This window comes from Accipiter gentilis, chromosome 26 (genome assembly GCF_929443795.1).
Source record: "Accipiter gentilis chromosome 26, bAccGen1.1, whole genome shotgun sequence".
Lineage (NCBI taxonomy): Eukaryota > Metazoa > Chordata > Aves > Accipitriformes > Accipitridae > Astur > Astur gentilis.
In genome coordinates this window covers 12541817-12797843 of record NC_064905.1, presented here as the reverse complement: position 1 = coordinate 12797843, position 256027 = coordinate 12541817, and the positions used below count along the sequence as shown (strand labels likewise).

Sequence of the window (256027 nt, the reverse complement as noted above, 5' to 3'; positions counted from 1 at the left end):
CTATGCAACACCTCCCACACCTCCAGTGCCTGGCGAGAGGGAGCTCTTGACCCTCAGAGGGGAACTGACAGATCCTGCAATGCCCAGAGCACAGCAGTGCCTAGCGCAGAGCCCCCACAGTCCACCCAGCCAGCAGCACCTGTCTCCAGGTGCTGGAGCAGCTTGTGGCACCCTGATGGCCAACCCAGGTCTGCACCTGGCAGCATTCCTCTGAATGCAGAGGAAATAGTGGTCACTTACCTCCCCAAAACCGCCCTTGCCCAGCACACGGTACTGGCGGAAAGTGTTTTTGGTCACTGGCTGCCTGTGAGGGAAAGGAAACTGGAGTGAGATGGGAGCAGGGAGAGAGCAGGGGCTGAAGCCCAAAACACCCCCATGCGGTGGCCTGAGAGACTGGCTCACCCCAAAACCCCTGCTCCAACAGACCTTGCTTCCCTGTGAGGCAAGCAAGGCTGAGGCAGCCAGTAGAGGCTGATGGTGCTAATAAATGGCCCTGAAGGGGAGCAAGAGCAGATAAAGGCCAGGCCCTTGGCTCCTGCCAGGGACCAGCACAGGAAGGAGCCCAAGGGGGGACTTGGGCAGCCTGTGCAAGGAGGGTGCAGGTCTCCCAGTGATGCCAGGGAGTGTTACCGTTCCAGCCATTTCCACTGCAGGAAGCGGTTGAAGTACAAGCTGTCGAGGTAGTCAGCAAAGGGAGCCACACTCAAGTAGTCATGGATAAGCCTAGGACAGAGCAGAGCCAGCAAGGTTCCTGAGAGGTGATCACACTCGTGGAAAAAGCCAGCAGTCCAAGGAAAGAGGAGGTGAGCAGCCCCGAGAGCCCATTTACTTTGCCATCCCCTCACCTAGCCCGGTGCTGAATCACCCACATAGCCCTGGCCCAGAAAGCCCCCCTCCACGCTAAGCCTGATGCAAAAGGAAGGCACATTGGAGGTACCGCTGGGACAAACACAGCACCCTGGGACCAGGCTGGCACTGCTAATTGTGGCCTCAGCATCAGTCAGGGCTGTGGGACAAAGGGGGGACGATGAGACTCTTTGTAATTGCCCCTCTGCTCACAGGGCAAATGCGGACACAAGGCTGTAATCAGCTGCCGAAAGCTGCTAGCAATGTTCAGCACTGGGCGCTGAGTTGTTCACTTTCAGATGAATATCCAGCACAAAAGGCCACAGGGGATCCTGCTCGAGAGAGCTAACTGCCTCAGAGACCGGTGCCAGGGCTGCCCAGCGGAGTAAAGAGCCTTAGACATAGTGTCTAGACTGGAGACATGCATCAAGAAGAAGCGGACGGGCTCTTCCCCTTTCAGAGCTTGCCAAGAGCAGGCAGGGCCCAGCCTGGAGGCTCTGCATTCAGACAGTGACAGTAGTTACCACACACAGAGCTAACACTCCTCAGAAGACTGCAGCAAACCCATTGCCACAGCCCTGCACTCGATTAGGCAATGTGCTCCAGCTACTGTTCAGGGAGGGGTGGAGGCTATAAGCCCAGCTTCTGCTTTGCACCCGGAGCCAGGACCTCAGCCACTGCTTCTGCGATGGGAACAGAATTGACCTTAGATCGCTAAAGCAACAGCCAGTGTAATCTAACCACAACAGCCACATCTGCAGCCAGTGGGAGAGGACAGCTGGCACTGGGACTGCAGTTGTCAGCTCTGCTCTACGGGTGCCTACGAGATCCTGGCACAAGACTAGGAACAGCATGGCCAGATGCTGAGGATCGCTGAAACGGGGTCTTCCCAAATGGCAACTCAGATCCACAGCAGACTGAGAGGAATGACAGAGGTTTCTGCAGCAGCTTATGGCTCCCAGAGTCCATGGGAGCTTCTCGCCTTTGCTTTCCTGTAGCTGTGCTGCAAACCACTAGCTCAAAACTCCACAGGCCTTAGCACCAGTCCTCACTCTCCTGGAGGAAGGGACCACAAGGGACAAGGTGAGTTAGCTGCAGCATCTACCCCGTGCTGTGACCTGAAGGCAGGCCCCAGCCCTCTGACTTACTTAGTGGATTCCTTGAAAAGCTCCTTGGAAGGTTCCTGCTCCAGCCTCTCACAACATGCATCCACCAGCTGTGAGGGGACTTCAGGCACATGGTCCTCACTCTGGGGACAAAGGGATGGAGTCAGACATAGGGAGCAGAGCACAAGGAACCTCCCAGGAAGAAGCCCACAGGAACAGCACACAGGTGCCCATCTGCTTTCAGGCCAGTGGGAAAAGCAGTAATGGTCACTTGTGAGGTGGTGGGGTGGCTCTATACTCTGCTCTCACCATCCTGCCCAGCACCTTCGCTGTGGCAGGATAAGGGCAATGACAGCTGTCAGCTTTACAACTGCTCTACTGTTGCAGGCAGCAAACACAACCCTCTTACTCACGTTTGGCTTCAAGTACTTTTCAATCAGGTGCTGCCCACATTCCTTCCGCTTCTCATCTGGAGCCACTTCATAACCTGCCTGCATAGAGCAAACAGCATGAGGAGCAGGTCCAGCCAGGAACCAAGCTTTGCTACTGGGCAACAGCTGCAGAGCAGCAACACCCTCTGCCCAAGGTTTCCCATGCTTTCCTGGAAAACCAGATCTCCAGTAAACAGCTCCCTAAGCAAAGGCCCAGCCCCATCTTGGAGAAAACTGCAACTCACAGGTTTTCCCTTCAGGAAAACCCTACATGCCCAGAAGTACCTGGCAACTGCTGAGGCACCCAGGGCCAACCTGTCTATGCCCAGGGCACCAAGAACATACTTGCCTCCCCCAACGAAGCCTAACGGGCTTTGCTCTTACCACGGCATCCAGGAACTTGACACAGCGTGATAGCTCAGGTCGTGTCTCGCAGAACTGCCGAAAGAGCATGTGCCCGATGGGCTGCTTCTCGCAGAGGCTGTGGTAGTCCCGCTCTGCAAATGTGGAGAAGATCACTCACTGCCAATCCCCAAAGGAGCAGCCACTCCCCTGGCCATAGGCAGTGGTGAAGGGGCTGGCGAGTTGTCAGCTGGCTACTCACAGGTCCCACCAGCCTGAGACTCTCAGGAAAGTGAAATGCATCCAATGGGGACAAGAGGCATGACCGAGCTTTTACGTTCCCCTATGGAAGATCTTTTTCCCTGAAAGAGGTTTGACCTGCTGTTCTGTACAGACTGCCCTTCTTCTTTCTAGCAAGGGACCTTTGTGTCTCCTGCTTGCCTGGAGGCTCTCTTCTCAATCATCTCCCCACGGAGATCGACTGACTACTCCAGATACACAACTTTCCTTGGAACATGAGGAACACACTGAGCTTATTTCAAGGCAGATCTTCCAGGCCAAGAGTTGCTCTGACGACTCTTACAAACCACTCATATTCCCAAAGGCCCTGCTGGAAGCAGCAGCATCAAAATGGGAGGCACCATTTTCACAGATGTACTGTTAAAGCTGCACACAGCAATTAGACCCCCCCACTCCATGGGACAGCCACTCGCTTGTATATCAATTCCTACTGCCCTCTGGAGCTCGGCTTCCCTGCTGATTCCTCCTACCCCTCTCTGAATTCTGGCAGCCCAGGCGCAAACCCTTTTGACTACCCAGAGTACTTCCAGTTCTCTGTTTTTTTTCCTCCCCTTCCACTCATAAGATGTTGTCTGATCACAGGCCAGAACAGATTTCTGTTACAGCCATTGCCACTGAGGGCTGCGGGCTGCCTGGGGTGCAGATGTACAGCCATCCACTGGCTCGCAGGGGACCTTCCAGCACTCCCCGGGGCTGAGTACTGCTGGCTTTCCCCTCCCCGTGCAGCAGTTTCTCCCGAGGAAGCTGCGGCTTCCTGAGGGTGCACGAGAGCGCGGAGACGGCTGGGCTGTGGTGGGGGAGGAGGCCACCTCACCAGCTCCGCTGCACCGGCCGGTTTCCTTGTGTCTGCAGGGGAAGGAGTTCCCTTCAGTTCGGGAGGACAAGAGTTTGCTGCTGGTGAGATCAGAAGCTTTTGGCTGCCCTCGCCGCTGCCCAGGCTCACAGAGGGTTGCTCTCTGTGGTCAGGGCACACAAAGCTTAATTCTGCAGTGGGCAACCAGCCCACCATGCCCATGGTCCTGCCAAGCCTCTGGAATAGGAAAGAAATGCCTTTCTAGCAGGCTGTGAGGGGAAAACAAAACCACTCCAGCCAAAGAGTAAGCCAAGCACAAGGAACAGGGTCATCTCTCCCACGGGGAAAGCAAGCAAGGCAGCCACCACCTGGGCCAGAAGCACTTCTTGCATGCCTCCCCAAGGGGAAGTGGGGACATAGGTGGTGACAGCCAGCCGCTGGGGAGGGACTTGCCTCCCAAAGCTTCACAAAGTCACTGTCCCGAACAGTGGGACAGCAGAGACAGACAGACCACCAGCACTCACCACTGGCAAACGGGCAGCACAACAAAGGTGAAGTTCAGTGCTGGAAAACATGTCATGACACCCACAGGAAGGGTGGCTGCAGGCAGAGGACAGGCATCAGCTGACGGAAAGCTCTGCTGAGGGCACACAAATCAGAAGCAGATAGGGGGTGGAACGGCCAAGATGGGAGCTGCAGGGAGAGCCCAGGACATTGCTATGTTCAGTGCTCAGAACTCACTCCAGAGAGGCAGTCTGCAGCAAAACCAAGACGAGAGTCTCCATGTGACTACACTCGGCTGCGAAGCCAGCCCCGAGAGGTGGTACATGGTGTGCATGGCAGCGGGGAGGCGAGGCATGGCATGCACGGTGTGCACTGGGCTATTGTGAGCTTGGTGGCTACAGTGTGGATGACGGAGGTTGAGTTATTCCAAATGCTACAGTTCCACGTGCCCTCAAAGGGGGCATCCCTTCTCCTTGGGGCTGCTGGGACCTGGAAAACCTGGGCAGGGCAGAACTGGGGACTGGAGCTGCAGAAACCTCCAAAAGCCACTCAGCCCAGTGACACCTGCTCTGAAACAAGGCCAGCGCTGTGCCACTCTCCAGCTGGCAGCTGAATCCAGAGTGACAACTTAAACAACCTCACCCCTTCCTAGGAAGCAAAGCATTCCCACCCTCTGTGCCCCAAAACAATTTCACATGATCTCAGGACCAAGCCTGCTGCACAAACAACATTAAAACCATGAAGAGTACAAAGTGCAGTATTAGAATGACAGGCCAAGCCCTGCCCAGCTCTACAATTCTCAGCCATATCACACAGCAAGAACCCAGTTTTGCCCAAGAAAAGCTGCTGCACTAGTGTTAGAAGCTGAGGTCTGCAGAGCAGGACTGAATCCCAGCCAAGGAGTCCAGAGGATATTAGCAGGGCCTTTATTATTTATGCAAAGGCAGCCCAGAGTGATGCTCCAAAACTGCAACACTGAGCAGGTCTGTTTGCAGAGAAGGTGGTGTATCTCTAGTGAAGCTCGTCACAGTCTAGGTGTGTGGGTACGTCAACAGGCACTATCCAGTGAGCGCCCAGCAGCTGTGACTTACCCACCCATCGTTTGTTCCCTACACCCCAAGCTCTGAGTGATCCTGGCTGGGATTTGGCTGACATGTGCCCTGTTATATGTTCCTGACCCTCATGAGACTCAACTTTGGGTACACAACACTCATACATGCTCACCCACCGGCTCCGCTCCAGAGTGGAGCCTGAGTGCTGCTCAGCTGCTGCCAGCCCCCACATCTTACCAAGGGTTTGTCGAAGATCCTCGCAGAGGCTGATGTGGGGGAACTGCAGCATCTGTCGCCATTTCTTACTTTTGCCTTTCCGGTTTCCACCACCACCTGCAGGGCACACAAAATTGGCACCGTGAGTTATGAAGCAAGGATGTCCAACTGCAGCCTAGCCTTGCCAGGAGCCAAGAGAGGAGACACCCTCTGTCCGTTTACACGAGCAAGCCCAGGCAAGGAAAACAAGACCAAAGCCGTACTGCCGTCTCCTGGCTGGTGGAACAAAAGTGTTAGAGTCTCTGACTGCCAAAGCAAGTGGACAGACCAACCACTCCGGCTGCTGAACAAAGTCCCAACCAAGAACATGAAGACCTTTCACCTGGACATCTCAGGTTACTTGTATTTAAGATGGGAGAATCAGGGCACAGGCAGGAGTGCCTAAAGCCACAGGTTGGTCTATGCCTGGACAAGAGCTCTTGGCTCCCAGGCCTGTCCTCAGGACCTCTGCATAACTAATCACCTCTCAAGGCCAAGCCTTGCTGTGTGAAGATCTTCCTGCTGTAGTAACGATGTTCATGCTACCTACTCATTCCAGACTGATTGCTTACTCCAGGGAGGGGCTCTCAGAGGGAGGACATGAAGCTGGGAGACAGGAATTCCTGCTCTAATCCCAGCTCCACAGACAACTCACTGCATTGCCTGGGGCTCATCACTTCAGTTTCCCACCTGTGAAGTGGGGACACTCCCACCTTTCTCCAGAGATAAGCCAGCCTCAGAAAAGCAAGATCCAAGAACCAGATATTATTCCAACTTCAGTTGCTGGAGTAAATGCCCAGTGCTGTAGGACAGGGTGGGAAAGCTTCTAGATAGACCAAAAAATTTACATCATAGCAAGCACTAAGTACTGAAATACTGATTGCTGGGATCAGCCAACCTCCAGGGATTGCCTTCCCCCTGCCCCAGTGCCAACACACACGATCTCCCACCTCCCTTTGGAAATACATTAAACGACCCTGCCAAGTTGGGCCAAAGGCATGGCTTTCTGAAATCAGGGGGGGGTTTAACATCATTTATCAGCTCTTGAGAAACACTTTCATAACACTTTCCTTCACTGTGGATGCAATTCAGACCCAAATCCTGGATGCAGTCCCTGGGCATCCAGCTCCCTGCGCCGCAGGAGGCCTTGGTTGGACAGGCAGGTGGGACGGGGCCATCACAGACAGCCTTCTGCAGGGCCACCCCAGGTCCGAGCCCCTGGCACGCTGTGGGTCGCTGTGCTACATCTGCCCCGCACCAGCAGCTGTGCTGCACGATTGTACAAACTCAGGAAGGAAGTGACTCAAGGGTAAGCAGGGGTGGAAGAAACCAGCAGCACAGACACCTTCTTGTCAGCCACAGCTTGTGGCAATGAAACGGACGGGGACAACTAAGTGAGGGCACAGCAGGACAAGCCATCCTCACCCCAAGAGCACTCAAGGAAAGGCAGAGCAATGCCACACAGCACCCAGAGGACGAGGACCGTCAGCTTGCATTTCCTTGAGTTGTTTGCTTTGAAAGGAGGCTCCAGCGCCTTTCATGCACGGTTCTCCCCCGCCCTCCTGGTGCTGCAGCAAACAGCCCAGCAGGGAACTTGTCTCCTGCACACCAATCTCCCAGCACCACCATTTTGGGGATGGGGCAAGGGGTGGGCCACATCCACCCAGAACTCACCACAAGGGAGCTTTAGGGCTTAGTGAAAGCTCAAAGCTCGACTGTTGTCTCTCTGCCAGAGGCCGGCAGGCAAGGGGGACAACAGGGGAAGGATCCTTCACCTTCCCTGGGCCAAACCCTCCTAGAAGAGTTTGAAGGAAACAGAGAGCATGGTCAACCTATGGCAGCAGCTGTCAGCAGCCCCCTGCAGCATGTACAGGGTGATCTCAGCCCTGCACTGCCACATCAGACCACGAGGTTCCCAAAAAGGCTGGGCTGGAGCAAAGCACCTGGTGCTGCTGGACCCGGCCAGCAAAGCGGCTCTGTCCTGTCACACAGGCTGCCAGAGCTCGCCCCAGTGGCCACCACGGCCACTCAGCCATGGGTGGGAGAGCTATGGACAGGCAGCACAGCCATCTGCAGCTCTCACAGGCCAGGAACCCTCCGGCACGAGCATGTCAGTGGATTGTATCTGCCTGCAGCCCAACTGCCCACCACCTGCCAAGGCTGAGGCACTGGAGGAGCACTGGGAAGCACTGCAGCAGCCGTTGGACGCCTTGCTCTGCATCAGCAACCAAACTCCACTCTGCTGAAGGCACAACAGGAGACAGTCTCCTGGTCACTCACTCCATGCGAAGCAGGGTCTCATGTCTAGAGGTCACAAATGCCACTGTTTGGTGTTGTCCAAACTTGGTTTTGAACCAAACCTTGCTATTAGGAACCATAATGTCATGGTCCACCACAGTCACCGTGCCTGAAGTACCTACACTAAGCCTGATTTTCAAGCAGCTCAAAATTGTTTCTGCCAGTGTAAATTTAATTTTGTTGCTCTTTGCTCCCACAAATCTAATCTCCAAAGCCCTCAAACTGGATTTCAGTGGGCCCCTCAGGCTCCAGAATGACTTGGTCTGGCCAGTTGCACACCGTGGGCCAGGAGGGACTGTACTTCCCCGCCACTTTATGTGATCTAATGAACTCCCCGACGCCTGACTGAATCAGATCTTCTCTGCAAAGGACCAGGCTCCTTTGTGACAGACTTCCCAGCTCTCTCCTTAAGCCATCCCGAGGCTTCTCTGTACAGCTCCCCTGTACCTGCCGGACAGCCCCGCTCCTGGCAGGCTGCATCCCACGCCGAGGCCCTGGCATTCGGCCGTGACCCCTGAAGCAGCAGGAGGTTTGTGGGCCCGCAGCAAAGCTCCTGGCGCTGAGCGGACCAGGGGCCAGGGTTGGTGTGAAGGTGGCAGAGGGGTGGGGCTCACCGCCGCAGTTTCGGGATCGGCCCTTGTGTGGGAAGCAGCAGTTTACCTGCCCGAAATCAACTTTTTCTCCTAAAGCGGCTTTTCCCCTCTGCCAGAGGAGCCAGAAAAGCCTCTGGAAGGGGTAAGGCTGGAGGCTGCCAGCACCGGCGGGAGGCAGGCAGGGGCTGCAGGGCGGTTTCCACACGAAGAGGCAGCAAGGCCACCCTCGGAGGGCTCAACACCCCCCGGAGGCACCACAAGCCCGGGGCGCGGAGCAGCCCCCGCCTGCCCGGCGCAGCACCCCGAGCCGGGGCTTCGTTTAGAGCCGACTGCCTTGAGGCGGCCTGGGCCCAACCTGCGCCGTTACCTCCCCGTTCCCAGCAGCGCCGGGGGCAGCCAAGACCGCGATCCCCCCCCCCCGGGAGGGTCAGCCCCGGGGCTGGGTCCCGGGGACAGACGTCGCCGGAGCCTGCAGCCCCGCCGGGCGGCAGCAGCCCCGGGGAGCGGACGCCGCTCCAGGAGGCGGCCCGGCGGGATCACGGCTCAGGTCACCGGTACCTGCCGGGCGCTGGGCTCGCTCCGCGGCCGGGCTGCCCCGGGACCGCCTTCCCCACCGCCGCCGTCCCGGGCCTGCCGCCTCCCCGCGGCACACCGCCCCCCCTCGCCTCAGCTCCGGGCACCGGCGTCCGCCCGGCGCCGCCGCTCACCTTCGCGGGCCTTAAGGAGGACGGTGTTGGCGACGATGTTCTCCAGCTCCATGGGCCCGGGCGGCACTGCCGCCTCCCGCCCGGCTCGGCTCCGCGCCGCTCCCCTCGGCTCGGCCCGCGCCCCGCCGCCGCTGCCTCCCCCCGCCGCCGCCGCCGCCGCCGCCGCCGCGTCCCGCCCACCCGCACCCAGTCCGCCAATGCCTGCCCACGCTCCTCCCGCGCCGCGCTCCCATTGGCCCAGCCCCCAGGAAGCCTCGCCCCCTCCGCCGCGCCGCTCCCCTCCCGTTGGCCCCGCGGCGGGCGGAGGTGTGGGAGGGCGGGGCGGGGAGAGAGAAGCGCGCGTCATTCGGCGGCCATTGGCGAAGCCCTGCCGGGAAGAGGGGGCGGGTGCTGACTGGAGGGCGAGGTGTCACTCAGGGAGCGCAGCCGCCGCTCCGGGAACGGATTGGGCGAGGGTCAACGGCGCCCACCACATAAAGAAGCCCGCCTCCTGCGGCATCTGATTGGGTGGGGAGCTGCCACTCCGCTCCAGCTTGCGTCGTGATAGGGGCGTTTGGGGGGTGAGGCCGAGCGGCTGCTTAATAAGGCGGGGCTTGCCGTGAGGCTCAAGAGAGAGCGTGGGCGGCCGGTGCTGGTGGTTGGGGCTATGGCGGGCGAGCGGGGGGGCCCGGCCGCGGGTGCGCCCAGGGCCCTCTCTGAGGTGTCCTGTGCTCCCGTTAAAAGCAGTTACGTGTTTAGGGCAGCCTTCCCCCTCTTTGTAGCCTGGCCTTGCGTTTGCGATGGCTTCAGTAAAATCTTCCAAGGGCCTGCGTGTCCGGTGTTGGTCAATCCCTGCGGGGCCGGTGACGCAAGCTCTGGTGTGGGGCCCGGTCTCCCTGGTCGCTCCTGCCGTGGAGGTTTGGGGTTTCCTCATCCCCCGGTGCCCTTGGCAGTGGGGGGTGCGCCGCTGCCAGCCTCATCCTGCTGGGGCTGATGTTGGTGGCTGGTTGTGTGCCATTCCGATGTTTGAGCTTTTCTTGGGCTCTTCAGCAAGTGCTGCTGCTCCTGCAGGCTTCTTCCCTCTGATGATTTGCTCTAAAAGCCTTTTTTTTTTTTTGTTTTTTTTGTTTTTTTTTTTACTGGTACTTCAGTTAGCAGCCTTACCCCGTCTGAAGACAAGCTGTGGCATGGGATCCTCTCCCCGCCTGCTCCCCAGCAAATAAGTCATTGATTTCTCTGCAGAGAAATCTTACTCAAGCACCCCTTGGCGGTCCATCAGCCCTGCAGATGACCTGCCCAGCTCCCTGCTTCTCGGTGTAAAACTGCTCATTAACCCTCTTACCCATTAGCAAGTTGTGCCTGCCCTGCTTTCTGCTCCTGGCTTTTGTGTGCAGATGTCACCTCTGCCGTCTCTTACTCCAGCACACAGGTGATGCCCCCTTCCTGCCTTGTGTGCGGCTGCTGGTGGCAGTGGGGCTGCCCCAGGTATGAGGTTGGTGGTGGCCAGGGCATGGAGGAGCATGGGGTGATGGCCAGGTCCCTCCACCAGCTTCTGTCAATGACAACCTGCTGGTGGGGACCAGCCTGGGCTCCTGAGCGCTGCTTGGCCAGGCCATGCTAGCGAGCAGGAGGGAAGGGGTTCGTGTCTTCAGGCTGTAGCAAGGCTGACAATAACAACACAAATTATTGCAAGTACTCGTGGCCTGTGCAATCAGTACTGACTGTGGTCCGCCGTGCCTTTCAGCATCCGCTGGAGATCAGATGTCACATCTTCTGGTTACTAACCCACAGTGATAACGAGGAGGAGGAGGATGCTTTGCTCTGCCATACCTCGGCGGTGATCTCCCATGTCACTCTGCCATGAGGGATGAGCTCACGCTGTGAGCTTTTTTCTTTTAGAGCTGCTTTCCTTTTAAAGGTGGCACATACTTATTTTGAGCCTCAAATGTGATGACTTTGTTTCCTTGCATTTGCATATTTAACCCTTAGGTTGCTACTTTCTGTTTCCTCCCAGCTGGTGTTTTGCAGCACTGTTCCCACCGCTGGCAAGAGTTATCAGCCACAGGGTGCTGCCGGAGCAGCATGAGGGTCCAGAGGGGTCTTGGTGTCCCCAACACAGCTGGAGGCAGCCCAGGTGGTGGAACCAGGACTCTGCTTTTTAGCTCTGCGGAGGAGGTGTGGCTGGAGACGGCTCCAAACCCAAGCCTATCAGGGGAGTAATTCAAATTAATCTTGAGAAATTGGAGAAACAGCCTGAAAATGCAGGATGCAATTCCAGGTGCATGAGCGCAGGTGCTGCAGTTGGGCAGGAGTAATCAGCACTTTGAGGGGAGCTGCTTTCCCGGCAGTACTGGGGTCACGGCAGCTCGTGAGTGGGGCAGGAATAAGGGTCATGCTGTAGCAGGTGAAACAGACTTTGTACAAACTTGGAATGCAAATGGCTGCTGTGGAGATACAGAGCAACCTGCTTGACCTGTCTGCTGTGGACAGGGTGGTGTGCTGGATGGCAACGCAGTGGGAGATGCTCAATGGGGGAACTCTGCCCATAGTGCCCCAGCACCCCGGTAGTGCCTGGGGCAAAGGCAGGGACCAGATGCTCCCAGACCCCATCCAGCCCTTGAGATGTGATGTTTCGGACATCAGCCTGAAGCTCCCTTTGGTGGCTCAGATGTTGTTCTGATGCCAGCACGGGCTGACTGTGCTGGCATCTCCTTGCCCGAGCCAGGGCGGGGGGTCCCTGCATGCCCCCACTCCGGCTGGTCCCCAACCTATCCTGCCCTGCAGCATCCTGGATCCGCACACTCATGCCCAGGAGGAGGGACGGTGCCCGGTCCCCTGGTCAGCCCCTGCAGTGCTGGGCGAGGGTGAGAGCAGGGCCAGGCAAGGGCAAGGGCAGAGCACACAAGCCAGGGCAGCGTGGTGGGGCCCCAGCATGCTGCTCATGGGGCTGGTGCCCCTGGGAGAGAGCTCCTCTCCCCCAGCCAAGCTGGCCTGGCCGAGTCCCCATCAGGCGCCCTCATCTCCCTAGGTATTTTTAGAAGCAAAGTGCTGTATAATTGTGAAAAGGCGAAAGGCAGCCTCGGGAGGGGAAGCCAGGCGGCAGCGATAGGGCAGCTTCTTCCGCAGATGGTGCCAGCATGGCTGCAACTGCTGGGGCTGACTGCCTCCAGGGGGTCAGCGCTGGGTCCCCATCTTGGCACAATCCCTGCCGGGAGCCTCTGCTGGTCCCAGAGCTCATGCCATGACCCTCTGCGCACAGGGCCAGTGGGTGCAGGGGATGACCCAGGGGTCCTCACCGCCACGAGTACCCCCGTCCCTTTCAGCCCCCCGGGCCTCATGGCTGAGCTGTGCCTACCCCGGCAGGGGCTGGTGGGGGCCAGCGTTCCTTGGGCTCCAGCTCCCAGGCGCCAGCGGCTGTTTTTAGCCGAGTGAAAGTCCAATGTTTTGAGATTTTCTATTTTGAGTGGCAAAGCTGGAGAAGTGGAGTGGCCCCTGACCCCCGGGTGTCTGTGCGGAGTGGGGCAGGGAGCCGGGCAGGGTGGGTGCAGGGCGGGTGCAGGGCGGCTGCTGCCCCTGGGAGGATGTGGTTGCCCCTGGGTCTTCGCCCCATGGTTGCCCCCGTGGCCCCTCGCACCTCAGGCTGTACCGGAGCCTGTTCCCATGCAGTCCCATCTCCCACACTCTCCCAAGGGAGGACGGCCTTTCCAGCACCGGGATGTCATTCCTCCTTTCCCTCCTGCAGCAAGATCCCGATGAAGCCCCTGAGCAGGATGTGGGGTGTCGCACCCCAGCCCCGCACCCCTCGTATCCCACTGTGGGGTGTGTGTGTGGTTCCATGGGGCCCCCATGGCATGATGGCACAGCTACGTGCTGATGGGCAGCCAGAGGGGACAGCCCCGGCAGAGAGGCACAGGGCTCGGACTGGGCTGCTGCAGTGGCATGGCCAGCTCAGCCCAGTGCAAGTGATGCTGCCATGGGGGGAGTTTCATCCCCCGCAGCAGCCGTGGGGTCCATCCCCTGCGCAAGAGGATGCTGGCAGTCACAGGCGTGCAGAGGAGCTGGGGTTCACCTGGCAGCAGGGAGGACTGGCGCTCGCCAGAGCTGCCATGGCGACTTGTCACCACCAGTGGGTCACCCATGCTGCAAAGAGGACAGGTGGGATGACAACGGGTGCTGGCGATGGATGCCGCTTGATGGGCTCCCAGGAGGCAGACGCCAGCCCCAGGCACAGGTTTTGGCTTCATTTTATTAAACCCCACGTTTTCCAAAAGTACCTCGAGATGCACACCAGCACTGCAGTCCAGGGTCCACGGTGGGGCTGGGTGCTGCCAGTGGCGAGCGGGGCTGGGGGCTGCGTCCTTGGTGTCCTGGCGAGGTCCTAGGTGCGGTGCCGGTGGGGGACGGCGAGAAGCCGGCGGAAGGCGGCGCGGAAGTCCCGGTTGAAGAGGGTGTAGATGAGGGGGTTGAGGCTGCTGTTGCAGTAACCGATCCAGAAGAAGAAGCTGAAGAGAGGCTTGGAGATGCGGCAGCCCTCCCCACAGACAGCCCCCAGGCTGTAGGTGAAGAAGAAGGGGAACCAGCACAGCACGAAGGCCCCCATCACCACTGCCAGCACGACGGTGAAGCGCCGCTCCTGCGCCCGCACCAGCCGCTGCCGGCACAACGACACGCTCTGGTGCTGGCTCCGGTGCCGCCAGCCTGGCATCCTGACCCCCGGCCCCTTCCTGCAGGTGCCAGTGGGGCACGGGGAGCGGGCGGCGAGGAGGGCCGCCGTCCGCCGGGCAGTCAGGTGGTAGATGCGGCAGTAGACGGCAACCATGACGAGGCAGGGTGCGAAGAAGGAGGCGGCGCAGGAGGCCAGGACATACCAGGTCTCCTGGCTCAGCTGGCACTCTCGGCCGCCCGGCCGGGCCCGCAGGAGCGGTGGCAGTGCCACCAGCGCCGCCGCTGCCCAAACCGCCCCGATCATCCCCTTCACCCGCCCGGGGCTGCGGCGCAGGTTGAGCCGGGCTGCCCGGGTGACGGCCCAGTAGCGGTCGAGGCTGATGGCGCAGAGGTGCCCGATGGAGGCGGTGCAGAGCAGCACGTCCAGCGCCAGGTACAGGCTGCACCACACGCCCCCAAAATACCAGTAGCCCATCACCTCGTTGGCCAGCGAGAAGGGCAGGACGAGGACGGCCACCAGGATGTCCGCCGAGGCCAGGGACACCAGGAAGAGGTTCTGCGGGGCCCGCAGGGCTCGGCTGGTGGAGATGGCCACCACCACCAGCGTGTTGCCCACCAGCGTGGCCAGCAGGACGGCCAGGGCGGCCAGCAGGATGAGTCCCGTGGCTGCAGGCGAGTGCGGGGCGCTGCCGGCCTCGCTGCCATTACCGGAGGCATTGGGGAGGGTGCCGGCTGGCTCCATGCTGGCCCAGCCCTTCAGGCTGACGAAGCCCCATGGGGCTGCCCCCCACCACGCACGCCCTGCTCACCGGCCCTGCCGCATCTGGTGGTGCAGCCCCAGCATCGCTGAGTCCCTGGGGGGCCGTCCTGGCCACCACTGCTCCCGTACTGACCCGGTCTGGCAGCAAGGCGGAGGTCGTCCCGGCCTGGTGGCCACCTGGCCAGGCACACGGGGCAGCAGCAGTGCCGGGAGCCCCGGAGCGGCTCCCACGGCAGCCCCGCTGACTCCACTGGTCCCAGCCCGGAGGAGGGCGGGAGGGAAGGAGGGAGGGAGGGACGGGCCGATATCGCTGGCAGGAGCCCAAGCATCTGTGGGCAGTGGGAGAAGCCAGCACTTAAAGGGCTCCTGCCATGGGCGTTGGGGTACCCAGCAGGCTGGGGACACTGCCTGACCACGCCGAGTTGACATCCCACTGAGCCCCAGCCCGGCAGCACCGCAGCACCTCGCCAGCTGCCCTGTGCTGTGCCCGGATCACCGACACACTGCCGTGGCACATAGCGGTGCAGCATGGACCCTGCAGGCTCAGCCCTCCGGGGGTGAGGCGGGTGGAAGAAGATGCTGCCTGTGGCACGTCAGGCTGGCTGCAAACCGCAGGGTTTAGTTGCGGCATCGTCAGCATGTGCCCCCACGGCACCAGCAGCGCGTTTGGTGCATCCCCAGCATCAGGCACCCATACTGGACCAGTCTGTGCAGTGGTGGTGTAAGGCCACAGGGGCGGATGGTGGGCATCTGGCACCTATGGCTCCGGCTGCGGCTCCGGCAGGGTTTGCAGAGGCAGGAGCCTCTGTGAAGAGACACACACCTGGGGCGCAGGCGCTCGGCATTTATTAGACACCAGCTGAGCGGGGACGGCGGAAACTGGGTGGCCATGGGAGCGGTGGCCCGGGCATCTGGTGCCAGCTAGAGCCGGGTGGCACCGTGCAGGGGTGGGCGAGGGGAGCCCACCCGGACAGCGGGACTGGGCACCTCCTCAGGGTAGGAGAGCGCGGGGTTGTCCAGCCCCAGCCTGGCCTTGTCAGGACGAGGACCCTCGCGCTCCTCCCAGCCCTCAGGGCTGCGGCAGCGGTCGGTGCAGCAGAGGGTGGCCCGAGTGATGAGCCGGTCTAGGGGCTGCAGCGAGTGCATCCAGGCAGGGAGGAAGTCCCAGGTCTGCAGCCATTTGGGCAGGCGGCCGGGGCTGCGTACCTGCAGCGCGTTTACCAGCCCCACGAAGAAGAGAAGGCCGAGGAAGGGTGCGCCCACCCCCACCAGCGCCCGCCAGCCCGCCATGGAGATGCCGAAGATGAGGGAGGGCAGCAGGAGGAAGCAGACGATGAGGTACAGCACGGCAAACCAGCGGTACTTGGCCGTGCGCTCACCCAGTGCCTTGGCCATGCGGATGGGCAGGCGGGTGAAAGGCAGCGGGTACCACAGCAGGATGCCGGAGATATTGAAGAAGAAGTGGCAGAGGGCAATCTGCAGGGACGGTATCTGTGTTGGGCTGGGCACATGGGCTTCCTCTGGCCCTTGCCTTGCCTGGTGCCCCGCTCCAGCCCGGCCATGGCCCCAGGCTGCCCATACCTGGAAGGAGCTGGCCAGCTTGTCCCCTGGGCTGGCCAGGGCAGCCAGGATAGCAGTGGTGGTAGTGCCGATGTTGGAGCCCAGGGTCAGTGGGTAGGCGCGCTCAATGCTGATCACCCCCAAGCCTGCAGGGGAGGCACCCCATCCTGTCTCATTGCTCCTTGCCAGCACTGTCCCCCACACTGTCCCAAGGAGGCACGGATCCTCACACCCCTCTGGGTGCCCTAGCACCCACAGGCCATCGTGGGGGGGACCAGCACATGGCCAGGACTCACCGATCAGGGGTGTGATGGCTGAGGTGAAGACAGAGCTGCTCTGCACCACGAAGGTCATTCCAGCACCCACCACCATGGCGAAGTACCCAGTGAGCCAGCTGAGCGGGTGCGGGAGGTCTGCCACGGCATGGCCATGGGCACAGGCATGGACACAAGCATGGATGTGGGCACGGACTCATCAACTGGGAGTAGCCTGGAGCTCCTACAAGGTGCTGGGGAGGGGGCTGTGGGGCCAGGCTGTGGGTATGGGGCCAGGCTTTGGGTATGGAGTCAGGCTGTGGGTATGGGGCCACCCTTGTGGCTAGTGGCTGGGATGGCTGGGGAAAGAGGATGTGGACACCAGGAGGCCATGACAGCCGTAAGCAGAGTGCGGATCAGGGGCAGGCAGGGGGCTTAGGGGTCAGGCAGGGATGGGGGTTAGGGGCAGCCAGGGATGGGTCTGAGGAAGGCAGGTGGGGATAGCAATGGGGCTGGGTGGCCGTGAGGCAGGCAAGGTCCCATCCCGCTCACCCCACAGTGGTCCCTGTCCCACTCACCAGTGTTGATGACCTTCTGGATGGCTTTGGCCACCTGCCCCTTGAGCAGGGAGTTGAGAAGTTTGACCAGGAGGATGAGGCAGGTACAGAGCACGATGAGGGACCCAGCCAGCAGCACCAGCCCCACAGCCAGGTCAGGCAGCGGTGTGTCAGTGAAGAGGTGCTCGCCTGTCCCACAGCATGGCTGGGCGAGGGGCTGGGGCCAGCCCGGCCCCACTCACAAACCTGCCCCCTCCAAGACACCCCCCTCACCTGGACCCCAGCCCCAACATCTCACAACCCTGCCCCACATCATGAGTCCAGCCCCATGCCCAGCACATCTCCATCCCACATAGAGCCCCTTAGCCCCACCTGCACCTCCCCAGCCCCATACCCCCCCAGCCCTGCCCAAGCCCCCTGCACCCACTCACACTTCTGCCTGGTGATGTTGTGGAGGCTCTCTATGACCTTAGTGCTGCAGTGGCCGGGGGCCGTGCAGTTCAGAGGGGGCCCAATCTCCACAGCAGCTGTCTGCAGGGAGAGGGTGGGCAGCAGCCAGCTCCACAGCCTCCTTGGCCAGCCCCTGCCCACCACCCACCCTCCGTGTGATCATTTGGTAGACCCAGCAGGGCCACGGGCCCCTCACCTGTGGGGGTGTGGGGCCACACCAGACGCGGATGAGGCTCCGATTGCGCAGGCTCTCGTCCCCCATTGCAATGCCCGTGATCACCGACTTGTCCAGCTGCAACAACACATGCGTTGGAGAGAGCCCTTGGGGGCTGACAGCACCCACAGCTCAGGGACATCTTCACTGGGATGGGGACACCACTGCCAGCCTGGGGACACTTGGATACAACCACCATCAAAGGGACACCAGTGCTGGGGATATTACCACCAGCACTTGGACAGCAATGCTGGGGGACTACCACCAGCCTGGGGACACCACCCTGGGGGACACCACAGCTGAGAAGACCTGGATGATGAGCTTGGTGAAGGGCTCCGTGATGATCTTCAGCAGGTCGGGGGCATCCTTCCCACTGCGGATGTTGAAGGTGGCCACAACCAGGCGGGTGACGTGGTGCAGGTACCCGCTAACCACCTCCAGCGGCAGCAGGACCAGCACCGACAGCCAGTTGAAGCAGTCATGCACTGTGGCGCCGGCAAAGGCCCTGTGCAGAGGAGCCCGTTGGCATGGGGTGGCCCCTGGGGAGCAGCCCCCAGCCCCCCGAGTCCCCTCTGCCCCTTCCAGCTCTCACCGTTTGAACTCACTGCGGTCACCAGCCTGCATGAGGGCCACAATGGTGTTGGTGACGGAGGTGCCAATGTTGGAGCCCATGATGATGGGGATGGCAGAACGCACCTCCAGCACTGGGGACAGAGACACCCGCTAGCCCCATGTGGCTGGGTGCAGGGTGACCCCATCCAGCCACCCTGTCCCCCAGCCTCAGGTCCCCGAGACCCCCATGGGCGCACTCACGCCCCGAGGAGACCATGCTGACGATGATGGAGGTGGAGGTGGAAGAGCTCTGCACCAGCACGGTCACCAGGATCCCCACCACCAGCCCAGCCACTGGGTTAGAGAGGATGGCGTTGTCCTTGAAGATGTCCCCAGCCACCTTGCCTGCAAGAGAGCGTGAGCGGCAGGGTGCCAGCACGGTGGGTGCCACCAGCTGCCCAGGCACCCCTGCCAACCTACCTCCGGCCAGCTGGAAGGCAGAGCTGAGCACGTCCAGGGAGCACACGAAGAGGTACAGGAACCCGAACATCAGGGGCACCTTGAGAAGGGAGACACAGATGGACTGGACTCTGGCCCAGCACCCCAGCTCTGCACAAGACAAGAGAGAGTGTTATACACCGGCTGCAGCATGGCCCCAGCTCCCAGGGCTCCCGCAGCCCTATGCCATCCTCCTGTGCCCCTGGTGGGACAGGACTCATGTCCCCAGCCGTGCCACCACTTCCCAGGTCCCCTCCAGCTCCTGCCACCCTGGAACGCCCTGTGCTGACTGCCCCTGTTGCCCCTTGCCTCTGCTCATGGAACCCCAGGGAGTTGAGGGTCTGTCCTGCCGGCAGGCAGCCCACTGTGCTGGGGGTCCAGCTGGGGTGCCAGCACGAGGACTGGCACCACGGGACAGCGGGGAGGAATTGCTGCCAGTCCCAGGGACAAAGCTGGGGGTCTCCTGGCACCCCTCAGTCCTGGGACCCTGAGGCCCCTCTGGGTGCCTCTGGCAGGTCTCTGGGGTGCTCCCCAACTTGTGTGCCCACCACCCGGGGGTCTCACCTGGCTTCTGCAGCTCATCCAAGCCCAGCCGGGGCCCCTGCCACGGCAGCGTATCCAGCTCGTACCGCTCCCTGCCCTCGCCCAGGCGCCCGGGGGAGCCGGGGCAGGGGAAGCCATGGTCAGGGCAAGGCACCGCACCGACGGTGAAGGGGCAGGTGTGGGCACCCGGCAGCCGGTGCAGAGCTGAAGAGAGGGGGCACCTGCGTTATGGCCCCATCCTTGCAGGGGTCCCCCTGTGCAGGAGAGCCGGGCACCGCCTGGGCCAGGGTCTGGCCAGAAGCAGAGCTGAACCCGGCAGGGCGAGGGAGAGGAGGAGGAGGAGGAGGGCTGGGGGCACCTACCTTGGGGGCTAGGGCAGTAGGCGAACTGGGGCCCGTGCACCACCCTTCCTCCCCGCACCGGGCAGCGGGGCAGGGCTGGGCTCTCCCTCCGGTAGGGCAGCATCGCTCCTGCTGAGACTGAGCAGAGGTGGCCACGCGTCACCACAGCAGACCCATGACTGCGCCGTGCTGACCGCCACTGGCCCCCCAAATCCCTGTGGTGCTGGCACCACCAAGGAGCACCATCCCATCCCCAATGGTCCCCTGGGTCACTGGCCGCCACTGTGCCACCCCAGAAAGCTCACAAGGGCAGGCAGGGGACATGGGGAGGGGACCCCTCCTGCCCAGGGCCTTGCTCACCTGGGGCTGACCGGGCTCTCAAGGCAGCACCATGTCCCCATGCCACATCCACGCGTCCCTCCAAGCGAAGTGGCCCACGGGGGACTGCGGCCCTTTATATGCACGCCAAGAGCAAAGTCTAAGGAGTCCCGTGTTGCCCCTCGCCTCCGCTTGCTGCTCACCTCCTCCCCAGAAATTCCTGCAGTTAATGGGTAACCCCACGGCATCCTGCGTCAGCCGCAGCCCTGGTGTGGGATGGGGCACACGCTCCCGGGGTTCTGTGCCGCTGGCACACACCACCTCACCTGCCCGAGGCTTGGCATTGCCCCTGGGTGAGTGGCACCTGGTGCAGTGGGGAGCAAAGCTTAGGCAGTGCTGGAGCCCGGTGCCCAAGGGGCGATGCCGGAGCAGCCTCAGCTCTCCATCACTTGGTGCCAGGTACTTCATCCCCAGCACAAGAGGAGGAGGAGGAAGAGGAGGAGGAGGAGGGCTCAGTGCTGGTGCTGCCAGGTTGTCCCAAACCAGAGGTGAGGCTGCACTCACATCCACCATCATTGGAGCCATCTGAACATCAGCCATGAGGGACCCAGCTCTGCCCAGAGCACGTGCCATCCTTGCTGCCAGGGCATTGGTGGTGGGTTACATCAGCACCCGTGCGGTCCCTCTGTCTTGTTGCTGGTGGTGATGGTGGCACACAGCCTGACTCAGCCGGTGCCAGCAGCTCAGCACAGAGCAGCCGGCAGCACTGCGAGGGCTGCATGGGGCAGAGCCCGCATCTTCCCTGCATGCGTGATGCTGGGGTGGGCAGGAGCGGAGCGATGCCAACATTGCCGTCACCACCTCCATGATGCCATTTATCATTACCCGCTGTTTACGCACCTCTAGCCAAGTTTCCATCCACCCACAAGGCGCCTGGCCAGCTCATATCCACGTCTGCCTGGGGGAGAGCCAGGGGCCAAAGGCCCCTCCAGCCCCAGTGCCCATGGGGAGTGGGTATGGAGGGGCAACACAGCTGCCACATCCCCGTTCCTCCAGGGTCAGGCACTCCCAGGACCCGTCACCATAGACAAGCCAGCTGTGACTGTATGGGAGGAGCAAGGGGAGATCCCTCTGGTACTCCAGGGTGCTCAAGGACAGCCTGGGGACATCCCTGCCACTGCTGGAGCATCACCGAGCCTCTGCCAAATCACAAACTGATGGAGGTGAATGCCTGGGAAGTGCCACAGCTGGGGACATGTCCTGTCCCTGCAGGGCCTGGGGACCCTTCTGGCTGGGGGTGCAGCCAGTGACACCCACAGAGCCCTGTGCCAGGCTGCGGTGGGCAGGAGGCCGGTGTCCACGCTTGCCCCATGCCTGGGGGCTCTTGGCCAGCTGCCCCCACAATCATTAACCCAGTGAGGCCCTGGCAGCTCTGGCTGTCACTTATTGACAGGGTTGGGGCTGAAGTCCTTGGCCGTGCCGGCCCTGCAGCTTCCCCTACACCATCAGCAGTGCCGGGAAAACAAGCTCCTGGCACTGCTCCTTGCTGCCGGGCAGGGTGACAATGGAGCTGAGGACTGGCTCCAGCCCTGCCCTGGCCCCGAGGGGGGCGCTCCATGGGGTATGGGGGGGGCCGGGGAGACATCACTGCTGGGAAAATCACCGTCCAGCCTCAGCGGCAGAGGAAGAAGAGGGACGCGCATCCAGGCAATGCTCTTTATTTCCCCCAGTTTCACACCACAGACGGGACTGAGCAGCACCACGGAGACACAGGGGGGCTCTGACCGTGGCTGCAGGGCCGCAGCCGGCAGCGGCAGTGTGGGGCTGGGTGGTCATGCCCCCCCCCCCCCCCCCGGGCAAGCCCCAGGACTGCCCTGGGTCACCCCTCTGCCTCTGGCCGGGCAGTGGTGACAGAGCAGTGACCCAGGGCACAGCCACAAAGGGCCCCAGCACACGCAGATGATGGAGGGATCTCCTGGCTGCTGTCGGGGGGACTGCCTCCATCGCAGACTGGGTCTGGGACCTCTGGGGACATGGGGCTGCTGGGCATGAGGACCCACAAGGCACAGCCAGGTCCAGCAGAGCCAGGCTCAAAAGTTATAGCCCAGCACAGCTGCCAGCAGGGATGCCAGGCTGGGCGCCTGCTGGGTACCCACACACCAGGCTCAGATGCTCAGCACCCAGGGGCGCTGCATTCCTCTGGCACCAGCAGGCCTGTCCCCAAGGGCCAAGCACCTGCAGCCCCAGCCAGGCCAGGGCAGGGGACCTATGGGGAACTCGACCTGCAGGTTGCTTCAGCAGCCGCCCACGCAGGGTCTCCCTGCAGGGAGGAGGAAGGCTTCTTTGGCACGACCTGCGGGCTCTGCCTCTGTCTGCTTGGGGCAGGAACCAGGTGCCCTGCTCCACAATAGCAGTGCTATCGTGGCAGGATCAGGCCCAGCCACACTCAAGCAATGCAGACGGTAACAACCTGCCCAGGGCACAGGCTGGCAGGGCCATGCTCACCCTCCCCAGGAAGGGTAGACACACACATCAGCAATGGGGGAAGCCCTGTTCCTACGGGGTCAGGGACTGGATCCGGCCCTCAGCTCCAGACACTCATTCTCCTGACCCTGCCTGCCAACAGCACCAGGGTTTGGGGCTGGAGCCTGCCTTGCCACCACACCCATCCTCTCTACCCTGCACACCCTTCATTTGGAAGGGTGCTTTCCCCACCTGAACAGTCAGTGGGACTGTGCCAGCCCAGCACAGGCAGGATTTGCTGGGTGGGCAGCTCTGCTGCAGGCAGAGCAGGCAGAGGCACTGGGCAGGACAGTGCCAGGCATGCGTGGGACGTTGCAAAGTGCTTTGCAACAGGGATTCAAACTATGTACAGGACTCCCTTGACGTGCACCAGGATGCAACCCCACTAAGGGGCATGGCAGCTGCTCAACCACTCACAGTGACACGACACAACAGTTTGGGACAGGACGTGGACGAATCTGCGGTCCAGGCAGTGTCGGCAGTGCAGGGCAGAGGCCAGTTGGGCCCCGTGTTGAACCCCGGCATGGCCCGGGGGTACCATGCGCTGGGTGCAGACGTGCAGCAGGACTCATCGGAGCTCATGGTCGACCGGAGGCTTAGCTGGTGTGGCCTCTGTGGGCTGAGGATGGCCGTTTCCCTCAGAGCCTGGGTGAAGGGCGCAGGGCTGATCTGAGCCCTTGCAAGCGCTGTCATCCTGCCCAGGGAGCTGGAGAAAGTCAGGCAGGACCAGGTCCTCCTTGGAGAGCAGCCCACGCTGGTCGTTGGCCCGGCAGCTCTGGGCACGGTTCAGCAGCTCCACCAGCCCTGGGGGAAATGCAGGTCGTGCACCTGAGCCTGGCACTTGGGCTCCTATCCTAACACCTCAGCTGCCCTCTCCACCTGATGTGACCCTGAACATGTCCCAGGCACAGAACCTGCACCTTCTCCCTGCCCCATGCCAGCATCCATGGGATCCTGTGCCCATCCCCAGCACACCAGGGGACCCCAAGTCCCCCATAGCCCATCCCCAGCTTCATGGGACCCTGCACCTATACCAGCAGACCAGGAGTCCTGCATCCCTCACCCTGTGTTTTGCCCCAGCCCCTCAGCTTTCAGACATGCGAGGTCTCACCTTCCAGGTCGTACGTGCGGCGGTTCAGGTTCGTGGCAGCTGAAGACCGGGGCCGGGAGAAGGAGGAAGGCATCTCCCACAGTGTGTTGGGCTCTGCTCCTGTTGGGCTTCCCTCCTGCAATGAGTAGCCCAGGCCTCAGTGATGGGGCAAGGAGGCAGCTCTCCACCAGCCCACATCCTCATCGCCCTCTTACAGCCTGGCTCCTGCCTCAGCACCCACTGCCCAGCCCCACAGCATGTGCTGGGGTCGCAGCAGGGCACACCTTCCCCACAGACCATGGCAGCAGCCATGGGGGCATCTCTGACCCGGGCGGTGGGATCTTGAGCTCACCTCACTCCGGAGTGGGGAGGGGGCGGCCGCAGCCTCGGCACTCTCCGTCACTCGTATGTCTGCAAAGTAAGTGATGCTCAGCGCCCTGTGCCAGCACCTTGGTCCTGGCCTGGCTGGTGACAGGCTGGAGCCCATCCCAGGAAGCAGGAGCCATGGCCAGCAGAAAGCAGTCTGGCCCTGTGATCGCTCCGTGAGGGATGTGGCTTGTGGGGGAGGACACTTTACCTGCCAGTGTTTCCAGGACAAGTTTCTGAGCAGCCACTGTGCTGACCAGCTTCTCCAGGTCCACGGGGGCTGGCTCGCCTTGCTGCAATGGGAAGAGCCAGCCAGTGTCATGCTTGCTGCAGCATGGCAAAGGCAGCCAGGCTGAGGACCCGTGAGCTCCCTGGGCAGACCCTGCCAGGTCACGGGCTGCGCAGCACAGAGCACACCCACAGCGGGGTGCCACAGCCCATCTCAAACACTGGTGACTCTCCACAAGCCCGCAGGCTGCCCCTGGAACAGACCGCTGCTCCTCACTACCAGCAGCCCCTGGCCCAAGCCCCAAACCTGGAGTCCCCCCACCACAGCATCCCGTCCACAGGAGGCTGGGGCTGTGCCCACCGAGGCGTGAGCCCTCACCCGCCGCAGCAGCACCAGCTCCATGCTCACGCCGTACTTCCCCAGCACAGGTTGCAGTGCTTCCCGGATGCGCTTGGTTGACTTTGCCGTGATACGGATGGTCTTATTGAGGGAGGAGATTTCCAGGCTGCAGAGGGGGAGAAGAGGCTGTCTGCAGGCAAGCACGGACAGGCAGGGGCAGAGCCAGGGTGTTCAGGACTGCCTGGGGAGTTGGGTATGGGGCACCGTGGGTGGCCACATGTGATAGGGACCGGACACGTGGGCAACAGCATCAGCCCCAAAGCTCCCACTCACTCAAAGCTTATCCTGTTCTCCAGCTTCACCTCCTGGTCTGCCAACACGGAGCATTCCTGGTCCAGCACCAGTGCTTTCTGCAAGAGCCAAACCATCAGGAGAGGGCAAGCAGAGCAGCATGTGGTCCCAGCCCAGGGACTTCCTGGCTGGCAGGAGCTCCCTCTCACCCCTCCCTGCCCTACCTGCTCGTTCCCCACCAGGTAGACCTTGATGTCAGGGAGGCTGAAGCCACGTTTCTCGCATATCCCTGACAGCATGTCACGGATGGAGTGGCCAGGCCGGACGGAGGCTAGCGAGGCTGTGCCATCAGGCAGGTACACGCAGCAGTACTTCATGGGCTTGGCTGGCAGCTCTGCCTCACTGCCCCCCAGGCTCTTCCGATGGCCCTGCAAGAGGGATGCCGTGGGATGAGACCAGCTGGTGGCAGCGTGATGCCATGGGGCTGGCGCAGCGATGACTCACCTCCGTCCAGGGGCTGGCGGCCGTACTAGCCGAGGACAGGAAGCCCAGGTCCAGGCTGGCCGAGGAGTTGAGTGAGCCCTGGGACTCCCGCCACAGCATGGCGCTCCCACTGCCTTCTCCCCCCTCTAGGAAAGACAGAGGGACAGTGGTGGGGACTGCGGGCACCCTTCAGGGGTGGCACGGCCCCTCTGCCCAACTCGGCACAGCACCTACCTGCCCAGGAGGGTTCCCGCCGCTCTCCCTTCCTGAAGGACCGTCGAGGGCTGCGGTTGGCACTGCTGCCTGCTGTCTCCACGCCCAGTGGCAGGGACTTGCCCAGCTTCAGCTTCGACTTCTGGGGCAAACGGAGAATCTCAGCATGGGGACATCTGAGGCTGCCCCTTCTCTTTGCCCAGTCCCCTGACCCCTTGTCTGTCCTCAGCCTGAGGCTGGGTTTGCTCTGAGCAGCAGGGAAGGGACCCAGCACCATTTTTTCAGGCAAAGGGACAGATGCCTGTCCCCCTGCTTCCCACCCCACTCACCTTGCTGAGGTCAGGTGGAGGGCTGCTGCTGCGGGAGTGGGGCCGCAGGTCGGGCAGGGGCTGCCCCTGGCTCTCTGCCCGTAGGCAGGCCTGGTAGAGCGGGGATTTCACAAAGCGTGTGTAGCTGTCAAACTTCATCAGGTTAAAGATCTGCAAAGGGAGGATGCATGTGCTTAAGACCCCTGCCCACCTACAGCTCACTCCAGCCACTGCCCTGTGGCGCAGGCCCACAGTGACAGCCATGATGCTGGGTGATGCACGAGGTGGTCCTGCAAGCCCCTATCCTGTGGGTGGGGTGGAGCATGGGTGCTGCTCATACCTGGAGCTGCTGGATGCGAAACATGTCTGGGGAGGGGGTGGCCAACATGTCCTCTCCAATCCAGGCCTGCTTGTCGATGTTCACGGGACTGACCGAGTGGCTGGAGAGGAACTCATCATAGATCCGCCGTGCCTCCTGGGCCAGCTGAGGGAGCAGGGGTGTCAGGCCAAGACCAGGAGCCCCCTCCTCACCGCTCCCCTCTGGGAGCCCATGGCTCACCCCATAGAGCCACCTGAGCTGTGAGGGGCCAAGTCCCCCCTGGGACCAGCTTGGTACCTGGGCTTCAGGATGAACACTGGAGCCAGCCACCCCCACCCAGCACCAAGCTCTGGGCACAACTGGCTGGTCTCTCCATGGAGGTACAGCCCGAGGTAGAAACCGTGCCCCCCAGCCATGTGGCTCTGTCCCCACGAGCCCCCGTGTAGATTTCTGCCCTTGCTCTCTTGATGTCCCAGCAGCACTCTCCTGCCTCTGGCTGCCCCGGGCTGTAAAAGCACACCCTTCTCCATGGGGCAGGCAGTCAAGGCTGTGTCTTTTCAGATGCACATCACATCCATCTCCTTATTCCTCCCGCAAGAACTCCCAGCCTGCTCAGTCTCCCAGAACAGGGGTCTTCTGGGATCCTGGGACTCGCAGGCATGACAGACCTCCATCTCTGCCCATGTCCCTCCCAACAGCTGTGTGACCCAGACTCAGCTGCACTGTGGCTGTGCAGAGGCCAGTACCTGCTGCGTGTCGCTGGCCGGGATCTGCTGGAAGCGCTCGCATGCCTGCCAGAAATAGACGTTTTCGGCACTGAACTCCTTCTTGAGGAACTCCTGTGGGGCAGAGAGAGCTGCTGGCCTGGTTGGCGCTGTGGCCGTGGAACAGCCAGTTGCCAATGACGGACAGGAGTGGGAACAGAGGTCTGGGATGCAGCACTCACAGTGAAGTAGGTAACAGCCACGCGGTCCTGCAGCAGCGTCTCGAAAGATTGGGCCCAGCTGACCACAGACCCCTGTGTAGAGCCACAGGTGGCTGGCGGTCCTGGTAGGCTGTTCACACTGTGGTTGCTGCCACGGGCCCTGGAGGCGTTTAACTCTGAGAGAGAAAAAGAGTCAGTTCTAGCTGCCTGGGTGTCCCCCAGTGTCGATCGGAGCCCGTGAGCCCTCAGGTAGGGAATGGGAGGAGCATCACAGTGGCATCTTTGGCAGATTGAATGCCGTGATGCCACAGGTGGCACTTTGCAGTGTGACAGCCCTCCTTGCCAGCGCTGGCCATCCTCCCCTCCCCGGGTGTCACCGTGACTCCACCTGTGACTCATCTCCCAGGGGAACAAAGCCGAGGAAGGCATCCAGCCGGGGAGGGAAAGCAGGGTGGAAGGGGACACTGTGGGGCACACGGCGTGGAGGGAAGCTCAGAGGGTGGGTAGAGGTGCCTGAACTTACACTCTCCATTCCTCCGGCCACGACAAGGAACAAACCCAGTGAGAGGAGGGCACAGAAAGTGTCACCTCCAGCTCCCAACCCTGAGGAAACCCTCCCTTGGGGAAACACAAGGTGACAATGCATTCAAATGGAGTCCCTCTGTCAAAAAGATGGAAGTTCCCAGGGGCAACCCCAGCTTTTGAACTGGTTTAGCTAGTGAGCAACTGAGAGCAGAGGGTCATTTGCAAGAGAAGGTAAGGGTATGGAAGCAGGGCTCTCCTGGCAAAAGCTGGTGGAAGCAGAGAAGGCGGCAGGCTGCTGCTTTGCTGGGCTCCCCACCCTTCTCCTCCTGTCCAAAACACACCATAACTGCGCACACACTGCGCAGGGAACATCAGCCACCAGCACCCTGTGCTGGAAGGATCCTGTAGTAGGGCCGAGACAGGTGAATGGGCCATCTGACATACCCGATGCACAGTGAGACAGACGAACAGACAGACTCCCTCAGGGAACCTGGGGCTGGCTGGTACCCAGGTTCTGCTTGCCCCAGGAAGCCCCTCAGCCCCCAACACCCAAGGGTGCCAGCTGAGCAGCCAGAAGGGAGGGACAGGCACAAGTGGGCTGTGTGGGAGGGATGGGGGGGTATGGTAAGCTCCTGGCAGAGGGCTCAGCCCAGCACTGTGGGGGTCCAGCCATGCACCCGCCCATGGCACAGCCTGTGCTGACACAGGACCCGACTCTCTGGTGGCTCCTTGCCCTTGGCACCAGGCTAGCTGTGGGCTTCCCCCTCCCCTGAAGACGATGCTGGCCTCCCGTCCCAGAGCAAAGAGCAGCCTTACCTCCATCCGACACAGCCGGGCCCTGCGGGGGTGGAGAGAAGAGAGGTCAGAGGGGTCACAACGGCATCTGCCAGCCCGATGGAGCGGTGTCAGGGCAGGCAGCAGCGTCAGGGCAAGGCCAGCCTGAACCCAGGAGCAAGGGACACGGGCTGCTGGCAGACACTGCTCTGGTGTTAGCTGCAACTGGGACGGCTGCCCCATGGCAGAGGCAGGACATGGGGCTCCCAACCCAGGGGCAGTGAGCAGGGGTGGGAAGTTACAAGGGGTGTGAAGCTCTTCTCCCACCTCCTATGCATCTACTGCCCTGGGGCCAGGCCATCACTTGGGAAGGGGTAGACGCTATCCCATATAACCCTGCCACCACTGCCCTGGGAGGAGAGAAGCAGCCTCCCCGGCACAGGAAGGGGAGGGGAGGAGGGGAGGGAAGGAACTACAACCACAGCCCTAGACAGGCAAACTGCCTGCTCCCTCCTTCCTTGGGGCCTGGGGCTACTGCAGGGCAGATGTCCCAAAAGGGGGACTGCGTGCTGCCAGCCCAGGACACAGCAGGACAGGGTGCCCTGTGGCATCACCTGGGCCACCCCAGATACCATCTGTGGGGGTGTGGTATCCCAGACCCACAGCAAGCAGGGAGATGGGCAGAGCCTCTGCAGTCAAAGCCCAGTTAAGCACACCCTGCATGGCGCTGCCTCTCATCGCTCAACTGGGGCCACACTGAAGTGGTGCCCTTGACCTGGCTGTCCTGTGCCTTCCACCCTGCCAGCCCCACACACCCCAGCCTGCCCTGCACCCCCCCCCCCCCCTATCCCCATCCCAGCCCAATTATCCCACCCCTGCTTGTCCCTGCTACTCCACCTCACACGCCGCTGCCATGCCCCTTACCCCAGCACCACACATCCCAGCCCCACCTGCCCATTACCCCAGCCCCATATACCCCTATCTTGCCAGGTCCTTGCTCTTTCCCATCCATCCCTGCTGCTCATACCCACATAGCCTGTGCCAGCCAGCCCCACACACACCAGCGCTGCTGACTCCTGTCACCCCATCCCCATATGGCACTGCTCGCCCATTACTCCAGTGCCATACATCCCCACCCATATCGCTGTCTCAGCCTCCTAAACCCCTGCCTGCTCGTTACCGCAGCCCCATATATCCCCGCCTGCCTCCTACCCAGCCCCATATACTGCTGCCTGCCCTAATACCCCTCCACATCCCTGCCTGCTTTGGATACCCAAGCCCCATACCGCCCTGCCTGCCCAGGACCCAGCCCCACAGCCCCCGACCGCCTGTTATCCACCCCATACCCCGCTGCCCGGCCCCGTACATCCCCTCCGCCTGCACGGTAGGCAGCCCCACATCCCTCGACTGCCCGTTATCTGCCCCACGCCCTCCCGCTTGCCCACTACCCGGCCCCACACATCCCTCTGCCCGCCCGTTATCCACTCCGCACCGCCCCGCCCGCCCGGTACCCAAGCCCCACGCGGCTCCGCCGGGCGGGGCAGCCCCGGGGGATGGAGACCGGCGCCCCGGGCCGGGCCGGGCCGGGCCGGGACTCACCATGCGGCCGTTGTGGACCAGCAGCAGCTTGGCCTTGCCCTGCATGCCTGGCACCGCCCGGCCGAGCGCGCTACCGGCGCGGCCCGCGGCCCCGCAGCATCCCCGGCCGGCGGCGGCGCGGCTCTCCCGGCCCGGCCCGGCGCTCCCCGGCACTACCGCTTTCGGCTGCCACAGGAAGTGTCGCCATGGGAACCGAGACCGCAGCGGGGGGAGCGGAGCCGCCCTCCCGCCCCGCGCCGCCGCCGCCACCGGCCCCGGCACCGCCCCGGTGGGCATCGGCGCCAGCTCCGGGCCAGGAGGCGCCGCCGCCTCGCCGCATCCCCGGCCCCGTCCGTCTCCGTCTGCACCCCCATCCGTCACCCCATCCCCATCTGCACCCCTGTTCCCATCCGCATCCATCTCCCCATCCCCATCCCAGTCCCCATCCCAATCCCCATCCCCATCCCCGTCCCCATCCGTCTCCATCTGCACCCACATCTGTCACCCCATCCCCATCTGCACCCCTGTTCCCATCCGCATCCACCTCCCCATCCCCATCCCAGTCCCCATCCCAATCCCCATCCCCATCCCCGTCCCCATCCGTCTCCATCTGCACCCACATCTGTCACCCCATCCCTATCTGCACCCCTGTTCCCATCCACATCCACCTCCCCATCCCAATCTCCATCCCCATCCCAATCTCCATCCCAGTCCTCATCCCCATCGCCGTCCCTGTCCCACTCAGTCCCTGTCACCAGCACAGCCTGTGCTGCCTTAGGGTCACCACACCACTGCCACCACTCCCAGCAGCCTGGGTAGCCTGAGGGGGCTCTTCCTGGGCATCACATCACCCCAGGGAAGGTGGATGCAGGGGCAGGGGGACATCAGCATGCCCAATGCACCCTGCCACCAGCCTGGTACCACTTGTCCCGGTCGCACCCAGGCAGGCACACAGCTGCCTCCCAGATCCGTGCCAAACAGCGGGTCTGGGGGTGGCCCCCAGGGCCGTGCTGGTGCTGCTGCTGTTGGCGGCTGACATTTGGGGAGAGCTGCCTGCGCTGCAGATGCCGGCAGAGCCTGGCAGAGAGGAGTGGTGGACGTGCAGCTTGGAGTCACCAAACTGATGCCTAAGCACTTTTGCCCATCTCCTAAGGTCGGGGTTCCATGTTGATCAGCAACCACAAACCAGTCAAGGATATTTTAGGGTATTTGTTAGGAAATATAAGTAACTAACAGTTACAGGATAAACCGCAGAGCACCATGGCAACCCACTCATGGAAATGCTAATAACTGGGACATAAGGTGGGTGATTAACCTATCAAAAGCAGAACCCTAACATTAAGTTGGGTGCAGATCTATGCAGAGAAAAATGAAGCATTCCCACCGTGAACATGCACAAAAGCAGTGCGGCATTAACAGCTGCAGCCCTGGCAGGGTCTCCGGGCAGAGGTGAGCAGAGGGTGGCCCCTGCTGCTGCCCCTCTGCCCCCCGCTGCAGCACAGAGCAGCAGTGGGGTAGGGGGTGATTGTGCTTCTCCCCTTCCCTTTGTTGGAGTGTAGCTGTATTGTTTGGTTTGGCTTTGCAACAGGAGTTATAAATAAAAATGTCTCACCAAGAGTGCGTGACTCACGGTCCTCACCACAAGGATAACCTCTCTGCTAGGAAACCTGATCCGAGGACCAAACTGCGGCATGCAAGAATCAAAGACATTGCTTAATAAATATATTTAATCCAAATGGCGAATGGACAAGCCCCTCACCCCACCTGGGCTGGGGTGGGCTGCTGGGGAAGGTGCTTGTGCCCTTCCAGACCCCTGTCCTGTGCCATCCCCGACCTCTGGCTGCTGACAGCCCAGCCCTCAACCTGCTCCAGGGCCCAGTGGTTTCCCTCGATGGCAGCGGGGAGCTGACGTGGCCTTGACCAGCTGCAGCTGGGTGTGCCTCAGCATTAGCTCCTGCCATGCCCCAAGGGGGCAGCTGGTGGGTGCTGGTGTCACCTCGCCCTGCTTGGGATGTGGGGACCAGGGATGTGCTGAGGCATCACCCCTCGCACGGAAAGCCGTGCCAGCCCTGCGCACCAGGACACAACCGTGCCTGTGGTCTGCCTCCACTGCCTGGGGCAGCAGGCAGCTTCCCCCTTCAGAGGCTGGGGCTGCAGTGCCTCTCCCAGCATCAGACACCGGCTGCACGGTTCCATCCCACCACCGTGCTCTGCCTGCAGTGATGCCTGTAGTGCCTGTGTTCCGCATCCTCCTTCTGTCCTGCCATCCCTGAGCCGGAGCCTGGCCCTGTGGGGAGAGGGGACACCCTGTGCTTCAGAGCCCCAGCCCGGCGGGACCTGGCTTATCCCTGGGGGTGGGCGACGGCGGGGCGACAGCTGGCTGGGGGATTTGCCGAGGGCATTATTTAATGCTGTGGGTAAATGGAGAAACAGCAGCTAATTCTGGAGCCCGTAATCCTCTTCCTCTCCCAGGGATGGGGTGCCTGCCAGACACGCAGCTGCTGGCGGGACCCCGGGACAAGCCCTGGGCAGCTCCCCAGGTGTGCTGCAAGGCAGAGTGACTCCCAGACCATGGGTGATGTGCAGAAGGTAAGTGGGATCCAGTGACATCCTGCCTGCACCAGGGTGGGTGTGCCGGCACCAGCTCCCGGCCGCGGTGTCAAGCAGCCTGGCAGAGCAGGACCAGGGCTATACCCTGGGCTTGTCCCCCCAGCACACCCAGGAGCTGGTAGGGCTCCCAGGGCAGGGACAGCACACCTTGCGGGGGGAATTGGGGCTGGGCAGATCTGCCGTGGGACCACCCTGAGCCTGGACACCTTGGGAGCCAAGCTCTGGCGCTAGCTCAGCCCATAGACACAGGGTACCCATGGCCAACAGCGCGCCCAGCTCCCCTCTCCGAAATGACGGTGCTCTGCAGTGACCCGGCACCCTGCAGGGCTCCCCCAGCACCCCGTGCCCCCAGGGGCTGCTCTCCGTCATCCAGAGGCTGAAGGGTTCCCCGGAGCAGGAGCTCCGCATTGTCCTGCTGGGGCTGGACAACGCGGGGAAGACCACGCTGCTGAAACGCCTGGCGTCCGAGGAGGTCAGCACCATCACCCCCACCCAGGTAGGTGCTGCTGGGGGCCAGGGCAGCGGGAGGGCGGCAGGTCTTACCCTTCCCTTGGGTGATGCTGGGGTTTGTGTCCCCATGCAGGGCTTCAACATAAAGAGCGTCCACTCGCATGGCTTCAAGCTAAACGTCTGGGATATCGGGGGGCAGCGCTCCATCCGCCCGTACTGGAAGAAGTATCTGGGCAGCACAGACCTGCTGGTGAGTGGGGCGGCCACCTGCAGCCCCCCACAGCCCCGTGCATGGAGACCCGTGCCCCTCTGCGTGCGGCTCTGTACCTCGTACCCCAGTAGCGGCATGTGGCCCCTGCAAAAGGCAGTGGGCCGTGCAGCCGGGCAAGGAGGAGCTGCTGACTGTCCGTTTTGTCCCCATGGCAGATTTATGTTATTGACAGCGCAGACCAGAAGCGTTTTGAGGAGACAGGGCAGGTATGAGGGGTCCAGTGGGGGGTGGGTGTGGGGTCCTGGGGCTCAGATCCATCTGGCACGAGCTCTTTGAAGACTGGAGCAGGGAGCGAGGCTGCTCTTTATCATAGGGCAGTGCTGCTATGGGGGCCAAGCTGTCCCCAGAGCTATGTGGGAAGGGGTCGTGATCAGAGTCTCAGCATGCAAAGCCACCCCACTCTATGGCAGATCCATGTCCAGCAGCTCCCCCCAAGCCAGGTGCGATGCCCCAGGGGTCCCCGGGCACAGGGGTAACTCTGCCCCTGATGAAAGCGACCCCTTGGTCACCAGCACTCCTGCCACCTCCCCAGTGCCAGGTTAGCAATACGACCAAGCAAAGGTTTACGAGTAGCGAATTCAGAGTTACAAACCCTGGAATGAAGCCGGAGAGGGGAAGGTGAGACTCCGAGTGCCAGTCTCGGCTGTAATGGCACCAGACGGCGGCGTGGGTGTGCCAGACAGCACAGGGCTGACAGCAGCCTCCTGTAGCTGCCCTTTGCCCCAGGCTCTCGGTGCCTGGAGTGCTTCAGCCCTCAGGTAGTACTGTGCAAGTGCCACATTCTCTTCAGGGCAGATGGAGCTTCAGGGGTGCATGTTTCTCCTTCAGGATGTCAACACCTCACAGCTTCTTTGGTTGCAATAAGAGCACCAGAGAGAGGGGAGTGAGGCACTTCAAGGTGCCCCAGCCCGCCCTGGGCAGCTCAGGCAAGCAGTCTGGCAGCTCCATGGAGGAGGGCAGCAGCAGGCAGCAGCCCTGGGAGACGGTTCTCTCTTGGCAGGAGCTGGCAGAGCTCACCGAGGACGAGTCCCTCACGGGGGTCCCACTGCTGGTGTTTGCCAACAAGCAGGACCTAGTGACTGCAGCACCTGCAGCTGAAATTGCAGAAGGGCTGAGCCTCCACACCTACCGGGACCGGGAATGGCAGATCCAGGCCTGCTCAGCCTTGTCTGGGGAAGGAGTGCAGGTAGAGATGAGGGCCTGCAGGCTCTGCAGAGGTGGGAGAGGACCCAAGAATCTGCCATGCTCTTGGGGCTGTGCTCACATATCTCTCTTCCCTCCAGGATGGGATGAACTGGATTTCCAGCCAGATCATGAACAGGAAGAAGTGAGAGTTGCAAAGTACCAGACAAGACTGAGCTGCAGGTCCCTAAGCCATGGCCAACCCCCCTGGTCCCTAGACTGCCCCCAAAGGCTTGGCTGAGCCCTGAGCCTCAGGCTGCCATGCTCAGATGGGCTTCCCACATAGTCTTTAACTATCAGTTGACTTCCCTTCTCCGGGCCTCCTGGGCTTCCACAGGCTCCTCATACCCTCCAACCCTCCTGCAGCCCCCGTGCTGTTGGAGGGAAGCACATGTCCCACTGTGTCAAGGGCTTGCACGCAACCAGAATGAGAACCTGCTCAGGACTTGTCCATCCGCACTGCTGGCACACCCCGCAGAGGCTGCTGCAACGCACACACTGCCCAGGGCACACTGGGCACCCCATGGCGCCGCTGGCTACACCCTCAGACATGGCACGTACAGCCAACCAAATGGTGTGTATTCCTTTCCGCTCCCGTAGGATGTGACTGGTGCTGCCTCAGCCACAGCAGCTGGCTTCGGAAAGCCTCAGTTCAGTATCTTTCGCTGGCCAGAGGAACTCCCACGTGTGCACGGGACCTGGGACAAGCACAAAGACACAGAGAGGACCTGGCTGGGCAGTCACCAATGGAGGTGTTTCATTGCCTGCTGACAGCCTTGGTTGCAGCCACGCTGCGCGTGCCACTAAGAGAGGCTGCTCTGCAAGAGCCCCTGGGAAGCGCATCGTCCTAAATGCACCCGAGCTGGGGCTTCTGTCGCCCCGCCGAAGATGCCCATCCCGAGGACTGGAAGATGCAGCTCCACAGTTGAGCGCCCGCGCCTCTGGGGACGGGTGGGAGACAAGCCGCAGCGGGGCTGGGAGCCTTGCACTGTGCCAGGCCCTGGGCTGCAGCCCTGCCTGCCCGCAGGCGGCCCTCAATAAAGCTGCCTGTGACCTCCACGCTGCCTCGGCCAGTCCTTCCCGCGGTGCTGGGACAGCGCTGCTCCCCGCCCCGCCGCTCTGCGGCCCGGCGAGGCCTGCGGGGCCCTGGGCTGGGGCCGTTCCCAGGGCCGGGACCCCCGGGCGGGCCGGGGCCGAGCCCCGTCCCTAACGCCTGGCGCCATCTTGTGTAGCGTTGCCATGGCGACAGGCTGCCGGCGACCGTCGCGTCAGTCAGCGCCGCCGGAGCGGGTCACGTGTCCCGCGGGCGGCACGAGCCGCGCACGTTCCCGCGCGCACGTGACTGGCACGAGGAGGGAGAGCGGACTACAGCTCCCGGCATGCTGCGCGCCGCCGCCGCGCAGTGCACGCCATGAGGCGCTCTGCCGCTCCTCCCCTCCCTCCACAACCGCCCCGCCCAAAGCACGGCGGGAGTTGCGTGCCTCTCTGGCTCCGCCCCCTTCTCTGCCATAGGCGGGCAGGAGTGACGTTTACCCGCGGAGGTGTGTACGCAGTGGTGTAGGGGCTTCTGATTGGCGGCGCGGACTGCCGTTCCCGGGCGGGGCTGAGGGCGGGAGCGGCGCGCCGGAAGGCGGAAGCGGAGGATGGCGGCGGGTGCGGGCGGGCTGCTGGCGGCGGCGGCGCTGCTGTTGGCGGTGGCCGGGCCGCGCCCGGCGCCCGCCGAGCTCACGGATGGCAACAGCGAGCACCTGAAGCGGGAGCACTCGCTGATGAAGCCGTATCAGGGTGAGCGCGGGGCCGGGCGGGCGGGACGGGCGGACGCCCCGCGGCGGCCCGAGCTGAGCCGCGCTCTCTCTCTGCCGCTTTGCAGGCGCGGGCTCCGCCGCGATGCCGCTGTGGGACTTCCAGGGCAGCACCATGGTCACCAGCCAGTACGTCCGCCTGACGCCCGACGAGCGCAGCCGGGAGGGCTCCATCTGGAACCGCGTGGTGAGAGCCCGGGGGCAGACCGGCGCGGGGGCGGGGGCCTGGGGGGTGACCGGCGGGGGCCCGGAGCGGCCCCATCGCCTCTCCGGCTCTTGGACTGACTCCGCTGGGCGGTCTCTCCGCGCAGCCCTGCTTCCTCAAGGACTGGGAGCTCCACGTCCACTTCAAGATCCATGGAGCCGGCAAGAAGAACCTGCACGGGGATGGCCTGGCGCTGTGGTACACGCAGGAGCGGCTGGTGCCAGGTACGGTGCACAGCCGGGGGGCTGCCTGGCCGGGCTGAGGCCCTGTCAGCACTCATGCGTGCCCCGGGGCAGCTCAGGTTGCTGCCCCTGCCCTGGAAGGTTTCTTGCCAGGGAGGGTGTTTGAGCTCCCCTCTGTCTGGTTTCACTAGATCAGGATAGTGCCTTCTGCCCTGGGAGCAGGCGCCCTCAGTCATCTGCCTGGCAATAAACAGCTCTTACAGCTCTTTTTGATAGAAGTCTGAGCAGAAGTTCTGTCTGAGAGCTTTCTGTTTCCAATGTTCTGCCCTGCTCCAGGTCCTGTCTTTGGCAGCAAGGACAACTTCCACGGACTGGCTATTTTCCTTGATACATATCCCAATGATGAAGCAACAGAGGTGAGTAGTTCGGGGAGCTTGTTCAGTCCTGAGGAGGTTGTTTCCTCATGGCTTCGTGCTCAGAGTGCTTTACACCCGGACGAAGGACAAGTCTCTCCTTACATGAGAGTGGGCTGCTGGTTCTGTCACGGGAGCTGGTAAAGGCAAGAGTTTGCACATGCATTAACGGAGACAAGAAGGTCCTTGCTCCATCTTCTGCTGTTGTTGACTACACAAATGTTTTTAAGGCCTTTCCCCCTCTGCGTGAGAGTGTGGCACGGGGCTGGTATAAACTATGCACCACCTATTAAGTAAAGTTAGAGGAACCAGCCTAAGAGTATATTCATCTTGAGTGTGTTTTCCTGAACTTCTCTGTGCTTTGGTTGCTCATTCCATGCTGTTTTTGGCCTTATTCTCTGTTTGTAACCTGGGTGTTTCTAAAAGAGAAACTCCTGGGCTGGCCTTTTGCTCCAGAATTCCCTGTGGCTGAAATACAGGTCAGTCCAGTGGGGACTGGTGGTCCTTTTCTTCTGTCCTGCTCTGTGTTTGTGGATCTTGTTGCAGCACAGTGAGAAATGTAACTGTGCTAGTGAGATCTATTGCACCAAAAACATGATCACTGAAGTCATAAAGCATCTGGAAATGACCCATCTCCCTGTTGTCTTGATGCTCACTGGGAGGTGAATTGTTGCCTCCAGTTGTCCTCTCCTGGTGTATGTAATCTACTGACTGTGAAGCCCTGAGTGTGGTTATGCTGCTTATGTGAGACTTCTGCCCATTCTGGGTCCTGTGCTCTGTTCTTATGCTTCTTACCCCGGTCTGGTACTTACTCTGTAAGTTTGGGGCAGTCTCGTTGCCCTGGCCGTGCCATATGGTGTGGGCTCAGGGTGAGTCTTGATACAAGTCAGCAATGGCTACTTTGCTTTAGCTAGAACAAGCTCTCACTCAGTTTAGAAGCAGCTTTCTGCAGAAAATAAGCCTTGATTTCATTGTTCTGCCCTCTGTGCCTGACTGTGGAGCAAAACCGTGGCTCTGTTGCCACGCCTGGCTGAGAATCCTCCTCTTGCTGAGGCTTCTGACCAGGCAGGGGAAGGTGGCTCTTGGTCTGCATCTTGAAGGGTCATGCAGACTGAAAGCAGTAGTGCTTTCCTCCCTGCAGCGTGTGTTCCCCTATATCTCTGCGATGGTGAACAACGGCTCCCTGACGTACGACCACAGTAAGGATGGGCGCTGGACAGAGCTAGCGGGGTGCACTGCGGACCTTCGGAACCAGAATCACGACACTTTCCTGGCAATTCGGTACTCCCGAGGTCGTCTCACGGTGAGATGTGGTGACACCTTCTGCAGGGTGTCTGTTGCATGTTAGACAAGGCAGTGCTGAGGGGCGGGTGTTACTGTGTCAGTAGGTAACGTGGAGATGGTTTTCCTGCTTCTCCTGCACCTCCAGCTCCAAGAGAGTTGCAGGTGGGCAGGACGGCAGCGTGTGTTCCTGCTGTGACGCTCCCTTGGTCTTTACAGGTGATGACCGATGTGGAAGACAAGAATGAATGGAAGAACTGCATTGACATTGCAGGGGTGCAGCTGCCAACCGGCTACTTCTTTGGTGCTTCTGCTGGCACTGGAGACTTGTCTGGTGAGAGGGGGCTTTGCTCACAGGAACACATACTATTTGGAGCTTGGACTATAACACTGTGGATGCATTGGATGGCTTCAATGGCTTCCTTTCCCTGAATTGTTCACCAGTCTCTTGAAAACCCCTTGGGTAGGGACACGTGGCCTGGGAAGGGAGGCATCTGAGAGCTAAGGAACATCTCAAATTGCAGTTTGATACCTGGGGTGTGAGGGTGGCTTGAGAGGGAAGGAGACCTGGACCTGGCAGAGCACGGTCCTAGGGGAGCTCTGAGTGCGTGGACATCTCTTGGAGCTTCTGACAGTGTTTGGTGCTGATGGTTGTTTCCCAGACAATCACGACATTATCTCGATGAAGCTATTCCAGCTCATGGTGGAGCACCCTCTAGAAGATGAGACCGTTGACTGGACCAAGATTGAGCCCAGTGTCAGCCTCCTTAAATCACCCAAAGGTGAGTCTCTGGGCTTTGGAAACCTTCAGTGGAGGACTGGGACTCTTAAAGGCCTGTTGAAAGGCATCAGAGCTGTGATACCCTGTGAGAACCCGCAGGAGCCGAGGTTGGGTCAGTCTCTGTAGCTGTTCTTATCCTTGCAGACAATGTGGATGACCCAACGGGGAATTTCCGAAGCGGGCCTCTGACAGGCTGGAAGGTGTTCTTGCTCCTGCTCTGCGCGCTGCTGGGCATCATCGTCTGCGCTGTGGTGGGAGCTGTGGTCTTCCAGAAACGCCAGGAGCGGAATAAGCGTTTCTACTAGCAGAAGCCCTGGGCTGCGGCCTGTGCCCAAACCCATCTTTTCTATGGGGAGCTGTAAAAACTGTGGTTTCTAAAAGCTGTTTCTGAGAAATATCAGAAGTATTTTCTTATCTGTCTGTTTGGCTGTGACCCCTGCCCGGCCCTTGGCGTCCGGTGGCTTGGACCGAGGGGGGCGATGCCTGCTGGGGCCCCCAGGGCTGCGGTGCGGGAGCCTGGAGGTCTTTCCTCTGTTTTTCCAGCGCTCCCCCCACCAGACGAGACCTGCCCTGCTGCCTGTGTGTGTGGGGGGGGAGGGCAAGTAGCGGCGGGTGTGAATGTAAGGGGGCTGTGGGGAGGGGGCTGAGTGGGGCATTAAAGGACTGACACCACCTGCGGCTCTGGCTTTGTCTGGGGTGGGAAAAGGGGGGCTCTGCTTGAGGGATAGGAGAGAGCTGGGGGGCCGGGGTGTCTTTGGGTGTTGGGGCTGGGCTGGGAGGGGGGTGTTGTTGCCCCCGGGAGGGGTCCGAGCTTGGTGGTGGGTTGTCCTTGGGGGGGGGGGGGGGGGGCGGAATTCCCGGAGGGTCCCAGAGGAATTGGGGGGGACGACACACACGCCAAGGAACAGGGGCTGTCCCGGAGGTTTCGGGGTGCCCGGAGGAGGGGAGTCCCCGGCCGGCGGGGCGTGTGTGTGGGCGTGTGTGTCCCCGCAAGCCCGGTCCCGCCCCCGGCCCTCCCCGCCGGGCGGAAGGGAGCGGAGCGGAACGGCGGGGCCGGGCCGTGTTTCCGGCGGGGGGGTGTCAGCGGCGGGGCGCAGCCAGCGTGTCCCGCGGCGGCGGCGGGGCCGGGTGGCGGGGCCGGCCGAGCGCCATGGGCCCGGCCCGCCGCAGGGCCGCGCTCCGCCTGCGCGGCGGCGGGTGAGCGGGGCGACAGCGGGCGGGTGTTGTGTGTGTGTGTGTGTGTGGTGGGGGGGTGTGTGTGGTGGGGCTCGGGGGTCCCCTCGCGTTGAGGGGGGAGGGGGGTGTCCCCGCCGGCCGCTGACCCCCGCCCGCTGTGCCCCAGGTCCCCGCCGCTCCTGGGCCTGCTGCCCGGCAGGTTCTCCGTCTTCCCGCTCTTCTTCCTGGCGCTGCTCCTGGGCTTCGCCTCGCTGCTCTGGCTCCAGCTCAGCTGCTCGGGCGAGGGGCCGGTTCCCGGCGGTGGGCAGAGCCGGGGGGCTCCCCGCCAGCCCTGCCCGCCCCAGGTGCCCCTCCTGCCGGCGGAGGACGAGCCGTCGTGGGGTCCCCACCGCCTGGCGCTGCTCGTCCCCTTCCGAGAGCGCTTCGAGGAGCTGTTGGCCTTCGTGCCCTACATGCACCGCTTCCTGAGCAAGAAGAGGATCCGCCACCACATCTTCGTCCTCAACCAGGTGGATCATTTCAGGTAGCGTCTCCCCTTCCCACGGCGAAGCCCGGCAGAAAAAGGGAGCGAGGCGGCCATTCTCCAAATCCCCTGCTGAGAGGGTCTCCCGCTTGCCTCTGGCGGTGTGGAGAAGTGTAGGGCCTGGGCAAGGGGGAGTCAGGGCTGGGCCATGATGCTCTGCCCAAATTTACTCACTCTAGAGCTTATAGAAAGACAAAACCATACTTTACTTCTCTCTTCCTAAGCAAGAGGAGAATTATCTACGCGCAGATACTTCAGCTTTCTCCTCAGTGTCGCAGGTCTATAGCAGCAAACATCTGGGGATGCTGAAATTCAAAGAAATACTGTGGGCAGTTTGGAAATGCTGTCGCTCAGCCCCTGCTCACTGTCCGGTACCTGCCTGCAGCCCCAGTGGGTGCCGTGGAGCTCCGCAGCCAGCCTTGGGCAGGATGGCGCTTGCTGTAGCCCCTTGGGGTCTGCAGTGGCCAAACCCCTGCCCATCACCATCAGGGTCAGCGTGTGCTGCCTGCGTAGGGAGAAGCAGGGGTGCAGCTTCAGGATGGACAGCCACGGCACCCGGTACTGTGGAGACAGGGAATACCATCTTTGTGTGTGTCCCTATTTGGGGACCAGTTGAACACCTAGCATTGAGGAGCACGGGAGAGGGACGTGAAGGGATGGTGGCTGCTCTGCGTGGCACTGAGACTCCCTGGTCCCATGGCAGGTTTAACAGGGCATCCCTGATCAATGTGGGCTTCCTGGAGAGCGGCAACGACACCGACTACATTGCGATGCATGATGTCGATCTCCTGCCCCTCAACGAGCAGCTGGACTACAGCTTCCCAGAGGCGGGGCCCTTCCACGTTGCATCCCCAGAGCTGCACCCGCTCTACCACTATAAGACCTATGTGGGTGGCATCCTGCTGCTCACCAAGCAGCACTATGAGATGGTAAGCGTGTGTGTAGGATGTGGGGCAGGGGCTATGACATTGTCTTGGTGGACAGTTGTACGTTTTGTGCTCCACGCTTGGGAAGGAGGGAAAGGAGTCAAAATGGTTTGGGGACAGCCTGCGGTGTGAGCTGGTGGGGGACAGGAGAGGGGAGGCTCTGCTGGCGCTCAGGGCTTGCAATGCTGGTGTCTGCGCCTCTGCGGTGCGTGGAGTTGTGCTGGACTGGATGGACCTTGGCTGGTACGGTGCCCCTCTCATTCCAGTGCAACGGCATGTCCAACCGTTTCTGGGGCTGGGGACGGGAGGATGATGAGTTTTATCGACGTATCAAAGGAGCCGGTCTCCAGGTAAGGGGTGCTCCTTGGCCTCCTAGGTTGAAATTGCCCTTAGTATCTCCCCACCCAGCCCCTGGCTGTAGCTGCCCAGGTCAGGAGCTGGGGAAGGCAGACCTTCTGCGCTTCCCGCTCCAATAGTAGGTGCAGCAAGTTTTCTGGTAGCTTTATAGAAGCTTTGCTCTCCTTCCAGGTTCGCCGTCCCTCTGGAATCACAACTGGATACGAGACTTTCCAGCACCTGCATGACCCAGCTTGGAGGAAGAGAGACCAGAAGCGCATTGCTGCACAGAAGCAGGTGAGACCTCAGTGTGGTCAAGGGGAACCACAGGAGATTTGACTTGTGATCACCACGTGCTCTGAGTCCACCTTGCTCATGTCCTCCCCTGCCAGCTCTGCGCTGCCTCCCTGGGCACTGGGTGCTTCCTTCTCTGCTGGAAGCCAGTGTGGGCTGAATGGTCTTTCTCTTCCTCAGGAACAGTTTAAGGTGGATCGGGAGGGAGGTCTGAACAACGTGAGGTACCGAATTGAGTCACGGACAGCTCTGAGTGTGGCAGGAGCCCCTTGCACTGTCCTTAATATCTTGCTGGACTGCGACACAAGCGAGACCCCTTGGTGCACGTTTGGCTGAGCCTGTCTCCCGTGTGCCAGTCATGTGTGCTGTGCTTGTGCCAAGACGACGGAGCTGCCGCCGAGTTGCTGGGAGCAGGCAGGATTTTTGCAGCAGACGAGCATGGTGGTGCTGGCAAGACACAGAGAAACAAAAAGCCGAGAACCAGGAACCGGGCTTTGCTGGGACCAACAGAAGAGGCCAAGAGTGGGACTCAGTGGCGTTGCTGCGGACACTGGTGCTGCATCCCAGGGCAGGTCCAGGAGGCAATTTTCCTGCGCTGGACATGGCTGACCTGCCACCTAGCTCAGAGGACAATAAAGAACTATCAGGGCACCTGTGAGCTGTGAATGCCCTGGGCTGTGCTGTGCAGCTCCTTTTTCCTACTCCTTTCACCTTACTGGCTTCAGCGCACCTGTTTCTGGCTTGGCCCTGGCTACGCTCTGTCTGGACAGGCGATCTGCTCTGGTTTGGAGGCCAAGCCAGTCTGAAACGGGCACCGAGTGAGATGGTGCCTGTGTTTCAGCTGCCAGGTACCCCCAGGGCTGTGCTGTGGTCACCTCATTGCAGGAAGTGGTTGTGGTTGAGCTGTGCCCCGAGCTCCAGCATCTGCAGCTTTGCGGGATGTCAGCAGTTGAGGTAGCCCAGGACTTCTCTCTGTGGAGTACAGAGGAGAGGTCTGGCTGAACTGCTCCTTTCCTTGCCTGCCTTCTGTGGCATGTGGTGCCTCAGACTTTTCAGGGGGGTTGGAGAGCCTGCTTTCTCCCCAGCAGCCCTTGAGGGCAACTGGGATCTGCTCTGGCCCTATATGAGGTGTCCTGGGAAGAACCACAGTGCTGGTGAGGTGAAGTGCAGGAATTGGGATGGTTGCCTCTAACCCACCTGAGTCGAGGGGAGCAAGAGCTTCCCTGGGCGAGGCAGGCGCTGGGGTGCTTTCCTTGGAGGTGGGAACAGGAGAGTTTGGGTTGATGAGGGAGAGGCAAGGCTGTGGGGGGGCCAGGCTGCTCACCCACTTGCTCTAGCTGCCCAGGCCCTGCTTTGCTGCCAGGCCAGTTTCTCCCATGTTGTGGCAGGACAAGGGCCTGGGCTGTCCCTTCCAGCAGGACAGGGGGTAGTTACTTAATGAGGGTATCATGGTGCTGGTCCCTCGCTGCGAGGGCTCTGCTGTGGGCTCAAGCCTCCCCGCTGTGGATGTGGCTTGTCTAGGTCAGTGGACAGCTCGGGGAAGGTGAGTAGGCAAAGGGCTGTACAGCCTTGGGGTGCTTGTGAGCAGGAGGTGACTGGGCAGATGCACCCTGCAAACCCTGGGTCCCCGGGAGCCCAACCCATGCAGTGACCTGGGGACCTGCTACTGTCAGAGCAAGAGCAGCCCATGGGAGGTGGCAGTAGCACTGATGCTGTGTGCTGGGAGATTGCCCTGGGACAGGAGACATGAGGAGGAGGAGGTGAGTCTCCTCCTCTGGCTGCTGGGAACATTCCTGCGTGCTCTGCAGTGCTGGACCCAGGAGGTGGGGAAGCTGGTCATGTCCCAACAGGTGAGGAAGAGCCCTGGGGGCTGACAGTTGTTTGGGGTTGGTAGAAATCAGCCACACCAGCGCCTTTTGGCGGGAAGTGGGATGTGTAGAACTGGGCAGGGGGGTCGCATGCCTTGTTTTTGGGACCTGGCTCTTGAGCCCCAGGTGGGACCAGCAACCGTGGAGCAGCGCCTGGTCTGTGCCTGCTTGTGCTGGGAGCGAACAGGCGCTGTGACCTCTAGGATGCTGCCGCTCACCCTGGTCTGTCAAGGGGTGGCAGAGATGCCTGCCGACTCTCAAGGGAGACCCTTGCCGGCACTGAGCTGTCCTCCATCACCAGCCTGGCCTGGGCTGTTGGGTGAAATGGTGCTGTGCCGCTCCAGAGCGGAGGGTGCTTGGGCTGGCTCACAGACCGTGCCATGTGTGGGACTGTACTGTGCTGGCTCTGGGGTCTTGGCATGCATTTTGGGTGCTGCTGCCTCCTCAAGCTGGGCAGACCCAGCCGAGCAGCCGGTACCCCTCCATTCAGTGCTGGCACCAGGCCCTCTGCGTTTCCTGGCCCCCTTCTGTCCTTGTCCCCTGCCTGGCGCTTCCTGGAGTGGTCGCTTTGCCGGGTGCCTGCAGATGTCCCCAGACAGAAGCTGTCACCATCCTGGGAAGACAAGTGGTCCTGGGGACGTGGCATCTCCGGGGAGGAGCGCCGGGATGAGGGAGGCAAAAGCATCAGAGCCAAGTGTGGGGGTTGTGTACTGTGTAGGGGCAGCAGGATGGGGCGTCTGGAGAGATCTGGTGCTGTCTGCTCTCCACGCTGCTCTGGAGCTGGGTGAGGAGTCTGGAGCCCTGCAGACTGGAGTGCGAGGGGGGCTGCCTCCCCAGGAAGAGGTTGAGGTGGCGGCGCAGGGCGGCGAGGATCAGGCCATGCTGCTTTGCATCATCCAAGGCACAGGCAGGCCCAGCGTGTCCTCCTCCCCAGCTCGAGGCCTGTCCTTGCCCCAGGGCAATGTGGAGACGCGCTGCCCAAGAGTTCCCAACAGCCTCTTCAGCCTCGCAGCACCAAAGCAGCACTGGTATCTCGCACAAAGATTGCAGGTAGGCTTGGACACATGGTGCAGTGCTCTGGAGGTGTTCCCGGGACCTGTCATGTCCCTTGCTGCGGTCAGCTGGAGGGAGATGTTGGCCCAGGAGCCCTACTCCTGTCTCTCCATCATGCAGGTTTTGGGATCGGCCACCTGTATGCCAGTCACTTACCGGTGCCTGAACTGGAGCCAGGGCTAGCGGAGGCAGATCAAAGTATTTCTCCGCGCTGTTCAAAATAGATGACACGGTTTCGGGCAGGTTTCATGAAGATGTAGATGTGCAGAAACAGAAGCATATGTGCACCTCACACTTTGCTCAGCGCTAAAGGCTCCTCTCCCGCTGCCTGGCAGCTATTTCTCAGCTCTGCTCGCAGCCCCCTCATCCTCTGGTTGCTTTTATGGAAGAGGCGCCGTGCTGGAGACCCAGCTTCCTTTTATAGCCCTGAATGTGACTCGGAGGTCGCTCAGCTCTGTTCCCCCCCACGCACTTCGTTATTAGCAATGGCCCAGCAGGAGGGGATGAGGATTTTTCCCCATCACCTTTCTGCAGATGGATAACACCCTGCCTGCTGTCCCGGGAGCCCCGTGGAGCCGAGCTGTGAGGCCTCCTGGTGTTCCCAATGCTTTCAGCAACCCTGAGGAGGGGGTCAGGATGCTTGGGGGCAGAGACAGCCTTTGGAGTCCCAGCCCTGCCCCTCTGCGACCCCCCTTCTGGGGCCCAAATTGCTGTCAGCGAGGCTGTGTGGGGGCACAGCAATCGGCTGGCTTTTATTGTCAGGTTGTTTTAAACCGGGTGGTGCCCGGAGTGGTTTGCTGGTGGCCACATGAAAATTGCTGTACTATCATGATGTGGGAGGGGGACCGGGGAGATGAGGCGTGTGGGGAGAGTGGGCTGGGGAAAAGCTGATGGGAGGCAGGAGCATCTCTGCCCAGAGAACGGGGCATCCCTGGCCACTGCAGTGTCCCAGACAGGACTAAGCCCAGGGCCATGCAGGAGCTGCCATCCCAGGGAGATGTACTTGGGGAAGCACAGCCTGGGGTGGAGATGTGGTGGCAGGAAACGGGGCAGACGGGAAGGAGGGGCGCGGCTGTGACCAGCACCCATTGAAGTCAGCCCAGCATCACTGCAACCTTGCCCAGACCGGGGCCCCAGCGGGATGCCGTTACTGCCTGCCGCCATGGGCATATGCCTGTCCCCATGGGCTGCCAGGGGTGCCCCATTCGTGGCTGAGCTCCAGGCAGAGGGCCGGGGCATCGCAGATGCATTCCTGGTGCCAGCAGGATGGGAAATGGCACCATTGCAAAGGGCCCCCCTATTCAGAGGCCACGTGTGCTGCTGCTCCGGCATGCAGCCGGGTGGTGAAAAGGAGCTGCGGGGAACAGGGAGGCTGGGGACGGAGGGAGCAGTTGCGTGCCTTGGCACCGCACCTAGGATAATGTAAGCATGTGAGCCTGGTGAGCAGGGACCGGGGACAGTGTGTGTGTGTGGGTGAGCACTGGCAGCACAGCTTGAGGACTCTGGTGTGCGGCGGGGGGGGCTGGCAGTGAGCAGGGCCCTGGTGCGTGAGCACGCCGGATACACACGTCCCCAAACCCCAGCTGGGGACAGTGGGGGTGCGATCCCTCCCCAGGGGGAGATGGGCACCGTGCATGGGCTACTGTGGAGACCGAGCAGGGCTGCTGCAGGTGTCCCGCTCCCTGGGCAGGCCGGGATGCCCGGTGACCAGGTCTGCCCCGTGCTGGGATCCCTGCTCCCGGTGCCTGGCACGCTGCAGGGGTGGCGAGTGACAAAACTGGCTTCTAGCCAGGACGTGGCAGAGCTGATTCAGAGGGATGAAGTGTGCCGTGTCTCACCGGTGCCAGGCCAGGCACTGGGCCGGGTGGCAGCCCCACAGGGTTACTCCATGCCCTCCGTGGCGTGCCACGGCCTGCGGAGCGAGCTGTGCAGCACAGGCACCTCCAGTGGTGCTGGCCCACCCGTGGGTGCTGTAGTGGGGGGGACAAGGGGCTGTCCTGCAAGAGAAGGGTGCAGAGACTGTCCCAGGGAGCCAAAACCCCTCTTCCCCTCCGCAGGACCTTGGTGTGGCCAACGAAGCTGAGCAAAATGCTTCTCCCCTGCCCCGGTGGCCCAGCCCGCGCCCGGGGTGGGCGATACGGTCTGCTTCTACCGGCCCCCCCGGCACGGTGAGGGCCACCGGTAGCCGGCTGCGGCCCCTACTGCCGGTCCCGGTCCCGTAACTGAGGGGTTTGCGGGGGTGGGGGGGGGGTCTCCCCACGCTGGGGGTTTGCGCAAGGGGTGCTCGGCGCTGCGCGCAGCCAGCCCGCCCCGGCCAGCGCCCTGCCCCGCCCCGCCGGTGGGCACGGCCGAGCCGCCCCCTTCTTCTTCTTCTTCTTCTTCTTCTTCTTCTTCCTCCTCCTCCTCCTCCTCCCCCCGCCCCTCCCCGCTGCCGCCGCCCGCCTCCGCGCCGCGATTTGCCGGTGCCGGCTCCGCCCGCTGCCCGCGCGGCCGCGGCCGAGGGGCGCGTTCAAACACGGCGAGGGAAGGAGCGGGGAGAGGAGCCGAGCGGGATCGCCGCGCCGCCGGCATGGTGAGTGCGGGCCCGGTGCGCCGCCGTCTCCCCCCCCCCCGCCCGGCGAGCTCCGGTGCGCTTCGCTACGCCCCCCCCGGTGAGCCTCGGTGCTCCTCCCGGTGCGGTCCCCGGTGAGCCCCTCCCCTCCCGCCGGTGCTCTCCGCCCTGCGGTGCTTTGTCCCCGGCTGTAACGCGCTCGTCCGGGCCTGGCCCCGGGGACCGACCTCCCCCTTTGCCTTCTCCGTGCCGGAAATTCCGGCCGGGCTCCGGAGGGGGGGGCTGCGGGGAGGGGGGGGGGGGGTACTGCGGGGAGGCGGGCGCGGGTTCCCCGCGCCCGCCTCCCCGCAGTACCCCCCCCCCCCCTCCCCGCAGCCCCCCCCTCCGGTTCACACCCGGAGGGGACGGGAAAGGGTTTGTGGCCGTATCCTGCCCGGGCAGGACTCGACGGGGGCACGGCTGGGGTTGGGATCGGATCTCTTCCGCCACCGCGGGAAGGAGCCAGGCTGGCCGGACCGGTGTTTTGCCGCCTGGGGGGTGACACCCTTCCCGCCGCAGGCAGGACACCTTCGGGTTCCCCCGGCGCTTCCCAAAACCTCCCACAACCTGACCTACTTCCTCGGCCGACTGTGCCGGGAGGAGCCGCTGCGGGGCTCGGCCGAGCTGATCCCGGTGGATGCCCCGGTGCCCGGGGGGCTGGATGCTGCGAGCTTTCCCCCATGGGGACACCCGTGTCCCCCATCCCTGTGCGCACCCGCTGGCACCGCAGGCAGCCCGAACCCTCCCCGAGGGTCCATCGCTGCCGCCCTTCGTGGGGTGCCGATGCCCAGAGCAGGTGCTGGGCTCACGGAGGGAGGTGACAGCGCAGGCCGGGAGCTGTCAGACAGGTTTGTGCGTGGCAGCAATTAAAAGCGGGGTGTTTGTTTACCCGGCGCGTGGTGCTGAGAACCAGGGCAGCTTCCTGGGTGTAACCTGGCCCGCGAGCCCTCGACGAGGCTGGGAGCCGCAGTGGGGGCTCTGTCTGGCCCCTGCCACGCTCGCCGTGTCCCCTCCGCCGGGGCTGCCCGCGAAGGGCCGCGAAGGCCATCGTCCCACTCCCCGGTGCTGGGGAGCCGAGGCCGAAGGCATCCTCGCATCCTTCCTCCCCTGGCCACCTGCGCAGGAAGCTGCATTGTCCCGTCCGCATCCTGCCCCTTCCCGCTGTGTCCGGCCACGGGGTCCCCCGCACGCACGCAGCAGCTGGGCTGTGGCCACCTCGTCCCTGCCTGGCGTTGGGGTGGGGAGTGCCTGCGGATGGAGTGGGGCTGCAGGGAGGGCTCGGGAACTCGCCCTGCGTGGTGCAGGAGGCTGTGCCGTGCGGGAAGACTCCCCGTGGGGCAGGAGAGATGCCTGTTCCCTGCGCACCCTAGGGAGACTGAGCCAACGACCCCGGGACTGGGCATCCCCAGGGTCATTTCGGGGAGGTCTCTGGAGCGTGTCCAGACCCCGAGGTCCCGGTGGCGTGGCTCGGTGCCGCCGGGCCGGGGCTGGCGCCAGGCCCAGGCAGGTGCTGCCGGCTCCTGAACTCGCCCGCCTGGCTGGGCGGCAGGTGCCTGTTTTGGTGGCAGCCCCGGCCGCGGGCGGGAGGTGGGGCTGGGTGTGGGAGGGAGGCGCTCCGCCATGGCGGGGGGCAGCAGGGGGGAGCCCCCGCCACACCGCAGCTTGTCCGGTGCATGCTGCACAGCGGTGCCCTGCTCGCTCGGCTCCCAGGTCCCCTGGGGAGCTGCCTGGGATGTGGTGGGTCCCTCCCAACACCAGGAGCCCATGTTGGTCCTTGGGGCCAGCTGGGAAAGGGGGTGCCGGTGGGGGGGCTCGAAGTCCCGGCTGCCTGGCGTTGCTGACTTTGTCTCTCCTTCGGCAGTGCTGGTACCGGGCTTTTCTCTAATTCTCCATGGCAGCAGCACAGGGTCCTGTGACCTGTGAGCCCGACACCCGAGTCCTCAGCACCTACCTCTCCTCGGAGCCTGTCCGTGTCGTCGGCAGCATGGGCAGCGTGGGCAGCCTGGTGGAGAAGCAGGATCTGTCCCCCCTGGAGCTGCGGGCCCAGCTGGGGGGCTCGCGGGGGCTTCGGCAGCCCGACGGCTTGCTGCGGAAGGGGCCGAGCCAGCGGGAGCTCTTCGGCTACCTGCACGGGGCCAAGAAGGAGACGCGGTCAGAGCGGAAGCACCAGACGTCGGGTGCCTGCTACAAGCGGGACTATGAGAGTGACCGTGAGAACCGGTCCCCCGAGCGCTGCTCCCGTGAGCATCACCGTGGGGCTGACTTCTCCAAGAGCTCCCTGCCTGAGAGGGGCCGCTTTGACAAGGTGAGGCTGTGGCTGCGGCTGCCGTGCTGGGCCCCAAAATCCTGCGAGACGATGGGGCTGGAGCAGAACAGTCCATGCCCAGGATGGGATGGGGGGATTTGAGGATGTCCAGGGATATGGGGCTGGTGGTGAGTGGGTTCTCCCTGGCTTGGGGCACCTGTGTGTGCTGGTGGGGGCTGTTGGGCTCATCCTGACCCTGTTCTTGTTTTTCAGTGCCGTATCAGGCCCTCAGCCTTCAAGGCGGTAGCCGGGAAGGGGCTGGTCTCCATGCAGGGCCTGTCCTCGTCCAAGGGGCAGAAGCTGTCCAAGAGCAATGGGAGCCTGCACACGCTGCTGTCGCAGAGCAGCACGGCGGCCTCGCAGCACGGCCCGCTCCGCACCCACCTGCTCCATGCCATCAGCCTGGATGAGGCCTCCGACTCCAGCCACAACTCCATCCAGAGCTTCCCTTCCTACGGCTCCCGCCTCAAGCCTGCCCAGAGCCAGTTCAGCGCCTCCATGGGCCACATCAACCATATTGGGGGCTCCTTGGACAGGGTCTCCCGGAGCCCCAGGGACCCCCTGGCCCCCGAGAAGGCACCCTTGTCCTGCAAAAGCATGGCCACGCTGAGCCGGCTGCAGAGCCCCGGGGAGCCCCCGCCACCCTATGAGTTCACCTACTCGCTGGAGGATGCGGTGAAGCAGCTGGAGGACCGGCTGCAGGAGACAGGAGGAGAGCTGCGGCAGCTCAAGAGGAGCCTTAGCGAGACCGAAGACCCCTTCACGCAGGTGAGCTGTGGGGCTGGGGCTGTGCTGGGTGCCCCAGGCAGGGGTGTGGGGCAGCTGTGCCTGGGTGGAAGGAGTGGTGAAGGAGCTGCTGTCCTGCCATCCTGGGCGATGGGCTGGGAATGTCCAAGCTTGGGAGGACCCAATATCACAGGACCTTCTGGGATCCTTCCCTGGGGCTGCCCCACATAGGGGCAGGCTACAGACCCTCACCAGCACCCTCACTGTGCTGGCAGGTGTTTGAGGACAAGCAGCGGCTGTGGCTGGACGAGCTGGAGGATCTGAAGCAGATGTACATGGCCCGGCTGCAGCAGGTGACGCAGCAGGCACAGCGCGGGCAGCGGGCACTGCAGTTGCAGCTCTACAAGGCACAGCAGGAGAAGAAGCGGCTGCAGGAGGAGCTGAGCATGCAGCAGTGCCAGTGTGAGGAGCCCAAGCTCCGGCAGTCTCAGGGCGAGCGCGTCAGCCCCAAGCTGGAGGAGACCAAGTGGGAGGTGAGTCCCCTTCCTTCCCTCCCTGTTGCCACCCTCCTGGCCACGGACCCAGGGATGGGGGCAGTGCTTCCCTGCTCTGGTGTCACTCATGGCTGCAGGACAGGGAGAACAAGTCAGGTGTGATGCTCCTGGTCTCTCAGGGATGCTGTGGTGACAACCTGGGGTGCTGCCACCCCTGGGGTCCTGCTCCTCCAACCCTTCCTCACTGCTCACTTGTGCCCTGCAGGTGTGCCAGAAGGCAGCGGAGATCTCCCTGCTGAAGCAGCAGCTCCGGGACACCCAGGAGGAGATGGCTCAGAAGCTGGGTGAGATCTTCAGTCTGAAGACGCAGCTGCGGGAGGCCAAGGCGGAGGTCCAGGCCAGGGACTCCCAGCTGGCACAACTGGCAGACTCATTCCAGAGCCCCCCGGAGCCTGGCGCCTCACTGCCACTGGGCGACGACCCCATGCCGGCGTGCCAGGACTTCCCTGGCTGCGAAACTGATGACTCCAAGTGCCGGGGCCTTCACAGCGACACGGCAGAGCCCCTGGAGCGGCAGGTGGAGTGGCTGTGGGCAGAGCTGCTGCGGGAGAGGCGCCAGGGCCAGCTGCAGGCTGTGAACTTTGAGCTGGAGAGGAAAACCTGGCAGGAGGAGAAGGAAAAGGTGCTGCGGTACCAGCGGGAGCTCCAGGCCAGCTACATGGAGATGTACCACCGGAGCCAGGCGCTGGAGCGGGAGCTGCGGCAGCTGCGGTCAGAGCCCAGGGACATCGGGGCCGACTCGCCGTGGATCGAGCGGGTGGAGTCCTCGAAGATCTGAGCGGCAGGATGCTGGTGGGACTGTGAAGGGGGAAGGTCTCTTGCTGCTGCAACGGGACAATCTCGGGGTCTGCACAAGGACCATCCGCTCGGCGCTGCCCTGGGGAGAAGGACTCACTGCGACAAGGGAGCTTTTCCTTCTTGCAGCTCTTCAGGACCTTCTGGGGGGGGGTGTCTCTGCAGAGTGGGGGGTCATCTATGCCAGGGTGGGGGTCTTGCATGTACCCCATGCTCTGACTCCAGGAGCGTTTGCCCCATGGTTCCTTCTGCCATGGGGGCAGAAACCAAGCACCCTGTGAAACGTTCCCTGCCCCTCCTCCTCTGCCACCCTTGTTCCCTACAACCTGGTAACTTAATGTCTTGCTAAGAAGAGGGTCAAGCCCTGTCCCCAACCCTGCTGCCTTGCTGTGGGGGTTCCAGCTGCTGCTCACAGTAGCTGCCCTGTCAGCTGGGTCCAGGAGCTGGTGGTGTGGCAGCGCCCTGTGCCTGCACCGGTCTGTGTTCGTGCCACTGGGAAGGCAGAGGAGGAAAGCCTGACAAGTGCTGGTACTGCTGGGCGAGGGGGCAGCTGCCTCAGCACCTCTGTTGGGGCTTTCCATGTCACCAGTATTGGGGTTGCTCTGCAACGGAGGGTGGTCAACGCAGCTTCCCTGTAGCGAGCCCTTGAGCCGAGAGGGGCGAGTGCCTTGTGTGAGGAGGGATGGGAACCTGGTGCCCTGCCACACTGGGAGGCCTTTGGGGAGGGGAAAGAGGACTGGGGCGTGTGGGCAGGGGGCTGGCATGCTCCCCAAGCTGGGGAAGAGGTTGGGGTGTCCCGCCATGACCCCTCCCAGGGTGGGCAATGGGTAGTTGAGGAGCTGGGCCAGTGCTGGGGGAGACCTGGTCGAGAGGCACTGGAAGGAGCCCGGCTCCACGCCTGTAACAGCAGCCACGTGAAGGCCAGGCCCAGCCCAGCTCTCCTCGGCCTTTCCTGCAATAAACCCGGATTTCGTTCTTCTGGCCCCTGCCTTTGCTGTCCTCCAGCGCGGCGGGGGAGAGGGTTACCGGGGCTCTCAGCCACACAAGGGGGGTGCGGGCTGGCCTGGGCCCTGCGGTGCCCGGGGAGGGGGCAGCGGGGCGGCCTCCCTCCGCGCTTCCCGCGCCCATCCAGGCTGCCGGGGAGCCGCCGCGTCGGGGAGGGAGGCGGCCCGGGGCTGGCGGTACAACCAGTCGGGGCATTGCAGCGGGCTGAGTCACGGCAGGGCCGGGGCCTGCGCGACCGGCTGGGCCCTGCGGGGGCGGGCGGACCAGCCCCGGGGCGCTGCCGCCGGGACAGGCCTCCTCCCCCTCCCCCGGAATGGTTTAACCCGGCCCAACGAAGCCCGGACGTACACCCCGCCCCCCCCGTGGGAGTGGTCCATCCCGCACTCGCCCCGCCCCCGACAATGGGTGGCTCCCCGCCCCCCCTGCGGCTCGCAGCGCGGACGCCCCCTGGCGGCGCGGCGGACCCCCGGCCGGACCAGCCTCCCCCGCCCCCCCCCCCCCCAGTACAGAGTGCCGGGACCGCGTTCTACAAACCCCCCAGACACGTTTATTCACCCCCGCAGCGCTGACCCCCATCCCCCAGTCAGTGCCCTCGGCAGCATCCCCGCAAACACGGGGGGAGAGCCCCGCAGGCAGGGGGAGGAGGAGGACCCGCCACCGGCCCTTCACAGGGGCAGGGGAAGGGCCCCCACCTCCTCCAAGCACTCATCGTAGGTCTCCTGGTACTCCTCGTGGGGCTTGATCATGATCACGCAGGTTGGGCGCTTCGAGCCAGCCGCGGCTCCCAGGTCCTGTGGGAACAGAGTGAGAACGTGTGTGTGTGAGGGGGCTGTGGGGTGCCAGGTCCCCCCCAGAGGAGAGGCCTGACACCCAGCCAGCATGCTTCATGCCCCAGTCTAACAACAGGGCAGATGTCTCTGCCAGCCCCTCAAGCCCTCCGGGGTTTAAGAACCCTTTTCCCAGTTTGTCTCCTATGCCCTGGAAGCAAAGTGCTGGGCTGGCACATGCCACAGGCGGGCTGGCACACACTTCACCCACCGTACTCCCTACCCAGGGTGGGGAGCCCGGGTCTGCAGAGCTGCCTGCAGCAGGGTGAAGTCCCAAAGACACGGACCCCCCTGCCACAACTTGCAATTTACAAAAGGGAGGATGTCCCACCAGCACCACACCCTTGGCCAGCGTCTCGCTTCTGCGAGCAGCCAGGTCCCAGCTCACAGCTAAGGGGAAAACACGTTCTGGCTCCGTCCCAGTGAGCTCCTGTCCCAGCTGCTGCAGGAACTCGACATGGGCAAAGGGTTCTGCGGTCCCACAGTGTTCCACACTCCTACACCTGAGCCGTGACCGTTTGTCCCTGGCTAGGGACAAGCACCGGGTGCTTCACTCAGGCACCAGATCTGTGCCTCCCCGGGTGCTGCCCACCGGGTTCCGTCTCACTGGGCAGCCCCAGCCCCTTACCGATTTGGAAGGGACGTATGCATAGGGGAGGTTCCTGTCCTCGCACATGATGGGGATGTGGCAGTACACATCGATAGGCAGAGTGTCGCCGGCCAGCACCGTGATCCTGCAGGGGAAAGCCCGTGTCAGCGGCCGGGCCTCCGGCAGCGGGGCCGGGCCGGGGCAGCAGGGCCGGGCCAGGGCAGCGCTTACCCCTTCTCGCCTTTGTTGATGAACTTCTGAACCTCCTTCACGCCGCGACGGATCTGCTTGTGCTTGGCCGCTGCAGGAGAAGCACACCGTGAGGGGGGTCCCGCCCGGCCCGGCCCGGTCCCCACCAAGCCGCGGCCCCGGTACTAGCCAGACCTTTCCTGATACACTTGTAGAGCTTGCGCGTCAGCTTGCGGGAGGCGAGGGGCTGGGCGATGGGGTTCAGGTAGTCGAGCTGCTCCCGGTACGAGCGCTCAGGAGTTCCCTCCGCCTCCGCCGCCGCCTCCGGCTGCTTCTCCCGCGCCATGGCCGAGCGCCGTCACCACTTCCGCTTCCGGGGCACGCGCCACCCACCAGGGGAAACTACCCGCCGCCAGGCCTCTGCCAGCCAATCGGCAACCCCCTCTGGCGTTACCCGCCCACCGCGCCGGCCAATGGCGAGCGGCGCCTTCCCGCCCCTTCCCCGCGGCCTCCGGGCCTCCTGCCGCGGCTCCCCTGCAGCCCCAGGCCCCGCGGCTCCCGCCCCGGCCCGCGGCTCCCTCCCCGCCACCCTTCGCCTCGGGCCGGGGTGTCAAACACGCGGGGACAAGCTTTCAACACGGGCCTTTACTGGGGTGCGGCCGGCGGTGGCCTCCCCGGCGGGCGGAGGCCGCAGCACCGCGGGGCCCTGCCGCCCTCGGGGCCTGAGGCGACACCGCGGGGGGAGACGCTCAAGCCAGCCCGAAGCCCGGCCCAGCGACGCCGCAGACGTGCACGAAAGGCAGGGGACAGCAGAGCTCTCCTGCAGCGCCCTGGGTGAACAGCCAGCAAACTTCACGGGGCTGGACCCTGATTCATCCCAACTGGTCACAAAGATGGTTTTCTCCCCTCCCCCCTTTTTTTTCTCATCTCAGGGAACCTTTTCTCACTGCAGGGCTATGCTGCTGCTCTTCCTGGGGGAAGAAAGGAGGTTTCCCTTCTGGTGCCCACCCTAGAAGCAGTTTTGTTCCTTATCCCATCAACATGGCAGGCACCACTGTGGGATAACTAGGTCTGCCACAGGCCATGGCGGCAGTGTCAGCATGTCCCCTGAGCCCCAGCAGACCTCTTGAGCCACCGAGACAACACTGCTCCAAAAGAAACAGGCCTCAGACGTGGCTTATTACCTTCTCCCCCACCCCAGCCTGTCCCTTGAGCACAGGAGGGCTTCACACAACATCTGCAGCTCTTCCAAGACCTCTCGCTGCATCTCCATGGCCATGCGGTGGACGTGGTGGTTGAAGCTGTTGTACATCATAGCGTTCTGGAACATGAGCATGAGGTCACGCTGGAACTGGATCATGGACTGAATGTGTCCCTTTGACAGTCTTCTCTTTATGCTGGTTAAATCCATGGGTCTACAAAAGATAGACAGAAGGAAAATTGAATTGCAGCCCAGCCCCAGGCATTCTTCAGGCTCTGCATGAACGTGCTTATTGTCGTTTCAGCATGGCCCTGAAAGCGCAGCTTTTTTCAATCACTTTTATTGCTCAGGACAAAGAGGAGGAGTGAGAAATGTTTTTCTTCTAAGTCAGACAAGTTAAGTTTAGCCAATGCGACACTTGCTATCCAATCAACTTGGCAGGTCATTAGCAGTCACCTCTAAAAAAAATTTGATGTTGAGCTCCAGAGAAGGCAAGCAGAGCGATTCTACTAATTAGTCTTCATGAAGTCAGTCCGGGTCTTTGTGGAGAAAGAAAAGTGACTAAAATAGGTATCTATTAAAACCCCTTAAAATCGAATGGTGCCACTAGCAAAAATAGCAGTACTGGTACGGAGAACATGATGGAGAATAAATATTACTTCCCTTATTTTGACAGAATGAGAAAATGAATGGCTGCAGAGACGACAACTGTGACCAGAATAGAACATGATTCAGCTCTGAAAAATGCCCTTAATCTCTCCGGGAAATATTCTTATGACCCACTTCTCCACTGAGAGTAAAATAGCTGGGGAGCAAACAGTGGATGAAGAGAGGGTATCAATCGAGGCACACGCTTCCAGCATGGGGATAACAGACTACTGCACTGCAGAAGCTAAATCCCCTGCTCCGGCAGGGCTTACAGCTGCAGGGACTGTGCCTGGAGAAAGTCAGCCATGCAATGCTGGCAAAGGGCAGGCACAATTCCTATCAGCACCAGAGTCGGTGCAAGCTTCCAGGTTCTAATCACCTGGAAGGGAGTTTTATTAAAAGACATCAGTAGGAGATGCTGGTGACAGCCAGACTCTGGAAAAGGAGGAAGGAAACTGTTCCCACTGGCTCTCTGGAAACCAGAGAAGGCAGAAAAAACGAAGAGAAATCAACTACTGAGCACTTTCTCCACAAACTCACCTCTTCACCACATCCCTGTATCCAGGGGCTTGTTTCTCTGACACTGCTTTCAGGAACGGACCACTGTATCTACAGGGACAAGCACAAAGAATGACCTCTGTCCACCTCTCCACCAAAGACAGCATTGCAACACGGACCGGTGCTTGCCCTTCCCCGCTTGCTGTGAGTGCCACAGCTGATTAGCAACAGCCAGTATTTGGTGGCTGGCACGACTAGGCATGGGAGGAGGCTGAGCTCCTCACTGAAGCTGGCTGTGCCAGCTGTGTAGGAAGCAACATTTGGGCTCTGCCACATTAGGCAGAGGAAATAAATATGCAGTGTTCTCTCTAGCTTTGCAGCATGCAGCTGTTCTTGCTGCAAGGAGAGCCAGAAGCAAAGCTATGGAGAGACAAGCCAGCCTGTGGTGGCTGTTGTGGAAGGGAGGACAAGGCCTGGTGGCAGGAGCTGGAACTCAGGGCAATGTGTTCAGCAGCCATGTCAATCCAACCCTTTGACCCCACATACCTGTGACTGGCTATCATCTTCCAGATGGACAATAGAGTTCTTTTGAAGAGCAAACGCTGCAGGGGGTTATCCCAGCTCAGCTGCACCCTGTGGAGGGAATATATTGCCACATCATCACACTCGAGACAAAGTAGGAGGTGGCAATTCTGCTAGCACCCACCACATCCAGGTGGATGAAGCGCAGAGATCCTTCGCTGTAGCTACGCAAAGCCTCTCAGGGTGAGATGGTGGAAGCATTCTGCATCTGAATGCACAACTAAACATCCAGAATGCAGGAAGACCTGGCCAATAGGTAGAAACAAGAGCTGAGCTGAGCAGCTTTAAAAGGGCAGGATCAAACTGGATAGAAAAGCTCATGCTACTCTGAAGTTTAGAACTTTACTGAGGTGTTTTTTATTGTTTCCCATCCCCAAAACCCAGGCCAGGCAGGCCAGGCGATCACACATGTGGCAGAGCCTGCATGTGACTGACATGCCTGCACCTGCCTAAAGGGGGCTGATAATGCCTCTCTCAGGAGCTGTATTGGACATTGCCTGACAAAGCAGGATGCCCAGCTCACACAAGGCCTAGCTGCCCTAAGGAAACATGTATTTTCCATTTAACTTCTTATTTAATCTCTACTCCTCTCACTTCAGCTTAGGATCAATGCCCAAAAATGCTGGCAGTTCCACAGAGACAGCACAAATTACCTCTTTCCCTCCTCTTCTTAGCTGTCACCTTCCTAGAGGTGGCCTGTGCCATACACTTGTTCTCATGTGAGATAAGGGAAACAACTCTGTTCTGCTGTGCCTGCAAGCGAGTAGAATGAACTACTTACAGCTGCGTGTTAGCAGGACTTGTGGAGTCCAGCACAGGGGCTGCAGAGGTGCTATCACTATCATCTTGGTCCTGGGCCTGATTACTCATCTCCTGTGGATGTGGCTCACCTAAAGTTTTCTCTCCAGGTGCCTCTTGAGTGTTGTCCTGAAGAGCAGAGAGGAAAAGGGAGATATGACTAAAATAGCAGCCTATCACCTGAATTCTTTATCTAGCAGGCAGCCTGCTGCACATCCCCTTACTGCACCCAGTCTCAGCTGGGAGCCAGCTCACTCTTTGTTATTCTGGAGGATGATGTTTGACCTTATTCAAGCCTTCACTGTGCTGCCCAGCACTCCAGTAACAGCTGAGTCTCTTCTCTTGGATCATTACCACCTCTGGCTAACACAAACATTATGGAGCTGACTGGTGCCCAGTGTTGTGTCCATCTGCCAGAGTCATGGATGTAGAGAGGGCAGGCAGGAGCTGAGGTAAGACTGCCTCAGGATTGTTAAAGCTGAAGACACAGATTACAGGATCCCCTAGAGTGCAACAAAGTTGTTTCCTCACAAACTCCCACATGAATATGACAGAGAATAGACTCAGCCAGGAAGGAGAGCAGTGCTGTTGATGTAGTGATTTCCCAATATAATTTAGAGTGACAGGCACAGGGAGAGAGGCTCTTTGGAGTGCCTAAGTGGGATTATGTGCAAAGGCACCTGAGAATTCCTCAACAGGAGATCTGAAGCATGGAGCAGACTCCTCAGGAAGAAAGAAAGTGGACACTGTGCTGTGTTTGGCTTTGACCACTGGAAGAATGCAAGGGAACTGCTGGGAATAACATTGTCCTGGCTGAACAGGTGAAATGTGAGAACCCTGAAAGTTATTTTGGTCTCCGGTGTCTAAGTTTGCAAGGGAACAAATGTGAGTGTGGAAAAATGACACTCTTCTTCCACTGCTATGTTACCTGTCCCAGCAACACCTCGCAGGCTGGTGGGAGCCCACAGCCCCACTAGACACAGGGCTGATGCAAATCCAGGCTAGACAGTGCCTGCTTCCAAGACATGACGGTCTCCAGGGGCAGATGGTTATTGCTATCACAGCCACGTGGGCCTGAAACCAGCCAAGCTGTGTGCTGCATAACATACCAATTAGAACAAGGCAAGTATTCCAGTCTTGCCTTAAACTTGAGAGCAGACTGCCAGCTCTCATGAGTCACCTTTATACTGCCAAGGAGCAATTCCTCCAACTCACATCTAAGGGTTTTATCTGTAACAAGCTTCCTGTTCATAAAGATACATATCTATACATAAAAAACATCCTTCCCCTCATACACTTCTTTTGCATCCCCCTCCCTGCCGTCTCCTCCTCTGTGTCCCTGTCTCCCCACTCGGAACCTGGGACTTCCCCATTTCTTCTAGAGCTGATTTCCTTCACTGTCTCTTGTCTCTCATCCAGGACCAGAGGCTCTCTTAGGACCACCTCTCCCCTACCTCTCTTCCCAGGAAGTGTTCTTTCTCATCTTCTGTCAGCCTGTGTAGTTGACTTTCCTCTGCTCCTGAGACTTCTGTTCCTGTGGTCTTTTCCTCGCACCTCACATCTTCCCTATCACCCTGCTTCCCAGAGCCACAATAATCCCACTGAGTCTGTGATGACTCTGTGCTGCTAATGCGGAGAGGTTCCATCATCTGGGTTATCTGCAACACAGAGATTTACTGCTTCAAATTGTGAAGGCAAAAGGAAGAAGAAATAAGAGCACAGATGCTATTTTTGTTTTCACTCAAGAACGCCTTTCCATTTTTAGGAATCCTTGCAAAAATTTCTGATGAAGCCCTGCGTTACTATTAACAGTGTCAGTTCACTGACACCTCTGTGCTTTAGGGTGACCTGTGTTTTGGCAAAGCAGCTGCCTGGTTGCGGTGCCAGCTTTAAATGGGAGGAAGGGCAAGGCTTGGGACAGGGAGCAAGTGAACACAGGACATCTGCTCCTCCCCCAGACTGTTTCTATATGTAGGGATGGTGGAGGCCCTGAAAACCCTCATGTTTCAGGAGGGTCTGAACTATGCCGCCCACTTTCCTGTCATCCAAACAGCCCTACCTCTGAGAAGAATTGGAGAAGACTGTCATCTTCACATGGCCTCTCTGCCTTTTGGTAGTCTTCACTATCATCCTCCCAGAGAGGCTCACTGAACTCCAGCTCATGTTCTGCCTCTCGGCTGCTCTCCTCTAGCTTCCCCATGGCCACCTCTTCAGTATTCCTCCAGCTCCCCACGTCCAGATCCAAGCTTGAATCCCAGCTGAGAAGAGACTGGAAGTCACTGTTCTTCTCTGACTCGCTGGGAGACTCTGTCTCAGACTCCCACCATACCCAGGCATGGCCCATCTGCAAACAAACATAAAGAGAGAGACAGCAATTTTTTTGTACCCTGATCCAGAACTACAAAGCTCAGCTCATTTCCTGACATACTCACGAGAGCCAAAGCATGGGAAGGACTCTGTGAGGTGAGCAGCCTACACCTGAGCCCACACTTGACAGCATGTGGCAGGGCTGTAGCTCTGCAACACAAACTGACATTTCAGAGCAACTGAATTTCAGGTTTTCTGGTGCTTTTGCTGTGCTCTCCCTCTGGGTCGGTGGGTTACTCTGCTCAGGAGATGCTGAACTGGTTAGGAACATGAGGCTTTGGTGGATGCTAGATGTTTAAGGTGCCGAAGGCAGCCAGCAGCAAGCTCAAACTAAGTCATGCCAGGGCTCCTGAGCTGCTGACAGTTGTGAACAACTAGTGACTCCAAAGACAACTCACTGAAATTCCCTTTGCCGCCCCTTGGGAGCTTTTTACACTGGAAATAACTTATTACAAACACTACAGACTCTTTGTTTTGAAAGTGACAGATGTGATTTAGCTGGATGATGATATCTTGTGTACCTGAGCCAGAAGATTTATAACCACGCACAGTCACACACTGACAGGGGGCAGTTCTACACATTTCATAAAATAAAAGTTAGTATTCTCTTAAGAAGGAAGAAACCATTCATTTAATCTCTGTTCATTAGTCTATGCCTAAGTATCTTCTACTGCATGAATCCACTGTGATTTCTCTAAGTCTGGGGAATTGCTTGCAGCGTCTCAGTAATGACAGTAAATGGCTGTTAGAAAAATCTGTATCTTGCCACTGAACTCAGCTGCCTGGATGCTGTACCTATGGAGAATTCTATGCATTAATTAGCAGTGTCTTCAGAGTTTTCAGTTAATTATATACAACCTAATTTTTCGAGAGTTTTGAACAAGCACATTTCTGACTTCCTTTTGCATTCTTAGGACTGCTAGCACATCTACAAATAAAGCTTATGCTGCGTACCTGGGAGAAATAAGGAATCCATTGGGTTTGGGATGAGAAAACTTGTTTGCTTATTTTATGAACATACAAGCAGAGGTAGGATCTGAAAGGCTGTCCTTCTGAAACCTCTTTCAAAGTTAACTTCAGCAGAAGCAGATAAAATTTGATGAGGTAAGAGATAACATTACCTGCTCTCAGCTTCCAGCTGAAGGAGTTGGGCAAACTGTGATTTCATCTGAAGAGTAACCCCATGCCTAAAGCAATTTCCTGCACCATCAGCAGAGCTGGCTGCACATACAGAACCAGCCACGGCAGCTCAGCTGAACAGAAAAGCCTTAGCCTAAGGTAATCCAATCACTTGTGATCATCTTTCTGTACTCCAATTGAGAGGATAAGCATTTTAAAATCAAGAAGCCTAGGGAACTTGGGCATAAGCATTGATTAGAAAGATCTTCCTTCAGCCTTATGTTCATTTTTACTAAATCTTGGAAGACTCAAGATGCCAGAGAGTGGAACAGCAGCATTAGTGCAAGACAAGCAGGATGAGTGAAAAAATTACAGACTGCTTAGTTCCATACCAATTCTGCACAAAAAATAAGGGACAAAAAGATACAGACTTCAACTTTTAATTAAGAACTGCCTGACAGTTCTTAATTATGTTGGCTACATAAGTGACCAGCAAGGAATCATTACCAAATTGGAAAGTTTTAGTTCGCTTTGCAGAGATCAGACACTGTGCAACCCTCACCGATATGAGAAAAAGCTGTTAAGAAATAAAAACGATGGCCCTTAAAAGGAACTTATATGTCAAAACAAGAAAAATGATAAAAGCCTGAATTCTAGTAAATGAAATGTAGAACCCACAAAAAAGTAGGCAAAAAAAAAAAGGAAAAAAATTGAAGAACAATTTGCTAAAGACATAAAAGCAAATAACAACAACAAACCTCATCAAAAACATCAGAAGCAGAGAGCTGCCAGATGATTGGGGGGATGACGCATCATCAGTGCCAAACATCTCAACGGAAAACAGGGCCAGTTGGAAAAACCAAATTAATCATCATTATCAGCAGTTGCCCTAGAGGAGATCACACGAGACTTTCTCTTTGGATGGGTCTGAGAGACTGTTTCCAATTAAAATGTCAACAGGGGAGGTTTTAGGACAATTTGAAGGAGGGAGTAAACCTTAGAACCACTTGGGATGCACTCGTGAGTCCTAAAGAAGCTTAAATAGAATATGACCAAACCTATGCTGTGTAACCTGTCATTTAAATTAGCCACAGCACCAGAGAAACAGAAAGATGCAATTGTTGTTATCTATCTGTAAAAGGGTGGATGTTGGGAGGTGCAGCACATTAAGCCTGAGCTCTGCACTAGACAGATTAGAACAAAGTATTACGAAGAACAGAATTAAGAGTCAGAGCATGAGATGATGAATTGGGAAGAGGCAACGGGGCTCTGTGGAGAAAAGTTTTATCTCAGATTTTTAAAGATCTTAAACATGACTAAAGGCTATTAAAATGTCATAGGATAAGAGAAAAGGCTCTTTGAGGGGAAAAATACCTGGTTAAGCGAAGAAACCAACGGTAGGAATGAACAGCAATGCTGTCCATAATGAAAGCAAGTTACTAGTGGGCACGATAAAAGTCCTCCCACATGCTGCAACTTCTATTTTTCAACACAAAGATGGGGCAGAGTTGTTACAGAGGAGACAGAGCCAGACTCTTGTCAGAGGCCAACAGTGAAAGGAGAGGAGGCAGTGATGACACACTGCCCTGAAGGAAATTCAGACTGGACATAAGGCAAATGTTTACTCCATGAGGGTGGGTAAGCACTGAAACAAGTTGTCCAGAGGGGTTAGAAAATCTCCCTTCTTGGGAGATTTTCAAAACTTAACTAGACAAGGCTCCAAGCAACTCTGAGCTACCTCTGAAGCTGGCCCTGCTTTGAGCAGCAGGTTGGACTAGATAAATGCTTAGAGGTCCCTTCGAACTTAAATTATTTCATAAAATACCAGAAACCAAAAGAAACCTCTAACTTTTTGTGCTATGAACTTAACAACCTGTAATCTCTGGAAACTGAGGCCATAAAAATTCAAATCAGAAATTCATTCCCAATTTCAGTAGTGAATGAAAATTAACCAGTAAGCAAATCAAACGATTCTACATTTCTAGCATCAAAGGTAGAGTGACTTTCGCTGGAAATATACCTGTGCCAAACACAGGGCTTGGCACAGCAGGCACAACCAATTTCAACACAAAACTTGTGAAAATCAAGCTAAGGTAACAATCCCTCTGGTCTGAATTGCAATGACTCAGTTTCCTGCAACTTGTGCGTCAGAAAGTTGCACCTGGTACATGCTGCACAAGGAAGCACAGATCACTCCCAGCTGCTGCAAGCATCAGGAAGGACAATGTTTTGGGTTTTTTTCCCCCTGGAAGGTCATGGGGGCAGAAAATATGCAAGTTTCATCTCACGGGTGATATGAGCAGAAAATAAGGTGACTTAAAAATTGTCAGAGAGAACTTAAATCTCAGTTAAGCACTCATGTTGCTGAGGAAAAGAACCGTAATTTCCACAGTAAACAGTTCACAAGCTCCGATGTGTTACCAGGTACTGGCATGCCTACAGCTGCTGGAATCACAGATTTTCACTCTGACTAGCGTACCCTTTATAAATCTCTGGGGAAAGAATGTAAGGTACATTTCAATACATTGGTCTCTTAAGGAAAGCTCCAACAAGACTGTAGGATTTAACTTCTCATAGTTAGATCTCCCATTTCATCACAACAGTGCCATATTCTCGTATGCTCAAGCAGGGAATCTTCCCCTCCATCCAAGTACTATGCAACACTCCCACGATTAATGGTTTGTCTCTAACGTCAAAGCTCTGCCATGCTTGTGTGCTGTACCGATAACTGGAAGACAGTTGTGGTTGCAGATATTCAAGAGAGGTATGCGCGCTTCTACAAAAACAGGGTTCCTCACTGCAGAGCTGTGATGCTCAGTACACTGCACACTGTACACTGGATTTGTTCCCAGACTTTAATATACATACACATTTACACATCACTAGTAAAAATCTGTACACTTCACATTACAGTACATACGAGCCACCAGTTGCTAGCTAACACCAGAACACTGATGAAGCCCAAGACGACTGCCCTAAAACAGGCAGGGGGGCTACTCTTCCCCTCTGGGGAAGTTTCTTTGGGTTACACATTCCGACGAGACACCGCTTTCCAGGGGGGCAAGTGAAGAAGGTGGACCAGGTCCCAGAAATGGACCTGCAGCTTTTCTTCCTCCTCCAACAGCTGTTAACAGCATCTTGTTTGCACTCCAGCTCTGGATGCCAGGTGCTGGATTTTCTGTCTGCCTGCAGCATCACTTCTTCATCTTCATGTCTGCCTCGATGGCACACCGACGCCCTCTGGTGCCTCCGTCCTAGTCACAAGGCAAACAAAAAGATAAGTGTTATGCAACCCCAAACACACACCACTTCCTCCAGCACTCGGGGAGGTAAGGAATTGTGTATCTGGTAACAACATTTCATGCCCTCCAAACAGGAGAAAGGGAAACTGTCCTAAGAAGGCCTAGGGAGGCCTGCCTGCAGACCTACCTAAAATTCACTCTGGACACAGCACAGGTCCTGGGATTTGCAGCATCTCTGTGCACTGCTGGCAGCCAGGGCAGAGAGAGGCAACAAGGCTCTCACCCAGACAGATGCTTTTGGAGCCTGTACAGTACAGGCTTTCTCCTAAGTGGCAGATTCTAGCTTGGCTCTTAAGATGGGAAGAGGAAACTGCTGACTAACCTACCTTATCAGCTGCTGATCCCTACGGGAAGTGCTCCTCCAGTTGAGTGACCCTGGCACTAGCTCCCTAGTTTCTCCGCACAGCTCCTTTCCATGAGTAGAAGGCGAGCTGAGAGCATCCTTTGATCCGCTGCCCTCTCCCTCTGGCTGACATGCTGACTCTCCCGGAGTACTCCTCTGTCTTTAGATATATGCGAGAGAAAAAAACAACTCTCCATCTTCCTCCCCTCTCTCCTCCCCACAACTCAGAGACTTGGGGTTTCCCAGAGGGAATATTTTTCCAAACACTTCCAGATCACCACAGGCACAGAGCAAGATATTTCTGCAGAGTATCTTATTTGCTTTCTGGACCATGAATGATAAAGGAGCACACAGCTGAGTCCTCACTTCCCCAAGACCTTTTGTACTGTCTCGAACGTGCGGAAGGGGCGGCTGTATAAGCATGAGAGATGTAGGAACTACAGTACTGCACCACTTGGTCTGTCTTCCCACTTACACGGAAAGAAAGCAGGAGAGAAGTTGTGGAAAAAAGCAAAGGCAGATGACAAAACGAGAACAGTTGGAACCAGAAGAGAAGACTGAAGCCCCTCCCACTCACCCACGCTGAGAATAAGGGACTGAGATGTTTCTTCTCTAATGATCATGGTTGTACAGCCCCTAAGTTAAACACACAATGCTGCAGTGCTAAGGATGCTGTGACAGTGCAGTGATCACCCAGACAAAGAGCAGAGCACATTGCCAGCAGTACTGCAGTACCTGCTGGACCCTTTCAATACTTACAAAGAGAGAGAGAAGGAAGGCAGGAGAGCCCATTGGGACACTGTCCTGTTAAAAGGCCAAACAGAAGGACTTATCAGATATCAGATATGGAAATGCACACACCACATAGAAGCACTAAGTCCACAAACGAGCATAGAGAAACATGTGCCCCACTCCCCTTCCCGCATGGCATCAGTCTTATGCAGCAAGAACATAAAAAAGGACAAAAGAGGGATACTGCGAGAGTCAGAATGCTAGGAAAGGGATATTTCATCCTCAGCAATGGCAAGGCCTGGTTTAGCAAACAACTTTTGCGCTGTGCGGTTGCCACTAGAACTAAGCAGGCAGTCCTTGCTGTCACAATGTTGTGTGCACCAGCTGAGTGCACTTGAGATCTCTTGATCAAGTTTGGATGTGTCTTTACAGAAGAAAAAAACCAAACAAACCTACACTGCTATTAGTTTAGACCAGTGTGTAAGTCAAAGGTTCTCTGGTGTGTTTTACACAGCAAACCAGACTGGAGTCATTCCTTGGTTCTAAAAATCTGACTAATAAGTGAAGGACACAGCAGAGGCTAGTCTTCCAATACTCTACACCTTCACCTTCCTGCCATATCACGCCTCTTCCAATACTCTGTTCATTTCCTTACATTTTTCATCACCTGTTTTTAAAAACAGGGAATAGAACTATTGGGATTACAAGATAAACTCATGAGCCCTGCCTCTGGAATGATGTACAGCTCCAGAGCTGAAATCTAATCAATGGACACATTTAAAGAAAAATTTGTTCACATGAAGATACTGGGGCCATTGTAATCTCAAAAAGCATTCTGCCTCTTTGGTATGGGAACTTCATGCAGTATCTTGGGATTCTTCAAAAGGTACCAAGTGCCCTTCCACAGGGTGCAGCGTTCTCACCTTCTCTGAAGCATCTTGCTTGCGAGTGGAGTCTCGCCCACGCAGGCTCTTTGCACTGATCCCTGATTCCGATGTTTGCATGATCAGCTGTGTGGCCAGAAATTGCTGCAAGAAAACCACACTCTGTTAAGATCCTCAGGCAAAACAAGCTCAGTTAGTGCGTGTCAGTTAACTATCACAAACCACAGGGTGGGAATGATTGGGTCAGAGGCAGTTTCAGTTCCTCGTCTGCTGCTCAGAATAAGTTCCCCCATTTACCTCAGAAGCCACAAGTCCTGAGGAACTATAAAACCCCAGTTCAAATTCTGTTAGCCCTGTCAGCTGGGACATTGTACTTCACAAGAAATTTGAAATGGCATATATTCACAGGACAGAGTTTCATGTGCACTTTATACCAGTGTAAACCAGCACAGCCACCAAAAAGAGCAATTGCGTCCCCTGTCATTCACCATTCTTGTTGCTTGTTTCTGTTCCTGAACCACACCCTGCTTCTTGCTGGCCTAAGCATTTCCCTGAAGGAAATTAGATTTGAAATTGGTCTGGGCTGAACTTAGAAAACATTTTGCTGCATTAGTTTTAACTTATCCACAACTCAGTTCACCACAAACACCTGAGCTAGCGCAAGAGAGATGCAGGGAAAGATGGGACTACTTCATTCAAGGACACTGTGAGTGAAACCTGTGGTCTTATATCCAGAAGTCTTTCCCATACCTATGGGCCAAGGCAGATGCTCTGTCCTGTACTGGCCTCAGCTCAATACTTTACCTGGATCTGCTCCAGGACATCTCGTTGCATCTCCACAGCCATGTGGTATACATCATGGTCAGAGCTGTTGTACATAACTGCATTTTGAAACATCAGCATAATATCACGCTGGAACTCAGCTGTGGTTCGTATCAGCCCATTCTCAATGTTCTTTTTGATGGTAGATAAATCCATTGGCCTGTGAAAGAAACACAGTCAAAATAGCAACAGAAATACTTAACTCTTTCCCTGCTCTTTTGCAAACAGCCCTGGGTCTGTAACATGTCTAGTTAGACCATCTATTTAATTTAGCCAAATACATTCTCCCCCACACAGGCTGTGTTCCTGACTACCAAGGCCTCAGTTCAGAAGCTGTCCAGCAGTCACCATTAATGGTAACAATGGCATGACAGATGCCTCAGGAGAGGCATTTACTTTCTTCAGGCATCACTGAAGGAGACACTGAGGAGCTAGAGCTGCAGCCACTGAACTGTTTAGGAGAGATTTCAGGGGACTAGCAGGGGATTCTGATAATTCTTCCAGAATATCCACTATCTGGGACAGTAAAAAATGTTGATTAAAGAAGATAGGTCTTTGGAATTTCAAAGACTAAATCCTACCCTTGGATAGAAACTGGGAGAAGCAGATCAGTCACATACCACTTTAGTGACAAAAAATATTCTATGTAAGTTAGTGTACTTCATTGAAAGACAGGCTGTGTAAAGACACGTATCTGTTACTGAAGATGACCCTTTTCCGGGTGAAACCTGCTTCTGACTGAATCACACCAGAAAAAAAAAAAATCATTTTCCAAGTCTTGCAGTCCACATGGCAGCCAAAAACTACATTGTTCCTGCCAGAAATCCCTACACAAATATGCAAATATACAGAGTTCTAATGACAGAAGACTGCTGAGACTCACCTCTGCACAATACTGTGGTAGCCTGGTGCTATATCGTCAGTTACAGGCTGTAGGAAGACATTGGCATACCTGTAGAGAGAAGGAGTCCACTTAGTGTCCTGTTCTTGCTGGCAAATTTGTTTAATGCTCTCATGTTTATTTGTCCGCTACCACTAACAATATAATTCATCATCTCCTGGTATCAAGGCAGATGAGCCTCTGTGACGGGAGAGTGGAGACTTGTCTAGGATTAGTCACTTCTTTCTGCCAGTTCTCAAGACATCAAACTCACCTGTGATTAGCTGCTGCTCTCCAAACTAGCATGATGGCTTTCTTCCAGATCTTCTGGGCCTGTATTGCTTCCTGGTCCTCACTGCACACTGAGCTGGGAAGAAAAGAACAGGACTTCCTTCAGGAGTCTGCATACTGCCTTGGAGCAGAAACCTTATGGTTTATTTTCCCTTTGATGTGCCCATGCTAATCCATGCCAAAGACAGAAAGAAAAAAATGGGACCTGGTGGTATTATGGCACTGTCTGCACACTTGCACTTGTAAGCAAGGAGAACCAGACAAATCATCAACAAATTCCCCCTTCAGACCCACTCAGTCAGCAAAACAGAAATGAGAATCCTATGCTCCCACCACAAAATAGCCTGGGATTTGTACCTGTGTGCCTGAGAGCTTCAGTGATACTCACAACTGTGAGGAGGCTGGGCTGCTGGGGATGGAGTCGGCTAGCGTGTGAGACTGTAAAGGTGCATTATGGACACTGAAGCCATCATCGCTCTCACTCACGGGGGGTTCGTTATCCATCTCTGATAGATATCCCTCACCCTGATCTTCTTCTTTGGGTTCCTCCAAACTGGCAGCCTCACTGGCACCATCCTCATCATCCTCTTCACCCTGCCCATCCTGAAACACAGAGTTCATGAGTCTGCACAGCCAGCTACAGCAGCAACTCAGAGCCTCCAAAGCAACTATGGTTCAGCAAGCAAAGTAATTTTCTTGCTATGCTGCTGACAACTGTACAGGCACTTTCACAAAATCCTAGTCACTCTATCTTGCCCTGCCTCCCCTGCAGACACAAAACCACACATACACACATAGCTTTATATTGCCTGAAGCAATCTCCCCTTTAGCTCCAACTGCAGACTGCCCAGTGCAGAAAGCTGAATGCAAGCTTTGTTTTCCAGCAGATTGGAGCCAGGAAGCAGCAGCAGTGAGATGTTACTAATAAACTCAAGATGACTAAAACCAATCGAGAATTACCTTCATCTGACTCCTAAACAGGGCTTGGGCCTCCTCCTTCATTGACTCTGTGAAAGAGAAAAGCAGAAAGGTTGATTCTCCAAAGCAGTCTTTCCTACAAAAGCTCCTGCACCAATGCCTACTGTCCTGCAGTAATTACCACTGTTCCTACATGTATCTTTTCTCCCTCCTCCCCAAAAAACCTGAACCAGATCACTGACAACTATCCAGCTAATAATGTTGCATGTAAAAGATTTCCTAGCTGAATTAAGTTACCTGACAGCTCAAATTTGTGCTGAACATCAGCCTGTGAGGAGTCTTCACTCACATTTGGGACTTGTGGAGGGGATGAATCATCATCAGGTGGGGTCTGGAGGGAAGAGAAATGCACAAATCTAGATGTTTGTGTCAGCTTACTTCAGTGAAGGTGTGGGCACATCTCACTCATCCTAACCTAACTCAAGGCAATGAAGTTCACTGAGCACCTTCCCAACAGCAATTCTGCACATGGGCGGGGGGAGATACACAAAGGTACTGCCTAAAGCAGAGAGCTTCTCTGCAGATCGAACAGATCAGCAGCATGACTCCCCAGAAAACAGTTAGTCACATTCACTGAAGGATCACCTTCAACCCAGCAGTCATCCTTCCTCTAAACTTCTCTCCTACCTGCCACAACTGCTCCTTTCTTTCCCCACACCGGTTCCAGACAGCCTCTCTGCTCACATACCTCTGTCTTCACTGTATTGTGCACTGTGTCTTCTCCCTTGGCTGATTCTATCTCAATTTCAGAAGTCTCTCCCACTGCTACAGCTGCTCTTTGATCCTCTTCTATCTCTTGATTTCTAAGCTCTGGTGTTTCCGTCACTCTTGTAGTTGCTGGTATGGCTTCCTCGGGGCCCAGCTGATTCTGCTCCTGCTCTGCAGGTTCTGTCTTAATTTCTGATCCCAGCTCGCCAATGCCCATTAGGTCTCGAATTCCCTTTGCCTCTGGCTCCTCACACTCCAGTCTCTCCTGCTTCACAGTCACAGACACTTGGGGTATCTGGGCCTGTTTCTCATGCTCCTGACGAATTGAGTGTTCCCATGGGCCAGGCAGGGTCTGAGGGTCATCGGTATCTTCGCAGAAAGAAGACAGAGCAGCTTCAACAACTGCTGCATCCAGGACTTCAGGGTGGTCGTCTACCTTTATTGCCAAAACAAACACACAGCAGTGCAGGCCAAGGTCAGAAAGAGGGATTAAAAAAAAGTTCATGTTATTTGGTAATGAGACAATTGTGGAAAACCAGGTGTACTGGGTTTACAAAGTTGCCATTCGCAGCCAGACTTGTATCACTCCCTGCGGAGTCTCCCGTGGAGGTTCAGTTTCAGAAATATAGCACTCCTGGAAAGTATGCTGCAAGCAGCGCTCGTCTGTCTGCCAGAGATGTGACCCAAACCCTACCCAACATGAGGAAGAAAGAGATTTCTTTCTGCACTCTGAAGAGAAGCACCAGGCTAAACGTGGCAGACTAGCAGCAGTGGTGTCATAGGGTCATTGATCTGGACAACGATGGCGAGAATGTGCATTTTGGAATAGTTATTTCTTGCTTGTTTAAACTAACTAAATTGGTGAACAGTAATCACTTGAGATTAACTTAACTGGCTGTGGAGCAAAAGGCACTGGCACTCTGCTTTGCCCGTTTACCTTGTCCTCAATGATGGCTATAATATTTCCAACAGTATCGAAGTCCAGCTCTTCCCCTGTATAGGACACTGCAATATCCATTTTCTCAGCCAAATCCAGGTCTTCTTTCCCATCCATGCAGTGATCTTTGGAAGACCCTGCAGTGCTGCCAGCTCCAGAACCCAGGCACTCTTTCTTGATGGAATCAATGATCATGGATATTTCACTGCTGTCCATGGACACTGTCACGGTATGGGAATCAGACACTGCCTCCATGGAAACACAGGCTTCTGGCTGGCTCACTGCACAAGGATGAGAGTAACAATTAGAGACCAATCTGGAGAAGTCAAGTCCATGTAAACAAATACTGCAGTCGATAAGACCAAGCACCAACTGCAAGTATCCCAGGTCCACCCACAACAGCGTGGCTTAGAAAAATAAAAGACAAATACAGGTTTGCTTTCCCACAGTAGAGACAAAGTGAGATTCCAGCCCTTGAACCACAATCTAGCAACATACCATTAGTATCCCCACCCCCACCCAGCAAATCCTTTTTAAAACCATCTGTTTACTCCAGAACCCAGCTGTAACCATCCTTTCATCAAGGATGGTGAGTCTGAGGTGATAAAAGGCCAGCTGAGAGCTCGCTGGGTGATGATCCCAATGGAATTTCTGTTTTCCAGCAGTGCATGACCTACGAGTGCGTAGTTCAGGAACGCACCTGTGGCTACGCTTTCTGGAGCTGCAGCTGGTGGCACAACGGATGGTGCTGACAGCGTGGGCATCATGACAATGGTTGCCTGGGACACAGGCTCTACGGGGGGTGGCAGGAGCTTAGCTGGAGGTTCGCTGGCAACAGCGGAGAAGGAAGCAAGAGGTGAGGTGAACTGTGCAGGACCAGCTTCTAAAAGCCGGGAAAGCGTAGGAGCACCTAACAGAGAGTAGAAGGGAAAAGCACATGAGCAAGCAGCCACCACTGAAGTCCACAAAGCCACCACTGGCCTCTTCACTGTCTGGTGGCTTCTTCTGGGAAAAGACACCGAGATACCTATAAACAGTCCCAAAAGCTATACAGAGAACCCGCACCAAAAATGCACGACTCCTTTGTGTGTGCAGTCTGAGACAGAATCATGCAGACTATGGGACACTGTGTTCAATGAAAGGGCTGGACAGGCTAAGCCACACATGCAGAGAGATGCCCTTCTGAAGGCTCATCCCAATACAAGTATGGGAAATCTGAAAAACAGTGCTGAGAGAGCCACACAAGGTAAGCCAAGACAAACAGTCATCACAGGAGGTGGAAGGGAGCAGAGGGGATCTCTTTGCAGGTCTTCCCTGGAGAATCCCTCTTATATCAAAGGTTGCCACTCAGCTTAAGTTCCAGTCTGAATTTACTGAACTGTCTGGACCAAATTAACAGGTCTTAAAGAATAAATGTGGATAAGGAAAGTGAGATTATTCATATGGAATTATACATGAATGAATGGCATAAATCCTCAATTGCAATGTGATTAAACCACTGGTTAGTATGAGCTGAGAAGAAACTTCATCTTAGGCAGGTTGTTCTGAAAAGGCCCAATGCAAAGACTCTTGAACTGTCCCTCTCACCCCCCACTCTGTGGAACTTATTCTGGAGCTCACAGTCCAGTGTGGTCTGGACTATACTTAGACCTCTAAGCTAAAGCAGAGGTAAGACACACGAGTTCTCCAGATTCACAGGGAGCTGCAGTTTGACACACTGGGAACCAGGTACTAGACCATTTTTTTCCCCAACGCCCTGTCAACCAACCTTTCTTTCTACACTGAAATGACTGGTATTAGCCAGTGTCAAGAGCAGAAAACTAGACTGCAAGGAGCAGGATCGAATCAAGTCTAACTGTTTCAGTCATTTTAGATCCAGGCACTCTTTTTTTTTTGGTAAGTATTACAGTCATCTTAAAAAAAAGTAGGGGTGAGAGGGACGGGGGTACAGAAATAGGAATACAACTTATAAAGAAGCCCCCAAACCAGCCAGGCTAGATGTCCTTCATCTCTCTCCAAAGAGAATTCATAGAACAGTCTGAAGGCACACCAGAAGGGAGAACTGTACAGGGAGAGTCCCGAGTTACCTGAAGCAGCAGGAGATGCAGGGACAGCACCAGGTGCCGACTGCATTTCCCCACTGTGCAGCACTGGAAGGACGCTTCCTACCTCCAGCAGGACTCCTGAGCTGTTCATGTGACCAGAAGCCACTGCCATTTCATTTTCACCGACCTGCCAAAGGAGGACACAACTGAGTTCCCGGAGATATCATCACATCAGTGATTCTCTGCCAGATATGCACCTCCATGAATATGTCCATCATTTGCTGTCTCAGCATTTCCTCTGCACTTTTTGTCCAGTCTAGTCACTGCCTGAAGCCCCTTATCCAAGTGAACATGACAGTCTGAAACTAGTTGTTCTTCAGCTACAATACAGCTGCAGTGCCACTTTCCTTGAAGTTAGGCCAAATATATCATTTGCTCTACCTTAGTTCCTCTGTTCAAGGACCTCACAATCCTTTACAGATACCAGTCTCTCTACCCCCTGAGATGGCATGGAATTATCCCTTATTTTGAAGCACCAAGATGGAAAGTAACTCTACCAAGGTCACACGGTAAACCTATGATGGACCTTGAAGCAGATGTAAAACAGTCCTGTCGATACAAAGAGAACCCAGTCTTCCACAGCCACTACCTTTCCTTGCTCCACCCTACGTTACATTGCACCCTGCAAACACAGAACCCATGGAACATTTACCCAAGCTAACAAATAGAGAAGATCCCAAATGTGACTATTAAAGAAAGAAAGTCAACAGCAACACACTTATTCCATCACACAAACACTAACACAGGGAATCCGTGCCACGGGCAGGCTGATGGCTGCTATTTTCAGACTGGGTTCTGAACAGTGCCAGCAATGGTTGCCCTCTTAAGACTTCCAGAGTCACTAACACCAGAAGTGAGTTGCCATCACAGTGATTTTAATCTACAATTAGGAGAAAACTGAAGCACTTCAATACTGGTCATAAACCCCATTAAAGGACTCCCCACTCCTATGCTAAGACCCGTTACAAATATTGAAACTCAACTTCCTGCCAAGATGTAAAGAAGAATCGTGAGCCCAAAGTAGAAATCATCAAGAACACCTCCATGCAGGCTGACTGGGATGATGCTGACTAACATGCTCCCTCCCCCAAGGAGAACAATTTCCTCTAGCAGAGCCTGCAACTCCAACTCCTTGTGACTGAGGGGAGATAGCCAATCCTATGTGCTGAATGATCCCCACAGTCCTGCACCCACAGTACTGCTGGGAAAGGGTCCCACCTCTGTGGCTCACAGGGGTACTTATCTCTCTCAGATATCGCTTCTGCTGGGACTCTCACAAAAACTATGTTTTTAAAAAGCCTTTCCAGTTCCCCCTTTTTCAGTGGGAGAGTCTGGAGCAAATTGTTTGTGTGCTTGCATATATGAGCAGAGAGCTCCATACCAGCCTGGGGCTTGTGGGCAGGAGACTGCCCTTCTTCAGCAGCTCTGAGAGCAGAGGGGAAGGAGGCGGAGTTGCTTTTTGTCCTAGCATCTTTTTCTGGGGTGAATCATCAGTGACTGGGGTCATGGGGGCATCCAGGGGAGCAGAGCCTGGAGGGGTGTCAGGGATTCCAATGAAGGAGGCAACTGGGGTGCTGGGCAATGTCCCTGGAGTGACCTGAGAAAGAGAAAAACCACACTGTTCAAAGCCACACTCCACCACACGGACTAGCCCCACTTGCTCCTTCCCCCAAGAGCATTGATCCAGCACACCACAGACACCTACTCCATTCACTCACTACACCTACTCCAGGCATATGCTTTTACCCTTTCCCTGCCCTGTAGTGCCATTTCCCAGGCACACACAGAAGACTGCCTGCCAACCCACTGATGCCCCTACATAGCCTCTGATCCAGGCACCTGATCATCACAGACATGGAAGAGGACACGTATCTCGAGCAGCACTGTACATCAGCCACACTACAGCACTACCACAGCTAGATGTCTGCAAAACAAGTCAAGGTCTTCTCCCCAGGCTCCTGCTCCATGATGGATGCAGAGCCCCATGTCCCAGGCTGGTCCTTCCCTCTTACCATGGGAAGCATCCTTACCCCTGGACTGGCCTCATCCACAGCAGGCTGAGACAGATCTCCCAGAGCATAGTCTCCTCCTGGAGAGGTTGAGCCTGCAGGGGAGCGAACCATCACACCCGTTAATCGTCGTGGTGGGTTCTTAATGGCCTGACGAGCTGGAAGAGAACAGAAAAAAAAGTGAGATTCCATGACTCCATCTTGGACAGTCCCCGAGAGTTACCTCTGACTTTAGGATAAAGAATCCCAAGTAAACAATTTATATTGTAGGCATTTCTCGCACCACACTAGGCCCAGTTCACAAATAATACTAGCATTGGGTAATGTGCTTTAATTTCAGATTTTCATAGCAGTTGGGTATTCACCACCTCCCACCACTGATAGGTTAGTTCACTGAATTGCCCCAGGAATTATAAATGAATTAAACAGTCAGAACAAATCTAACTTCTTTTTATCTTCAGACAATAGCAAAACTAGAAGGAAAACTAAAGGGGTGAAGCCTGACATTCTAACAGAGAGCTCCTTGCTAATCCTGCTTCCTCTTAGATATACCTTCTCTACAGAATTTGTTCCCTTCTCAGAAGTGTCTGCATTTTGCCCTGGTACAAATACAGTGCTGTAAAAAGAACATAATCTTTCCTTCCAACTCCTAGGGTCATGGAATTCCTCCTAAACAGGTCTTAATAAGACTTAAATATTTCCCAAATGTTCTTGTGAACATATGCATCTCTCTCTGAGGAGGAGTAAGGAAGCCCATTTCCAGCTTACCCTGATAAGCAGCATCTGTAGCCTTCCTCTTGACTTCTGCCTCCTCCTCCTCCATTTTTTTCTTTCTGTGTACAGAACCAAAACCTACTGTCACACAGTGTTCCACTTCCCCTTAGCTCCTCCTCTGCAATCAGCTTACTGACCCCCAACCCATTATCTCCAGACAGCAATGACCTGCCTCTGCAGACTCAGGCTCAAGTCCTCTGAGAAGGGAAGCAGAGTCAGAAGCCAGTGAAAGAACGACACATTTGGCAGGAAGTTTCACTTCCAGACGATTATCAAAACGGAGGAGGCAAGCATGACGCTGCAAGCCATCACCGAGCTCTTCACTGAGAAACTCCAAAAGATGTTCCACACAAGCTGGTGGCCCCCAGTCTAAACTAAGTCCACCCTCAGAGGCCAAAGCATCTGCCCAGCTGCCCTGATTCTCTTAACCCAATGTACACAGCGCAAGAGGTGTCTGACAAACACACAGCGTCAGGCAACTACAATCTCAGAAGAAAGCATAACATGGAAATAATTAAATAACCCACATCATAATCTCATTGCACAGCTCCTCCAGTCTGTTATCCATGTGTCCGGCCTGGATCAGCTCTGCATCCTTCTTGAGTTGCCTGTAATCAGAAAATCTTCTTACTTACCACTGAACAATACACCCTAAGCAGCATTTTCACTCCAAGCACCATCCCACTTAGGCCACTTTTTCAAGACTGGGCTCTCAGGTGCACCACAGCTTAATGCCTCTGTCACATACCTGTATTTCTCCTGTGTTTCTTTAATCATTTTCTTCAACTCCTCAACTCGTTCTGCAGTCAGTTTCCGCACAATAACATCTTCCACGGTTTCGACAACTTCTCCCTTCTCACCACGTTTTCTCCTATAGAATAAGAGAAAAGCAAAAACAGTTCAGACATGAAACACAGAAAATCCCTGTTCTCCTTTAAAAAATGGCTCCTGTCCGTCATTCCTGACACAAATGTGCACAAAAAAAAAAAAAAAAAAAAAAAAAATCAACCTCCTCTTCCAATTTCTCTTAAATGACATTGGACAGCACAATGTTCAAAAAATTTATGCTGAAAAGTTTATCTAATTGTTAAATGCATCCAGTGTTAAAGACTTCAAAAACAGATCAAAGATGCAATCCCACTGCAAATTCTCAACCTGAAAAAAAATCATTCAGCTTCAGAGAAGAGTCTTACTACCCACGAAGAAACATCTATTTTTTTTCCTCAGTAACTCTACTAAGCCCTTTGTCTTTGCAAGTCAAGTGCTGAGATCATTGAGCACTATCACAAACAAATACTGCTTTTAAATATCCTGCCTTTAATTTAATTTGATGTGAAGTCTCAAAAAAAAAATGCCTGGATTTAGGAGTGAGAAATATCTGAGACCACAAAGCTGTAGTGATAGCATTGGTAAGAAAACTGTAAGAAACCACTGCAAAATAGAGACAAACACAAAACGTTTCCCCTTCTCACTCTTGCTGTCTTTTCTACCCCTACTCTGAATGATAATTTTATCTGTAAAGCTTCTGATCAATAAGACTAATAGGTAGTGTTTTATTCCAGCCAAATAAACTTTTCTTTTTGCTGCATTAAGTCCCCAAATGCACACTGAAACTCCTACAAATGGAGCTGTGGCAAAGAGGCCCCAATTACCCTGCCATGTATTCTAATGACAGTAGGGGCATATCAAAGACACTAACAAGTATACCATGACCAGTTTTAGAACCATGTAATACTGAAATACTTTGATCTTATGAAAAAAGGAGACAAGATGAGATATGGCAAGCATGTTCTAAGAAATACCTTAGGCTTGCCAATCTCCCCCATCTGCCATACCCTGATCCCACTGTCCACCCACGCCAGCTATCACAACCGAATTTCCTCATTCCTGTACACTCGTTTTGGGAGAAGCACCATCAAGTCCTTTGCTGCAAGAACTGACAAGTCCACCCAAAATTGCTGCAGACTGCACTTGCTTCAGACTTTGTACTCACTTAGGGGTCTCCGTAGTCTCCAAGAGCTCTGAATACTGAGATGCACAGTGCTAAGAAGAAACAAAAAAAGTCAGAGGACACCAAAGAGTCGGCATCAGCAAATGCCTATCAACAAAACCTACGGGGCACTTACTCCTACTTTTTCAGAGGTCTAATGCTTTATGAAGGTATCTGACAAGTCTTCTCCAGAGTTTTCCCCATGGCAATAATTTAGTGTAGGGCAAAGTGAGGAAGAATATTCACTCTTTTACTGTAGCACTGCCCAGGCTGATCTCCAAAACAAAGCTAAAGAATGCTCCCAACTAACAATTTAGAAATCAAAGCAAGCAAGCATGATTACAAAAACTGTAGCCATAACATTTCTGCCTGTGAACATGAACCAAAAATATTTAAATGGAGAAAACATAACATTGTATCAAGGCCAGTTTCATACCTTAACAGAAACAGTAGGCAACATAAAACCCCCAACTTCTCCTCCCTTGATTGTCTTAATCTCTCTGTTCCTTATACAGCAAAAATCCCAGGTGCTTGCCCAAACAGCAGGACATACCAAAATACATGGGCATCCACAAATTCCTGGGGAAAGGAATTCCACAGCTCTATTACAAGCCTTGTGAAGAACAACCTCTTTAGGTTTGCTCTGAACCTGCCTCCTGTTAGTCTTACCTAATAGCCTCTAAATCTTGTACTGGACAAAGCACAAAATTAATCCTTATTCATCCTCAACTTATGCCACTTCTGATTATACAGACATCTGCTGTATCTCCCGTTATTCATCTCTTTTTTATGCTGAAGTGTTCTACCTTACTTAGCCATCTCTTACAAGGAAGCTGTTTCTTGTCTTTGATCGTCCTTGTCTTTTCCTTAACCTTATCCAGCTGTACTGTAAACTCAAATTTAATTTCAGAAACCAAAAAAAGTATTTAATCTGACTTATACAAGCTGATTTTTTAAAATTAATTTTGCTCTCTCTTTTAAAAACAAGGAACACATTGTCTTAGGCAGCTATCTTACATATCCCATGCAGAACCCATTTTTTCCAAGACTCAAATGTCAGTATCTTACCTTCTGGGAAAACCAGTCAGGTGGGCGTCCTGGCTCTGCAAAAGGTTTGATAGCTCTGCTGACTGAGACCCTACAGGAGAGAAATGGCAAGTCACTGTTCATTACTGAACAGCCCCCATAAACGCAACGAACTTGTCAGTGAGTTGTTATGTTTGGGCATTATTGAAGTACAGCCCGTGGACTCAAAAATACTTGCCTACTCCCAAGCAACAGCTTCCCTCCCTTGCTTTGAAAAGCAAGTTTCTAGCTTCTGATGACACCATTACATTTCCACAGAAACTTTGGTGAGGAGGGAAAAAAGCAGCAAAACAGAGCTGCAAGTGCAGAAGCAACGCACAGGAGTCCATTACCAAATATCCTCCTTGACCACAACTCACCTCTTCCGATCTATGTCGGAATAACGCTACTGTTTGTTCTGATTAACACACTCCTGCTTCCACACAGTAGTTATGAAAGAAGCAAAAAGAGTGTCAAGGTACACGTCTAATACTTCCATTTTTAATGGCCCAACTTTGTTTTGAGCAGAAAGTACGTAGAAAGCATAAGTGTTTATGACTAGCCGTTGCACAACAAACCGGCACGGTGAAAAGCCACACACCAGTACCGCACACAACCCGTGCTCTGCCCCGGGACTCCAGTGCCCGTGCAGTGGACATGACCCTCGCTGCGCCCCGCTCCCTTACCAGTTCTGGTCCCCACTCCGCATGACAGACGAGGCCAGGCAGAGCTTCTCGCGGATGGACCATGGCTCCGTGGGGCCGGCGCTCAGCAGCTTGTGCTCTGCCGGGAGAGGGGAAGGAGTGCAGGGACCCGACAGCCCGCCGCGCACCCTCGGCAGCACCCCTGGGGACCCCATGCCTGGAACCCCGCCCCCGACCGCTGGCCCCGCCCCCTGGCGCTGGCCCCGCCCCCACCGCCTCAGCCATAGCCCCACCCCTCCCTCGGGCCGTTTGCCCCGGCCCCCTCGGGCCGCCGTCGCCCCGCCCCCTCCCCTCCGGAGCCGCTCGAATTCTCCTCAGGCCGTTCCCTCGCCCCCTTCCCGCCCCAGCCCCGCTGCCGCGGGCCGCCGCCGCTCCCTCTCCGCCGCCCCCCGCCGCCTCTCCCGACAGGCCCCGCACTCACTGCCCGTCCCCGCCGCCATCTTCCCCGCCCGGCCCGAGGGAGGCAGGGCGGAGCCGCGCGCAAAGCCCGCCGGGAGGCGCGCTCGCGCGCCCCTAAGCCATCCCCGGGCGCGCGGGTGGCCGAGCGCTCGGACCCCGCCCCTGCTGCCCCACGGCGGGCGCTGATTGGCGGCCGCGGAGGCGCGGGTCCCCATTGGCTGAGCGGGCGGGCGGCGAGGTTTGAAACCCCAACAGTAGGTGCTGCGCGGCGGGCGTGAGGTTGTGGAGCCGGAGCAGCCGGAGCGGGCCGCGGCGTGGCCGGGTCCGGGCAAGGAGCGGAGGCCTTTGTAGCGGTCTGGCAACGTCAGGGGCGGATGGGGGTGCCTGTGGGGAGCGGCGGCGATGGTTTCTTGTGCGGCGGTCCGTGCCTGTGTGGGCAGGGCCCGCGTGGCGGTCGTCTCCGGGGGGCGTGGGGGTGCGTCTTGTGTGGGGCGGCCTGTGTGGAGCTGCGTGTGGGGGGGGTCCTGTGTGGTGGTCTGTGTATGTGTTATGTCTGTTGGGTGTGTGAGGGGGGTCTCTCGTGTGGTGGTCTCTGTGTGTGGTGGGGTCCAGCGTGGATGTCCGTATGTGTAGGTGGTGTGTCTGGGGTCCTGTGTGGCGGTGTGTGTGTGTGTGTGTGTGCGCGCGTTTGCAGCGGCATTCTGTGTGTGCGGAGGGGAGGTTTCCATGTGGCAGCCTCTGTGTTTGCGAGGAATGGACAGATACGGTAGTGGTGGCAGGCTGCGTGTAGTGGGGAGCAAAGCTTGGACTCCTGGAAGACTGCTGTAACATCACCCTATCCTCACCGTGCCCCTCTTTCTCCAGGAGCTGTGTGAGACGCCATGGCGCAAGCACTTGCCTCCCCAGGGCTGTTGTCTGATGATGATGTTGCAGCCTCCCCTGTTCTTGAATCCACAGCAACAGGGTTTGGGGCTGATGTGCGCAAGGACCTGCTGTCGGAGTTCTCTGCCATCTCTCCAAATCTGGACGGCTCCCAGCAGGTGAGGTTGGAGGTTGTCTGTCACAAACAGGGCAGTGTTTGGACTTGTGGCTGCTGCATCTCTGTACAAAGGTGTTGTGATGCAGGGCCAGCAGAGACTCTTCAGAAGAAGCTAGAACAAAATGTTGTGTTGGGGGCAGCAGTTCCTGTTATGAGCAGTGTACTATGAAGGGCTCAGTAAGGGCCTCTTAGCATGATGCCTCTTAGTGTGGTGCTTTTTCTGGGGGCTGGCTTTGGTGTCAGGTGTTTGGGTTGTTTGTCTGATTCACTAGACAAACAAAAGAAATGCTGGCGTGCCTGGAAATGCCTAAGAAAGCTTTTGGCATTGCTAAGGATTTTGGGACCGGAAAAGTGTTCATTAGTTGCTGAGTACTAGTTGGGGTAACCACCCATGTGTTCCATGCTGTGGTTCCTGTTAGTGTTCTGATGGATGGTTGTGTTCTGCCTCTCTGGCTACCTTATTTAACCTCTTCTGATTTTTGCAGGCTGTAGCTGAAGATAATAATGGAAAATTAAAGGTGTATCTGAGAGTTCGACCTCTGAAATCTACAGAAATGGAAAAAGGAGAAGACCAGGTGAGACACTGAATGAAGCAGTCTCTGAGCTGGTTGCCTGTGTGCCTGCTGGGAGATGCTATTATCCTTTGCTGTCTACGCTACGGCATCTTGTAAGCCATTGCAATTATGGGGGTTTATTTGTTCTTTAGGGCTGTGTCTGCATTGAGAATTCAGAGACTCTTCTTCTAAAAGCCCCTAAGGACTCCTTCACCATGCGGAGCACAGAACGTGGAGTGGGACAAGCAGCGCACAGATTCTCTTTCACCCAGGTAGGTAACTGGGACAAGCAATCCATCTGGAAGTTTTCTGAGCTCAAACCAGCCTTACAGCTTGAATAGCTGGCCTACTAATACACACTGATTCAAATGCACTGCTTGAACTATGTAGTCTCATATAATCCTCTCTACTTAAGTTTGTTTCTGTTGCTGTTTCCTTATTCTCTCTTTAAGCTGATCCTGACAACTTTTTTGGCAGCAAATGCCAAACTCTTGTTTTGTTCATGAGGCTCTAAATGCACTAGAAGCCGTAGTGATATCAGATGTTACTGGATTAAGCAAGTGAACAGCTTGTTTTTGAAGGGTGCTTGGACTACAGTTGCTGGTGGGTCTGTTGCTAGTGATATGGGGCTAGTGGAGGGAACAAATGACTACATAGTATCACTTGAACAACCATCAGCAGTCAAAAGATAGGAAAGATCTACCTGAGGCCAATTTTCATGTGTCTTGTTTGCAGATCTTTGGACCAGATGTGGGGCAGAAATTGTTCTTTGATGAGACAATGAAGCAGGTGGTAAAGGATGTACTGAATGGGCAGAACTGGCTGGTTTACACCTATGGCATCACCAATTCAGGGAAGACTCACACTATTCAGGGTAAGGAAAACACGGGGTGTTAATAGCTGTTTGAGGGAGTTGTCTGCTTCTACATGTGAATCCTCAGCTTGCTGTTGTTGTTCTTGCTTTAGGCAGCAATAAAGATGGGGGGATTCTGCCTCGCTCCTTAGCAGTCATCTTCAACAGTGTGGGTGACCGGCTGTACCAAGCTATGGATCTGAAGCCTTCCCTCTCCAATGAGGTGATCTGGCTAGACAGCAGGCAGGTGCGACAGGAAGAGACCAAGAAGCAGACCATGCTGCGGGGGGGTCTGTGGGAGGTAAGTGTGGCTTCTAGGAGGTTAGTGATAGGGAAAGGATGGTGTCATACTGCATACATGTTCATGTTCTTTGTTTCCTTCTAGGAGGAGCTGTTGACACCGCTCAAGAGGAGTCACAGTGCCGAATCTCAGCTCCAGGCCACTACCAGTGGCAGTTTTGACAGTGGAGTTGCTGGCCTCTCTTCATCTAGCCAGCTCACCAACCATTCAGACATCAGCCAGACAGAAGGTAAGTCTGGAAGCCTGTTCTGTACTATCTGCTTCTTGTTGGAGGATGGGGGAAGAAAGGGTGATGGCTATTTGGATGCTGTGTTGTGGGTAAGGGGGCAAAGGTGCTGTAGTCTCATGAATTTTCCCTTTGAAAGATAAGGATGTCAGGGCTGAAGAACTTTGCATGTATGTCTTGCCAACATATGAAGAATTCACCACTGTGTAATAACCAAGCCTTGTGAAATGAAAAGTTACCTGATGCCTACTTACTTCATTCAAGCGATATGGTTATTGAGCAGCTGAATGCCATGCGATGGGGATAGCTAGAAAGTGGGGTGCTAAAGTGACATGTTGCATTGAGCACTTGTGCCCAGACTTTAAAACCTAGGAACTACTGGCTGATTAGGTGTCCAGAATTATGGAGTGATTGAGGTAACAAGGACTAAAACTTCACTTAAAGTGGGAAGAGTTCATGTTTGAAATATCCTACACTTCTGGAATCAAGATTAAATATATAAGAAGGAGCATACTGGTAACAGAAACTTTAGACTGTCTCACTGGGGACAGGCATTAGTAGGTCCAAATGGGAGGAGGTATATAGAATAATTTGAGTCTGGGGTAGTCTTCCTGCTGAAGAAAGATATCTCACTCTATAGCTAAACCATTCAGGCTGGACCTGTGAAAAGCTGCAGTCATGACTTTTTTCCTTTTTTTTTTTTTTGTCTTCTCTCTTTCCCCAGAAGTGGGCCCTCACTGGGCTGACTTGGATCGCATTTCACTCACCAACACAGGAGATGTGCAGTTCTCCATCTGGGTCTCCTTCTTTGAGATTTACAATGAGTTAATCTATGACTTGTTAGAACCAGTTTTACCTGGTCAGAACCGCAAGAGGCAGACACTGCGGCTCTGTGAAGACCAGACTGGGAATCCCTATGTGAAAGGTAGATTTACCTGAAAGATATTTTAGTGGCCCGCTAGGGTGACTTGAGGACTGAGTGGGTCGGTGGCTTAGCAGTGGTGTGTTGGACAGCATGATGTCCTCTATGGCCCCTCAGAGGTCTCTAGATTACAGGAATGTTACATCTGTTAAATGTCAAGGAAATGCAATAGTGAAGTTGAGGCTGAGATAATTTTCTGCCAGTCTCCTAACTGCCTTGCCTGATGCATGCCTGGTTTTCCAGATCTGAACTGGATCAATGTCCGGGATGCCGACGAGGCCTGGAAGCTCCTGAAACTGGGTCGGAAAAACCAGAGTTTTGCTAGCACCCACATGAACCAGAACTCCAGTCGCAGGTCTGAGGAGGGAGAGGGGTTGTTTAGGCAGAAATACAATTCTGAGAGGCTTATAAAGGTTGCATTTCCTTTTTAAAATACCTGCATCCTTCTTTACAGTCACAGCATCTTCTCCATTCGGATTCTGCACTTGCAAAGAGGTCGCAGTGAGGTTGTTCCAAAAATCAGCGAGTAAGTTTCATGCTTTCTAGGATTTGGGGGTGTTCTCTGTGGACTCAACTTTCCTCTCTCTTTTGTTGTGGATCTGGGGTATGGGAATTATCTTGAGGAAGGTCTTGTTGAAAGTACTTGGAAGAAGTAAATGTTCCCACTCTTAAGTCTTGGAACTGACTGAGGAGTTTGTGAGGAGTACTGCAAAGTACAACTTGAGGTAGTTGTCAGGCTTTTTGAACCAAGGTAAATGTGAGTAACCTTGCCCTTGCAGCAGGGCTGACTTGAGTACTGCCAATGCCTGCCCCTGGGATGTAGTTGTCTGGAAATGGGTTGTCTTGGTACCTGGGAAGTGGCTGTCCTGAGAACTGGCAAATGATCTTTGAACTTGACACCGCAAAGCTCATGTTGGTGTTACCTTGTGTAACCCCTACACTTAAGGTAGGCCTTTCTGTCCAGTAATAGGCCATACACCCCAAAAGAACTTTCTGTGCCCTTATGGGGAAGCCGGGAAGGTGATCAGGGTAGGTGATCGCAGGGTGTCTTGAACTGTAAACCTGGATAGAAGACAAACCTAGTAGGTCATATGAATATCGTCTGTGTTTTCTTCAGGTTATCCCTGTGTGACCTTGCGGGGTCAGAGCGCTGCAAAGACCAGAAAAGTGGGGACCGAATGAAAGAAGCAAACAACATCAATACCTCCCTCCACACATTGGGTCGCTGCATTGCTGCCCTCCGCCAGAACCAGCAGTCCAAGTGAGTATCCACAACTCCAAATGGAGTGTGTGGGGAGGCTGTTTTGCTTTCCCATGGGCTCACTCTTTTCTCTCTCCTTAGACTGAAGCAGACTGTGGTTCCCTTCCGGGACAGCAAGTTAACCCGTGTGTTCCAGGGTTTCTTCACTGGGCGTGGGCGCTCTTGCATGATTGTCAACATTAATCAGTGTGCATCTACATATGATGAAACTCTGTATGTAGCCAAGTTCTCAGCCATTGCCAGCCAGGTAAGTAGCACACACCAGGATCATAACATGGTCAGGATACATTCTGCTTCTGTGGGAATGGGCCCCGTTCCATCACGAGGCAGACAGAATGCTTGCAAGTCTTCCCTGTGCTTCTCCAGGAGATTATTACCTTTACAGTATTTCCAGTTTCTGCTAAACTGAAAGGGTTGACAGTTTGCAGAGAAGTGCCGTGTTTAAAGACTACACAACTTCCAGGCTTTATGGACTGGTAATTATGGCCTTTTCCCCTTCAGCTCGTTCAGGCACCTCCCACAAAGCTGGGACTCCCATCCATACAATCGATCATCAAAGAGCACAACAGGCGAACCAGCCAGGGTGCAGCAGCAAAGGAAGAAGTGGAATCAGAAGAAGACAGTGGGGATGAAGCAGATGTCTCCATGTACGAAAAGGAGGTGGGTTGTGATTTGTTTTACAGCCTTTATGGATAGAGGGGCAAGAACATGACTGTTAGCTTTGGCCTGGGAGATGGGGTTGGAGCTTGGCACTATATCAAGAGATGACGGAGAACCTCAGAAGGATATGGGACCCAGGAAATTGGGAATCCATGAGGAAAATATTCCACAGTTGGTCTAAATCTGATGCACATGCTTAATTTGGAAACACTTTGTCATCTGTGGAGTAGGGACAGTACTCTGCAAGGGAAATCTAGAGATCAGAAAGCACACAAAACAGATGGCTAAATTGAGGAAAAATAACCAAACTTCCTAGATACTCAAAGCAGGCAGCTGGAATAACTGAAAGATCAAGATGAAAGTCATATACCTACAGAGACTTGAGTTGTAATGTGTCAAGGTAGCAAACTCAGGTGCAGCCCTGGGCAGCGCAGTAGAGGAAGCTGCTCTGGAGATAGCTCCATCTCATGGAAGAGGAATTAAGAGCATGCCTGGCAACTTCTCTTTCCAAGGACTAAAAGAATCTTAAACCTAGATCACCCCAGCCTACAGATATGGGATCACCTAGTTTATTCTAGGTCTTAATTCTGTTGTGCACGCAATGGAGTTTATGTCCTTCCTGCAGGACTTGTTGCGTGTAGTGGATGCTGCACGAGAACTGCTGGTGCAAGAGCGGCAGGAGAAGCTGCAACTAGAAATGCGCCTCCGTGAGGAGATCTGTAATGAGATGCTGGAGCACATGCAACAGAAGGAGCAATGGTGCAGGTACAGCTTAGGCTGATCTCCCTCCCTTTTTTCAGGGTGAGCTACAGTACCAAGAACTGCCAGACTCTGACATGTAGTTGTTTGTTCTCTTTGTAGCCAACATGTGGATGCTCAGAAGGAGCTGCTGGAGGAACTGTATGAGGATAAACTGAATAACCTGAAGGAGTCATTGACTGACTATTACCAGGAGGAGATCCAGGTTTGTTCAGGGCAATGAAATGATATCAGGAAAGGGGTACTTGAGTCCAGGAAGGTGACTTATGCAAACTGAAAGGCAATATTTTGCTTTTTCTGGTATTTTTGTGATATTTGATAGCTTGATCCACAATTTTCACTTCTTGTCTACTCCTTTATGTAGTTCACCAGGCTTTCTATTCTCAGCCCTTAAACTGGAAGCTAATGTGCAACCATTCTTATTCCTCTATTTGTTCAACATGATTCTCCCCCACCTTATTCTCTTTACTAGTGGCTTGCTTTGCACTTTTCAGATTAACACAAGTTCTGTGAATTTCTCTTCTCTTAGTTGTGATAATGGGTATGGGCCTGTCTATATTTTTCATGCCATGGCATTTTAGTGGCCTCTGGGACTTGTTGCGGACCTCTGTGAAGATGCCAACTTTCAAAAAATCCTTTGTCTTTAGGGGCTGTAAAAAAGTGGTTTAGGCTCCCAGAAAATGAAGTCACTGTTTTCACTTAAAGGACATTAAAGCCTTAGTCCAACATGTGAAAGTGTGTGATTGAGAAAGTCTCCTGGAATAAAGACATTGAACGTTTCAGAAAAGGCATGTTAAGAAAATCTTGTTGAATATTTGAACAAACTTGCTTTCTAAGGAGCGTGATGAGAAGATTGAGGAGCTCCAAGCTGCTCTGCAGGAGGCAAAGCAAAAATTGGAGAGCCTGGATACTAAGCAAAAGGACTCGGGGCAAGGCTTGCGTCGATCAAAGCGAGTGGCTACCTCAAGTGCTCTGCAACAGGACCTGGTAGATACTAAAGCCAAACTGGAGCAATGTCAAATGGAGTTAAATGCTGCAACAGCAGGTAAGGCAGTGATGCTGCACTGGTTCTGAACTATGCCCAAGCAATCCTTGTAGAGGGTTAGAGGTAACTTTTTTTTCAATAGGGTACATCAGATTCAGACATCCTGAGACCACTATTCTGAGTTGTAGACAATAAGAGTAATGTGCTGGATGGACAGGGTTTCACTTCATTTTCACATGAAAATGGACTTTAGGGCTCCCTGTTCAAATTCTAAAGTCCCTTTGCATAACTGAAAGGGAGAAGCCTGGAATGTTTGTGCATGTCTGTACAAACTCAAAGCTTTTCTCAGCCTGCCTGTGGCAGCTTGTCTTGAGGGAAGTCCTGACTTCAGAAAAACTGAAAGCTCATGAATGTACTGTTGCTCCCTACTTTTTGTCTGTTCCTAGAGTTGCGCAAGTATCAGAAATTACTGGAGCCACCTCCCTCCGCCAAACCCATTACTGTGGATGTAGACAGGAAGCTGGAGGATGGACAGAAGGTAATTCCATCTCTGCATTACAGAAAGGAACATTTGCAGGGCAGGATGATTGCCAGTTTAAACAGTGTTTGGAGCTGCTGTTTCAATTTTTTTAAACAAATGGTTGAAGTTGAAATGGGTTTGTTGAAAACAAACCCTTACTAGAGATGTGGAAGGTTGTAGTATCTGTGATCCCTGTGTACCTCACTAAGATGGGATCTTCCCTCAGTACCACATGTCTGAATTACCCTGGAGTGGCTTTGTTTGCAGAGCAATGTCAAAGCTAGCAGTTGTATTAAATGTCTTTCTTCTGTAGAATGTCAGATTGCTGCGTTCAGAATTACAAAAACTTGGGGAGTCTCTTCAGTCTGCAGAGAGGGCGTGCTGCCACAGTACAAGTGCAGGGAAACTTCGAGAAGCCCTCTGTACATGTGATGACATTCTGGCTAGACAGGTAATGTGTCTGTTTTGTTGTGGGTTGCATGGGAGGATTTAGTCTGCACTTTGCCATAATCGGCAGAATAACCTTGCAGCTGCAAATAAAAATGACTTATTCTTTAGATACATACTGTCTATTACATTAAGGGAGCTATATTGCTAATTTTTTCAATGGCAGAGTCAGACTGCATATTTAACTCTCCAAAGGAGACCCAAATTGTCCCTGTTCAGTTAACTGACAGCTGGCACTTAAAGTAGGAGAATTCAGAGGTCTCATTTCCTTACGCACTTTATCACAGTTGCTATGGCAGCATCTTTGCAGCAGGACAGATTCAGCTTTTTCCTAGCCTTACCATTCCTATGTTGTTATTGAACTGCTACACTGTTGACTGTAGAAGCTTTTATGCATAGCTGTATTTAGCACACCAGTTAATGAATTTTGGCAAAGGCAGTTTATCCAGTTTTTTGGAGTGAGGCAACTTGTAATATCTTTATATATATTGCCTTCCCTTTCTCAGGACCAAACACTGGCAGAACTACAGAACAATATGATGCTGGTAAAACTAGACCTGCGAAAGAAGGCAGCTTGTATTGCTGAACAGTACCACACTGTGCAGAAGCTCCAGGCTCCTCCAACATCTACCTTAAAGAAACGGTTCTGTGCCAACAGGGAAAACCTCCAACCTAATCAACCTCCTGGTAAAAAGCCCTTCCTGCACAACCTTCTGTCACGCTCAGCTACCCGCCCTGTTGCTGGCAGAGGGTGGCAACTTCGTTCAGTTGCTCTATGACTTTTCACAAAGAGGTCCATGCCCCACTATTACTGGAACAGGTGGCAAATCCAATATAATATCTATTTTTTTTTTGTGTGCTTTATTATTGTAGCTGCTTGAGAGCTTATGTAAACATTTTTTGATATGTATGGTTAAACTTTTAATCAATACCAAAGTGGACAAAATGACCTTTCGTAATTTAAACACTACAATGAGGAAAGTCTTTAAATATAATGTGGATGATCAAAGTTGTTTAACAAAAGGACAAGTTAAAACTGAGTCCTCATCTTCAACTATGCTGGCACATAATTCAAAAATAAGTCCACAAGATCTTCCTTGAAAGGTGTTTTCCCTTCCTTGAATTATAATCCTTTATTAAAGTATACACGTTCTAGTTCAGGGCTGTTTTCTTGGATCTTGGCTTGCAATTCTGGCTCCAAGCGTGTTACAGACATAGAACTAAGCGAAAGAAACAGTAAAATGGTTATATATATCAAGCACTTGAATGCAAAACAAGATGGATGATGCATCTGGTTAAACTTCCTGGATTGTGAAAAGAGTTTTCAGATCTTTTTTTTAACTTCTTATGAAGGAATCATACTCACAGACCAGGGGTAAAGGAATCCTTCCTTAAAAAGCAGTTATAGAGTCAAGAAATTGCTGTTGGTACTACCATGATGGCAGGAATCTACTTAGTTGATTCAGGTTGTTGCTGGTAATAAGTTACCTTCCTAAAGGTGTTTTTATTAAATATAATGTATTTGCCTATTTAACTTACTGCCTGATTTCACTCAGTTGAATAAAAGGTTTATTTTTATGAGAATCATCTCACAGTAAAGTGAATTACGCTGCCAGGTCATTTAAACAGCTGCAGTTTCTTAAATACAGTTAATGGTCTAATCTTCCTATGAAATGGAGAGTCCTGGTTAAAATCAAGAACTGTACCATACTTGCTATGCTAGTTTGTCAAGTCATCTCCAGGTAGCCTAGTGACACTTAGTTACTACAATTCTCTGTTCTATGCCAGGCAGGGAAACAGGTGGTGTCAGACTGCTTTGTTGTACTCAAACAATTGCATCTGATGAGAATTAGGTATTGTTTTCTGGAAGTCAAAAGCTACTTTAGTTGCTCAATATTTTAACAGATTCAGCTCCAGCTTTCATGGTTTAAGCTACATTTGGCATCTTGTCAAGTTTAGAAAACCACTAATAATACAAGAGGGACAGCTTAGTTGAATTTAAGAACCTGCTTGTACTACATACAGCAAATTGAGCTAACTTTATTTGTAGGTAACCCACCCAGGTTTCATTATGATTTTAGCTATAATGAATATTGTTTCTAAGACAGTTTTCAGTACCGAGCTATTTGTGTATTGATGAAAAATTCTTCATGGAAAAATATTAATCAAATTACAAATAAGCATGTATAGTCAAGTGCTGTTCTCTATAACCAGAGGAGTTTCCAGCTGAAAATAAAATGGGCTCTGACTGTAATGAAGCCATAACCTTACTGGACATGAATATATTGTTTGGACCACATTAGCCTTTTTTAATTAATCATTCCAGTGATTCTTAACTCTGTATTATCAAGCTCAAACTTCTCATCTTGAAATAGCATGGTTAAACTACTCACCCAAACCTCTTGTTCATTATTGCTAGGTAGCTGCATCTCAAGCTGCTAGGTGTATGTAAACAAATGAGCCCAAATCAACTATTGAGTAACATCGTTATTACTTTTCTGAATATTCTCATGTTTATCACACTTGTTATATGGGAATTAAGACTGTATGCTCTAGGAGGCAATGACCACTTGTTTCTGTCGTCTTGCAGTACCTTGCATGCATCCGGGAGTGTAACATTAAAGTAAGAATAATGTAACAGGAATACGTACCTTTTCTGAGGAAATAGTGCACAACACAGGGGTGTTGCAAACACGAGACTAGAGGAGACAAAAATGGGTTTACAAATATTTAGGGTGCTAAAGGACAATCCAAAACCCTTAGGCATGGCCTTCTAGGCAGAAAGCTTTTTTGTGTACAGCGAGGTAAAGTTCCATGAAGTGCTATGTAACCTTTCTTTCTCGCTGCATTATACCTTATGAAATCATTTATCTACTATGTAGTAGTAAATGCACCAATACTGTGCTTACAAATGTCTATAAAATTATCATTTGATGTGCTTTCAGTGTTTTGCATTGGTGTGCATGACAACATAAAATGCTAGACAACAGCAATGAAACTCTCCATTAACCAAGTGTTTCAAGAATTCATCAAACTATAGTATTAGATTCCAATTATTGTTTATGGAGGTAGCAGCCAAAACATCATTTCTAATCAAGCTGCTACATACCTTTTTTTTGCCACTCCCTCTCTTTCTCCCTCTGCTTTTCTTGGCAGCTTCTTCATTTCTAATGGCTTTTTTTTTAATATGGTATTATCAGTTACAGATATGGAAGTGAAGCAACTGCTGTAGCCTTGTTAACTCTCTAAACTTTTTTTCCTTTAAACAAAGTGCAAATATTGCTACTTCCTCAAAAAAACCCCTACAAATGTCTCTTAAAATAGCAGACACAATCCAAAGAAATCGCTTACCAGAATCCGACTAATCCAACCTGAATGGGAGCACTCATCCAAGGAAACCTCTGTTAAAAATAAACCGAACACAGTGAGTATGGTATCTTTTCTCCTCCCCTTCCCAGCTTCCTGGAATTCTTGTATTGTAAGAGACAGATTGCACCTAGAAGACTCTTGGACACAATGAAGGCAAAACAATTACCAGCATAGCTTAAAGTTGAGCTCCAAGTTGAGAGCCCATTCCCTTTGAAAAGTGGTTAAGAAAATTCCCAGTGATACCAATGTACACTGTTATCCTGAGTTAAGTGTCCCTTAGAAAGTATACTAGGTGGTTGACTGTTTTACTTACTGCCTGATCCTGAGTATGTGGGCTATTTCTTGGAGTCACACCAGCCCACAGTAGCTAGCAATGCAGCTAAAATTTGGAGTGGTGCTGCCATGCTTCCTAAAGGCACAGTGAATTTTGCCCAGGCATCCCTAAGAAGAGCTAGATCTGGTTCCAGTTCCTATTTCTGGTGACATCAAATGGTTTTAATTTGCAACTGGAGATTTACTTCTGTAAGCAACAGCAACTACAGCCACCCACCATAAATAAGGGAGGTGTCAAGGAAAAAAATGTAAGTAAGTCTGCCTCTCTTAGTCCTTTTTCCTGTCTTACGGTTTGCTTTGGTGTATAGGAACTTGCCCCTGTAGCAGTTTGGTACACTCCAGTTCTGCAGGAGTTTACCTTTTATTAAAGGGGAAAAAGGGTAGAAGAATAGGGGAAACAAAGCTGAGAAAGCAACACATAACCTATGGATGCATTTTTAGCATATTCCTCATTACTGTAATTTTTGCAGAACTTGAATGTATGCCAAGAAATATGATAGTTTTCTTGTAGGCCTTTAAATTATTTAGGAATCCATTCCACCCCCCCATGTTAGAATTTCAGTTGAAATTAATTACTAATGAAATAAAGCCAGACCTGTTTAAACAACACTGCTGCAATGGCCTTCTGTTGCTACAACAAAATCGGTGTCTCCAGTAAGTAGGACATACAAAACTGCTATGATAACAGGAATGATTTTAAAACAAAACAGCTAATGAGTTAAAAATCACATTACAGTGGATGATGTTTTCAAGAAAGATGATGATTTTTCTGCAAGCAGCATTTCTCAAGCTGTAGAAGTTAGAGGAGAAACTGCTGAACAAAAGATGGGCGCTACTTGAGAGTAGAAATAGAAAAAAGAAATCTAGAAAGCTCAGTAGGACAAAGCTTTGTGCTAAGGAAGGTCACAGCAGTGTAAGAGGCATGGAAAACAAGCCTGTCTGGATTAAACTTTCTCTAGAGCCTGAGGGAGAAGAAATGATGTAGAAGATTGCTTCTTCCCCACCCCCCACCCCCCCCCACCACCTGAGTCAATCTGTAATCCAGAAATTAGTGCAGGAAGAACTGTGCAATTCAGCAATAACCTGCAACAATAGATAACAAATGGAAAAAGACAGCAATAGCAAGAAGGATAAAGAGTGAATGGAGCAGTATTCTGCTGTTCTGGCATTCCACTAAACACACCTTCATTTGACTCTCAGCTGAGATAAATTCACTCAAAAGTTTTACAGTTTATATATTGGGAGAGTTCATGATGAGATGGTGTGACTGATGGAAAGGTATGTAGGATTGTGGCATTGGTGAATACCACAAGTATTTGGGAACACAATTCAAATTCTGTAGTGCAAATGACTTCAGTCTCTGAGGAGAATTAAGCGAGAGGGATGCTACGTATTGCAATGTGAGTGTGGGACCTGAGATACATAACAGAAAAGCTCCAAATATTTCATAACTGAAAAGACTGCTGGAGGGTGTCATGAGAATAATAGATAGTTTCATGCCTTGATTTATCAGAGCTCGTCATTAATCTGAGAGAGAGAGGTGGCTACTAGTACAGACTAAACATCTACTTCATGTGGTAGAATATTTTTTGCCAAGGTACTTGATCTGAGTTACAGCCTTTATTTTTCAAGAATGTTACCAGGCTGCACTAATCAAGAAAGAGGGTGAGGTAAAATACTTGACACTGGGAGGTTGATATTAAGAATTGGAGTTGCCCAGGGAACAATGTAAAACAATAAAGCCAAACTCAAATGCAGGCTCTACATCCCTACAAAGAGATAAAATGGAGAAGTACAAAACAGCAGAAAAATTTAGTGTGTTAGAGAACTATCATTGAACTCTGAAAGAAGGCAGTTCTCGATGAATTAAGATTTAATTTCCAGATGTCTTTATGACATCTTTAGTGGTTAGTGCAGAGAAATGAAGAAATGATAATTAAGAAAACAAAAGCCATAAGGAGAATCAGCTTTTTTCTAACTGCTTCCTTTCATTGTTGGATCTCAAAATCTGTCAGCTTTCCCAGGCTAGCTATGCCTGTTTTAAAAAAAAAAAAAGAATAAATGAAATGACAGTTAAAGTAGGAATGCATGGAAAACTCTAAGGCATAAGACATTCAAGAACGATGTTTAAAAAAAGAAAAGGCTCTCTGATCTAGTTTTGTAACAGTTTTGAATACATATTTTAGTTGCAGACTGAGAGACCCCAAGGAGCTCATTTTAAGATTATATGAGGAAATTTCTAGAATCAACTTGAATGTTAATACAATATGGAGAACAGGAGAGAAACAGTAGCTGAAGCTGTAAGAGTAGTAATATAAATTAAAACTTGTGTTGATTGGACTTTTCAGAAGTTTCTATGGAAAAAACTAATTTCTTTCCTTAGGAGAAAGGTTACCTGTAACTAAAATACATCTATAAACGCTGTGCCTCAGGGCTAGGTTGTTTATGGATCGTCCTGCTGCAACAGATAAAATAACTTGGTTCTGCGCAGAGCTAGTCAACTATATGTCAGTAGGGATAATGAACATAGATGTTATACAGCCTAATCAAGAACTACTATACTGCATAATCTCATAAAAGGCAGCCAAAGCCACTGCTGAAACCTACAGCAAAAGTACATATATATAAAAAAATTTTTTTTTCAAGTCAAGAAATGATTAGATTCTTTTTGAAGCAGTAAGCATGTGCTTGTATTCTAACAACATTCTTGAGTAATTTTCTAGCAATAACTTTTGGGAATATTGTTAATTCATACTAATGTTACCATCAAAATGTTCTCATGCAAAACAATGTCGGAGTATGGGGGATGAACAGTGCTATATAACTTACATCTTATTTCAAATATCAGAGGATGATAGCCTGCTATCACTGAGACCAGCATTCCAGAAGCATTTCTTTCTATCTTAATGCAGAACACCAATCTATTTTCTTCATTATTTCACAACCCTTTGCCTATTTTCTGGCCCTGTGTGTTGCTTAATAGGCTTTGGCAAGCATACAAGAATTATTTTCAAGAGTGGTGGTGTGCAAAGCAAAGGCTAAGAATAATGAGTTAGTAAAGCATCGTGTGGATGGTGTTGGAGTACTACAAATGGGATGGTGCTTCTGAAACCTCAAGAGGACATGCAGAAGCTGCTTGTTAAAAATGCAGCTCATTCCTTAATGGTTTTAATACTAATCTCTACCAAGTGTTACCACTGACTACCTGCAGAGCAGTGTTTCACCTGAACTCACAGTCTTTGAGGCTGAGGGGGAGGAACAGGTGAGCGTAAACGGTCATGATGGTACCAAAGACCACTGAGTAGTCACTGAAGAAATCGCTCATTTTTGCTGATCTGAAAAATTCACAACACCCTTATATTGATTATACCACACAAAAACAATAGATATTTGTCTCCAGACCCTGAGGATTGCTGCAACTTCTTCACAAATGTCATGTATTTGTCAGCTGAGTTGATAGCATGTGACATTTCTCCTATGTCAAATACATATAAAATAATCTTTGCTCTAAATTTATGATTTATTTTTTTTTTTAAACAAGGGTTATGTTCCAGGTAATACTTTCTCAAGAACGTAACAGTATCACAAGCTGCTTAAAGCTGCTCTATGAACAGGGTATAGGTCAAAAGAAATCAGCAATTAAGAATTAGCCAAATCAGCATAGGGCCTTTTATGCTGCAGACAAATAGTGTATTTGGATGCACTGCAGTCTTGCTTCTTTCAGGAGATACGAGCAGCACACACTGACTTTCACTTTAAAACATCACATTTCCTGTTTTTACATTCTGAGCAATAGTGTTTTCTGTTAACAAGGGAGTAGGGAAGCAAAGCACTTCAGGAAAAAAGTTTTTAAAATTGGAAGATGCTTGGGACCTCTTCCCAATGCCTCATTTATATACACAGAAGCACTTTCAAATGGTGTACATAACTGGGTAATCTAACTCTCACAAGAATAATGAAAGGCAGAAACAATAAGAAATATAGTTTAAATATTTTATAAAGCTTTATCTTAGCCAACCAAAACCAGGCAATTTCCCCTGCTTGTGCTCCCAGTCTCCACCCAAACCACTTTTCCAAGGCAGGGTCTGGCGACTCAGACCATGCTTGCTTTTCCTAACTTCTAACAGGAAGATTCTCTTAGGCTATTTTTCCCAGCTTGTTGGGTGGGTTTCACAGGCAGAGACTTTGCCTGGAGCTATGCAGTAAGTAAATTAGTGATATCAGCTGGTGAAGATGAAACTGCCTTTACTGGTAAAGAATTATAGAGTTCCTCATCTGAATATTATTTCTTGTGTTAGACAACCCTATAATTAATTTCATTATTGTTCTTTACCCTCTCATGCACACACAGTGCATAACATTGATTTAGTTTATGTATTTACTAACACCAGGTGTTTGACTTCACACTACATTAGCATAAACAGAATATAGGAAACAAGTAAACTTTGACAAAGCTTGCCCATTCTATGCCTACCCTGCACTTGCTCATTCAGTACATTTTTAAGGATCATTTTCAAAAGAGATTTTTACCATCGTTGCCGTTTCCAAAGTCAAATTGCTACTACAGCAGCTAAGCAAAGCCTCCTTATTGCTATCTTGAGAAAAAGGCATTATTAAAATTTTCAGTATTTTTCTAATAAACTGTATTCCAAGTCTCAGTACAAGAAAGGTTTATTTACTAGGAGGAATTCTGCATTTTAAGAACAATTATAAAAATTACAAAAAAGTTCATATTTTCCTAATGTTATTTTACACTGTGACAAAGAGAACCAAGCTATCTCTAAGAAAGGCATAAAGAAAGCGACAGCTGTAAAGCAAGCTCTACAGTAATGTCCTCCCAGAGTGTTCGGGAGGCAAATATGAAGACTCAGACAGTATTTTAAATTCATGAAAATATTAACTTAGGACATGAAATACATATACACAGATTATCTAAGACTAACCTTTAAAAAGGCTCTCTTTTCCAATGTATTCATTATGAAGGGAGGAATTGCTGCAAATGAGAAAAAAACCCCAAAACATTAACCTTGGAGAAAAAGGCACTTTGTTTTCATTTTCTTTTAGGATGAACTAATACCATAATACAATTTTCACAGCCTTTTGTCATTAACTGAGCTTTCATTTCACATTGCCAATTCAAGATACCTGACTGGTATTTACAGAAGTAAATTCTCCCAACAAGCAAAACTTCTCATTTCATGCATAACTAAATCTGAGCTCAGTAACTTGGTACTGGTCAAAGCACCTACTCTACACCACACCAATTCCACTCAAGTGAAATTTGCTACCATTCCTTTGCTATCTGTATCTTTTCTGCAAAAGCATCCCAGGACCTTTTCTGCTGCAGTTCAGTGTAACATGCTGTGGATGTTTTCAGAGTAAGAAATGTACATTTCTCTGTGGAACTTCTTAACAGAAATGTAAATACTGCCTGCATAACTGTAAGATAATTTGGCCTCTGAGAAAAATCGCTTATATAGAATTTAAGTTCTCACATTGGGAACTGATAATGAGGAGCTGCATGTGACTACAGTTATTCTTACCCATGCCAGGAGCAGCCATAAGAATCCTTGAGATAACCACCTGGGTAATTGCCTGCTGAGCTGCTTTTGTTGATTCACCCAGTCTGTTTCCGTTCTCATCTGTGACAGGGATTCCAAACTTGAGTTCCCTGTTGAATAAAGGGTAAAAATAAAGCAGTGACTGACATGCATTTATTCACCTTTTTTTGCCACCTTATCTTTGTCCTCTTAAAACTGTCAGTTATAAGAACTATAGTTTTTATTTTATTTTCCAAGTTAGCCTGTTTGCAACACTCTCTGGCACAAAAATTTCAAAAGGCAAAGAAAGATCTGTAGGAAAATATGCTGAAAAGTAAACAACCAGCAATCTGCCGCTTCAGCCTGGTCACATGCATTCCAAGGGGGAAGAAAGGAGGTGTGTTATTTCTGTAGAGAGATTCCTTCAAAAAGCAACTTGGAAAAGTGGAATTTCCTGGACTGCTCTGGAAGTAGTCTGTCCTTTCTGACAGACAGCACAGAGCGTACAGGAAGGCTAGTTTCATTGAACTAAACCAGAAGTTTTTGTGAAAATTCCCTTCTGTCATTCTAGTCTGAGTTTTCATTTCAACCACTAAGAACATATTTGAAAGTATAAAAGGAGGCACAAAACAAACTACACTTCTGTAACTGTATTATTCTCCATTAGATCTTTTGCTCAAGTGCAGGGTTAGGTGTTAAACTCACATTACTGGGGAGAACTTCCAGGGGAGTGAGACGCAGGCAGAAGGGCAGATATACTGAGGACTGCCTTTATTCTTCTCATCTTTTACAAGAGATAAAATACTACCATGGATTGAATTTCATTGTAAATACAAATTTTAAATATTCCCTTTTCTACCCATAACCTTGTGTTTATAACAGAGGATGCTTTTCATTTGTTTTTCCCCGCTTCTATTCTTAGTCCTAGTCAAATCAGAATACGTATGAAATTTTGTTTCTGAGAAAGTGCATATTTTTGTAATGTCAGATGATTAAACAAAACTGAAGAGCCTGATTTCTATGACTAACTTCTGCTTGTGGGATTTGAAGCACCATTTTTTAAATGACTATATTTTTCCAAAGTGGAATTTCTATTAAAGGGTCCACGTGATCAAGTTTTGAAGGACCAGTACTTGGTTTCTGAGATCTAAGACTGAAGAACTCTATGGATAGTTATCTGAAGAGAATGAGGATATTCTGTTTTATACCTGTCACAATCAATCAATCAAAACAAGATCATGCATGAAGTTTTTGCAAGGTTCTGAAACAACCTAAAGAGATATAATGTACTTTATTTAGTAACTTGTTGATCTAAAAACTCAATAACATCCTTCTAGAATGAGTGATCTTTGTTCTTTTTCCTACCTTTGTCTCATTAGTGGAATATTAATGCAGTTAGCAGCAGCAACAGCAGCAAAAGGAACAAACCGTCCTATAAGAGGTGAGACATGCTGCAAAACACACATAGAGGAGAAAAAAAGAAAAAAAAAACAGAAAAAAAAGAAAAAGAAGAAAAATAATTATATAATCATTTTCTTTTCTAAAGGTCATATTAAAATGCTTCATGTACTAATGATAGACCAGACTTGTTTCCTTTAAATTACAATTCAGTGAAAACTCACTGATGGGGCAGAGGTAAAACAACAAGACATAAGTCATAAATACCTCTCTCAGATCGAGCAGTGGCAGGAGACTGGCAAAACCAATCTTAATTTAGTAGCATCGCTGCAGAGAAGTGTCAGCTTCTGAGCATGCCTGTCAGCCCAACATCAACACTAAACAGACCTTAACTGTAGTGTTTCTGCTGGCAAGGTCACAGCCAGCAACATCCACACCAGCTGCTTTGTATCTCAAGGCACTGACTATGGAGGCTATTCATCTAGTCAATGTCTTGTATAATCTCAATTACTCTGCTTACAATAGTTTCTCAAATAACTTGTCAATGCTATACCACTCCCAGTACATTAAAGCATAAGCAGAGGAGTACAAAATACATTTTTGCTCCTTTTTTTTAAAAAAGGACCTTTTTTTCATGATTGTGTTTACACTGGTTTAAAGAATTCGAGTTTTCTGCATTTAAGCGGCACCTCCTTACAAGTTCTTCAGCCAGTCTAGTGTAGGCATCCACGTTTGCAAACATGATACTGCACCTTAAAACCACACCTATACAGTTTGTGGGATAATGAGTCCACATTGTTGTAATTACATATCCATCCCAATTAACTTTCAAATGCTATCAGATACTTTAACATGTAAAAACAAAACTGCCGAAAAGGCACCTTAATAGATACAGTTTGTATTAACAGAACACAAGGCTGTTTGATAGATGTATAAGGAGGACAGGCTGTTTGAAATAGAAAACCATCTACATGGGGCAAAAATAAGCTTGGGATCTAAAGGGAGCTGCCAAAGGCCGTTACAACTCCATACTGGGAGCTGTGCACAACATGACACAGACACACAGGAGGAGAAATGAGCCATGAGCATCTCATAGAACACTAAAGTCTAGTTAAGAATGGAAAAAAATATCAGCAATACCTTTGTTAGTGCATTAAGTCCTAAAGCTGTTGCAACAGCACCCGTGGTAGCAGAAACATAGGCTGTTCCCAGCTGGCTAAAACAAAAATAAAAATGTTTGCACATACACAACAACTACATTTATATCACTTCTAAAAATAATTACATTTTACACATGTAGTTATGCCCCACCAAAAGTTAAGAAGTAGACCTTTCTGTGATACTGCAATAAGATGTGGATAGAAGATTCAAATGGGACACTAAATTAAAAATTAAACACTTTTCTTTTACTAGCAGTAGGAATCGCATGCAAGCAACATCTTAACACTGAATCAGCTTCTGCTGGTTCTGCATTGCTATCTCTTCAGCATTTTCTCATGTGTCTGAATGAACACTTTGAAGGATTTAGTTCTGTATTTATTTTCATAATTACTTAAACTAATAAAATCAGTTTGGATTTCTAAGGCCGTGACTATAATAGTAATTAAAATCAACTGTACCAAAACCCATAAATGCAGACCAGCTATGCAGCAAATGCCCAAATCCAACCCAATCTGCCCTAAAACATACTTTGCATACTTCCCAGCTAGTAGGTGTCTGTATATCCTAAAACCCACGGCTTTCTCCTGGACATCTATAGGCAAGTCAGCCTCAAAACTGGAAAGTCAAGCACTGCAATTCCAGTCTCCTATTCATGATTTCTAGTTTTCTGCATCTATATTTAGTCTCTCTCTTTGCCTTCAAGTAGAAATAAGTACTGTGCAGACCAGTTCATTGAAGTGTCCTCTTTTTGTAAAAAAGCACACAGTGTGCACAGTGTGTGCTATACTGCAGAGCACTGAGAAGATGGCACAGAGAGACACCTGAAGGTCCACACAAAATATCAACTTAGAAATACCCTGGTATAACACCAGACTGATGAGGCACTTTCAAATGGTAGACTAAGCAATGCAACACAGACTCCTATCAAATCCTATGCTGTTAAATGCTTATGATCAAGGCGCTTAGGCTTATCTTTAATGGCAGAAATGGAGTCCTTGCCTCCATCATTATCAGACCTCATCTGTGCATATCAAATGAATCATAAGCATAGGTGAAAAAGCTTATCCATCACCTCAAACTTTAAAGCCCAACCATGTTCCAGTACATCAGAGAGCAACTTATGAACACATCAGAAGTATGTGGTTCAGTGTCTGACCTGACAGTAATTGGGGCATCACCGCTCCTGTTCGTGTAATTTACAATAGCATTGAAGGACTGGTTAATCCACTGCCAGAAAACCACTGCTGGTGTCGTTCTTGAAAAGAGATACTATTATTATTATTATTATTATTAAACATAGTTGCATCAACAGCACAGAAAAATGATGGCAAATCAAGAAAAGCCAGTGCAAGCAGTAATCATGCAGAGGTTCTTGTTTATCTTAATGAAACAATATAGTCAATCAGATACTGTCTTGATAATGCAAGTACTACTACTTCTAAGAACAGAATTTAAAAGCATTGTAATTAAATAGCAAGGTTCACTTGGGACAAAGATTTGTTGTAATAACAAAAGCATTATAGCAAACCTCGCTATAAAAATCACACAGAGAAATACGAAATGCTCTAATTTCTAGAATACTTTTCTATGGTTATTATGCCTTTACAGTCTGCTAGTTCTCTTTGGAAGCTCCTTAAGTGACTGAGCAGTGGATTTTAGTAGACAGTGTTTATCCTCTCAGTCTTCAAAAAGCTAATATGATGCCATTGTTTTAATAAATCCCTGTGACATTAAAACATTTGGTCACATGTAGAACCAGATTAAAAGACACTTAACTCCAAAATGGAAAATTATTTTCATGAAAATATCTGCATGTTTGAGAAGTACAGGTACAGCATGGAAATTAATCTGGTACACCATGAACCAGATGACCAGTCATCCAAAAAAAAGAGCTCCAAGGAATCCTCATAAATTATGTCTGTGCCGGTATGCAGATGGCTTAGGAGAAAAAGGTGCTAACTTGTGAGCATGGGTAACGGGCAGTGAAAAAATGTATTCTGTACAAGTTGCAGCATCCCCATTTAACAAGCTAATGTGGTCCCTGTTAAACTGCAGGCACAATCATTTTACAAATGGCTATGCCGATAAGTTACAAAAGCGGCAGTCAATTTGTTTCACAATGTATGGGGCTGTCTTGTGGAGGGATGAATGCTTTGCTCTTAATCTAGTAGTTTATCTAAACAACGGGACACACTTTTGAAAAAGAAATCCACTAAGGGCCATTAAATAAAACACTACCTTTGGATCAGGAAGTTTCTGATCCACAGGTAGTTGGAGGCTAGGAGAGTATACCAGGGGAAAATTGTTTCTTTCTGTACTCATACCACAAACTCTGCCCTCAGTGGAGACATCACTGAAGATTCTGCTCCACCAGAATTTCTGTCAGGGCAACCAGGCCACCAAAAATAACAGTTGCTACTGAAAACTATTTCCTAATCATTAAAATAACTTTTCATAGGACTTTAAAGCTTATACTTAATTCAATTATTTAATAACACAGGCAGTAGCAGTAACAGGAATGCGGTTCTCATTGGAGGACTGACATGGAAATTAAGAGTGCTAAAGAAGAAGCAGTAGTTGTACCAATTATTCTGTAACAGGTGGGAAAGCAAAGAGGAGATGCTAGAGTAGAAGGTGTGTGTCTATCATGAGGCTTTGGTTCTGAAAAGGGAAGATATGTTATTTCTTTAAATTGCAAAAAATTGAAAGATTAATGAGAGTTGAAAGTATATTCTTATTCCCTCTGGTTTCCAGTATCTGAATGAGATGCCAAAGTAACAGTGATACACTAGCTGGATTTTTTCCATCACTACTGCTGTTCTTCCTCCTTTCTTCCTGTGCATGTGCAACTCTTTTCCTGACTCATCTTTTCCTGTTTCCTCACTACTGGTGTGTAGGGGATGTTAGGCCTGCTATAAAGTTTAGGCGTGACTCACATTGCCTTACTGCACTCCCAAGAGCCCTCATAGGTATAACGAGGAATTTGCTTCTTCCAGTGGCCAGCAATAACCAGAACACAGTGATGTACAGTAAGATGGAGGCTATGCTGCATCGTCCAAGGAATTCTATGCAATCCTGTTTGCACTGCTGAGGGTTTGGTCCAAAGAAACCAATGTCTTCCAGGCTAATAAATCACCTAGTTTGGAATCTGAGTGACTACCGATAATGCAAAGAAAAGGTATATAGCTGCTATAAGTACTGTGGATAATAACAGAACATGCATAAAAGAATAAGCAGTTAACAGGAAGCAGTGCTTGTGAATAGGCAGCTGTACTGATGGTTTTGTTCATATTCTGGGCTGTTTTTTAAAATACACACGTATACGTATATGTGCACCATTCAAAATAGCTGTGCCTTTCTGGAGTGTGATTCAAGAATTTGTAAAATCTCAGCATCAAAACCACTATTGTTGTTTCCTCTGAACCTCCCTCCAGTTCCTTCTGACAAAGCATTGTGTCACAAAAATATTTCTAACATGGAGTCTACTAACAGATGATACTGGCTTCTGCTGTGGACTTCACTGTAGTGGTGATTCAAGAACTATTGAGGAAATGAAAGGATCAAGCAGGTGCTGGAGAAACTTGATGACTGATGAACTGAAGCATATTGAGTACTCACTTGGCAGATAGAACATCCTACATGCCAGATCTCTAAGGTTAGAAATTCCCAGGTATCTCCTCCTCTGTCTTCCACATAACTCTCCTACACGGATAGGATTTTGGAACATTCAACTTTCCCAGTTTGAGGAAAAGTGGGAAGGTGAAGGAGAGGGGCTAAAGGTTTATCTCACAACTACTTCTAGAGGAAACCATTAATCAGCGAGAGGGAATGCAGAGAGAGAAGAGAAAAGGAAGCAAAATTTTACATTTTGAAATATTTATTATAAATGTTCTAAAATGCTCTTTTGACAATAACATTGATTTTCACTTATCTAATTCATAGACAAATGTTTTATGTGTTATATTACCATCACTTACCTATAAAAGGTCATCATACAACCTGTGATAGTCATGTTCATGGGTACCTGAGCTGACATTCGGCCAATCAAGACCATCTTTTCACCAGTGTCTGGATGAAAGGCTGAATCATAGATATATTTTGCTCTCCACAAGTTATCTTCTGTCAAGCCAGGTGCCACGATACCTTGTCTTGGGACAAGTTAAAAACCAAAACAAGACAACAGCAAAAAGCACAACTATTATAAAATGCTACAACCTCCAGTGACAAATGTGGCATGAGAGGACTTTGGGATGTTCATACTAAGTTAATTTAGTCTCATAGTTAGCTTGCAGATCTTCATCTTTTAAAGGGGCTGGTAAAATAAAAAGAATCAAAACTCCCAGCAGTGGTTATGTTGGCTGAGTCAATATATCCAGCATCAAATTTCCATTTAATCAAACCTGTACTAGATTTTAGAGCTAAAATGTAGAGCTAAAATCTCTAGAGTTGTTAGTGTGAAACTTTGAAAAGTTACTTTGCAAGTATTTAAGAAACTACTTGCTCCAAACAATATAGAACATAAGAAGTTTTAAACTCTGTTCTCACATTAACTATTTTCAGAATTAGACACTTCTGTATTTCAGAATACTTAATAGGGGTTTTCAGATGACATAATTTCCCCATTCACTAGCAAATCTGTTTAAAAAAAAAAGTGTTTCAAGCTATGAAGTAAGAAGAAAGAGTGGTGCAATGAATGGCGTTTTAAATATTTCCTTTTAAATATATAACCATGTACTTGTCATTGACTGGAATTTTTTGGGACAGCAGTAAGGTGATCAATGCCATACCTGTAGTCATGAACAATTTTTCTTGCATTTTCCAGCTGGGCATCAGATAACAGAATATTCCGGGGGTCTGTTACAGTGAAGAAGTGACTGGCTCGCCCAACAAAAGTGCTTTGATCCCATCGGGGCTCCTTGATATTAATATTTAATGGTATATCTGCTGACATCTTCAAAAACTCTGTGAAGAAAACATGAAAATTTACAATTTGGAATTCCACTTATTTCATAGTGTATCTATAACCTGCAAGATGAAAAGGGGTTACGCTTAGGGTAAAAACAACAGAAAACAAACACCAAACAACTGAGGTTTAAAGGCGCAAGTATATATCCAAAAAGCAGATGATGTCAGATATCACCATGGGTTTTAATGAGGCTGGTATTGACAGAAGTAAAAAAGCAAAAACTTAGTTATGTTTCTGTGCCTGTTTCCCCAAGACACTTATACATTACATCTTTGTAAGAGTACAAGTATCTGATTATGAGGTAGAGGTACATCATATACATGTACAAATATCTGATGATGAGGGAGATACAAAGGAAGTATAGAAATTTATTAATAAATAGCTGTACTAAATAACAATATACTAATCAGAAGTGTCCTTTATTTCAATGATGAATTAGTGTTTGCCGAGTATATTGTCTTGAAGGGAAGGAGAAATTAAATATTTCAAGAGGTGCCTGAAGAGCTGCTATAAAGTGTGGTGACAGAAAAAATACTTAATAAAATTCACTTAACTTCTCTGGCATAGCAATACAAAACAAAAATTAGAAACACAAACCCAACAATTTCTTGTAATAAATATTGTTTCTCTAAATCCATGTTTTAACAAAACAAAGATTATGTAATGCAACAATTTGCCACATTATGAACACATGACCAGATCTCCTAATGATACTTCAAAGAATGTTAAAGAACTACAATGAAGGGCACTGAACTAACATAGTTGTGCATTTATGGGGCCTAAAGAGCAGAAAATTAAAAATTACTTCAGGATGACTAAGTTTACTTCAACATCTAATGAAGGAAGGACAGTCCCTGCATAGCACAAGCTATATGAACTTTAACTTTCTTAAGAGAAATTTCTGCAGTTAAAAAAAAAAGCCATCCTCCAAATAATGCTTGTAATTCAAATGGCTGAAGTAAATTGGACCTATAAAAATACAGATGACATCACATAGCATTTTATCTGTTTTAATAGAAAAACCCATCAACATTATTAGGACAACTGATACATATGGTGTAAGCTGCCACTGAACAGTATTTTCATCTTAAGTAAAGAACACCATGAAGTTGTCTGAGACATTTTGGTTAATTTGATGAAACTTACATGACGTAGAACTGAAAAAAAAATCACAAAAAGAAAGTAACTAATCTTGTAAAGTGTCTCCATCATAAAAAATATGAACTTCATGGGAAAAAAGGAGAGACTATTCATTACATCTGAAGAAGCTATTGTCCGTCTCTCAAATGTAATTATGATCCTTCTCTTCTACCTCAAGTGGAAAAACTTGGAAGTCTTTGGAAAAGTAAACTGCTACAGAAATAAAGGCTTAAGTCTCCCCATCGGTCATAACCAGTCCTAAATTGGCAGCTTTAAGCAACAGGAAGGAGGAGGAAACTAATAAAGATTTAGAAGACACTATAGAGCAGCATTTCTAGCTGCACCCACCCTCCAGGCCCCCCCCAGATCTGTTCTTGAAAGTGAGCTAAATCGGCTTGTAGTCATACAAGAAGGAGATTATCCATCTTTGTAACATCTCTTGCAGGAACCATAAAATCAACCTTTTAAGCAGTTGAGGACTGTGTAAAAATTATTCTGCCTTGAACCACTTACCAGTTAGAATTGCTCTTAGAGTGGGAATTATTCAGGGAAAAGACTGTCTTCCCTGCATTTACCCAGACTTAGCATTTTTATGCTTATGTAATAGCAAAAGCATGACTCTTATTTAGGACTTCTGTGGTTATTATTGCTGTGATTTGATAACAATGAAATTAGTGGCCCCATACTATTTTATGGTGCACCTTACAAACATTATGGGAAGTATTTGATTTTCTGATATATCATCTCCCAGGAAGAACCACCAATAACATTCAGATTGCTCAAATTATTTCCAATGTTACACATGCTCATGAAGTCAATAGAAACCGTGTATGCATAAACACGATGGCACTGAGCACCAGACACAATTATAAAGCTGTAAAGATCAGGTTGCAAAAATGCAGAATAACTGCATTATACATGAAGATATGCAATGTTTAAAGATTTGGCAAGTCCATTCTATTCAGCACTGCTGAATATTTGAGGCACATGTGGTAATGAAGAAAGCAAAGTAGCCTACTGCTAGTACACCAAACTTTGAGAACCCAGAATGGATTAAATAAATAATAATGAAGGGTTGTCCTTCACAATCACAGCATGATTAACAGCTGAATGATGAAAATGTCATATCTCAGCTAGTATTACTAAATAAGTTTGTTAAAAATTTATAAGAAAATCATAATTTAGTGCCACTCAACATAAACATCCTTCCTTTTGTACATTTACTGGTAATTAAAATTTCTTTAAGTTAAGTAATCAGGTTCCATTAAAAACCCAAGGAGTTTGTTTTCATCAAATGAAAAAAAACAACCCAAAGCATTTAGCATGTTTATGTACTATTTTAATGTTTAGTTTGTATTATTTATGATAGAATAGTGAGAAAAAGAAGCATTAAACGAGATCTCTGCTTTCCACCAGATGCAAACTCTTCCTTGAACAAATAATCTCCAATTCTCTAGAACAGATCTTATTATTGAATTTTAGACAAGCTAAATCAATTTGGCTAAAATCACACAAAGATTGTAACTACACAAGTATTTCTGTGTCTTGCTCACTAAATTTTCCTGACATCAGGAGAAACTCAGAGCTGTACTGGCAAAGCAGAGCTGTTTGCCCTTGGAGTGTAGGCAGCAATTGTGTAAAACCAAGCTGTGTTTCTACAGATATTGCTGAATTCTGGATAATCATGAACTGACAGCATAGGCTGCAGGTAGGACACCAGTAGGATTGCTTTTAGTTTTTCCTGATAAACTGTATTAAGAGCTTAAGTGCTCAATTAATCCTTTCCAGACAAGTTTAAAATTTGCAGTTTCTGCTCGAAGTCATCATGTGCAAGGTTGTTTCAAAGACTCCCAAATCAGTATAAGCTCTCACAGCTTTTATTGCAGTAATTAACACCCCCCAGCTATTCGACAAAAGCATAAATAATTCTGAATGCTAGGATAAAGGAAAATATACTTAAGTATCCCCAGAAAATGGTACTGTTAAAAACATGGGATCACCTGAAACCACAAGGCCAGAGTTTTCTATACCACTCTGCATCCAATGCAGTGCTCTTTCTGTATTAATATGTGAAACCAGAACAAATGATGAAATAAAGTCCGCTTCTAGTAACAAAAATTAAGACCTTTTTATGACCAGCACTGACCTTACTGAGAACTGAGCATACAGAGCTGGATTTACCCCTTTCTCAAGAGTTAAAAACCTCTGTTCACTTGGCACTGACCCCAATCAGCAGCTCTGAACACCTGGGTACAATGAAGACTCCCATAGTGCAGTGTCTTCTTTCCCCTCAGGTGTATACTACATGGAATATGAGCTATTTGCTGTAGTAAGTAATTACATAATTTTAGTTTAATACATTAAAATGGTACTGTGAGGTGCAATAGAAGAATATGCTGATTGTATTTGGTGAGCGTTATAAATATTTAAAAGCTATTCACTCTATAGTGTTTTACCTGTTAAGGAGGTGATCCACTACTGCATAGAAATAACTGCTAAATGTGTGTTTCAATGACTAAAATGAACATTGCTAAATTTATTTAATATTATTAGATCCAACTACTGAATACACTTTCTTGCTCTTTCACTACATCATTTTCCCCCAGTGGCCTTCACTTTTTCTTTGGTACAAGAGACCTCAAGAAAAACATATTGTTCCAAAGACCTGTTCCTGTATTAAAATTTGCAGTCATTAACTCAAATAAGTAAGCATAAAGCAAGTATACAAGGAGCATCAGCACTGCTGCTCCAACGTACAGTAAATATAGTCGTGATTCAACTACCCTCAGATCTTACAGTTTCACCATCAAGTTAGGGAAGGTCCTAAAGCTTCCCAGGATATTAGAAGGTTAATAAACGTGGTACAGTAGGGGAAACTAACCTTTTCACCCTCCTTCCGCTCCCATTTCCCTCACTGTTAAGTTCATTATTGTACGGGAGCTTTTATTAAGGTCTTTACTATATGCTGAGAGAGAATTTTCCTACAGTGAAACAATAAATCTTACAAACTTCAAGAAAATAAGGCACCGTAGCAATATATCATTTACTAAGCTAACCTTGAAGCATGAAAGCATTTGTATCAGAATTATATAAATGACATTACCAGTAAAATCGGTGTTACCAGCTTTTCAGCACTGTTAAGGAGCATTGTTCTCCCCACACACAGGTAAAAAAAACCATGACAATTAAATAACATAACTTGGCTCAAGATTATAGGTCAAGTCACAAATGACAGCAGAACCTAGACCTCCTGACCTGTGCTCTAAGTACTGCTGATACGGCAAGACACAAGTTATTATTTCACAGTAGTGATGAGAGATGGAAAGATGCTGGGTAAGACGTAGAGAATTCATCTCTCACTTGCAGTCCAGTTGAATATTCTTGTCTTTCTATTCCACATTCCTGTTTGCTATAAGTACTTCCACAGTTATGAAACAGTTTAAAACATGACAATGCGGAGACACCTGTGGATTAATAGGATTATTTTTACGTGATACATTTGTCACTAGGCATCTCGCAGAATTAACACAGATCATGGAAATGAAAAAATACTCAGGACAGATTTGTTGAACAGAGTTCTTGTGCAGTGTCTGAATAGGAGATGCTCCTTAGGTTTCTTTTCCGTTTCTGAGTACTATAACATTAAAGACACCCTCCTGTGAACAGTGGTATATTGTGAAGAAACAGACCATCTTCTGGTCTAAAATGGTAACTGCTGGTTTTGCAAAGCAGTACCCTATGAAAGCAGGGTGAACTCATTTATTCAAAAATTCTTCTCTACTAAAAAAAATAAGTAAAAAATCTGTACATTAGGGCTAGTAAGTCATTCTATGAATGCTTCCCTATGTTATATTATTTGTAGGAAAGCCCAAGTTTAAATATTTTTATAATTAAATTATCAGTTTCATTAAGAAAGATTAAAAACTTCTTAGGATTGCTTATGTTAATCTGTTTAAAGCTATCTAATAAACACTTAATAAAGCTGTCCACAAATACAAGCTCTTTTCTTGCTTTTCACTCTGATTAGCATATATACTACTGGGTTGTCTGTGAATTGTTTTTACATACTTATGATACCTCTGTCCACAAAAACAAGTCCTTTAGTAATAAGAAATCTAGACAATAGGATCTGCCTTCACTGCAGATGGTTCAGGTCAGGATTGTTTCACTCCATTTCATTTAGCCTACTCCGGTGAAGGTGGATCTACAGAAAGTAGAAGACTTAGCACTTTCATGTCCTATCTTTATCCCCTCCCCACCTGGTCTACTCTGTGTCTGCTCTGATGCTCCTTGAACCACGTGTGCTGATATAACTTACTACCCTAGCAGAAAACCAATGCAGCAGAAAGAAGAGAGAGGCCTGGATTAGTATGTTAACCGGCACAGTAGAAGGTCTGGGAGCGTGAAAGGTCGGGGAGCATCAAAGGTCTGCACTCCCATGCTCCTTCAACAAACTAACCAGTGACCACCTTGGGTTACCATTTTGCTCAAGTTCAGGATCTGCAGATGCGGGAGGAGCCATGTGTAATGCAAATCTTGAAGCCTAGCCTGAAATCTGCAGGGAAGACAAGGAACAAGAAACATAAAGCATAGATAATTTTAAACATTTGGGCTTGCCAGAGTCAAGAGATTGAAAGTCTACACTACAGATCAAGAAAATGGGTACAAGTTAGACCTAACTTGCTGTAAACTGGAAAAAGTCCCAGTCCTTGTGTGTCTACACAGCCAAAAAAAGGTATGATGGTAGAAAGAGCTAACATGATCTAAGTGGTAGTCGTAAGAGAGTAGCCAGGGTGGCCGTAACACATGCTAGCAGAGTAAAAGCACACCAAAGACAACACACAACCACTCTGGTTGCCAGCACAAGGTAAAACTCCTGTTTCCATGCCCTTCTCACTGCTGTTACCTATGCTAGCCAGACTAAGCTAGCAGAAGCATGTCAGCACATGCTTTGGTCTCTCTTTCTCCTTGTAAATCTACCAAAAAAGGGTTAGTGCTGTAGCAGCAAAAAGCAACCTAGTAGGAAAATGAAAAACATACACTAATGAAGGACCCTTGGCATGTGCTACAACAAAAGATCATGCTTCAAATCACTGCGTCTGTTTAGAAAGATAGCAACAGAAAACATTGACTTTAATATTACTAATCTTAATAATGGATAGTATATAGCCTCCAACCCTGCATAGGATGGTGGGGGATGGGACAGGTGTCCACCCTGCAAAAGATTAGATCTCATGCAAAAAGGGATTAAAAATTTAGGTGACAGCTACTTAAGTACACAAAAACATTTTCTTCAAAATTATGTGATGGATGTAATTGACCTGCACTTTAAGAATATATGTAGGAACAATGCTGTTCTAAATAAGTTTAAAATAAAAATCATAAAGACTGTGGGCAGACCACCAATGCCCACAGAGAAGGAACAGATGTCATTCATACAAGGCAGTGTAAAAAGTTCAGACACTGGAATAATACAATTTGGAGACACATTAAACTTGCAGTGAAGTAAAAAAGGTCGCTGAGTTTGCCAGTCTCGGGACTCTGAGTCATAGATCTGTTAAGAATGGTGCCTGTCTAAGAGAACCAGTGAATTTCTGTATAAAAGCCCCACCTCTTACATTAAAGAGATGCTACTCATGACTTATCAGCCCCTATTAGTAAATACTGAAAAGGGAACTAAGTCCCATAAAGCAAAAACATAAGTCAATAAAATGCCTATGTACTTCGAAGGGATCCTCTTATAAAACAAAATGTCCAACTAGAAAGTAAAAATGGTGACTGTGCACAAAAATGGTTTCATCAATATATCATCCAACAGCCATGCAGTCATCATCATAAACTGTATTTTTTTAAAAAATTTTATTTTTTTATTTAAACAGTGAGACTGTAAAACTGCAAGAAATAGGTACAATACTCTCAATTTAAGTTGCTGCAACAGTATTTTACCTAGCTGTCACCTTAATTTTCAGATACAATTTTAGAGGGTTGCTGCTGTTTGCATAATTCATTCAAGTACTCAATAACAAAAGCACTGTAATAAAACTATTTAAGATTTAATTATTATTTTGACTACAATGCTTTGTCAAGGGTGTAACTCCATTACCTTCAGTGATATAATTCTCCATATACATTAAGTGTGCCCAAGATTTAAGTTCTCATTATCCATATATCCATAACAGAATTATGTAGAGCAAAAATAAAGGACATTTGGGTTAAATCAAATTAAAATAAATCCATCTGAACCCTGAGATAAGTAGAAAGTTTGCAAAGGGACTGGAAAGTAAATGCACAAATCCTCTACAGCAAAGATAAAAATGTTTGCTGTGTTACAGTCAAATAACGAAGGCAAACTTCAACAACTACCTAACACTTAATTGCCTATATATAAGCAGCTGAATTTATTGTTCCCACACCTGTTGCTATTCAATAAGTACCAACAGAGGGGACACCACCTGCAAAATAGGACAAAACTGTGAATCAACAGCACCTTAAATTTTAAGGTGGAAAGGTAAGCAGCAAAATTGCCCAATCTGATCTTGAAACAACTCTCTTCCTCAAACAACTCCATCAACAGAGGATTTGGGAAACAACATTAATTTTACAAACATATAAGTTACTGTAATAATCCATAATGAAATGTCACTTTGAGGTCATGTTCACACTGGAGGATGAGCAGTACTGGAAAGGATAAAAGACAACATCATAACACAGTCAAACAGTTAACATCTATCATGGAAAATATACAGTAAGGAAGGAAATAATACATATTTTTGGTGTTTCAAACAACAGATCAGTTAGGTATTTAATAGAACCTTGTACCTGCACACCCTGAGGCTGGTAATAGTCCACACTAGTAAATTAAAACAGTAGTAAAGAACGGACTATGCTCTCTGGCACATTCATATTATTAAACCCTTTCAGTTTCCAAACTAGGGCAGCTGTATCTAAACTGCCCATGGAGAACGGCAGCTAAATCCTCTCTTGTGCTGCTGGATTGTCTGGGTGAGCATCAGCTGTCCTGGGCAAAACCGCTCCATGCTGTGCTCCAGCAAGTAAACAATACAGGGGACAGCGTTCCCATGACCAGGAACATTTTTTGGGACTATTTAGCTCCCCAGCACTGACACAGAGGTTTGATTATCCATGTGTTTCACACTGCGGCTCTTCCTATGTACCAAGGCATTTTTTCAGAATCATAACTACGATCGTGTCTTCATAAAGTTTTTCATAAACATATGACTGTCAAGCTACAGAAATGGCCATGGCTTGCCATGCACTTGGCACCAAAAGTTGAGCTGAGAATGTGGTTCTGTAGACTGGAGGCAATTAGATGTGGTGATACGGATGGCAGACCACAGAGAGGACACTGCTGTGTGAACTGCGCTTCCCAAGTGCTTTAAAGCAAATTTCACTGCCAGCCTCTCCTCTACCACTCTCTTTCCAAATATCCCTGCTGCTGCCTCCTCATTTTTCTCCCCAATGCTCTCCCAGCTCTAGCAATCAGAAAATAAAAACAAACTAAAAAGCACAGTAGGACTCGCTGATGGCTAAAACTAAGGTCTTTGTTTATCTGAAGAGAAACTCTCAACTCTGTATTTTTAATAACCTCCTACAAAAATCTTTATTTTAAATCAGTAATTCTTTGACTATCTTTTTCATCTTGTACTTTCAATCAGAAAGTGACACTGAACTGAGCTGGAAGCCCTAGTACCGAGCACACCCAAACTTCTTGCCCTCTCTGGTCAGATGGAATCATCTGCCAGTTCATGGTCTAAAGTTTAATACTAACATTAATTAAAGGGAAAAAGAGGGCTTAAGAATAAGTGAGAATGGCCTCTCTTAAAAAATAATTACACAAAACCTAGCACAAAGTCTGATCAACAGTTTTAGTACAAAGGCTACATTTAGATTTGCCACAGAACTAGCAGTAGTAGAAGACTTTAAACCTTGTTTAAAGGTTAACAACAGCAGTTGCAGCAATTCTACAAAATGCACATTCAGGAGTTGTCAGGAGTTCAACTCTCCGCTGTTCCTTTCCAAAGTTCACGTTTTAAACATCACATTGAAGGTCGCATAACCACTTTTCAAAGCAAAGCAATAGCCAAAAGAGTAGCAATGACTATTTAATTTATTTCAGACAGTAACATAACACTCAATTTTGAACAACACAGACATTTGATCCTTTATTTTAAACTCTGCTGCATGACTGAATAATCCAGATGGGCACATAATCTGGGGAATTCTGGGCAATTTAAACTCATGCAGCAGTGCACCAATGATGAAAAGCAGCTTTGCTACCTTCCTTGGAAACATTTGTATCTTCGTATGTGACTGACACCTTGTATTTTAATCCATGTCTTGAAAAAATCCACTTCACAGTTAAGAAACTTTGTTAGGTATATCATTAATTTTTCCAGTATCTAAGCTAAAATTGGGAATAGAACAACAGAAAAAGAAATGTCTTGATGGTATAACTGTGAACCTAATTCTCCATGTCTGATCTAAATACACATTTTTAAAGCAACAGTCACTGTTCTGAGTCAAGAAGCATCTCTAATGGCAAGATGTCCATTCCTTGAGAGATGCATACAGCTTAGGTTGCTAGAAGTGTGGTATTGTCGGAGACACTATTTGTGAGAGAAACTTGCCTCAGAATTACCCCAGAAGCAGGCTTTCCTCAACAGATACAAATGCCTGAATTCTCGTGAGTGAGGATCCTTCAGCAAATGTCCTTAGACTGGGTACCAGATAGGGTACTGCTTCACTCACTATACAGAACTTTCTGTTGCTGTTTGCTTTTATGGGGGCTGGAGTCCAGATCATAGCCTCCTGCACCTTCCCCTGTGGAAATGGACTCTATTAATGAGAGCAGCCTTTAACCTCTCTTGCATGCAATTTCAGCAAGTCAGCAAAAACTGAGCTGGGGGAGGGAGAAGTCTAAAGAGAAGTCTATGTCCAAAAGCAGTACAGACATAATTGTGATAATGATCATTGCGAGATCTCACTTCTTAGTGCCCAACTCCCAAACTGCAACCTGCAACCCTCTGTTAAAAAGCATGGGACACGCTGGGTTCTCTAGCTCAAAAGAGAATTCAAACCAGCCTGCATACAGGAAGGCAAGTGAGGAACCTAGCCAACGCAAATGCTAAAAGAAAGGTCTAACTTGTATGGTGTCTTTTACCAGGACTTAGACTCCTAACTTCAGGTGATGTAAAGGCACTCAGGTCAGATCATGATTCACAAAATCTCCTAGAGGCAACTAAGAGTTCCTTTTTTTGAAAAATGAGAGTGAGGCTTTTCCCTGAAAACCCAGTAACAATAGAAGGTAACAGCAGTACCTCTTTCTTACCAGAATCCTAAAGAATAGGAATAGTTCAAAAGTTAGAGCCAGGTGCTGCTGAAAATGTTTCATGTGCAGATTCACTGGGAGAGAAAAAAAAAGATATGACACACTTAGGCCCCTAGATCTCCATTCTTCAAAGCAGTCCCCTAACAGCCTGCTGTCCAGCTGTCAATGTCCTGTTCTGGGAAATGAGAGATGTAGGCTGGAAAATCTTGAGGTTGAGAAAAATACCCGCTGCTATAAAATGGGGAGAAGAACAGCTTCTCTTCCTCCTCTGACATGTTTATAAACCAAAGTGCCCATGGACGCATGTCTGTTTTTGCAGAGCTGAGTTCTTTTGAAGCATTTCCCATGCTGCTTTGATAGAGAAACACATAGGGATCCCGTTAGGCCTCTTTATTCCTCAAATAACACACCAGCCCTTTTTGGGGCTCCTTTGCCTGAACAAACTCAGATTTTTCTTTTCCACAAGCAGTGTCCCCCACAACAGCTGCTATGTTGGCTTAGAAGAAAAGACAGGAAATTAATACCCTCTGATTAGTAAAAGGTGACCTATTCTACTTTAAAACTACAACACATTGGCAAAGCAACAGCGGAAAGGTGAACCCAGCTACTACCCATATTTTAATTGCTCTGGCAAAGAAAAGAATACAATGCGTTCTCCAGGGACATCACCATCAATCATGGCAGTATAATTAGTTCAAATAAGAAGCACTAATAGATTTTTAGGGGAAGAAAGCATTTTTGTGTGATGATAAAAGAGCACACATCAGACTTACTGGGGTCATTAAGCAACGGTATTCCTCTATTTGCACTATGTTTGCTACCACAGTTTGAAAGAAGCAGCACAGCTGATGACTGGGAGAAGTATGATGCAATGTACTTACACCAAATGTTAACAAAGCCACTTGCCAAGTTTTCTTTCCCCAAAGCAGCTTCTGTCAGTAAATATCTATCTAAATCACAAGGAAAACCAGCTTTGTCTGCACTATGATTTTTCCTACTGAAATCATAAAAACAAATTGAACACTGGAGAAGGCAAATCATGGCAACACTACAAGATACTTTTTTTTTTTTTTTTTGCTTATAAATGTACGTCCTGCTTGTAGCCTAGCAACAAAAGCAGCAGTCTGTGTTAAATGGATAGAGCCTGCTGCTGGGGCTCTCTCCTCAAAACAGCAGCCATCTTTGGCATGTAACTTGACGAGAGATTTCATCATTCTGCATTAAAGCTACCTCCAGATGTTAGAGGTTGCCACAGCCAGCTCAGTGGTGTTGGCTTTCGATTTGCCACCTCTTCTCCCATCGCATGAGGTATATCACAGAGACACGTCACATGTTCACTTCATCTCTTCATCAAGAAAAATAAAGCTTCTTTGCTAAAAAGGGTTAGTGCAAGCTCTTATTTTTTTTTCAGTCCTGATTGCTGCAAGCTTGTCTCTGCTTCTTATTTTTTAACCCCTCCCCTGGTAAACTGAAGTAGGATTATCTGACTCTACCGAGGCATGTTCATGGTCCTTTTCTATAGTTTTTCACTATTTCATGTATCTTTTTCTGATAGGATCCATACAGGTGATTTTTTAATTGGACATTAGTACAAAGCCAGTCTTCATCCCCTCCTTCCTGCTCTCCCAATACCCATTATAATCAGAATAAATTCAATAATTTAAAACAAATAAACCAATACTCATAATTAAACCTCCTGCTTCTGGCTACCAGGTGCCTGACCTCCAAGTTATTCGGCGTGCTCCTCCCCTGGAAAGCACGATCCCCCAGCAGGGAGGCTTGTTTGCTGCAGGCCCGGGGATCTGTGCCGCTGCCACGCACCACCCTGCGACAGAGAGCCCACGCGCAGGGGACAGAGATTTTGGGAGCGGGTGGGGAAATGGGGAGCTGTTATGTGTGCAGGGAGGAGGCAGGAGGGGAGGGCTGTGGCAGCCCCGGGCCAGCTGTCTGCCACTGCGAGTGTCCAGCCAGCACCTCCCCAGGAGAGGGGTGACCCGCTGGGACACCGGCTCTGCTCCCACAGAGGGACGGGGCGACACGCGGGGCTGGGACACTGTGGAGGGGATGGGGTGACACACGGGGCTGGGCCCCTGTGGAGGGCTTGGGGTGAGGCGCGGGGCTGGGGTGACACATGGAGCCGGGACCCTGTGGAGGCGACAGGGGTGACACTCGGGGCTGGGCCCCTGTGGAGGCGACAGGGGTGACACTCGGGGCTGGGCCCCTGTGGAGGGCTTGGGGTGAGGCACGGGGCTGGGGTGACACATGGAGCCGGGACCCTGTGGAGGCGACAGGGGTGACACTCGGGGCTGGGCCCCTGTGGAGGGCTTGGGGTGAGGCACGGGGCTGGGGTGACACATGGAGCCGGGACCCTGTGGAGGGGACAGGGGTGACAAGCGGATCGGGGCCTCTGCAGGCGTGACAGAGGTGACAGATGGGTCTGGGCCCCTGTGGAGGGGACGGGGGTGACGCGCGGGGCCGGGCCTGTGGGGGAAGGACAGGGGTGACCCGCGGGGCCGGGCCCCTGTGGAGGGGACGGGGGTGACGCGCGGGGCCGGGCCCCTGCGGAGGGCACCGCTATGGCGCTGGGGGGGGACACCGGCGCGGGCTCCCCAGCCCCACGGGGACCCCGAGCCGCAGGGACGCCCCTGCCCGGCGCCGGTACTCACCGCGGCCGCCGCACGCTGCCGGCTCGGCTCCGCGCCGCCCCTCGCCCCGCTGCCCGGAAGAGGCTCGCTCGGCGCGGCGGGCGAAGGGGGCCGAGGGAGGCGGTCGGGCCGCCCCGCTCCGCTTCGCTCCGCCCCGGCGGGGCCGGGCCGGCCGGGGCCGGGCCGGGCGGCCAGCCGCGGTGGTGGTGGTGGTCGAGCTGGAGCCGGCCCGGGTCCGCCCGCTCGACCTCCCCTCTCCCTCCGCCCGCTCCCCTGAAGTCCCGAAGGCTCCCGGAGGGATCGGGCGGCCCCCAGGAGCCCGGGCTGCCGGGCCTGGGCGGCTCCTCCCGCGCCCCCGGGAGCGGCGGTGCCCCCCGCTCGGCGCCCTTCACGTTGTGGAGGCAGCTCAGGCCCCGACATTACTTCTGTCGTGAACGAAAGAAAAGCGGTCGGGAGAACTAGCAGGAGCGTTACCGGCCGCCTCCGTGGCAGGACGGGGGTGCTGGGGCCGGGGACAGAGGGCCGGCTCGTCAGTCCGCAGCGGGAGCAGCTTCGGGAGCAGGGCAGCCGGTGGGCCAGGGGCGGCGGGGACAGCAGAGATGGGTTTCTGCTGGCTTTCTCGTTTCCATCGCTCCCGCTTTATCGTGTATTGCAGACGGCAGCCAGCGGCGGCGAAATGTTCGTAGGAAACCACAGTGACGGAACCCTTAGAAAAATAATTTACTCCTGGGTCCTAATCCCAAAAAGGAATAAAAAATAATAAAGCAGTGCATTCCTATGAAATCCGTTCCAGCTGATGAGAGCTTTCTTGTGTGCGGTGCCTTAAAAATGTCAAACAAACGTGGGTCCTTGATTTCGTTGGAAGGCCGAGGATGGATTTCAGAGCATTTATTTCCTTTTTGTAATTATGGTCAAGCCACATTTTATATTTATAGCATCCCGTAGCTTCCCTGAGATTAGATGTGCAGTCATTTGAGATTTAATAAAAACAGTAGGGATACACAATCACATTGCTTCTATTCTTTCTCCAGCCCAGCTTCCTGATGAACATGGTGATAGACGCACAAACTGGATTCCTAACACACATTTCAAGAATTAGCACGTTAATGCTTAAGTCTGATAGTGTTGTAAGTCAGCAGCACATGAGCTGGTCTTAACCCATAACTGACGTTGGGGATCTGGGAATGGGGGAAAATGTGTTCAGTTAGAGCAGTGCTGCATCCCATTCACAGCCTGCAAACAGTGCTAGTTCACCTCTTTTGTGGACCAGAAAAACATACCAACACACAAAGGCCGATTGCAACTACAGTCTATAACGCAGCCCAGCTCCTCTAAAGTCTTCTGTTAAAATTCCCTTTGTAACAACGCTGCTCTGTCCACAGGTCTCACCCCTGAAGGGGTTGCAGCTGTGCATCTGCAGCAATCCTACTCTTAACATTTTGAATACAGGGCTGGCAAGCTCTGACCTCCCTGTCACTGTTGCAGCATGCTAAATGGGAATTTTATATTAAAAAGCCAGAACTCTCGCCAAGTATTAAATGTTTGTGGAGATATACTTACTGGTGAAACTTCTGCTGTTAAAACTCAACTTCTGTGAAAAATTGGATTTAATTTTTTTTTTTTTCCATAAAAATACAACTGTGTAGGCTGGAGTTTGTTTTCAGCTTTTAACTAGCCTACTCAGTTTATGATTTTCAATAAAAAGCTAAGATTCAACTTTCATTCTGACACAGAAACATCAAATCTTAGATGTCCACCTATCTGTTTACCCCGTGGCTCCACAACTTGGGTCTTACAGATGTATATATGACAGTTGCAGGTGCAAATATACCAGGTGAGATTCCATCATGAAAAAGTAAAAACTTGTACTGTATTTTTCTTGCACAACAAAATTTGTTCACAATTTATGTGCTTTACTGCTAGTGTCTTCAGTTCTTTTTAATCTTGTCAGGCAGATCCCAGTCTCCATGACCACTGACAGATCCAACACTGAATATATCTTTGACGTATCTGGCCCTAACACTTGTTGCTAAAAACATTGCAATGACAGAGCAGGAAAGACATCTCATTCAGAAACTGGAGACAGCTGGATGTCATGCATTGAAGTAAATTAGTTGGTGGTGGGTATAACTGGTACTGTGGTATATGGTTTTACATTCTGAGGACTGATGTCTTCTGTCTCTAATAATTTTCCTATATGCCAAAGATACTAACGTGTTTTTTCTGCTTTAAAACCACACATGGTCTTTTCTGCACATCACAATAGAAACTCTGCTTGCAGATTCTTTAATGTAAATATATTAATACCTAAATTCTTTCTCTGAGTCGCTACATGGAAACCTACATTCATTCCTTGAGTTAATAATTTCCTCTATACTCTGCAGGTGGTTTTGAACAGCTACGTAACTTTTTCATTAGACTAGTCATTTCTCCCATTGCTGAGAAACAAATCTGGGTTTTTTTGCCATGAATCCTGAAAAGTCTTGAAATGGCTCTGACCAACCAACAACAATTGCTCATGAGTCACAAAACTGGAAGGCAAATGGGCAAATATGGGTAGTCACAAAGAATATCTTACCTCTGGCTATATGCATTTCTTAGTCTGTGCTAATTTTCATGCTAAAATGTTTTTGGCTGTATTAAAAAATGAAGAGTCCAGGAGGATGTGCCAGCTCCCAGATCCAGATGTGTATTTTGGCCTGATCCTGCTTCTGTTCTGAGGTGTGACCTGGTGTATGTTTCCACCTGGAAGAATTCCCGGACTATTACAGGGCAAATTCTTCCTTATGCTGACCAGAAAAGGAGGATTTCTGTTCCTCTACAATTACTGCCTCATCTAAGAAAGGAGCTTTACTGTATTTGCTTTCCTCAAGCTTTCCTGTATTCATAATATTTACATTGGACATTAATGCTCTTTATGGTTTTTTTTTACCATTTCAAATTGGCACTGGGAATCAACGGAGAAAAACGAAGACCTGCTTGCACGTTGCTTTTATTAACATAAATGTCCAGTAAGTGGCACTGCAGGACCGGCTTTTCTGCAACCCTGGCTCACAAACAGTGCCGTCGATGAGAGCAAAAGCAAGCGTGGGATGTGTCAAGACTTTTCTGCACCATGAAAAAAGTAGTTGTAGAGCAAGTGGGAAATGATGTATGGTGACGGCCCTGAAGGTGCAGTGCAAGGAACTGGGTGTATTCAGCTGCTGGCTCGGGAAGATGGTGTTTGAACTGGCCTTGGCACCAAGCTGGCTGTTATCGGGGCTTTGCTAGAAGAAACCAGCAACGTTTCTGGGAACTATTCGTTAGCACTCGACGGGAGGTGCCTGTGAAGGCTTTGGTGCTGGGTTTTGCTATCAGGAGCAGAATACTGGGCAAGGTGAACCATGTATATACAACATTTCCTACGGTCTACTGACTTACTGTGCATTAATTTTATGTAGAAAATCCAAACCCGGACTGGAAGGGACATCAGTACATTCTGAGGAGTACCCAAAAGTTCAAGTTTCTGTAAATGAGCTAGGGATTTCTGGGAGTCTGTGTCAGTATATAAAACCCCATCACCCTGTTTTCCCAGTCTAAGCTAATAATGAATAAATTATTATCTAGGGAAATTTGGTCAATCAGACAAGTAACACTACACTGTTTGGCAATATAAATTGTAATGAAACCCTTATATAAGCTGATAGAGGATTACTTACAAAATCAGTTAAAGGTTTTGGCTCCATCTGCAATATTTGAACCCAATTTTATGTTACTCATGCTATACTGTGCCAAGCTAAACTGATGCATATCCAATTTACCTATTTATCTAGATGCATAGTTATTTCAGATAAGACTGGAAGGGAATGAACATGAAAAGCCAATCTGCATTTAGAAGGGACATAAAACTACATTTAAAGGGATAAGCCAGCCTTTCAAGGGAATTAGGAAGCCATTTCCCCCATGATGTGGCTATTTTATAAATGCTCTTGCGGGATCGTTCATGCCCTGAAGCAGCTGTGCCAGCTGCTGTCAGCAACAAGAGACTTGACTAGGCAGACTGATCTGGGATGTCAATATGCAGCTATGGATGTAGTATGGGGGCAAGGAGAGGTGTAGTACTATCCCATAGGGCACAGAGAACAGCCACAGGAGCTCACAACTGCTTCAACCAGGCCTGACAAATTTTTTTATCATCCTCAAGTGATCAGGTATTGCTGACTCCTAATACTTTCACCTCCTGAGTCTTTCCAATGGCTTTTGAAAATAGCAATTAAGAATACACACTCTCAAATGTTTACTCCTGCAGCAACATAGGATGGCACTTGATAACCTCTGGCAGCACTCAGAAGCAGAAGATGACACACAAGAGCATGCCACAACAACACGGGAAGGCATTCAGCAATGCGAGCAAAGAGCTGAAAACGTGAAGTGGCAGCAGAACGCATGACAAAACAAGACACCACAGGACAATTCGGAATAGCATACAACATGCCACAACACGAGATAGCATGCAACAGCACAAATAGCATGGAACAACACTTGACACCACACCACAGGATGATGGACATACCTGAAAAGCTGATAGAAATGCCTAGAGAGCAGTAAGAGATTCATAGCAGCAGGAAATTCCTAGAAAGGTATGGAAAATGTCTAGAAAACCATGGGAAATTCCTAGAAAGCTACAGGGAACTGCTGGAAAATTATGGGAAATTCTTAGAAAGCATAATTGTATTCCTAGAAAGCTTTGGGGGGATTACAGGAAAGCAAAATATGAATTCTGAGAAAGCTGGCTACAAATTCCTCGAAAGCTGGAGGGAATTTCTTATGAAGTAAGGAGGTATCCTAGAAAGAAATGCACAGGTCCTAGAAAGCTGTGGGAAATGTCTAAAGAGCAGAAGGGAGCTCCTGGAAAGCAGAAGAGAAGTCCTATAAATAGTACACAATTACTAGAAAGCATCAGGGAAATTTCTAGAAGAGCATTAGGGATTTCTTGAAAGCCCTGGAAATTCCTAGAAAGCAAATGCAAATTCCTAGTAAGGTGAAAGAAATCCTTGAAAAGCAATGGGAAGTTTTCCTAGAAAGCAGTATGAAATTTCCTGAAATCTGGGTGGAAATCCCTAGAAAGCTGGAGGGGACATTCCCAGAGATCACTAGGAAAATCCTAGAAAGGTATGTGAAATTCTGAAGAAGATGTAGAAAAATGCAAGAAAGCAATGGAAAAATCCTGGCTGAGCTGTACATCCTGTAGTTCCTAAAGACGCGGGGGAAGCTCTTAGGAAGTAATGCTGAGAAAAGCACAGGAGAAAATCAACCACCGAAAAGAGTGGGGAAAAAAGTGAAGCCAGAAAGTAGATAGGATCAGATCCCATAGCCTTTCCTGAAATGTAACATGTACCTAGAAGACATCCATAATTTTAACCTTTCCTAAATGGAGAGGACCAGTTTGAGGGACTGAAGAAGAGACACTGAATGCCTGCATTGGTGCAGCTGAGCCCTAACGTGCACTAAACCCAGCCCTGGGTAGCTGAGCTTTGTGGGAAGGGAGCAGGGGGAACTTGCTGACTTGGAAGGGTCCTCACCTTGAGACAGATTTTGACAAATGGATGATGAAACTCGGGGAACATTTCCAGCCTGGGAAAATACTGTCTGTTAGCGACTGTCACAGCAACAACTCTTTGCAACACAGGGCAGGGAAAAACCAAGGGCGTTGAGGCAGGCTACAAAGAGGGAGACATTGCTTATGTTGCTGGGATGAAAGAGTCCTGCCTGATGTGGTGAGACAGGCATGGAGGCTGGAAGAGGAAAACAGATCCAGATGAGCTAGGGTGAAAGGGGATTTGGGATTATAACTTAGTTTGGGGTAATCCAGTCAGATCACTGGGTTTTTCAAAAGTTCGAATGAAAGTTATGGCAGGAGGAGTGAAGCAGCCTGAAGTTTAGACCTTGGTGTGGACTCTTGCTTGGAATATAGTTCTAGTGTTTTATTGATCTTGGTGGAACATTTCTGACTGCTATCAAGGCCAGACTGCGTGATTTGGTGAGGACTTTGACAACCAGCATCTTGCCTCCAAGAACGATTTAATCCCAGAACCTGAAGGTAAGAGCCTGGGTTGGTTCAGCTGCAGCATCGCAACGGTAGCAGGGTTGTCTGGGGAGCTGCAGAGGTGAAAATGCTGCCTGAGACAGCAGAGCTTCAGGACTGGGACATTTGGGGTGGTCTGGTTGTTGCTGGACAGCTGGTTGACCCTGTCTACCGTAGCTGGACTTGCTGCGCTCCTGCATGGGCACTGTGGGGCTGCCCCCCATGCAGAGAGCCCTGGCTGGGCGTCCCTGGCAGAGCTGCCTGCTCCTGCGGCTCCCGGCGGCGCAGGTGCGAAATGCTTCTGTTGGTCTTCACTATGAGCAAGAAGTGATGCTCTGTGCAGTATCAGCTTCTATTTTTTTGGTAAATATTAGTTTAATTATCTTTAATTCAAGGATTTGTAGCCTGCCGATGGAAGGGCTGTGGAGTCTGACCGTCCTGGATGTGCAATAATGTGGGCTTAATACTCAACTGTAGTGCAAACTATTGCTCACTTGCTCCGCTAACCTTTAGAGGCACTGGGCTCCTGTAGGTACCAAGCACACTCTTCATTGTCACAGATCTTGCACCAGAAAACCACAAAAAACCTGCTGGTAGAAGTTAGACAGTTCTTCTCCATCCGTCAATCAGGGGCTGGGCTGGAATATGGGGAAGGAACCATTTTATGCTGGCATGCAGCTCAGGAGTAAATCTGTAACACCAGTTTAGGAGGGGAGAGTGCCACCTACCAAGCCATCTGCTGAAGAAATTGTATTATCTGCAGTCTCATCCACTGTTGCTAGAAATCACTGTCACACTCATCTGTGAAGAGTTTTGCTGCTAATATATCTATTTGTATTCTTTTTATCCATCCACTCAGAATTAATTATTTCTCAGATTAATTTCATTCTAATGAATCATTCTGTATCACTGGCTTTATTTCATTTCTGAGATACTAATTAATATGTCAAAGCCATCTTTAACATTGAAAGTGCTGTCATTTTTTCCGTGACTTTTCTTTTGATTAATATATTCAACTTCAACTTTTCTGAGGGCCTAAAATGTCCATCCAGTGTGGAGCGAAAGAAAAAATGCGAGCTATACAGTATTAAAAAATTATGCATATGCAAATAAAGCATAAATTGGGAGGCAATGGCCCAGTCTGTATTTTTGTGTTGACCTACTAGTTTATGTGCTATTTCATATAGCAGGTCCTTAGCAATCAGCTGTGTAGGACTTTTATGTACATGGATTAGAATATAAAATTCAGCAGTACATCGAGTGCCTACATTTGTCGGTGAATTAATCAGAGATTTTGGATATTCTGTATTTGTTGGTTTAGATTAGGTTTTAAAGAAGGGGTCTTGTTGGTTTGCTGTGGATTTCCTGGCACTGTTCTGCTGAGCCGCAGGGACGAGGCAGTCGGATGAAGCGTTTTTCTTTCCTTGGAGCTCTCCTCTCCTCTCCTCTCAGCTATAATTTAGTCTCATCATCCTCTGCAGTTTGGCTCTCTACCCACTCTGGAGAGAAGTGTTGGCAGGGCAGTAATCCCTCTCCTACCCCATATCCGTGGCAGATGCAAATCCCAGAAAGAGAAGGGGGGGAAATTTTAGGCTTCCCTGCTTGAGCCATTTCTGGGGTGATTTAAGATCTAGTAATGGCCTTTGGTTTGACAGAGCAGGTTGAGCTGTGAGATGAAGGGTCACTCCAAGTGTTGATTGTGGAAAACTTTTCTTTGTTCCTGTGGGAGTGAGTGGGTGGAACTGGAAAAACCCCATAAAGTCACTGCATAAGCTCTGCCGATTAAATAACACTGTTACTGGCAGCACTGCACCGAGCTTAAATTACCCATGGCTCCTGCATGGCAGGAGGCTGGGGACTGTTTAGATGACGGCTTCTGCTCAGATCCCTGGCCGCAGGTTTGATATTTGTCTTTCTTTCCTGTCTTCCACTCTCTCCAAAATGAGCCATTTTATTGTAAAATCTGGGGAGTTACAGCTGAAACTCTGGGTTTGCACTGCAAATGTAGAGAGGGATAGCTGGCGAGGGAAGGAAAGGAGAACAGAGCCTGAACGGGCTCTGAGCAGGAGAGGGGACGGGAACACCGCTCCTTTCCCTGGACAAACAACCAGATTATGGTTTTCCACCACTTATAAAGCTTGCGTGTGCAGAGTCCTGCAGACACGAGGCTGCTTTTTGAGAGTTTGCTGCCTGATCTCCCGCAGAGCAGAAATCCTTTCTGCAGGTTTCCTCTACTGTGGCCCGAGGATGGAGATGGGCTCTCCTGGCTGGGACCAGGGCTGTGCTCCGACAGTCATTGAGCATCAGTGTAATGGGGAGGGGAGATGCCAGAGGAGCAGCAGTGCCTGGTCCTGCCTCATGAGCACCCCACAATCACTGCATGAGCTCCAGATCCTGGGAACCAGTAGCACTGCCCAACATATCCTTCCCATTTATACCCTCCTTGCATTACCCTTTGTGTCCGGCTTTGCCGCTGCCTGAATTAGCTGCCTCAAATGAGTAATTTAAATTCAGACTTGCATACATGGTGTTTCTATTGGGCTTTTTCATTTTCCTTCTCCCTGTCAGTGTCCAGAATTTTGCACATGCTTCACCAGTGACCTGAAACCCAGGGATGCTTTGTGCACCGGTTGCCATTGAAAACAGTTCAAAAGTCAATATTCCCAGTGGCACTGATGTGCTTTTTTAGATCAGTCCTACAGAATCCCCCAGACTCTAAGGTCCAGCTGCAGATAGACATGCCTACAATCTACAGCCAAAAAAAAAAAGCACCCACACTCAATACTGAATATTTAGGCTTCTTGTCGTCAGTGTTTGGGGACTAGAAATCATTTCTCTCACTGATCCTTTTTCCCTGCTGGTGGATCTTTATCATTCAAGAGTGAGCTTGAGATCCTTGGAGATGTTTTGGTTTTTTTTTTAGCAGCAAAGTAATATTTTTTTTCTGCTGCTACTCTTTGCTCTGTGCTTTTGTACTCACTACTGCAGTTTTCCCTGTGGAATGCCCAACATTGTAATGTCAATTTAACCAGCGTGCTTCACTGATCTTTAAGAGACTTCATAGCTGTTGTTCAATTTCCAGGAACCCTTGATTTTTCTGAGAAGGTTACATTGAGGCTAAAGTTATCTTGGCTTATTAGTATAACCAGTTATTTAGAAACCTGACAGCTCTTTTAGACATTATTTCTGTTAACATGCCTCAGCTGATTTCACGTTTAATGAATCCCATGCATGCAGACTCAAAAAGTCATCCTGAGAGTGATGCAACTACAATTTGTATCCACATAATGTAATACTATTTTGTAAATTAAGCTGCCTTTCTCCAGCTCTAGTATGTGCAGTATTTTGTAGATTAAAGCATGTTTATCTCTGAATGCAAGATCTGGACTTTGTTCAACTCTGACTTAGTCTTCCCGTAGCAAATTACTGTTTGGATGAAGATCATTTGGATCAAGGTGCTACTCAGTATTTACGTTTTTAAATCTTCATATGGACCAAATAGGACTTTCTCCAACCAGAGTCTCCTGGGAGGAGCAGGTGCTTCACAGAGCTTTCCTTTGCTGGGCATTGCTTTGATTCCAGCATCAGCCAGTAGTGATTGAAAAGCATTAAATAAAATTAAGCAGCTGTTTTATGTGGGTATCCAGGGAGAATTAAACAAGCTCTGTGGTTGTTTCTAAATCTCCAGGAAACACCTGCACTGTCGTCCTGTTGCTGGCAGTTTTAGGCAAGTCCCGACCTGGACAAGAGCTGTGAGCTGATCCTTCTCACACTGGCTGGAGGCAGGTTAGCAGAGAGCAGCAAAAGGAAAATTCACCCTATACTTTGTATAACTTGCTCCTAGAGTCATGTCAGTCGGCTGCCTAATCCCACCACTAAATTTACCTAAATAATAGTAGGGGTTTAATGGATTTCACTTTTGTTCCTCACCTGGGATGACTATTAAGTCATGAAAGTTTTAAAAGCTTACAGATTAGCTAAAGTGACAAATGAGTACTGCAGGGTGCCCTGCATGAAACGCTGGTGTTTGAAACCTGCGTAGCTGTTGAAGGGGCTTCACTCCACTAGTACGGTCTTGGCTGAGCCAGACCTCATTGTCATCCCTGAACCGATCACACAAACTTAGAGATGAGACAGGAGAGAGGCTCTGACTTCTGAAACAGATACTTGAATTGCCAGACAAATAAGGACTGTGAGATTCTTATGGGCTGCTGTGAGCAGGAAGCTAAAAGGCTTTTTTAAAATGTCAGATTCAAATGAAAGTTTTAAACCCTCACCCGTATGAGTAGCATTAGGGTCTTCCAACAGTGAATTCAGCCTCTTCCCCAGGAAAGGCTGCTCCCTAGCAAAAAAAAAAAAAAAAAAGAAGAGTTCGCTCAATGAGCTGATAAGCAGACGATTGAGCAGACTGCTCTCTTCTCTGCAATGTGTACCTCGGCGTTTCTCTCTAGTATGTCTCAAAAATTGTGCTGTTTTTGTACTCCGGAGTTGTGGTTTCTCCTGGAATAATCCAGGATGGCTGTGGTAGAAAGCCATTTCGGCGGAGCCTCTGGAAATTGTTACAAATAAAATCAAATGTACTCAGTGACTTCTTATGCAGGCAATGTTCCCCTCAGCCCAGGGTTTCTACTGAAAACCAGGAGCATGCTACATTTTCAGAAGGTAAATATCACGCAGTAAACCTCACCTGTGTTCTGCTTTAAGAACAGAAGAAAAAAAGAAAAAAACTTGAAAAAAGAAAACTTACAGTGAGTTTCATTAGAGATCTCTATTACCAAAGAGCGCAGGATTCATTTTCTTGTCTATTTTCACCCTCCTCTGGGGATAAATGATGATTAAAGGACAGGATAATAAGAAGGGGAGCATGAGAACTTGCTGAGAAGCGGTTGAAAAGGGAAAAAAAAAAAAAAAGAAAGAGAGGGAGAAAGAAAACCAAGTGTTTTAGTTAGCTGGTCAAAGTTAGCTTAGCACTCTATCTGCTTTAACTGACATTATGAAAAATTATGGATGGCACAAAAGCAACTTCACTAGTGCTGAACCCTAGGAAATTTGTCTTGACAACTTAGCGATTGCTTATTTGTTCTTCTAGGAGGTTTTTAACCTCCCTGTGATGTCTTTTCTCTTCATTTTCCGAATTTTTTTGAGTAAGGTTCCTATACAAAGGTAGCAACATGTTCATCTTTCGTTGCCTGTTGTGGCTAAGGTAAGAAAGAAAAAGCCCTTTTGGAGAAAGAAGGGGTTTGAGACGTAGCCGCTCTGTTTTTGGTGCTTACTACCGAACCGGAAGGATTTTTTTGCAAAGGAGAAACCACGGGTTGAAGAGAGCGGCAGATTTCGGCGCCCAAGGAGGGCAGTTCGTGGCTCTGGGGTTTCCCTGCAGACGCGAATCCAGCCGCACCTGCCGTCGGGCGGTGCCGCTCCGAGGCCCCGGCCGGTCCGAAGCTCCGGACCCGCTTGTTCCTCTGCCGTCCCCTCGCCCGACCCCCAACAACTTAGTCAGGACGCGGGTCCTCAGCCCCCTACCGCACCCCTAGGAACCTGGGCTTTGGGTCCCCCCCCTCCCCGTTCCCTTCCCTGCCTACCCGCAGGGATAACGATGCCCCTCGCCCGCGTTACGAACCCAGGCGTTAAGCCTGTCTGGCGGCGGGTGCGGGCTAGGGGGGTCGCGGCGCATCCCGCCGCAGCCCTGCCCCTCGGGGCTGCCTCGCACCCGGGGCGGCCGCCTCCGCGGGGCGGCGCGGCGCGGCGGGGCCGCGGCCGCCCAGGAGAGGGAGCCCGGCGGCCGCGGCTGCGCCGGGAGCCGCGGGGGCGCGGGGCTGCGCCAGGCGGCGGAGAGGCGGCGCGGTGCGGTGCGGTGCGGTGCCCCGGCTGCAGCCCGTCGCCAGCCCCGGGCCTCCCCGCGCCGGTGAGTACCGCCGCGCTTACCGCCGTGCCGGGACGGGGGGACGGGGGGTGTCCCGGCCGGTGTGTTGTCCTCCCCCCGGAGTGTGCTCTGGGGTAAACGCTGCTGCTGCTGCTCCCCCGGGGGGTCGGGGAAGCCGCGGGTGTCTCGGCCCGCAGCCCGCCTCCTGAGCGTCGCCCAGCCCGAAGTTAGGTGCCGGTACTTACTTTCCGCATCAATTAATTGAACTCAGCTGGCTCGCAGCGCCCTGGCATCACGCAGCACCCCGGGCGTCCCGGAGCTCGGCGGAGCTCAAGACCGGGCAAAGTAATCCCGTTTGCGCTAAGCTCCGGAACAGCCGCTCCAGGAGCCCGGCTTCGCCTCTCGCCCCGGCTGCCTGGCTGGCCGGGACGTTATTCCCCAGGAAGGCGGAAAAACCGGGGAGAGGCTGCCCAGAAGAAGCTGCGCCCGACCGAAGATGTTAGAGGAGGCGAAGGGGGGCTGCTTTTTGCCCGTTGCGTGCCTCCGTGCCTGTCTTTCCCTTGTCTTAATCCTTTAGGAGGGAGACGCCGGGCAGACAGACCTTTGCTGGAGGGGCGATGCTGCCGAGCCCTGCCCCGGGCAGAAGAAAGCCTTTGCCGCCGGGACCCGCCGGTACCGGAGATGCGCGGCCCGGGGCAGGCTGCGGGAGAGCGTGAGGAGCTGCCTCCGCCTGCGCTTTTCTGAGAGGGGAAAAAGCATGGTAAAAGCTGGCCCCGGTCCTTGGAGCGCAGCCCCTCTGAGCAGGAGGTGGGATTATTCCAGGGTAGTTACGGAGAGCTATAACCTGGCAGCGGAGTGTTAAAGCGACTTGGCCCCGCTGGAAGAGGAACCCGCTGCGGGCACCGCCGGCGTGGCAGCGGGGAGGTCGCTCAGGTCCTTCTCCTCCTCTCGCCCCTCTTTCTCCTTCTAGTGAACGACAGAAGAAAGAACCGGTACTCGGCTCTTGCCAGCGTTGGGAATACCGTGCCTTTTGCCTGGGATGATTTGCCCTGACGTGCCGCTTCGACGGGATGTACAAAGTGCGACTGGGACTGATCCGGCCAACAAAGTTTGCAGTGTGATCAGCAGGGGCAGTGGGATGGAGGTAGCTGGGCACACGCCGGTGGGGTCCGTCACGCATGGTCCGACAGCACAGACCTGCTGCTCCCTTGAAAACTAACTCCTGATGGTCAGACTCTGCCGGCTCCTGTTTTTACTTCTCCCCTGCCAATCTGCACTTTCAGGGAAAAAACCACACACACACACACACACACACACACACACACGCACCTGATGCAATGCAGTGTTTTTGTGGTGGTTTTGTGTATAAGATTTGCTATGCAATTCCAAAACTAAAAGAGGAGGAGAGACGGCCCTGCATCCCAGAGCAAACAGAGAATCAGAGGTGAAAGGTAGGAGCCAGCATTTCTCGTTTAAATAAAACTAAATAACCTGAGCTACTTCTTACTGAAAACCTTTAAAACACACCTACTGTATGTTTATTTTCTTTGTCTTGGAAGTGTAAAACAGTTTGAAACAAAGTGAAGATTTGCTTTCTGACGCTGCCCAGAAACAGAGAACTGATGCATTTTGTAACAGGAGTGTACCGAGGAGGAAGGATGGAGAGTTTCATCAGTGAGACATTTAGGAAACTAGAGAAAAGCACCTCGTATAGTACGCTTCAGTAAATAGGAAAGGCTAGTGCAGTGGACTCCGGAAACACTCGATCAATAGCCTATTTAAGTGGGAATATATGCAAGCATGGAAAAGTGATTGCTTTCCTGTCTGTGGGGTATATTTGCAGAGGACAGCAGCAGAACATTTGCAGGTGAGCTGTCTGAATTAGGCCTCTTCATGCCGGGGTGGTGCAGTGCGTTTCTGAAGGGATTGCTTAAAAAAACTGTCTGTGGGGTGGACTGTATTTGTGCATTTTCATTTCCTGCTCATAAAGCTTTCAGTGGGTTCAGGATGATTCAAAGTCCATCCGGGGGCGAAGGGGCCATGAGAAAAGGACCTTTGGTCTGTTTGGTGATGAGTAGTTAATGGACGTCTGATGTCTTTGATCTCTGCAAGGAAAGGAGCTGATGCCGTCATGAAAATCATGATATGATTTTCCCTCAGGAGAAACTATGACTTGGAACGACACCACTATGGATGGGGAAGGGTTGCTGGTGGAAAGGGACTCTTCCTTTCGGATCCTCACGGGCTGCTTCCTCTCGCTGCTGATTCTCTCCACGCTGCTGGGAAACACGCTGGTCTGTGCAGCTGTCATCAGGTTTCGCCACCTCAGGTCCAAGGTGACCAACTTCTTTGTCATCTCCTTGGCCGTGTCAGATCTCTTAGTGGCAGTTTTGGTCATGCCTTGGAAAGCTGTGGCCGAGATCGCCGGTTTCTGGCCTTTTGGTTCATTTTGCAACATCTGGGTGGCCTTTGATATTATGTGCTCGACAGCCTCCATCTTAAATCTCTGTGTCATTAGTGTGGACAGATACTGGGCCATCTCCAGCCCATTTAGGTACGAGAGAAAAATGACCCCCAAGGCAGCCTTCATCATGATCAGCGTGGCGTGGACTTTGTCCGTGTTGATTTCCTTCATCCCTGTGCAGCTGAACTGGCACAAGGCTACAACCACAAGCCTTTTGGACCTAAATGCCAGCTTACAAGGTATAAGCATGGACAACTGTGATTCTAGCCTAAACAGGATGTATGCCATCTCCTCTTCTCTAATTAGCTTCTATATACCTGTGGCCATCATGATAGTAACTTACACGAGGATATACCGGATTGCTCAGAAGCAAATACGACGCATCTCGGCTTTGGAGAGAGCAGCAGTGCATGCCAAGAACTGCCAGAACACGAGCGGCAACAGAAGCAGTATGGACTGCCAGCAACCAGAGAGCAACTTCAAAATGTCCTTCAAGAGGGAAACCAAGGTTTTAAAGACTTTGTCGGTGATCATGGGGGTCTTTGTGTGCTGCTGGTTGCCATTTTTCGTATTGAACTGCATGATTCCCTTCTGTGAGCCTACCCAACCTTCCAAGGGAGCAGAAGCTTTCTGCATTAATTCCACCACCTTTGATGTTTTTGTTTGGTTTGGATGGGCTAATTCTTCCCTCAACCCCATCATTTATGCCTTCAATGCTGATTTCCGCAAGGCATTTTCGACCCTGCTAGGATGCTACAGGCTCTGCCCTATGTCCAGCAATGCTATAGAGACTGTTAGTATTAACAATAATGGAGCAGTCGTTTTTTCAAGCCAACATGAGCCCAAAGGGTCCAGCCCCAAAGAGTCTAATCTGGTTTATCTGATTCCACATGCAATTATCTGTCCAGAGGAAGAACCTCTCAAAAAGGAAGAAGAGGGTGAACTATCTAAGACCTTGGAGAAAATGTCTCCAGCACTGTCTGGTATCTTGGATTATGAAGCTGATGTTTCTTTGGAAAAGATCAATCCCATTACACAAAATGGGCAGCATAAAACCTGAACAGTAAGGTTTACCCAGCAAGACCTAATAGTGTATATGGTAATAAAAAAAGAAAAAAAAAGAAAAAGAAAGATATACAAGATTTTTTGGTAAGAAACTAAGCTCTAGGGAGAAAAACAGATTTATACCAAGCCCAGAATTAATTTTCCTGACATTCAAAGCAAATTTAACATTTTAAACAATAAACAGAAAAAGATACTGAAAATTGGTTTAAAAAAAGGGTATTAAACTGTACTGTTCATACTGAGGAAAACCCCCCAAATTTAGATACAGTGCAGTGACAAAGAAAGTATTGCTGCTTCTCTACACAGAGAAACCAATTTATAGCTTAAAATGAGGCAAAAGGTAAATGTTAAGTATTTAAAGATTAATGTTTACTAGAAGTTAAAAGATTGCTGTGTCTTGTGATAGTGGGTGTTAACAGATCCTAATTAAAGACTGAGCGATTGTAAAGGTAGATAGATAGATGCCTTCTTAAAATTATTTCTGACGAATAATTGAGCCTTATAATGAGAATGGTTATTTTTAAAGCTTTGGGAGGTAATATGTTGATACTGGTTTTATTTATTTATTGTTTTAAATCGATATTTTTCATATGTTATAACAGATCTAGCTTTATTTATGTTATTTAAGATGTCTAAATAATGGGATATTTTTGGAGTGTCATAACTGCATTTTGATCAGTCAACCAGTCAGCACTTTATTACAACCTCTGATAGTCTGGAGAGGTGGTGAGGAGAATGAAGGAATGTTAAGAAGCTCAGCAAGAAATGAAGGAATCAACAAAACTGATGCTGTATGGAGTTTGTTTGCTTGTGGGCTTTTTTTTTTTTTTTTTTAAAGTGGAATTTCTTTCAAAAGATAGGACCAGCGTTGACTGAGTTGTGAATTCTCTTCCCTTATAGAAATAAAAGAAATTGCTGCTATTTATTTTTAAAAAGTTTCATGTTACAAAGACTTTGCTAGAATGTCAAGTTTGTGGATCTGTAAATACCTTAAATATGACTACAACCTTAAGAAGAATCCAATTTGAGAAGAAAAGCTTCTTAGATAACAAATCTTAGTATATAATGTTTTGTATTTATGTAAGATAAACGCTTTCTCAGACTTTTCTTATTTCAAGTCTTGGATATCTTTTCTGAACAAACACAATTGGTTATAATGGTAGTAAACATGCCAAACCTCGTTATCATCTGTATTATTGCAGTACCACCAGGATCATGCTCTCTGTCTGCTACTGTATCACGGTCAGAGTTAAAAAGTGAGGTACCTAGTGCTTTACTTTGGAAACTAGGAGGACGTTACATTTTAGTAATTACCATGTCAATAGTCCATTCGATATGGAATAGTGCCTCATTACCATTTTGGATTAAGACATTTCTAAATATGGATGGAACTGCAGCCCCCACCTCAAAAAGTCCTGTGAACTCCAAAAAAGTTGCTAATGTTTAATTAAAAAAACCTGCTACTTTTCCATTGTCCTTCCCTGCTGCTTTCCCTTTGTAATGCCAAAAGCAATCAGTGAACGTTAGCAACAGGAACATTGGGTGTTAATATTCAGCAGCATTCAAAGAAAGCTCTTTGTTTTCCGAAAATACCCTTTGGAGCAACTTTTTCATAACATATATAAAAAAAATGTGTTGTCAGAAAAAGAGAACTGAGAGGAAAAAAAATTTAAACTCTAATGAACTATATACATCCTGCATCAGGTCTGTGTATTTATGTATTGTGAATGTTTTCATAATTTTATTGCTTGTATGCTGCTTTCATACATATAATAAAATTATTTTGTGAACAGAAGGTCAAATAAAATGATCTACATTGCATTTATTAAATACATGCTGTTTTTTGGCAGTTGTATTGATCGTGTTAAAGGCAAGGATGGTGTCTCTTTTTCCATTTGCCCTTATTTGGGATCATACCCGTAAGGCAGATGGGAATTTTTATTAGAAGCAGGAGAAAGTCCTCTCTACAGAGAGACCTCTGAGCCCTTGCTCTAAACTAGGATTTGAAAGCAGTAAACACAGTTTGGAAACAACCACACTCTGCTTTAAGGTGACTAGTTAAAATATGTAAAGCTTGACTTACTGGTGACTCTTATTTCAATGATTTTTTTTGCCTTGGTGTAACAGGGTAGTGAACTTGGTTTATAGCATGCTTTTATTGTTGCTTTTTTTCCTCCCCCCGCCCCCCCCCCCCCCCCCCCCAAGTTGTGCAATACTTTTAAAAGCTTGATACAGCCCCACTGCTAGTGTCTGGTTTTTGGAACAAAATGAATCATTTCAGAAGCGAGGCGATGGTGGGTGCAGCCGAGTGAGGTTCACCAGTGTCCCTCTGTTCATGGCAGCCCTCTACTTTGTTTTTGCCTGTCAGCAGATTCATTTTGAAATGAAGAAAAACCCAAACCAACGTGGTCACTTCTGCCTCAAGCATTACCAGTGTGACCCATTCAGCAGCTGGGCTCTGAGCTGGTGCAGGAGCTGTGGTGATGTCCAGCTCCCCTTCCTTTAGCACTAACTTCCCTTGGGCAGTGAATGCAGCAGGTCTGGCGGCAGGCAGGGAGTCGTGTCTGCCTCCAGGCTTTCTTAGCTCCTTGGGTAAAATTTCCTTGCATGGTGCTGATGCCTGATTTTTCATTTTTTAAATTTTTTTTTTTGTACCTTTAAAGAATTATTTTACTTTTTAAAAAGTACACAGGCCAAAGATAAAGTTCTGTGGTTGCCTACTTAAATACATCTGTCTTCAGGAGCTTTTATTCTCCAAACTCCCAGCAGTCTGATATAATAGCAAAATACAAAATACGATTTAAGGAGATCATGTAAAGCAAGATGCTGTTCTTGTATTAGTTTGTATGAGGATGATTTGTATTCTGAAACAAATGGTTGCTCTAGAGCGACTAGGAGCCATCCCAGGACCTCCCTCCTGAGTTCCAGAGGGACTCTGTGGAAGTTGGTGGGGAAATGCTGCCTGCTACTGCTGCTGGGTGCTTCCATTTGGTGTGACAGGCTCCCTGTTAAAGGCAGGGCAGGAGAGAAGTTTTTCTGAGTGTATTTTACTGTTTTTTTTCTCTACTTCTCTTTAAGCTAATTTTTGCTTCTGCTTCCTTTCCCTTACATACGTTGTAGAATACCATTAATTTGCCTTGATCCTTGTTCACTGATATACTCCATTTACTCCTTCATTTTCCAACCTTCACAGCTCGTTTGTTTTTTTTTATCTGCCCTCTCTTCCTTTCTTCCCACTGCTGCTAGAGCTGTTCTGTCACCCATTTGGATTTATTGGCCCCAATAATCCTTTGCTTGGGAGAAAGTCCAAATTAAAATCCTACCCCCCCAGCACAGCCAAGAGTCCCCTTCCCACAGCCTGCACACAGAAATGTTTCTCTTACCTGTTGCAGAGCCTGGAGACCAGAGTCAGGGGTGACTAGAAGGGACAACAGCATGTGCCTGCTAACTACTTCTCTGTTTATGTGCTGAATTAATTGCTCAGGAGCTGTATTACCTGTTCTGCACCCGGTGCCCAGCTGCTCAAAACCAGTGGTCTGCTGAAACTACTGGTCATGCCAATGTCAGGAAGCACCCCGGGGGCTGGAGCCATGCCAGAGCCATGCCGGTCTCTGGTGGAGCTGATAGCAGGGAGTTAACTGGTGAGGTTTGGCCGTAGTAACCCTGTGAGTAACCTGCAAGGAGTGCTTACTGTTCCATGCTATCAGGCAGCAGCATCCTCTCTGCTGTTCTGGAGGGTGAGAGCAGCAGAAGTTCATTTGCAATAACGTCATCTTTGAGATAACAGCCACTTTGGTGAAATACTTCCCTAGGAATGTTTTTCTCGCCATGTGTTGCAATATGTGGCAGAGCAGAGGCAGAGCCACCAAGAAGCAGCGAGGTGCCAGGACACCAGGATGTCGCTGGTCCCACCAGGATGGCCACCTCGTCTACCCTGTGGGCATCAGGTGCTTTTCTCCCCACCTTACCCACCCCCAAGCAGTATTTTCTGCTGTGGAGTGAGTCTTGCTGTGTGCCTTTCCGATGCACCCACAAATAACCTGTGTAACCTTTTTTCCTGCATTGCTTCCTTGTGACTGAAGGTATTTTTCTGTTTGTGGATGGAAGAGGTTAATAATTCACCTGATGGCCTTGATGAAGGAGCTGTTTGCAACGAATGAAGCATAATCACTAGATTAAATCTGAATACATCTCTCCCTTCCCTTGGCAAGCATTTTATGCTGATTTGGGTTTTTAACTTAACAAAGCATATAAAAGATAGAGGATGGAAGAGGAAATGCTGTTGCTGATGTACAGTTTTAATAACAGTTATTGGGAGCCAGTCCTGGATTTTTTCAAATCAACAGTTTCCAGAAGCACCCAAATCAGATTGAAATCTCAAAAACCTGCTTTGGTTAGTATCTTGAGAGACAGATCATTCCAGTAAATATTTTGGTTTTTTGATATAACGATAGTAGAATATGGTCCTAGCGATACCACTTATGTGGCCACACAATGAATGTAACTTAAAGACTGAGGAAAACAACGGTATCTGTTTCTTCTGAAAGATTGAAACACATAGCGTAAAATGTTCTTGCATTGTTCTGTTGCAGCAGAGGTGGGCTGAGCCAAGCGTTGGGCTCCCACCAGGAGCCTCGGATCAGGTCGGAGTTGATCCCCTCTTTGCGAGAGGTTCTGGGCTGCCTGGCTGCCTCCTCGAGCCCTGCGGGGGGCTGCCGGGTTTGCAGGGTGGTGTTCCTTCTCCACCCCAGATCTCAACGTCAGGGTTACACTTGTGAACACCAGCCTTCCCAGATGGATCTGCAGAGCCCCGCGCTGCTGGCCCTGCTGCCCTCCCCAGCCAGGCACAGGTCTTTCCAACGCACCGCTGGAAGCGTGTTTCTACAAATGTAGTTTTGAGGCTGAATGTGTAAATCCAGTATACGATGGCTATTTATTTGCATGTTGGTTGTCTTTACAGTCATGGTCAGAATGAAAAGGCAATTTTCTGCCATGCCTGTTTTTATTCTGTTTCTAGGAAAAAACTCTGGGCAATGATACAGGAGAAGGCTGCTGGCCCTGCTGTGCTGATGGACATTGCTTTTCTCTTTTGATTGCTTTCCCTTTTGGTCCCGCCAGGCTGTTCCTCCCCCTTTCCAGGAGGGATGTTCCCATCAGTTCTTTGGTGAAGGAGTTTCCTCAGCGCCTGCGTGGGCAGCGGTGGTGGACGGCGCTGGCAGGGCAGTGCAAACCTTGCTGTGGAGCGGCACCACCAGACCTGGGATCCAGGTTGTGCACCGAAATAACGTGACTGACTGGCATCAAAGGCATTGCTTTAGTTTCTGTCCCTCCGGATGGCATTGGTTTCACCCAGGAAGGCAACGCGGGGATCAAAGGGATACCCTGGGCCTTGTTCATCATCACCCTGTGGACCTGGTGAGATGGAAGATTTGGTGCAAAAGAGGCAGCAAGTGGCAATGCGGCTCCAGGGTCGGCTGCAGGGGAGCAGCGCTGGGGATGGTGGCATTGGGGACACCTGTGCCCCAGCTCCCCCGCCACGATCCCGGGCAGCCAGAGGACACGGATGAAGGAAGAGCTCAGGTCCAACCCTGCCCTGGCCAGACCCACGGACCGAACCACCTCCCGGTCCCTGCATCACCACGGGGCCAGCTCTGCGAGGAACGCGGCTTTCGCTTTGGGGCCAGCCTGGGTACCCCAACACCGGCCGATCTCAGTCCAGCCCAAGAACGCTCAGTACAGCTGGGTGAGATGCTCAGCTGAGGAGTAGGTCTGACTTTGGGCTGTGACTTGACTCAAAAAGAAATGAAAGTTGTAATAATGTCTGTGGTAGGGGATTTGTACAGCTATCTTACACTTTCCTTTGCTCCACATAAGTCATACATTTGTTTTTCTCACATCTCCTGTATCTGTTATGTCAGTAGCTGCCCTTTAAATCAGTCGGCTTTTTTCCTGTTTGAAGCGTTCCTACCCAACATATCTAAAACTGTTTGTGGGATATTTCAAATAACAACAACAACGACAAAATAGAAAAAAAGTGTTGTTTGAATATATCATCAGAGAGTGTTTTGACGTTTTCAAAATTAGTTTCTTTATTTTTAATTATCTTTTCAGTTTGCAGTGTTAGATTTTTAAAACTCAGATCAGATCTCTGGTTTGAAAATACTGACAAAGAAGTTAAAAATTAATATGACTTGCATTAAACAATTCGACTGTTCAAAACTTTTCCTGCTCCCATCCCTTGATTTTCAGATCATTAAATTCCTATTAATTTCACATTTTCCTAAGACAAGTGATTTGAAATCTTGAAAGAAGACACAGAATGAGATAAATATTGCTTCCCAGATTCTCCTTCCAGTGATGTGAGCAGAGAAGTCAAATATTTCAGTGAACTAAAGTACCATTGCAAAGTTTCTCTTAATTTCAGAAAGAGGAGATTACAGATTCAGACACCAAGACATTTTCCTCAGTTTGTTTCTATTTTCTTTCTTTGTTAATAAAGGAGTTTCTGATAGTATTGCTTTTCCTAATCTTTTCGATGCCATTCTGTGTGAGTACCAACAATTTTACTTTCATATGCACATTCATACACATATACAACATACATTGTTCTCAATTAGTAGATTCAGAGTGCAGAGGAAAACAAATAGCTCCATGTGCAGTGACGAGAGGTGAACTCAAATTAATATATTTCTTTGCTACAGAAGCAGACCACAGAAGATGAACCAGGCCCGTATTGCCTGCATTAAAAGGACAAACCTGTCAGGACTGATAGATCTTTAATGCCAGCGGTCCTTCATGCGTGACCTGGGGCTCAGGAGCACATTTCACCAGCATCACGCTGGAAACGGGCTGAGGCTGGCAGGGGCTGTGCCGCAGCCAGCATTTTGGGAAGTGCAGTTAATTAGAGCTGGTCGTGCTTCGCCTGTTTGGGAGAGCATGTGTGCCTGAGAGACAAAACATTCAGAAAATGGTAAAAACATGCTTTGAAATTGCTCAGTAAAAGGTGTTTTAAATAATAATAATAAAAAGATTTAATGATGCTGTTATGTACTTCTTCACTTTCTGGTTTTCTAAGGCTTTAGTAACTATTTCCATAATGATTTCAAAGTTGTAAACGGTACCATCCAATTTCATTTGCTTTGCTATTCTGTGGTTGTATTAGACTTTGATACCAATTTTTGTTCTCAGCTGAAGAGACTCTGCTCCAGTAGCTCCTACAGCCTGCTGACGCCTGCTGAAACCCTGCATCCCATCCTGTCCATTGGGATGTGGGACAACAGTGAAGGGAGGTCCCTGGAAATGGCTGCTTTTGAACAGTGGGAAATTATTTTTGAGCAAAAAATTCACTTTTCACGTTGGTATCCATTTTGTAGGTCCTAAAATGAATCCATTTCCATATTTTTTTGTGATTTATTTGCAGACAGTTTGAATTAATTTTCTCAAAAGCAAGACTTAATGGTTTATGAACACCAGTATTTTCTAAATGAGAAAGAATTTAACATTATAATAGTTAACATTTCAGAAACATTTTAATTAAATATCACTACAACCTTATAAAGTAGAAAATTTTAAATGCATTTTGTTCATGCATTCAAACTAATAATTCAAAATAATGCATTCAAAATAAAAATTCAATAACATTCTTCAAAATAAGTGGACAATTTCTGATGAGAGAAGTTTAATGCAGAAACTTCCAGCCATATTTCTTTCTTGCTTGAGAGGGTAAAATGTAACGATACGTAGCTTTGTGATAGTATGTAGCACTAGTGAAAGCATTTCCTAGCAAACAGTGTAACCAGTCACATTTAGACATTTAGTCATTCCACTCCTGCTATTTAGTCCCACTCATTGTACAATATTTAAAATATTTAAAAAAATAAGTAAGTATGTGGAGGTAACTTCCATCATAATAAGTGTCATTAATTGGTCTTTTGCTGGGAGTCTCACAGACCATGCGAGAATGGAGTCCTGGCCAGGACTTAGAGGGACTTTACCCCTCTGAGCGGCGTTTTCCTACCCAGGCTACAGCACATGAATTCCTGCCCCCTGTGTCTGCCTTGCTGCCTTTCGGCAGGAGCAAATTCCTTCTTCCCCCTTCCCTGTCCTTTATGCATATTCTCTCCCTTCTGCCTCTTTTTCATTTACTTATGAGGATAAAGTAAATTGTGGGAATCTGGTTTGAACTGACACAGGGAACAGTTTTTTACTATAACACAACAAGATCCTGTCTGTAACTCAGCCACGGTCTAAGCTTTACTCCGATCCTTTTGACGTCCCCTGCACACACACACGTGCATGGACGCAGCGTCCCAGGCAGCTCGTCTGTTGGGACCTCCACACTCACAGTCCCCAGGTGAATGATGCACATCTTGAAGTGGGATGGGGACAGCTCCAGCCAGCGTATTGACTGAGTCATTCTCAAGAAAAGGCTAAAAAATTGATGAGCTTATACCCTTTTGGTGGTGACAGTATACTTAACCCTTGAAATAGGGTTCCTCAGGTACTGCCAAGCATCTGCCTTTCCCAGATAAAAATTTTTTTTCAACAATTGATTTTATTTTGCAGTATTTACTCAGCTCTAATGTGCAAACAACACACATATCTCCTACATTTAATTTAAGTAAAGACCCAGCTGCATGATAAAAGCGTGCAGAATATAAAGTATAGTTATCAATCCTGACAGCCAGGGAAAAACCCTGTCAGCGAAGGGCTGGATTCCCACTCCCTTGACACAAATGTAAACCAGGGCAACCACATGGAAACTGTGCTGCCCTGACTCCGTGTGAGCAAGGGGTCTCACCCAGCCGCAGTGCTGCGGTCCGGTCTGCAGTACGCATGCATTTCCACTCCGAAAACAACACAATAAAAGAAACACTTTACGTGCCATGGGCTGCAATCAATGGACCGTTCAATATTTCAGTCACTTTCTTTTTCAAAATGACTGGTGATTCCTCTCCACCCCCATTCGCTGGCTGTGCTCAAAGTTAAATGTAGGAAAGAGTCACCAGTAAAAGCCTCTGGGATTTATAGCGCAGCCAAACTGTTGCGGAGAGGGATGCGTGGGGTGGGATGGCTGAGGAGAAAATGCACTTTTCCTTAAAATGGAAGGGCTTCTGTGCTATTTTATTTTATTTTACTTTACTGCTTTCCCTTGCTCACAGTTGACAGAAAATAATTTCTGAAAGCTACTTTCCTATGTGCTTTATGTAATATTTTAAAACTATTAACACCTGTAGATAATGAAGGCACCAGCTTGCTTGTTAAGGTCTGCCCCAGGTGCTCCAGAAGTGGTGCCCAAGGAATGCTGTAGATGAACCTGGAGACACTGAGCTGAGGAGGAGGCTAATGTTGCGAAGGAGGACCTTCCTTTCTCATAAGCTGTTTCTGGCCTCTGAAGTGAGGATTTCCCTTCCTAGGGCTGAAAGTCTCATTTATTGCGAAGGACTCCCTTATTCTGAGTGTATTGTTGGGTTTTCCCCCTCCTCACTCAACTGACTGGAACAGGGAAATTTGGCATCGTCTTGTAATGTTGCTTCTTTTGACAGCAACAAGTAGATGTTTAGTTGTATCCATAAATCAAGTGCCCTAAACAGACTGTAATTGTTTCAACAGTTAAGTTAATCATAATGCCCTTTATATTTTCATTCCTTAAGGAAAAGAAAGGAATGACATGTAATGCTGCAGAGTAGTTTCTCAGTCTTGAAGTAGTGTCTCAGGCACATGTGAGCTAGTCTGCAATGATGCACAGTCACAGCATGGGTTGTCGCTTGTGTGTTTAGTGCACGGAAAAATTGTACAAGAAAAATATACAGATTAATAGGCCTCATGATACACAGTCCTACTCACCACAGACAGATCTGCGGATATTCACCGTGCTAAGACATATTAAATATTACAATTTCTGTGCTTGTTTTTCAAGCCAGCATCCTGTGATGAATGTACAATCTTTTACTTGGGATGCCAGGGAGGTCACAGTTACCGTTTGTTACCGCAGGGTGTAATGCCGTTACAAACTTTAATTCCAGCTTGTTCCAATCTATCACATCTGTCTCAGTGGGAAGCTGAGATGGGAGAAACATGCGCGAGGAGGTTTTAGTGCTGCTTTCGTGTCATTATCATTTGTCAGTCTTGGAGGAGCCATCACGCCTGTTATCACAGCAGTCCTGGGCACGGGGGCTCGGGGGACACTGCCGTTAGGTTTGCTATGAGGGCATCATTGTAATGCTCCTTGATTCGTCTTCATTACAGCTGTCACATTGTGCCCCATGCTGGCATCCCAAACGACTTCTGCTTCCTCTGTTCCTTTCTGAAATCAGCCTCTCCTGTAAAAAAACAAGAATCGCCTGTAACAGTCCCTCAATGAGCAATTTCTGGGGACAGGGTCAGCTAATCTGGAATGCTCCATTTGGAGTAGATGGAGACATTCCCACCCACGCAGCTGGTACATGATGACTGACAGCGTGGGTGCTACCAAAGCAACCGCTCTGCGGTCCCGTGGTACCTCCCATCAGCAGAGATCAAGGGGCAGCTTTTCATCATTGGCAAGAAATCATTGCTCTGACCGCTGCTGCTGACATTAATGGGACTGCCCAGGCGAGCGAGAGTTTCTCTGGTGGGCAGAGACAGCCCGGGCTGGCCAGAGTGGTTTTGCTTCAGAAAAACGTGGCAATTTCAGGAGATAAATATTACTGATCCAATCCCATGCTCACTGCAACTGGACATGGGGCCATTGGGATGCTCAGCAAGCCTTCTGCACGACTGATGGAGGGGGCGCCCACCGTCCCGGCTGCCCAAATTGCCTCCCTATGTTATGTCCCTCTCTGCAGCTTAGGAGCTACAGCAGGAGCCGATGCTGGAATTTCAGTAGGAGCCTTGATTTTATTCATGCTACAGCCAAAATTAGGCCACCAATGCTGCCAAGAGGCAGGCTTTTTTGGTTTGATACACGGAAAATGCATTTTTAATGCTGTAAGTGCTGTTCTCTACCATAGGACTCCCATGTGATGCATAACTGCAGTCAGAGCCTTGCAGTAAAACAACACTTGCTTCCAATGAGGACAGCGAAAAATACAACAAATATTTTTTTTTCATTAAAACTGAAAAATATTACTTTTAACTGGCCAGCCTCTGATCTTTCTCAGATCTCAGCTGCCAAGTAGTAATTCTGTCTCGTGAGCTAGAATTGGAGCAAGAAAAATTTTCTAATCGAAACCAATGTTTACCACTGCAGGAAAATTTGTATAGACACCAACCTTCAGCTAAAGTTGAGAAACATTTAGAACAGGTTTTTGTTTTTTTTTTTTTTCCTTTCATCCTGGTCATGCTGTGAATTGCTCCCTAATTGTAGAAAAGATTTGTGATTAAAAGTGCAAGCTTCATGAATCTGAATTCTGAGCTGGGCAGAACAGATTTAATACTGAAAACCACCCCCAAAAAATCCCAGACATCCTCCCCACCAATGCAGAACTCACTGTGAGGTAGAAACAAACCTATTTGATTCTTGGACATCTGTGATTCCTTTCAGTCATTCCTATGAGGATAAGATAATAGTTGCAAAAAAATTTGGGAAGAGGTTTAAAGATGATTTTCCTGCATGAATATCCACTGTGCTCTAGATGGGAGAGAAATTCTTGCTTTGGGGTACCCCACAAAATAAACCTTTCTGGGTTTTGGACAGTTGCCAACCCTTATACAGAGTCATTAGGAAGCAAGTGGAGCATTGCATTTATCTTTGCTTTCTCCATGTGAACTGGGAGTTGGGATCAAAGGTATTGGGGTGCTTGCATGAGAAAGGAGAGCAAAAACTTGCTGGTGATTTTAGGTCCTAGTTGCCAGCTCTTGACGTAGCGTGCAGCTTCTCACTCAGTCTGGGTTGCAGTTTCTCACCAAGTCACCCCGGTGAGAAAGTTTTCCAGTCCCAGAGATTTTTTGATTGTAAAAGCTACCTGGTCAACATCTAGAAAAAGGAGTCATTGCAGGGAATTAATGAACCACCCGGAATATAGTCATATCAAATTATGATGTTTACTGGAAAACAATAAGTTAAGCAAAATCTAAGCAATAAAGTGTTCACTTTATTGTGCCTGTTGCTCTCCTCAGCCACGTGCAGCAGGAGGGAGCTGGATCTGGCCGTGCCACTGTCACGACACAGCACACTAAAGCTGTTCCCTCGCTCCTGTCTCATGGCAAGGGTTGGGAGCAGCTCTGCTGTGTGGGATCTGCGTGGAGTGCATCTGGTTAACTTGACTATCTGTGTCATTTGGAACAAGATTAGAAACAAGGCTCAGGCAATCCCTGCTCTGCCTGGGAGCACTTTCTAATCAGCAAGTTTAGGGAAAGAGACGGTGCCAGATGAGCAGCTACTTAATTTCTGATGCATCCAAAGGCACGCAGAAAGTGGGGTACATGCTTACAAGAAACTGGACAACTGATCTTTTTCTGGATTAATGTGAAGGGTGTTTTCAGAAGAGAAACACAGAGGTATGAATCCTCTTGAGCTTTGAGAGCTTCTGTTTCAGATCTTCATAAGTTTATTGCTTTTTTCCATGTGGGGCATGGTTACATATCTGCATTCATTTGAGACAGGAGGCCCTGTCTTAGAGCAATTGTACACTCGAAATTCTCCCATCAAGCAAAATGCAATTGGTTTCTTCCCCTGTTTCCTGCTTAGCAGAATTAATGTTCCCTCCCGTGGGGATGCATTAGCACGGAAGAGACTGTACACATAGGGAAGAAATGCTGGAGTCACTCAGGGACAAATGTTGATCTATTACAGCTGAATAAATCCACAGTAATATAATTTATTCCCTGGGATTTGCATTAGATTTATGCTGGCATATATGATATTGCAAAGTTCTGCACGCATTGTCCCCCAACTGATTAGCACAACGTGATTCGGATGAAGTTCCAGACCACCAGACAGTTCCAGACTGTCTGATGTTTCCCTCAGAAGACCCTTTTTTCAGTGGCTTATCTCTTTGCTTAGCTTCAGCCGTTTGGATAGAGATTTTTCTATGCTGGATATGTGCCTCAGGCAAATCGACAAACTTTTAAAGTGTCAGTCACAACAGTGAAGTCAATGCAGCATAAGAGAACAGGGGAAAAGGAAACTTGTGTTTCGCACATGAAAATTTACGGCTGTTGTGAGGAGAAGCTCAAAGGTTGCTGTGCTTTGGAGTGAGGGCAGACAGTTCTGCAGGTGGCTGGTGCTGGTGATGCCTTCTGTTGGATTTTGCTATTCCGTCAGGGAAAAATAGGCCTGAACTTCAGCAATTTAAGTGTTTCTGGAACCACCTCACTTTGTGTGTGCGCAGGAGTGTGTTGAACACCTCTGATGGGTGGATGTCCACCAAGCGTGCTCCTTCTCCTTCCATCGGGAACTGGGCTCACCTCCACTGAACTTTTGAGCGTGACTTAAGACAAGGTCTGCAGGGGCAGAGGAGGACTTTCCCTGCCTTGTCTATGGTGGTACCACAGGTGAGAGGAGAAGCGGTGTCCATCCTGTGCATTCAAAACCCCTTTTTGATGCTCCCAGAGAGGTCTTCACCTCCCTACCAGAGACATTTCAGTTTAAACATGAGACAAAACCTGCTGTTCTTGCAGCAGCATCACCTTATTGCATGAGTAGTTTAACAGAAATGAGTTAAATGAGTATTTTTCACTTGTTATTAGAAAAGGTGGAAAAACAGGGCTGAAAAGGTTTCCTGCCCAGAGAAGGCTGTCCAGCTAGACAAGGCACCTGTTAGTGAATGGTACAAAAAAGCTACAGCAAGTGGGGAACAGTGGTGAGGATGGCAGCTGGGAACCCAGGACCCTCCACTCCCAGCCCCACTGTGTTGGCTGCGAAGCTGGGTTTTCCCCACCAATATTAAGGATTTATTATTAGACAATAACAAAGAGGGAGAGGTTTCATTTTCAGTTTTTTTTGTCTTTAATAAAAGGATACATCAGAGTGTTAGAAAGGGAAGATATTGTTTATGGCTTGCTTCCGTGTGTGTGTTTAATTGACAGTTGTGCTCAGGGTGATTCCAGTATTGCCATCCAGGAAATGAAACCAGCAGAAGTCTTTCCTATTAAAGCTGACACAGCTTGAGAGGACTTAAACAACAAAACTAAAAAGGAAAATGAACAGCTGGAGCTTCCATTCACATTGAGGCAAAAGATGAGGGAGAGGCATGAAGGATTTGGTGTCTGAGAAAAGGAGTAGTGTCCCACTCGTAACATCCTGCTGGCAGCAAAGATCAACGCTGGTGAGTTGCTGTTCCCACTCATGATGCCTAAACTTGACTCCAGAAGGCTTCCTTGGGCACCAGCTTGGGGGGAACAGTCCCCACAAGGTTGTCAGCCTGCATTGCTGGAATTCACACCAATTTTCCCTCATACTGACAACATATCCAGCTCATGTTCTGAACCCACCATGCAGAGAGCTTCTGTGATCTGGTTTCAGGCATCGCATATGCCTGCTTTGAAGCAGGAATTGCTTGCCGCAGCTTTGCAGGATTGTGTTTTCTTGCAAAATGTTGTACATTTAAAATAATCTGTGATATTAAAAATAAAATCTCCTCTCTCTATTACTAGTCTCTCTGAACAGGAATTTTGATGATAAAGACTGTACGAAATGGTCTGAAATAAAAGCAAGCTGCATTCCAGCTCTATGTTCCAATTAGATGTGGCCTTTTTGAGGTATTAAAAAGAGTGTGGAGAGGGGGGAGAATTGTTGAAATTAATTTTTATGCCTATAGGCATCATAGTTATGTTTTCTTTTCTTAGCTGACTGAAAAAAGCACTTAAGTGACCCTATTTTCCTAATGCTCCCATCAACTTTCCAAACCAAAGCTTAAGGAAAGCAACGAAATTGCTGATATTTATCTGAGCCTAAAGAAGCAGAATCCCTTCCAATTCTTGCATCACAGGAACTGAGAGGCAGAAAAACCATGGCAGATCTATAATTTGGTTTTACTGACATGCTCAGGCAATGAGTGTGACATCTTGCACGGTACTTACAGGCTCAAAGGAAGATTTTTATTACCAGAACTGAAAGACAAATCCAGAGTTCCTTTACATGATTCATTTCCATTTCAAGTGTCCAGGTCTTTTGATGGAGCTGATAGGAGGGGAGAAGGACAAGAATTGCTTAGACTGATGATCTGAGTTTGTCCAAAAGAATCCAGAAATGAATCAAGCTACAGTTTTCATTTTCTGGAGCATCTCAGAAGGAGTGAACACCTCAGTGCTTTTGTCTCTAGCTCCTAAAAGTATTTCTTTTATTTTACTGATGTCCTCACTTTCATCCTGACCAATTTCTCCAGTGCTTGAAGCTTTCCAGAGAGAGGAGAGAAAGCCTGGGAGATCTACGCCACTGCCACATGTCGCAGGGTGACCTCACGTAATGGTCCGACCACTCCATACATGATTTCTTCTTTAGACACTCAGGAGGTGTCCCTTCCCGCTGGGCTCTAAGCCTGCTCTCCCAGCAGACAACTAATAACTGCAGCAACCAGTTCCTCGCTGCCTGGGCTAATGGCTAGTGTTGATAGGCTTATTTTCCCCTAAAGCTTATGGAAAGCTTGGACAAAGAGAAATAAACCATCTAGGCTCATGGAAAAGCTGCAGTCTCTAAGGGAGAGAAGGAAAAGGAGGGAGAGGACAAAACTAGCCTTCGTATTGCTCTGGGTCACATTCGTTCACTCACATTTTCTGCACCTACACTATTTCTTCCTGCAGTGAGCCACCCACTCGTCCAGTTCCCTGCTGTGGAACAGGAATGCTCCGGATCAGCCAGAGCAAGCAGAGCCCCAGCCATTTCCTGCAGGGAGCAATGGGATGTGTTCTTCTATGTATGGGTGGCCTTGTGCTTCATCGAGAAAAGCGTTTCCCATCAGCTGGAGTGGATGGCCAAGTCCCATCCTGACCTGTGGGCAGCTGAGCAAGGCTGCAACAGCTACAGAACATCCTGCTGCTGGGTAACATGGGTGAAACACAAAACCTTCAACATCTCCCTGGTCCCTGCACCAGTGGACACAGCCTTGGGGTTGTTTACACCTTGCTGTCGTGCCCGTGTTGGTGCATGGAGCTGTCAGTGGCTTTACATACCTTGGATAGAGCTGACAGGCTCCAGATGGTCCGCATGGTACCCTACAGAAGAGTCAAATCATAATTAAAAAAAGCCACATGACTGATTTTGAAAGTAATAAGATAATGTTGCCATAACACGAGGGACCTGGGATCAGAAAAGCAATCACTTTTGGATAAGTCGTTCAGCCATTTAACCTTCTTAGCATCTGAGAAATCCCCTGTAATGGACTCGTGGTTATATAGTACCACCCTGTCTGTGAAGCAGACACTAATAATGTCATTGTTTTATCCCTCTTCATTCTGCTGCCAGTTAACCACTGTTTTCTCTGTTAGATAATAATAAAGCTGATGTGCATTTTCCTGTGTTCAGATATATTGCTCTCTAAATGAGAGGAAATAATTTCAGTTTAATGTCAGGCTTCATTGAAGGAAGAAATGAGCATGAAAAGCAAGTACCCCCTTGAAATATTTGTTCCAAAAGCAAAATTTATTACTGCATACTGCATGCCCATTTTTCACAAGTGCTTTCTACAGTCACGGTGAATTACGCATAAGTTGTCACAGCTTCACTGGCTTTAATAGCACTGCACTTACAACTAGCACCTCATGTTGAAACAACCCTTTGGAATGAATGACATTTAAATATGGGTGTGAATATTGAGAAATCACAAAACTGAACCTTTTTGCTGAGGCCTATGAATATTAGCTTGCTACCACAACTCTTGTCGCTCTTCACCTAATTTCCTAAAAAAGGAAAGATCTGCCATGAGCTTGCTGCATTGCCTACCTGCCCAAGCAAACAGCGTTATCTCCCTTTCCATATTGTACTATCCATCATCTGATTTTATTGTCTTTTATCCGTTTAACAGCATTGCTACGGCATGTGGGTGCGAATGAGGAGAAGGTGCCAGCTCGGCCCCGGGAGACTGGCTCTGCTACCTCTGTGCAGGAGCTGCTGCAGCTCCATTTGTCCCCTGCTACTCTGCTGCTTCTGCCCTGGCCCGGGGGTGCTCGGGGGGAATATCAGACCGTCAGGAAGAGGACAGTGAATGCCACAGGCAGGGTTTCATCCTGCCAGGTGCATGAGTGGTTGTCGAATGCCTGTCTGTGCTCGTTTTCTTGCTTCCAGCACAGAGCGGTACCTCTCACTGCACGAGCTTTCAGGGAGAAGGTAACGTAAAGGGTTATACTTGTTCTCAGTTACTGCAAATAGGTTGCATAGGCAGCACTGTATTCAGAATTTCAATCTGTATTTTCACTGTCCTTGTTATACTTTTGCATGTCCAAGTTCCCTAAACTTGCCTAACAAGACATTGTGTGCACCTCTGATTTCAGTTTGAATTATCTTTCATTTTACTATAGTTATTATCTATTATTCAGATAGCAACAGACAACTCTTCAGGGGCTTTTTAAAAAATGAAGAAAAACAAATTCTCTGATTGGAATCAGTTGCTTGTTGGTTGTTTGTTTCTTCAAGAAATGGTTGTTTTCATATTTGAAATAGAAATCTTATCATAGCATATGTAGACTATGGTAAACATCTAAAGAAAAAGGCAAGCAGCTTCTGGTTGAGCACAAGCAATGAAACAAATTTCAAGTTTAGCATCCTATTTTCTGTAATGTGTTTCTGCCCTTCACGCACACTGTAATCCAACCTGGGGGTTGAGTAAGGCATTGGCTGAATGCTCAAATAACCGTAGAAGGGAATATTTCACCATGGAATAGTCCAAGACTTGTGAGATGTAGTTAACACAGCCTGCCAGGAGACAAGGAGCTCAGGTAGGGCCACAGGCTTGATTTGCTTCCAAGATACTCTTTTCTGAAGCCTTGTCTTCAGCTCGTAAGGCAGGCATGTCTGATGGACAACAGTCTTCAGACAGGACCAAGAGCTTGAAAAATTAAATAGGATGTCTGCTGGAAAATACACTCAACAAAAGCAGCAATTTGTCTCTGGAACAATTTGGTGTTTGCAGTGAAGTCCACTTTGCCCTGGAAAGCAGAGTAAAAGAGAGGAAAGGGTGAATAAGAGATGAGAGGTATCCTTCCACGTATGTCGACATAGGATGGGGCTCAAACTATATGCTTAAGATGCAGGAAATAACAACATACAGTGAAGGCATTCAGCAGAAAGAGAGAAGTAGTTTAAGCCCCTCCCCCCCTCCAATTTTAAAAAAGGGTCACCGACAGTGTATCTTTATAGTATCATGGAAAGAAATTAGAAAATAGCCTGAACCCAAAGGAGACTGAGACTGTAATGTGTGAGTCACAGGAACTCAATCACAAGCCCGAGAGGTAGAAAGTGAGCTCAGATTTTCAGTCAATCTCTCCAGGCAGGAATGAATCAGGCAAACAGACATATGATGATGCTCGTTCCAGAGAGGAACTGGAAAATTTGCAGCAGGAGAAGAGCAGCCAGCATGTGAGCTGGGTGGCCATGCAGAGCACCAGGAGATCTCAGCCCAGGGCTGCTTGCCAAGGGAAGCTACGGAGAGGTGTCTGAGGGCAGATTTCTAACTGCTCCAGCCTCCACCGTGCTCTCATTAGGAGGGCTGAGATAAAATCCTCATCCAGATGTAACTCTTGTTGCTCTGGCCCTACTACAGTGTCATTTAGCCTATCTTGTAAATAAAAAGAAAGAGCATTCTTGTATTGTCTTATTACTTGATCCATGCTTGCTTTGCTCTGGATCTTTCAGCAGTGACTTTAGAGCTGATTTACTTTGTGGCTTTTTCAGATTTGGCGCTGGAAATGTACAGCAGGAGATCAGCGAGGCTCATTGAAACACCCAGCCCCGGTGCTGCACCTCTTGCAGCACCTCGGCGAAGTGCAACTGCTGCGCGGCTGCTTTGCAAACCAGGACCTTGCACCCTGCCTGGTGCTACACAAAGGAGGCTGGGGGTGGATTGGTGATTCGAGTGCAGGAACTATTATATACATTGTTTAGGAAAGACTGTAATAGAGGGGGCTACTTTGGGAAAATAAAAGGTTGGAGACCCACACGAGTGCAGAGAGCTGCTTGGCATGCCCCTGCGCTCGCTTTGCCGCAGAATTTGGGGAGGTTTGTGCGTGGGGAAGTCACGAGCCTGCGCTCCTGGCAGGAGGGACTGGCTGTTAGGTGACGTGATGGGAGAAATTTTCGAAGCAGCATCCTGGAGCAGCTGCAGTGAGTCTCTTGCCACCTTCACCTCCCAGCAGGCTGAACACCTCCCTGTGTGCATGGGGACAGGGTTAAAAGGAGAGCTCCAAGCTAAAGGAGTCAGACCCACAGCTTCCCAAGAAGGTTTAGAAGTGTTCCCTGCTATTTGAAGAGGATAAAGTCGTTAACACGCAGTGCACCTGGGTGCAGCAGGGAATGTGTCTCTCTCCCTGGCCAAATTAGACCTCCCGTACCATGAGGCTGGCTGGAGAGAGCTCTGCAAGGACTTCAAGTGAATTGAAAACCTCTGCCTCAGTCTAGAATTTGCTCCCAGGGCTCAGTGCTGGTGGCCCAAGGAAGCCCTGGCAGGCTCTGTTCTCACCGATTGGCAGCATGGAAAGGTCCAGCCTCACCTCCGAAGGCAGCAACTTGCTCTTCTGCTTCTCCAGAGGAATTAGGTGAAAGCAGAATCACAGCTGTGTTACTGCTGAACCACAGAGAATACTTGTTAACATGAAGCAAATGCTTTAAGCCTAACCCCTTTCAAAATTTTCCCCAGCATCAAAGCCCTTTTAAAGTAAAGGTTTCCTTTTCAGTTCCCCCCCCCGCCCCCTTCTCTCTTTTTAAGTGGTTCAAAGAGAATATGCTGTGTTATATAACTCCTGCTATTTTTTCAAATATTAAAAGCCATGAGGCAAAGCTATCCTGTTGAGTCAGGACTGGATAGAGGTGGCTCTGAATTAGGTGGTCCCTGGGCTGGGAGGTAGATGTGGCACCCAAATCTTAGGCTACTGATGGTGATAGATGCTCTCGCCTGGGCTCTGACCCAAACCCCTGGTTCTGTAGGAGCTGAGGCATTTTCTGCTCCTTCCCCATCTGCTCCTTCCTTCTGCCAACATCCTCTCTAAGAAAGATGTACTAAACACAGCTGGATGGGCTAAGGGTGGTCTCAGCAGTCGATGTTTTTCCTCTTATATCTGCAAAACAAACATAAAAAGTATAATTTCTTATGTATGCTGCCCTTACCTCTTTGGAAATTTTTATGAGATTCCAGGCTCTGTGTCTGGATGAAGAAGTTCTCCTCCCACAGAAAATGTAAAGATAAACGATTTGGTTATAAAAGCACGAATTCTTATTTGGTGTGAATATTCTCCTGAAATAGAAGAGAGAATTATAAAACCTTTTGTCTTATAAAACAGAGCTCTTTCACAAAAGGAAGAAAGAGCGTTAACTCATTTAAAAGGCTCCGGACTGTTTTTTAAGTATGTCATGGAAAGCATTCGGAAAGCATGCAGCAAAATGCGAAATCCCTGAAATCTGAGCATTTTTTAATATCCCTGAAAATAGAGAAAGTGGGTCTGGTTTTGTGAGATTTTCAGTGGAAGGTGGTATATTCCAAGCAACGTTTTCACAGGACATTTTCTGACCTGTTTATGTGTCAGTGTGGCTACTTGTCCAGAGTGAAAATTCAAAGCAAAAGTAAAACCTCCAGAAATTTAATATATATTTAAAAATAAAGGGAAAAAGCTGAAACGGAAAAGTAAAAAAAAGATAATTTTGCAGCTTTAGAGTAGCATAAGATTAAAGTAGTTTTTATCACTTTAGATAATATCTAGGTTACTAATGCATCACATATAAAAAGTGAGCTATTTTAGAAGTAACCTGAAGGCTTGTTAGTGAAGTTTTCTTTCAGTCTCTTCCTGAATAACAACATTTCCCCCATTCAGCTCCTTTGCTTATGTTGCCCAAATGTATTAAGGCTTATCAGCCACATGAGGGAGGGTCCACAGGGCTTGCAAAGATCACCCTTGCTTTCCTATCCCCAAAGCTCTGTTCTTCATCAGCTGCTCTTCCTCCGCTGTGCACGCACACAGCTTCCCTCCCCGCTCCCTTCCCTGCAACGGAGACTTAAAATGTCTGTATTTTCCTTTACCACAAGGGAGCTCTACTGTTGTGCTCAGCATGCTAACAGGGGCAGTTTGTCATGACATTTTCGCTGGAAAATCCCATTGTCAGATGTAGCTATCACAGAGGATCGCTCTCTCTCCGGGGCTTGAATAACTGCTGATGAACTCCGGGACCTCTGCGGCAGCTCTGCTTGGCGTGCACGCATCTCTGACCTCTCCCACGCACAGGCATCTTCCATTAAATTAATGCCCAGGCTTTGCTTTAATCATGTTAGCAAACCCGCAGAGCGGCTGGAGCGGTGTGTTTGACTGCTCGGATCAGTGAGGGCACAGAACAACATCCAGCCACATCCCCATCGCTTCTTGGGTTATATTCCAAGGCTGATTAAAGCATTTGTTGAAGAGGACTCAGCTCAGACAAAAAACCAGGGCTTTTGGTGGCATAGATCATTAAAATCTGGACAAGACACAGTTCTGTCAGGGCTAATTAATTTCTAAAAAAATTCAGTTGCAGTGATTCCTGAAAGTATCCGCTGTGATTTTGTCCACTTTAACTGAACAACCATGTATGTAAAATGTTATTTCTCAGAACTCAGAAAATCTTGAAGAAAAATTTCATTGTAACATATCTTTTTATTGTCCTTTTCAGCACAGTTTTCTAAGGACCTGTCTTAAAATTTATCCTTTTATCCACCAGCTCCCTGCAGCCCTTCCTGGGCTGAAATAACAGTCTTTTTACAGTGTACGTCATTCAGTGCAAAGCAGCTTGGGGCTAGAAGGGAGAAAATATCCTGTACCTGTCACCTTTGAAAGAGAATTTGAGGTAGAAGGCAGTTAACTGATCATACAGAAATTCAGCAGAACAGGAGAAATCCTCCATACTAATTGTTGCATCTTTACTAAGCAATGAGAGCCAGATCTTTCCTTTCCTGTTTTGCTCATATAATGAAACCTAACACAGCCTACCACTAAGATAAAGTACATGATTGCCACTGATTTAAGCAGCGAGCTAACGGCAGACATTTTACCCTTCTTAAACTGCAGCTACATGAATTTTCTTTAGAGGTCTAGGATCCATGACAGATCCAGCAGGATCTTGCTTAAGCTGTGATGATACAAAGAAATTGGAGCCTGTTGGTAGGCATGCATGTATGTGTGAGGTTGTATCAAATATTCAAAGCTGCCAATAATGAGTGATGCCAATGACAGCAATAATGTAACTGAAGTGGCAGTGTAAAAATGAGTCCTGCGATCTTACACATACAAATTAAAGCTAAGCTGCATCCTAACAACTTTCATGAAGTTGCTTTGATGCATATTTTATTTTTTCCACTAAATAAAATGACATGTACTCTTTTGCCTGCAGTTCCCTAGCTCTTCCTGCGAAGTGTTTCAGGATGTCATTTCTCAGAAAGTTCTCCTGAGTAAGTCAACACACAAATAAAAGCATGAATTAATATGTCAGCAGACTTGTTGACAGACTTGATGGGCGGTTCGCAGGGAAATAACAATTCAGTAACAGAGGAATCATCATGTAGAAAGATGCCATCCCAGGAGCATTTTGTGTCTGATGAGTGTTTGGATGTGTTCCCCAAGAGCACACTTAATGGCAGAGCCATGAGGTTGCCATTACTATCAATGACTTTGGTGTGCCTAATCCCCAGGCACTGGTCCACACACTCAAGGCATCTTGGCTACACAGAACTGCCCAGATATCTGTGAATTGCCACTTTCCTGTTATTAGCCTGCCATGCCTGGTCATCCTCTGAATTTATATTGCAAGGTTGATTCACCTGATTTACACCACTGTGTCATTGAAAGTCTGCTAATGATTTCCTTGCCCAGAAGCAGCACCGCCTTGCTCTACATCCCCTGCCTGACACGAGCTGACAGAGGGGATCTCATACTCGCTACCTGCAGCTCCCCAGAAGATGTATTTGCAAAGACATTGAGTGTACCCACTCCTTTGCAGAGACTTGCTTACTGTGTGACCCACATGAATTAAGGAGCAAACTCGCTCATGTTCCTTTATCTCACCCTGTATTGATGGCTATGGCACTGCTTCTACAGAAAGGTGGTGTAACTGCTGTAAGTGGTTATGTTACTAACCAGACTGCCCTGTGTGGAGTGATGCTATCGGATTTCAGTATTGCAACACAGACTGATTTTGTACATTTTATTTTTAAGGCAAAGTGCGGCCAAAAATGTTTCAAGAATGAAAGGTTTCTACTGCAAAAGAACCAGCTGGCTGGGGCAAGGCAGCTCCTGGGAGCCACCCTGGTGTAAGAGCTCATGGTGAGGCTCGACAGCGCAGTCAGGCTGCTGTGGGTCGCAGGACAGGGGAATCACCATGCTGCTCTCCAGCCTTTTCCAGTCAGGGCCATGAGGATGCCAACAGGCTCTGCTGCCCTGCGCAGCCCTGCCTGGGCCCTCATCCACACACCCTGTGCCAGCTGGCCACAGAGATGCATTTTGGCTCAGCCCCCCGGTCCTTGCCTGAGCTGTGCTGCCGGGGTGTTATGCCCCAACCTGTGCCTTGACCTTATGGCTTGATTTGAAGTTGCCCTATCACTATGCACTTGCCTGGGGCTCTGGACTGTGGCTGACCCTGGCTGTGGCCACTGGACCCGCTCAGTTCCCCTGGGGGGCTGCATCCCTAGCTGGGGGCTGCTGCCCTGCCGTCACCCTCGGTCCTGCTTGCCCGTCCCTTGCAAAGCAGGCTTCTCTGTCCCCTCCTTGACTCTGCCATCCACACCAGCTGCAGCCAGTGCAGCGATCAACCCAAGCCTCAAATCCTAGAGCAAGAAGGGGGAAATAATAATAGTTGTTTTCCAAATGCATAGTTCCTCTTAAGTGCAACTTTTTCCTCTGCACATATGGCTGGAAGAGATGGCTATGGAAATCTATGAGAAAGCACAGGTTAGAAATGTGTTGGTCCTGAAACATGTTAGTTTATAGCCGGGAAGAAAGAAATCTCCAGCCCTTGTCTTGGTGACACTGTTCTTGGCGAGAAAAATATGCAAATCAAAACCGCTGTTCTTAAAATCTGGCCCCATGAAGGAGAAAGGAAAGAGAGATGCAGAGAAAGCACGCAGCTACAAAACTGGGAAAATGTGATTTTCTGGGCTTTGGGAAACTTAACACCTTGTCCAAAGCATTTGGATGTCCCTACCTCATCCAAAGTGTGTTACATGGCTGGGTGATCCAGCAGCACAGAAATGTGCTGTCAGTGATATAAAAGCATTGCCTGAGCTAGCAGAAGGCATTTACAGTGTGTCTGTGAGCCATAAATCAGGAGGATACACTCAGGTAACAGCACTGGCCAGACTGCAGGGTCTGGAGGCTGTTCCCCTAGAGCTGCCTAAACTGTGGTTAGAGAAGCTAACAAGGCAGGAGAAATGATGCTTTGGACTGTGGTTTTCTATGCTTTGCACCTTTGGGAGAAATACAAATAACTTGTGCTTTGCCAGCAAGCAAGAGAGAAGAAAGGTGCTTTAATATGAGATTAGAATGTAAAGGGAAAATGAGGAAATTGAGAACTGTGAAAAGTGAGGGAAGCAAAGTGGGCATTGCTGCAATGAGTTTTGGCTGGAGATGGGGAAAAAAAGTCTCGTGGATAATTGCTCCAAATAAAAATGCTGTCGTCTTCTGCACCAGCAGTACTGAGTGAGTCTCTGACTGTTTTGAAGAAACCAAAATAGGTTTCTTCTTCTATTTCTTTTCCTTTGACATGCCAGCCAAGGGCTTGGAAGATTTTCATGAAGACCTTTGCTCCCGATGAGGCTGGCAGGCGTCTGCCAAGCTGGCTGGCAGGGGCTGATGGCAGACCCTCGTCCTCCTCCCTCGCACCCCACTGAAGCCTTCCTCCACCCGCTCTGCTCTCGCTGCCAGCTCCTCTCCCTCCCTGGGGCTTGTCAGCTCCCTTCCTTCCCCATGGGCAGAGTGTGAGATTGAGAAGATCCTCCCAGGCAAGCAGCCCAGGAAACGTCACAGAAGAACACCAACATTTTTTCCAGCAGAACTGAACATTTCAGGCAATGTTGCCAAGAAAAAGCCCCAAACCCAACAAACCAGGGGGCTTACCAGGTGAAATGGTGTGAGGGGATGGGAGGCCAACTGGGAGACGTGCAGAGAAGGTCCACCAGGATGGTCAGGAGAGAAGAGGAAGCCTGCTGAAAGGCACTTGTGCTTCCATTCCCGACATGAGTGCTGAGGGGAGGTGGGAGAGATGTCTATGAATGCATTAGGGAAGGGGAGGGGGGAAAGCAGTTTATCTGAAAAGGGCAACTCACAAAGAAGCTGGTACACAGAGGTCATGGGGTAATTTCAGCAGGAGATTACAAGGTCTCACCCTTGGGATGCTGTGGCTCTGGGGCAGCTTGCCTCCTCCCGAGGTGTAACGTGAGTGGGAGAGACACACATGAGGGCTCCGAGTGCATCTCAGCAGCTCCATCGGGTCGTGGAAGTGGCTGCACATCGTTTGTGCCTGGAGCAGCAGCTGAGCTCAATGACTAGGGACGTCCCTTTTAATGCCATGTGCCCGTATTGGCTCAGCTTTCACGTTTTTTCACTAGTGCCTATCTGTTTGTTTCCTTAAGCAATGGAAATAATTTTCACCTTGGGTGAAACTTGCTAATGGCAAGAAAAGAAAAAGAAAGCAATGTAAGAAAAATACTGACACCATCACTGTCAGAAATATTTCACTTTTTTCCCCAAAGCCACTACAAATCCACTCTGAGTCTATTTTACATTCGCTTTTGAAACATCTGCATTGAGAAACTCTGTGTCAGCTCAGCTCTGTCATCTCATCCATTATGTGCAAACTATTTACTTGCTCAAAATCTTAACATAAAATAACTTTGTTTCATCATAGTTAGAACCCTTTTCCTGGAACTGATATATGGATTCTTTATTTTGGCAAGAAGTGAACGTGATGGAAAGGCACAAAGCAATGCCTGATCAGTGAGCAGTGGATCAGAAACTTCTCTTTGTATCATGCTACATGAACAAAGGGACACTGGAAGGTGGGGAGCTGCTGGTGGTGGGGAATAATTTCACGAAACATTCACTTAAGCAACAGTCGTTGAGAACGAGAATTTTGACAAGAATTCCAAAGGAATTTGGTGCTTATAGGAATATCAAGAATATTCAGTTTTCATTATTGATTATAATTATAATTTTGGAGAAGTTGTTCAACTTTGTGCATTTCATTGCTTATGACGTAGCTAGCGGTTTTCAAATACTAAGCCACTGCCTCAGTCGTAAACTGATATTAAACACAGGTAGATGCTGTCTGAAAGCCCTTTCTGTCTAAATCCTTGATAAGTGGCCATTTCAGTAGATCAGTGGTTTCATTTCTGTCCTCAGTAGTCACATCTGGATGTGGAAGGAAACCCATTCCATAGCTGCCCACCTAGCTGGTAGCCTGGGTCAGAAGGGGAGCCACTGGGCAGGTCACGGAGACTGAGCTATTTTATCCCCTAAATAGAAAGATGGAGGTGGAGCTGCTGGGGAGGTATGTGAGAACTTGCCCTGCTGTGGCTGTGGTATTGCCACCTTAGAGAAAAAGGATCTTCTGTTTCAATATGAAAAGGGAAAAACCCATTAGCATTATCCCCAAAGCTCATTCATCTGTTTAAATTCTCACACTCAATTCTTTTCTGCTGTCAATCTACTTATAGCTCTCCCTGAGGAAGAATTAAGGACTGAAATACTCCTCAAATAACACTGGGACACGCCTTAAATAATAAAGGGACAGAGAAAGAGCAAAGGCAAACTGTACCATGGAGACAGGGCTGCTTAAAACTCAAAATGTCTTAAAAACAAGAAGTGCTGGAATTTGGAATGAAAATCATTTGGGGGGCGGGGGATAAAAAGAAAATATGAAAAGTGTGTTTTGTAAACATTTTTCGTTCAAGATTTGTGCTTCAGGTCTGGTTAGAGTTGTTTGCAGTTCTCTATTTTTATATTGGTCTCATTTTTTTTTTTTCACTGTTTCAATCACCAAGTGTCGTGGTTTAACCCCAGCCAGCAACTAAGCACCACGCAGCTGCTCACTCACTCCCCCCGCCCCCAGTGGGATGGGGGAGAAAATTGGGAAAAGAAGTAAAACTCGTGGGTTGAGACAAGAATGGTTTAATAGAACAGAAAAGAAGAAACTAATAATGATAATGATAACATTAATAAAATCACAACAGCAATAATAAAAGGATTAGAATGTGCAAATGATGCTCAGGGCAATTGCTCACCACCTGCCGACCGACACCCCGCCAGTCCCCGAGCAGCGATTCCCCACCCCTACTCCCCAGTTCCTATACTGGATGTGATGTCCCATGGTATGGAATACCCTGTTGGCCAGTTTGGGTCAGCTGCCCTGGCTGTGTCCTGTGCCAACTTCTTGTGCCCTTCCAGCTTTCTCTCTGGCTGGGCATGAGAAGCTGAAAAATCCTTGACTTTAGACTAAACACTACTGAGCACCAACTGAAACCATCAGTGTTATCAACATTCTTCTCCTACTGAACTCAAAACATAGCACTGCACCAGCTACTAGGAAGACAGTTAACTCTATCCCAGCTGAAACCAGGACACCAAGTATGACATGAAAAGGTGTTAGTGTGACTTTATGAATTCAGCATGAAATACAATACTATTCCAAACTGTCCATAATGATTGTATTTTAGGTTTATACCACTTCCTTCTTGAATACCTAGTGGAGGCGTTTTTAATTTTTTCAATTTTAAAATAAATTGAAAATAATTTTTTCAAACAATAAACACAATTAAGATATGCTGAACACTTTGCCCACTTACACACAGATGTAATGGTCCTCACTTCCAGTCACTACACCTCTTAAGACTTCTATCTGACTCTGGTGAATAACTGAGCTCTGAAAATTGTAAGCTTCTGGAAAAACTTGAAATTTCAGACTAGGAAAAACTCTGAGCATCCCAGCCTGCTTTTACTGTCATCAGAGCTAAAGTGGAAGGAGCTGGAGCAGCAGCAGTCCCCTGATCTTGGCTTGGAGGGTGGATCCTTCCGTGTCCTTACCAGCACGGGTCCTTGCATATTTGAAACCTTACATCTCATTAAAGTAGTAGAAAACTTGTAATGAAAATTTGGGTGGCATATATACTTTCTTTTTATAGCTCAAACTCGATTATCACTTGTAACAAACAGGCTCATAACTTTATATACCTAACGTAAGTGAAAATGAAACCATCTGTTGAATGGCTTCCCACTATGGAATAACAGATGTATAAAACATGTGCCATAAATGGTGCTGGTGGCTTTGAACCTACTGTGGGAGGCCAGATTGTTTTCAGCCTTCTCCCACAGTGATAGATTACCCTGTGGGTATTGCTCAAGTGGCATGTTCCACTCTTTGTTTAGCATGAGGCAAAACTGAGTAAACTGATAGCTTTTATACAGGCTTAAGATGCAGAGTTCAGCATCTACTGGACTTCATCTTTAATACAGCAGCCAGTGGTTTCTGAATCTAGCTCAGCTCTAGCTGAGCTAAATAAGTGATTTTTCAGCCCGAAGTGTTTGAGGACTCCTGACAGCTTTGCAGTAGAGCTATTAACTCCCGTGCTTCAATTTTGAAATGTACATACCATACACTTAAAGTTACTTGCACGTATTTCACAACAGTTGTGCAAATGATAGGCTGAAAACCGAGAGTGAAATTTTACCTTTTAGCTTGAAATATATGCTAGGATTCCTGTGCTTCAGGAGACAAATGTTTGTCTTCACACAAACCAGCCTGCAAGATAAAGAATATAATAAAGATACCAGTATGTATTGGAACTGTTGCTCGAGGGGTCTCTAAAGGCTGCAACTGCTGGTAGCCCTGTAATGGGGAGAGAGTGTCTTTGTGTCTGGACCTGCATGTTGGCTTTTGCTGGTGATGGGCAGAGTGTGCATCAGACTAACCCAGGTTTTGTTTCGTGACAGTTCTGACAAACATGCACAAAGATACCGAGAGGGTAATCTTACTTTTTTTTCCCCATTATAGCTAGACCCATACTTTGATTTCATCTCCTATTCTTCCGGCTTTGTCCTGGAATTGTTCCATTTGACACCTGCCATTTTTGAAAGAGCTTTTGTTTCTACTGCTTTCAGCAGGCTGGAAATGCATTAACTGAAATACCCATCAGGTAATTCAGCTTTGGAAGTGTGAGTACAAACCACAACATTTCAGGGTTATTTTAACAGTTCTGCTTGCCCTTTCCCTTCTTTGACAACATATAATAGGTAGGCTAGAGAACAACCAGCCTCTGGTTTATCTCAGTGGAGTCTTAGTTCTCTCATTATCTTGCACAATCAACCCTTGAACAAATTTAGTTTAATGACATTTGTGTTGGAATAGACAAGTATTTCTCAAGCTCTCCATAACAGGATTTCTTTGAACATATATCACTTCTCCAGTCTCCTCATCCTTTCTTCTGCTCCTTTGTTCCTCAGTGAAAGTACTATTTGCTCTAAAGCATTTATTTTCACTAGTTACAGACATGCAGAAATTCAGATAATATTATTTCTTTTAAAGAAACTTATAGGGTTTTAAAAATATGTGAATACATGTAAGCGAGTTCTTTGAAGATAATTTTTGGTCTGCTGAGGCTCATAAAAATCACTGAATATTTATAACAACCACCACAACAAAAGGAAAGAAGAAAGATATCAAGTATAGACTAGAGAAACTGTTTTAAAAAGATCTTCATCTCTTTGGGAAATGACTTTGAATTCAGTTGTCACAGAAGCCTCCGGGAATTAGGTGCTCAAATTCCATTAAACATCATAAGAACGTAATCATCTCATCACCTTGGTCTCCTAAGTAGATCCAAGCTATGCTCTGAAAATTGTTACAGAAAGAAGCGTTTAGAAATTAATGATTTGCATCTCTTTTAAAAAGACAGGATCATTTGAATTCCTCCTCTTTGGGAAGATCAGTTGTAGTTTTGGTTTGCAATGAAGAGCTTCATGAAACACGGCAGGGCAACACTGCCTCCGTTCCTGTCTGCAAATTCTGTTTAGGAAGAATTTAAGGATTTTTACATTTGTCCAGGATTTCTCAATGGAAGCCCAAGTGAAATGCTGAGAAGGAGTGCAGAGGGGCTGCAGCGTGTCCAGGGTCCGGTATAGATCTAAGCTACTTGGCTTGTGAAATGGGTGAGGGAATGATGTGTGAGCAACCAGCTAGCAAAAAAGGAAGTTCTGCAAGAAGGGTAATAACAAGCAATGGATCTAGTGAAAGCCAATCATGGGTCTCACTGTTATAATAATTTTGGAATACATCACAGTCTGAAAAGACCAAGTCATCACACCAGTACAAAAATCTGTTCTTGTATAGGCATAAAATTGGCAGAATCATGCCTATAGTTTGCTCCTGACCCTGAACTCTCCAAAAGAAATGAACTGGCTTTCTGAATGGAGCTTGTCACTGTGCCAGCTCATCAGCCTGGCTAAATTAATTCATTAATTACATTACAAATATGATTTGGATGGAAGAAAAAAAACCACAGAAAAATTAGGTTTTGGTTTAAAAATTGTACCCCATTTGACCCTTTAACAATGCATTCATGATTTTTTTTTCATTTAGGGATGAGTCCTTCCTTTAAAAATGTATTTAATTTAATAGATAAATGCAATGTTTTTCACTAAAAAGCCCTTGGGCTTTTCATTAGAAAAATGTCAGAACAACTTTATTTTTTAGTTTTGAAATTCCTGTCTCTGGATTTCCAAACCAAGTCAATGAATTTGTCTCTCATACTTGTGAATGCTTTCAGTTGATGTAAAAGGTGGTTTTTTTTCTTGGAGTTGCTGTAATGCTGAGTGGCAAATCTTGCACAGTGTGGTCTTCATCTTATGGGTTAGGCAATCAATCATTAGTTCATCAGTTTTACCTTCCAAGTTCCTACACGTAATTTCCTCTAAAGAACAATGGTAAGTTTTGAGGTAATTTGGAAAGTCTTTGCAAGTCAATTTGGGTTGTAACCCCAACTAAGAAGCATAAAGAACTTTGGATTTGTGCTAGCAGAATTTCGAACTTCACCTGGACAGCAAATAAATGAAGGAATAAATGAAGGAAAATTGAGGGGAAAACCAAAACCAACTTCAATATTTTTAATCAAAAAGATACTTCACTAAGAAACCAAACTCTAAAGGTTTATTTGTTTGTGCCAGAATTACTTGACAGAAGCTGTGTACAAAATGCTGCCAAAGTGGAAGGCCAAGGATCTTATACGGCAGTGAAACATTTATACAGCATCCCAGAGCTTGACCATTTCCTATTAACTGTTGATGTATGGACTATATTCCTCATGGCCTTGGCTTTTCTTGGTACCTGCAATGCACTTAAAGTCCAAGCAGACTGTTGTGAATGCCAGTTACACCACAGAACATGCCTGAAACTTGTTACTCTGTCCTGTAGCAAGCTCAAGGTCCAACATCATCACACTATCTCCAAAATGAAACTGAGGTCCACAACACCTACTGCACTTTCCTGAATATTATTATCTTTTTCTAAAACACAGTAGAAAAATCTCTGCATGATTTTAGATTTTGGTTTTAATTTTTTTTTCCCAAGACACAAATGTATGATTAGTTGCTTTGAAGAATATCCAAATGAAGACATTCTTACGAATCTATGGCTGCTGTGGATTTATGGTTGAGGCAATGCTGCCTGCAGGGGTTTATAGCACCAAGAGGTGCAACACCTGGTACCCCGTGCTTTGAAAGGTCAGTCTGTTCTGAGGACAGGCGTGCTCCAGACTTCTGGCACACAGCACTGCAGGAGAGGAAGAGCAGAACTGATTCATCATCATAGGGTCCTAGGTCACAGCTGCTGTGTAACACAATTATTTGAACATTTGAACTGTCTCTGGGTGGCAGGGCTGGGAAAAAAAGATGAAAAATCAAGGTAACCATTGATAGCAAACAAAAGGCAATACCAAGCACCAGTCCCCTCATTGAAAGTCAGCCTCTCCAGGAGACTGGGTAGATGGTGCTCTAGAGATGCTCTTTGTCTGGGCTGACTAGCTGAGACAAAAGCGTATTTGTCATAGTTGTCTAAGATAAGACAAAATAAATCCCTCTCTGCTGTTTAGTTGACTTCTGTTTTGCTTGTTCTCATCATTTTGTGACAAATTACATGATGCCAGGCATTTCTTTCAAAGCTCAGTACTTTCAGTCATGCGAATATATCAGTTTTGGCTTCCTAATAATCCTCTGACCTTTGTGGCTGCAAAGAATAATCAAACAAGATCTCCAAAAGATCAGGATCATATCTATATATGTATAGATGATAACAGAACAATTCTATTAATCTTCTGTTTTGGACTTGCAAAAGGCTGGTATTTGAAATCTTTATGACTGTGTCCACTTGTAAACTTTCAAACCAGGGTTTAAATGCTTTTGGTGATCAGCTTTGTACTATATATTCAAAGAGCCTGAAACCTTTCCCATGAAAGTTAAGGGAAGCTTTGAAAACTAATTTAGTGGAAGTTTTAAACTTTAGATTAAGATATTTAATATTCAGAAAGTGCATTCTCTAAAAATCGTTCCCTGAATTAGAAAGGGAGCAGGAGCAGTCTCCTATTTACCCTTCTGTAGGTCTGTCCCCATGTAATAGGCATTATCCTTTTCACAATTTCAAATTATTTCTTTTTCATCCTTTCCTCTTCATCCCTGTCACTGAATTCATTATTCATTTTACTGACACATCTACTAAGTGAGCTAAGCCCTATTATGATTAGCTTCAAAATATGCTAATCAAAAAACCTACAGTATAAATATTTAAATTTCAGATTTTAGTAAATCTACCTTATCAAAAGTAAAAGGAAAGAAAATGAAGCAACAGAGCACATGTATTATGTATACTATTATTACAGGAATGTATGAGAAAGCCTCCACAGAAAAGCCTCAATTTTTGAATTTTTTTCTTTTTTAAATAACAGTTCTGTTGAGAAACGTTACTGCAGTGAGTAGGTAGGCAGCCTATACCTACGCAGTGATGGTAATTAGAGCGGTGCCTCGTCGTTCTGACAGGCAGCATTGCTATCAATCGGTCCATCTGATCAGCTGGATTCAGCCCAGCAATATTTTCACACTGAACAGTCAATTTCTTTAAAAATATTTAATTGTATCTGCATTTGGGTGACTCTCACCATACTTTTGATCAAGTCAACAAGGACCAGAGCCAGTTCTAATACCCACAAGCCACATCAGAATGTGTTTCCCTCTTCCAACGTGTGGTTATGAAGAGGGGGAGGGACCGTCAGCAGCACATGTAGTCCCATGCAGGTACCGCTGTGCATCGTGTGGGTCAGAGGATGGAACGGCTAAAACCTGTCAGGGAGCCAGAAAGACGCCTTGTCAGAAGGGGAAGAGAAACAACAGCTTCCTGAAACATCCTCCTGAAGATGCTTACCTTGGCCTTCATACGCTGATGTGGCCAGCATTGTGCTGGAAGGAAACGTCGCTCTCCCAGCCATGTGTGCACGCTTTAAGAAGTACTGGGTAGGGGAGAAATATCTCTGTTAAAAAGATGCAGTCTTTGGTGTATTTGTTTGTTTGTTTGTTTCTGCCTCCACAGCTTCCCATAGTTCGATATTCAAATGTCAATTGATTTAACAGTCCATGACCTACAGCTTCTCTTTATAGGGTACTTTGTGAGTTGCTCATCAGCAATAAACTTAAATTCCCTTGATCCATGGCTGAGAAGAGACTAACTTCTGACTTCTGTGTTTAATTTCATCTTTTGCCATTCCAAAAGGTTTGGGGCCCTCTTGCATTGCCAGTGAACAGACAGAAAGGAGGAAGAAGAGGCTGTCACATTGCTTGAGTATTTGTCCTGACTCTAAAAGAGAAAATTTCTATAGGAAGAGGAGCTCTGTGTCCCTTGCTGTTGACAAACAGATGGAAAATCTGTAGCTACTAGAAAAGTTTCATTTGCAGTGGATTACTTCCTTGAAAGCCCTTAGGAACTACCATTACTGTGCACGCATTCATAATTGATTAGTGGGAGAGTTTTCAATGGTCTTTTGGTCTGATATATCCACAAAAGCCTGAAATATGTGAATTCATGCAAGGCCAAATTTTCAGCTTTTCCCAGGATGGTTTCACTTAAAAAGTAGAAACATCAGCTTCCTGAAGCTGTCCCAGGGTATCCGTACACCTAGGTTTATCCCATTTTGAAAACGCAAAGGTTGCCATGCATCTTTTCCAGGATATATTCTGTACCTTATACTGTACCTATATTCTCCACTGAATAATTTTTCTATAACATTACAAGACTGTGCAATATTAAAAGGAAACCAAAATCCACTCTGATTTTATTTGCTAGAAGTATTTCTACAATCAAGGACTACATTTTAAAAGCCACTAAGTAGCTAGATCAAAGCAGAAACATGATATGGATGGAGTGCTGTTAATGTTACTTTGCTTTTTCCAGTAATATTCATTCTTATTGGTCTAAATCTTTTCACACCACATGAAAGAGCACAGAATCCCACATCCCTACCAACCTGAAATAAAAATATGCACAGTATGAAAATATCAGCAATCAATAATTCACAAACTGGCTTCCAGCAGCGGCTATCCAAACTTATCATACTGCCCGAGGACAATTTCCTGCTGAAAACCCAGTCTGAAACAAGCAATTAAGTGAGCTAGTGATGATAATGTGCTTTGAAAGTTAAGCCAGGGGTTATTAAATGTCTGTGGGTAATAAAGAGAATTATAAGTATTTAGGAAACAAAGCACAACTCCGAACACAACCACAGCATAGTATATCATTAGCTGTTGTAAGCAAAAGACATTCATTTGTGGGACAAGATAATGGCTGGACGAGAGAAAATGTCTGTTCAATTAAGTGCTGTTTTCTCCACTCTTTAAAATGCCTCCCTCTAAGCTAAGTGCTGTATTATAAGCATTTAACATGCTTGATGATACATTTCTACATTTCATAATTCAAACTTGCTTCGATGCCCTCAAAAGTGTCTTCAGCAAATGCTATTTTGAAAGAGACAGCTTAACAAGAAGAAAATTTGCGTCTTTTAAAAATGAGCTTACTCCTATGCCACATGGATCATGGTGAAATTTCACCCGGAGAAGCCCTTGGGAGTTGAACTAGAACATATCAGCTCACATTTTGAACCATTCACTTGCATCATATTTTCAGACAATAAAGGATAATAATTCAAGATTTAAACTTTGATGGCTCCAATTGCTTAGCAACAGATTCAGCAAACTCAGATTGTTTCAACTATGAAACTGAAAGAACTGTTGGGATCTGGAAAACAAATGATATATTAATCTAGCTAATTTCAATATTTCTTTTGCTTTAATTGCAGGATAGCAGATTAGGTAAAATCCAGTAAAAGCAGTCATTGTAGGCTGAAAAAGCAAAGTGATTTGGCTTTTAAGGAAGCTGTTAGCAAACATTTCTTGTTTTGGAATATCATAGAATCATAGAATGGTTTGGGTCGGAGGGGACCTTAAAACTCATCTAGTTCCAACCCCCCTGCCATGGGCAGGGACACCTTCCACCAGAGCAGGTTGCTCCAAGCCCCGTCCAACCTGGCCTTGAACACTGCCGGGGATGGGGCAGCCACAGCCTCCCTGGGCAACCTGTGCCAGTGCCTCACCACCCTCACAGAGAAGAATTTCTTCCTTATATCTAATTTAAATCTACCCCCTTTCAGTTTAAAGCCATTACCCCTTGTCCTATTGCTACACGCCCTTGTAAAAAGTCCCTCTCCAGGTTTCTTGTAGACTCCCTTCAGGTACTGGCAGGCTGCTATAAGGTCTCCCCAGAGCCTTCTCCCCTTCCAGGCTGAACAACCCCAACTGTCTCAGCCTGTCTTCATAGGAGAGGTGCTCCAGCCCTCTGGTCACCTTTGTGGCCCTCCTCTGGACTCGCTCCAACAGGTCCCTGTCCTTATACACGGGCAATAGCACAGAGTTCTCAGGAAATAATCTTCAGAGCTTAGTGTAGCTCTGCAGAGCACAAGGTTTGAATCAACAGGTCCTCATTGTTGTCAAACAGATCTCCTGATTAGTGTTAAAAAAAAATAATCTATTTCATGCCACTAGATAGAGTCAGTTGAAGCCTGGGGATTTTTGCTATAAATATTGATACACCCCCGCAATCGCTATTCTGACTCATTCGCTTTCTCTTTCCTGTTCCCCTCTTTGGCTTCAGTTTTCACGCTAATGTTACACTTCTTACTCACCAAGTGGTAGAGTCACTGCTGCCTTTAGCACAACTTTAAAAGCCTTCCTTTCAAATCTTTGGAGAGAAAGCACAGTCTGACAGATCACCTTTTATTTAGCCTGCCTGCTTAGGAAACCATCTCCCTAGGAAGCAAGGCTTGTATTGAGGCAGCACCTGTGCCGCAAGCCTGGGGAGGAGCTCCTCCCATCCTAATGGGGGGGTCTGGTTGCCACTGGGCTTGTTGAAAGTGTTCCCCTTCCCTCTGCTCCTCCTGTCCCTCTGCAACCTCATGCAAATGCTGCTGGAATGGCTGAATAGAAAGGTTTCCATGTGGCACACTTTGTCTTTTCTTTTTCTCTCTTAAATAAACAGGTTGCTCCAAAAAGAGTCAAAAGCAAATCCCAAAGAAGCCACGAGAGCTTTCCCAGTGGTGTTGGATCAGGATGAAGCACTGTGAAAGGCACATTTTTAAAGGCAGGTACAGTCACCCTGCTTGTCAGGAGAGGAAGAGCCAGTTGAAGCATGCAAAGCATGGAAGAGTATCACCAGCTCTTTGGGTAAAGGGGTGCACAGATTTTGGAGGATTTTGTGGCTGACCTCTAGCTACGTTTGGAGGTTTGCAAAACCAATGTCCATTCACTTCTCTTTTCCAAATTTAAATTTAAGCCTGCAGGTTTTCAAGGTGCTTCAGCTAAAATCATGGTTATGCAGGATATACAAATTACTGACCCTGGTTTTCCACCTTCCTTTGAGTCTGATTCCAGATTTGCTGAAGTAACTTCTCACTTCAGTGGGTTTTGAACCGATTTCTTCAACAGTTTTCAACCATGACAATACTATCACTTTGCATCTAGAAATACTTTGTTTTATTTACAGTGTTTTTTGAAGGACTTTCTTCAAGGAAACCCCAGATGGACTGTATCACCTATTTTTTCCTTTTATTCATTAACCAGGTGACATTACTGGTTTGAACAAACAGTGTTCTCCTGTAGATAGCTATTCTGTTTCATTTGTAACTCATTGTGATCTCCTAGCAGTTTTGTTATTTTATCTCTTTTTATATTGTCAGTCAATTTCCTGGTAAACTAAGTCAAACTCGTTAGTTAAAAATTTCCTGTAATCAAGGTTCTGACCTTCAAAAGAAGGCTCCAGATGTTGGGTACAGTTTCCAGTTTCAGCATTTTTATTGACATTGTCATTAACTCCTTTTCAAGATCCTTCAGATCTCTTGCATGAATCATGTCTGATCTAATGACCATTGCCTGGTCTTTAACCAATGCGTATTAGCCACTGCCCCAGGCCTTTTTAGTCTATTACCTTGCTTCATTTTGTAAATAAAAAGAAAGGACAGTCTTGTCTATATTTGACATGTTATTGTCTGCTCTTGAAATGTAAAAAGAGTTTAAAAATAAAGAAAGAGCCTCTCCAAAATGAGATGTTAAGATATTCAAACAGAGCTGACAATTGAATCAAGTGTTCACGGTCTTGCAAACATGAAAAGTTTTCCTCCCCAAAATGTAAATCCCTGGTCTATGTAGGCTGTGCTGGTTCAGGCTTGGGAAACTTTTTTAGTCTTACCTGAACATTTCCCCTTGATCCCTGGCTTCAAATGAATTTATGATAAACTTGTTGCTCTGTGCTAAGTACCACTCCTGCCTCACACTAATTCCTTTATCATTAATTGATCCACTCTTGAATCCTCACCCTCCAGCGCTGTGCAGTAAGTTGCAGTAACCTTATTTCTACACCTTTCTCCCTCTAGCCTGGAAACAGCCCAACCCAGACTGTTTTGATGGGCATTATGCTGGAAAAACAATGCCAAGCTTCTCTATTACATTTCTCAGTCTCCTCATATTGTTGACTGCACTTTGTTTGATCACCCTTGGGCTGTGAGCACCCAAACACACAGGGTGATGGTGTCTGCTTGGCCGGTGGCTAGCGGTGGTTGTCACCTCTTCTCTGGGCATCTCTGCAGGGAGGGCAGAAGACCCAATGTCTGCTGCTCCCCGGGGGGCTCTGGGCAAACAGAGAGGAGGCAGCGAAGGGAGGAAACTAGAGGGCATCTAGGCAGGCGCCTGCCCTGCTCCTGCCCTTGTTTTCCCCGCCTCTTGGCTATAAATAGAGATACCAGTCTCCAGAGCTGTCAATCTAACATCCTCCACCCTCATGAAAGTAACTTTTAAAAAGTGACACGGATCGAACATGTAAAATGCTTTTTAATTTTCATGTAAATTCCATCTTTGCTCTCCTGAGTCTGGAGGTGTCCAAAATTTGAGAAGCAGAAAATAGAAGGCTTTAAAAGAAACATTAAGCTATTTGCTAGCTTCTCTGTATAAAGAGCATTTAAATGTGCAGTGTTCTGAGTCTTTAAATACCACGAATTGGGTTTTATATTCTCATTTTTTTAAGCTTTGCCCATGATTCATATCTCAATAAATTGAGCTCTGTTTGTTGTCTGAGCACTTTTAATTTCTGTGAGTGCCATCTTTGTAACAGGCAGCCCTATCATTTCCCTGTGTTTGCCAACTGATCAGTTAATTACTGGTCCTGGCCCTCAGCACACAGGGTTATGCCACCCAGCTGAGGTTTGAGCTGGAAGATTTGCTGCAATATTGTTTATTTCACTGTGTTTTAAGAGGACAGGAACTGGGCACTGTAGGACATGAAGATGAAAATTAATTGATGTCCCTTTTTCATCTGTCCATGTAGCAGTTCAGATCCTGTAATGTCCTCTCCCTGTCTGACCCCACGGCTGCCAGCTGTGGCATTGCTGCAGCAAAACTGCTGTTCCTGCAGGGATGCCTTAGAGGAGATGCAAGAGACATCAGCAATGCTTAGCACTTGATTCACATATTTCTGGTTAAAAAAAATTAATTGCATGGGAGAGCTAAAAGCCTCTGTAGAGCAAGGCAGAGCCAGACAGTAGTACCATGTATGTCTGCAGGCAGACCAGCAAAGTGTTGCCAGACTTATTAGAGGTGCCTCTCAGAAGCTCATTTTCCAGGTTTCCAAAAATGGAAATGAAAATACATCCTTTTATAATATCTGAAAGATTTTCTTTTGTCCTTAAGCATACCCCACTGTGCACACACACTTTGCCTAGGTCCACTGGGAAACGGAGTTACAAATACAGTGCCCTTAAGCATGCTTAATTTTTGGTCCTGGCTTAGAGAAATATTGAAATAGGATTAACGTTGCTTTCAGTCAACCAAGGATCTGGTTCATACAATGCAATTGTTGAATAATGCTGAGGAGGTGAAACTATTTATGTCCTCAGAAGGCTGAAACAAAGAGGTGGAGTAGACTAGCCCTTGTGTTTTATTAAGGGATAGTCTAGGGAACAGTGAGCTAAGCAAGAAGAGTGTGCTGGCTGACGTGTGAATTGCTTTGTCATGGGGAAAGTCCCACGGATGTTTCGGTTGACAGGTATCAGCTGATATGTCGTGATGTTTTGGAATTTTTCCTCTTGCTCTCCAACCATTGAATACAGAAGGAATTTTTTCTTAGAAATTTATTCCTGGTTTTTCAGTGAGCCTCGGTTCACAGAGATGATATGGGAATTTTGATGTGATAGGTCAGCTTTGGGGCTATTACAGTGTGAAAATGATGCTGGTGAATTGATTCAGAGAGATTGCTCCACCTTTCTCCAACATAACAGCTGATGTGCAGCTTGTTTTCTACCTCATTCTGAATACTGGGGGTCTCCTCTGAGGCTTTCATGTTATCTAAGGAAGCTTTGAAACAAAAAGGTGTTTCAGTGAATTTTGTCTTTTTCTGGCTGCAAACTGCCAGCCAGAAGATCACCCCAGATCTGCGTGGTTTTGTTCTTTGCCTACATTAATCAAATGATTTCTGTGAATAGTGCTTGGTTTGTGACATGCTATAAGTAGTTCATAATCCTTAACTGATGTATGATATCAGGTGGCAAAACATTACTCCTTTTATTGCACATTATAGTCATATAGTGTATTTTTCTTACTTGAATGGATTTATAAATATGCAGAAAATCTTTCCTGGGGAATATCATACCATCCTAATTTTATTTTTGTTGAATGATGTCCAATCACTGTTTAAAATTCCCTGTTCTGATGGGTATTCCAGCTGGCAAACTAGAACAGTCACAGTAAATTCATTTCAAAGTGCAAATTAATATTTGCCAAGATGCACTCACTCTCTTTGCAGCATTCAATCAGCTCTCCCTAAAGCATAATGGGTGGAGAGACTGAAATGGATGAGATACCTATTGCAACTCGCATTAATGTTACTAATGGGAGTTCTAAATGAGAATTGGATCAGGCACTAGATGAATTAATATGTCTTGCTAGTACTTAATTAATCAGTCAGTTTATCAGTAATTATGAATACAGCACTTCTGATCTTCAGGAAAAGCTCATCCCTCTCCTAGAAACCATGCACATATCTGATTTTCATGACTGAGAAGTGTACATTTATGAATTGCTCACTACAATTCTGGTTGGGTTTTTTTTTTATAATTGAAAAGTTTCTTGTTTTTTTCTGTTTTTATTAAATGGGTATTTTCATGGAAAGCACATGTTCCCACTGGAGAATTTATGTGAAAACAGCCTTTTAATCACCTTTTATCAGAACTGTTTTAAACATTCTCCAACCAGTTGCAGAGTTCCCACGTGCTGAGTGTCCCCAGAAACCTGAATTGTTTTAAAAGAGTAGGTAGAACCTACAAAGAAATTATTTGTTTTGTGATTTGGAGGTAACAATCATAAGGGCTGAACAGCTGATTTGCTGGATGAAGAAGAGAAAGAATTTCACAGTACAATGTGTTCAAATTCTGACACCTCTTTCATTTTAGATGCTTAGTTGAGCTGGGGCTCATCTGGAGAAAGAATGGTCCGAAACACTGATATTCTGAACTAGCCTTGAAGTTAAGAGGTAAAGACACTGCAGGAAGTTATTAGATGTCAGTACTGTGGGAGCGGGACCTGCAAAAAAGCAATGTTGGTAACAAGGACATTAGACAAACATTTGGGTTTAAGCATGCTTCAGTCTCACTGATAGCTGTTCCGGGTGGCTGGGTAAACTTCAGGTTTGGAGGATTTGTAATGAGATTGGCCTTGGAGGGATCTTGGACTTGACGCACTGGCAGCAAAGTTTGTATCCCGGTGCTCTGGTTTTCTAGACAGTGGTAATTGTAGCGATATTCCTGACGGAAGTCAGAATGAAGAAGGTGGGCAGCTCGGAATTACTTTTTCTTGGACAAAGGTTGGGAATGGAGCAAATGAGTTTGAATACAAGATTAAAAAAAAATAAATCTGTGGAACTGATGGTCTTCTCAGCTAGTGGCTTCTCCAGCTTGTGTCTTCTTGTGTGTGTCTTCACCAAGGCCCTAAATGAAGCATGGCAGTTATGAGGCCAAGATAATTAATTTTAAGGTTTCTGCTTCTTCTGTTGCTTGAGGTTAGTGGGGTACTTTTTAACAATGGCCTGATCTTGGTTGATTTATTCTGCAGATTTTCTGTGTTGGTCTTTGTTGTGGCGGGGTATAAATCAGTACTAAGACATCTAGGAAGGAGTAGATTACAGTGCACTAGATTAAACTCAGAGGTTGTCATCAGTAAATCTCTCTTTTGTGGATGATTAGTGGGAGAATCAAATGAGACTCTCCATGTGGATAATCTGAATAACTGTACTAGGAGCTGGCAAACTGACTTTTTTGTTTGGCATTATTTTTACCTTTCATTTTGTTCTCTCTTTTCTAAGTTTAGTATGTATTTTTCACTTACAAAGATGGCTGTATGTTCAATATAAAAGATATATTTTCTAAAAACCAGAAATCAACTCAAATATTTGTTTCACTTGAAAACTGGCATATTAGCTGTTTTTTCCTAAACCTTCTATAAAGTCAGCTCAGTTTCAAACTTTTCAATTTGTGTAGTTGTAGAACATATTAAAAAGCTTGAATTTAAGGAAGCTAGCAGGACGTATTTTTTTTAAATTCAATCCCTCCCTCAATTTCCATCCATATTGAATTTAAAGTAGGCTTGCATTAGGTAGCAGATTTTCACACACCAGTAACCTGCCTTACGGGCCATTCACTTTCTATAAATATTGAAGTTTATATTGAGTTTATACTGGAGAGCACAAAGCTTTCCAAAGGTGATAACACTGTGCCCTTGAATTGCTCTATGCATTGATTGCATGGAGATGTGAGGGCAGTAAAGTATTCTGCTAAAGCAATCTTGTTCAAGCTGGAAACATGCCAGCCATAGTTTTCTTTCCTTTTTCTCCTCTTTCTTCACCGCCTCAGTGGCCTTTCGTGGTTGTAGTGACATGAAGTAAATCAGCTCCATCAACCTGATCAGTAGCAGCAGTTAATTCCTGTGATTGATACATCCCTGACTGGGGCTGACACTGAGGCAGAGTGGTGGATTTCAGGATATTAATTATCTTCTTCTTCTAATTATCTTATATTTCTGTTCTTCATGTTGTTGTGACAGACAACATGCATCACTATAAAGTAAGGTCTCAAACAGCTGAGACTAAAGGCATGGTCATAGCCATATCAGAGGTGAAAATGTCCTTGCCTTGATGCCAGCTGACCCTGAAGTGGACTGAAGGCTTAACGTGGCTCAGAGGCAGCACCCAGCACCCTGACGGTGGAGGGGTTGGTTCACCACGTGGGACCTGACATGGAGAAGAGGTGCTCTTTTTCACGCTGGTTGGTCCAGGGATCTTGAGCTCTGTCTGGTGTCGAACAGTCCCACACTGGATATGTGCGAACCCTGTCTGTGCTCAGCTAATATTGGAAAGGTTTAATTGATATTTTTCCAACAACAGTTGGAATTTCAGTGGATTGGTGAGCCAAACTGTGGGAGATGTAGCACCGCTCCTGACCTCGGTGGACCTTTCACCTGAGAGCTGCTAACAACTATTTAATGACTGAGCAGCTTTGATGTTCTGCTAACGTGCCTTCCTTTGCTCCCTTGTAGTAGGTCTTTTCCAGTTCCCTAAGCTTGTTCACTCTCTGGTTGAGCCAATAGCTTTGCCATTTTAATGAGAAAGGAATGGCTCGCTAAACCGGAGCATAAAAATATTTATTTGCATTGTACATGCAAGCTAGAAGGAAATCCTTTAATTAAAGACCTGAGAGGTCAGAGAAAATATATGGGATGAATGAACTCAATTCATTTATCGGTATATGTATGAATATGCACAGATTCAGTGAACTGGTGAAAGCACAGTAAGTTTAATTCATGCAGTGAAATTTTAAAACATGGAAAGGAAAATCCAGGAAGGCTTCTCTGTCTAAATAATCAAAGTGGGAACAGAGGAGAAATCAATTTTAAAAGCACATATATGGCCAGACTTCTCTGTGTTAAAAACACTTCCAGAATTACTGTTTACTTGACAAATTGAATTGTACTCTCTGTTTCTCTTTGAGTAAGTGTTTAAATATTTTTAGAATATTTTTAATATATGTATTAAATACAATAAATAAAAGGAAGAAGACATATAGTTACAGAAATATATGCTAGTTCTGCCCTCTGATAATGCAAGGTTGTATTTATAAACTAATGATTTTGGATTTGGTGATTTTGGAACCACCAAACGTGTATGGAGTTTCAGTAGTGAGGTATTCAGCATGTCACAAGGTCTGGGGATCTCTGTGGTGGTTAATGACACTATGAAGTGAACAATTTCAGTTGAAAAAAGCAATCCGATATAAGAAAGAATAGGCAATTTTAGTAATGTTAAATAAAAGTGTGTCTAATGTATAATTTAATACATTTCTAGGTTTTTAACAAATTTTGTTTCTGTAATGGAAACTTAAGGTCCCTCCAGCTCGCCAGTAACAGATATCAAGTGCCATGTAGTGCATCAAGGCAGTATACATCTGATCCTAATAGAAAAGATGTAATGTGGATGGAGAAACTCCAGTCCAGAAGTGGAAGAGCAGAGCTTCCCTGAAGCCTCCCTGCAGTGAGGATTTGAGCCTAGGGACAACTGAGCATCTGTTTCCAAACATCCATGTGTTTCACTCAGAGATAAAGCAATGGGAAATTCTGGCTGCAGGGCATCACCAATTTCCCATTAAGCAAATAACATTCGGATGAGGAGCGGACTGAGACTGGAAGACTCCTTTCTGGAGTGTAATCTGGGTATTGCCATCTTTTGAGTAGTTCTGCTTTTGGTCGTCTCTGCTTAAGGAAGACTGTGCTTGGTGGTAGCACTTCCAGAATTCTCCCCGTTATTCAAATAAACAATGTTATTCCCTTGGTTCCATTGCTTCTCATTCCCACACATTTATTTCCCTGCAATTTTAGGCCCAGATTTTTTCTTGTGTTGATTATTTGTTCGATACAATCATCACTGTAGTGATTTCTGGATCAACAGAAATTTGACCCATCATTTACCACGGCCTGTAATCTCTTCAGCTTCTTTAGATTCCTTCAGAAACACTAAGTGGGTTCTTTGCGTCCAGCCTCACTTCTTGCCTTCAGTGAATACGCTCCATTGACTCAGGCAGCCTTTCTCTGGGGCTTTGGAAGCACCCTTTTCCACGCGCTTAGAGCATCCCCCTCTGCAGAGGCTGAGCCTGTTGGTCTCACGCTCAGTGCTGTACTCGGGGACATGCTGTGCCTCATGCTTTGTTTTGTTCATTTATTCACATGGAATTAGAAGTACTTTGCATCAAAAATAATGAGTAAGTAGGGCAGGGTAGTGAGTTAAAAATAAGCTGTGACATGCTTCAAGCGTTCCTTCATGTCCGGTTACATCTGATTACTGTACTACTTGCAGTGACCACTGTCACAACCATTTCCCTGGCACAGCTAGAATAGCTAATACAGCAGCTTCCTTACCGCTGGGCTTCAGGACTGGAACTGCAGAGGAAAATGCAAAGCTGCAGTATTCTAGCCATAGCACGTGATGAGAAACAATCTCTGTTGGCAAATCCAGCTTTAAAATGCTGTACTGAAAACATCACTCCATTATTTAGAAGGAGTGGGTGGAGCAGACCTATTACCAGCCACTGCTATTACTCTATTACTGATGCTCTAAAAGTTTTTGAAAAAGACAAGCTGAAGTTGTTCAGTTATTAATAGAGCTGTTATATTTTATTCATTTCAGATGAAAAAAACATACGGTATGATATAAAATTCCCTGAAGTTGAAGGGAGACATGTTTTCAGTACATTGAATCATTGAAAAGAAGAAGTCGAGTGAAGTGACATTGTGAACCTTGCACCTTATGGAGGTTTTTGCTACACATCTCTTTAAGTGGTCTCCTCACACCATCCAGCCAACCACAACAGCTACCCTTTAGGTCCTCTCTTCTCCATGGGGGACTCTTCCAAATGTTTGTGTATACATTTACTGTGCAAAGGGCTTGAGTACGGTCCTGCACCTCTGCCATGGGACTAAGGTAAAGCAGGTGCACTACAGAAACAGCGCTACGTAGACTATGTTTACTTTCCTGCATGCTACCAACTTGTACCAGAAACTGTCTTAAAAAATAGAGGGCTGAGGTTTTGGGCATGCCTTTTGCCTGCAGTTTAGGGCAAGGGTCTGGACACTGTGCTGATGTTGGGTGGTGGAGCAGAGCACCTGCAGAGTAGCACAGACATTTCCTTCTTGTATGACCTATAGCACGGGATATGCTGGATTGTGCTAATGTGGGGACAGATTCCTTTTGGTGTGTTCATAAATGCACCCTTGCCCACAAGTGTGGATAACTCAGCTGCTGAGTAACAGCATTGGTTTTACTAGGTAAAGTTTGCTCATGACTGACAGCTTTGATAGACCAGATTCTTGCAGCACTAGAACAAATGCTTAGTTCGTATTAACGCTCAGAGGCTGTGACAACTGTGGTGCACTTTGGGGTTGACACCTGTTCAGTGCTGGTTAATCCTGAATTTGTCCCATTAAAATACAATCATGCTGTCATTTCAAATGTGGCTGTTTTCTGTACAGACACGCACAGAACTGAAAATGCTTTTTTATTCCATGCCAGCTGCCTGGAGGAGATAAGTCCTATCTATATCTCAGTTCCATGCTTTATATCCACCAGAGGCAGGAATCCAATACACGGATGTCTTTGAGGCATCACTGCGTTAAAGAGTGGATGGATATAAATATGGGACTATGGATAGATGCATATTTTGCAATTCCTCTTTACAGATTTTGTTAAGGTGAGTTTGCAGGATTCCTCCCCTGACATTTTTTTAACAATCAGTGTTTTCACTGTGCATCTGCATTTGCAGCCTAGTAGAATTTGGCCCAGTTTCTCATTTATTGGTTCCTTAGAGTTAATCCACTACAAACTTTTTTTCTAAGTGCTAAATGCAACTTTTATCTTGCAGGAAGGGTAAAGCGCATTATCAGGTAAGATGCTGATACCAAAAATAGCTTCACAAATAAATTGAGAGCTAAGAAATAATGTATGTTAATCTGTTGGAAGGGTTCTGCTGGTGGCATCAATATCCACATAGAAAAAGCCCAGCATAATATGAATGTTAGCATTTGCAACTATATTGAATGCATAAGCAAAACCACCTCCCATCATATTTAAGTGGGATAAACTTTTAAGGAAAGGTCAAAGAACATTCCTTACTGTGTCATTCTTTTCCATTTCACTATTTTGTTTGTCGGCCTTTTGATTGTAAAATACTTAGTATGTTATCAAATGACATAGACTGTAGGACAGTGATAATAGTCCACTGTGGAGGAAAAAAAGAAGTTACTTCTGACCCAGAATGTTTCCATTTGCTAAAACTATTACTTGTGATCTTATTTTTTGGTCCCATTTCATATACTGTGGTTCTTTTAGGCTTCAGACAGGAATAGAAACGCTGAAGTAGGAATACAATGTCGGTGCTAATACAGCTTAGTTCACTCAAAAATCACAGTGCACTTTGGAGACCACTTAAACTAAGCCTCTCTGTCCTGCCTGTGGAAGATATAAGCCTCCCATTTTACTCCCGGGGAAAAGGCTATGCAGAAAGAGTAAGTGCTTCTGCTATGTGAGGTGTGCCATTTACTTTTTGTGTCATGGTCACACTCCAAACCGGACTTCCTTCACTTATTAATATCTGTATGTCAACTCAAAACCATGCCTACTAGCAAGGTGAGATGCTAGGGTGGAGGTGACCAGTAGAAACACCCACTGAGAGAAGCCTTGAGAAGAGCACTACGTTAAATAATATTTTTCCACTTGTGACAGCAAAAATAAAGATCACAGAGAGACTTTTCAAAGTATAAGCAGAAGATAAACACCTACCCACAACTGAACATCAATTGGAGTCACCTGCTATCTGTACGTACACAATAAGTCAAAATCAAAGTGGAATAGCCTGGCTAAATTTAACTTCCAACCTGTGTGTTAATGTAGAATTTTTGCTATGGGATTATTCAGAAGTGATAAACACATAGGAAAGGAAATGCCCAAACCAAAAAAGTTACAGGAGATGCATGCTTTTAAATTCATGGGGACTTCAGAAAACTAGAATAAAACCCAACCTTTTCAAAAGACCTGCTTCAGGTCCTGGATAATTGCTAATGAAAGTTTACTGGTGATGTTTGGCTCCTGTTCTTCCAACCATATGCAGACTCATGCAAGGAGACTTTAAAACTGGTACCATCTGTGGCTGATAGTTTATAAGCCTTAATTAGTCAAAGTTTATCCTTACACTGAACACAACCAGCGTGTTTAGCAGACAGTAGGCCCACACATGTCAGCAAGAACATTTGCTCTAGATACGCCATCATCCATGTCAGAAGAATGGGAGGGGAGCTTTAAGAAGATGGCTAAAAATGACTGCAAAGAGAGACTTTTCCCCGTGCTATTCCAAGGACAAGGTTAACACAATGATTTTCATGTCTCATGGAAGATATCTTCTCTGTAACTTCTTAACAGCTAGTTGAACACTTGCATTTGAAACTACTGTAATACTTCAACTAAAATGGATAGTTGGTGTGAACACATCTTGATGACATCCGTCATCTCCCGCACTGTCACAGAGAGACTCTAAGATTTAGCAAATCACTTTTTAACTTTTCAGTCTACTTTGAATAGTGATCAAGATCTATCTTGAGCTGGGATTCATGTAATCTGATTTTAGCCAGGCTTGACAGCTAGTTTAACATGATTGTCAGCAATTCATCCTATCCTAAGATAAGACAAGCTAGATGAATTGTCTGTCTCTCTCTTCTGACTAGATGACTAGTTTTGATTAAACGTTCTCCTTTCAAGCTTAGGTGAGAGGACTCCTTTGGTGTAGAGGCACTTTGCAATATTGTCTATTGCTTCCTCCCTAACTCTGTCAGGATTTAGCTTCAGGTGTCTGGAATGAAAAAACAGTAGTCCAGTCCTTAATGTATGTTACAGATCCAGTTAATATCTTTTTCTTGCACAGGTTCCATCTAGCTCTGGTCCATGAATATCAGCTAAGCTAGGCCAGTGGTTTGCTCCAAGCAGCTCTGCTGAGAAAAGGAGATAGCAGACCTTTTAGCTTGGAGGCTAATCCTTTTGAAATCTCAGGGATCATAGCAATGATCCTCATCTGAGAGAGCATGAACTCTCTCACTGCTTCATGTTACTGACTGATAACTGGAGCAGAGCTGGCTGTAGTTTTGGAGGCAGATGCAAAGAAATTCTTCCAGATGGAAGCCAGAGTGAAGCATGTAAGACGCCATCTGGAAAGAGAGGGGCCTTGCTGTGCAGATGCACGTTACAAAAATGATAGAAATATAAAACTGGAAAAAAAGGTATATGGTGAATGGGATAGTTCACTGAGTGTCTTGCTGCTGACTTCCAAAGAGTGCATTGTGCACAGCAGCATGTAGCCTGGTAATAAAGCCCAGAGTAAGAATCTGTTTCTATTTTTTTTTTTTTGAGTCACTGTTTATTTTGCAGCACGGGGTTTAGCCAGATTTTGCACCCATGTGAATGTCATATTTCCAAGAGCTGTTGCAAATGGCGAGAGGTTTAGGCTCTTGCATTATACAGCTCCATGCACTCCACTGTATTTTGCCCAGGAACTGAAATGACGGACAGGAGGCTTCATGCAGTGGATAGAGGGAATTGCACCATGGAGTTAAAGAGTGTGTTTCTTAGAAAGTACTTTTCACTTTGATATTGGACATGTTACTTCAAAAGAATCTTATGGAATCAGAAATAAAGAATGGACAGGAAGGAGAAAGTGAGAAAGCAAGGGTGGTCTGGCTAGTGAACATGAGAATCCCCCCAAACAGATCTCTCTCTTTCTGCATCAAAATTATCTTCCAGGCTATTTCTATACTGGTATTTACGATTGCTCTTAGAGTCAGGCAAAGCTCATGCCAGTGGCTCTTTATAGTAGACCTGTCATCTCATCCTCTGGCAGTAATCTGTCCCAAGATTGGAGGCTACTGAATTACCACTGGCTGCCTGACCGTTCCTCTCTGGAGCGTGATGGGAACTCATCTGCACATCATAGCCTTGCCAGGCAGATGGCTTGTGATTTTTCTTGAAATAGCATCATTTATAGAGTATTAATTCACAACAATCTGAGGAGTACTGGATGTGAATTTATTACAGAGTGAGAAGGACAGTTTTCTGAGGCAGATCTTCAGTGCAATCCTGTCTGTAGATTTGTGAATACTTTATATTTACAAGAGGCATTAAATCTCAGACAGGCTACATCTGCCACATTATTTTTTTAAAACTTTGTCATGGGAACAAACATGACAAAAGTCTGAGAGAAGCAGAAATAACAATGACCCATTTCAGCTACACTTCAAATACCCTAATGAATTTGAGACCACACATGGATGGAGTCAGAACTGCTTGGTTGTGTGTCACAGTCTATACTGTCCTCACCTCTAATGAGGACTTACTTTTAGGACCTTTTTTATTTCAGGTGGTAGACCTTTGCTGTCTGGAAGCCAACAAGTATAAAGGAGTTGCTGAACAGTGCCTGTGACTGTAAGCAACAAATGTGTGACAAATGTGAGTATCTTGTAACACAAATTCAGTGACTTATTATCAAGCTCCAACAGTCCACAAAGAAAACTCAAAGCTCTCTCATATTGTTCTGCTGCCACTAGGACAGCAAGACTAGGGCAAGGTAGGGTAAGGCTGGGATAATGGCTTGAGTGGTCAGGAGAAAGCTTTCAAATTGGATTTTGTGTTGCAGGAGAACTGGCATTCTGGGTACGTAATGAGTACGTGTATTTCTGATGGGTGTACTGGGGCTTTGGTCTTGCCTTTGTTTTTAAAAAACTGTGACAATGCAGAGCTGACAGCACTTCTCATCGGCTCTCTGGGCTCTCAGGCATGAAGGCTCAGGAGCTTCAGGCTCTTACCTCCTCTGGGATAGAAAATCCAATGGTTCTCCCAGTCTTATCCCAGAAAATTAGACTGCACTAATGTGCTTAAGGCAATTTTGTTGCAGCTGAGCTTAGTGGACTTAAGAGATATAACTCCATTATAACAGGTCATAATCAGTAGTAAACATCTAGCTGTAGGAATCTCAACAGAAATTAATTGAGATTCACACTCCTGGAGGGATTAATTTTGACCATTTAGAAAATCCATTCAAATCTACACAAATCCCTGGAAAAATACACAGGTTTTTCTTGCTTAGAGAAAGTCATGCCGAAGGGGCAATGGACAGAGAACAACTCTGAAGAAATTATGAGAAGAGGGACTGTGATGTATCAAAAATCGGGATAAGAGTACTGGGGGAAGAGATCTTTGACTCAAGCCTTGATGAATCTTAATGCGAAGATGCAATCTAAAATGCTGTTCTCATTCATGCCAACTAAAATAGCGGCCCATGTTTTTCATGTATAGCCGTAGAAACCTGCTGTTGTTTGAGATTAAATGTTTGCACTGCTTTCAGGTAAGCCACTAGAGAGTATGTGCACTAATACCAAGAAAATATGAAATGAGAAAAATATCGCAGTCAGATAGTACTTAAAGCAGGTGGATAATCAGCGGTAGGGCTCTGAACCCAGGGGAAGCTGGAAGCTTTGCAAAGGAGTGGGATCCCACTGACCAGCTGAGTGATGGTTTCCTGCTCACACAGCACTGCAGGTAGACATCAATTCCTGTGTCTTGCTGGCTTTCTGCAGGAAAGCTGGACTATTTCTTCTAGGTGAGATGGTGCCAAAGGGCTCCTGCTGAGCTTCTGAAAGGACTACACAGAAGGCTAAGGGCAGCTGGCCACATGGCCAGGCGATCAGCTGGCCGCTCATACAAGTGGGGCTCTGGTTCAGCAGCCAGCCGTATCCCCAACGCCCACATCAACTCAGAGGCAGTGGGGAGAGTGACTTGGCAGCTGCTCATTGGCAGTGTTCTACCCCATGGAAGGCACTGTCTCCTGATGTGGTTTTGCAGGTGATGAGAGGGCAGGTGCTTACCTAAAAACTGTTTATAGTCCCCGACTTTGCACTCTGAGCACCGGACTCCAGGTGTAGTCAGAGGCATCACTTTGCTGGTAAGATTATAAGTTTTTGTTCAGATCAACTAACAAAGAAATCATACTGGAAAAGATTAGAGCAAGGAGTTTGGAAGCAAAGCCTTTTTTCAAAGTGTTACTCTTAATAGTGTTTCTAGGCTGGAACAGCGAAGCTGAGAGCAGCAATTCAAATTTTCAACTTCTCTACTAAGCAGTATTAATTAGGGTCTAATGTCAATTGACTGCACTGTGCTTTGAATCAGAGTGTTAGTGCTGGACTGACACCTGACAAACTGGAAAAAATGAGCAGTTTTGCAAATCTATTCTTTATATACTGACAAAGATGAATACATCAATCAGCAATAAGATGGAAACTGCAATATAGAACTGAAAGCTGTCACAATACTGGCCAGATGTACATGAGTGATCAAAGAATAAACAAATCATTAAGCAAAACAGTTTCCTTCTGGTACCATTACTTATCTGAAGAACTGAAAAAGTGCAGCCAGTCATTTAATGATTTTAATTTTTGGTGTCTATATCATACTGAATGTCCCATTTCCAAATATGAGCAATAGTGTAAGAAAGCGTAGGAAATGTCCTATTGGATGAGATCAATAGCCCAGTACTCTCTATCTGTCAGAGACAGCAGAAGCTGCTATTTAGGAAGAACACAGAAAAATAGTCACATCCTCCAGTCCATTCCCGCTGTATCCCTGGCACTCCCAGTTGCTGTATTTAGGATGTCAGAGGGCATGTCCCTGGCTAGTCCTCCAAGTATCCATTTAGACACCTGCTGTGCAGGAATTTGTCTTATCCCTTTGTCATCCTGCTAATACTATTAGTGTCCACAAGTGCCTGTGGCAGCCAGTCCAGTTGTTCATTGCTGTGTAATTACTTTGATTTAGGACTGAAGCTCTGTATTCACTTTATTCACCCTCTTCATGAATTTTGTCTGCCCCAGCCACCTTTTCTCCAAACTGAAGACATTTTTTTCAGTCTCTTATAAAACAGCTTCTTCCCCTTGATTGTTTTAGCTGCCCTGTTTCTCTTCGCTGCCTCCACTATGTTTTTCTTGAGGTGTGGAGACTGGGACATTTGCAGTACTCAAAGACGTGAGCATGATCAACTTTTATATAGCTGCAAAATGATGCTGTCTTGGCTCCTGCTGCACAATGTCCTGATGATTTCTGAGAACTGTCACTGACAACTCCAAGATCTCTTTCTATAGGTGTCAGTGCCTGTTCTGGGTGCAGCCTCATGTAGGCATGGTATATATTCTTTTCTCCTAGATGTACCACCTAAAATTTGTGCCCACCACTTAGTTTTGTGAGGTCCTCTGAATCTGCATAATTTTGGTGCATTTGCTAGCTGTCAGAAAGCCTGGCTCAGTTGGAGGAGGCTTCTGATGCACAGGTTTCCATGAACTTAGCCATAATATAGCAGGGAGCCAGTGGTAAAATTCTGTACTGGAAACACCTAGTTCTCTGCCTTCTGGGAAAGCAGTCAGACATGTTCTATCTCCATTTCCTAAGGGGATATAGCACTGTGCCTAATTTTACACGTGTCAGAAATCCCAAGGAAAGGTTGCATACACCTAAAGTTAATATCTCAACACCTTCCTAAACCAAAAGCATTATCTAACATCCTGCTTAGGTTACTCAAGCCCTTGATTCTCTCCCATACACACAGATATTATTGGGTTGGAAGAAGATTTCTCCAATAGCTACAAGGGGTCTTCATCTCAGCAACATGCTGTATAAACTGTCATCTTCAAAGATGGTGACAAGCTGACAGCTTCCTAATAAGAGCCTACCACATTAGCATTGCTGCCCCAAGGTGGGCAGAAGAACTCTTTTGCAAGTGCTGCAAATTAAAACCAGCACTTCTTTATATATGAGATAGTGATGTGCAGGGAAGGAGGAACCTGGCATTAACATCAGTTCAGTGGGAAGAGTGGATGCTGGTTAGAAATGTACAGTGAGCTGTCTGTGTGTGCTATCAGGCATCTGTATCGAATCTCCACCTTGCTTTTTTCTGTGACACAAATGAAATCTTGGCCACTAGGAAGCCGATTTTTAGTGATAAAAATAGATTCCTTTATTTAGTTCATAAGGTAGCAGGTGGTGTTTAGCCCAGTTTGTGTTTTGGGAGGCATCAGAAATGATCTGACTGGGAGTTTGTACAAAGCTTCAACTTCCATGTTTGTGAATGTCTACTTAAACCTGCATTTTGAGACCCCTCCAGCTGTGCCTCCACAGCTCCTTCATAACGCTTTTCTGTAGTACAGAGAGAAGTACCAGAATGTTGATTTTCTCCACTTTCCCAAAGCAACCTTGAATTAATTACTGTCTGTGGGGATGAGATGCAAAACAAAGCATAAAGATAAAACTACTTGCAAATACACCTGCTGGCTGTCAAATAACTGTAGTCATTCCCTCACCTCATGATCAATAACACATGATCAATAACAGCTTATTGACGGTTCATTAAAAAATTCTTCCCTGTATTTTTTTTCTAATTTTTTGTTAATAAACTAACATTATCTTTTATTGTCTACTGTCTAACCACACACATTTGTTCTGTCACAGCTTGCTTGTTCACAGGGGAACAAGGATTTCAGAGTAGAAAAATCCATATTCCATCAACAGTCCTTATACTTTTACCAGCTCCCCTTCTCAAATTTTTCTAGTGACAGTGTGAAAATTACTTTCTGAAAGTCATTTATTGGGCTATTGGGTTTGTATGCTCTTTCTTAGCAAAGAATATGCATAACTTTCTATTGATAGATCTTAAAAATGTTTGTCATATCATGTCAACTGCTTCAAGATGTGAGCTGGTGCAGAGCCTAAAAATAGCTACTTGAAGATGATTGGACTGGCCTAAAGCCAGGCTGGGATCAAGGATGAATAAATTTAACTTAAATTCACTTCTGCTCACTTGTGTCCTAAACTCTGACTGAAGACTGGATGAAACTAATTCAAATGATATAGTTGTGTATAAAAAAGTCAGAATGAGAAGAGAGTGACATTTTTCCTCCAGTTCCCCTGTTGTTTTCATCACTGACTACAGTAGCACATTGGCCACATTTTAGGCACTACAGAGTCTGTAAAACAAAGAAGTTGGCAGTCATTGAAGAAAACAGTGGAAGGCTGTTTCCCCAAATGCAGAGTACAAGAAGGAGGTGGAGAGGGAGCTGCCTACCTCCTTCCCAAACTACAACTTTGTACAGTATCTTTTCCGCAGTTGAACCCTTCTTTAAAGATAGCATGGCATGTTCCTGAGCTAATTGGACACCTGAGTCACACGAATCATCAGAATCACCACAGCGATAACAAATACATAATTTGGAAAAAAAATCAGCTGTTTAAAATGGACCACCAGTGCCCCTTAAATAGATGCTTGCTTAACATTTGTGGTTTGGAAATCTCCATGAATAGCAATTCTAATGAATGAAATGCCAAGTAATCCCATCTCCTTGTGTGACTGGCTTTGACATTTCCAAGCATAGCCTCTCTCCTGGGCCATCATTTTGCACCCACACTTGTCTGACAACTTGCTGAAGAAATGCATCCAAACAGACAATGAAATGCCTGGATGATTTATGCAGGAGGGAAGTAAACAAAATATCACTGAGAATAAAACCTTTCCAAATGCAGCTATAAAAAAACAATACCAGATATTTCCAAGTGCTGGAAAATTGCTTTTCTCACTGTCACTTGGCTCATTTCAATTCACTCTTTTGGGATAAGATTTTCCTAATGAGGTTTGACCGGACTTTGATTTAAATGTCTGAAAGCTCCACAACAATTGTTGCTAGGCATTTGCTGCTGTTCATGTTTGGACAGTTAGCTCATAGCCATGGCACAGAGAGAGTGATTTTCTTGGAAATCTGCTGAGAAAAAAGACATTCAGTAAATCTGTAGGACAGGGACGTGAAGGTGTCAAGTTCTCTGTCCTGTTCTATTGGTCAGTTTTCGCAAATGATGATTACGTTTGCACTTATTACAGTTAGAAGTTGTTTTGCCTAGGAAATTCTCCATACTTTAATTTTCACTTGGACTGATAGTCTCATCTCCTTTCAAATAAAACATTGGTTCCCAGTGCTAATCTTTGTATATTCTCTCCTTTTGCCTTTTCCCTTCAACTCCATGTTACCTCTCTCTTAATAACAAAATGCAACAATGAGATGTAAATGGTGATTTGCCCTGTTTTACCCAGACAGTATGTCGAGAAGCTATGCACAAAATCTGCTGTGCTGTTCAAACAAATGACACATTCATTAGATTCAGTTGAGCATGGGAAGAATATTGAAGGCGATGTGCAAACGGTAAACAGGTCACCTTCTTCAAGATAAAATGGATTATTTCAATGCAAGACATAATTAAATGCAATTCCTTTGAACTCTCCCTTTTGTGGTTTAATGTATGCCTATTTGGGAAAACAAGATTATTTTTTAGCAATTCTGACCTTCCTACTTGTGGATATATTTGTTCTAAATTCCTTTTTGGCTCCCAGGGAGCTTGTCATTTACAGATTGGGATTTTTCTATGTGACATAGAATGACATCCTAGTTTGAATACATCTCTTTCAAATGAAAAGATTAAAATATGGAGAGCTATGTCTCCCACTTGTGAAATGCAATTCCTGATGAATATACTGATTTCTCCATTGTGTGAGAAACTGGTAATACACTATGTAAAACTGTTTGAAATATGTTTCAAAGCTGTTTTTTGCAGAAAATTCCACCTCTATAGAATAGTTTAATCCAGCTTAGCATTGGGCCAAGGCAAGTGAAATAATTTAAAATGTGGGCATGTCCAAAACACTTTTCTGTTGAAAAAATAATTGTTTTGTTTTGAAAGTGCCTAATGATCCAAAAATTGGGTTGACAGTTCTCAAAGTTTTCAGATCTGTAGATGCTGACAGAGCAAATTTAAGAATGGACAGCAACTTTGGTTTTAGTGTCTTCTTTTTCAGACTTTCTAAACCAGACTGCTGTCTGAAAACCATTAATCATTAGACAAGCACAGGGTAAGGGATAATGCTCGAGAGTGCTTTCCATCTAGATAGGCAAGACACATGGCACAGAAAAGAAGAGGACAGAGACATTTGAACTAGATGCATCTTAGGCAACCAAAACCTTCTCAGCTGCTTTTTACTCTGAGGCACCAGAATATCATAGACGCCATATTTTAGTTATTTATTACCATAAGGTTTCCTAGATGTTTATAATCGTGTCTGTGTACCAGCCTAGAGTGTCCCAGGTTTGACAGGACTGAGTAGCTTGTACATATCTCCACTTGAGACTGAGCAACAGGGCACTTCTCTGTCCTGGGCTCCAAAGGGAGGAGGTCTGGGCTTCCTGGGGATGCTCAACATCTGTCTTGTCAGCTTCTCTTGAAATATGGTTGCTGGAAGGAGGAGATGAAGGTGCCAGCACCCTTTCATAGTGAGACAAGGGAACTATGCAGGGTCAGCAATCCCTTTGCCCAAAGGGATTGAATCCAGCCCCTGTTTCCAGGCTCTGTGTTACTCTGGAGAGGGTGCATGTGAGAGCAGGTGGAGGAGGAGGAAAGTCTGTTTTCCACCTGTGCTCGGAAGCTGCACTGCATAGGTGAAGAGTTTAAGATTCACAGCAATGTTCTGCCTGGTGGCCAGGGCACTTCCCTGGGAAAGGAAGTCCTACATTTTTTATTGATCTGCATGGAGGAGGAATTCCTGCTGATGGAGGAGGGATTGAATGTATCACACCCCCAATCTTTGGTGATGCTTCTAGCCACTGTGTCTTGTGTAAGGTAGGATTACTGTCTCCAGTGACTGCATTTTAGTCAGTCATCCCTGCCAGCCCTGTGAAAAGGAAGAAAATTATCTCAGATTAATCCCTGTTCCATGAATTACCCTGTTGACAGCCCTAAGCTGGTGTTGGCTGCTTGTTTTCAAACCATATATTCCCTATACACCATGTAGGGACCTTTAGTGCCTATTACTCCTAGGGTGCCTAACATCTAAGCAGCAAAACATCTACATTTATTTACTGGATCTGGCCTAAAATGGTTTCCAAGATCATACTGCATATCAGCAGAAGAAACAGGACAAGAATTTACTGAATACTGATTGCAGTTAAAAACCAGATAAAAGTAGCCAAAAGCTTGCAGGAGTGTTGCGAACCTAGGAAAGCACTTGTTTGTCCTTACTCCCCTCCATCCTCTCCCCCTGCAGAAGCCCTGCTTTGTCTGTACAGGGGGAGAATGGGTGAGAGCATTGCAGTGTTGGTCCTCCTAGTCTTTGCCATGGAGAAGTCAGCAGGTTTTCAGACACAGGAGTAATCCATCCTTATGATGTCTTGACTCCAGGCTGGAAAGGAACCATCTGTTTGTTATACCACACACTGAGCCTGTGCTTTTGGCAATCTTCTGGGCTCCAATGAAGCCAGCTAAGCTTTACTCTGGGGACTGCATACAATGGGGCATGAGGTTAATTCTCATATTGGAAGCTGGTGAAAACAGGTCCAGAGAAGATATGCAAAACAAATATGTATTAAAACCAGGCCTACTACTGCATAGAAACTAAAAGAGTAGCTTGAGAAGCAGCATAGGGGGGAAAAAAAACAATATTATGTGATATTCACAGTGAATGGAGAAAGAATCATGTTGAGAGGATGCTAAGTGAGAGCATGTACTGTGCAGAAGAATTGCGGGGAGGAAGGAAGATGCAGCTCCAGAAGATGGTGGGTGGGAAAGCTAATCCCAGCAGAATGAGGGCAGGCAAATTCATCTCAAGAGATGGCCACAGCAAGAGTGACAAACCTTAATTTCACAAGATGTTGCTTATTTCTGGGTGCGTATGCATGTGCATATGTAAATAACAACATTGCAATTTCAATCAAGAAAACCACATATTATCTTCAGATGAGAGAAATTGCAGATATGGGGGTGGAAGTGTCATCTGCACTGGGTGTTGAGACTTCAGATTCAGTGACAGGTGATTCCTTACTCCCTATAAGTAACACAAGAACTTAGCCTGTTTGCATTAGGCTCTGGAATTTTTTTTTCCTGACGGATTACTGCAGTCAATCATGGCATATACTGCGACACTAATAGCTAACCATTGAGGTGCTCTGCAGTAAAGAAACATGGACCTGTGGTATTTCAGTTAACTAAAACTGGCATTACATTAATGTCAAAATGAAAATGCTGAAAATAGACTCTCTTTACTGACAAATTCTCCTTTAACAGAATCACTCTTCAAGAGGGTGCTAGTGCTAAAAGCTTTGAGGGTAAACTTATAGGAAGAAGAGATTGCAAAACAAGATGTTGACCTCAACGTAGAGGAAGTCTATCAGGTAGGTACAGGGAGACCTGGGGTCTTCTGTTCATTCTCCAAGTTGTTAGATGCAAAAGACTTCTGGTTGAGATGTCACACTCACTCATTAACCCAGTGCTATGCACAAGCAAATACATTCTGACTCAGTTAAGCTTAAAAAGCCATCCCAGCAGGGCATATTAGGAGACTAGCACTGGTTGTGCCTGAGTTACGTTAGAGAATTAAGCCTTTATATGCATATATATACACACACACACATATATATATGTAAAATGCAACTCAAATATATATATATCATATATACACATAAAATGCAGTTTATTATCCAAATGCATCTTAAAAATAGAAAAATAAATATTTGAATATGTTTTCTGAAATTTCATTACCAATAAGTAGTGGCAGTGGATCAAGCTTTTGAAGGAAATAGGAATCTGGTGATCCGGGAAGCTGAGCTGCCTGCATGTCACCCTCCCTACCAGCTTGTGTGGGGACACAACTTCACTAGCAGTGGTGTGCAGCTGCAGCACTAGAGATAAATTGCACCTGGACAAATCCAAATGATCATGGAGGAGCTGGGTCTGCCTGCATCTGCCCATAGAGACATGCCAATGGATGGCAGACATGTGCTATTGGCAAGGACCAATGCCAATATTCACATATGGCACTATAATTAAATGCCCCAAAACAGGCACTGGAGGGAGAACCACTGTAAATCTTTTTGATAGGAATGCTTTGATTTGTGCTTCACTGCAAAGCAAAGTGAACTGATGAAGTTTGGAGGTGGCAGAGCCCTGGAGGGCCCCAGACTTAGGAATGAAAGAAACAGAGGCAGAGCATCAGATGCATGAGTGCAGAGGCGTGAGATGGGCTCTCGTGACAGTGGTAGAGGGGAAACAGTAGGTAGCACAATCATGTCTGATATAAAGGGTGACAGAGAAGTCCAGACTGCAAAGGGCTTCAAACAGATTAGTGACCAGTGTTTGTAAATCTGACAAGAATCGAACTAAGATGGCAAAGAGGTGTACCAACTGCAACATGTTTGGGGAAGCCAAAATCAAGGGTCTTCCGAGAAACCCCCAGATGTTGGTGTATGCAATGCATGTAGGTATGTGTATTTCTCAGTTCCACTAAGACCTTCATACCTTGAAATTTTTATGGTCTACTTTAGTTAAAAAGTTTTCTTTTTGAATACTGGTAATCTTCAAGTGACAGCACTGAAGATGTTGTTCCTAATTAAGGTGATCACACAGTTGTAATGATTTAATTTCAAATTTTGAATGATATTATAACTGAGCTAACATTTTAATAAATATCAAGACAGGTCTGGAGAACAGATTTATCTGCAGTCTGCTATTAAATACCTGCATGTGTGCTGGATTCAAGGACATCTCTGTCTTTAATACAGACATATAAAAAGAAGACTGTGTTTCTAAAGATCTCAAGAAACATTGAAGGTCAGACGAATAGTTGAGTAAATAGACACTTTTAAAATTATCTTCTGATCTTGTTCAAATATTGTGCTTTTTTTCTTCAGAATCTTTACTTAAACTTTTAAATTAACCTCACAATAATAAAGATGATAGAGTACCGAAATGCTAAAATGTAAGGTGAAGGGTATCAGCTTTTTAATTAACCACCTGTATGCTTATTTTGCTAAAGATAACAGTCTGTCTTGTGAACACAGGTACATGAAGAAATCAAGAGACTGAGTACTCGTGCTGTGAATTAACAGAAAATGTGAGCTCTGTTTTGAGCTCTGCTATTGATCTGCCGCTTGACCTTGGGCAAGTCATTTCACCTTTCTCTGCCACTGTTGCGTGTTGGGTTTTTTTCGCTGTTCTTCTGCCTCATCTGGCTATGCTGAATATTCCTCTGAACAGTTGTTCCTGGTGTGAATGACTGGTGCTGAGCAGTCCGAAGCCCTGGTCATGGCTACTGTGCTAAAAAAGGTGCCTAACTCTTTAAAGTCTGAGGTACTCTGAGGGCAGCTTGAGGCCAGTATTGGACTTGGTGCAGAGGGGTGCTCACTTGGAAGGGCACTGCCCAGGGGGGTCAGCATTCCTAGCTCAAGTCACCATCGCAGGGACAGGGGCAATGCACGCAAGCGCAAGATTGTCAAACAGGGAATTTCATCCTTGCCAGTGGCAAGGGAATGCAAGGCAACGTGAAGTGCTCAAACAATTGATTTCAGTGCAAAAGTCTTGGTTAAAATACTTCCACAAAATAAAAGGCTTGTGATCTCTAATGATTACAGGTTTCATTGCACAAATGCACCTCAACATGAGAGCAATCACCTGCACTGCCAAAGGGGGTCAATGCATCGAGAGCAGCCTGCACTAAGAAACCATTCAGGGATACCTGCGTGAGAACTGTGTTCCTCACCCCAGCTGCAGTGGAGACACAGTAAGATATCTACGGGCCTTCACAGCCAGTCAGGGTAGAGCTGTCTAACGAATTACCACCCGCCTGCATGCTCAAAGCCTGTGGTGAATGGGAGGTAGTTTGACTTAGTTCAGCAATAAAAGATGGATAAACTTAGATCAGATCACTGTAGCTGTGGGTTAATAGCTTGCACATAAATGACTCCCGTGACTGAGCCCACGCGCAGCGATTCGCTTAGCCACTGAAACTTGAGCGTGCGTGTAGGGCAAATACTGCTTGTATGTGCAAATTTGCATCAAGATTTACAAAACCAGGTGCCACAACTTTATATTTGCAGCAGTTAAATAATCTATCCATTTTCTAAGGAATGCTAAGGCTCTAGCAGTGACTCCCAGTTCTATTTCCACAACCAAATGACTAGGTGAAGCTGCAGTGGGAGAAACTAAGAATTCAGTGCTTTTCAGATCAGGCCAATATTCTTTGCAAATCCACTGGATTGAACCGTTGTCTGTATAATCTCATTTTTTGTCCTAAAACTGAGGTGCACAGAGGTAGCACTAGTTTTAATGTAGCCTTCCTTTTCAAATATATCACTCTCACACAAATACATGCTGGAGGAAATTGAATCTTGAAAGTCATAAGATTGTGGGCCTTAAAAGTCAACATTCTGCTGAAGATCCCACTTAAAAGAACAATTGTTTTTCAGTCTGGATTCCTGTCTTCCACTGCACTTCAGAAATTTTTAACATAGTTCACACAGTTCAATCTCTATTGAGCATTAAAGTTATTTTATAAGTGAAAAAAACCAATGTGGATGGATCACCAGAACTGCACTCTCTGCACTGCTATTAGCAAGGAATTTTTATTTTTGGGAAATGCTTGAAATTTTTCCTCCTAGTTTGTGACCCAAAGTTGCAGAGCTGAGCCATGCTTTTCCTTATTGCCATTGGTAATAAAGGTTGGATTATTCTCCTGGCTTCTGAGGGAAACCTTATTATTACTGGGCAGCTGTCGCTGAGAGACAGTTTACATTCAATTTGATAGATTATGCAATTGTCCTGGTTCTGACATAACTGCAGCATCGTCTCAGCGACTGTAAACACACAGCTGCAGGAAACATGCTCTGGGGAGGCAAAGGAAGAGAAATCACTTCTTCAAGGGCAAAAATAAAATCTGGATCTAACCTCATGAAATCAAACTGTATTTGGTTTTAAGGCATTGTTGGCTTGGTCTTACAGCTTCTCTTCCTGTTTCTTCATTGGTGGCATTTAATGATGATCCTCAAAGCTAGAATGTCTCATTGAGATGCTGAACAGATACATAGAGGGAAAGCTTTATAGGTGAAATGGAGCTGTGTGTGTTAGTAACCCTGCAGCAAAACGTAGGATTCTCAGCTAAAAATGGATATGCTAATGAATGACAAAATTCACCCCACTATTAATTTGTTTTCTTTATTTAGATTCTTAGCATTATTATCATAAAAAAGGCTGATCAGGTATGGTCAAAGAGCAAGTGGTTGGGAGGTGAGTTCTGCTTTCCTGATATCTCTCTGACATTCCTCCCTGCTCTGTACAGGCTGTTATGAAGCTAGACTAGCTGCTGAGGACCCTAGGAAGCCAGGATATCACCCCATAAAAAGACCACAACTGATATCCCTAACTGGGCATATCCTTCCTAGGCCAGGAAGAACACAGAAAAAAGGGAGGGTTCCTTGCTGCAAAAAAATACAAGTGAAAGAAGGAAGTGATATAGTGTGGGAAGGTGAAAGATGAAAAACTCCATAAATATTAATCTGTCTAAAGAGTGGCTAGAAGTCTGTGGTCTTTGTCTCTTGTCACTTTCAGCTAAAAAAGACAGGATGGTAACACACAGGTATTATCATAGCAACAGTTTATTTTCCAGGAAGGTGGTGTGCCGTATGAAAGTCAGTAAGGCATAACACAGGAAAAAAAAAGGGATTTAAACACAGAAATAGACAGGGTGTCCTACTCAAGGCTCAGGAAGGAGTTGCCGTCGTCGTCCAGCGGCACCCCAAAAATCATCTGAATGGACAGGGTTTCCTGTCCGTTTGTCAGCCTGATCTTGCAGGAGCGTGCAGTAGGCAGCACTGTCAGCTGGCAGTGGTGTGACTGGGGCATAAGCTCCCAGGCGTTTTTCACCAGCATCTGGAACCAGGAGGCGGTTTTCTGAACGTCTAAGTACGAATTGGCGCAAAGGGTGCTGAGGAGGCTGGGGTCTTGCCTTTTCAGCTCATCCTCACTGTGGTGGAGGAAGCATAGTACGTCCTCCACCAGCCACTCCCTCATGCACATGCACCGTAGCTGGACACGGAGGCAGGAGTCGCTGGTCAGCATCTCCTTTGCGGTGGCCGGCTCCAAGCAGAAGGCGTGCCCGGGTGGAGGCTGCAGGGGCACGAGCAGGCGGTAGAGGACATTGTTCTCCCGGGCAGTCCACGCTTCATAGACACAGCCCACCCCAATGGCTGGCTGCAGCCGTGGCTTGAAGCTATTCCCCGAGAGTCTTCGGCAGGCGCTCAGAAGCTCGTCTACCAGCTCCTCCACCAGCTTGCACGTGTCAGCCATGTACGGCGCTGGCCACTGGCTGTGATCGACCACACATCTGCCGAGATCCCCTGTGTCACCAGCGTCATCATCATCATCGTCATCTTCTTCTACCTCTCCCTCCTCTTCCTCCTCCTCCTCCTCCTCGCCTTCACCTCCAGGGCTGCCCTGCTTGCAGGTGCTTCCTGGCTCACGGCTCCTTTTTCTGGTTCTCCAGCAGAGGCACAGGAGCAGGAGCATGACTCCTGCCCCAAGAGCAGAGGCCCAGAAGCACCATTGTTGGAAGGTAGCGAGGAGCAGGACTTTCCTGACCACCCCGATCTGCTCCAGGGTCTGCTCCGTATCCCACAGCAGCTGACTCATCTTCCAGCTCAGCTGCTGTGCGAGCTGCTGCATGAGCTTGTGTGTGGCCACATGCAGGACTTCCCCCAGCCGCAGTATGTTCTGGACAATGCCCAGCAGAGCTGGGATGAGGAAGACAGTGACAGCCATGGCCTGCAGGAGAAGAAAGGGAAGGGGTCTCAGTGGGGGTGGGCAGGAGGGAGCTGGCAGTGGGGGGAGCAGGTGTGGGATCGGCAGGGACCTGGGGAAAGGCAGGAGAGGGTGGGAGGGAGCTGGGAGGCACCCGTCCGCAGCGGGGGCACCGTGCCCTGCCCAAGGTGCTCCCCTGAGCGACTGGACCCTCGCTCCCGGGTGAGACGGCTGCAAGGGACCGGCGTCTTTGCCCCGGCCCTCGTCCAGCCCAGCCTTCCCTCTGCATGCGCACTCACCGGTGGCACAGGCTGCACTGCGGCAGCCCTGCCCGCTGGGGCCCCTGGTGACAGCCCGAGACATTGTGACACGTGCCGTGGTGTCACGGGCTCCAGACCCGTGTCACAGACCTCCTCTCCTCTGCCTTTTTTTCTGCCATTTTTGTTCCCTTTTTTCTTCCCCTCTCTTCTGCCCCCTTCTCTTCTCCTATTTCCTTTCTTCCCTCTTTTCTTTCCCCTTCATCCTGTCCTTTTTCTTTCTCTTGTGTTTCCCTTGGTATGGCACTTGCTCTCAACACCAACCTTGTGTCTTTCCCTTCTTAGATCTCCATGGGTGATAACAGAGCCATACCTGCACTGCCAAAGCCAAGCTGAACACCGTTCAGTTCCCGCTACTTGTGTGCTGACAGTGTCAAAGAGAAGAAAAAACCGGTCACACTTGTCATTGTTATCCGTCAGTTACCTGGGATCAATCGTGGAGTTGATTTCCACACTAACAGGTGCTTTTTGTTTTTTTCGGGTCTTCCACCGACTGCAATTAAGCTCTTTATCCGGAAGACGAACTGTTAGGAGAGAGAAGATAAGGGCGGGAACGCTACCGCTGTGAGACTGAGGGGGCTAGAGAGCCGGTAATACCCTCGCGTTGCCAGAGAGCGCGTCTGAGGAGATTTGGGCGGGCCCAGGAGAAAGGGCGGGAGATTTAAAGGTGGCGTAACGGCCACTAGCGGTCCGTTACTCGCGGAGGCGATCGGCTCCGCGCTGGCACGTTCCGCAGCAGAGCGGAGGATCACGGTGTGCAGGGGGGTTTGCTGAGCCGGGGAAAAGGCAGGGAGGCAGAGAGAGTCGCCGGGAGCCGGCAGCTGTGTCAGGGTGGCTGACGAGGCTTGGGAGGGGCCGAGAGCAACGGTGGGAGATGTAAAGGCGGTGTAACGGCCGCTGGCGGCTGCGGAAAGCACTAGTGATTCCAACTTTTATGCCATTCAAACTTTATTGTGCTACAAAAGAGGGTGCGGAGTCCTGGTTTTGGAGCAGCTCTGGTGGGAGCTCAAGCACAGCTCTCACAAACCCAGGACGGATCCAAGGGGAAGCTAACAGCACTTCACAACGACTAGTACGGGACAGCAAAACCACTTTGGAGCACAGCATCTTGGGGAGGAAGACGTTGTGCTGGCCGTGCCTGATGCACGGCATCTCGGCCACATCACAGCTCTCCTGCCACGCTGTGCTGAGGGTAGAGCTGGCCTCTGCCTACTCAAGGCTCAGGAAGGAGTTGCCGTCGTCGTCCAGCGGCACCCCAAAAATCATCTGAATGGACAGGGTTTCCTGTCCGTTTGTCAGCCTGATCTTGCAGGAGCGTGCAGTAGGCAGCACTGTCAGCTGGCAGTGGTGTGACTGGGGCATAAGCTCCCAGGCGTTTTTCACCAGCATCTGGAACCAGGAGGCGGTTTTCTGAACGTCTAAGTACGAATTGGCGCAAAGGGTGCTGAGGAGGCTGGGGTCTTGCCTTTTCAGCTCATCCTCACTGTGGTGGAGGAAGCATAGTACGTCCTCCACCAGCCACTCCCTCATGCACATGCACCGTAGCTGGACACGGAGGCAGGAGTCGCTGGTCAGCATCTCCTTTGCGGTGGCCGGCTCCAAGCAGAAGGCGTGCCCGGGTGGAGGCTGCAGGGGCACGAGCAGGCGGTAGAGGACATTGTTCTCCCGGGCAGTCCACGCTTCATAGACACAGCCCACCCCAACGGCTGGCTGCAGCCGTGGCTTGAAGCTATTCCCCGAGAGTCTTCGGCAGGCGCTCAGAAGCTCGTCTACCAGCTCCTCCACCAGCTTGCACGTGTCAGCCATGTACGGCGCTGGCCACTGGCTGTGATCGACCACACATCTGCCGAGATCCCCTGTGTCACCAGCGTCGTCGTCATCATCATCGTCATCTTCTTCTACCTCTCCCTCCTCTTCCTCCTCCTCCTCCTCCTCGCCTTCACCTCCAGGGCTGCCCTGCTTGCAGGTGCTTCCTGGCTCACGGCTCCTTTTTCTGGTTCTCCAGCAGAGGCACAGGAGCAGGAGCACGACTCCTGCCCCAAGAGCAGAGGCCCAGAAGCACCATTGTTGGAAGGTAGCGAGGAGCAGGACTTTCCTGACCACCCCGATCTGCTCCAGGGTCTGCTCCATATCCCGCAGCAGCTGACTCATCTTCCAGCTCAGCTGCTGTGCGAGCTGCTGCATGAGCTTGTGTGTGGCCACATGCAGGACTTCCCCCAGCCGCAGTATGTTCTGGACAATGCCCAGCAGAGCTGGGATGAGGAAGGCAGTGACAGCCATGGCCTGCAGGAGAAGAAAGGGAAGGGGTCTCAGTGGGGGTGGGCAGGAGGGAGCTGGCAGTGGGGGGAGCAGGTGTGGGATCGGCAGGGACCTGGGGAAAGGCAGGAGAGGGTGGGAGGGAGCTGGGAGGCACCCGTCCGCAGCGGGGGCACCGTGCCCTGCCCAAGGTGCTCCCCTGAGCGACTGGACCCTCGCTCCCGGGTGAGACGGCTGCAAGGGACCGGCGTCTTTGCCCCGGCCCTCGTCCAGCCCAGCCTTCCCTCTGCATGCGCACTCACCGGTGGCACGGGCTGCACTGCGGCAGCCCTGCCCGCTGGGGCCCCTGGTGACAGCCCCAGACATTGTGACACGTGCCGTGGTGTCACGGGCTCCAGACCCGTGTCACAGACCTCCTCTCCTCTGCCTTTTGTTTCCTTTCCTTTCCTTTTTTATTGCCAGGGAGAGCGTCTGAGGAGATTTGGGTGGGCCCAGGAGAGAGGGCGGGAGATTTAAAGGTGGCGTAACGGCCACTAGCGGTCCGTTACTCGCGGAGGCGATCGGCTCCGCGCTGGCACGTTCCGCAGCAGAGCGGAGGATCACGGTGTGCAGGGGGGTTTGCTGAACCGGGGAAAAGGCAGGGACGCAGAGAGAGTCGCCGGGAGCCGGCAGCTGTGTCAGGGTGGCTGACGAGGCTTGGGAGGGGCCGAGAGCAACGGTGGGAGATGTAAAGGCGGTGTAACGGCCGCTGGCGGCTGCGGAAAGCACTAGTGATTCCAACTTTTATGCCATTCAAACTTTATTGTGCTACAAAAGAGGGTGCGGAGTCCTGGTTTTGGAGCAGCTCTGGTGGGAGCTCAAGCACAGCTCTCACAAACCCAGGACGGATCCAAGGGGAAGCTAACAGCACTTCACAACGACTAGTACGGGACAGCAAAACCACTTTGGAGCACAGCATCTTGGGGAGGAAGACGTTGTGCTGGCCGTGCCTGATGCACGGCATCTCGGCCACATCACAGCTCTCCTGCCACGCTGTGCTGAGGGTAGAGCTGGCCTCTGCCTACTCAAGGCTCAGGAAGGAGTTGCCGTCGTCGTCCAGCGGCACCCCAAAAATCATCTGAATGGACAGGGTTTCCTGTCCGTTTGTCAGCCTGATCTTGCAGGAGCGTGCAGTAGGCAGCACTGTCAGCTGGCAGTGGTGTGACTGGGGCATAAGCTCCCAGGCGTTTTTCACCAGCATCTGGAACCAGGAGGCGGTTTTCTGAACGTCTAAGTACGAATTGGCGCAAAGGGTGCTGAGGAGGCTGGGGTCTTGCCTTTTCAGCTCATCCTCACTGTGGTGGAGGAAGCATAGTACGTCCTCCACCAGCCACTCCCTCATGCACATGCACCGTAGCTGGACACGGAGGCAGGAGTCGCTGGTCAGCATCTCCTTTGCGGTGGCCGGCTCCAAGCAGAAGGCGTGCCCGGGTGGAGGCTGCAGGGGCACGAGCAGGCGGTAGAGGACATTGTTCTCCCGGGCAGTCCACGCTTCATAGACACAGCCCACCCCAATGGCTGGCTGCAGCCGTGGCTTGAAGCTATTCCCCGAGAGTCTTCGGCAGGCGCTCAGAAGCTCGTCTACCAGCTCCTCCACCAGCTTGCACGTGTCAGCCATGTACGGCGCTGGCCACTGGCTGTGATCGACCACACATCTGCCGAGATCCCCTGTGTCACCAGCGTCGTCGTCATCATCATCGTCATCTTCTTCTACCTCTCCCTCCTCTTCCTCCTCCTCCTCCTCGCCTTCACCTCCAGGGCTGCCCTGCTTGCAGGTGCTTCCTGGCTCACGGCTCCTTTTTCTGGTTCTCCAGCAGAGGCACAGGAGCAGGAGCATGACTCCTGCCCCAAGAGCAGAGGCCCAGAAGCACCATTGTTGGAAGGTAGCGAGGAGCAGGACTTTCCTGACCACCCCGATCTGCTCCAGGGTCTGCTCCGTATCCCGCAGCAGCTGACTCATCTTCCAGCTCAGCTGCTGTGCGAGCTGCTGCATGAGCTTGTGTGTGGCCACATGCAGGACTTCCCCCAGCCGCAGTATGTTCTGGACAATGCCCAGCAGAGCTGGGATGAGGAAGACAGTGACAGCCATGGCCTGCAGGAGAAGAAAGGTAAGGGGTCTCAGTGGGGTTGGGCAGGAGGGAGCTGGCAGTGGGGGGAGCAGGTGTGGGATCGGCAGGGACCTGGGGAAAGGCAGGAGAGGGTGGGAGGGAGCTGGGAGGCACCCGTCCGCAGCGGGGGCACCGTGCCCTGCCCAAGGTGCTCCCCTGAGCGACTGGACCCTCGCTGCCGGGTGAGACGGCTGCAAGGGACCGGCGTCTTTGCCCCGGCCCTCGTCCAGCCCAGCCTTCCCTCTGCATGCGCACTCACCGGTGGCACAGGCTGCACTGCGGCAGCCCTGCCCGCTGGGGCCCCTGGTGACAGCCCCAGACATTGTGACACGTGCCGTGGTGTCACGGGCTCCAGACCCGTGTCACAGACCTCCTCTCCTCTGCCTTTTGTTTCCTTTCCTTTCCTTTTTTATTGCCAGGGAGAGCGTCTGAGGAGATTTGGGTGGGCCCAGGAGAGAGGGCGGGAGATTTAAAGGTGGCGTAACGGCCACTAGCGGTCCGTTACTCGCGGAGGCGATCGGCTCCGCGCTGGCACGTTCCGCAGCAGAGCGGAGGATCACGGTGTGCAGGGGGGTTTGCTGAACCGGGGAAAAGGCAGGGACGCAGAGAGAGTCGCCGGGAGCCGGCAGCTGTGTCAGGGTGGCTGACGAGGCTTGGGAGGGGCCGAGAGCAACGGTGGGAGATGTAAAGGCGGTGTAACGGCCGCTGGCGGCTGCGGAAAGCACTAGTGATTCCAACTTTTATGCCATTCAAACTTTATTGTGCTACAAAAGAGGGTGCGGAGTCCTGGTTTTGGAGCAGCTCTGGTGGGAGCTCAAGCACAGCTCTCACAAACCCAGGACGGATCCAAGGGGAAGCTAACAGCACTTCACAACGACTAGTACGGGACAGCAAAACCACTTTGGAGCACAGCATCTTGGGGAGGAAGACGTTGTGCTGGCCGTGCCTGATGCACGGCATCTCGGCCACATCACAGCTCTCCTGCCACGCTGTGCTGAGGGTAGAGCTGGCCTCTGCCTACTCAAGGCTCAGGAAGGAGTTGCCGTCGTCGTCCAGCGGCACCCCAAAAATCATCTGAATGGACAGGGTTTCCTGTCCGTTTGTCAGCCTGATCTTGCAGGAGCGTGCAGTAGGCAGCACTGTCAGCTGGCAGTGGTGTGACTGGGGCATAAGCTCCCAGGCGTTTTTCACCAGCATCTGGAACCAGGAGGCGGTTTTCTGAACGTCTAAGTACGAATTGGCGCAAAGGGTGCTGAGGAGGCTGGGGTCTTGCCTTTTCAGCTCATCCTCACTGTGGTGGAGGAAGCATAGTACGTCCTCCACCAGCCACTCCCTCATGCACATGCACCGTAGCTGGACACGGAGGCAGGAGTCGCTGGTCAGCATCTCCTTTGCGGTGGCCGGCTCCAAGCAGAAGGCGTGCCCGGGTGGAGGCTGCAGGGGCACGAGCAGGCGGTAGAGGACATTGTTCTCCCGGGCAGTCCACGCTTCATAGACACAGCCCACCCCAATGGCTGGCTGCAGCCGTGGCTTGAAGCTATTCCCCGAGAGTCTTCGGCAGGCGCTCAGAAGCTCGTCTACCAGCTCCTCCACCAGCTTGCACGTGTCAGCCATGTACGGCGCTGGCCACTGGCTGTGATCGACCACACATCTGCCGAGATCCCCTGTGTCACCAGCGTCGTCGTCATCATCATCGTCATCTTCTTCTACCTCTCCCTCCTCTTCCTCCTCCTCCTCCTCGCCTTCACCTCCAGGGCTGCCCTGCTTGCAGGTGCTTCCTGGCTCACGGCTCCTTTTTCTGGTTCTCCAGCAGAGGCACAGGAGCAGGAGCACGACTCCTGCCCCAAGAGCAGAGGCCCAGAAGCACCATTGTTGGAAGGTAGCGAGGAGCAGGACTTTCCTGACCACCCCGATCTGCTCCAGGGTCTGCTCCATATCCCGCAGCAGCTGACTCATCTTCCAGCTCAGCTGCTGTGCGAGCTGCTGCATGAGCTTGTGTGTGGCCACATGCAGGACTTCCCCCAGCCGCAGTATGTTCTGGACAATGCCCAGCAGAGCTGGGATGAGGAAGGCAGTGACAGCCATGGCCTGCAGGAGAAGAAAGGGAAGGGGTCTCAGTGGGGGTGGGCAGGAGGGAGCTGGCAGTGGGGGGAGCAGGTGTGGGATCGGCAGGGACCTGGGGAAAGGCAGGAGAGGGTGGGAGGGAGCTGGGAGGCACCCGTCCGCAGCGGGGGCACCGTGCCCTGCCCAAGGTGCTCCCCTGAGCGACTGGACCCTCGCTCCCGGGTGAGACGGCTGCAAGGGACCGGCGTCTTTGCCCCGGCCCTCGTCCAGCCCAGCCTTCCCTCTGCATGCGCACTCACCGGTGGCACGGGCTGCACTGCGGCAGCCCTGCCCGCTGGGGCCCCTGGTGACAGCCCCAGACATTGTGACACGTGCCGTGGTGTCACGGGCTCCAGACCCGTGTCACTGACCTCCTCTCCTCTGCCTTTTTCTTCCTTTCCTTTCCTTTCCTTTTTTATTGCCAGGGAGAGCGTCTGAGGAGATTTGGGTGGGCCCAGGAGAGAGGGCGGGAGATTTAAAGGTGGCGTAACGGCCACTAGCGGTCCGTTACTCGCGGAGGCGATCGGCTCCGCGCTGGCACGTTCCGCAGCAGAGCGGAGGATCACGGTGTGCAGGGCGGTTTGCTGAACCGGGGAAAAGGCAGGGACGCAGAGAGAGTCGCCGGGAGCCGGCAGCTGTGTCAGGGTGGCTGACGAGGCTTGGGAGGGGCCGAGAGCAACGGTGGGAGATGTAAAGGCGGTGTAACGGCCGCTGGCGGCTGCGGAAAGCACTAGTGATTCCAACTTTTATGCCATTCAAACTTTATTGTGCTACAAAAGAGGGTGCGGAGTCCTGGTTTTGGAGCAGCTCTGGTGGGAGCTCAAGCACAGCTCTCACAGACCCAGGACGGATCCAAGGGGAAGCTAACAGCACTTCACAACGACTAGTACGGGACAGCAAAACCACTTTGGAGCACAGCATCTTGGGGAGGAAGACGTTGTGCTGGCCGTGCCTGATGCACGGCATCTCGGCCACATCACAGCTCTCCTGCCACGCTGTGCTGAGGGTAGAGCTGGCCTCTGCCTACTCAAGGCTCAGGAAGGAGTTGCCGTCGTCGTCCAGCGGCACCCCAAAAATCATCTGAATGGACAGGGTTTCCTGTCCGTTTGTCAGCCTGATCTTGCAGGAGCGTGCAGTAGGCAGCACTGTCAGCTGGCAGTGGTGTGACTGGGGCATAAGCTCCCAGGCGTTTTTCACCAGCATCTGGAACCAGGAGGCGGTTTTCTGAACGTCTAAGTACGAATTGGCGCAAAGGGTGCTGAGGAGGCTGGGGTCTTGCCTTTTCAGCTCATCCTCACTGTGGTGGAGGAAGCATAGTACGTCCTCCACCAGCCACTCCCTCATGCACATGCACCGTAGCTGGACACGGAGGCAGGAGTCGCTGGTCAGCATCTCCTTTGCGGTGGCCGGCTCCAAGCAGAAGGCGTGCCCGGGTGGAGGCTGCAGGGGCACGAGCAGGCGGTAGAGGACATTGTTCTCCCGGGCAGTCCACGCTTCATAGACACAGCCCACCCCAATGGCTGGCTGCAGCCGTGGCTTGAAGCTATTCCCCGAGAGTCTTCGGCAGGCGCTCAGAAGCTCGTCTACCAGCTCCTCCACCAGCTTGCACGTGTCAGCCATGTACGGCGCTGGCCACTGGCTGTGATCGACCACACATCTGCCGAGATCCCCTGTGTCACCAGCGTCGTCGTCATCATCATCGTCATCTTCTTCTACCTCTCCCTCCTCTTCCTCCTCCTCCTCCTCGCCTTCACCTCCAGGGCTGCCCTGCTTGCAGGTGCTTCCTGGCTCACGGCTCCTTTTTCTGGTTCTCCAGCAGAGGCACAGGAGCAGGAGCACGACTCCTGCCCCAAGAGCAGAGGCCCAGAAGCACCATTGTTGGAAGGTAGCGAGGAGCAGGACTTTCCTGACCACCCCGATCTGCTCCAGGGTCTGCTCCGTATCCCGCAGCAGCTGACTCATCTTCCAGCTCAGCTGCTGTGCGAGCTGCTGCATGAGCTTGTGTGTGGCCACATGCAGGACTTCCCCCAGCCGCAGTATGTTCTGGACAATGCCCAGCAGAGCTGGGATGAGGAAGACAGTGACAGCCATGGCCTGCAGGAGAAGAAAGGTAAGGGGTCTCAGTGGGGTTGGGCAGGAGGGAGCTGGCAGTGGGGGGAGCAGGTGTGGGATCGGCAGGGACCTGGGGAAAGGCAGGAGAGGGTGGGAGGGAGCTGGGAGGCACCCGTCCGCAGCGGGGGCACCGTGCCCTGCCCAAGGTGCTCCCCTGAGCGACTGGACCCTCGCTGCCGGGTGAGACGGCTGCAAGGGACCGGCGTCTTTGCCCCGGCCCTCGTCCAGCCCAGCCTTCCCTCTGCATGCGCACTCACCGGTGGCACAGGCTGCACTGCGGCAGCCCTGCCCGCTGGGGCCCCTGGTGACAGCCCCAGACATTGTGACACGTGCCGTGGTGTCACGGGCTCCAGACCCGTGTCACAGACCTCCTCTCCTCTGCCTTTTGTTTCCTTTCCTTTCCTTTTTTATTGCCAGGGAGAGCGTCTGAGGAGATTTGGGTGGGCCCAGGAGAGAGGGCGGGAGATTTAAAGGTGGCGTAACGGCCACTAGCGGTCCGTTACTCGCGGAGGCGATCGGCTCCGCGCTGGCACGTTCCGCAGCAGAGCGGAGGATCACGGTGTGCAGGGGGGTTTGCTGAACCGGGGAAAAGGCAGGGACGCAGAGAGAGTCGCCGGGAGCCGGCAGCTGTGTCAGGGTGGCTGACGAGGCTTGGGAGGGGCCGAGAGCAACGGTGGGAGATGTAAAGGCGGTGTAACGGCCGCTGGCGGCTGCGGAAAGCACTAGTGATTCCAACTTTTATGCCATTCAAACTTTATTGTGCTACAAAAGAGGGTGCGGAGTCCTGGTTTTGGAGCAGCTCTGGTGGGAGCTCAAGCACAGCTCTCACAGACCCAGGACGGATCCAAGGGGAAGCTAACAGCACTTCACAACGACTAGTACGGGACAGCAAAACCACTTTGGAGCACAGCATCTTGGGGAGGAAGACGTTGTGCTGGCCGTGCCTGATGCACGGCATCTCGGCCACATCACAGCTCTCCTGCCACGCTGTGCTGAGGGTAGAGCTGGCCTCTGCCTACTCAAGGCTCAGGAAGGAGTTGCCGTCGTCGTCCAGCGGCACCCCAAAAATCATCTGAATGGACAGGGTTTCCTGTCCGTTTGTCAGCCTGATCTTGCAGGAGCGTGCAGTAGGCAGCACTGTCAGCTGGCAGTGGTGTGACTGGGGCATAAGCTCCCAGGCGTTTTTCACCAGCATCTGGAACCAGGAGGCGGTTTTCTGAACGTCTAAGTACGAATTGGCGCAAAGGGTGCTGAGGAGGCTGGGGTCTTGCCTTTTCAGCTCATCCTCACTGTGGTGGAGGAAGCATAGTACGTCCTCCACCAGCCACTCCCTCATGCACATGCACCGTAGCTGGACACGGAGGCAGGAGTCGCTGGTCAGCATCTCCTTTGCGGTGGCCGGCTCCAAGCAGAAGGCGTGCCCGGGTGGAGGCTGCAGGGGCACGAGCAGGCGGTAGAGGACATTGTTCTCCCGGGCAGTCCACGCTTCATAGACACAGCCCACCCCAATGGCTGGCTGCAGCCGTGGCTTGAAGCTATTCCCCGAGAGTCTTCGGCAGGCGCTCAGAAGCTCGTCTACCAGCTCCTCCACCAGCTTGCACGTGTCAGCCATGTACGGCGCTGGCCACTGGCTGTGATCGACCACACATCTGCCGAGATCCCCTGTGTCACCAGCGTCGTCGTCATCATCATCGTCATCTTCTTCTACCTCTCCCTCCTCTTCCTCCTCCTCCTCCTCGCCTTCACCTCCAGGGCTGCCCTGCTTGCAGGTGCTTCCTGGCTCACGGCTCCTTTTTCTGGTTCTCCAGCAGAGGCACAGGAGCAGGAGCACGACTCCTGCCCCAAGAGCAGAGGCCCAGAAGCACCATTGTTGGAAGGTAGCGAGGAGCAGGACTTTCCTGACCACCCCGATCTGCTCCAGGGTCTGCTCCGTATCCCGCAGCAGCTGACTCATCTTCCAGCTCAGCTGCTGTGCGAGCTGCTGCATGAGCTTGTGTGTGGCCACATGCAGGACTTCCCCCAGCCGCAGTATGTTCTGGACAATGCCCAGCAGAGCTGGGATGAGGAAGACAGTGACAGCCATGGCCTGCAGGAGAAGAAAGGTAAGGGGTCTCAGTGGGGTTGGGCAGGAGGGAGCTGGCAGTGGGGGGAGCAGGTGTGGGATCGGCAGGGACCTGGGGAAAGGCAGGAGAGGGTGGGAGGGAGCTGGGAGGCACCCGTCCGCAGCGGGGGCACCGTGCCCTGCCCAAGGTGCTCCCCTGAGCGACTGGACCCTCGCTGCCGGGTGAGACGGCTGCAAGGGACCGGCGTCTTTGCCCCGGCCCTCGTCCAGCCCAGCCTTCCCTCTGCATGCGCACTCACCGGTGGCACAGGCTGCACTGCGGCAGCCCTGCCCGCTGGGGCCCCTGGTGACAGCCCCAGACATTGTGACACGTGCCGTGGTGTCACGGGCTCCAGACCCGTGTCACAGACCTCCTCTCCTCTGCCTTTTGTTTCCTTTCCTTTCCTTTTTTATTGCCAGGGAGAGCGTCTGAGGAGATTTGGGTGGGCCCAGGAGAGAGGGCGGGAGATTTAAAGGTGGCGTAACGGCCACTAGCGGTCCGTTACTCGCGGAGGCGATCGGCTCCGCGCTGGCACGTTCCGCAGCAGAGCGGAGGATCACGGTGTGCAGGGGGGTTTGCTGAACCGGGGAAAAGGCAGGGACGCAGAGAGAGTCGCCGGGAGCCGGCAGCTGTGTCAGGGTGGCTGACGAGGCTTGGGAGGGGCCGAGAGCAACGGTGGGAGATGTAAAGGCGGTGTAACGGCCGCTGGCGGCTGCGGAAAGCACTAGTGATTCCAACTTTTATGCCATTCAAACTTTATTGTGCTACAAAAGAGGGTGCGGAGTCCTGGTTTTGGAGCAGCTCTGGTGGGAGCTCAAGCACAGCTCTCACAGACCCAGGACGGATCCAAGGGGAAGCTAACAGCACTTCACAACGACTAGTACGGGACAGCAAAACCACTTTGGAGCACAGCATCTTGGGGAGGAAGACGTTGTGCTGGCCGTGCCTGATGCACGGCATCTCGGCCACATCACAGCTCTCCTGCCACGCTGTGCTGAGGGTAGAGCTGGCCTCTGCCTACTCAAGGCTCAGGAAGGAGTTGCCGTCGTCGTCCAGCGGCACCCCAAAAATCATCTGAATGGACAGGGTTTCCTGTCCGTTTGTCAGCCTGATCTTGCAGGAGCGTGCAGTAGGCAGCACTGTCAGCTGGCAGTGGTGTGACTGGGGCATAAGCTCCCAGGCGTTTTTCACCAGCATCTGGAACCAGGAGGCGGTTTTCTGAACGTCTAAGTACGAATTGGCGCAAAGGGTGCTGAGGAGGCTGGGGTCTTGCCTTTTCAGCTCATCCTCACTGTGGTGGAGGAAGCATAGTACGTCCTCCACCAGCCACTCCCTCATGCACATGCACCGTAGCTGGACACGGAGGCAGGAGTCGCTGGTCAGCATCTCCTTTGCGGTGGCCGGCTCCAAGCAGAAGGCGTGCCCGGGTGGAGGCTGCAGGGGCACGAGCAGGCGGTAGAGGACATTGTTCTCCCGGGCAGTCCACGCTTCATAGACACAGCCCACCCCAATGGCTGGCTGCAGCCGTGGCTTGAAGCTATTCCCCGAGAGTCTTCGGCAGGCGCTCAGAAGCTCGTCTACCAGCTCCTCCACCAGCTTGCACGTGTCAGCCATGTACGGCGCTGGCCACTGGCTGTGATCGACCACACATCTGCCGAGATCCCCTGTGTCACCAGCGTCGTCGTCATCATCATCGTCATCTTCTTCTACCTCTCCCTCCTCTTCCTCCTCCTCCTCCTCGCCTTCACCTCCAGGGCTGCCCTGCTTGCAGGTGCTTCCTGGCTCACGGCTCCTTTTTCTGGTTCTCCAGCAGAGGCACAGGAGCAGGAGCACGACTCCTGCCCCAAGAGCAGAGGCCCAGAAGCACCATTGTTGGAAGGTAGCGAGGAGCAGGACTTTCCTGACCACCCCGATCTGCTCCAGGGTCTGCTCCATATCCCGCAGCAGCTGACTCATCTTCCAGCTCAGCTGCTGTGCGAGCTGCTGCATGAGCTTGTGTGTGGCCACATGCAGGACTTCCCCCAGCCGCAGTATGTTCTGGACAATGCCCAGCAGAGCTGGGATGAGGAAGGCAGTGACAGCCATGGCCTGCAGGAGAAGAAAGGGAAGGGGTCTCAGTGGGGGTGGGCAGGAGGGAGCTGGCAGTGGGGGGAGCAGGTGTGGGATCGGCAGGGACCTGGGGAAAGGCAGGAGAGGGTGGGAGGGAGCTGGGAGGCACCCGTCCGCAGCGGGGGCACCGTGCCCTGCCCAAGGTGCTCCCCTGAGCGACTGGACCCTTGCTCCCGGGTGAGACGGCTGCAAGGGACCGGCGTCTTTGCCCCGGCCCTCGTCCAGCCCAGCCTTCCCTCTGCATGCGCACTCACCGGTGGCACAGGCTGCACTGCGGCAGCCCTGCCCGCTGGGGCCCCTGGTGACAGCCCCAGACATTGTGACACGTGCCGTGGTGTCACGGGCTCCAGACCCGTGTCACAGACCTCCTCTCCTCTGCCTTTTGTTTCCTTTCCTTTCCTTTTTTATTGCCAGGGAGAGCGTCTGAGGAGATTTGGGTGGGCCCAGGAGAGAGGGCGGGAGATTTAAAGGTGGCGTAACGGCCACTAGCGGTCCGTTACTCGCGGAGGCGATCGGCTCCGCGCTGGCACGTTCTGCAGCAGAGCGGAGGATCACGGTGTGCAGGGCGGTTTGCTGAACCGGGGAAAAGGCAGGGACGCAGAGAGAGTCGCCGGGAGCCGGCAGCTGTGTCAGGGTGGCTGACGAGGCTTGGGAGGGGCCGAGAGCAACGGTGGGAGATGTAAAGGCGGTGTAACGGCCGCTGGCGGCTGCGGAAAGCACTAGTGATTCCAACTTTTATGCCATTCAAACTTTATTGTGCTACAAAAGAGGGTGCGGAGTCCTGGTTTTGGAGCAGCTCTGGTGGGAGCTCAAGCACAGCTCTCACAGACCCAGGACGGATCCAAGGGGAAGCTAACAGCACTTCACAACGACTAGTACGGGACAGCAAAACCACTTTGGAGCACAGCATCTTGGGGAGGAAGACGTTGTGCTGGCCGTGCCTGATGCACGGCATCTCGGCCACATCACAGCTCTCCTGCCACGCTGTGCTGAGGGTAGAGCTGGCCTCTGCCTACTCAAGGCTCAGGAAGGAGTTGCCGTCGTCGTCCAGCGGCACCCCAAAAATCATCTGAATGGACAGGGTTTCCTGTCCGTTTGTCAGCCTGATCTTGCAGGAGCGTGCAGTAGGCAGCACTGTCAGCTGGCAGTGGTGTGACTGGGGCATAAGCTCCCAGGCGTTTTTCACCAGCATCTGGAACCAGGAGGCGGTTTTCTGAACGTCTAAGTACGAATTGGCGCAAAGGGTGCTGAGGAGGCTGGGGTCTTGCCTTTTCAGCTCATCCTCACTGTGGTGGAGGAAGCATAGTACGTCCTCCACCAGCCACTCCCTCATGCACATGCACCGTAGCTGGACACGGAGGCAGGAGTCGCTGGTCAGCATCTCCTTTGCGGTGGCCGGCTCCAAGCAGAAGGCGTGCCCGGGTGGAGGCTGCAGGGGCACGAGCAGGCGGTAGAGGACATTGTTCTCCCGGGCAGTCCACGCTTCATAGACACAGCCCACCCCAATGGCTGGCTGCAGCCGTGGCTTGAAGCTATTCCCCGAGAGTCTTCGGCAGGCGCTCAGAAGCTCGTCTACCAGCTCCTCCACCAGCTTGCACGTGTCAGCCATGTACGGCGCTGGCCACTGGCTGTGATCGACCACACATCTGCCGAGATCCCCTGTGTCACCAGCGTCGTCGTCATCATCATCGTCATCTTCTTCTACCTCTCCCTCCTCTTCCTCCTCCTCCTCCTCGCCTTCACCTCCAGGGCTGCCCTGCTTGCAGGTGCTTCCTGGCTCACGGCTCCTTTTTCTGGTTCTCCAGCAGAGGCACAGGAGCAGGAGCACGACTCCTGCCCCAAGAGCAGAGGCCCAGAAGCACCATTGTTGGAAGGTAGCGAGGAGCAGGACTTTCCTGACCACCCCGATCTGCTCCAGGGTCTGCTCCATATCCCGCAGCAGCTGACTCATCTTCCAGCTCAGCTGCTGTGCGAGCTGCTGCATGAGCTTGTGTGTGGCCACATGCAGGACTTCCCCCAGCCGCAGTATGTTCTGGACAATGCCCAGCAGAGCTGGGATGAGGAAGGCAGTGACAGCCATGGCCTGCAGGAGAAGAAAGGGAAGGGGTCTCAGTGGGGGTGGGCAGGAGGGAGCTGGCAGTGGGGGGAGCAGGTGTGGGATCGGCAGGGACCTGGGGAAAGGCAGGAGAGGGTGGGAGGGAGCTGGGAGGCACCCGTCCGCAGCGGGGGCACCGTGCCCTGCCCAAGGTGCTCCCCTGAGCGACTGGACCCTCGCTGCCGGGTGAGACGGCTGCAAGGGACCGGCGTCTTTGCCCCGGCCCTCGTCCAGCCCAGCCTTCCCTCTGCATGCGCACTCACCGGTGGCACAGGCTGCACTGCGGCAGCCCTGCCCGCTGGGGCCCCTGGTGACAGCCCCAGACATTGTGACACGTGCCGTGGTGTCACGGGCTCCAGACCCGTGTCACAGACCTCCTCTCCTCTGCCTTTTGTTTCCTTTCCTTTCCTTTTTTATTGCCAGGGAGAGCGTCTGAGGAGATTTGGGTGGGCCCAGGAGAGAGGGCGGGAGATTTAAAGGTGGCGTAACGGCCACTAGCGGTCCGTTACTCGCGGAGGCGATCGGCTCCGCGCTGGCACGTTCCGCAGCAGAGCGGAGGATCACGGTGTGCAGGGCGGTTTGCTGAACCGGGGAAAAGGCAGGGACGCAGAGAGAGTCGCCGGGAGCCGGCAGCTGTGTCAGGGTGGCTGACGAGGCTTGGGAGGGGCCGAGAGCAACGGTGGGAGATGTAAAGGCGGTGTAACGGCCGCTGGCGGCTGCGGAAAGCACTAGTGATTCCAACTTTTATGCCATTCAAACTTTATTGTGCTACAAAAGAGGGTGCGGAGTCCTGGTTTTGGAGCAGCTCTGGTGGGAGCTCAAGCACAGCTCTCACAGACCCAGGACGGATCCAAGGGGAAGCTAACAGCACTTCACAACGACTAGTACGGGACAGCAAAACCACTTTGGAGCACAGCATCTTGGGGAGGAAGACGTTGTGCTGGCCGTGCCTGATGCACGGCATCTCGGCCACATCACAGCTCTCCTGCCACGCTGTGCTGAGGGTAGAGCTGGCCTCTGCCTACTCAAGGCTCAGGAAGGAGTTGCCGTCGTCGTCCAGCGGCACCCCAAAAATCATCTGAATGGACAGGGTTTCCTGTCCGTTTGTCAGCCTGATCTTGCAGGAGCGTGCAGTAGGCAGCACTGTCAGCTGGCAGTGGTGTGACTGGGGCATAAGCTCCCAGGCGTTTTTCACCAGCATCTGGAACCAGGAGGCGGTTTTCTGAACGTCTAAGTACGAATTGGCGCAAAGGGTGCTGAGGAGGCTGGGGTCTTGCCTTTTCAGCTCATCCTCACTGTGGTGGAGGAAGCATAGTACTTCCTCCACCAGCCACTCCCTCATGCACATGCACCGTAGCTGGACACGGAGGCAGGAGTCGCTGGTCAGCATCTCCTTTGCGGTGGCCGGCTCCAAGCAGAAGGCGTGCCCGGGTGGAGGCTGCAGGGGCACGAGCAGGCGGTAGAGGACATTGTTCTCCCGGGCAGTCCACGCTTCATAGACACAGCCCACCCCAATGGCTGGCTGCAGCCGTGGCTTGAAGCTATTCCCCGAGAGTCTTCGGCAGGCGCTCAGAAGCTCGTCTACCAGCTCCTCCACCAGCTTGCACGTGTCAGCCATGTACGGCGCTGGCCACTGGCTGTGATCGACCACACATCTGCCGAGATCCCCTGTGTCACCAGCGTCGTCGTCATCATCATCGTCATCTTCTTCTACCTCTCCCTCCTCTTCCTCCTCCTCCTCCTCGCCTTCACCTCCAGGGCTGCCCTGCTTGCAGGTGCTTCCTGGCTCACGGCTCCTTTTTCTGGTTCTCCAGCAGAGGCACAGGAGCAGGAGCACGACTCCTGCCCCAAGAGCAGAGGCCCAGAAGCACCATTGTTGGAAGGTAGCGAGGAGCAGGACTTTCCTGACCACCCCGATCTGCTCCAGGGTCTGCTCCATATCCCGCAGCAGCTGACTCATCTTCCAGCTCAGCTGCTGTGCGAGCTGCTGCATGAGCTTGTGTGTGGCCACATGCAGGACTTCCCCCAGCCGCAGTATGTTCTGGACAATGCCCAGCAGAGCTGGGATGAGGAAGGCAGTGACAGCCATGGCCTGCAGGAGAAGAAAGGGAAGGGGTCTCAGTGGGGGTGGGCAGGAGGGAGCTGGCAGTGGGGGGAGCAGGTGTGGGATCGGCAGGGACCTGGGGAAAGGCAGGAGAGGGTGGGAGGGAGCTGGGAGGCACCCGTCCGCAGCGGGGGCACCGTGCCCTGCCCAAGGTGCTCCCCTGAGCGACTGGACCCTTGCTCCCGGGTGAGACGGCTGCAAGGGACCGGCGTCTTTGCCCCGGCCCTCGTCCAGCCCAGCCTTCCCTCTGCATGCGCACTCACCGGTGGCACAGGCTGCACTGCGGCAGCCCTGCCCGCTGGGGCCCCTGGTGACAGCCCCAGACATTGTGACACGTGCCGTGGTGTCACGGGCTCCAGACCCGTGTCACAGACCTCCTCTCCTCTGCCTTTTGTTTCCTTTCCTTTCCTTTTTTATTGCCAGGGAGAGCGTCTGAGGAGATTTGGGTGGGCCCAGGAGAGAGGGCGGGAGATTTAAAGGTGGCGTAACGGCCACTAGCGGTCCGTTACTCGCGGAGGCGATCGGCTCCGCGCTGGCACGTTCTGCAGCAGAGCGGAGGATCACGGTGTGCAGGGGGGTTTGCTGAACCGGGGAAAAGGCAGGGACGCAGAGAGAGTCGCCGGGAGCCGGCAGCTGTGTCAGGGTGGCTGACGAGGCTTGGGAGGGGCCGAGAGCAACGGTGGGAGATGTAAAGGCGGTGTAACGGCCGCTGGCGGCTGCGGAAAGCACTAGTGATTCCAACTTTTATGCCATTCAAACTTTATTGTGCTACAAAAGAGGGTGCGGAGTCCTGGTTTTGGAGCAGCTCTGGTGGGAGCTCAAGCACAGCTCTCACAGACCCAGGACGGATCCAAGGGGAAGCTAACAGCACTTCACAACGACTAGTACGGGACAGCAAAACCACTTTGGAGCACAGCATCTTGGGGAGGAAGACGTTGTGCTGGCCGTGCCTGATGCACGGCATCTCGGCCACATCACAGCTCTCCTGCCACGCTGTGCTGAGGGTAGAGCTGGCCTCTGCCTACTCAAGGCTCAGGAAGGAGTTGCCGTCGTCGTCCAGCGGCACCCCAAAAATCATCTGAATGGACAGGGTTTCCTGTCCGTTTGTCAGCCTGATCTTGCAGGAGCGTGCAGTAGGCAGCACTGTCAGCTGGCAGTGGTGTGACTGGGGCATAAGCTCCCAGGCGTTTTTCACCAGCATCTGGAACCAGGAGGCGGTTTTCTGAACGTCTAAGTACGAATTGGCGCAAAGGGTGCTGAGGAGGCTGGGGTCTTGCCTTTTCAGCTCATCCTCACTGTGGTGGAGGAAGCATAGTACGTCCTCCACCAGCCACTCCCTCATGCACATGCACCGTAGCTGGACACGGAGGCAGGAGTCGCTGGTCAGCATCTCCTTTGCGGTGGCCGGCTCCAAGCAGAAGGCGTGCCCGGGTGGAGGCTGCAGGGGCACGAGCAGGCGGTAGAGGACATTGTTCTCCCGGGCAGTCCACGCTTCATAGACACAGCCCACCCCAATGGCTGGCTGCAGCCGTGGCTTGAAGCTATTCCCCGAGAGTCTTCGGCAGGCGCTCAGAAGCTCGTCTACCAGCTCCTCCACCAGCTTGCACGTGTCAGCCATGTACGGCGCTGGCCACTGGCTGTGATCGACCACACATCTGCCGAGATCCCCTGTGTCACCAGCGTCGTCGTCATCATCATCGTCATCTTCTTCTACCTCTCCCTCCTCTTCCTCCTCCTCCTCCTCGCCTTCACCTCCAGGGCTGCCCTGCTTGCAGGTGCTTCCTGGCTCACGGCTCCTTTTTCTGGTTCTCCAGCAGAGGCACAGGAGCAGGAGCACGACTCCTGCCCCAAGAGCAGAGGCCCAGAAGCACCATTGTTGGAAGGTAGCGAGGAGCAGGACTTTCCTGACCACCCCGATCTGCTCCAGGGTCTGCTCCATATCCCGCAGCAGCTGACTCATCTTCCAGCTCAGCTGCTGTGCGAGCTGCTGCATGAGCTTGTGTGTGGCCACATGCAGGACTTCCCCCAGCCGCAGTATGTTCTGGACAATGCCCAGCAGAGCTGGGATGAGGAAGGCAGTGACAGCCATGGCCTGCAGGAGAAGAAAGGGAAGGGGTCTCAGTGGGGGTGGGCAGGAGGGAGCTGGCAGTGGGGGGAGCAGGTGTGGGATCGGCAGGGACCTGGGGAAAGGCAGGAGAGGGTGGGAGGGAGCTGGGAGGCACCCGTCCGCAGCGGGGGCACCGTGCCCTGCCCAAGGTGCTCCCCTGAGCGACTGGACCCTCGCTGCCGGGTGAGACGGCTGCAAGGGACCGGCGTCTTTGCCCCGGCCCTCGTCCAGCCCAGCCTTCCCTCTGCATGCGCACTCACCGGTGGCACAGGCTGCACTGCGGCAGCCCTGCCCGCTGGGGCCCCTGGTGACAGCCCCAGACATTGTGACACGTGCCGTGGTGTCACGGGCTCCAGACCCGTGTCACAGACCTCCTCTCCTCTGCCTTTTGTTTCCTTTCCTTTCCTTTTTTATTGCCAGGGAGAGCGTCTGAGGAGATTTGGGTGGGCCCAGGAGAGAGGGCGGGAGATTTAAAGGTGGCGTAACGGCCACTAGCGGTCCGTTACTCGCGGAGGCGATCGGCTCCGCGCTGGCACGTTCCGCAGCAGAGCGGAGGATCACGGTGTGCAGGGCGGTTTGCTGAACCGGGGAAAAGGCAGGGACGCAGAGAGAGTCGCCGGGAGCCGGCAGCTGTGTCAGGGTGGCTGACGAGGCTTGGGAGGGGCCGAGAGCAACGGTGGGAGATGTAAAGGCGGTGTAACGGCCGCTGGCGGCTGCGGAAAGCACTAGTGATTCCAACTTTTATGCCATTCAAACTTTATTGTGCTACAAAAGAGGGTGCGGAGTCCTGGTTTTGGAGCAGCTCTGGTGGGAGCTCAAGCACAGCTCTCACAGACCCAGGACGGATCCAAGGGGAAGCTAACAGCACTTCACAACGACTAGTACGGGACAGCAAAACCACTTTGGAGCACAGCATCTTGGGGAGGAAGACGTTGTGCTGGCCGTGCCTGATGCACGGCATCTCGGCCACATCACAGCTCTCCTGCCACGCTGTGCTGAGGGTAGAGCTGGCCTCTGCCTACTCAAGGCTCAGGAAGGAGTTGCCGTCGTCGTCCAGCGGCACCCCAAAAATCATCTGAATGGACAGGGTTTCCTGTCCGTTTGTCAGCCTGATCTTGCAGGAGCGTGCAGTAGGCAGCACTGTCAGCTGGCAGTGGTGTGACTGGGGCATAAGCTCCCAGGCGTTTTTCACCAGCATCTGGAACCAGGAGGCGGTTTTCTGAACGTCTAAGTACGAATTGGCGCAAAGGGTGCTGAGGAGGCTGGGGTCTTGCCTTTTCAGCTCATCCTCACTGTGGTGGAGGAAGCATAGTACGTCCTCCACCAGCCACTCCCTCATGCACATGCACCGTAGCTGGACACGGAGGCAGGAGTCGCTGGTCAGCATCTCCTTTGCGGTGGCCGGCTCCAAGCAGAAGGCGTGCCCGGGTGGAGGCTGCAGGGGCACGAGCAGGCGGTAGAGGACATTGTTCTCCCGGGCAGTCCACGCTTCATAGACACAGCCCACCCCAATGGCTGGCTGCAGCCGTGGCTTGAAGCTATTCCCCGAGAGTCTTCGGCAGGCGCTCAGAAGCTCGTCTACCAGCTCCTCCACCAGCTTGCACGTGTCAGCCATGTACGGCGCTGGCCACTGGCTGTGATCGACCACACATCTGCCGAGATCCCCTGTGTCACCAGCGTCGTCGTCATCATCATCGTCATCTTCTTCTACCTCTCCCTCCTCTTCCTCCTCCTCCTCCTCCTCGCCTTCACCTCCAGGGCTGCCCTGCTTGCAGGTGCTTCCTGGCTCACGGCTCCTTTTTCTGGTTCTCCAGCAGAGGCACAGGAGCAGGAGCACGACTCCTGCCCCAAGAGCAGAGGCCCAGAAGCACCATTGTTGGAAGGTAGCGAGGAGCAGGACTTTCCTGACCACCCCGATCTGCTCCAGGGTCTGCTCCATATCCCGCAGCAGCTGACTCATCTTCCAGCTCAGCTGCTGTGCGAGCTGCTGCATGAGCTTGTGTGTGGCCACATGCAGGACTTCCCCCAGCCGCAGTATGTTCTGGACAATGCCCAGCAGAGCTGGGATGAGGAAGGCAGTGACAGCCATGGCCTGCAGGAGAAGAAAGGGAAGGGGTCTCAGTGGGGGTGGGCAGGAGGGAGCTGGCAGTGGGGGGAGCAGGTGTGGGATCGGCAGGGACCTGGGGAAAGGCAGGAGAGGGTGGGAGGGAGCTGGGAGGCACCCGTCCGCAGCGGGGGCACCGTGCCCTGCCCAAGGTGCTCCCCTGAGCGACTGGACCCTCGCTCCCGGGTGAGACGGCTGCAAGGGACCGGCGTCTTTGCCCCGGCCCTCGTCCAGCCCAGCCTTCCCTCTGCATGCGCACTCACCGGTGGCACAGGCTGCACTGCGGCAGCCCTGCCCGCTGGGGCCCCTGGTGACAGCCCCAGACATTGTGACACGTGCCGTGGTGTCACGGGCTCCAGACCCGTGTCACAGACCTCCTCTCCTCTGCCTTTTGTTTCCTTTCCTTTCCTTTTTTATTGCCAGGGAGAGCGTCTGAGGAGATTTGGGTGGGCCCAGGAGAGAGGGCGGGAGATTTAAAGGTGGCGTAACGGCCACTAGCGGTCCGTTACTCGCGGAGGCGATCGGCTCCGCGCTGGCACGTTCCGCAGCAGAGCGGAGGATCACGGTGTGCAGGGGGGTTTGCTGAACCGGGGAAAAGGCAGGGACGCAGAGAGAGTCGCCGGGAGCCGGCAGCTGTGTCAGGGTGGCTGACGAGGCTTGGGAGGGGCCGAGAGCAACGGTGGGAGATGTAAAGGCGGTGTAACGGCCGCTGGCGGCTGCGGAAAGCACTAGTGATTCCAACTTTTATGCCATTCAAACTTTATTGTGCTACAAAAGAGGGTGCGGAGTTCTGGTTTTGAACTGTAGGCAGCACTGTTAGCTGGCATAGGTGTAATCTGGCCTGTAGTGATCATTCTCTGTAAGAATTCTCAATCTTAAGGGCTTCTGGGTGTGTGAAAATATAGTTGGGTCCCTAATCCTCTATATTGTGTGTCTGTGGCAAAATGCGTCCAGCAAGGAGTTGCAGACAGAGCTGTATGAGAAGAGCTCACGGGGAGCTCTGTAATGGATACAACTGTTCCCAGACTTCCGTGCTACAGTCCCACTGCAGGACATAGCTGAGCCCATTAGTTAAGCTGGTGGCACTTCTGCAAAAACGTATTTAAGAAATGGAAGGTGCTGCATAGTATTGAGAAGGTATGAAGAACTTCTGAGAAACAGCCCTGCAGACAAGAAGGACAGAGAAGGAGGACGGCAGGGTGCTCCAGGAGCCTGAGCAGATAGTGCCCTGCAGCCCATGGAGAGCACCATGGTGGAGCAGCTATTTACCTGCGGTCCATGGGAGAGATCACAGTAGAGCAGCTATTTCCCTGCAGCCCATGAAGAGGACCACAGTGGAGCTAATTTTCTAAATGAGAAAATTGCTGTTTTGAAACAAACTTTAAAATTTTGTTTAGAGAGCGTCCTGGAGGAAGTTTTCTTTTATATAAAACTAATTGCTTAGCTTGACCTTTATTAATGAAATTTTTTTTTCCCCTAGAACCTAATTATTTGTCTCTTTGACCATTCTTCATTAAAATTGCCAAATTCTTATACCAGTATTTCAAAAACTACAGAGATTTAGCAATCTAAACTGTGAACCGGAATGGATACATTATGGAGAAAGTGAACCAAGGCATTGGAAGGTAACGGGAATTTTGTTGTTTCTGTGTAGTGTCTCTCTCTAGGCAATGATGAATCATTGAGGCTTTCACCTCTTGAAGGATACCAGAGAGACTGTGAGAAATAGCGAATATAAAAGAAATCACAGATCAGTAAACAGTAAAAGAATAACACGCTGCCAAATCAACGTCTCTGACCCCTGATGCTTGTAAAGGAAACTGAGCCTCAAACTGAACTTACACCACTCTAAGGCAATGTTACATTTGAAAACTTCAACAGCTCAATTAGTACTGTATTGGTGTTCTGTGATTTTGGGGTAATTGCTTTGGACTGTGTTTGGACATGAAGATTGATTAACTTTCTTCCAATGTTCATCTTCTCAGGAAGTCTGAGTCTGCAGTACATGCTGGTTTGGGTCCAAATTGTCCTCCAGAAGATACCTTAGTTCAATCTGTTACTCAGCGGACAAGGCCACGTTTCAAGAAAAGTTTCACTCCTTGATTCTGTGGTCCTGGATTTATCATCCTGTTTTTCATATATTAAGATTTGTGTCTAAAAGCTCAGGACAGAGGCTTAAGAAAACCCCATGCCAGGGTCACTTCCTGCTGAATTGACTACATTGATTCCACTTTAGTCAAGCATGAGTGAGTTCTCCTCCATGTGTTTCATCATGAGGGGAGGTAACTCATTTATTCACTTGGAGTCCCTGTCTTCTTCATATGTAGATGCAATACTCATCATGAAGATCCACTAAAAAATGAGGTCCTCCATGTGGGAAAACCACATTTTGGGACATGAACAACAAGTTAACAGCTTGTGGATTGGCTCTAAGTGTTGCCAACAAAGAAGAACAGTTGGCACAAAGAAATAAAAGGCATTTTTCTTCTTAAAAAAGCTGACTGCACAAGAGAAATTTGTTGCAAATACCAAAACCAGGTTTGTTTGTGTACACAATTTTTTTTCAATACATTTCAACCTTCATACACAGTCATGTGATAGCAGAGCAGCTCTGTCCTTATTTGTCGCATTCTGTATATTATCTTGTCCCACAGAGGTCTGCCTATGAACCTTCTGTCTGATTTATAGCAACCCCAAATTGCTCCCTTTCCTGAGCTGAAGCACTTACATGTATAACATAAAGCTATAATGCTACTGAGGTGTACTTATAAGAGAGATGAAGACCCAGATGAAAACTGAAGAGGAATATGGGAAAGGGTCCATAAGCAAATTTTGAATAAATAGCCTTTTTATGTACACACTGGGTCTCCTTGCTGCTCAGACTGCTGTATATCAAGAGCAGCTCCACTGACAACTGTGCAACAACTATGGCAAGAGCTTAACTGGGAGAAAAATAAGGTGTTTGTGAATTTCTATTCCTGGTAGTTTTTACTGTGAAATGTGATTGAAACAAGGAAGAATCAGTGCTTTCTACCTTCTGTTCTTCCTGAAAACAGTGTAGCACAACATGTAACAGGAGTAAGATAAAATCACTCAGTAAAAACAACTAATGTCCATTTGAAAAGGGAATGGCATTTGCTGTGTTTTATAATATCCCAGCTAAGACAAAGACAGCAGACTGCAGAAATATACCCTGTATTATATAAAAGAACTAAGAGATTAAAGGCTGACTGTGATCTTGTTTGCCCAAGATTTAAATTGATGACTCTCATAGATATCAGTGGCCTTAACCCGCATTTACAATGGCAGAGAGGAATATTCAGTCATAAAATCTGAGGTCTGACATCGTGATAAAGAGAAAAACTAAAACCCCTTCAATATTCTGCAACAAGAAAGTCTTTCCATTTGATCTTGACAAGTTATTCAATTATTTGGTGCCTCAGTTTTCCCAGTAGAAAACTGGAGATAAGACTTCCGTGAGTGTCACAGCGCAACTGAGAAACTCAATACTAGTGAAATGATTTGAGTGTCCAAATGATAGGCACTAAAAATAGATTTTTTTTATTGACATTCTCTGCATGCAACATCAAGTTACCAAAGTTTTCCCTCCATGTGCTAGTTAAATAGCAATATTTAAAAATCTTTTCCCACTTAAGATAAGCACACATATTACTCTCTTAAGGGCCCCACTATCTCCAGTGACCAACTGAAATTAGGTGGAGTTGCTCACCGGCATTTCCAGTCTAACTAGTGAAAATCAGTTTTTGAATTTAGCTACAACATGGTCAGTAAATAGACATTCTGATCTAATTTCAAGGTTGGTGTACATCAAGCTTAATTAAAATGGCATGATGTGTTATCCATTGTTATTGAACTGTCTGAAATATTCAGGAGGACTCTGAGGACTCCAGCATGCACTGGAGTTATAAAAAAATCAGAAGGAAACCTCTTTACTAATAATTTCAAATCTATGAGGAAAGACTAAGAGGACCTAGAAAGCTTATTACTGCTTCCATTTCTATTATTCATAGGTTATTAGAAATAATTTACCTAGGGAGTTTCTTGATTAGGTTAAACTGCCTAAAACCAGCAGTATCACTGAAGAAAGGGTCCACTTTTCTCCAGGACTTGGCTTGTTGTGCCCTCCAGTGCATTGCCTCCTGCAAGTGTGGGACTGTGTGCTGAACCGTACAGGGAACCTGGCCTAAGTTAAAACAAAATGAGAAACAACATAATTCCTACACTTTGACTTCATGTTGAGTGTATAATTGCTTGAATTTTCTTCGGAATATCAAGATTAATTTTAATCTCTTGCACATTTTTAAGCCACGCAAGATCATTAAATTTTGTAAAAACTACTTATTTTCATTGGTGGAAGAGAAACTGGCATCTGCAGCCACTGTGTAATTTAGTCACAGGAGAACTAAGAAATTTTTTTAGATATTCTATAAAATGACCCCCTGAAGTACATAAAAAAGAAAGTACCAGGAAGGTATAAATTAAGGTGAAAGACACAGTGGGAGTCAATTCTCTTCTGCCTCCCTAGTTACACCCACTGAATGCAATACTAATATGAGACTTACTACTTTCCCCTTGCTCCCACTGCCTTCAGTGAGATCTGAGTTTGGCCTATTACCTGACTCACTTGTGTTGGATGTGATATGACATCATTTAAATAATTGTTTGGCCCAATGGGACTCACTTTTTCCACCCACTAGCTTTGCATGCAAGGGCAGAATTAAACCCACTGCACTGACTTTCCCCGGTATTGGTATGTCAAAAAACATTCAGAGGGCAACATTATTCCTTTTCTTAATTAATAAGAGTATGAGCAACACTTCCTTTGTGAAATATTAATTGAATTTTTTTTAATAAAAATTCGTAAGTGTTAACAAATAAATTTTTTCCTTACATACAACAGTGACACTTAAGGAAATGAGAGTTCCCACACACGCACACACACAGAGCTACGTTGTATTACAAACCACTGCTATTATGACATGCTCCAAATAAGATTTATTTCAGAAGTCTTGAGCACAGATAATGCCAGTAAGCTGTCTCCTTTAGACACATCAATGGCTGTTTGTGGCATAATAACACTACTGTGTTTTAATAATTGAACTACTCCCAGTGTAAGCCCTTGAACTATGTTTATTTCCTGAGTGTTTATGCAGTGATGTATCACACATTCTTAACAGCAGATGAAATGCTTGTAATGACATTCCTAATGGTGGAAATCAGAGCATTTATGCCTGTTGTAGATTCAAAATTGTCTCTATTTTCCACAGCATCTTAGTACTATAACAGACTTCCACTGGAAAAAAAAAGTTTTTATTTTAAATGGTAGCTTCATGAGATGCTAGCTGAAACTATGAATAGTTCAGATTATTTTCCTTGCTCTCTTACCTAAAACAGAGCTAACTAGATGATGACTGTTCATTCTGAGGCTCTCACACAGCTCATTTCTGGTCTGGCTCTTTACCAAGCACAGCCCCAGTTTGCTGCCCGGCAGGTGGGGGATTCACTTGGGTCCTTGGTTTGGCCAGTGGCTGCCCTGCCTCTCCTGAGTCACACTCAGACATTCTTCTCTTTCTAACTTTGTACATCTTCAGACAATTCCTAACATGACCCTAGGGTAGGTTATTCCTTTGACAACATACCCGTGCATTTCACAAAGCTGGATGGTTCATCAGCCCCAAATTCCTGGTGGCCAGCACAGGAGGTGGGGAGTCCTCTTGTCCTAGTGCTCTTTCTGCTTGTGCTGCTCAGTCAGGAAATTAAAGGAAGGATGAGGTCCTTGCGCCCCACCTTCTCTATCTTGAAAATGGATATATAACCTTTTGTATCTCATCAGATGAGTCATAGATTTCAGAGGATACACAAAGGTATCAGATACCCATATGCTGCTGATGCTTACAGGGTGCTGTGTGCTGTGAATCAGTCCTGGTCCTTACAAACATCCTTCAGATGAAGGCTGTTACAGGTGCCCTTGTTTTTTTTGTTTTCCATTTCCAGCATTTTCCCTAAAGTGCTTTTGAGCTGCAGAAGTCAGAGAAATTGAGGGATTAAAATTACTGCATTTGAAAAAAGAGCAGAGTTGTTCTGCAATTCAACTCATGAGGCCAAATCTGGGATTCTGTGTACCCCTTCCATTTACAAAAAAAGATGACACACTGCCGTGGAGAAGGTACAGGACTGCCACCCCCAGTTAATGAGAGTTTTTTCCGCTAGCTCATAGGCACTCAGGAGGCTTGGTGGGGATGCAAAAGCTGACTTCTGAGAGGATGCGGTCTACAGCTGTTCAGTGAAGCATTAACTCAAGGTGATGAACAAGGCAGAGAGGGGAAGGCACGCTGAAGTGGAGCAAGGCTCACTCACTAGTGATTTTGAAAGGGAATGTCTTTACAGCAGAGTAATTAATCTTATTTAGTTAGGATTTTCACAGAAAGCTCATAGGAGGACTGTGAGCAAAAGAAAAGGGAAGGAGCAGTTCAGAGTGACTGTGCATTGGCTGGTTTTATATTCACCATCCAGCTTTACTAGGGAACAAGAAGAAATATCTGGATTTTAACCTGATATCCTATGAGCTACTGTTAAGAGGCACACCAAAGGCTGTCAAGCATCTACACGAGCAGTTCTGGTGGCATCCATGTGTTAACTAAGCATTCACCAATGTAAAAGCTTTGCTGTGGAGTTTTATTATCTCAGCAGATTAATTTTTAGTGTCTGATAAATGAATCATCAGATAAAGCTGTGGCAATTGCCTACCTTAGCAGGCAGTTATTTCCCAGACCTTTGTCTTTCTGACATCCACTGTAGGGTCATTTCTGAGCTACAGAGGTATGCGACCTTTGCTGCCGGCATTGCTGCAGGCACTGCCCACCAGATCCACAGCTGAAAATCAGCACGGAGAAGGATTTGCCACTACAGAAAGTCTGAAATTACCACCTGCAGTCTTTCTCAGAAGATCAGCTGCAAAAGGCAAGGAATCACCATAAAGTGGATTGCTGCAGAGGGGAGCCATATATGTATAACTGAGATATTCACTGTGATCTGTAAGTCCTGATCTAGGCTCAGTATACAACAGAGTGATGAAGATGCTCAGATTGATCTGCAGGCTAAGCATGGTCAAAATGGATCACAGATATGACATGACACCAAATTCACAGAGTGGTATCATGAAGACTGGAATTCATCACAGTGTATTGTGGGATGGGGCCATACTCTATGCTGGCTTTTCTTTCTGCTTACTTAGCATTTCTCCCCACTCCTCGTGTCCTCATGCACACCCTGTGAGACAGCAGACATAAAGCAGATTGTTTGCTGGAGTACTGCCTCATTTCTTTGAATTCAGCTGAGAATTTCCTTGCCAAAGGAGATGAATGGAGGGCTGGGAACATGTCCTTATAGATGTTTTCTGTGCAATCATGTGCATGCCCCAACTCCTCTTGGGCATTGGTGGTTGCAGTTGTGAATCTTGAGAGCAACAGGTGTATGAGCTGTAGGGAAGGAAAGAGCCAAGGATAAAGACTAGCTTCTATTGGTAGGAGAAAATAATCACATTACAAAGGGAAGAAGAAAGGAAGAAAAGGAGAGGCAGTTAAAAATTGGAGCCTGACTTCTTTCTTGTTCAGTGTCCTTACCTTTGCTGGGGCACTGATTTTGAGCTCTTGGATGGGACAGCCTCTCTCTCAGTTAACCTCCCACACCAAACTGCACCAGACAGAGACCATAAAATAAAAAAAATTGAAAGATCTTTGAAGCCATCAGCGGTTTACCACAGTACTTGAATAAACGGCTCTGAAAACTTTAGGCTCTGCCCCTCTGTGTTTCCATCCTCAAGTTCGTGGATGGAGGTTGCAGAGGATATTGTGTGTCTGAGTAGAGTCTTCCCTGTCCAGGTCTGGAGGCAGAAGGTGCTGAAGACAGGGGGGTGGTTCTGGTGCTAATCGCAAAATCTAGACATGCCATCCCTTCTTCAGCCACCACCAAAAAAAGCAGGTGGTCTGTTTTTTAACCAGCTGCCCCGGCAGGGCCTGAAAGAGGGTTAGTTGCTAGGGAAGGACCAGTAGGCAGCTATAGACCTGTGGTTCAAATGCTGGGGAGGGCTCTGTACAAGGATTTGTGCCAAAGTACCACATAGTTGATCTGGAAGCACCAATCCATGTGGTGGGAAGAGCTGACTTTTTCCAGACTGCCTCAGAGTTGTATATAAAGATTCCCACACTGTAATTCCTGTTCTGAAGGCCAGCAGCCCTGTGTAAATGTTCATGAGCTAAAAGAATTAAGGTAGATAACATTGAACAGTAAAACCTCACTTTAAAGAGAGCTGTTGAGTCAATAAACCCATTCCCCTCACCCCCCTGCTTTCCATGTACTTAGCCAACACCAGCTGTGGCCCAATTAAACTCAACTGCTTACAGAAATGGATCTGTTACAAATAAGTACACAATGGATTATGATTGTAATCACTTAAGAGGTCACAGCAGCTCAGTGCCTGTGTCTCCTGATTTCTGTATGAGATGTAGGACCAAAGTTCTGACCCACTTTGAGTAGCTACAGACCCTCCAGTCCCTTGTTGTTTGTTAGGATGGTAAAATACAACTCGCTTTTGATGTCAGCAAGCAATCTGGCACTCTTCCTCCACATACTGACTCTCTTAAATTAGTGCAAAATGTAGATACTGCCATCAGATACTGCATGAGAGCAGCAGACAATGAGATTCCTACTTGCAATATCAATATGGTCATAACTCTGGCCAACTAACAGAAGTGAACTAAAGCCATGAAATGGTGGAAACACCTTGGTTCTGGTGCAGATGGGAAAAGAGACTGCTAACCCAAAGATCCTACAAGGTAAAATGCTCATGTTGGTTTTCCTTGTGCAGCTTAAATCAGTGTCTCCCACTGCAAGGTCAGAAGTGTGCCTCTGCTGTCCTGTGGCGACCAGCACCCTGTGGTGAGTGTGCTGCCTCCTCCATGGGGACACCACTTGCTCTCCAAAACAGCTCAGGGGCTTCAGGCTTTATGCCTGGGGGAATAAATTCTCCTGGTGTGCAAGGCATTTTATAATGGCATTTAATATTTTGCTCTTTGAGACATATAATCATTTTCTGTCATGACTATCAATCCTGCCATCTAAGAAAGATATTACAGATACTGGGTGCAGCCATTTTTCTTCTTTCGAGTTCTTTTCTGAAAATCTTTCTTTATTGGGCCTTGCTCAAGGCATTAGCCTATAATCTATAATGCCATCTGCTTTGCTGGGCTATAAGCCAGGTCACTTTATTAAATCAGCATGGAGTAATTTATGGCGTTGTTTTTGCTGAGTGACAGAACAGTATCGGGGAAGCCGAGACAAAGATGCTTTTGTGCTAGAGGAGACTAGCACATGCATTTCCATTCTCATGTGTTTCAGCAACAAAAGGGGAAAAAAATGAGGTTCCCCTTCTCTTGGAGTATTTTTCCTTCTTGTTTGGTTTCTGAATGATATTGTGATCTTCAAAATTGCTGCTGAATGAGAAGCACTGTGGCAGGGCTAGATTTTGGAAGTGAAAAGACCTGTGGTGTTTTTAGGACATAGGGCTGAGGTGAGGATAAGGATGTGGGAAGCTACAGCAGAAAAGAGCAGGAGACATTAATGAAGTGTAAGAACCAGATAAAACCTGTCTTTTAATAGAAACTTATTCCAAGCAGAAATCTGCCTCTCCTCTGTGCCTGGTTCTTTTACGTAAACTTACTTGTGGCTGCTGCTACTTTGTCTGGAAAAGAAATTCTGAAGTGACTGCTAGAGAGCCATAGTTTATATTAGACAGATATACTTGAAGTTGTCTTGCTCAGCTGTCTGAAAGTCTGTAAGAAAATAGCTACAGGATGCAGCAATCCCAGTTCTTGCTTTACATACCTATTAACAGCCCCCCCCCCCCCCAAATATTATCTTCTAGTTAGAACAGCAGCTAACATCTTTGCTGTAAAAAAAAAAAAAAAAAACACTTGAAAGAGTTGAAAATTGCTTCTGAAGTTTTGTAAAGGTTTAATTAAATCTTTTGTTGTTTTCCACCCTCTGGTCTATATTTTGCTCATTTTCATATTGGACAAGGGACTATTTTTTAATTATTTTTATTAAATTAATCTCAATATTTGCTAGGGCTCTGGGCAAAGAAAGACTAGCATATATAATTGTACTTGTTAACCATGTGAATATGGAACATTAGACAGAAACTAAGCGTTGTTAAAGGAAGTGAGCCATGACAAAATATAATCCATCAAATGAAAATACCACCACCACCAAATAACAACAACAACAATAATAACAATAATAATAATAATAATACTAGGATGCCTGCAGGCTGTCACAGTTATTGTATCTCAGAACAGAGTTGGAAATGTACATAAGTTAATTTTGCCAGATATTATTGAGTATAATAATTTATATTATTGAGTATAATATACAGTAAACTACCTGGAATCCATTTAAGGAAAGTCCAGGTAACACCTCTCTGAATCTCTAGGACTTATTAACGAGCAATCACATGAAAAAAATCCAACCAATAACAACCAGGCCGGTGTTTACAACCAATGAACCTGTTGTAAGAAGTCTAGTGATTGCAAAGTGTCTTTAACAACACATTGTAAGAAGCCCCAAGGTTACAGGCAGCTTTACAACATAAAGATAGCAATAAAACACCTTTCAAGCTTTTATGAGCAATGCAGGTCATGAATGCACGAAGGGTAGTCAGGCGCTTACCAAAATATACAGATTATTCCAGGGAATTTTAATCCTGCAAGAGTAGATTTCATCCTCTGATGAGACTAAAAAAATGCAAAACACTACTAACAAAAAAAAAAAAAAAAAAAAGAAATGTTGGAGAACCTCCCTTGATATGAACTGATATGATTCTACTGGAATTACAGTCTAATGGAACCTAGTTTGGCAATTTTCCCTAATTTACCTTGGAATATTTAGGTTCATTGGTTTGAGAAACTCAGGAAAACTGTCATCTTTTGGAAAACTCCAGTCTTACCTCTTCAAATGGACCAGAAATTATCTGAAAGGATCATTTGACATTGCTTTTGTGTGTAGCTGACTCTGAATAGGAAGTTGCAAGGATTCTGAGTCATAGCAATTTTATATTTCTTTCATTCTTTTAATTTTTAAAGGAGCTGGTTGGAACATTTTTGATTTATGATGATGTAGGCTAGTGTTGTAACATATTCAGAGCCTCGGGACACTGGGACCTTGAGAATTAAGGGCGATGAGAGGCATATCCAAAAGCTGGTTTTGTTTTCCATGCATCTGAGACCTTGTGAAAACAACACTTCTTAATATAACTTTGCCCCAAATAATGTCAGTATTGTTAGATTAATTATCATGTTCAAATATCAACCATAATTTTGTTAAAAGCTAACAAAACCAGCTTGGATAAATGTGTCAATAGCATTATACTGCAATGTGATCACCTACTGTTAACAAGTATCAAATCAATTCTTCAGTTTCAACTGAATCTACAGCCAATCTGAAAACTCTCTTACTGCATTTTTTAATATTCCTGTCTTCCATCACTCTGGCTGAGCAACTTAAAGGCAAATTGTTGTATTAAGGGCAGCAACAAAAAATGAAAATGTCGTTGTTAACTTAAATACTGTTAAGTAAAGTTAAAGTAAATCTTCTAAATTTTCAGATCTGTTGACATTTGGGGTTTTCAGTGTCTTCTGAGTAAGTGATATCCAAAGACTTAAGTCTCTAAAGATTAAACAAACAGAATAAAACGTATGAGACCACCCTGAGATTTTTGGATGCACAAGCTAAGAGATTTCATTAAAGAGGGTAGAAAAGGAGAAAGGATGGAAAGAACTCTTCTTCTAGTATAATGGAATACAAGATAATATAATACTTATTAATAATATTAGGATTATTTTCCTAAGTATCTGCTTATGATGGAATCTGAGGTTTCAGGGCTACAACAGAAGAATTGAATTTTGCCCAGAGCAGAGTTCATTCTCTTTTAAACCCTATTTAAATCATATAGGTGCATCCACCAGCTATTATACTGAGCAAAAGTGATGACAGGATCCATCTTAAGAAAATGAAAAGCCAAAGGATGGCAAAGGGAGATAGGATTAGTAGAGATTATGACAATAATTTGTCTGCATGAGGGACATTTGCTGAGTTGTGAGATTCTTAAATTAAATTGAACTTCAGATGATCTCCATGTCTGTGGTCTTCAGGTGTTTTTACAGAAGGTGGAGGAGCAGTTCCTCAGGGTCGCTTATCTTGTGAAAGCTACCCTGCACAATAGGCAACTCCTCTATCACTGATGGCAGTTGGCAGTGTTTTCCCAAGTCTATCTTATTTCCAGTTCTTGAGTATCTAATTATTTTCCCAAGTTTTTTCCTCTGTAAGAATTCAAAACCTCATCACTCAGGATTAAAATGGTGATAGATCAGAGTCTTTTTCCAGAAAAGGAGATTTCTGCCTGGCTCCCTGAACTGGAAATTCATATTTCTAAAGTTATAATTGAGTCACTGAAGGTTTTGGATTGAGTCAAGAGTATCAAAGTTGAAGATGAAAAGTGTTATCAGTGGCCAAAAGGCTGAGACCAAAAATGGTCTGATAGGGTCAAGTAATTATCTTGCTAAAATGCAGAGTAAAATCTTTATCCTCAAAAGGAATGCTGGCTATGGATTACAACCACTGACTCATTGCACTGAGAGGCTTCTTGTAGCCTTCTCATGAAGGGCTGCAGACTTGCAAAAGGGTAGCAGCCTTTAATGGAAATGTGTGAAGAAATCAAAAGGGCAAGTCCTATCCAAAAATAGTGATAGGTAAGGTGTTTAGCCAAGCATGGTCAGGGATGCTTTTAACTGTTGGTTGGATGGAAGAGTACCACTGGTAAAAGACATTTTCCTATATGTTTTACTAATAACATTTTAAACAAACAAACAAAATTGTACTTCTCATGATTTTATTGCAAGCTTGCATTTCAGTAAGAATGCCTTTTTTTTTCAGAAGCTATTTTTAAATTTGCATAGCACTAAGAACACTGGCAAAATGCTCTGTAGAAATCTGCACCTTGAAAGTAGATTTGCAGAAATCATGTTTAAAAACCACATTATTTGTCCCGGAAAAATATCTTGCATCTTTAGTAACAGAAAAGCTCATTTAATTCAAAGAAAAGCACTCATATATGAAACAAATCTGTTCTGACTTGAGTAGAGGTGCCCCTGAGAGATCAAATAGTCTCTAAGACTTCCACAGGTTGAAGAGCTCTGATGTTTCCAAGGGAAATTAACCCCAGGAAGATTGCAGCTGCAATGGTTATTTCACATTGCGGAACATGCTTCTGAATAGATTCCCTGCAAGTGTGAGATCTTAGTGTCTGCCATTCATACCACCCTTAACCTCTCTACCCAGATCATCTTAGAAGGCTTCTTGCACTGGTCCCTCTCTGCAGTGTTGAGGAGTGCTGATCCAGAAGAAAGACCTCATTACACCCCTCTTTGCCTACGTACCTCTGAATTTGTGACACCGTCACATCCAGGCAGATGCAACACTGTCCCCGCTTTGCTTCTGGCTAGTGGGAAAACAATACAAATAGGAAGTTGTGCTCAAATATAGCAGGGTGGGCGGAATATTAGCTCATATTGCAGGCTGAATGGAAAGAGTCAGCCTCCCTTTATATTGTGGGAAAGGGGAAGAGATGCCTTCATTAGAAGCTATTCAAACACAGTATCAAAATTTACCAGTATATAGCCTCTTCTGCAAGGACTGTGTTGAACTGCAGGATATTTGACATGAACAAGCCTCTGAACAAGCTGTGATGTTTTACTTGGGCAAAGCCTCATAGAAATGTCCTTCTGCATTCCTGGCCTTCAGCTCCTGTAACCTGCTAGGTTTCTATAATGCTTTTTTGCCTGGATAGGGGTGAGTGTGGTAGCGCAGGGGATAAGACAGCACAAGTTTCTAGAGTTGTTGGAGTGCTTCGTAGTCTGGGTTTGTGGCTGAAAACATGAAAAAGTACAGAAGAGGTCTTAGAGGGATATGCAGAGCTCTGGGAAATGCACCATGTAGTAAGAGACTAATGGCATAATCTACTCAGTTATCTAAATGGAGACAAAAAGGGAGTAGATGAGTGTACAGCCTGTTTGGGAAAGATAATTCTCACAGTAAATAACACTTTAATCTAGCAGAGGAAGAATCAATAGTTGAATGTTTTAAATAATGTTTTAAAGTAATAAAGGATTGGAATAATGTAGCCAAGGATACAGAGAGTTCCTCTTCACGTGAGACTCTTCTTGTAAAACTATGCTTTAGATGAATCAGAAGTCGTTGTGCAAAGCTGAAATTACCAGGAAAGATGTTTTACCTGTGTTATGCAAAAAACTCAGAATAGTTGGTCATAATAGTGACTTCTACTCTTAAAACCTGTATTCCTTTTTTTTTTTTTTTTTTTTTTAAGTGAAGAAGAATATGTGGCAAGGAGGACCTGGGAATTATACCAGTGCATTTGGTCATCTAAAAATGATTGCAAGATCTGGAGCTGCAAAGACGTGGCCAGATGCTGAATTCTAGATTAGCAAAGGAAAGCATAACTTCATTTTAATTTCTAAACAGAGCTCAGTCACAGCTAATTGTTGATACAGTCATTCTTTTTCTCGTTCTTCATGACTGCTGGGGAAGTACCCGAAAATAAAAATGTGTTTAAAACAGCTTGTTTGAGCACAGAATGATCTCATGTCTTGTGTCAGATCATAGAAGAATTTATCCTGGTTTCTCCCAGTCTGGATTTAGTGCCTGAACCAGAAGTCCAAACATCCTCTCTGCTTAGCGGCACCATGCAGTCCTTTCTCTTTGCCATTAAAGGAAATAGGAAGATGCACAATCTATTTACTCAGTTTGAGCCCATCTGAGTTCAAATACCAAACACTGAGGGCCTGAATGGTACTTGGAACAAAAGGGAAAGAAAATCCACCTTGTGTAAGACACACAAGAAAAAAAGACCATTTACCTTGCAGTGGGTTCAACAAATTACTAACAGTGGTGCTGTGATTTCACACAGTTTTATGGTGAACTGTGCATTAACAGTGACATTTCAAGGAGTGGAACACAAACTACATGATATTTACATTCTGGGGTTTTCCTGCAGTATTACCCCCAATGGCATGATGAGAGCCAAGAGAGAGAATTCAGTAACAGCACAGGAATGCCTTCCTGCTGTGAATGAGGTAGTTAATAGATACCCAGGCATTTGTTGAGCAGCGTATTGAAGGATTTCTATGAAAGTTATGAAGCTTGATAGCTTTGCATTGCCTGGGCTGCATCACTGCAAACAGTGCCTTGCCCCCATCCTGAACATCTCCTGGGCTTGAGTTTTTAAATTTTTGTAGTCTGTGAAATGTCCTGTTACCATTCATGTGAAAAGGCTACGTCATACTGAGCAGCCTGGAGTGGTAAACATGCCTGATGCCCTCTTCCTTCTACAGACACAGAGAGAAACAGAGGGGAATGGAAGAGGCAGATGCTCGCAGCTCTTTGACTGCCAGTCCCTTGGAAGATGCCTTGTTCTATATATAGTACCTGCATACAGTTTTCAGCTGCTCACACCTTGCAGCAGCAAAGATGAGGAGAAGCTTTGGATTCAGCTCAGCTGCAGCTCTTTGAGAAGAAAAAAGAGGAGGGAGTTTTGTTTCTGAAGAACAAAGTTCCCTCAAGCACCACTGAGCGGGAGCATCGTCTGGAGCAGGGACACTTGCAGGGCATCACGAGACATAGGTGATTTCTTTACCCAGTAGCACCTTCCATGGGACTGGACCAACTGACACCAGCTCATTCAAATCATTATTTTTAGAAGAACGCTGAAAAGATGCCAAAGCATTACTGCTCTGGCTCAGGGGCTGTGCAAATCACAAAGAACATAGCTTGTCTTAAGCTTTCCCATAACATGTAAAACATACCATGATGGATTCTCTTTCTGGAGATCCATATCCTAATCTATTTTCTTCCCCATCTGTGGACATGTCTGCACAGCCCCAGCCTTGTGCAGTCCAGACAGCTCACGCTGAGGTTTGTCAGGCCTCATCATAAAGCAAGCTTCATATACCTCCCCAGCTCTTCCTTTAGCAAGGCTCTTGTAGGAATGGGAAAATGAAAAACATTGTGCAAAACCAGGATCCACTTCTGTGTTAGAGACCCTGAAAGACAGAGGCTCACAGAGACACACAAGGAACTTTGGAACTTTTACCTTCTGAACTTTTAAAATATGAAAACTTTCAGAGGTTGATCCATAAATACCCCCTTGTCAGTTAGTCAGCTGTGAATATTTCTGCTGTTATTATACAGATCTTGCAAGCTCAAGTCAGTGGCTAAAAAAATACTAAGCACAATGACTTTTATTCCATTGTTATTCAATACATATCTCAAGAGAGGTGACTAAGAGGTGAATGAGAGATTTCAAAGTATCTTAACTCTCTAATTTTGCACACAAAAAATAACTTTGGTGCAGAACATAATTTAAGATCTGGCTGAAACTCTTATAGGGAATAATTGTCTAATAAATTTGGCCTTTTTTCCTCCTAGGGTGAATTTACCAAAAAATAACAAAAACCCAATAAATTTGTTTGTTAACTGCAACCACTCTAACCCTATGCAAACACATTGCAGTGTACGGTGCATTCTTGAGATATTTATTATGAAGAATAACACTGCTCAGTCAATATACAAGCTGTAGAGCTGTGGGAAGTTGATGAATTTTTTGTTGCCCCTCACTGAGTGACTAGTTCTGATTATTAACACAAATTTTAAAATTCATATACAAGCAAACACTTCAGTACTGGTGTTTCTTCCAAACATTTACAAATTAAGTTTAATTCATTAGTAGTATTTGTAAGCTATATTGATACGATATATTTTTGTCCTAGGTAAAGATAAGTAAAGTAGTTTGGGATCTAAAGGATTTAAAAGGTTATTTTGCCATGTTGTTTTTCATAATAGCCTGTCTTTCTCTAATCAAAACTAGTGCACTTAGCTCAGACACTTCTATATGCTATGCAATGCAATCATGAACAGTTTCTCCATATATTTGTCAACATTTAAGTAATTTTGACTAGGATGTGTACTGCAGTAAGTGTTGTTACCATAAGTAGACGGTAATTTAATTCAGTCTGTAAAGCTGTCAGAGATTTCATCCCTCTGTGACAAAAGAAGGGCATAAATCACTGCACCAGTGTCCATAGAAGAACAATACCACCCCAAATACACTAATATTAATTCCTTTAACACCTTCTGTAGGCCACTGTCTTCCTGCAGATTATTTTCTTCATGTAAAAGCATACTTTGTTTTGCAAGCTTTCAGCTGAAATTGACACAGCATTTTCTTGTGAATATTTACTCTTGGATATCTTGAATGGCCACTTTTGATGGGTAGACTCAATTTTGATACATTAGGTATAAAAAGCACAAAAATGCTGCACTTCATGAATAAATCCCTTTTCATTTTCTCAGATCTCTGTTTTTAAGCCATCAACACCAGTATTTTATATTCACAGTGGAATTCACAGGTGCCTCCTCTCCTCTCCTCTCCTCTCCTCTCCTCTCCTCTCCTCTCCTCTCCTCTCCTCTCCTCTCCTCTCCTCTCCTCTCCTCTCCTCTCCTCTCCTCTCCTCTTCTCTCCTCTCCTCTCCTCTCCTCTCCTCTCCTCTCCTCTCCTCTCCTCTCCTCTCCTCTCCTCTCCTCTCCTCTCCTCTCCTCTCCTCTCCTCTCCTCTCGTAATACTGGGATGTGTATGTCCTGTCATTAATACCTTTAGTAATAGCCAACTTTTATCCTCAAAAAGCCAAAGACAGATTTAGCTGGCAGTTTTTGGTGGTGTTAGTGCTGTAAGAAGCATGTGTGACCAGAGTGAATGTGTTTCTGGGTCAGTGACACTTTAGCACTTGAACAGTGCAAAATTAGGAGCTCAACCTGAGAAGGGGTTTCAGGGTCTCCACAAGCACTCCCCACATGTCAATGTGAGCTGAAAAATGTTTATTCTGTAGCAGAAGGCATGGAAGAAGCTCAACGATTTCAGCACGGGTGCTTAAGACCATGACTCTATGGGAGGTGACTCACTGCCTTGCACTCACACTGCTCACCCTCAGGCTCTCTGCATCTGAAATTTCTGGACCTGGTGGTGTTCAGCCCAGTTACTCACACTGCAGGATCACACTAGGATCCTAGCCTCAAATCCTTCTCTCATTTTTGGGACTATAACAGTGGGATAGCTGTTGCTATGGACATTCCAGGTCCTGCACTCTTTACCTAAATCAAAGGCAAAGTTTCACCACAACCCTCCCTGGGAGCATGTAAACCAGGGTGGCAGTTTGCCTGGTCTGAGCATGTGAGAGGAAGCTGGGATGAGTGATGGGTCTCCAGCAGTGCAAGAAGAAGTCTCTCACTGATTTTAGTGCAAGCCCAGCATCACTGACTGTCTTTCATGGCTACTGGTTAGGTGCCAAAAGATGAATTGTCAGCAACTCACTCTAGAATATTGTATAGCTGCGGCATTTTATTCGCAGCAATACACGTAAGCACACAGCTTATTGGTCCTTTCCTTTTCTATTTTCCTCCCTTTTTTCACCCTGAGTTTTAAATGAATAGTTTCTCTTTCAGAATTCATTTTCCCTGAAGGCTTAATATTGTGCTGTTCTCAGGATTAGGAAGAAGGTGATCTTCATTTGGGACTCCCATTTCATTACTACAATGCTACTGTATTTATTAATGGTGGGGAATAGAGTGAAGCAGGTTGAACATTATAAATAGAATCTTAAAGGATTATTTTGTTCACCTTGGTGTACAATAAAACTTTAACGGCAGTGAATTTTTTTCTTCCTAGCTTCTAGCTTTTCACATAATTTAGGGAATTAGTTTTTCTTCTGGACCTTATTTTTCTCCTGACATATGCGGTATTTCTCAGAAAGCTATAAGAAAGAGTATTATGGATAGATGTCCTCAGGAGCCCATCACAGGAAAATGCATCAAGAACTGAAAAACCAACTATGATGATGGCCTTCATTGCAATAGTCTTTGGTGGTAACCCTTGGGCTTTTGTGACAATTCTGATACATTTTTTCATTTCAATGTAGATATCACTTTGCTTGCAACAGTGTTAATTTAAATATTTTACTTTGATCAAGGGAGCTCATCCTTTCAACATGGTGTTTATATCCACTCAAGCTGAGCTCCTGAGGTTTCAAATCTTTTTAGAATGGCACAAAGTAGCCAGGCTGGGAGAAGTGGCTTCCCAGATAGGTAGTTGAGAGACAATGAAGCTTCCTTTAACAAGCAACACATTATTTCCTTTTCAAAATCTACCACCACAAAAAAAAAAAAAAAAAAAAAAAAAAAGACTTTGCATTGCTTAATATATATTTTTATTTTCCATTTATTTAGTTGCTTTTGGAAAGTGAACCTAACAAACAGAGGCACTGTTGGAAACAAAAGGCAGTGATTTGTCACTGACAGTTCATCATTAATTAGCATCTTATTTGGTCTGAAAGATTGAGGAGAGAGTAATCAAAGAAGACTGAAATGAAAAACCCAAAGTGAATGTAGAAAAATATATCACAACACCCACGCGCAGCCAAGCTAGCAGTAGGCAAGATCCTCTGATGACGCAGGCAAGGAGCACGCAGCCAGTGACCACACAGACAGATGCAGACAGACAAGTCTATTTTAGGCCTGAGATCTGGAAGTTCGGGGTAACAGGTCTGCCTTTGCCTGCTGCCTCATGCACCACATCGCTGTTGTGAATGGGACAGCCCCAGGGAATACAGCCATACAGAGGTTCATGAGCCAGAATAAAGCCATGCTTTGTCAACCACCTGTTAGGCATTTCCATGAGGAGAAGGAGAAAAGAAAAACAAAGACGAACTCCCCAACCAAACCCAAGTATTTAACTTGTCAGCTGAAAGTGGTTCATTTTGTAAGAAAGGGTTCATTCTGTAAGAAGGGCTTGGTCAGGGTTATGAGGGTTATCAGTCTATGGTTATTTTACAATGAGAATAATATCATTATACGTAGCGCTTGCAATTGAGGGGATGTGGTACCAAATGGAGGAGACGGGCAATGGGGGTTGCGAACTGAGATGAGGTGCGTGTTGTACCAGCTGCTGCTCCTGGGAGGGTTGCAGCAGTGTGACCTCCTCAGTAAATCTGAATGTGCCCGAGACTGGTGAGGAAAGCACTATCTACGTTAGTGGCAAGACAGCTCCACTCCTCAATGATTTACAGCGACAGGCAGTTCAGGGAAAAGGCAAGACAATCGCCCCTATTTCACAAATGGATAACTGGGAGCAAAATTAAGCATCTTGCCCAGATTCAACACTTGAGCAAGGCCCATACGTTCACCAGGAATCGGACTTGTCCTTGCCTTCATATGTCTACAGTCCTGGGAAGGTGTTTTTGGGTGCTACCTTACTAGCTGTGGCTGATACAGTGTTAAGGAGCAGACATACTGTTCTGTCTCCCAGGGACATTTGGTTTTCTCATGCTAGTTTTTCTGTTAAGATGAAAGAAAAGTCACTTGTTAATGAAATCATATAGTTCTTGTTTGGATGCAGAGACATATTATAAAAAAGTCCAAAGTAAATGCTATGAACCAAAGTGGAAGCCTACAGGTAATCTAATTATTCAAGGTTTGGCCAAATACTAAATCAGTGAAGATGGAATTTAGCAGGTTGTGAATTATCACTTGAACCAAAGCTAGAAAAGTAGTACGACACCATCTCTTGCAGTCTTTGATTAGCTATCACACTGAACCATCAATCAGAGATAAGATCATCATGGAAAGTTAAACTCAGAGCCTCTCAAAGCTAAACATGTTTGATCAGAATATCTGTTTGAGAATAAACCCCAATGTATGTGAAGTCACTTGCTGCCCAGTTTTTGACCTACAAGTGTATTTTGAGTTAAATGCATGTATTTCCCCTTGTTCATGTCTCTAGAACTGAGTCCTAAAAATTTAGCCCTTACGAAGGGGGTCTGAGATCATGAAGTGGGACAAGGTGGGGACCCCCAGTCTAATGCAATGAGCACATCTCATACACACTGACAGGATCTGGCTCTTCACAAAAGTAATGAAAGAGTGGGAAAAGAAGGCTGAAAGGGATGTGATAACAGGTCCTCCTGGTCATGTCTTTGGAAAATAAAGATTATGGCAGGATAAAGCTTATAAACACCATCTCAAAAAGACATTGGTGTAATCTGCCCTCAGAAGTCCCATGATCTCCCAGAAAAACTACCCCAGTGTTTTATGACCCTGCTTTCTTTTAAGAACCTGTGCACTCCAGAGCCATTGTTGTAAGTATGGCAATGGAGTACTTGTATTGGAGATGGAGCTCCCCAGAAGGCTGGTGCACTCCTCAGCTGGAGGAAATTCAGGTGTTAGCCATGTATCATGACAGGAGTGGGCATGCTGCTAGGGCAGAAAAGGATAGGCATAGAAAGAAGGGGAAGGTCACCGGGAAAAGTAAACGTTTCATGGGACAGAAAGAGTCCTTCATGTAACCTTGCTTCCACGATTACTTTACTTCTTTTTTTCTTTTCTTCTTTTTTTTTTTTTTTTTTTTTTTTTTTTTTTTTTTATCTCAAGCATTAAAATTGCATAAACTGTCCCAGAATAGGGTAGTTTCTGGGTGGGGCACCTGAACCAATAATCCACTCAACCTGAAGGGTGTTACACCAGAGCCAGTTACAGGAGCTCCATAATCAGACAGTATCTAGCTATCTACCTTCTTCCTGACCACAGCAAGCTAAAAGTTCATTAGTTTTACATCTTCCGAATATCCCATAAAGTGTGCTCAAATGGATCTCTAACTCAAAGTTCCACATAGTGACTGCATCAAAGCTGGGAGCCAGCTCTCCAAAGCACTAATCAAGCATCTTAACCACAAAAATATTCTTCCTTCTGGTGTAAGAATAAGCATTTCCCCTTATACAGAGGTATATTTAAGAATCACCAGGGTGACTCTATAGTACTAACAAAGTTGCTATGGTAATTTCATAATTAAACATCACTGTAAATTACCAGCCATGATCCTCACACGAATATTTTTTGGAAGTGCATTTTCATTTTGGCAGGTTTTAATTTATGCTTTAGCCTTATCATTCCTGCTGCAAGAAGGATTTACATGTCACACAGAGTGAGAACTATTGCTGCAGGTAACTGCCTTGCTCCTTATGAATGAACAACACCAGGGTCCCTGGATCGGTCACAGCGGGAAAGTGGGTGGTACAGTGCTCTGGATGTGGGGATCGTGGTGTAACTGGGAAAGGGAAATCTCCATTCTTGTTCAACAGCAGAATTAACCACCTACCTCCCTTTCAATGCTGCTGCTGAGCACCTGGACTAGATAACTAAAAAATCACGTGCATCCACAGTCTGGGAGGCTCAAGCGTGTAGCAGCTGCACCTCATGGACCCGGATGACTCAGCTTCAACATTCGGTGTTTTCCAAATGCAAGCACTTGCTCAGGGACCTAAGGTCTGACAGACAGGGCTCTGACTAGCTGCACTAAACAGACAAAACAATGAAAAAGCCTTGAGCTCCTTTCAATGGTTCTGATGACTGCTGCTTTGCTTCTCTTGCATCCCACCACCCTTAACTGGTATCAGTCATGAGTAAATTGCCTTCATTTTCACATCTCTTATCACCTCTTTGCCTTTCATTTGTCATTTCAAACAGAAATCAGCTCCTGCTGTCCCTCAGGCTGCAGTGTCCATCTCACTAGATTACATCAGATTTTCAGTCAAGTACTTCCCTGCTCCCTCCCATGTGAGACTTCATGCTTCCGAATTGTTCACCAACTTCCACACAACTACATCACTGTTTTAGAGTCCTCCAGTTGCTGGGATGTTCTAAAAGAATTTACTAAATTAGGTGCCAAGATTACTATATATCCCACAGATGAGTATTGGCTTCACCACCTGCTTCCACAATCTTAATTGCTCTATTATTTATTAAGAGAAGGGGCCATTGCTTTGTCCTGTTTGTACTACGACCAGAACAAAGGGTCTGATTCTTGCTGCAGTAGCACACCTCTGGCTCATAGTTCGGACACTGTATAATCCACAGGCAGTGGATCCCTTATACCCAGTCTAACTCTGGTGTCTGGTGCCTGGTGATGCCATTCCCTGTAATCATTTCTAGCTCACACGACACTTCTCATATTACCTCTCTGAAAAATCTGGATATAGAGCTAAAGCCTAATGTTTGCTGTGCTTTGTTGTTGCAGCCACAAATGCTCTCATAAACAAGAGCAGTCTTTCTAAGCAAGAAACTCAAGAATGTGCGCAAAGGGAAGAAAGAGACATTTTTCCTACAGAGAAGTTGCAAAAGGTAGGAGAAGAAAGCAGTTTTTGCATTAACTGACTTCTACACAAATGTCTCAATTAAATTATGAATAAAGGAGTTTCTGAATGGATGAGCTTATGGAAAATCTAAAACTACCATCCTTCTGCCTTTATAGTATTAGCAAGAAGAAACTACTTTAAACGCAAACAATTTCTAAAAGGCCAAAAAGAAGGGAGTGTTTTCTTCTGTTTTAATAAACTATTTTATATTAACATTTATTGCCTCTATTGTTTACTGTTCTATATGTGTTGCAGCACTTAAAACTCTTCTGAAAACCCATGCACTTTTAATGAGAGATTAGCTAGAGCCATGAGACCTTCAATAACCTCCCTGCTTGGTGGTAGGGTTTCAGCATAGGCTTTTTGTTCATTCCACAAGGGAAATACTGTCAGAAATGCTGATCTTGAGTTGAGTTTCAAACTGAAGTTTGCCTTTCTTCTTCTATCAGACTCAGTCAGGAGTATTTAAAATTAGTATGAGTATGAGCAGCAGTGCCTCCAAATACAAGCAGGTTGAGTAGGGAGCTGGTCTGAGCAGACACCAATATTCAGTATTGTCTAATGCAATCTATTACATACAATTCTGCTTATAAAGGCAATGTTAGAGAGTGAAATCAGAGCAGATGAAACTGTTGATCACCCCTACACTGAGATCCCAAGTTATCCAAGAACTGTGGGATTCAGCTGCTTTACCTTTGAATCCCTAAAATCAAACCAAGAAAACTTCTTCAGTTTAAGAAAAAAGCATCATTAGAGTTTCAAAACTGACAAGCATAGCTTTTTCATTATACTGTATAGCTACACAATGTAAATGTGTACTATATACAAAGACTTTGCAGTATTTGAATATTCGAGTCCCAATCCTATCCTCGTTATTAGTGATAATAGACAAGTAAATCAGAGCTGCTTGGGGGAGACTTTGGAGAACTGTAGAAATCAACTAAACTTTCCTTGAGAAGAATGGATGAAATAGATCTCTCTTCTCTGTATGTGTGATATTACATATGAAACGTAGATATATATGTCTAGAAACACACTCCCTTCATACTTAGAGCACAATATACACATATATGGTACTTCTGCCACGGCTTATACCTATCAGCCCCAGGGTACCCATTGAGATGGCAGGTGCAGGATTATGTTTTCATTGAATTAAATCTGATATAATTGTAAAAATATTATGACAAAGCCCTGCTCTGGTGCAGGTCAGCCTTATTCCCTTCAGGAGTATCAAACCTACTTCTACATGATCTGAGGAAAGTCACTGAGGGTGAGGAAAGGAGGAAAAAGATCTCATTTCTCCCTTTAGCTACATGACAATTGTGCTGGTAGTCGCTGACTTAACGCAAAAGTCCTTGAGTTTATCTCCCAAAATACCACTTAATAACCCAGGATCATTTCAGTGTCCATTTGTATGAAAGGCTGCGAGAGAAGGAAGAAGTTGAATAGGCTCTTCATGTACGAGAGACTAAATATCCCTCAACAGGGATATTTGGCACTGGACCTGCTGACTCCACACGATCCAGCTCATGCAACTGTGCTGGGCCTCCCCTTTCCCGTCATCTGGGTTTCTGTCGGCAGGACAGGACTTCAGACACTGTGAATAAAGGACGGAGGACACCTTGGGTGGTTGCTTTAGAGCAGCAGCCTGCACTGCTGTTGATAGCTGCAGGCAGTTTAAAGTATACAACTCTCAGACAGACACATATATAACACTTACCGCATTTCTAATTAAGTCAGTGATGGAATTAAATTTTGCTTCAAAGCTTGTTTCATAATAACTCTCCACCTGGCAGCACTGCACCTTCCTAAATTTTCTACCATCTGAAAAAAGAAATAGTTGGTAGAGGAACAGCATGACCTTCAAATATTTTCAGTGGCTTGCAATCACATAACAGAAGTATGCAAGGGTTAAGCAAATCTGATGCCGCCTGTCTCCTGCTGTGATGCAGATTCTCTAATCAAGTACAATCAAAAAAGAAAAAAAGAAAAAAAGAAACAGCAATACAATACCGTACACACAGAAATAGTAATCACAGTGGCAGCAAAGTCACTTTTATGCAGTGGTGTATATCACATGCAGCACTAAATATTCACATGCTGTTGCTCACATGAGTAATGTTGTTCATAGAAACAATACACTTTTTTTCTGGGACTACCTGCCTGGGAAAGGATTCGCAGAATCAAGTCTGTGAACGCTGACAGATGTCTGGTTCTGTCACAAATGTAATTTTCACATTGTAATTATTATGTTAGACCAAGTGACATTAAGATTTTAATTTATTTGCTTCTTTTTATTTAGGTGACATTTGCCAGATGAGCTGCAGAAAAACCTGTGATTGTTGGTAATAGTTGGTTCTGGTTCCAGATTAATTCCCATACAGGCAAAAAAAAAAAAGAAGAGCTCTGATGAAGACAAATGCAACTGAGTATTTTTGGTATCATTTATTTTTCTTCAGATTTGCTAATAATACCTAATTATAATAATAAATATTTTAATTTAGTCATGTAATTAATCATCACCTTCATTCTCATCTCACGTCAGCTGTGACATTCAAATAATGCTCATGACTTCCGTGGAAGAATTCCAGATCTACATTGGCACTCCCAAGTAAAACAGCTCTACTTTAATAGGACTGTAAAATGCAGTTCTCTTTCCCAGTTAAGTCCTGCTGGATGGGTCCTTAAGAAGGGAAAATTAAATTGGTTTTAGGACATGTCATTTCTGAAACTTTCCCTTGTTTCCCATCTATGTGTGTTACCCCAAAATTTCAGTGCTCAGTAAGGTTGCTTTACCAATAATGGTTTCTTTGTTTTGTGAGGCTGCTTTTCCTTTTCATTATGGCTGACCAGACAAATCGTTGTGCAGAAAGCAAAAGGCTAAAAATAAAGGGTAATAAAGTAAAAAATGAAGATTTCTAGACTATATTTAAAATTAAGATTTCAAAAGCTATATTTCTGTTTAATAGAACAGGAAAACTGCCTGCTATATATTTAAATTTTTCAAGGTAGATGTTTTGCTCTGTAAAAGAAATGAGACAAATTAAGCAGTTTTAATTAAGCTGCTCTCATTTTCATATTCCTGCTTCTCCCCCACACTATGATAGAAGGTCTGAAAAGTAATTGTGGAGGAATACTGTACCGCAAGAACAAATTCTAATTATTGCAAAGGAAAGTTAAAATATTTTCTTTTCCAATAGACTTCATTTTTTTCCTTTCTGTTTAATTTTGAGAGTAATTTCTTACTGCTGTTCATCTCTGTTTTTCCCCTGAGGCAGCTTATGTTAGAGAAATGTTGATAGATGGCATGTAGTTAGGGAATGATAACAGCAAAAGGAAAACAAACGTTGGGGAGCTGACGAATACAGCATTATCAATATTGATAGAGAGATTGCTCCTAATAGTACGAGTCCCATTCTTCACAGGCTGGAGGACACGGGCAGCAGTTATCCCAGCTACCCCCTGGTAGGGCTGTTGGTGAGAGCAGGGGTCTGCCCTTGCTTGCCTGCTGCACAGAGTTGTGCGGCCTTGAAATCACACTATTTACATCAGTTCTGTGTCCCGACAGATTGATGCACGGACAGATTTCTGCATGGAGCCGTTCCTGTTGGAGGGGACTGAGTTGGGATTCGGGCTGTGTTGGAGAGGGAGGAGGGATGGGGCAAGACTGGTCGTGCTGCTTCCACCCCAGAGCTTCTCTCACTTAACAGCCTTCGCCCGCGGTTCCGAAGTGCACATTGCGTCGTGCCCTTGCTCAATCTCCTTCACCCTGGCTTGCCTGGCACTGAAGGAGAGTGGCTGGCACTCACTCGGCAGCGGTGGCTCACCTGCCGGCACTGTTCACCCCATCCCAGCCCTGCCGGACCAAGCCCAGCACGTTCCTGGTCCCCAGCTCCCATCCTCCTTCTGCCGTTCTTCCCAGAGCAGAGCTCCCCGGGGTGTCACCTGTCCCAGGCCCTGTGCATCGTCACCGTGCACACTCTTAATGGTAGCTCTTCATCAGAAGTCTCTCTTCGGGAATGCCACTAGCGCTGCAGAAATTAAAGCCCCTCGGATGTGTGGTTTGCTGCAGGCGTCTCACAGGCATTTAGCTCCAGGGATAAATGCATATAAATTAATCTGACTTTCATTTAATTTTTGCTTTATTTATGAGGTACTTTATAATAAGGTTGTATTATTACAAAATATTATTACAGATAATCTATTATTACTACAGTCTGTAAATAAGGCTGTCCCTACTAATATTTCATTTCATAGCTCCCATAACAGTGTGAAATTGTAACTGAAATCATGATATGTGATTGCCAGTGACTGACAGCTTTGGTTTTTAATGGAGCTATCAAAGGAGAACGGTGCTATCTATCAGTCTGCCTATAAAGTAAAGGAAACTAATAGACGAACTCAAATCCCTTATCTTCTCTGTGGGTTCAACATGCTGGGAAAGCTGACAGAATCAAGACACAGAGTCTTGTAGGTCAGGGTGCTGAAGAAATCATTCCTTTGTTTTGCCTCATATACCTCTTGGCTAATCTTTTGGTGGGTTTTTTTCATGCAAAACTGTGCTTTTATAAGGGACTCCTCCCAGACAAATATTCAGGTGTTTAATCGAGTAGTTTTTTGCAGAAGGATAAGAAAAAACTGCCAACGAATAACGGCAAAGAACTTGAGGTGATGTACCTTTTTGCAGTGATGAATAAACCTTGCCTAGAAATGTCAGTGAATCTACGCAGACAACAGCATAGCAGTTGCCAAGAGTTCAGTAGGAGCAGCTTAAATAGCAAGTGAGACCAGTCATGAGCTCTGCAAAAGCATTCAGCACCTGTAAGAGGCCTGCAAATCTCCCTTGGAGACTTGTGCTGTTCTCTATTCCGTTCACTTTGACTCAGCTTTTCCTCCTTCATCAGCTTTATTTCCTGCTCAGATATGTCAGATAACGTCATTGCCATGCACATATGGCAATGCATTGGAAAAGGATGTCCTCTCACGTCACTAAAATAAATAGCCTCATGAGCATGCCAGAGAGGTTTTATCTTCTCTGTGAGAAGAAACTGCAATGCTTGCAAAGGTCACTGCACTTATCTGCCCTTCTTCCTTTTTATCAAAAAGTGAGGAACATTTTTTTTATGTCTCTACATGTAGAAGACTTTTTAAAGTCTAGTACACAAATATAAACTAGTTAAAACCCACGCAAAATAGGAAAAATCCCCCTGCTTTGGTGACATTTAATCTCTGAGGCAGAGCATTTGAGGTAAAATAACTGTTCTGCATGTTAGGACTATTTTCCTTTGCACCTACAGCAGATAGCGAGCCATGAGCCTTTAGCATGTCTCAAGGCTAGATTGTCCATTGGACTTGGTCCTTTCTGGTTAGCTCAATAGTTCAAGGCAAATCTGAAGCCAGAAAAAGCAGCAGTCCTGTGTAACTCTGCACAGAGCTGAACCCTCCGTAAAGTAAAAAGGATAATTGCATACTTCAAAACCATTGAGAGGTTTGCAAATTTAAGACAGACATTCCAGCCATCTCTTGCACAATCAGGTCTTTTCGAATCTCTTTTTCTTGAGCTCAGGAAAGTGCATAAGCCTTAACCAGTTTGTCAGTTTGTGTCACAACAATGCAATTTACTCAATGAGGCATCCAGGGCTTTAATACGTACTTGACTGGCAGTTTCAATCACAACGTTTCTCTACTGGCCAGCAAGCAGAAATCGGGTGGTGTAAGAAGCCCAGAGTGTTGGCAAGTTTTGCAGCAAGCTGTGTTTGCATTAGAGAGTGTAAATAGGTCTCTGGGAGGAGGCATCGAACACCATGCTTTTGTTTTTGTCCTCTGTGCCTGCAATTAGCTGGGAGGGGAGCACAGATGTTTCGCAAAGAACTCCTATGAAATTTAAAGATGCAAAATTGTTAGAGTGGCTTTAATTAATTTTCTGTATCAGTTTAAATGACATCTTTGTATTGTGGCACTGTGCAGGATATTCTGAAGCGACTGGACCAAAATTGCCCATTGAATTTTGCTGCATGAAATGAATTTGGCCTGTTCTGATGAGCATGTATACTGAGGATATCATTTTATTGAGTCCCCAGATAAAAAAATATTTTCCAGAAGACATTACTGGGAAGTCTGGTGTGTTTCTATTGTTTATTGCTGTTGTAATTTGTCCTAATTTATTCTCACTGTGCTAATGGAAGACAGAGTATTTTCACAGGCCCCATTGCATCTGTAGTGTTTACAGAAATGTGTCAGTCGAATCCAATCTGCTTGGCCAGAACAAACCAGAAAAGAAGTGTTTTAATCTCACTTTAGTCTAGTGCTTGATTTTCATGGGCGAGTAGCTCTCAAGGCAGAATGCCTCTGAGTGCATGGCTTGCACGAACTCAGCTCAGAGGGCTCGGGAGTAAGACCTGCTTGAGAAACTCTAAATCAAATGGGGCATCGCCCTTTCCGGCAGCCCAGTTTTGGGCAGCTGTAGGTACCGTTCACACGGCCTGATCTACAGCAGCATTAAAAATGTCCCCGTTCAATCTCCACATGGGAAGTGCACTGACAGGCAACAACAGCATCATATATTTACAGCATGTAGGAAGCCATAAACTGAGAAGCAGTCACCCCGGACAAACTTACGTTATGCTCTTCTCCTGGCAATATCGTATGGTTGGACTGGCAGAAATGCAACCAAAGAAGTTTTAAGCCCTTGTTCCTAGCAAAGGCTAGCTAGAGGAAATAATTTTTTTTTGCATGATTAACAAAAAACGATTATGTTGATCTACAAGTGGTTTTTTTCCTCTTAAAAACCTGGCTGGTTATAGAGGAAGAAATGATCCTTTCTATGTTGAAGAATTTGAGTTGTATTGAAACGGCATCTTGACAGGCAAGTCTGATGCTGAGATTGTAATAATTTATATTGGCCTGGGAATAGTACAGTAATTGTTGCAAGAAGACTTAAATGTGAAATGTGGTTAGCTTATTACGGGGTTTTTAACTGGCAGCTTGCAGTCCCATGGGAATCCATGGACTACTTTTAGAACATCAGCAAAGATTAAGTAACGAAAAGTAGCAATACACTAAAATTGGCTAGGCTAGATTCCACATCTTCAGAGGTCCAAGATGCTGTGGCCTGCAAGAATAAGATTTCACACTGTAATGAGGGACTCACGTTGTTCAGAAGTGTTTAGGAAAATATATCCATAAAGTTGGTAAAGTAATTATACTCTGTTTACATATTTTTAGTTGCAGTCCAGGCATTTATAAATCGAAAGTTGTAGTTATTCTAACTCAATATTCAACATTCAAAGGGTGCTGCATCCATCCTGAAAGGCAGTGTGATAACCCTTTCTGTAGTAAGCTCCTACGGTGTAATTCAAACATGACTAAGCAACATCTTTTTGCTACAAAGGAGGGGGAGGAGGTGGGAGAAAGATGAGGGTGCCATCAGACTCTTGGCAATCTAGTTTTTAATCCAAACAGAAATCCAGGGGTTAATGGGGGAGGTTTATATAAATAGCACAGATAAATACTCTTGTTCTTAAAATGCCAGAAAGTTTCACTTGAGGTGATCCTTGAAAATCAAGAGAAAAATAGCAGCGTCTGTTTTGCCTGGAGCTGGAAAGTCAGTGTTCCGAAAAAAAGTGTCACGGAAAACGAGGGGGAAAAAGAGGGAGGTGGAGAGAGGGAAAACTGCAGGCCAACTGATTTGGAGCCTGCAGTGCAAATTCTCCCAAAGCCAGCACTGTGCGTGGCTACCAAAAAAAGCTTTGCAGTGGATCGTTAGCAGAATATATTTTCGAGTGTGTGGATGCAAGTAGGAAGTCATTTGCTGCCACTGTGAAGGCAGCCTTGCTGAGCAAGCCTGGGGGAGCCTCCAGAGAAGCTAGGAGCAGCCATGCTTCACTGCTTTGCAAGTTCATTAGGTAAAGGATGCTGCAAGAATAGCCAATGCAAAGACCCTTGCAGCTGAGGTCTGCTTTGAGCCAAGTGCATTGAGAAGAATTCTAAATTTAGGTTCTCGAATGCAGCAGAAAACCAGGCGTGAGAATTGCTGCGTATGGGTCACTGCTCTGCGGATGCCGTGTGGTCTGAGCCGCAAATGGCAGAACAACCTGCTGTACTTTCTTTTTGACCCGTTGGGTCAAAACAGAAGAGTTAACAGGGACTGACAGCGCTGGGGTTAAACTGTGCTGCAGTCATTCATTAGCTTGTGCGCTTGTCATGGGGAGCGAGACAGCAGACCGGCAGACGCTGCAACAAAAGGTCTTAGACATTCCTCTGTCTAAGGGTTTGATGAAGAGGGTACAGTGTTTTCTTTCAAGGCAAGAAGAAGCTAGTAAGCCTTGAGAATTATGGAAGGAAGGAAAATATTTATCACCATCTTTATTTCTTTTCATTTCATCAAAATAAGGTGAAATTTCTTTTTGTCGAAGATTAGGGTGACCACACTCATTCTGAGGATGAAAAATCTTCTGCTCGGCAGTTACCAGTATATCAACAAAAAGAATGCAAGGCTGAAAGCTTTTGCAGCAGAAATCTTTGCAGCAGCTTTTTGCTTTCAAGTTAATTTGTGCTAAAGACCTTGAAGAAAAGAAGTCTTCTCTGCAGTGCTCACTTTTCTGTGCACTAGAGTTAAATCAGCAAGTTTATTTTTTAGCCAGTCCTTGCTTTACCTTTCGGCATGGAACCAGCACTCCCTAAGCCCCGGGGTCTGCTCAGCAGCACTTTCAGGTTTACATTTAGAAAACACCCTTTGTGATCAGGTTTCTTTAAAAGAAGAAATGACACTACAGCAAGTTAGGAATACTTGTTCAGGAATACAGGAATATGGAGCATCACAGCCTATAAATTTGGGCCCACGAAAACACAAGGCTTTTGTCCTCAGCCTCGGTACACATTGAAATGCCAAAACATGGGCTTTCGGCCAACACTTTCCTAGCAACTTCTAGGAATTACTGCTGGACCTGAACTTTCTGAGTTACGGGAACAATAGTTAGCTTACACTGAAAAGAAGAATAGACACAAACCACCAGGAAGAGAAGACTGCACAATTTTAGCTTTTTGCCCTTTAGCTGGTCAAGCAGGACACACACTGAGAAATGTGGAGAAAGTGCCTATAACACTGCAGCAACAAATCTGTGCTCAGAGACATCCTGGAAGGTCCCAGAAAAATCCCAATCTCACCATGGTTTTGGGAAGCCTTCCCTGGCAGAGTGTGAGGTCCAAGCCAAACCGCTGGCTTGAATCTGCAGGGTAACACTTCAGGCTATCACGGCTATTTGCACAGGTGTAACTACATATTCCAGCAGGCACCACAGCTGGATTCTCTCCTAACCTCAAAGCTTCTCTTCAAACTTGCCCTACTTGACAGCATCCTTAAAATGCACTAGTATTCCTTGGGACTTTGGAAGTCTGCACTGACAGGCATCCACGATCTCTGTTGTTAGTAACGTACTTTTCATGGCAGTATGCATAGGTCTCTGGACAAATTCGTGGAGCTCTTAGACTCTCAACCTGAAACCAGTTTTGTGTTTTGCATCAGATGTGGAGTTGTAAATATAATTTTTTTGGCCACCCAGACCCCACCGAGGCTGTTCCATGATTCTGAGATTTGGCTTTGTACTCTCAGTAGCATGAAAAACTGCACAAACCAGCCTGGGACAAAGGTTCAAGAGAAATATCGTAGCTGACAAGCACAATGTGGGAAGAGTCCAGAATGACTAAAGAGCAATGTGCCAATGAATCGCTGGTTTTCATGAATGCCCCAAACCAGAAGAATCCCAAATGACGTCTGTGAGTACAATCATTTGACCCAGCCCACAGACACAGATGGGTATGCAGAAACACATGCCAAACTGTTCAGAAGGCAGATGGAGATGAAATTAAATGATATCAGCTAACTCTGAACATGGTTGCTGAAAGCTAGCTTTGCATATCCTCCAGTTCAAACCAATGTACTTTCTGTCTTTGTAGACATTTGTAAAACAAAATGCTGAGAAATTAAGACAAACCTTCATTTTTACAGGTAACTGTAGCGACATTACTTGTACACTAATGGCTTTGGGTGCTTTTCCAGAGTTTCTTGCCTTAGCTAGGAACTGCTCAGTGAAATATCATCACAGTGGTTATTCTATTGCTTAGTGCCATAGTGGCAACAATAAATATCACCACTAAAAGCAAGCGGTTTATTTAAGTAAAAATGGAGGGGAAAAAACCCAGTCTAAAACGTGAAGCCTGTCTCTTTTGGACTTCAGGGGCAATTTACACGAATTTTAAGTGTGCTACAGGATCACATGTTGTATCCTCCCCACCAGCATCTCTCAGATGAAGTCTCACAATAAAAATCTCAGTCCCTCTTTTGTTTTGTTCAAGATGCTCATAATGGAAATGAATGTCCCATTTTCAGGACTAATCAAATTATTTTAATTGATGATTTTGTACAATATTTGCTGGACTGCCTGAAGAGGAGAGAATGGGCGTTTGGTTATCAGCTGATTAATTGCCCTAATACTACTCTCATCCCTCTCTCGCTCCGTGGGAGGTGGCAGGTTGTGGAGAAGGCTCTTTTCTCAGACAAGTACCCACTGCCCTGGCAGCGAAAGGGGTGTCTGATGACTGGCCACACTCATACCATCTCCACTGCACTCTGCAGATGTCCCAGCTAAAAAGAAGTCAAACAGATTCAGAACAGTATTTAAAGAAATATCAGGCAGAAGCTGTTGAGTGAAGCAAGCCACTCTGAGACCTACAGAAGAGGACAGTATTAACAATTATTTTTCTCTAGAAATGCCCCTTTCTGAAGCACAGTCCTTGCTGCCAGAGGTTTTAACTTCTGGGAACACCATGATCCCCTGTGTGACATAGACATCAAGTGTCAAATGCTCTTCTGGATTTTCTTGAAAGGGCTATTTTTTTTCCACTTACAAAGGTTCCTGGTCCTCCCCCTCAACTGCATCCATACCCCTTTCCTCACATTGCTTATGACTTAGAGAAAAAGTTGCATCTATTTGGAATTACTGGAGCAAATTGGTGGAATTAAGGAAGCACATTGTAGCTTCTATTGAATCTACAGTGTGGGAACAACAGGTCATTTTCTTTTAAACTCTGGGTGCAACTTTATTTGCTCGCACACCCCTGCCCATGAAGCCAAATTTTCCCAATACAAACCAATGGGACTTGGTATCAGGGTGACACACTCTAATTTGCACAGGTACAAATGCTTCTTTCTGGAACTAGTGAGTGTCCATAACAAATAAAAGGAGAAGGAAAGGGGAGGAGACTGGAAGAGAATTTGAGAACATTTTTTTCTCCTCAGTAGTCCATATCATCATCAACAATTTTATTTTATTTGTTCCTGAGCCAACAAAACCTCAAAGGGTGCCTTCTCTATCCTGTTGTTGCTTTTAAGGTACGATGAGCCAAATGTATATCTGTGTACTGCTGTATGCACAGAAAGAATGCATTTGGCTCATTACATGTTCTTACAATGAGAAAAACAGCTCATAAACAACCCTGTATATTCATGAAGCAGAGATGGAAAGGAGATAAGGGGCTTATTATAATTCTGTCCTGTACCTTTCCATGTTGGGACACATGAACCTTCCCCACACGCTTATGATGGATGGGCATATACTTGAGTGCAGGGTGGGAAATCCCTCACTGATGGCTGCTTTTATCTTTTTTACTCGCCGTGATTCTCCTCCTCTTAGGCTATTAGGAGCACCAGAGCTGTCAGATGCCTTTCGCGGAGCGGGGTTACCTCGTCGCATCCGAGCGGGCTAAGCTG

The 256027-nt window shown here is 48.6% G+C and overlaps 26 protein-coding genes across 43 annotated transcripts in view; 6 read left to right on the top strand and 20 right to left on the bottom strand.

The window, feature by feature from the left end:
• The window catches only part of GRK6 (G protein-coupled receptor kinase 6), a 16402-nt gene extending 7035 nt beyond the window's left edge, over positions 1-9367 (bottom strand). For 4 of the 7 annotated variants that reach the window (XM_049829357.1, XM_049829360.1, XM_049829358.1 and 1 more), the window contains exons 1-7: positions 9228-9367; positions 5612-5707; positions 2768-2880; positions 2366-2443; positions 1995-2095; positions 631-723; positions 241-304 (exon numbers count right to left, since the gene is read on the bottom strand). In XM_049829357.1, the coding sequence (XP_049685314.1) occupies positions 241-304; positions 631-723; positions 1995-2095; positions 2366-2443; positions 2768-2880; positions 5612-5707; positions 9228-9279 (597 nt within the window). In that variant the 5' untranslated portion in view covers positions 9280-9367. The other 3 variants (XM_049829362.1, XM_049829363.1, XM_049829364.1) reach the window with 3 other exon arrangements.
• A 3504-nt stretch (positions 9368-12871) lies between these two features.
• Positions 12872-14882, bottom strand: LOC126050946 (alpha-2C adrenergic receptor-like). The gene is made up of 2 exons (XM_049829515.1): positions 13481-14882; positions 12872-13346 (listed from the first exon to the last, which is right to left on the bottom strand). The coding sequence occupies exon 1, from the start codon at positions 14611-14613 to the stop codon at positions 13585-13587; it is 1029 nt and encodes a 342-aa protein (XP_049685472.1). The 5' UTR covers positions 14614-14882; the 3' UTR covers positions 12872-13346; positions 13481-13584.
• Positions 14883-15075: 193 nt separating this feature from the next.
• Positions 15076-21517, bottom strand: SLC34A1 (solute carrier family 34 member 1). The gene is given in 14 exon segments (XM_049829512.1): positions 15076-16107; positions 16213-16337; positions 16488-16604; positions 17024-17191; positions 17434-17533; positions 17649-17744; positions 17976-18171; positions 18259-18370; positions 18480-18623; positions 18699-18827; positions 19281-19463; positions 19622-19738; positions 19961-20024; positions 20026-21517. Coding segments are annotated over 14 exon segments (2247 nt in total). The 5' UTR covers positions 20167-21517; the 3' UTR covers positions 15076-15552.
• A 250-nt stretch (positions 21518-21767) lies between these two features.
• On the bottom strand, positions 21768-30081 carry RGS14 (regulator of G protein signaling 14). The gene is made up of 15 exons (XM_049829513.1): positions 29903-30081; positions 28346-28367; positions 27026-27180; positions 26826-26918; positions 26101-26244; positions 25782-25931; positions 25474-25594; positions 25261-25385; positions 24981-25184; positions 24799-24875; positions 24505-24631; positions 24109-24190; positions 23884-23942; positions 23553-23667; positions 21768-23245 (listed from the first exon to the last, which is right to left on the bottom strand). Exons 1-15 carry the CDS (start codon positions 29945-29947, stop codon positions 23010-23012), a joined length of 1755 nt encoding a protein of 584 aa, XP_049685470.1. The 5' UTR covers positions 29948-30081; the 3' UTR covers positions 21768-23009.
• Positions 30082-32271: 2190 nt separating this feature from the next.
• LOC126050885 (ADP-ribosylation factor-like protein 3) lies at positions 32272-35453 on the top strand. 2 transcript variants are annotated; one of them, XM_049829372.1, is made up of 6 exons: positions 32272-32470; positions 32844-32987; positions 33075-33191; positions 33368-33418; positions 34213-34398; positions 34496-35453. In XM_049829372.1, exons 1-6 carry the CDS (start codon positions 32303-32305, stop codon positions 34541-34543), a joined length of 714 nt encoding a protein of 237 aa, XP_049685329.1. In that variant the 5' UTR covers positions 32272-32302; the 3' UTR covers positions 34544-35453. The 2 variants fall into 2 exon arrangements, with proteins under 2 accessions (XP_049685329.1, XP_049685328.1); XM_049829371.1 differs by having other exon boundaries at positions 32817-32987.
• A 557-nt stretch (positions 35454-36010) lies between these two features.
• Positions 36011-39453, top strand: LMAN2 (lectin, mannose binding 2). The gene is made up of 8 exons (XM_049829797.1): positions 36011-36179; positions 36265-36383; positions 36508-36625; positions 36920-36999; positions 38138-38299; positions 38497-38611; positions 38940-39059; positions 39203-39453. Exons 1-8 carry the CDS (start codon positions 36038-36040, stop codon positions 39361-39363), a joined length of 1017 nt encoding a protein of 338 aa, XP_049685754.1. The 5' UTR covers positions 36011-36037; the 3' UTR covers positions 39364-39453.
• A 732-nt stretch (positions 39454-40185) lies between these two features.
• B4GALT7 (beta-1,4-galactosyltransferase 7) lies at positions 40186-42979 on the top strand. The gene is made up of 6 exons (XM_049829810.1): positions 40186-40255; positions 40401-40757; positions 41461-41686; positions 41950-42033; positions 42212-42316; positions 42494-42979. The coding sequence occupies exons 1-6, from the start codon at positions 40209-40211 to the stop codon at positions 42647-42649; spliced, it is 975 nt and encodes a 324-aa protein (XP_049685767.1). The 5' UTR covers positions 40186-40208; the 3' UTR covers positions 42650-42979.
• Positions 42980-47682: 4703 nt separating this feature from the next.
• Positions 47683-53365, top strand: N4BP3 (NEDD4 binding protein 3). Of its 2 annotated transcripts, none has more exons than XM_049829804.1 (5): positions 47683-47806; positions 49686-50129; positions 50343-50897; positions 51131-51388; positions 51615-53365. In XM_049829804.1, exons 2-5 carry the CDS (start codon positions 49716-49718, stop codon positions 52185-52187), a joined length of 1800 nt encoding a protein of 599 aa, XP_049685761.1. In that variant the 5' UTR covers positions 47683-47806; positions 49686-49715; the 3' UTR covers positions 52188-53365. The 2 variants fall into 2 exon arrangements, with proteins under 2 accessions (XP_049685761.1, XP_049685762.1); XM_049829805.1 differs by lacking the exon at positions 47683-47806 and adding an exon at positions 48559-48672.
• A 402-nt stretch (positions 53366-53767) lies between these two features.
• Positions 53768-55184, bottom strand: NHP2 (NHP2 ribonucleoprotein). Its single transcript, XM_049829378.1, has 4 exons — positions 55010-55184; positions 54857-54926; positions 54665-54770; positions 53768-54000 (listed from the first exon to the last, which is right to left on the bottom strand). Exons 1-4 carry the CDS (start codon positions 55158-55160, stop codon positions 53875-53877), a joined length of 453 nt encoding a protein of 150 aa, XP_049685335.1. The 5' UTR covers positions 55161-55184; the 3' UTR covers positions 53768-53874.
• Positions 55185-55506: 322 nt separating this feature from the next.
• On the bottom strand, positions 55507-58613 carry LOC126050776 (bromodomain-containing protein 8-like). The gene is made up of 4 exons (XM_049829097.1): positions 58525-58613; positions 57708-57794; positions 57204-57272; positions 55507-56229 (listed from the first exon to the last, which is right to left on the bottom strand). Exons 1-4 carry the CDS (start codon positions 58611-58613, stop codon positions 55995-55997), a joined length of 480 nt encoding a protein of 159 aa, XP_049685054.1. The 3' UTR covers positions 55507-55994.
• Positions 58614-59562: 949 nt separating this feature from the next.
• LOC126050930 (bromodomain-containing protein 8-like) lies at positions 59563-61399 on the bottom strand. Its single transcript, XM_049829490.1, has 2 exons — positions 60601-61399; positions 59563-60199 (listed from the first exon to the last, which is right to left on the bottom strand). The coding sequence occupies exons 1-2, from the start codon at positions 60883-60885 to the stop codon at positions 59975-59977; spliced, it is 510 nt and encodes a 169-aa protein (XP_049685447.1). The 5' UTR covers positions 60886-61399; the 3' UTR covers positions 59563-59974.
• Positions 61400-64864: 3465 nt separating this feature from the next.
• BRD8 (bromodomain containing 8) lies at positions 64865-81054 on the bottom strand. 5 transcript variants are annotated; one of them, XR_007509681.1, is made up of 23 exons: positions 80973-81054; positions 80534-80630; positions 79851-79920; positions 78786-78835; positions 77541-77663; positions 77320-77400; positions 76787-76851; positions 76040-76176; positions 75391-75606; positions 73992-74136; positions 72605-72814; positions 71905-72185; positions 70948-71403; positions 70497-70590; positions 70242-70288; positions 69670-69884; positions 69265-69357; positions 68994-69062; positions 68093-68270; positions 67328-67432; positions 66432-66476; positions 65656-65832; positions 64865-65281 (listed from the first exon to the last, which is right to left on the bottom strand). XR_007509681.1 is itself a non-coding variant. In XM_049829488.1 (22 exons), exons 1-22 carry the CDS (start codon positions 80989-80991, stop codon positions 65222-65224), a joined length of 2856 nt encoding a protein of 951 aa, XP_049685445.1. In that variant the 5' UTR covers positions 80992-81018; the 3' UTR covers positions 64865-65221. The 5 variants fall into 5 exon arrangements, 2 of the variants coding, with proteins under 2 accessions (XP_049685445.1, XP_049685446.1); XR_007509682.1 differs by lacking the exon at positions 72605-72814 and having other exon boundaries at positions 80973-81019; XR_007509683.1 differs by lacking the exons at positions 80534-80630; positions 80973-81054 and adding an exon at positions 78919-79361.
• Positions 81055-81237: 183 nt separating this feature from the next.
• On the top strand, positions 81238-90446 carry KIF20A (kinesin family member 20A). Of its 2 annotated transcripts, none has more exons than XM_049829222.1 (18): positions 81238-81303; positions 81815-82564; positions 82696-82815; positions 83279-83417; positions 83510-83697; positions 83782-83926; positions 84648-84848; positions 85089-85200; positions 85300-85371; positions 85963-86106; positions 86188-86353; positions 86608-86766; positions 87392-87531; positions 87628-87730; positions 88363-88570; positions 88957-89048; positions 89344-89481; positions 89984-90446. In XM_049829222.1, the coding sequence occupies exons 2-18, from the start codon at positions 82544-82546 to the stop codon at positions 90254-90256; spliced, it is 2421 nt and encodes an 806-aa protein (XP_049685179.1). In that variant the 5' UTR covers positions 81238-81303; positions 81815-82543; the 3' UTR covers positions 90257-90446. The 2 variants fall into 2 exon arrangements, with proteins under 2 accessions (XP_049685179.1, XP_049685178.1); XM_049829221.1 differs by lacking the exon at positions 81238-81303 and having other exon boundaries at positions 81579-81990; positions 82475-82564.
• A 122-nt stretch (positions 90447-90568) lies between these two features.
• On the bottom strand, positions 90569-131659 carry SFXN1 (sideroflexin 1). 3 transcript variants are annotated; one of them, XM_049829227.1, is made up of 11 exons: positions 131551-131659; positions 106066-106240; positions 105256-105426; positions 102435-102533; positions 101258-101333; positions 100085-100170; positions 98723-98850; positions 98123-98172; positions 92829-92878; positions 92129-92176; positions 90569-90697 (listed from the first exon to the last, which is right to left on the bottom strand). In XM_049829227.1, exons 2-11 carry the CDS (start codon positions 106227-106229, stop codon positions 90601-90603), a joined length of 969 nt encoding a protein of 322 aa, XP_049685184.1. In that variant the 5' UTR covers positions 106230-106240; positions 131551-131659; the 3' UTR covers positions 90569-90600. The 3 variants fall into 3 exon arrangements, with proteins under 3 accessions (XP_049685184.1, XP_049685185.1, XP_049685183.1); XM_049829228.1 differs by lacking the exon at positions 131551-131659 and adding an exon at positions 119400-119490; XM_049829226.1 differs by lacking the exon at positions 131551-131659 and adding an exon at positions 118456-118758.
• A 154-nt stretch (positions 131660-131813) lies between these two features.
• DRD1 (dopamine receptor D1) lies at positions 131814-136630 on the top strand. Of its 3 annotated transcripts, XM_049829224.1 has the most exons (3): positions 131814-132756; positions 132865-133172; positions 133466-136630. In XM_049829224.1, the coding sequence occupies exon 3, from the start codon at positions 133474-133476 to the stop codon at positions 134827-134829; it is 1356 nt and encodes a 451-aa protein (XP_049685181.1). In that variant the 5' UTR covers positions 131814-132756; positions 132865-133172; positions 133466-133473; the 3' UTR covers positions 134830-136630. The 3 variants fall into 3 exon arrangements, with proteins under 3 accessions (XP_049685181.1, XP_049685180.1, XP_049685182.1); XM_049829223.1 differs by lacking the exon at positions 132865-133172; XM_049829225.1 differs by having other exon boundaries at positions 132700-132756; positions 132865-136630.
• A 61643-nt stretch (positions 136631-198273) lies between these two features.
• Positions 198274-199341, bottom strand: LOC126051160 (inositol 1,4,5-trisphosphate receptor-interacting protein-like 1). The gene has a single exon (XM_049830010.1). It carries the CDS (start codon positions 199339-199341, stop codon positions 198274-198276), a length of 1068 nt encoding a protein of 355 aa, XP_049685967.1.
• A 1505-nt stretch (positions 199342-200846) lies between these two features.
• LOC126051130 (inositol 1,4,5-trisphosphate receptor-interacting protein-like 1) lies at positions 200847-201917 on the bottom strand. Its single transcript, XM_049829918.1, has one exon. It carries the CDS (start codon positions 201915-201917, stop codon positions 200847-200849), a length of 1071 nt encoding a protein of 356 aa, XP_049685875.1.
• Positions 201918-202953: 1036 nt separating this feature from the next.
• On the bottom strand, positions 202954-204021 carry LOC126051161 (inositol 1,4,5-trisphosphate receptor-interacting protein-like 1). Its single transcript, XM_049830011.1, has one exon. It carries the CDS (start codon positions 204019-204021, stop codon positions 202954-202956), a length of 1068 nt encoding a protein of 355 aa, XP_049685968.1.
• Positions 204022-205057: 1036 nt separating this feature from the next.
• Positions 205058-206125, bottom strand: LOC126051088 (inositol 1,4,5-trisphosphate receptor-interacting protein-like 1). The gene has a single exon (XM_049829817.1). It carries the CDS (start codon positions 206123-206125, stop codon positions 205058-205060), a length of 1068 nt encoding a protein of 355 aa, XP_049685774.1.
• A 1041-nt stretch (positions 206126-207166) lies between these two features.
• On the bottom strand, positions 207167-208234 carry LOC126051162 (inositol 1,4,5-trisphosphate receptor-interacting protein-like 1). Its single transcript, XM_049830012.1, has one exon. It carries the CDS (start codon positions 208232-208234, stop codon positions 207167-207169), a length of 1068 nt encoding a protein of 355 aa, XP_049685969.1.
• A 1036-nt stretch (positions 208235-209270) lies between these two features.
• On the bottom strand, positions 209271-210338 carry LOC126051163 (inositol 1,4,5-trisphosphate receptor-interacting protein-like 1). The gene has a single exon (XM_049830014.1). It carries the CDS (start codon positions 210336-210338, stop codon positions 209271-209273), a length of 1068 nt encoding a protein of 355 aa, XP_049685971.1.
• A 1036-nt stretch (positions 210339-211374) lies between these two features.
• On the bottom strand, positions 211375-212442 carry LOC126051089 (inositol 1,4,5-trisphosphate receptor-interacting protein-like 1). The gene has a single exon (XM_049829818.1). The coding sequence runs from the start codon at positions 212440-212442 to the stop codon at positions 211375-211377; it is 1068 nt and encodes a 355-aa protein (XP_049685775.1).
• A 1036-nt stretch (positions 212443-213478) lies between these two features.
• On the bottom strand, positions 213479-214546 carry LOC126051090 (inositol 1,4,5-trisphosphate receptor-interacting protein-like 1). The gene has a single exon (XM_049829819.1). It carries the CDS (start codon positions 214544-214546, stop codon positions 213479-213481), a length of 1068 nt encoding a protein of 355 aa, XP_049685776.1.
• A 1036-nt stretch (positions 214547-215582) lies between these two features.
• On the bottom strand, positions 215583-216650 carry LOC126051087 (inositol 1,4,5-trisphosphate receptor-interacting protein-like 1). Its single transcript, XM_049829816.1, has one exon. It carries the CDS (start codon positions 216648-216650, stop codon positions 215583-215585), a length of 1068 nt encoding a protein of 355 aa, XP_049685773.1.
• Positions 216651-217686: 1036 nt separating this feature from the next.
• On the bottom strand, positions 217687-218754 carry LOC126051091 (inositol 1,4,5-trisphosphate receptor-interacting protein-like 1). Its single transcript, XM_049829820.1, has one exon. The coding sequence runs from the start codon at positions 218752-218754 to the stop codon at positions 217687-217689; it is 1068 nt and encodes a 355-aa protein (XP_049685777.1).
• Positions 218755-219790: 1036 nt separating this feature from the next.
• On the bottom strand, positions 219791-220861 carry LOC126051086 (inositol 1,4,5-trisphosphate receptor-interacting protein-like 1). The gene has a single exon (XM_049829814.1). The coding sequence runs from the start codon at positions 220859-220861 to the stop codon at positions 219791-219793; it is 1071 nt and encodes a 356-aa protein (XP_049685771.1).
• Positions 220862-256027: the final 35166 nt, after the last annotated feature.

Excerpts from the sequence above, each read along its gene's own strand:
- LOC126050946 (XM_049829515.1), bottom strand. The coding sequence starts at position 14,613 with ATGGAGCCAGCCGGCACCCTCCCCAATGCCTCCGGTAATGGCAGCGAG.
- RGS14 (XM_049829513.1), bottom strand. The coding sequence starts at position 29,947 with ATGCAGGGCAAGGCCAAGCTGCTGCTGGTCCACAACGGCCGCATG. Across the intron at positions 25,185-25,260 it reads CCGCCAGCCCCTGGACGGAG|GGCCATCGGAAGAGCCTGGG; the intron begins GTGAGTCATCGC and ends TCCCTCTTGCAG. Across the intron at positions 24,191-24,504 it reads AGCTGGTGCTGCTGCGGCGG|CAAGGCGAGCCAGCCCCCGT; the intron begins GTGAGGGCTCAC and ends TTCCCATTGCAG.
- LOC126050885 (XM_049829371.1), top strand. The coding sequence starts at position 32,303 with ATGGAGAAACAGCAGCTAATTCTGGAGCCCGTAATCCTCTTCCTCTCC. Across the intron at positions 32,988-33,074 it reads GCACCATCACCCCCACCCAG|GGCTTCAACATAAAGAGCGT; the intron begins GTAGGTGCTGCT and ends GTCCCCATGCAG. Across the intron at positions 33,192-33,367 it reads TGGGCAGCACAGACCTGCTG|ATTTATGTTATTGACAGCGC; the intron begins GTGAGTGGGGCG and ends TCCCCATGGCAG.
- LMAN2 (XM_049829797.1), top strand. The coding sequence starts at position 36,038 with ATGGCGGCGGGTGCGGGCGGGCTGCTGGCGGCGGCGGCGCTGCTGTTG. Across the intron at positions 36,626-36,919 it reads GCAGGAGCGGCTGGTGCCAG|GTCCTGTCTTTGGCAGCAAG; the intron begins GTACGGTGCACA and ends GCCCTGCTCCAG. Across the intron at positions 39,060-39,202 it reads CCTCCTTAAATCACCCAAAG|ACAATGTGGATGACCCAACG; the intron begins GTGAGTCTCTGG and ends TTATCCTTGCAG.
- B4GALT7 (XM_049829810.1), top strand. The coding sequence starts at position 40,209 with ATGGGCCCGGCCCGCCGCAGGGCCGCGCTCCGCCTGCGCGGCGGCGG. Across the intron at positions 41,687-41,949 it reads CCAAGCAGCACTATGAGATG|TGCAACGGCATGTCCAACCG; the intron begins GTAAGCGTGTGT and ends CTCTCATTCCAG. Across the intron at positions 42,034-42,211 it reads TCAAAGGAGCCGGTCTCCAG|GTTCGCCGTCCCTCTGGAAT; the intron begins GTAAGGGGTGCT and ends CTCTCCTTCCAG.
- N4BP3 (XM_049829804.1), top strand. The coding sequence starts at position 49,716 with ATGGCAGCAGCACAGGGTCCTGTGACCTGTGAGCCCGACACCCGAGTC. Across the intron at positions 50,130-50,342 it reads AGAGGGGCCGCTTTGACAAG|TGCCGTATCAGGCCCTCAGC; the intron begins GTGAGGCTGTGG and ends CTTGTTTTTCAG. Across the intron at positions 51,389-51,614 it reads TGGAGGAGACCAAGTGGGAG|GTGTGCCAGAAGGCAGCGGA; the intron begins GTGAGTCCCCTT and ends TGTGCCCTGCAG.
- NHP2 (XM_049829378.1), bottom strand. The coding sequence starts at position 55,160 with ATGGCGCGGGAGAAGCAGCCGGAGGCGGCGGCGGAGGCGGAGGGAACT. Across the intron at positions 54,927-55,009 it reads CTACAAGTGTATCAGGAAAG|CGGCCAAGCACAAGCAGATC; the intron begins GTCTGGCTAGTA and ends CTTCTCCTGCAG. Across the intron at positions 54,001-54,664 it reads CATACGTCCCTTCCAAATCG|GACCTGGGAGCCGCGGCTGG; the intron begins GTAAGGGGCTGG and ends CTGTTCCCACAG.
- LOC126050776 (XM_049829097.1), bottom strand. The coding sequence starts at position 58,613 with ATGAGTAATCAGGCCCAGGACCAAGATGATAGTGATAGCACCTCTGCA. Across the intron at positions 57,273-57,707 it reads AAGATGATAGCCAGTCACAG|ATACAGTGGTCCGTTCCTGA; the intron begins GTATGTGGGGTC and ends TTGTCCCTGTAG. Across the intron at positions 56,230-57,203 it reads TACAGGGATGTGGTGAAGAG|ACCCATGGATTTAACCAGCA; the intron begins GTGAGTTTGTGG and ends TATCTTTTGTAG.
- LOC126050930 (XM_049829490.1), bottom strand. The coding sequence starts at position 60,885 with ATGGGCCATGCCTGGGTATGGTGGGAGTCTGAGACAGAGTCTCCCAGC. Across the intron at positions 60,200-60,600 it reads TTCTCCAATTCTTCTCAGAG|ATAACCCAGATGATGGAACC; the intron begins GTAGGGCTGTTT and ends TCTGTGTTGCAG.
- BRD8 (XM_049829488.1), bottom strand. Across the intron at positions 69,885-70,241 it reads TGTTTAGGAGTCAGATGAAG|GATGGGCAGGGTGAAGAGGA; the intron begins GTAATTCTCGAT and ends TCTGTGTTTCAG. Across the intron at positions 66,477-67,327 it reads AGCAAGATGCTTCAGAGAAG|GACAGTGTCCCAATGGGCTC; the intron begins GTGAGAACGCTG and ends GCCTTTTAACAG.
- KIF20A (XM_049829221.1), top strand. The coding sequence starts at position 81,832 with ATGGCGCAAGCACTTGCCTCCCCAGGGCTGTTGTCTGATGATGATGTT. Across the intron at positions 83,927-84,647 it reads AGACATCAGCCAGACAGAAG|AAGTGGGCCCTCACTGGGCT; the intron begins GTAAGTCTGGAA and ends CTCTTTCCCCAG. Across the intron at positions 86,107-86,187 it reads CGCCAGAACCAGCAGTCCAA|ACTGAAGCAGACTGTGGTTC; the intron begins GTGAGTATCCAC and ends CTCTCTCCTTAG.
- SFXN1 (XM_049829227.1), bottom strand. The coding sequence starts at position 106,229 with ATGTCAGCAGATATACCATTAAATATTAATATCAAGGAGCCCCGATGG. Across the intron at positions 101,334-102,434 it reads GATGCCCCAATTACTGTCAG|CCAGCTGGGAACAGCCTATG; the intron begins GTCAGACACTGA and ends TTTTTGTTTTAG. Across the intron at positions 92,177-92,828 it reads GTTGGATTAGTCGGATTCTG|TCTCGTGTTTGCAACACCCC; the intron begins GTAAGCGATTTC and ends TGTCTCCTCTAG.
- DRD1 (XM_049829223.1), top strand. The coding sequence starts at position 133,474 with ATGACTTGGAACGACACCACTATGGATGGGGAAGGGTTGCTGGTGGAA.
- LOC126051160 (XM_049830010.1), bottom strand. The coding sequence starts at position 199,341 with ATGGCTGTCACTGTCTTCCTCATCCCAGCTCTGCTGGGCATTGTCCAG.
- LOC126051130 (XM_049829918.1), bottom strand. The coding sequence starts at position 201,917 with ATGGCTGTCACTGCCTTCCTCATCCCAGCTCTGCTGGGCATTGTCCAG.
- LOC126051161 (XM_049830011.1), bottom strand. The coding sequence starts at position 204,021 with ATGGCTGTCACTGTCTTCCTCATCCCAGCTCTGCTGGGCATTGTCCAG.
- LOC126051088 (XM_049829817.1), bottom strand. The coding sequence starts at position 206,125 with ATGGCTGTCACTGCCTTCCTCATCCCAGCTCTGCTGGGCATTGTCCAG.
- LOC126051162 (XM_049830012.1), bottom strand. The coding sequence starts at position 208,234 with ATGGCTGTCACTGTCTTCCTCATCCCAGCTCTGCTGGGCATTGTCCAG.
- LOC126051163 (XM_049830014.1), bottom strand. The coding sequence starts at position 210,338 with ATGGCTGTCACTGTCTTCCTCATCCCAGCTCTGCTGGGCATTGTCCAG.
- LOC126051089 (XM_049829818.1), bottom strand. The coding sequence starts at position 212,442 with ATGGCTGTCACTGCCTTCCTCATCCCAGCTCTGCTGGGCATTGTCCAG.
- LOC126051090 (XM_049829819.1), bottom strand. The coding sequence starts at position 214,546 with ATGGCTGTCACTGCCTTCCTCATCCCAGCTCTGCTGGGCATTGTCCAG.
- LOC126051087 (XM_049829816.1), bottom strand. The coding sequence starts at position 216,650 with ATGGCTGTCACTGCCTTCCTCATCCCAGCTCTGCTGGGCATTGTCCAG.
- LOC126051091 (XM_049829820.1), bottom strand. The coding sequence starts at position 218,754 with ATGGCTGTCACTGCCTTCCTCATCCCAGCTCTGCTGGGCATTGTCCAG.
- LOC126051086 (XM_049829814.1), bottom strand. The coding sequence starts at position 220,861 with ATGGCTGTCACTGCCTTCCTCATCCCAGCTCTGCTGGGCATTGTCCAG.